This window comes from Lissotriton helveticus, chromosome 5_1 (assembly GCF_964261635.1).
Source record: "Lissotriton helveticus chromosome 5_1, aLisHel1.1, whole genome shotgun sequence".
Lineage (NCBI taxonomy): Eukaryota > Metazoa > Chordata > Amphibia > Caudata > Salamandridae > Lissotriton > Lissotriton helveticus.
The window spans coordinates 831,162,768-831,451,125 of NC_136065.1; the positions used below are offsets into that span (position 1 = coordinate 831,162,768).

Genomic DNA, 288,358 nt, shown 5'->3' on the forward strand with positions numbered 1-288,358 from the left:
ATAATACATGCTTCAACCCAAGTGGTACCCCTGGTCTACCTATGCCCTGGGTACCTCAGTACCATATACTAGGGACTGATAAGGTCACAACAGTATCCAATCTGGAAAGTACCTAAGTACTTACCAAACAAATTTTGGGGAGAAAGCACAGAGACTGGAGTTCTGGTTAGCTTCCAGTCAGACTAGTCAGAAACAGCATAGCATTAGGCAAAAAGTGGGGGTAATCATGAAAGCAGATCTTACTTTCCTACAATGCTAGTACTGTGTTCCGTGCTAAAAAATTTGGGCGAATGGCACCTCGAGGGCGCAGCAACTCAAGCTGATTTTTCTGCTGCCCACATAGATTTTCTACTTCAGTGGCAGCCTTCAGACCATGAGCCATCCTCACTACCGCCTGCATTTGATAAATCTTGCCAAATACCCTCTTAGTGACCGGAAATCGTGCTGGGAGAAGCCAAATATTGCTCACCCTCACCAACTTACCGCCCTGGAGCCGTGATCATGAACATTTTCTGCCACACGGTGACTGGCTGAATTTGGCAGGAACTTCGCGTTACAAGAGTAATGCAGAGTCGCCAAAAACTCCACAAATTCCACAAGCGGGAGGGAATATTCCACCCACCCCTAACCATAATGCCTTCTGGGTGACCATGAACTCCATAAAAAGCACATTGTAAGATATGTCGGAATCCTTATGGTTGAATCTTGATCTAGATATTGAAAGATATAACTTAGATCTCATACATATCAGAATAGTGTCTTTATGAAGCAAATGTTTTTTTGTCTATTCTGCATGCTAATCGGCGACATAAGAACAGCCTTGAGAGCTGAGATTGCTCGTTGGTGGTGTCCAACAATGTCTTCATTCATCTAACAGAGCCTACGACAGCTTCACTTAGATTCTTGAATAAAGAGGTGGAGAGGGCTGAATGACGACAGGAGGACATTTCACCGAATAATTACTGTGACCCAAAGAAACCTTCACCCAGAGTGTGCATTTGACAAAGTAACGGTACGGATTTAACCGGTTAATTACTTCAAGCAACGCATCGCGGAGTTTACATCTTTTTAAAGTGAGAACTATAGCTCATTTGTGCTTTTGCAAATCCCCTGTATTTGTGTTTATCGTGGAACCCCACTTCGTTTGCAATAATATACCTCTGGGAGGGGGTTAGGCACCTGTAAAGCACTTGTGGAGGCTTTTCTACTTTCCTTTACGTTCACATTTTTATCTTTAAACGGGAACGAAAAAGTCTGCTTTGAATGTTTTCTTCCTTGTACCAGCCTTCACTATAAATGTTGGGGACGTGGGCAGATCGCAAGGGAATGCTTTGTTTGCGAGTTAAAGGGTCCTGGGGGAGTCGCAGCCTTTGGTTGCAGCTGCGTTCGCAGCACGGAGTGCTGCCTCCCGCTCTCCCTGCCTCCCAGCCTGCCTCTGGTCCGCCTGAGCATCTCTGCGGCTCTCGCGTACCCGTCACAGCTGGAGGGCTTCTGCAGCGTGTCCTTGAAACCGAAGCATATTGCAGCAAAGAGGACTTGAAAAAAAATCCTATCATCATCCGGCTGAGAGTGCCTTAGAGGGTCCCGGCGCCCGCATCTCTCCCTCCTCCCACATCCCATCATTAATATTTTAGAGCCCGGCATCCGTTGGCATTGGTCGGGTCGCAGTGCAGCTTATACATAAGAGCTGGGCAGGGCTGGCAACTCAACCACTTCCACACGGACATCCCACTGCAAACCGGAGGAGGCAGGGGGGCAAGAAGCAGGAACAGGCTACAGGGTGAGGCCACGCCAAGACACCGCTGAGACCACAGAGTGGACCTTGCTGTGGTACCCAGGCACCAGGATCCGAAACCTCAGAGAACTCAGAAAGCCAGCCAAGATCCCCCAGCATGGATGTCTTCAAGAAAGGCTTCTCCATTGCCAAGGAGGGTGTGGTCGCCGCAGCTGAAAAGACTAAGCAGGGTGTGTCCGAGGCCGCAGAGAAGACCAAAGAGGGTGTCATGTATGTGGGTAAGGAAAACTCAATCTTACTTGTAACTAACTCAGAGGGTAAAGTCTAATGGGTCGTTCATTTCTCCCCACTCTGCCAGTTGGGCAAACCCAACAGTGATTGTGACAATACAGAGAAGCTCTTGCCTACTATGCTGACTGTCACCTTTATGTGTTCATATATACACTTATAGTGAAGTGATATAGCCAACTAATGGTCACAGTACAACAAGCCACGGTATTCTTTTAACAGCCCACTATGAGCTAAATCGCCCCCAATTGAATGACCTTGAATGGTCTTTGAAAGGTAACAGAAAGGGCATGGGTAGAAGAGGATTAAACAGTTTCCAAATTCACATATTTGTTGATGATCTCCACGTTCCGCATGGTAGCAGAGTATATGCTCAAGCTCCTTACACTGTCCGTCAAGGTGAACAAATCTGCCTCACCCTGTGCAGGTCACCCAAGCGCCTTAGATTGGCTCTGCATGTGCTCTTACTTCTTCTCAGTCCATGTGCTTCTTGCTCATATGATTATATTCCCAAAGTGGGCTTGCCCTGTCTGTCTCTGTGTCTTAACCTCCACAATCTACCCATCCACCAATGTCTACTCATAACATCTGGCTGTAGCTAGTTCATCCGGTCCAAACATGATCCCTAGGCTCCCTCACAGTGTCAGGTTGTGTACTCCAAACAGTTTACACTGTCTATCCATGAGGGAGTAGAAAACCATAGTGTCTCCCTCATGCTCTCTAAGTGGTCCAGACTAATTTGCCCTGTCCGTGTGGTGTGAGCTCTGCACCCTGTCTTTCCAAATGCCGCAGTTTACCTGGTTCTGCTCATTTCTCTTCACACTGCCTGGCCTTGTGTCTCAAGCTTGAAAAAGAACTGCGCTTGCCCTCTGGCAAGCAGACGCAAGTGGCATCCACCATTTATTGCATGTTATTCTCACTTGTAAAGGACTGAATTGCGAGGTGGTATTGTTGATTACACTGTGAACTCCAACTTGGAAAGGAAGACTTGATGGTGGCTTGCAATATTCGTTAGATAACAGCAATGGAGTTTGATAAATGATACATTTAAGAGCCATTGTCTTGTGGTACCACCCTCTCAACTCCCCCTCCCCATGAATCCACAGAACAGCATACTTTCGCTGATCTTGCATTTAATACTGTGAGTATTTGAAAACACACTGAGAAGCATATTGAGATAATGTCGGACACCTTTGTCAGTGAGATAATGTATTTATTAAAAAAGATGTGTGTCTACCTTGTAGGCTTATTGGTTCCAATGCAGTTGAGCAACATCAACCTTTCATTCTTCAGAGGTGGGGTGGAAATATTTGGTTCGCTTTAGATGAGCAATACCAACTCCCATTATGTACATTACTACCAAGTTACAAGACTCTGCCAGCAAGTGCTATTAAATAACAATTTAGTACGGTTATATTGCAACTTCAGCCGCAGGTGGCATTGGGACTAGATGAGGTGTGCCTTTTTGTGGTGCAAATACTGCTTTATCGTGGAACCGCCATGATAAGGGAGAGGATCAGGGCTAATCTTGAGGTGTTATAACAATCTAACTTGGGTGTCTGCTTCTGGGGGCAATAGGGGTTTTGGGATAGATGCAGTGTTAACTCTTCTGGAAGATCCTGAAGCCAGGACTGGCGTTGCCACTCTAGAGAAAGTCCAAAATTGTTGCCCTTCTCAGTTCCAGCGGCCATGTTATTTTGTTTCTATCATTAGCTCCTAGCTGCTGGCACCCTAGTTGGCTGCATAGAACAGCTTCGCCATGGAACTGGCCCTGAGTGAATCCCCCCATGTTGGTGCATAAACCCTAAGGCACAATAACTTTTAGTGATTCGCCCTCCCCCAAAGTAGGTGCACCTCACAGAATGCAATAGATAGTTGATTCTTTCAGCCAGTAACAGAATTGGTCCCATTTTGAGAGTGCCAATGATGATGCAAACAAGATTGAGATATCACTAATGCGGGAAGGCCTACCATGGGTACACAGCCCACAGACTTACCTTACCATAAGTATCCAAGCATATGGAGAGCCACCGATTTCATAATTGAATAGACTGGAGCTAATACGACGGTGGGAAATTTTCCCAGAGTGCAAAGATTCAACTTCTTAATTATCACCTAATGCTAGGGTTAAGCCTGCTTTAGTGTTAATCTGTCCAGACGCAACTGCAGAGGAACTCCTGCCTCTGTCAGAGGAAGGCCTGCCCACTTTAAAGATCCCTACCGATGAGCCTGGGCCTTCTTCCAGAAGGAACAGCTTTCAACACAGCTGGTGCTTGGTGGGATTAATACCACCTCACGATGGTAATAGAAATGTATTCTTGAATATGAAACATATTAGAAGTGTCCTGATGTGCTGGGAGAGTTCAACCAGCATATGGGGGGGGGCATTATTCTTGGGGTCAGTGCAAGACTGCATCGTTACCCTGGGCAGCGGGTCAAACTATTTCCTGAGGCATCACCAACTTCCAAAAGGCAATCACCTCCATCCAGAAGGTCACTTTTCCCCACCTTTGTTAAAAGGCGCTGTAGTGCTGCGTTGGGAGAGTGAGACATCTGTAGTTTTATGACAGATGCACTGATACTGCCCCCATAATTGGCACAACGGTCTCCTGATTTTTTTTGCAATTTTGTCAAGTGGGGTGGCCAATGCTAGAACTCAAGTCCCCTGTGGCGTAGCTAAGAAGTCAACCCCTAGAGCCAGGTCTCCATTCAGGGAAGGAAGAAATGAACGCAATTTAGCTGGAAGCCCTTTCACAGCAAATGTCTTCTTGCCTTTTTTCACTACCCAGTGAAATCTAAATAGATTTTGGCATCATAGCCTGGTTAATTTTCTTCATAGTGCCAAGGATTGGATGCTGTGGAGCCATTGCCGTCAAATACCATGTAGCCAGAATTCTGGCAGTGCCACTGTTTGATTTGTGCCGGTGGTTTCTGGTGCTCGGCATCAGAACTTAATTGTGAGCACCGGCTCTAGTGACAGTCCACCACATGGAGGCGCTGTCTGTTTTAATTTTTAAATGAGCACAACAACCGTGTTATTTAAGTCAATCTAAATTGAAAACTAATAATACTAGCCTCTCAAGCCATCATAGCTGTGTGTTGCCTGAAATAGTCTGAATTGTCACATTTGTAGGAGTGCAATGGTTAGGGGTTATGTTGGAACTGCAATTGGCAGGGTGTGGGTGGTGTAGGCTGCAGTGGCCTTCTGAGAAGCACCCTGACACTTTTTTTTTTAATTAAGTACTGGGTATTGCCCAGTTGGCCTTTCCACGTTGATCAACGACGACCATAGCAGCCTGGTGGAAATAATAATTGGTTTCCCAAATGAAGACAATTTACTACACTGACTATGGGCATGGGACGGGCTAGGGAGGGCTGTGTGCGGTAGTAGAATGTACGGGTGAGGAGAAACATAGAGAGACCTAATAGGCCAATGAATTGGGCCAATAGAATGCATCTGTAGCCTGAAGCCTCTAGCCTGTTTTAGAGACAGTCAGAAAGGGAAGAGTGGGTGAATTGGTAAGTGAGTGAGTGAACAAATAACGGGTGAATGTGTGAGTTAATAAATAAAGGAATGAGATAAATTAGAAAGTGAGTGAAATACATGAGTGAAGAAAGAAATTAGGTAAAACATAATATTTTGCAAAGAATGTGGAGTGGGTTCCTTAATCGTTCATTTTAAGAAGTTTCTAATTATACTGCTGTCTTCATAGAAGACAATTTTAGAGCTATGGGATAGTGTATCAACTCCTCTTAAAAATGCAGCACTATACATCCTGGAACCCTAAACGTTTCCAACTTGACCAGTTCAACACACAGGGAAAATTAAGGAATGTACCTTCTGTTTCTTTCAGAGGGGTCTTCTATTTTCCACTTAGGATCTTTCATATGGACCTATCATTATCAACTCCGCAGACAATGCTGTAGAAGCCCTTGATGGGCACTACCGATAAAACTGCTATGTGCTACAGGTCACGAAGTACACGTTTCTTCAGTCCTGGGGCTGTATTACGCATTGGCATTGTTTGCGCCCTGTAGAAAGGTGCGATGGGCACAAACAATGCCAATGTGCCCTATTATGATCTATGCGCTGCCCCCAGGGCAGCCCATTCATGTCAAAGCACGGAGCAGCCGCTTCGTGTTTTCACAGTGCAGGCGGCACCCACCTGCACTTTCAAAGGGTATTAGCGATCCCCTTGTAGGTGGGTGCAGTCAGTGACTGCATCTGCCTGCAAGGGGATATCTGGTTTACCCCTGCATAGGGCTGCTGTCAGGAGGCACACTGACAGTGCGCCACCTTTTAAATGGCGCACTGTCAGTGCGCCTTCTGAGGGATCTTTGATGTCTGTAATATGGCGTGGGCGCGGAGTCAAAGGATTTCCCTCATTTGCACAGGGCACACCCTTATGCAAATGAGGGAACACCCTCTGAAGGTAGCGCTGGCACATCAGGGGCCGTAATACCGATGACTGCGCCAGCGCTAATTGTCGCTGTGCGCCCGAGTATGTCTGTGATTATGTGCGTTTGCTTCTGTGCGCTAATACAATATGCGCACAGATGCAAACACACATAAACACAGAGTTCAAAGTCTGCGCCAACATCACAACAGCATTACAGACCGATCCTCTGTAATGTCGTTGCAGGGGCGGCTCTAGGCTCATGGTGGCCCTGGGCAGGGAGCGTAGGTAGGGGGCCCCGGAAGAGGGGGTCCGGGTGGGGCGGAGCCCCCCCCCCCCCCCGAGCTCAGAAACCAGGAGGAACACAGGTGCAGAGGCAGGTGCACAGCTTGCACATGCCTAAGGCCGCCCCTGGTCGTTGGGTGCATTCTCTGCCACAGAGCGACAATTAGCGTTGGCGCAGTCATTGGTAATACAGCCCTAAGTGCGCCAGTGCTATCAGTATTATAGAAGGGGACACACAAGTGTCAGCGACCCGTTCTATAATACCAAGGTTTCTGGGGGGCGCGCAAAGTGGGCGCAAACGTCCGTTGCGCCAAAGGGGCACCTTCTGTAATACGGCCTCATAACTTATATTTAACTGGCTGATGCACTGTGGTTGTTGTAGTCTCTTGGTTTCCATCCCGGTTTGGAGGAATGTGTCCTTGGTAGCTTCGCCTGCACCTCATATGTATTGCCAACAAAATGCATATGTACCAAGTTACCTTTATACCAGTGGGTGCCCTCGACAATCACCCCTGGGCAGTCTCAGACTGAGACAGAAAGTATCAGAGACATGAACAGTATAAAACGGCCCAGCAGGCTCTGACAATGACCTTACGCCAGTCCATCTGACCCTGTCCCTGGGTGAAAACAGAGCTCTGTGGCGCCATCTTAGACTGAAAAGAATGGCCTGAGAAATCCCCGATGCTGCCTGCCTGCAGGCTGGAGTCCGGGGCACGCGGGCACACCCAGAACTGCATTCCACCTCCCCCTCAAGGCTCGGCGTCATAATGCAGCATATGCTAATGTCCACCACTGATGGAGCAGACGTCCGATGCTCTCACGGGGGTGTCAAGGAGAAGGCATCCGAGGTGTGGCGGCCTCGGAAAAAGCACTGCCACGTGCGCACTGCTTGGGACACCATCAGCCCTTACGAGTACATGTTTTAGGTTCCCTTTTCCCATAGTGCTGAATACTGTTGAACACAAGGACAGAATGTTAAAAGCACTTCCCACTCTCTGGCACAGCACTACTTCAATAATATTCAAATGTTTCAACGTGTGAACTTAGTATGAGCCTGTTACCAAGTCATCAATTTATACTCTAAGTAAAAGTTATGAATCGCCACCTTTTGACTTTTGTAGGTCAATAGATGATGAGTTTGTTTTCTAGCGCCCATTTAAACACAAGTCTTGGTAACAACAACCGTAGAATGCCATACATTGACGTGATGATTTAGCACAAAGAAAAGTACTTTATCGCCCCTGTGTTAATCAAGTGCTGAGATGGCCCAGCTGAGATTTAAAACGTCTCTTTCACGTGACTGACAGATCTCTGCACCGCGTGCGTTGACCCACTGCGCTATTCTACTGAATGGTGGTGAGGTCTTATTCTTGTGTGCAGTGCCACCCTCCTTTTTCTCCTATATATTATGAAACGTTATAATTAAGGCTCTCCGTTTTCCATTCTTACATATTTTTGCAGATGTAGACAGACAACAATGTGTTTCCTGTCGATATATATTTTTTGTTTAACGGAGAAATACGCAAAATAATGCTTCTTGTGGGTGACTCTCCATGCTGTCTTTTGTGATTTCTAAGAAAACAGCTGAGCTCACACGCAGTATGGGACGTTCAAGAAATGTTTCAGATTTTCCTAAATACAGGCACGTGTTAGCATACATTTGTATTATAGTACTGATATTATTATTTACCCGAAGGTGTACACTTTGGCTATTTAAATTGCTAAAACGCGTCAGGGAACAAAGTATGAGTGCATGTCTATCAGTTAAATAAATGGGAAAATGTACAATTTTACCACTGCATCTATCTTCAAAAGACAACATAAATATCAATAAGAATGCCAAAAAGTAAATATGGATAAATACAGGCGGAAATGTTCACAAACATAAATAACCTAAAACTGGGAGCCATCGTTATGATATGCCGGTCAGTCCTGTGCGGTGTCAAGTGTCGTGCTTTGCTATACTATGTCACGCTGTATCATTCTATGCCTTGCTGCACTATACTATGATTTGCCATCTTATTTTAGAGTTCAGTGCCCGGAAGGGCCAACAGGGCCTTTGGGTGCTGTGCGGTCCGGTGGTTTTGGGGGGCTTAGGGGGATGCCAGGAAACCACAAGAAGCAGGTGACCATTTCCTTGCTTTGTCTTTGCCCTTACAGCACAACCCGATATCCTTCTCGGTACACGCAACACTTCTCAACACTTTTACAAGTTACTGCGGGGGAATGGGCTGCGGGGGGCAGAAGGGGGTATGCATCTAGCCATGATTCTCGAAGTAAGTTCAAACGTTGAAGGTTTAGGACTAGTTAGTTAGGAAGGTGGCGACGAGCAGCATACAGGCAGATCAGAGATGTACCTCAAAAAGATGAAATGGCCGGATTAAATGTTCTTTAAATAAGTCTGTCGAGATGTTACGTTCTCTATTTTTGCGGCTGAATCCTAGTACCATTACTGTGTTATTCTGGAAGCTGCCTTTGTACACCCAGAGAGCGGCAGGGAGAGATGCTGCAGACAGTTCCCGCACTGCTGCTCCCGGGGGCTCCCTGGGCGTGGCCGGAAGAAGCCGCTGGCGCCAGACGGGCCTGCAGCAGGGCGTGGATGGCGCAAGGCTTCATGGGATACTGGTTGGCAGGGCACTAGCTGCTGCGTATACGGCTCTGGCTGGCATCGTCTGGGATGCAGTAACGCGCCCGTGCGATGCAGGGTGGTTGTAGCTTCTCCAGGCGGTTAGCTTAACTGGTAAATAGCACGTGTCTCCGTCCCTCTCAGAGCGTAAGAGAGACGACCGTGAGTTTGGGAGAGAGGGGTGGGGGGAGAGTGAGCAGACTCAAAAAACCCTTTAAGTGTGAAAAAGGCCGCTTTATTGGAACAGGTGCACATTTACAAAATACACAAACTCGGCAACCGCCTCACAATCTAAACCACAACCCAAGTTTTTGTTCGTTTTTATTTCACACCCAAAACCCCGCCCCCACCCCACACCCTCCATCACACCCACCCCCACCCGTACATACCCAACACAAAACCATACAAACCCCAATAACCTTATAACATTATAACATCACCTAATAAATATAATCTTACATCTCTGACTATAAACCAACAGAACATATCCCCCGATCCATATTCTCCGAACCCCACGTCAATCAAACTGAACAATCCCCAAACAATAACCGATACAACTAACTGGTCCAACTTGGCCCAAAACTGACGATCACATAGCAAAACCGCCACGCACCTGTCCCAAGCGACAAAGCACAACGTAAAACCCCATGAACACATGTTTCAAACCGCAGCCAAACGAAAGAAATAAATAAATAAAATCCCTTAAAAAAGGGGAGAGGAGGGGGGGGACAAAAAATTCTAAGCTCAACCGGCCACCAGGTCACCAAGCCCAAAATGGTGCCCGGAGCGAGGAGCCCCGCCCATTCATAGGGGAGCGCACAAAACAACTAAAACCAGCCCAAAAAAACGCCCAAAAAGAACCTGCTAGAAAGAATACCCCACCCGGATCTCCCAAACCGCCCGGGGGAGGAGACCTCCCGGAGGTCGGCTGCCCTCCCCCAAGCCCCCCTTGGGAGAGAGGGGTGGGGGGAGAGTGAGCAGACTCAAAAAACCCTTTAAGTGTGAAAAAGGCCGCTTTATTGGAACAGGTGCACATTTACAAAATACACAAACTCGGCAACCGCCTCACAATCTAAACCACAACCCAAGTTTTTGTTCGTTTTTATTTCACACCCAAAACCCCGCCCCCACCCCACACCCTCCATCACACCCACCCCCACCCGTACATACCCAACACAAAACCATACAAACCCCAATAACCTTATAACATTATAACATCACCTAATAAATATAATCTTACATCTCTGACTATAAACCAACAGAACATATCCCCCGATCCATATTCTCCGAACCCCACGTCAATCAAACTGAACAATCCCCAAACAATAACCGATACAACTAACTGGTCCAACTTGGCCCAAAACTGACGATCACATAGCAAAACCGCCAACCAGAACGCCGTGGGGTGAAAGACTGATACGGAGAGAGCCCCACCTTTCTGCCCCCCCCAACCGCCGCAAACCGGGGGGGGGGGGGGGGTACGAGGGAGACCCAGTAAGAAAAGGAAGGGGAAAACCAGAATACAAAAACGACTAACACTTACTCACCAAACAGCTGACGAACCGTCAAACAGCGAGATAGAACCTCCCGCAACTCCAGAAGATACAGGTCCATACCCATACGGGACAGGTGTACACCATCCCCCCGAAAAAATTCCACCGCATCATATTTAATGTCACTATGGACGATGCGCCCGAAACCCAGGTCTCTACAAAAACGGGAAACCTCCAAATTCACCTTCCTCCGGGATTTGTCCACCGCCTTCGGTTTCACCGCATACCTCCAAACCCTCCGCGGCACCATCTCCGTCCAGATGACATGACAACCCGACCACTGACTGTGTAGCAAGGCCAAGTCCTTTTTTATCGCCCGGAGCAGGACAACCCCTTTGACAGAGCCCATGTCATTCTCGCCCAAATGAAGCACCAGGACGTCCGGGCAAACCCCCCCTACCAACCAAGAATTCAAGGCAGGTATAAGTTCTTTCCACAACATACCCCCCTTTCCCTTCCAAACCACATTAAACAAACTGTCATTGAACCCCAACGAGGAACCAAAATAACTCTGACGGGCTTGCACTTGAGCTCTCTTAATGAACGAATGGCCCACGATCCAAACTGTAACGTAAGCAGCCCGAGGACCAGCCACAGAACCTGAAAAAGAAAACAGAGTCAGACAGGCAAAACAGAGGAGGACGCCAGCGCTCCAGTAGGCTCATTACGAACATAGCGCCGAAAACAGTTAGAAGTCCAGCGCCCCAGACCCATGATGTCCTCCCTCGACCAACCCCTGTGGAAGGCCTCCGTGGCTGCCCCAATCCGAAAAGAATGAGTACCGTATGAAGACCCATCCAAACCAATATGTCGCAGCGCTTTACGCAGTACCATGCGCAGTTGATAGTTCGTCACACTAGACCCATTGGCATGTTGAAAAACTCGGAAATCCACCAGCCCACCCGACAGTTTCCTCCAACAAAGGGCCCAACGTAAAGGGCACGTTTCCTGAGGTGAAACCGATTCTAACCAGACACCCTTGCCCACACTTCTCTGATCCGTTTTGGAGTGTGAGAGCCAAATGTGGACCCCCCGCTCCGTGATCTGAACATCCCCCCACAGGAGGCCAGGAGAGGATCTGTTGCCAAGCAATTCAGACACACGAAAAGCCCCAAAAAACATCCACACCATCAACGTGGCAAACAAACACGCTTCCACTCGGTCAGTACACACAACCGGAAGGACAGAAACAACCTGAAACAGCTTTTGCCACGACAAAGGAGATCGCAAAGTGCGAATAGCACCACTGTCTCTAGACCATCCCTCCAACATTCTCCTACCCAACTCCCCAGCCGACGGAGAGTAACCCCACAAAAGCTTACCCATGAAAGAAACTCCAGCTAATTTGCCAGATATAGTAATTCTAGACAACTTCTTATCCATTAACACCAAAATAAACTGTACCACATCTTCCGACCTTTGCCAATCCAGATCCCTCCGACAAGCGCCTGACTCCAAAAATTCCTTCCAGGCTAACTCATACGCCGTCCTCGTGGAAGGGGCCAGGGAACCTAAAACCAAGTGAAGGACCCGGTGTCTCCTATCGTCCAAAGGTGTTCCGGCATGGGAGTCGGCTCCTCGTCTGCCTCCAAAGCAAGCCCACGGAATCTCTCCCACTGTGAACGAGACAAAGCATCCGCAATGTCATTGTCCACGCCAGGCACGTGAAGGGCCCGAAAACCAATATCATGTTTCAGGCAACCCAACACAAACACTCTCAGAAGTTTCAACATCTGGGGATCTCTGGCCGACTGTTTATTAATCACCTGAACCACAGCCATATTATCGATCCGAAAAAGGACCTTTTTGTGGGCCAACTCCGCCCCCCACAGCGTGACCGCCACAACCACAGGAAAAAGTTCCAGAAAGGCAATACTTCTACCACCATTCTTCCATTGCATGGGCCACTGTTGAGCACACCACCGTCCTTGCCAGTAGAGACCAAAACCCTCACTACCGGCGGCATCAGAAAAGATCTGTACCTCCCAACACCAATCCACCTCCCAACACAAAGGCACACCATTGAAGGAATGTAAGAAAAAGACCCACATACGTAAGTCCTCCTTCACCCCCGCAGACAGTCTCACCCTATGATGTGGAAGGGAATGACCAGACAAGGCTCTGCCTAACCTCCTACAAAAAGTCCTACCCGCCCGAACCACTCTGCAGGCAAAATTCAGGTGTCCCAGCAAAACCTGTATCTCTCTCACAAACACCTTCTCCTTCCCCAACATAGTTCCAACCAGCTGAAGCATTTTCTGTTTCTTGTCCAATGGAAGACGAGCCTGCAACAAATGAGAGTCAAGCTCGATCCCCAAAAAAGACATGGTCGCGCAAGGACCCATGGTCTTCTCTGGAGCCAATGGCACACCCAAGTAACTCATCAGTGATTGAAAAGATGTGAGAGCCGCATGGCAGGCTAAGGAATTGGCAGCACCTACAAAAAAGAAGTCGTCCAAATAATGAGTGACAAGGTCATGGCCACTCTGTGTAGTAAACCACCATTGAAGAAAGGTGCTGAAAGTTTCGAACAAAGCACAGGACATAGAACAGCCCATTGGCAACGCCTTATCCACGTACCATTTCCCAAGGAAATGGATGCCCAGAAGACACCAGTCCTCAGGATGGACTGGAAGGAGCCGAAATGCGGACTTAATGTCGCATTTTGCCATCAGGGCGTGAGGGCCCGCCGAGACAACCAGCTGCATGGCTACATCCACAGAGGAATAGGACACCGATGCCGCTTCCGGGTCAATGAAATCATTTACTGACTCACCGTCCGGCCATGACAGGTGTTGAATGAGCCGGAACTGACCCGGCTCCTTCTTGGGGACTACACCAATTGGGGACACGATAAGGTTCGCCAGAGGCCAGTCATCAAACGGGCCCGCCATCCGACCCTCACTCACTTCTTTGTCCAATTTCAACTGTACAATGTCTGGGTGTTCGCTCGCTGACTTTAAATTCTTGGACCAACGTCTGAGACGCGGTCCCTTATACCCCAAGCGAAACCCCACCTGAAAACCCAACAACAAGACCGACCGCAGCTCCGCAGGCTCATAGTCCCGCAAAGCCGCGGCCAATCTGGTTACGTTAACCGGAGTACGAGCCTTTGGGCCCAGCCCCAGATGAACCTCTCCCTCCCCTGGGAGCTGGGGGTTGTTGTGGTGGCACGAAAGTTCCTGAACTCTGTTGGGAACCCTGGGGCCCTGGGGTCCTAGGACCCCAGCAGCGGGACAACGGATGACTCTTCCTCCCACATTGGGAACATTCATGGCGGAATTTACAAAACTGTCTAGTACAGGTCCCGGTATTAAAATCCCAGCATGTGCCGATGGGCGACTGGGCGGAAGAGACGGCCCCCACCCCTCCCCGGGTGGGACGGGACTGAAAGGGACGATACAATATAGGAAGACCACTGGCCGTAAAAATGGTTTTACCAGAGGCCGACGATCCCATCGTTTGCTGCCAAAGGTCAGAGTCCAACTCCCCCCATTTCGCCTCAGGATCCCAAGCCATTCGTGCCCTGAACTCCTCATCATATTGAGCCCATGCATAATCATTCCTGGTTAGCTGAGCCTTACGGATAACATCCATGTATTTAAACAGGGACACGCAGCGCTCAGGGAATTTCTCACAATAGACGCTGGCAAAAATTAAAAAGGCCGCCGTCCAATTTTCTATATTCAGGGGAACTTTAGGGCGTTTAGCTAACTCGAACTCTTCTTCTTTAGAACCTTCCTTAGCACGGACTTCCCTGTGGAGCAATTTTAACAGTTCCACATACTCACCATTCCATATCTTTTCTTTCGTACTAAGCATCAAATGAGCCCCCAAAGGCTTTGTCACACCCATGTACGGCAACTTTTTGATTTTGAGTTCTTTACTGTGAAGCACCTTTGTCGTAGTACCCACACCAACAGTGGACGTGCCACTATCCACCATGTGACTTGTATTAACCTCATCACCATTAGTACCAACACCTTGATCTCGTACCACACGTCCTTTATACAGTTTACCATCCTTTTCCGTCGAAATTAAATCGACACCAACACCAATAGAGACCATATTGGGCCGCACGGCCTGAACCACATTCTCACCTGGATTTAAAAGAGGCGGTTGACTGGTTTCCGTCCTCCATGCCGTCCGTGCACCTTCATCTGCCCTTCGAGGAGCCCTCACCGCGGGGCCGAGCACTCGTGGCTGTGACGATTCCACACGACTCCGAACCACTTGGTCCTGAAACATGTCACGAGAAACATTAACATGCCCCCCCCTAGACCCAAAATCACGAACCTCGCCCTCTTCAGGGCTATCCTCATCATAATCTAAGATCAGGGAGTCCTCCAACTGAGGGGGAGGGACCACCACCGAAGTCTGTCTTGGCTCCACCGTATTTGAACGAACATGGGCCTTACCTGCCCGCACTCTGGACCTAGGTGGGGAGGACGACTGAACTCGTCTATACACCCCCCCACCAGAACTACTGACAACCTGTTGACTTCCAGAAAAGGATAAACCAGTAGTCAAAACACCACGTGGCACGGGAGAGGTCGTACGTAACCCGCTCCCATGAGCAACGCTGGAATCCACCGCCGAGGCCGGGAAGGTCGTACTGGACCCGGAGGCACCGCCCATGTAGAAATCCCTCGTTGGGACCATCGAGGTCGTATTAAACCTGCGTGTGATGGCCACAGCGGGATCCCTCGAAGGTATGGGACGTGCCGCGCTAGGCTCCACCCGCACTTCTCCTCGGCGTACCCGGGCTGCCTGCCGCCCTGCCAAGTCTGCTGCCGTAGATCGAGCTTCTTCCTGGAAAGAAAAAGGCCGGACTGGTGTGCCGGGTCCCTCACAAAAACCAACTCTATGTGCGGAAGACAAACCGCCAACATTAACACCGCCCCCCCTACCAGACACCCTAAAACTTCCAGAACTAACAACACTCTTTCTCTTTAAAGCATCGCAAAGTCGCGGAGACGGCGGACAGACCTCCTCATCCGAGCTAACATCCAACACAGCCTGAATAATTCTCGAAGCCGTCCCCTGAGGGTCCCAATCCTGAACCCCCCTGACTGAAAGAGCACCCCGCGAAGCAGGCCCTGAACCCACCAACCCACTATGCCATTGAAAATCCCCCGACAGCCTATAAAAAGCCCCTTCCCCCCCCACACCTCGCTGAGCAACATCCTCACCACTCTCAACCCGTCCGGTGGGAAGGTCGCCCACCACCCGAAACTGGCGGGAATCTCCCACCGACCCACCCGCGCAGTCCAGCTCCCCACCAGGGATCAGCAAGTCCGGCCGCCCCACACCCACTCCCAGACCCATTTGGGCCCATTCCCCCTCCCCCAAGGAGCTGCAACCCCCAGACACGGCCTCCCCCCCCACAACCGACCCAGATGGGGAAAACAATAACGGGCTCTGCAAATCCCTCCCCGCAGAGCGAACAAGAACGCCACGGCCCTCAGGCCCTCCGACAACCGCAGTAGATACCAAAGGACGCGCAATGTGCTCACCAACCGCACCACCGTCAACCGTCACCGGGACCTGAAACACATGGCGGCGTATAACGCTCAGGGGAGCGACCACCTCCTCAATGTCCCGATCTGGGGCACTCTGTAACGGTTGCTGCGCCACAGAAACCACATCCAAAATGGCCTCCGCCCGCCCCGCCTGAGTGACTTCAGTCCCCACCCCCGTGGAGGCAGAAGCCGAACGCCGCGTGCAACCACGTTGCCTGGAAGCACGACGGCCCCGCAAAACAGGAGCAGAGGCCGCTCTTTCCCGCAGACCAATCTCAGAAACCACTCCCTCCCCGAGAGGGAAACCCCCAACCCCAGCCTCCTCCAACAACGAGGAATCCAAAGAAACGGCCGGATCAGAAGAACTAGCATCACTCCCCCGCCGGGCCCTGGAACCCGCCCGACGGGACCTAGAACGACCCCGCTCACTTACCCCATCCTGCCTCCGACGTTTCGGGGAGTAACATGCTGCCACCACAGCCGACACCCTCGCAGAGGCCTCCCGCTGGGGGCGCGGGGTCTCGGCCCGACCCCGGTCGCCAATGACCAGGTCCAAACGCCCCGCCTCGCTAAGCAGGCGAATAGCTTCCAATACACGATAATCTTCACCAGACATGATATCGGATCAGACTAGCCAAGGAAACTAAACGAAATACCAAAGTATGACACAAAAAATTCTAAGCTCAACCGGCCACCAGGTCACCAAGCCCAAAATGGTGCCCGGAGCGAGGAGCCCCGCCCATTCATAGGGGAGCGCACAAAACAACTAAAACCAGCCCAAAAAAACGCCCAAAAAGAACCTGCTAGAAAGAATACCCCACCCGGATCTCCCAAACCGCCCGGGGGAGGAGACCTCCCGGAGGTCGGCTGCCCTCCCCCAAGCCCCCCTTAGACAAAGGTAAAATACGGCTGCGTCATTGAACTGAGACGTACTCCTGGTCTTGTCCCCGGCGTCTCCTGCACAATCCTGTGTGAGCTGCTACCTCAAGGGTGCAAACTCAGTGTTTGGCTGACCTACTGAAGGGCGCGTGCGTGCGTTCAAAGCTACGAGAGCAGTTCTTGGCTATTGGCCACTTTTATGTATGCACGTGAAGTTTAGTTAACACATCAGTAAATAAACTGCGACATTTACTGCTTTGGAAAGGCGACAGTCTGCTATAGAATAAGATTTAGGTTTTATTAAATTAGCACAGTTAATTAAAACCATTGCAATAGAGTGTCATTATAGCGCGGTTACCACGTTAAAAGCAAAAACTAAGAAACCATCAAGTTTAAGTTAATATGCATATAACTAACTCTGCTATCGAATAACTCCACAGCACTTCCTGGCAAGGTTTGGTTCTCTGACTTAAAAGGCTGGTAAATACCGAGGGGCTTATTTACAAGCCCCTTGCCATCCGTACGTCACTTTTCCCATTTTTAAAATGACACGAAGTGGCGCAAGGGGCTTGTAAATAAGCTTCCAAGTGTTATTGAGATCCAGTTAAAGGGCTTTGGCTTGGCATGTTCCAAACTATGCATTATGAGAGTCAGAAGTATACTAGCATATGGCTGATGCTGCCCAGACCTGCTCACCTTTCTGAGACATCCTATTAACTCTTCGCTAATATTTCTTAGTACGCACATCAGCCACAATGAGCAGTTTTTGCTTGACATACTACAAGGTCTACCTCAGCCTCATCAGACTGCAAATTTCAAATAGGCATGAAACTAACTAGTTCTTCCTCAACCCCACTAGCCTATCGGAGTCACTCAACTGAAGTATGATTGGTGTAGCCCTAGCCTCACTTGATTTAAAAACATTGGCTCTGCACGAGGTTGACTTTCATAGCCTCACTAGCCTTTTAGTGGCACCAGTCTCTGACTCTTTCCCAATCCCATTGGTACTTCAGAGGCACCAGTTTGGCCTAAACCAGACACAGGCCCAATCCACCCACCCTTTTAAAATCACCATTCTGGCATGCATTTGAATCTTCACCAGCCCACCAGTATCCAGGCTAGCAGGTCTGACAGGTGACTGACTCGGCCCCAGCACAACCAGCATTCAGACTGAGACAACTATTTGTAGGAAAATCTCCCAGTTTCGTTGATTCGGTCATATTTTGATACATTTTTTTCTGTGTGAAGTGGTGACTTCAGTGTGAGGCAAAAATCAATATTATATTTCTTTTTCAGCAAAGGGATTCAAGATCATTTTCTTTAGTTTTATCGCAAGGCTCAAAGCATTAGACGATGAGTCCTGAAGCTACATTGACATTATCATTGACACCCAGTGCTTATTTTATTAATTAAGTTAAATCACTGCATACTTCGTGGAAAGTGTGACATGCAGTGATCATGGACTTTGGTAGCGCTGAGGCATCCATGTCTGCATATTGTACTAGCTTGTCATGCCTGATGGCAAACTGAAGGTGCTGGCAAAAAACTGTGAGGGTCATTGGGGACATGAAGTGCAGGAAAATCATTGGTATCCATTCAAGAGGATTCCCTCCATGGAAATAGTGCATGAGATTGAGAAGAATCTGCTTATCTTTTTTAATCCCCACCCCTACACCGCCTTTGGTGCTATTTTTATTAGTTCTAGCTTGACAGAGCAACTGTCTGCAATACCTTTTGTTACGTACAGATTCTATAAAATAGGTTTTGGCCCCCATGAGGAATATTTATTTCGTTTCTTGCTAATGGTTGTTTGGTGTATTATTCTGCCTCCTATAGAGTGCTTCCATTGCAATGTACAAAGATCTAGTTTATATTTCGGGTATACTGAATCATGACATAACAATTTCTTTGGCTCACAGATGCATTGCATATAGTAACCAGTCGTCACTTGGTTTATGTTTCTCAGCAGCGGGCCTTTTTATATTTTGATCAGAACTCAAAATTGGAGTCAGAACTATTGGCTTTGCCAATGCTAATTTCTTAAGGTAGATGGGGGATTAGGTGTGTATGTGTGTTTGTTTGTGTTTAATGAAAGAGACATTTCAAGAAACTAATCTATTAAACCAGCAAACGTGCAGCAAAGGACAACCACACTGTTTCAGTACCATTCTTACCACCTTCTAATGGGTGTAATATGGAGTGTAATATGGGGTCAATTATGTAATGGTGTTGGGCAAAAAACCCACAAGAGTGTAAGGTTGAAATTCAAACGAGCAAGAAAGCTGGAAAACGGCCTAGCACTGACTGGGGAGCGAAGCGCTGAGCACCTACCGATTTTAAGAAGAGTAAATGTTCATTGAAAGAGTAGTGAGCTCTTGCTGCTAATCAAAATGAAGCACTTTAAATTATTATATGATATAAGTGTGTCTCCTTGTAACATAGAGTTCAAAAGTCTGAGTGCAAAGCAGTCCAAATGGGATTATTTCTTATTTATTTTCCAAATTAGAGATCCTTTAGTAAAAGTTCCAAACGTAGAACATCAGAGCACAAATGTCCAGCTCTTTATCCAGAAGAAGTTAAATAATTGTCTTCAACAGAATTCTCTTTGCAGCCAACACGTGTTTCGTCTTGCTCCAATAACATGCATCAATGACTTCATCAGGGTGAGAAAGTGTTCAATGTATCTCAAGAGCACGAAACATTCAAATCAAAATATACAAAATAAATCTCATAATTACGAATTTCGTTCGTACTTGTCCCAAAAGAATAATCAATCGAAAAGATATATAATAGACCTGAATCTAGCAGGTTCACAAAAATCTTGTTTGGAATTCAATCTGGGTCTTGTGGAACAGTGTGGTAACCTGTCCCTCTCCCTTAGGAGAACTCGCTTAATTTGTTTGTTTTCCTCCAGTATTTTGCCTTTACATTTAGTTGTGCGCTCAAGTGTATACCTGTTTACCATTATTTATAATAGCTCTTGCTGCTGGCACTTGCAGCTTCTCCCAGTTCTTGGCAGCAAGGAGCTGGATGAATGGGAATGGAGAGTATAATGAGTTGGTAACAGGGGGTTAATACAGAGGAGGAAGAAAATGGTGGGAAGTTGGATGTACTGGGATTCATCGAACGTGCTACTTTAGGTTTAAAGGGACTGATCACGGCTAAATGGATTAAAAGGGTAAATAAACTTTAGGCACTATCTGTTACTTTGTTCCCTCATGAATCAGCAACTGATCCTGCACACAAAGGCTGCAAATAAGAAGCAAAGCAACATCGTTTGCTCTGCCAGTAAGGCGTGTGGTTCATCAGGACAGGCATGTTGGAAGAGAGATTAGCAGGAGTTACTTCTATGTTGTTGCACCTGCAATGCTACTGTCTTTGAAAACAATAAGAACACTCGCCCTTCATATATAACATTATTGAGAGCCATGTGGCTGCTCAAGTAAGCTCCTTTATAGAAATGCATCACCTTCTTGGCACATGCCAATCTGAATTCCTTCCAAGGTATAGCAGTGAAGCCAGCTCTGGTGCAGATCCTGGATGTGTGTGCCCAATCCTTGATGATAGGGGCTGGAGGGGCCTGCATTTTGGTTTTGATTGATCGGTCAATGACTTTCAACACCCTCAATCATAGGATACTCGTAAACACCATGTCAACTTGCATGGGGTGGCTAGTATGCTGATTTACTCGTTGCCTGTCTTTTCTACAAATGGATTCACAATTTGTGCTTAGAAGCATGGTCCAGCTCTCACCCAGTGCATTTTATGTACCCCCAGGTTGGTGCTGTCCCCTTTCCTCAACTCATATAAGAACTCTTTTTGGAATGTTGTGACCTGGTTTAATTTCACCATCCCCAAGCATGCTAATAGGCAATGGTTGTGCTTGAGAGTGGCAGGCTTTCAGGATCTACGACAATTGAAAATACACCCTTACAACATTTGGGAGTAGTTGACAGTTTATGACCTTTTTTGACCTGTCTGTTATTTTGGGTGGTACTACTACACCTAGTAATTATACTAGTACCAGTTGCAGAATTTACTAAGTGTGGTATTGCCTCCATATTCTGAGTTTTGCACCACGGAACAGGATAACATGGTAATAATACTTAGGTGGATTTTGTAACAAGTACATTTGACCCATAGTTATTGGGAAAACACAGCTGCCACATAATCGCATTAATCCAGAGGTCCTCATCATGCTGCATTATGTTCCCCCACCTCTGAGCCTCAGAGAGTGGTCTGCGCTGTATTTTACCTGCACACATTTTGCCAGGATTTACTTGCAAATACATCCCCGGAAAAGTGCAGTATTACCATACCAGTTGGAATCTGATTTTTTGGCTCATAGGGCATTGTTGTGCCTTAGTTTAGATGGTAAACTCGCATCTGGTAACACCAGGTGTGGTATTAACAAGGTGTGTCATTACCTTCACATTGAGTTCCGCACGTTAGAAAAGGAGCTACCATGATAACACTGCATATTTACCCCATGTTAAGATACACAACACCAAGGCCCTGATTACGGTCAGCTCGATTAATTGCGCTATGAGTGGTAATCGTAATTGCGTGCTATTTATTGCCAGATATATTCTGACCCTGCAGATTCAGAATATATCAGGTATGATAAATACTTCAACCTTTTCCGGCCGGCCATAATCGTGGCCAAAATGTGTGATATTTTCGTGCACAAATTCTACCTGATTTTACGTGAAAACGTGTGCACGGAAACAGGTGAAGTATTAGCTCACCAGTTGTAATCCTGTTTTGACCTGAATCAGGATCAGTGTGTGAGTCTGAAAGAGCTCCTTAGTAATAAAAATGTAATCAATCTGAAACAGAACATTACTAGGAAACCAACCATCTTTTTTTTATTACTGGCCGTAACATTACGGGGACAGTTAGATCTCTAATCTCTTGACACTTAGGGTGACATGGCTTCACTCAAAATGTCACTTGCACCAGGCCTATATAAAACACCTCATGCACATTTGTGTACTATGGAGGTAAAAGGGGCCTATTCTGGCTGTAATTGACTCAGTTGTATGTTCTATGGGACTATGATTAGATTTTTTCCTTTTGTTTAATATACTGCTTTCATTTTTTTTCTATTTCTTGGCTTCTTGAGAGATCCCTCTGTTGTGCTGGGCCATAATGTTAATGGGTGTGGTCATGACGAGCTCAGCTCGTCATGAGCACCCTAGAGGTATACCTCATGACGAGCTGAGCTCGTCATGAGCATCGAAGGGGTTTTAACACACACAGTTCTCTCATGCCCTGTCGGGTCTGTTCTGAAAAATTCCCTTGCAGCCCATGCTTCCAGTTCCCAGCATTGTTAAGAGAAAACAGCATTCCCAAGGGTCCTTGATTCAAATCTTTCAGGTGCTTGGACGAGTCCAAAGCCGTACAGGAGGGGCTTTGATGGGGGGGAGGAATTGTACAAAACTAAGTAAATGCGAAATTTATGAAGAATGTCCAGTTAATGACGTTTACTTCAGCTGAAATAACACTGTTATACCACTAAAAACCTCCAATAGTACAACATAAAACGTTAAGAACGAGGACATTCCATAGCTGACAGGTCTGGAGGTATGATCTCTAAGAGTCAAAGGAAAAAAACTGGGACCAAACATTGGGAAGAAATGCTGTCCTGTGAGTTTCATCTTATTGCCATTATTTTTAGCAACAGAACACCACAGTTCTGTCCAAGGTTCTGAATATTGTTTTGAGGCAGCAGACCCTTCATTTTCCTCTCCTACTTGCTGATTCAGAGTCAACACCAAAGTTGCTCTTTAGTACTTTTAGCTGTGGGTCCCCATGGCCCTAAGTCCCTCCAGAAGAGTGAGCTGGCCAGACATGTAGCAAAAAATTAGATGGCGTGTACTACTCAGAGGTCTACGTATGTGTGCCCATTCACAATCAAATCCAGGCACTAGATCATGGTTATTCACAAACATTTTCCCAGGGGCCAAAACGTTTGACCTGTGATGTGACTGAGGGCTAAACTTATGCCTTCAGAGTAGGGTTGGAAAGGCAGGTGTTGGTAAGATGAGTGTAGGGAAAGTGGAGTATGTACATCTAGTGGCTGAATTGTACAATGTGAAACCGGAAAACCTGGATGAGTCCCGGCTTTCCCACTTGATCAAATTGTTTGATCACAGGCACTATTTATATCACTTTCCCTTTTTTTTCTTTATTATGACATAAAAGAGAACCTTTAAATACTTGAGTTCAGGATGTGCAGTGTACAAAACCTTCTCATGTGTTTGATTTATTTAACTATAATGTTTTTCTGTATAATAGCAACCCAGGCCACCCAAAGGTTGCCAATAACAACTGACTTGTCTCTTAGTTCACTATTGGCATTGTTGTCTGGTGGTGGGGGGTGGGGCAGAAGCATGAATGTTTCTAACTTCATGTTCCATGTTCACTTTAAAAAACAACTTCTCAGTTCAGTGATATAATCTGATGTACTAAGGTGAAACGGTTCTGCATGTTAATGAAATGCACTTTTAAATTTTTGAAAAGACTAAGGGCCAGATGTATGAAGCTCAAATGGGTTCACAAACGCCGAAATTCGGCGTTTGCGAACTCATTTGAGCAAAATGGTATGTATGTAGCAAATTTCAGTGCAAATAAGGAATCGCAAATTTGCGATTCCTTATTTTGCGATTGCATTTAAGGAATCTCAAAATTTGCGATTCCTTAAATGCAATGTATGAAGCAAAAAAAATTTGGTAATTGTCCCTAAAGAATTGCAAATTACCACCAACTTCAAGTTGGTGGTAATTTGCGAATTTCTTGAAAAATGCCAATTTTAGCATTTTTCAAAGTGCCATGTGATCCACATACATGCCCTTAGGGCATGTATGTGCACCACATGTGCACCCATGCTTATTTCAAGGGTGCAACAGGGTGTACTTTGGACACCCCTGCAACCTTGAAATTATTCTCAATTTGCGATTAGCAAATTGCGAATTGCAAATTGAGAATAATTTCACATTCATTCCTATGGGCCTCCTGGCCCATATAAATGAATGGGAAATTATTCCTTAATTGCGATTAGCAATTTGCTAATCGCAATTAAGGAATTTTAAGAAATCGCCAAAAAATAGCAAATTTCTACATACATACCTTTTGTAATTCTCAAATAGCAATTCCTTAAAAATTGCTATTTGAGAATCGCAAAAGTGTATCTTGATACATCTGGCCCCATATCCTATTTTGTCACATTTGCTGCAAGATGACTCTAAAAATTAAGGTATTCTTAAAGTTAAGCCTGCAGAACACCATAGTTACTTCCTTTTTAGGTCGAGCCTACATCGCTTACGCTACAGTTGTCTGCTTCCGCTTTTTTTGCTTTCTGCTTAGGGACTTATTTCACAACTTTTTTCAGTGGCTACGTTGTGCGTGCCGTTTTTTTTTGCTGTCTGCTTCACCAGCTCTGACAACATGGGTGCCAAAAAGGTATGCAGTTACCTGCCGGCGTCTGTGGCATTACTGAACTATCCGTGGATGTATGACATTACAACGCTTGCTTTTACCACGCATGCTTTTACATCGCAAGTTTTACAACGCATGCCTTTACAACGCATAGTGCTTTGGGCGCTGGATAGTGAATTGTTTAATTTACTATTCCAACTCCAGTCCCCGTGGATAGTAGGGAAGGTGTTGGATAGTAAATTAAATCTATTCCCTATCCTAGAGCGCCCCCCAGCGCAATGCGTTGTAATGGTTTGCGTTGTAAAAGTTGCGATGTAAAAGCATTGCGTGGTAAAAGTTGCGATGTAAGTGATGTTTCCCCTATCCGTGCCCTTCCAAGTCCGGGTGCGTGCTCGGTGGCCTCCTCCCTGGACCAATCCACCTGCACCCCTCCCTGTGTGGCTCAAGCCCCGCTCCCAACCTCCAATCCTAGCATCAGCAGTGCGGATGCCTCGCTGCCTCCTCCTTACTGTTCCCTAGCCCATTATGTCACTGCTGTCATGGAACACCATCATTTTCAATGATCCCTGGCATTGTTGTTGACACCATGTTCTCACTGGCGCCGCCACAGAGGATCACATAGGAGGGGGCCTTGGACCAAGGAGCAGCAGCAGTCGGCAGAGTAACAAGGCTCGGCTAACCCTCGCACATCCTTGCTTCACCAGCCGCTTCCTCCCTCCTCTTCCCACTTTGTATTATGCACCAGGGCTGCATAAAAACGACTGTGTCCCCATCTACTGCTCTGCCTCTAGCAGCTGTTCCCCCTTTCTTTTCTTTCTTTCCCTTCTTCCTATTCCCTCTCGTTCTGTCTCTGTCTCACTCCACTTCACTTGCTGAAAACCGTGACTTCAAGAAACTGCTCTTACCCTCTCTTTCCTCTCCTTTCCTTCATTCGTTCTCCTGTGAAATGGATTGTGAGAAGTTGGCCTGATGTATGATGTCTCCAATTCTGGGGGCACCTTATATCAGTCCAAACAATCCCTTATGGTGATGGTTGTAAGTCAACCTTAAAGACAAGCTATCCTAATGGTAGCATGGACTAAGCAGCCTAAAGGCTTAACTCAAGAGGGCATGTGAAGCCAGCTGTTTTACCATATGCAATCCTGTAATATCAAATGAAAGGACACCACACAAGTTATATATTATAAAAATATATGTATTTATTACTAGAATAATCCCCTGTACTCTTTATGAGTATAGAAGCACAAGCGAAACAAAAGCACAGTTTAACATATGAAAGTTGCACAATTATGGATGAGGCCGGTGGCCACTCAAACCATATATCAAAAAAGTGGTATAAGTATCACTATTCGATCAGTGGTAAGGCCTAGGGCCTTGGGAATCGCTGGGACTACACTGGACTAACAGCAGTTAGGACGGGAGTAGCCTGCGGGAATCGGGTGCAGCGCTAAAAGCACACGCATGCACCAATGCAAAGTCAATGGTGCGTAAAAGTTATCGAGTTACAGTTTTAGGAGTCTTCCGACTGGACTAGAAGGACAAAACTTTAGACTTAGACACTAGAGGTGTAAACCACTACAGGAGCGCCGGCGTTCAAGAGTTACCTCACCCACAGGAAGCGGGTGCACAGGTGCAAAAGAGTGTCGGGTTTCGTCGTGTAGATCTATGGAGCCTGGAGATGAAGATGCTGCAGGCGGCCAGAGAGAAGAGTCCGGTGTGATCCAAGGGTGGATCGAAGATGTAGAGTACCTGAAAGCAGAGGGGACAGAGTCTGGGTCACTAGCCAGTGACCAGCAAGGAACCAGGAAGGAACCAGGCTATGTCGGGCGCAATCAGGTGGTTGTCATGAAGCTTGTCTCCGCTGCCACGTGAACTCTGGGACACCGAGGATGTCCAGGAGTGGATCACGAGCTGTCCCACGAAGGCTCTCGCTGTCGGCGGTGTCAGCTTCCAGATCGGAGTTAACAAGCCTTGGCAAGGGCAACCCACGCAGGATTCGAAGATCGCTTCTTACTCGGACCAGCAAGGTCAGAGCGGGTGCTCCTTTTAAGGGGAGCGAGGGCCAGTCTGGAGCAACCAGACTAGCAGAGCAAATTCAAAGATTCGTTGGTACTGGGGCCACTAGCCAACGGGCAAGCGACCGGACCAACGCGTCGAGCAGGAAAATGCAAAAGGGCCTCACGCAGCACTCGATGAGTGTGGAGGGGTGAGCTTCGGTGCAAAAGCTGCTCGGGGTTGGGGCTTCTCAAACCCCAATGCACAGCTTCGAGGGAGCCTCGGATGCTGCATGGTCAGCACTTCATAGTTTTTCCAAGATGGCCGGCCCCAAGCTTCAGGTCACCTCCACGGGTCTCAGCTTTGCAGGGACTGTGGATCGGGCTGTTGGAAGGCAGGAACGCTGGGTCTTGTCGATCTCTGTCGCTCGAGTTCTGGCGGGAACTTCAACAAAGCAAACGGTGATGTGCTGGATGGTGCCTGTTTGCACAGGGTGGTCACTCCTTGACCACAAGGGAGATTCTTCAGTCTTCCACGTCGAGTGGGATGTCGAAGGGTCCAGAGTTATGTTTCAAAGTTTCAGTCAGGATAATCTGATGTACACTAGCACAGCTCCTACCTTTATTTCAAATCAAGGGGCTGGATTACCTGCTAGGTCCCTCCTATGGGTGGGACCCAGGAAGGGGGTGGTTACACCCCTTTCCCTTTGTCCAGTTTCGCACCAGAGCTGGGGATGGAGTGCCCCAGAACCGGTTTGACTGGATTTTGCATGGGACACCTTGTGTGCCCCAGGCAGTGTCTAGTTTCTTTCAACCCTCCCTGCTGCAATCCACTATCTCCTGTCTGGGGTAGTGTAGCACCTCCCTGTGACAGGAAACCCTTTGTCCAGGCCTCCCCTGCCAAGTTTCGGTCAGCAGCAGGAGGTCAGACTTGTGTCGGGGCAGCAGCATCCATTTTGTGATGCTGAGGCTCTGGTTAGGATTAACCGCATTTTAAGTAAAGTAACATGTCCTCTCCCTCTAGAAGGGTGGAATGCTACCCCCGTCGCCAGAACTGGCGAGGGGGTAGTATTCCAAAGTGTATGACACCAAACACGACATGTTTTGATAAAGCCAAACCAAAGTTAGCATTAACGGCAAGGATTATAATGCACTTAAGAGTATATGGTATGGCAGTATGACTGGAACAGCAGTAAGGAAATGGTTCCGAACACTGCAGACAGGCTCAGCTCATGCTAGAGCACCATCTCACATAAAACCAAGCACTCTGCCTCTAGGATTGTAAAGGCCTGCTATAGGAGTGACTTATAGGTGCATATGTGTCCAGATATAGGTTTAGACATAGGTATACTATATCTAAACAAGGGGTGAGTACACCACCTTGCCCCAGCTGAGTGGTCGATTTAAGTGACCAGTCAGGGGTGGCAAAAGACATGCTGCAGCCCCTGGTGGCCTTGGATGCATCTATGCCCTGGGCACCTATAGTGCACTGTACAGGGGCTGATAAGGTGTCCAGTACCAAATTGGTTATGTACCTATAGTACATGTCTGTGCATTTAGAGAGAGAACAGCAGGCTGTGGGTCTGATTAGCAGGCCCACAGCCACATTAGGTCGAAAACCAGTGAAGCAAAAAGCAAAAATTGGGGTGACCATAAGAAAGCAGACCCTACTCTCCTACATGGATGCAAAAAAAAATACTCTTGCTGGGAATATAGTCTTTGTCATTTTTCTGTGCCAACGTGCAATCTCGGGACGGAGGGAAGAAAAGTAAAAAAAATATGAAAAGTAACTGAGTAAAGCAAGGCAGAGTGGTCGCTAAGTGACCAGGCTGGTTTTATTCGCACCCAAAACACATTAGTGCCACTTTACAGAGTTTGCCAATGAGTCGTTACTTTCATTTTCGCGTCTTTTTGTGAACAACATTGTTTTGCCCGGGTGGGAAAGTGACCCAAATCCTGGCGGTCCTGCAATACCTGTTTGATGAATGGAGTAGAAAACGTTTAATGTGAAGCGGCAATATTGGGCTTGATAATATGCCCCGGAGAATTCCAATAGAAGCCTATGTTCACACCAGACTATGGACTTCTATTGGAATTCTCAAGGGCATATTATCAAGCCCATTATCGCCGCTTTAGCGGCAGTTTTCTGCTGGTAAAGCGGCGATAATTTTTAACACCGTTCTTGATAATGTGTCCCCTACTCTTTTTAAACCATACTGTTTAAGTTTTGACATTCTCCACTGTTTCATTCTCCTGCTCTGCCTCTGGCAGCTGTCCCCCCTTCTCTCTTTCTACCTTTTCCCCTTATTCTGTCTCTGTCTCTGTCTCTGTCTCGCTCTTCCCAACTTGCTTAGAACCGTGACTTCCAGACATGGCTCTTACCCTCTCTTTCCACTCCCTTCCTTCATTCCCTTGTGAAATGGATCGAAAAACCGAAAGAAAGACTTTTGCTGGAAATATCTTTAACTGTCATTTTTCTATTCCAAAGTGCAGCCTCGGGACAGAGAGAAGAATAGTTTAAAAATGCAAAAAGTAACAAAATAACTAAATAAAGCAAGACTGAGTGGTCGCAAAGTGGCCAGATTGGTTTTATTCACACCCAAACACATTAACACCACTTTGCCGAGTTTGCCAGTGAAGTGCTACTTTCATTTTCCTGTCTTTCTGTGAACAACATTGTTTTCCTCAGGTGCGAAAGTGCACCATTCCTGGGGGTCCTACAATACCTGGTTGATGTATGGAGTACAAAACATTTAGCCTGATCCTTTTCAGCTGTTTTCCTTAGTTTAGTTTATAAAGTGTGTACTTTTATAAAGTGTGTACCGCGGTTCTGCGTTCAGGGATGTGGTCTTTTTAAACCATACTGCTTATGATTTTTAAGGCTATAAGCAATGGACATTGAAACAGGCACCTTCCGGGCCCTGTAGTCATGTCCTTAACTTTTCAGGCAGAAACACTCACTCACTTACTCATTTATTTTTTAAAACCTTTTTTTATTAGGTTTTGTCATACCTCACAACTTAATCATATCATCATCGTGAAAATGACTTGATGAATACCATAAAACATCAGAGTATAGGTACATATCAATGAGTTAAGGATAAGGAGAGAACAGAGAAAAGAACAACACCTCTTTTACCGGCTTGTATGCCACATCTACATTCAGGTACATCATTAGGTTGGCTCATCCATGTCCATAGTGCTTAATCCATCAGGGTTCCATGAGGGGCTTCAACAAGATAAACTGAAGTCCATTGACTCATGAGTTATACTGTTCGCATCACCTGAGCATCACTCAGCAGCACCTGAGCCCCACCACAATACCACCATAGCATCACTCAGCTCTAGTGCAACGCCACCTCAGCACCATCGCAGCACCACCTCAGAACTAGGGCAGCACGACCTAAGCACCACTTCATCACCAGTGCAGCACCTCCTTTGCACAAGCGCAGCACCAGCTCTGTACCAGTGCAGCATCACCTCACTACCACAAGTTTATGGTCGCAACTCCATTATAAAAAAAGTTAAAACAAACAATCATTACAACAGACAAGAAGAATTTGGCAGCATTGCACAAACAAAAAAAACTAGAAAACAGTTTTAATGTTAATTCTTTTTTTAATAGGGTGGTTCAGTTCTCCATAATATGTTCTTGGTTGTATATAAAATAACAAAAATACTTGCAATGCGTTTTTATTATAACTTTTCAACATGCTGCGCAGCGGACACACTGCACTACACTACAGCTTAAAGGCATTGGCAAAGAAAATAGCTCTGGCTAAACACTTATAGGGTCCCAAAGGCGAGACCTATTGGCTATGCCAATAGGTCCCAAAGGCTAGACCTATTGGCTGTGCCAATACTTGTTGTAGTTTGTTAACCTTTAAAGATAAGCTTGCCTCTTTATTTAACATCTTTTTTAAAGTTTAGTGCTGGGTGGAGTAAACAGCTGTTGACCCGGCGACAGCATTTAAAGGCCAGGAGAGCCGCATGCGGCCCCTGGGCATACTTGGATTATCACTGGGCTACATCAAGGTACACAGGCCTAAGGGAAGAAACACACTTTATTTTATTCCATTTCCATTTGATTGAACGCTGTTAAGCGTTTACAAAGTGCTTGTGCCAGAGTGCCCGAAAAAGGTTGGAAAAAGATCAGAAAGCAGATGTAAAGGAAGCTGTCACAAGCAGGAGAAATACAGCCGCTGCTGAGCCTGTAAATTTAACCTAGTCTGGGACTGAACTGAAAGTACAGTACAAAATGTATGCTGATCATTGCAGGTGATGGGCATCGCACTGGTTTTTAGAGACTCAGACCTATTATTCGTCATCAGTTTTTTGACCCATAGAAAGGGATGAAGGCAGGGATGGGATAAAGAAGGAGGGGAGAGACGTGTACTAAAACAGTGAAAAAGAGAGAAAGCAGGGATGGAAAGAACCCAAAAGAGTGAGATAACAGGTAGCGTAAAGAGGTTGAAGAAGGATGCATGATGATATGCAATCAAGAGTACCTTGGTTTTAGTCAGCCCCAGGATTCTACAGCACCAACGAAAGGTTCTTAAGAAAAACTATGGCCTGCTGCACTTTTTTTTTCTTTTTTCATTGGGTCATGCGCTATTGGCATCATCTCACCACAGTTTATGGTCAAAGGAAGGGTGTTCGTAAGGGCTCCATATATTACCCCAATTTTAATTTATCTCCAAACGTTGCAGCAGGCTAAATATAAAGGGATAAAAAGGAGCAGAGAGATCTCCTTTCTTTAAACCAGGCAATGGTGGAGAAAGGGGCCTCCCAGTAAGAGAGTGTGGCCTGAGATCTTCAGCCAGAGCTGTATCTCACTGACCTACATGCTTGCATTCAACACCCTCGAAATGCAGTCAGCACCATAGGTGCTCAGGTTGTGAGGGCATCATAGTATTGTGAGATCCCTGTCACAGGAGAAAGACAAGTTCCTTTCCCCAACTAAGATCGAGCTTTGTAGAGAGTCAATCAGGAACAACTGAGAGGATTAACTTTTTTAATATTCCTTTCTCTGCCACTGCGATCTACCTGTTTGTGTTGGTCTGGCTGGTTAGCACTTTTACTGTCATATCTGCGCCATTTTCTGTGTTTTTGGTGTAGTCTCTAATTGGACTCACTCGACCCCCTGTCGTTTTTCATGATTTCATTAATTCCTGTGCCTTTTGCTGGGTCTTACCTCTTCCATCGCCTGCTGGTCCTTGCTCGGACTGTGTGAATTAGGATGCTGGCCTTGTTCCTTTGTTTAAGCCTCAATGTGTTGTCTTCTTGTTTTAACCAATGTACTAATAATGTGGAGTCTGCCTAGATCTACCCCATGTTCCCCTTGTAAGTATATTTCTATTGGTGCTTCCCATACACACTTTCTTGCTATCTTGTACAGAGGGTGCTGCAAAGAGCAGTGAAGGGTCTTGGCACACAGCTAAAAGTTATAGTAGTTAGTTGGTTGAACAATGTTCTAGACTTAGTAGGCATTATTGAAGACTGCACATTACTGCATTCACCACACCTTGGAGACTGGGTGCAGCGCAGTGTAGTGACCCCTAGCTTGCCCTATATATTCTTCCCCCGGGATGAGTGCCCTTCTAACATGGAACGCTCAAAATCCCTCTGGCAGCATGTATAGTCACTGTGACAGAGTGGTGATATTTGGCACAGGTACTGCCTTCTTTGCTCTTGTTAGGGCTCTTCCTGTCTGGAAGCAGCCCTGGTCCCATAGGTATTCCAGTGATATGCAGGTCAAGATGAGCCTCATGTCTTTCCTGTAGAAGCCCTTGAATGTCAGCAATCTGACCAGCTATTCAAAAGGAAAACAATTCTGACGTACCTTAGTAATAAGGAAACTGACATGACTCAGCTACAGGAGACACACCTTCCAATCACCATGACTGATACTTTGAAGAGGGATTGGGTGGCGGAGTGATTCGTGGTGGTCATGTATGCCCTAGGACTGTGAACTTGGCTGATCCCTCTGTTTGCACCAAGAAATGCGTGGTTGTGACCTTGAGCCACAGAACTCTTCCGCACATGATCCGCAAAACATGCGCTGACCTTGAGTACGTTTACTCCTGTGAAAACGAAGTAAGCTGGACAGAAATTAGTGCTGGTCTCTGTGTATGCCCCCAAAATTGTAGGGCTAGGTTGTGCGCAGTGATCTCTAGACAGCTCTCTGAATTTAGGAAGAAACAAGCTATAATTGGGGGGGCCTGGGACATGGCTGTCGACCTTGTAATTGACAAACAAGCAGCTATAGGTTATAGGGCTATGATGTGGGATATAATGCGTTACTACGACCTTGTTGATGTGTGACACATTACACAGCCCTACCGAACCGAATATCTCATCCAGAAGGCATTATTTCCTTACTTACACAGGGCTTGCTTCTTTGCCTGGCACTCAGTGCCAGCCAGCATCCTACCAGATGGCCTATTGAACCACTGTCCTATACAGTTGGACATCATGGTGGGCCATGTCTCCTCTCAATATTGGAGAATGCAGGCATCTAAATATAGGCTTCCAGGGCAAGAAACACCTCCAGACTAGCACGTCCTCGACACAAACGGTCTGGGTGGCAGTCATAGTGACTTGGAGGGATATGCTCATGGAGGATTTGGCTATAGCCAGATAAGGGTCCTCCACTGAACAAATCCAGCTAGAATACAGTATTGCATCACTGACGTCAGACTGTAGGATAGATACCATCTCTCTACTTCTCCCTCACCTGGAAGTGTGAAAGTTGAGAAGTCTCTCACCGCGCTTTATACCATGGTGGCTGAAAAGGCTCTTATGAAATTGAAATGTCAGCACTACAGCCTAAGGAAAAAGGCATGTAGGATGTTTGCTTTCTAGTTGTTACAATGGGAACCCCCACTGACTATTCTAGCAATTTATGGTGCCATTGGCTTTCTCGTTAAACATCAGTAAAGAATCTTTGAGGCTTTTGCTCCCTACTATGAAGACCTGTATGGCTCTGCACAGGAGCAGGTATCAGCTGTCAAGAAGAATTTCCTCAGTTCCCACCACTTACCTTCCCTCAGTGATGAAGTGTAGGACTTACTAAATGGCAAGATTACTCTTAAAGAGATCACTGATTCCTTTTCAGGATTACAGAAACGTAAATCCTCAGGAAAAGCAGTTTTTTTGTGCTGAGAATGTTTTGAAACCTGCATTGTCTCAATAGCCCCTATATATTACGATGTCATTAAGGAGGCCCAAAACACTGGGTCATCTTATTTTCAGTAAGACCGTAATCACCCCCTCCCCAAAGGTGGGAATGTCCCTCTGTATTGTGGGGATTACAGGCCTATCAACCTATATCTGATATTAAGATATCCCTTCTGGATTCATTATTCCTAGGAGGGCTTCCTACCTAGTCGCTCCTCTAGAAATCATCTTGAAGCCTGGCCCTTCTGCTATGGGAATATTGTGTCCTTAAGAACGAAGTGCTGGCACTTTCTCTTGATGCCTAAAATGCATGTGGCTTAGCTGAGTAGGGTTACCTCTATCAGATATTGTACAGATTGGGTTTGGATGAAGACTCTACTTTTCACCGGCCAGTGGTAGTACCGTTGTTCAAGGGTCGCAAATCAACTGCAGAGCCTTTTTGCAACAGGCCGGTCCCTTTTCTATTAAATCTGGCAATCCTTTAATTTACTGACCGGCTGTGGAGGGCAGGATACAGGAGCCCGTGTTATCGCCGAAGCAGAAGCAGACTCAGGAGAGCCTGCCGTCACTCCCGCTGGTTCCCTCGCCGCCGCGCACCATCTTAGCGGCTGTAGCGAGGGGAACCACAACTCCCTGGGGGCATTGCGGCTGGAGCAGACAGCGTCACTTCCCGCCACCGGAGGCGCTTGAAATTGCGCGCTCTCCCCGCGTCGCGGGATCGCGCGCGGGATTGCGCCGGGCTGAGCCCGGGCAGAGGGCGGGCCGTCTTAGGCCGTCCGAGGCCGGAGGAGGCTGGGCTGGGCCCGAAACTCTGCCCTTTTTGCTGGCCGCATTCTGGACTGGTAGGCTCCTACAATTCCTTATTTAACTCTTTCTCTATGTCATTTTCTTGCCTGACCACTGGAGTATTCTTCCTGATCTATTACATGTTACACTATGCCCAGTGAAACTAGAAGTAAGGCTGCTGCGGGAGGGGCAAAGTTAATTGGGACCCTTGATGACTTTATCATCCGCACGAATACACTGATAGACCAGGGAATAGTCCTAATGGAGAGGAGGGTGTCGCAGGATCTAGCATTTGCAAAGAAGTCCTCCATGGGCCACATTGCGGAGGCCCGCAGTCCCGTAAACGCCGTGGGACAGATCACCTCTGAGCAGATACTTGTTGAGGTTCATAACAACACGACTACCCAACCAGAACTTCGGGACTCTTCTTCAATAGATTCACAGCAACTGGCACCATCTGGAAATATTCTGACTTCCTCGCAAATAGATACCCAGGTGGAAAAGTTGAATACTGAGCTACAAGTTAAAAGGGAGGGAGCAATCCCAAAAAATAGGCACACTAAACATATCTCCAATCATAACAAGACAACGGTGACACCTGTACGCAAACCGGGATCTGTAAATAGCACAGAGCAACCAAGCGGATGTCCTGGAGAGGTGTCTAGGAAAGAAGCAGTCGGTCCATTAACTATGCCTCTGACCATTATTGACTCTACTCTAGATGACACCCTGGCGGACATTTTTAATAACAGCTCCACACCCAATAGTACGGCCACCAACATAGACAGGGAAGAACCAAATATAGATAGGGAAGATCCTTTTATAACAACACTAAAAACCCTTATCAAATCCTTGCTGTGCCCCTTGGAAAATAAGCTTCAGGCTATTGAAATACAATTAAAAGCTATGCATACGAACATAATAGCCCTTCGCTCGACCGTAACTAAAAATTCTACACAGCCAACCCTTCCCCCAAATAACCTCCAAATAACAAATACAACTATAGCAGAAGTTATTAAACCCGCCCTTAAAACACCTGTGCCAAAATCTTGTACTCCCATTATAAGTAAAAATCCAATTAAGCTTATTCCACCTGCGGAGGCAAATAAAAACAAACCAGATATTGTTACCAATACTGTTGAAAAACCTTCCCAATATAGACCAGAAAGACGTAGAGGGATCAATCTACCACCAGACGCCTGCCCATATGTAGTAATTCTAACTGGAGTCCCAGAGTTAGCCGCCCAGGCAACAGAATCATTTTGGGCACTTAAAAATAAAGTGTTTCACTGGTTGAACTCAAATCATCCCCTTCCATCGAACGTAACAAGTAATTTACTAATGGTGCAACGGGTTCCCTGGGTGGGGAAAACTACAAAAAGACTACAAGGAGACTGCGTGGTGGTAACATTTGATGACCCCAGATCAGTGGAACATATTTGCCAAAGGTCTAAGAGAAATAATGGAGCAACAATTGTGGCAAGACCGCTCTCCTTTTTGGGTTTCGCCTGCCGAAGGCTGCTGCGCAGCCTTTCAGCGCAGGTGAAATCCTATGTCCCCAATAAGCACTTCGGGAACGTCCCCCGGCTCTCATTGGCTAGCTCCATAAATGGAGGCTAGCCATTGAGTGCCGGATCTGTCCGTCAAGGCCGGACCAGATTCGGGGGCGTTCCCGAGATTTTTTCCCAGGGCGGAGTTACGTTTTTTCCTGTTCCCTCCCCTTTCCCGCCGTCTGTGTCCTCTCCCGCCCCCCTCCCGTCGTCCGTGTCCTCTCCCGCCGTCCGTGTCCTCTCCCGCCCCCCTCCCGTCGTCCGTGTCCCCTCCCGTCGTCCGTGTTCTCTCCCGCCCCCCTCCCGTCGTCCGTGTTCTCTCCCGCCCCCCTCCCGTTCGTGCAACTCGAGTCAGGGACCTTGCCGCTGTTGTGGTACCCCGAGCGAGTGCCCACCTCGCTTAATATTTAGATTTAAGGCCGGTGCCTACCTGGCATTGCTCCGTGTATTCACCGCCGCGGCCCCGAGTGAGAGGAGGAAGCAGCGCCCGCCTTCAAGCCCGGGCCGCGCTGGGATTGGCCCAGCCGGTCGAGCCCCCTTCCGCGTCATCGCAGGAGGAGGAGGAGAGAGCCGGAAGGAGGAAGCAGCCTGCATCGACCGTCCCGAGGCTCCCGAGCACAGGAGGAGCCCCGGGGAAAGAGAACGTCCCTCCGCAGCCCCGGAGAGTCCCGAGGAGCGGGAGCTCTCCTCTGCACTCCCAACCCCACCCCCCCCCTCAAGTGCCTGTGTAGTCTTCTCCCCTCTATTCCCGCCAGCTTGCCATTGGGAGGTCTGTCGGGCACTTTGCACGCTTTGAAAAATGGACTTAGCTTCGTCTCTGATACTGTCTCCTCTGTGCTCTGCCACTATCTTGGCGTCCTTCCCCTCGCCTCGTAGTCTCGCCGTGCTTCCTCTGTTAACCCGGAAGCCGACCGCCAAAATCGCCACTCTAGTCTTTCTCCATATTGGGGCAGCCCAACGCCAGGCTCCATGTTCTTTCACCACCACTGTACTCATATGACCTGGAGCATGGTACTGTATACTTTAAATCCTCACGCTATGTTGCCGCGCTTCCTGCATAGTACAATCTGCGCAATTTTATCAGTTTTTAGTATATGCCTCCTCTCCACCTCGTGCAAGAGCTCCCGCGACCAGCGTCAGCCCGACGCCATGTTTCCCTCCCTGGCGTTACAGCTATAATGATGGTGATACTTGGATCATCTTAAAACTGAAACAACTTTCTAGTGTCAAGAATTATGACCTCAACAAATATCTAATGTGTTTCTAACAGTGGATGCAAGAGAATCACGTCAAACCGAACATGAAGATGTTACTGAAACACAACATAAGCTCAACCCTTTTTTTGAAATGATGGACAGGATGTTGATTGTGCTAGCCATTCTTTTATTGGGCACACTATCATGTTAAGCTAAAAAGGTAGCTTGTTATTTAAAATCTCATTGGAGCTGGAAAATTGTAATGCAGGGATTGTGATCTGTGTTGATAGTTAGGTAGTGTGCTTACTACCCTGACCTTTCTCCTCATGAAGAAAAACTTGCTCTAACGCACTGAAAGTCTACATGAAATGTAATGCACTTCAAGAAATATGGGTGATCATAGAATATTTTCCCTTATTTGTAGTGAATCTATGTTGGAGAATTTGTGAAGGGTCATGACCTTCGGCAACAAATTGAAGAATTCATTCCACCCTATTACAGATATGATGTATTTGGACTGGCAGCTTTTCATGCTGGTTAATACACAGTTTTGTTTTGTTGGTGAAGAAAGGCAATGCTAAATATGTCAAAGGTAAAGGGAGTTTAATGTGTATTTTTGGGGAGGACTACAGGTATTCAACATTTATTTGCTCGTCCCTAAAGAATTTGGTATCAAGGGGTTTAGAGACATAATAATGTTAAATAACAGCAATTATTTTTGTCGATAATTAGCAAAGTTAGCAATAAAACACATTCTTCTGGATTTCAAATTATTTTTGGATGATCTTAGAACATGGCTGAGCTCAGTTTTTTCTCAAATAGGGGATGCACACTTGCCAGAATGCTATTAAGTTAATTGCACAGATGCATTTTTGTACGTTTGGATCTGGGGCTCATTTATTAAACTGAAGTGATGTTGTAAGTGTTTTAAAATGTGCTTAAAATGATATATCAGTTTGTGGCAAATTGCCTGAATGAAGTACATTGTAAACAAGCATTTACAATGCAACGGTTTCGCCTTTGGAAAAGTTTGAGCTATTGACATTGTAAATCCCAAAATGTGTTTTTATGTGTTGGTTAAGAAAACAGATAAATAAATGGCATTGTCATTTACATTGCCAATAGCTCTAACTTTTCCAAAGGCGAAACCGTTGCATTGTAAATGCTTGTTCTATATGCCAGTGCAGCACACGGATACTAGATGGAGCTGGATGAGGGGTCCTAATTATCCACGGGGAGAGTGGGGGTACGAAACACGTCACGATCAAGCACATAATGTATGGGGGGAAGGGATAAATGATGGATGGTCTACAATCAAACGAAGGAGTGGGGGAACAAACTATCCAGATCAATACCGACATACTGATTGGAGGGACCCACAACATGCTCCGTTCTCCATTCCCTGTTTCAATGGATTTAGCGATTTGGAGGCCGTAGATTGAGAGCTAAATATCCAGGCAGTAGAACCTTCCACGTCTTCACCCACCCTAAGTAACCCATTGGATAGCGCTGGGATTATTTTCCCCCCTGTTATGACTACAAGGCACGAAGCTGGAAAAAACCTATTAACTGTAAATGATGTAGTAAATGTGACCAATACCTTGGAAAATGAGATTGAAAAACCCAATGGAGTGGATCTCGGAAGTGTTGGCAGCACTAACCGGAAAAACGGTATATGTACTATAATGTTCTGGAATGTGGCAGGACTAAAAACAAAAATTATCAATCCTGCCTGGGAGGCTGTCACAAAAGATATGGAAATTATGGCTCTCCAGGAAACATGGGCTACAGACCAGATACACTTAAATGGTTATAAAACGTTTTGTACTCCAGCAATAGGTGCCACACATGGGAGACCAAAGGGTGGTTTGATTACGTACCTCGAATAGTTTAGGTTATGAGAGGGTACGCTTTTACTCTAAGTGCGACTTCTACCATAAACTAGCAATAGATACTAAAACTGGACTGCGTTTTGTAATTATAAACTTCTATAATAACATTCCAGTTAATATCTCACGAGACATTTTGAAAATGTTAGCGAGTGATTTGCAGTGTGAGTCAGACAGCAATGGAAAGGAGGTAATGATTTTATGGGGGGGGGGTGATTTTAATTGTCCATTATGCACAAAAGGTTCTAAAGGAATTTGTGGTCTAATGTTGGAGCAGGACGTTAATTTACCACATTTTAAACACACAGAGACCGGGGATCTACTGAACGAATTATTGTTTGATCATGATTTGGGCTTTGTTAATGAAATAATCCAGCAACCAGTACCTTTCCAAGCAACTTTTATTGGGAGGGGAGCATCCACTACCATAGACTTTAGCCTTTGTTCAAATGGTTATGGTCATAAGTTAGCTACTTATAAAATAATGGATGCACCACTCAGTGACCACCTACCGCAAAAAATTGAGATCGAGAAGCTTTTCTTGCTCTCTCATAATGATGAAGTACAGGCTGCCCCAGATGTTATATTGGGTAGACAGAACGGGTATTCCCTTAAGTGGAGTAAGGTGGTACCTGAAGACTTCCTTAAAAAACTGCTAACTAGTTGCCCCGAAAAATTTCAAGATCTGTTTAGATGAAGACTCTGATAGTGAAGGTATAATAGCTAATTTTAATATTATTGCATCCACTATCAAAGAGAACCTGAAATCAGTATCAAAAAATGGTTTAATGAGGGGTACACGATGGTTTGATAGAATCTGTACCAAGGCCCTAACAGAACTCAAACATGCATTACATAAGGATCCACGTGATATTACACAGATAAGAATCTTAAGGATAGGTTACAACCAGGCCTTAAAAAACAGAAGAATTGCCATTAAAAAAGGAGTATGGGAAGAACTTTGTACAACCTCACAAACAAAAGATATATCTGCCTTCTGGAGGGTGGTAAACGCCCCCCTTCCATATGAAAATACTAAAGCACGGTTGGAAATTGCTATTAATGAGGATGACTGGGTCATGCATTTTTCAACCTTATATATGCCAGTAGATGAGGCAGATAAAATGGAGTTGAACATAGAAGGCGATTTAGATGAGGAGGTAAAAGAACTCAAGGTAACATTACCAGAGATCCTTGAAAGCCTGGGAGCCACCAAGGGCGGCAAGGCGGCAGGCCCAGATGGAATTCCGGCAGATCTGTACAAGTCAAATACTGAATTATGGGGCCCGATACTTGTACAACTTTTTAATGCAGCTCTTGTAAGGGGATTGACCCCTTCCTGGTTCACATCAATTATTGTACCTATATATAAGAAGGGAAATAGACAAGATTGTGCCTGGTATAGGCCAATATCCTTGCTGGATTCATCAATAAAGATCCTTGGCAGAGTGATTTTAGTTAAACTGCAAAACTGGGCGGAGGAGGCTGGGGCAATTAGTGATTTACAATTTGGATTTCAAAAGGGTATAGGAACAATAGAGCAGGGCCTAAATTTGTTCCTGATTCAGCAGAAATATACTATGATAAAAAGGGAGCGTTTGTATTTTACATTTGTTGATCTTACATCAGCCTTTGATTGCGTGTCCCACAATAAATTATGGGACTTGATGTTACAGTTGGGCGTAGAAAAGTCGATAATCCAATTTTTAAGGGAGTTATATTCAGGAGCAACTGCTGTTGTGCGTTTTGGCAAAGGGGGGAATGTAGCAGGTCTTTTGGAATAGGGCGTGGAGTGCGCCAGGGGTGTGTCCTGGCGCCATTCCTATTCCTCATTTATATAAATGGCCTGGAGAATTGTCTGCTGCAAGAGTGCAGGGATATGCCCAAGATCGGAAAGAGATTTATCCCTGCACTGTTGTATGCAGATGATGCTGTTTTAATGGCCCGTACCCCCATGGCCCTACAAAAAATGATAACATCTTTCAACCAGTTTATGCTCAACCTCGATCTAAAAATAAATTGCAGTAAGACTTTTTCCATGAACTGCGGTACTCGCACTAAAAAACAAATGAAATCAATGTATATAAATAATGCCCCCTTAGAAAGAACATCTACCTTCCCCTACCTTGGAATTTTGTTCCATGAAACGGGCACCTGGTTAAGTGTGTTGAAGGTACGAACACTCTTGTTCTCTAAGACAATCATGGCATTAAAGAGTTTTATACGTAAATTGGGAATGAAGCCAATCAGGGAAATTTTAACTGTGTATAATGCAACGTGTGTATCTGTGGCATTGTATGGAGCTGGCCTCTGGGGTTATTCTAATATAAAGGCATTTCAAACTGTTGAAAATAAATTTTTAAGGAACGTTCTATCACTTCCAGATAGTACAGCGACTTCTATATGTCATGACGAGTTGGGGTTGCCTTATATTACGGACTTAATTAGAGTACAACCCATCTTACTATGGCATAGAGTATGGACTGTGAATGAATGTGTATTAAATCGTGCCATAATACAGGACGTCCTAAAACTGGGGAGAGTTAATGGTGTCGAATGGCTAAACTACATTAAAACGTTTCTTAACGAAATAGACCGTTCGCAATATTATGATGATCCGCCTTCTATGGCATGCATCCCCAGAAAAGCACTGAAAAAACTTTGTATGGACTGCCTCAGAGACAAACGACAGTTTGAAGAAGCGAATAAAAACTCTGTCACCGCCCACCACCTAACTTTAATAAGTGACAGATTACAGCCATACTTAAGTTTACATATGTCCAATTTTGACAGATTACTTTTAACACGTTTCAGAGTTAACATTGTTTTTAGACTACTTACCTTCCCTGAAATGAACTCATGGTCCAAGGAACTGCCTGTATGTCCCTGTGATGAAATATCTACACAATCCAATATGCATGTTTTATTTTTCTGTAAATTCTATATATTGCCTCGCAGAAAATTGATCGTCCCCATTTTAAAGGAAATGAATTTGTACAGATGCCGCCCAGCGTATCTAGAATTGCAAAGAATGGACAATATTTTTACTGTGGCCTCGCTAACTGAGTATTTTAAACAGGTTTTTAAACTTAGGAAGTCAATTCGCTTAAACGAACTGTAATAGTGTAAATACTGTGTATTGTATTAATATCCTCCCTCAATTGTTGTATTACTAAGAAACTGTAAATGAAATGTGAAATTCTGTTGCTTTTATGGTTATACTTCTTTTAACCGAATAAAGTACTTTTTGACTTTGACTTATTAAATCTGGCATGAGACAGGGTTGTCCCTAATCCTCGCTCCTGTTTCATATGCAATTAGAACCATTGGCGGCGGCCATTAGTCCTACACAGTGGTCGAAGTGGGGGGAAAAAAGTAGGGGAACTGTTGGCGGAGAATCAGAGGGCGGGAATAACCCCTGGATTAGGTCAGTGGGCGGAGGCAGAGGTGTGGCAGAAAGAGCAAAATATCCCAATTTTTAGTATTTGTTTCCCATTTCACTAACCGGTTACAGCTTATTACGTTATTTAATTTAACCAATGGATACACATGTTTATTTAAGGTTTAATAAGATATATTAACATTAAAATACATTCACAAAGTAGGATACGTTTCCAATCACAGAATGCCCCAAATATCCTTAAAAGTGGAATCACAAGCGATTTGTCTCCAAGCCATGGAGTTTCTGTCATGAGCACTTCTCCTCCCTTTTTCCACAACAGCAGCTCAAACATGAATGGCAAAATATCATAGTCTGCAAATGTTTTCCACATAATTATGGCTCTGCCATATTCGCCACATAATACATCATCTGCTGCATAATCTGACGATTTTAACTAATAAATTGTTTATAGCTCAAGCGGATCAAAAGTTAAAAAAAATGTGACTAGTGCTGCTGTGAAGGGAGGGCCCTTTGCAAAGGTTGACTGGTTACCTTTCTCACTGCTGCTGTTGTATGTTCCACTGGTACTAGTAAAGAAAAATCTTTGCAGAGAATGTTAGCATTTGTAAAGATTTCAAAATAATAAGGCATCATAAAATTTACAGCACCACTAATACCTGTGTAGGGTGTCAAAGCACTTTACATCACACATAGTACACAGAGACAATCAATCGTATGTGTGTAAATCACTGTATAGGAAATGTTGCATAAGACAAAGGACTACAAGATGTAGGAGTCACATGACAACCATACTAGTAGGCAGCATAGTTTAATAGTGATTGTTCTGGAGAAACACACACTCAGAATTTAAAACTTAATACCATGGTTGGGGGTTCTCTTTAATAATCAGAATTGATTTCTACCCAAATGAACCCTTTTTGCAACATTAGAATAATCAAAGACTGGGGAAAAAACCATAACACTCTAATTTATACCTTGAAGTGTGCATGCAGCTCTTACATGACAGTTACTAGCTCACTGTTCTATGTTAGGATTTTATCTTATTAACTGCAAGTAACAATAGGGTCTCTCTGACAAAAGCAGTAACCCACTGACCTATTTACATTAGGTGCACGTTGAAATCTGCATGGTACATGTCCTTAGCAGCAGGCACATTAACCCTCTACACTTCCTTCCCATGAGTCAAAACGTCCACTAGACAAAATACTATCTCTCTCTATGAAGAACATTAATCACTGGAGTTATCATGACATTTTTATAGTTGCTAAAAATTGTTGGAAGCCAGGAAGGAGGCAGCAAGTGTTTTTAAAACTATATTTTACTTGCAAACACGACACCCCCACCTGAAGTCATTGCCAGCTGCTGTCAGTGCAGGTAACAGTGATGGAGCGTTGGGATAAGGGTAAGGGGGGATTTCGATGGACGTTCCTGAGGGAAAATGAATTATTTATTTAATTTTCCCTCTGCCCGCCACTGTTACTTGCGTGGACCGCTGCTGGTGAGCATCTGGTGCGGTCGCACTGCCCTAGAGCCATCCTGCTCAAGGGTCCTGTGACCTCAGTGACAGAGTCACTGTCACTCTATGGTGTGCTGCTTCATAGGCCTGCTTGCAAGACTGGAGGTGAACTTCAGAATGAACTGTGGTGGACCGCCCTTCAAGGTTAACCCACACTTGCCACTGTTAGGATCCACCTGCTGATGCTAAGACACCAGGGCTTTTAATATTTTGCGGGGCCTTTTAAGGTCTAGCATGGGAATGTGCTCCCTTACAGGAAGTGGTCTGGTGGACGGGTCATGAAGGCTGAGTCTGGTCCCCCATTACCAAATTCAGAATCTCTGACCATAGTGCCACATCCTCTCTCCCACTGAACACCATACTGCCGCACTGCACTGATCCGCTATAAACACCGGGATGTGACTCAATTCAAATTACGCATTAGTGCAATATCCTGCCTAAAAAAAATTAACAACATCGTAGAAAAAGCCAATACTCATAGGGAATGCAAGATTAAATAAAGCATGTGAAATGTAAGCAGGAACAACATGGTTACCTTTTTCTTTTTATGCTCATTATTCAGAAATTAGTAAGTGCTTTTGCCTGAAAAGTTAAGGCCATGACTACAGGGCCCCAAAGTGACCCGTTTCAATGCCCATTGCTTATATACTTGCAAAACGTAAGCAGGATGGTTTAAAAAGACCACATTCGTGAACACAGAGCAGCAGTAGACATTTTGTTTCCCAATTCACCCACCAAGCAGGTATTTCAGTACCTCCAGGAATAGTGCACTTTCCCACCCAAGGAAAGCAATGCTGTTCAAAGAAGAGATGAGAAAACAAAAGTAGTGCTTCACTGGCAAACACTGTAAAGTGGCGCTAATGAGTTTAGGTGTGAATAAAACAATCTGGTCACCTTGCAACCACTCTGTCTTGCTTTAGTTAGTGATTTTTCTTATGTTGAATGTTTAAATTCTCTCCACCCCGAGGCTGCACTTAGAAATTGAAAAATGCACACACGAGGCGGCGGCACAACTGCGCCTTGGGGACGGCCCGTGGGGGCGGCAGGCCCTAGGAGGTGGTGATCCGAGCAGGCGGACTGTGGCCCAGAGTTACCAAGCGGGCATCAGGCCCTTCATCGCGAGCTGGGAGAAGCAGCAGTATAGAGGACTTGGGGATCGGCCCCAGGGACAAGCTATCGGCCCCTCTGGTTTACGGCCGGAGCACACAGGGACCCCCTGCGGACGTACCTGGAGCATCGGCCGGGCTGAGGCCTGCGGTTGGGTTCACCATGGCGAACCGCAAGGGGAACCGCAACATCTCGGAGATGCTGGGCAAGGGACCCCCCAAGCCTGACAAAAGCCCGGACAAGCCAGCGCCAACGCCCCCCCCTAAGGGGAAAGACATCCCAATTGGCGAGACGCCAGCCACCAAGGAGTTTATGGAAACCCTCTTCGCCTCCCTGAAAGAAGATATCCAAACCTTCCGGCAGGAAATGACCGGGGAGCACAAGGAACTCCGACGGGACGTCGATGAACTAGGGGAGAGAGTAGCGGCCAACGAGCTCTCGGGCCAGGCACGTAGCGAGGAAATAGAACTCCTTCGGCAGGAGATCGTCCGCCTTCATGACCAGCAAATAGATCTCCAGACCCATGCGGAGGACCTGGAGAACCGCTCCAGGCGCAATAACATCCGAGTCCGGAATGTGCCGCTTAAGGCGGAGGGGGACGACATGGCGGGATACCTGCAATCGCTCTTCCGAATGGTGCTGGGGGAAGGAGAGGACTTCGCGGTCCGTATTGACAGAGCCCACCGAGTGGGCCCGGCCCGCCGGACCCAGGGCCCCCCGCCGGACATTCTGGCCTTTCTGCCGGACTACCCTTTAAAGGAGCGCATCTTGAGGGAGGCTCGTCACAAGCAACCCCTCCGCTTCCAGGACCACAATGTGGAACTTTTTCAGGACCTGGCTGCGTCCACCCTACAAAAGCGGAGGGAGTTTAGGGTTGCCACAACTTTCCTGCGTAAAGAGGGGGTCCCGTATTCCTGGGGACACCCGTTTCGCCTGGTCTTTAGGTGGAATGGCGCCCTCCACCAGCTGCGTTCCCTACGAGACACATGCACGGTGCTAGGCATCCCCCACGAGGACCCGCTCCAGGACGACATGGCGGACCGGCAGTCCTCCGGGGCCGGGACAGGCTCCCCCGGGACGTCGAGGGACGGATGGCGGACAGTGCGGCGGGACAGACAGCGGAAGAAGCCTCTCAAGCCCGATCCAGACACGGTGGCCCTGGAACAGGCTGCAGCAATCCATGAAGTATCCAAAGACACAGGCGCAGCCTCCTAAGTGGATCCTGGTGAAGGTCGACATCAGCTAAGTTTTGGCTCCTGGTTGGGGGGGGTCGGGGGGCCACGAGCCGCCACTGCCACACACCCACTCATTGACTCATCTACCACAGGCCTAGACTGTCTCATGATTGGCCTGGGACTACGTTCACCAGTTGGGGGGGGAGGGAAGAGGGGGAATGTTGGGGGGGGAGTTGGGGCTTGGGAGGATGGGAGGGGGGGAGCTCGGTGTGTTCACTATCGATTGGCATCTGGTACCAGAGGTTGGGCTGGCTGGAGGATTGGGTCACGGCGGGAGGGACGCACGCATACTTATGGCTGCTGACAGCATAAGTATCCTCTCACTCAATGTCAAGGGACACAATAACCCCATCAAAAGAAGGTCAGTCATCTCTTTCCTTGAGCGTTCTGGGGCTGAATTATGTCTGTTACAGGAAACGCATCTGTTGGCGAAAGATTGGCACCGTATGAAAGCTAGGGCCTTCCCCCACCAATTCTACTCCGCGACCAGCGAAAAGAAAGCGGGTGTAGCTATACTAGTGGCCAGACACTTCAAAGGGCGGGTTGGGAGTAAGGTGGCTGAAATCAAGGGCAGGCTCCTGGCACACACGATACACGTGGGAACCTCTTCCTTCACGTTAGGCTCCATTTATGCACCCAACACCAAACAGGAGGTTTTCCTGAAAGGTGCGCTGTCTGAAGCGCTTTCGGGCGATATGAGGCTGGTACTGGTGGGAGGGGACTTGAACCTGGTCATGGATAATGAGAAGGATAGGTCCGGGAAGAGGTTTGGGGACTCCGGAGCGCTGTCGGTGACAGGGAAGCAGTGGTTAGGGGACAGGGGGCTGACTGACATCTGGCGGGACAAACATCACACTGCCCCGGGATACACCTTTTACTCTCATGTGCACCACACATATGCTAGAATAGACCACTTCCTGGGTTCGACTGACATAATACCCATGGTTCGGGACATTGACATTACACCGGCGGCACTTTCAGACCACGACGCGGTGACCCTTCAACTAACCGTCCCGCGCACTCCTCCACGTAGGGGCAAGTGGCGACTCAGGGAAAGTTTACTGGCCCGCAAGGGAGTTGTGCAGCAACTGTCTCGAAGCATCACCACTTATTTGGACCAGAACGACACGGGAGAGGTAACCCAGGCGACACTATGGGGGGCACTCAAGGCGGTCATTAGGGGCGAAATCATAGCGATCGCCGCGGCAGAAAATAAGGAGCGAAAAGATCGGAGACGGGACCTGGAGACGCAGGTGTTAGAACTGGAGCGGGTTCACAGCCGGACGGGAGCCCCCCGGATTTGGCGCAAGCTGAAAGCGGTCAGGGCGCAACTGGCGAGTCTAGACCTAGATAGGGCGGAATACGCGGCGCTCCGCCTCCGCCACACGTACTACGTGGGGGGAGACAAGACGGGCCGCCTGCTGGCTAGCAAACTCAAGGCCAAAACCGTCCGCTCCCAGATCCCTGTGATACGCGGAGACGGTGGCGGCGAGGTCCGAGAGGATGACGGCATAGCGGAGGCATTCCGGACTTTCTATGAGCAGCTATATGCCGCCGATCGGACCGTGGGGGAGGAGGCGGGGAAGACCTACCTGGAGTCCATGGAGGTCACCGCCCTTAATGACGTGAACTCCGCCGCGCTAGATGCTCCCTTCCGCCTGGAAGAGGTCATAGCGGCCATTGCCCGTCTTAAACCCCTGAAGGCTCCGGGCCCGGACGGCTTCTCCTCGGGCTTTTATAAAACCTTCTGCCCCCTCCTGGCGCCAGTCCTTACAAAGCTATTCAACTCATTCGAGGGCCAGGGCTCAATCCCGAGGGGGATGTTGGAGGCTGAGGTCGTGGTCCTTCCGAAACCGGGCAAAGACCCCTCACGCTGTGCTGCGTATAGGCCGATTTCGCTCCTCAACGTGGACCTTAAGCTCTTCACGGGCATCCTGGCCTCCCGGCTGGGCCCGTGCCTGCCAGGCGTTATCGACCCTGACCAAGCGGGCTTCGTCCCCTCCAGGCAATGCGCGGATAACACAAAGCGCATCATGCATGTCATAGACAAAGCGTACGCCAACGCCTCGGACGCAGCACTGCTCTCGGTGGACGCCGAGAAGGCGTTCGACAGGGTGGATTGGGGGTTCCTGGAACAGACGCTGGCCAAATTCGGAGTGGGTCCGCGATTCCGCTCCTGGGTGGCGGGATGCTACACGTCCCCGAAGGCGACCATCAAAGTCAACGGGGTCAGCTCTAAGCCATTCGACATCCAGAGAGGCACGCGGCAGGGCTGCCCACTCTCGCCGCTCCTGTTCGCCCTTTATATCGAGCCATTTGCCCAGCGGGTTCGGGACAACCGTGCCATAACCGGGATCAGGTTTGGAGGAGTGGAGCAAACCATCAGCCTCTACGCGGACGACATTCTGGTGGCGGTGGATAACCCTCGGGTCTCTCTGCCGGCCTTCCTCTCGGAAATGACCGCGTTCGGGGCAGTGTCGGGCTTCAAAATGAATATCCAGAAGTCCGTCGTCCTGCCGCTCGGTAGCAACACCCGACCGGCTAACAGGGCTTCGTTGCACATAGGAGGGCTGGAGGTCAGCACCACCGTGCAGTACCTGGGGATAGACCTGACGCCGTCAACCGTTCAAACGGTCGACCTTAACTACACCAGGCTGCTGTCGCGAGTTCAGGGGGACATTGCGAGGTGGAAGCAACAGCCGCTTTCGTGGCTGGGCCGGGTGGCGGCCATAAAAATGTCCCTGTTGCCTAAGATCCTTTATGTATTCCAGACCATCCCGGTCACTCCCCCACTGGGGATGCTGAAGAAACTACAGGATGCCCTGCATCACTATATATGGGCGAATAAAAGGTCCAGACTGCGGCGCGACCTGGCCACGAGGACGACAGCGGAGGGGGGTCTGGGGGTTCCGGACCTCAAGCGCTACTTCCACGCGGCTCAGCTTAGATTCCTACTGGAGTGGTCCCGACCGACTTCGGAGAAACACTGGTTGTTCCAGGACAGAGCCATGGCAGGCCTGCCCCTCTGGAAGGTTCCCTATTTGGCGCGCCCAGACAGACCACAGTACCTCAAAAGATCCCCTATCACCAGGACCCTTTTGCAAGTGTGGGATGCTACCGCGGTCCCTAGGGGCCTGACGACCTTTCCCTCCCCCATGACGCCTCTGCTGGACAATCCGGCGTTCCCCCCTGGCAGCTCCCCGAGCTCATTCCCACAATGGCGACAATCCGAATGTCGCTCCGCGGGCCACCTCTTCGACACGGAGGGCTTCATGACATGGGACGCCGTGACAGCACACTACTCATTGGATAAGCCACTCCGCTACCAGTACTTCCAGCTTAGGCACTGGCTAACGCACGCTGACGTGGCGCCTTTGGTTGGACGCCCCCTCACCCCCTATGAGCGTTGGATTGTGACCAAGACATCGGACACAAGGTCTATCACAGAGCTGTATCAGATGCTGTCCCCGCCCCCCCCTTCGGAGAAATCTGCTGGGCAGAGGCGCTGGGAGAGGGAACTGGGACGCGCTCTTTCAGCTAAAGAATGGCGAGCCGTATACCACCGTGCTCATCACACGGCCAGGAATACCGCTAGCAGGGAGGCGGCGGTCAAGATCGCCTACTACTGGCACTTGACCCCTGAGCGTCTGCATCAGGGGAATCCGAGCAAAGACCCTAAATGTTGGAGAGGGTGCGGGCACACGGGGACCATGCTACACATCTTGTGGGACTGTACCGAGGTACAGGAATATTGGACAGCGGTACTTAAGGACATAGACACTCACTTTGACACCGACATTCCACGATTCCCAGCTTATGCTGTTCTCGGACTGCCGAACGACCTGACGTTCCCCCTCAAGTCCATGAGGGGAAAACAGATGGGACTGGCAATGGGGGCAGCGACGCAGCACATCTTATCACTCTGGGGGTCCACCAGGCAGCCCACACACACGGGGTGGTTACACCGGTTATGGTACATCATGGGGATGGAGAGGATACAGGCCTCGCTTACTCAGTCCTCCGACACCTTCAGGGCAACATGGCAACCACTTATCTCTCTACTCTCCCAAGAATTCACGGAGCTCACCTGCCCGAGGTATCTCCGGGTCCTGAAATTGGCGGAGGGGTTTAGAGATGAAAAGACCAGAGCGGAACATAAAGTCTAGCCTCTACACAGTACAACCGACCTTAGGCGCTACAGGGAACACACCGGGCGGGAGGAGGGAGGTTGGGGGGGTTGGTGAGGGGGTGGGATACCGTTGGGGTTGGGCGGGAGGGGGGGCCTGTTGGGGAGTTGGTGGAAAAGAGTTCGGATGGCCGCAGGGGGGCATGTCCCTCCGCCAAGCAAGCATACTAGGGCGCCCGGACTTGCCTCACTTTATGGACACTCAGAGGGGTGCGCTGCTGGGTCGGGGACGGGCGCCTAGACATAGCTTTTTGTTTCTTCATATACTGTATGTATAACATTGCTTTGTGGAACTCAATAAAAATATATTTGATCAAAAAAAAAAAGAAATTGAAAAATGTCAGAAAAAGACAATTCCAGCAAAAGTGTTTTTCTTTTTCGGATCCATTTCACAGGGGAGCAAATAAATGAAAGGAGTAAAGAGAAGGTAATACCCGTTTCTTGAAGTCTCAGTTTTCACTAAATGAGGAGGAGCGTCACAGAAAGAGAGGCAAGAGGGGGAACAAAAAGAGGGGGGCAGCTGCCAGCTGCGGGCAAACTGGACACTGTCCTTGTCTTCTCAGTGGGCACAAAGGAAAAGACAGAGCCCTTTTCCTTCTCTGCCCGTTCCGCCATCCCCAAAATCTGAGCCTTAACTATCCGCCTTGGTGATTTCTGCCGTCTGGGAAGCATGTTTAAAATAAAGTAGGGGAATGAACTCTATGAAATTAAAGAAGTTGGGGCACGCCGTGCCCTGCTGATCCCGCCCACTTCGACCACTGGTCCTACATGCAAGTACAGGTGGTTCCTCTAGTTGAGGGCCCATACAATTCTTCCTGTATTCTAATGATATTCGTATGGCATTTACAAAAAAGCCTTAATGTGATTGAGGAATTCCTTTTCACTATTTTCTGTCTATATGGTGAACTGGGAAAAATATGAGGCAATGCAAATGTTTTTTCCCACTTGTACGCCCAGTATTACCGGCTCTACTATGAAGTGGGCCCAAAAGGTATGCAGTACTTGGCTATTCTTCTCAATTGGTCTTGGATAAAATGGTGGAGTATGATAAAGTCCTGTGCTGATTCTAGCATATGGTCTTTAGCTCTCCATATGAGGTGGCGTGCAGAGTATCACATTGGTAGACTATGTCTTTGGGATGGTGGCCATAATGACTCCTAAATCGATTCTCTCCTGCACTGATTTGGCTTGAGACCGAGATTGACGATTGAAAAGTTAAACACACACACAATTGGGTGTCTATGATTGCTCATAGCATATCAGATCCTAGTGGCTTTCCCTCCACCGTTGCAATTGCTGTACATGGTTGCAGTCGTGCTCAAGGCAGCCTTCAGTATGGGCTGCCAATGAGTGTAAATTATTGTTCTGCGATCTCATTCACAATAATTTGTACAAATACAAATCCCCATCATTGATGATGGGTAATCCGGTTGTTAAAGCAATGATACTTGCGGATGGTCAGCACATAAACTCTTAAAAAATGATCTGTGGTTCCACTTGGCACCTTTGTGGCAGTATGTGGTCTGACTGTGACCGACTCTCCTCCATTTTGGGAAGCATGGAACTCAGCCGTATAGCAGAAGAGATGATCTTATTTCAGGTGATACCATAAAATCCTGTCAGGAGCTGATATTTGAATTATGTTTTGGTCTGACATAGTAGTGGGGGTTTGTCCATATTGCTCATTGTCTCCATGGCTGACTGGACAGGGGCCCAGTTTCTGTTAGCCTTTCCCTATAAGGATTTATGTTAAAAATGTGGGGGACTTCTGCTCTCGGTGCTTAATGGCTGTTTGTAGAATTCCTGTACTCTGTCCCCTGCAGTTGGCAACCAGAGTTGTCTAGCTAACTTCACTTCATCAAGACTACACACCAGATGAGTGCTCAGTCTTGCTCACGTCACATGCTTGTCTTCTCCAAGAGGCAAGATTGAGATAATAAAGCTTTCTGCAACTGGCACTGGTCCCCATACCATTTGCACAAAATAGGGATGCTGCATCATTTGATTGTTGGGTGTGCTCTTATCCAAATACTCTGTGGTTGTCACAGGCTTATCCCATACCGTACAACAGTATAGTTGACTCTGCCGACCATAGATGATGATATCGTGGCTCCCTCAGTTTGCCCAGTTCTGCTGCATGACAAGTCAGATTAGTGGTACCCTCCAATCCTAGGCACCCTTAGCAGACAACATCACTAGTGATACCTACGGCTTGATTTCTCAGGCCTTACTCATGCAAGTGGTTGGCTGAGTTGGTGAGAATCACTGCATTTGAATTAGCTGTGTACAGACTTAAAAATCAATTGAACATTTTTAAGTAGGTGTGGGAACCAGTTCTTGGACCCGAACCGCCAGTGCCCTGAGCAGTTATGAGGTTGTCTTGTTTATCTAGTATGTGACACCAAACTGACCCCAATCTTTCCTGTCCAGACTTTCTTCGTAGCTTATTCTGTCCTTTATTTGGTTCAACTGTCTTGGACTGACTCTATTAAAAAGTAGCCACATCCTATATATAGGCACATTGTGGTTGTTGAATGTTTGGGTGGAGAAGGAGCTGATTGAGGTTTCTATGTGCACCTTACTGTTACAGTGATGTAACTGTCTATTTGTCTGTAATTGGTTTCACTTTACTGGGGGTGAGTGTTTTGATTTGTTTTGCATTCCGTCCATCAACTGTGTGTCTTTTGCTTTCTCGCCCCAAGTGCACTGGGTATGCCCAGACGTGGGTCCCAGGCTCACTGTGCCACTGGTTTCAAGCTATACTGGCTGATGAGGGGTGAAACCCTTAATCCGGTCCTAGGATGCTTGTTTCCAGTCCAGGGAGGGCCTGGCTTGGCAGTTCGGGCTGGACTGTTCCCATGAGGCACAGGGTCAAGACTGATTTGCATATGACCAGATCTAACCTGGGGTAGCATGGTGAGCAAAAGAATAGTGGATTTAACCCAGATCTCTTAACTGGGGGTGAATGTTTTGATGTGTTCTACATTTCGTCCATCAATTGTGTGTCTTTTGCTTTCTCACCCTAAGTGCGCCGGGTATGCCCAGACGTGGATCCTGGGCTCAATGTGCCACTGGATTCAAGCTATCCTGGCTGATGAGGGGTGAAACCCTGAAATCGGTCCTAGGATGCTTGTTTCCGGTCCAGGGAGGGCCTGGCTTGCCAGTTCGGGCTGGACTGTTCCCATGAGGCACAGGGTCAAGGCTGATTTGCATATGGCCAGGTCTAACCCGGAGTGCATGGTGAGCCAAAGAGTGATGGATTTAACCCAGATCTCTTCACTGGGGGTGAATGTTTTGATTTGCTCTGCATTCTGTCCATCAATTGTGTGTCTTTTCCTTTCTCGCCCTAAGTGCGCCGGATATGCCCAGACGTGGGTCCCAGGCTCACTGTACAACTGGATTCAAGCTATCCTAGCTGATGAGGGGTGAAACCCTGAAACCGGTCCTAGGATGCTTGTTTCCAGCCCAGGAAGGGCCTGGCTTGCCAGTTCGGGCTGGACTGTTCCCATGAGGCACAGGGTCAAGACTGATTTGCATATGGCCAGGTCTAACATGGGGTGGCATGGAGAGCAAAGGAATGATGGGTTTAACCCAGATCTCTTGACTGGGGGTGAATTTTTTGATTTGGTCTGCATTCTGTCCATCAATTGTGTGTTTTTTGCTTACTCGCCCTATGTGCGCTGGGTATGCCCAGACGTGGATCCCGGGCTCAATGTGCAACTGGATTCAAGCTATCCTAGCTGAGGAGGGGGTGCAACCCTGAAACCGGTCCTAGGATGCTTGTTTCCAGTCCAGGGAGGGCCTGGCTGTGCAGTTTGGTCTGGACTGTTCCCATGATGCACAGTGTCAAGTCTGATTTGATTATGGCCAGATCTAATCTGGGGTGGCATGGTGAGCAAAAGAATGATGGATTTAACATAGATCTCTTGACTGGGGGTGAATGTTTTGATTTGTTCTGCATTCTATCCATCAATTGTGTCTATTTAACTTTATTCATTTTATAGTTTCCCGTCTGCTTCTCTTTCTTTTGGGGGTGCGACGACTGGGGGGATCTGGTTGTCGCGATTCTATCATGTCATGCTTCAGAGCGGTAATGTTTGATCTGATTATCTTCAGATGGTTGGAAGTAGGTGATGATGTGCTCTATTTTGTCCCCTTATAATGATGTGGTCTTCTGTATAATCTGGTATTATGAGATATCACATTATTAATATTTGTTGCTGGTATTTCTTGTCCTTACTAAGTTCATGTTGACCATCTAACATATCTATTGTGTGATGTTGTTTGTCTTTGGTGTTTCCAGTACCAATTAAAAAAGTCAAACTCGCAAAATAATACTGCTGCTGCATTATTTGACTTTCCTTCCTTCATAATTTAGTCAATCTTACCACATTAATCTATTGGTTCAATTCGGCTAAAAGTAGGCTCCATGTCCCTGAAGAAAAAACTTGATTAATGAAAGTCTTGAGCCTGGAGAATCGTATTCTAAGAGAATTTATGACCTCTACCATATCCCTTCATCTACCTGGTAAATCCCTGCATACCTACTGGGATGTAGAAAGGGGAGTGGGAGTCAAGTACAGGAAGGAGAGTTCTGGTCTTTGGTGAATCAGTCCAACATCCACATATGGTGGGTTCTGCTCATCAATGCTCGAATAGTCAAGGCTAGTATGCCTCTTTTGAATTGTGGACCCGAGGTTAATCAGTTGGGCAGTGTCTGATGTGTGCACCTCTACTTCCTATGATGAATCCTAATACATTAGAAGCTCGTAAGAGTATAAATATGCACTTCCCTAAGGCAAAAGGACAGGCCATGGACTGAAGATGAGTGACAGGATTGTGGTGTGTGAAGCCTACAGCAAACTCCTACATGTCTTCTGTCAGACAACTGCTGTGCTATCTGTGCCATTGTTTATTTAGTGGACTGAAGCATTCATACTAAGATACAGTTTGTAAAGAGCTTACACTGCTCTTCACCCACTCCACTCATGGAAGAAGTAAGGTCTGGGTCATAGCTACTCTGGTGCTCTTCTATTAAATGCCATGCAAGCAGACAGCCCTGTTTAATCACGTATTAATTGTTACTATTCTATATGGAGCAAACATTATGCCTCCTCGCACCTAAGGGTACTTTGAGATCTTAGGGAAAAGGGGAGGATGGGGAATAGGAGTCATTTGGGGAGAATGTTAAACCTTGGAAGGAAACAAGTACCTTATTACCATATTTAATCAACTACTCTTGAAAGAATTCCAATTGCTCTACACCAATGTATGTATGTATTTGTTGAGTATTTCTGTATTGTGCATAGAAGGCCCAAGAGAGTCAGAGCAGCTTACGTACAGCACTGTATAGAATTTTGAGGCATGGGGGTAGGGCAAATAATTACTAAAATCATTTGTAAATGCAAAGACTAGTGCTGTATCCTCCACGACATGGAGCTATCTGTTCACACCAGGCTAGCACCTCAAAGACACACTCTCGCTGCCTTGAAGCATACCCTACTACTTGAGAAACCTCCTGACAGGGCTGACATGTACTATAGAGAAAGATTTTTTCACATTTGAAGGGGTTTGTGAAATCATGAAACTTTTTCTTTGCGCAATAACCATTCGTTTTATGAAACTTATGCACATGATGCAAAATGCATTTCGCTGGACGACTGCATGGAAATTGTATATAAGGGTATACACTCACACACAACACGTACGCTACTGGCGGGGGACTGGTTTGAGTAGAAAATGTAACTTAGTTGTCAGATTAATGTTTCCTTTGGGCTAAGTGAGAATAATTAGGTAATATAGGCATAACCCAAAAGATGAGAATTATAAGAGAGTCATGAGTTTCTGAGAGATTAAGCTTGACTAATAAATCTCCATCTAACGGGAGCCTCAGCATGCCATGTCTTCTCCTGGGCAAGCTATGAAAGACCTCAGTACAGTTTACTGGAGCTGGACATAAACCACCCTGCCAACATTGTGTTCTTTCCTAAAGGGTTATGCCTAGGCAGTCCTGTTTTCAGTGTTTTTAGTGTGGATTTCACTGGTGATTTCTTAGTGTTTTCTAAACCTTTTGAAACCAATGCTTATCAAGGTTTACTTAGCTGCCTTACCCTCAAAATTGGCCAAACAGCTGTGTTTTCAAGTGTTTACAAAACATGTTCTTTTGCAGTGATTGTTATAAAGCACATATTTAATTGAAAGGAGACGTAATGCAGGGTATGTAGTGTCTTCCTATTGGCAGTACATCCAATGTGCCAATGTTACACTGTTCTAAGCATAGAAAGTCTTTGTATTGCACTCTCGCCCACACTCATCTCATTACCTTTCACACCCACTCTGTCAGGACTCTGTCTTGTTTACAGGATTATTATTGCCACTAAGAAACTAAAGGGGAGATTCACAATGATGTTACACCATGTTTGCTTCACAAAAGTGATGCAAATCGGCACAAAATCTTTTTTTCACGATTTACTTTCCAGCGCTAAACTTGTTTAGGACTTTAAATAACGTGAAAGTAATGCAAAGCACTGCTTTGGATTACTTAGTGCCAAGGGGGCATACTATGGGTGGAGCATGGGCGTTCCCATGCAACCATCTAAGGTTTCTGACGCTTAACCAAATTTACTTAACAAAGTAGACTGGGTTTAGCGTCAGAAAACTGCACCCTTTCAAAGTAGGGGCAAAGAAGGAGAAATGCTTTCATTTCTCCTTCCTTTTGCGACTTCCATAGTTTGATGCACTGTACAGCACGCATACAAAGAGGTAAAAAGTTTTAAGTGAGTCTCAGCATAGTATTTTGTACTGGAAGGGCCCTTCCAATACAAAATCTATGCTAGACTCACAGAGACACCCTTGCACCCTGGTGCAAAGGTGTCTCCGTGATTCCAGCGCCGGCACTAGGGAGAGGGGAGGAGAGTTCCTTATTTTAGTAAATTTGGCGCTCTCCTTTTCATGCAGCGTAGCGCAGCATTTACAGCTGCAGCACTGCACTGTGTTTAAAAGTAGTAAATCTCTCCTAAGGTATGCTAGATTCTAATGTTTTTACAGATACATTATTGGACAAGGTCGGGAGATCAATCACTTGCCCCTTACTGAATAGTGTAACATTGTAAGGGTGATCAACCCTGCCAAAACATAGTACCTTGACCTTTAATCCCTCCCATGCTCATGACGAGCTCAGCTCATCATGAGCCTCGGTTCCCGTGTGCTCATGACGAGCTGAGCTCGTCATAACGGTTAGAACGCTCACACACGGGGCTAATTCCCCTGCTGTGTGAGCGTTCTACACAAACGGGTGTGGCCGTGATGAGCTCAGCTCGTCATGAGCCCACGACCACCATGGTTCATGACAAGCTGAGCTCGTCACGAGCACAGGGGCGCTGTGCGGTCCCCCCTCCCCCAGCACAGTGGGGGAATCAGCCCCGCAGGCAAGGGGTTAAAGTTTTTTAATTACACCAGATTATTTGTAGCCCTGCATTCTAAGGCACCTGAAACATGTTGCTTTAAGCATGCTCAACACGACTCTTTTACTCATTACCTTATCACATTAAGGTGGTGCTGTTGTTGTATGGACATTCATTGCTGCCAAATGCTCCATGGGTAAAATCTCACTTTGTAACTTTTGACATTTTAACAGAGTTCACATTATATTCTGGGACTTGAACACATACCAGCAACATCCAGCTACGAATTTTACTGGTATGAGGAAAGTCATGTGACATGTACTCACCACTATTCCTTGTGCATGGTGACAGCACTCTTTTCACAGTTATCTGTCACTACATCTTACATTTGAATGTTTAAAGCTTGAGGTTTTGGCATCTGACCTGCAAGTAGATAAGTGTGATAACTATTATAAATGTAATAGTAAACAATTTGTGAAATAATTAAACACTTAATATTATTTTATTATTTCCATATTCTCTAAGGTGTATAAAATAATCATACATTATAATTAGTGAAAAGGAATTTGAGTGGCCAATTGCTCTGTCTGTTCAATAGACATCAGCGCCCTCCTGTGGTAAAGCATGAGTCAAAATCAAAGTGTATTTTTCGGTTTCATTAAGATGAATTGCTCCTGTCCACACCTAGTCTGACACATTTCAAAACAAACAAAATGCGTATTTACCCAAAATCTGCATGTTTTTTTTAAATGATCACCAAATACAATCAAGTAAATCGATGCAGGCCTATAACAAACAGAATGTATTTGTCTTCTAACGCCCTCTGTCGTGAAGCAAAGTGTATGCATCTGTTTAACTCCACTCTTAAATGAGTGCCACACCAGCAGCATACCAGACTGGGAACAAAAAACCGTGAAAATATGTTTACTGCCAGCCCCAAAATGCACTAGGTAAGCGTAATGAGTAAGACAGCAGTTTCCAGTAGAAGTTGAAATGATTACCCACCACATGAAAATTATGGAAAACGGGGCCACACAGTGCACAAATACATCACAATGTATCAAATGTATTGATTTGAAAACAATACATTTTACAGACAGCTTTGAAGAAGAAGTAATGAGATATGCCAGTACCCCAGTATGTAAAGCTCTGCAACCCTGCCACTATTTCCTAAGCATGTAATGGCATCATAGCTTGGCCATGTCACAAAGTTTGCTCTCTCTCTCTTTCTCTCTCCTCCTCACCCTCTTTTCTCCTCTTTACCTGTAATCATATTTTTTGCTTCCTAGATCTTTACATATTTCTAGCATCTACCTTCCTTGCTCTCTCTCTCTTCATCGTTTTTTTCTTGGGGTGTGCAACATTCATGTAATTTGCTTTCGCATACTCATGCAAAATGTCCAGGAAATTATTTGTATTTAAGTGTGATGACTCGAAATGTAAATCTGTAATTTAGCACTATACTTTAACGGAAAATGCATCCAACTTTTAAAAAGAAGATGCATTTTGAAGTTAAAAAACAGACCCAAAAACAGGTAGTGCGAACAACAGCCGCCTGCGTTCTGGCCGTTTGCATTATTCCTGACTGCTTGTGTTAAAATTTTGCAGCGAATGACATGCAATTATATAGCGTTGCATAATAGGATAATTTTGGGAAACTAGTGTAACAGACATAATGCGAAATTTTCGAAACTGCACCAGCATAATTTAAATTTCAGCTGGTAGTTTTCTTCTCTCCTCCTCCCCCTCTCTTACTGTTTTTAACACCAGGAGTTAGTTGTGAGCATCGGCACTTAATTGTCAACACCGGCACATATGGCAGTCTCCCACATGGTGGCGCCGTTTGTCTAATTAAGAAATGTGCACAACCAGTTATTTATTAATTCAAAATACACTAGAAATCAGTAATACCTGTCACCCACGCTATTTTTATAGCTTTGTGAGGCCTTGAATAGTATACATTGTCATACTTGTAAGAGTGTGGTGGTTAGTAGTTGTGTTGCTACCACCATTAGCAGCGCAGGCAGGGGCATTGGGTGGTGCAAGCTGCTGTGGCCTCATGACAAGGGCCGTGGTACTTATTTCTTTTACAAATTAAGTACTGCTCTCTTTCATGGCTGGAGCTTTGATGCTCTGAAACAGACTGACTGTGTTTTAAGTGTGGGCAGTGGGGCCACAGGTTGGAGGAAGTGCTGGTTCCTGCAAGCCTGCCTTGAGGGGTTAGTAAGGCTGACCATCTAGTCCTGAAAGTAGCACCTGACCCTCTGGCATACCTGAAAATAAATGAATCCACTGGCCTAGTCTGTCGTTACGGCTTTGAAGACATAACCCTTTACCGTCATAAACAGAATATGAGATTTTAAGATTAATAAAACAAGCATTGGCAAATCCAGTTGGTCAGATGTTGGCTGCTGATTTTTGACTTTGCTATTGTCTGTGAATGGTGTATTTAAAATTGAACAAGAGGATTAATTTCTGTTTTTAAGTATGCGTTGGGCAAGAGCAGACTACTGTCATTCACAGAGATGTAAGGAAATGGCTCAAATGGACTTTACTGTGCCTTATGCTGTATGCTGTGGTGAGGGGAACAAAAATGTTAATGATATACTAGCAAACCGATGAATGAAGAGAGCTGGCTGAAAGCCCTTAAAGCGACAATTGCACTGTGTGTGTGTGTGTGTTTATATGTGTATATATATATATATATATATATATATATATATATATATATATATTTTCCTACCGGTGGTCGCCAGTAGGTAGTTATAGTTGGGATTTCGTTTCCATTGGAAGAGGGTTTTGCCATTTGTCAATAACTTGGCCGTCGTTTGACGAATCATTGTGAAATTTTCGAAACTATCGGGCAGTCACTTCAGCTGCTGTCTTAAAATTTTTGGAGTGATCCGTCAAGGGGGGCCTGAGAAAAAGGGGGAGCCCCAAAACATTTTTCTCCACGTTAATTTCCATAGGAAACTTTAGACACGACTACAACATGAACTGCTAAACGGAATTACACCAAAGTTGGCAGAAAGGTAGTTCTTGGCCCGGAAAGTGACCTTTTTGTTAAATGGTGTAAATCCGTTCAGTAGTTGCTGAGAAATTTAAAGATTTCTCGGATATATACCTAAGGCCTCGGTGGATCCGCAACCCCTCCCGATCTCATGCCTGAGATCTGATTGGCTGTCAACACTTCAAACCAGGAAATGTTGGCAGACATCTTGTGACTCGGTTGAACCACGTCACAAAAAAAAGTTTAAAAAAGAAAAGGGGGCAGGGTAGAAATACCCTGACCCACAGGGCCTCTTGGAGTATGTGTGTGTGTGTGTGTGTGGGGGGGGGGGGGGGGTCCGACAGGGACCCTGCCAGGGAAAACATATTTTGGCAGCATCATGTACGCGTTGGATTTGCCACTCCTGTGGAAAATTAAGAAAAAACAACACAGGCTCCTGCGCTTCATTTAATTAGGCCCCCGTGGGGGCCAAGTCCCAGGAGTATTATGAACATTTTGATGGGGGGCCCACGTGGTCCCCCTGCAGTCCTGGTGACTGCCATCTCCCCGGGGAGGAAGACAAAAGAAATGCGGGGGCCATGCGGGCCATAGGGCTATATGAAATAATGTGTGGGGGGCTCCAGCCCCCCTCACAGCCCTGGGGACCGCCACCTCCCCAGGGCAGAAAATATGCAGTAGGCAACACAGCCCCCTGCAGCCCCGGGGACCACCACCTCCTGGGGGCTATATAAAATAATAATGCGTGGGGGGTTCCGGCCTCACACGAAGCCCTGGGGACCACCACCTCTCCCACATTCAACAATTAAGAGGGTCCATTGTGGACCCCCAGCCCCGGGGGCCACCACCTACTTCTCAAAGGATGGGGCCCCTCTCCAGGAGCCCTAGAGGGCCCTGGGAATGGCCAACCCCCACAGGGCCAGCTCCAGCAATGTCCCGGGGTGCCCACCCCCTGGACATTGCAGTTTGCAATGGCTTGGTGGGAGCACCACTCCCTCAACACAATAGCAAGCACTGTGCCACTTTGTAGAAGCAAGAGCATTCTTTAGTTTAAAATGTTATGTTTTAACAGACATTTTCACCGATCTATAATGTCACTTTAACCTTACAGAGACGGTTGAGGGGTTTCACCAAATATGTAACTGTAGCTGGGTCTTCAATGAGACCAACGATGGTCCATGGATCCAGTTGAGAGTGACTTTTAGAAAAGAGGAAGTGGAAAATCAGTGTATATGGTGCTTCCCAATAACCCTTAGGTTGCATATAGTATGAGCTATGGCATTTATTTGTAACTAGACAAGTAGCAGTTTATCTACTATAAACTCTCAGAACAATAGACAAATGGCCTTCAGAGAATCAAAGTGGTCTGGACGCCACTCAGACTTTTTTAGACTAAAGCTGAATTTAGCTGAATTGAATTTTTTCATTAGACTGCTCTCATACTGAGAAGATTGGAAAACCACTGGTACCAGACAAACCACTGTTCAGAAAAAAGTACTACTAAAACTGACTAGATTCAACAAACTAGAAAGAGTCTCTTCTTTGAAATGCTTTAGCTATACTAAAACCTTACTCTCTTTGTCATTTTAATGGCCAAATAAATAAATGAAAATATTTATATGGGAGCCAGATAGCATTAGCAAGAGAAAATGGATATTTGGATTAAGGCTGCCATTAAAACAGAGGTATGGGTAGGCCCTTAAATCAGTAAAATAACCTCTAAACTAGCTTATCTGGATTGTGATACTTCACCCACTAGGGTTTCTGCAATTTAAGCATACTAAGCGGTACAGACTTCTATTTAGTGTGAAGGTGTCTGTAGCATTTTCCGTATGATAATTTAACATATAATTTCATCACACACAAGATACTGGATGAAAATTACCCTAATTATTTTACACCAGAATTATGCTTTACCTCCAATCTAGAATGCTCCATACTAGTGGAAAAGTTCCATCCGTGCCCAATTTAAGAAGTTTAAACTGGGAGTTGGAGACTTCGCTATTTAGACTTCCAAGTCTTGAAATGATCTGTCCAAACACCTCAGATTGCAGCAAAATGTTTTGCTACTCAGGCAGTTGCTTAAAAGGCATATCTTGTTGCTATTTAAGTCATGATGATAGATCACAAAAATGATGAATTTGCCTTCAGTTGATCTAAGATTTATTTAAAAGAAAATGGATTAAAGAAATTGAAAGATGATATTAAAGAGTTGAACTTTCTCTTTTTAGAAAGGGAGCTAATGAAAGGAAGTCTCTAATTCCTGTTTCTCCAGAGAGCTGGCATCATTTAAGGGGTTTATGGTGTATGTCACAAAATCAATTACAACTATATTGACCTGCAGCTCTATTAGGTCCACAGTATCACCTACCACCATATCATAAAGGTGAGTATGTATAGGCAATCAGACTCACTCTGGTATTGTTGCAGGTCAACATTTCAACTATAATATTATAACCACCCATCCCCACATCTGCTCTAATATAAATGTTTAAGAAACATGAAGGGACAATATCCTGGACAAGTGGTACATTGGAAAAACATCTACACAGATGTGCTTTACACCCAGGTTGCTGTTGCTCATTGAGATAAGAGTTTAAAGGCATGGAGTTCTCTTGAGTTTCATGATTAGTGTATTTTAGACTAATGGTGAAATTACATTTAACTGCTTTTGTACTAGAGGGCTTCTTAGCTTACTGAAGGTTGTTGCATATGTAAAGTAGTATGTATTCTTCTGTGGTTATTCAGTTGAGGAGGTTGGAGGTCTAACCAAGAAGGAAGTAGTCAGTCAGATCTAGAACCTAAACATTTGAATATGTCAAAGTGTTGCCTCTTAATATCTTTCATAAGGGTCAAGGGCTGTGTACTTCTTGTTTGAAGAAAGTTGACCATCAATTGAGCAGTGGATCCCTCCTTTCCACCAGCGAAACAGCCATCTCTCAAAATCCACTTGGTTTCCTCAGAAAACTCAACTGTTGAAATCTCCAAATAGGAAGTTGCCAACTGCTTCAAAGAAGGCCAACTAACCATTGAAAACCTTAACAAGCATTGGCATAGCCAATAGGTCTCGCATTTGGGGCCTTATAAGTGTTTTACCGTGCAACAGTTAAATATTTATAAGGTCCCAAAAGCGAGATCTATTGGCTATGCCAATGCTTGTTTATTTTACTTACTGTACCCTGTCTCTTGGCTAGTGGGGTCACTCCCAATTATTACATACCCAACAGAGAGTGCTGAACGGGGGCCTGAACATCACTTTGGTGAAAAATGGGCACTTCCATTAGCAGAAGAAAGCAGTGCTTTAATTGGGCTGGTACTGCCCGGTACGAAGTACTGGCACTTTTTTTTATTTTGAGAGGGAGAGTACAGGCACTTCTCAAGAGAGACCTAATACTTTTAATTGGAGAGTACCTGCACTTCTCAGAAAGAAGCAGGTTCTCGGGTACAGAGTACCTGCACTTCTATGTGTCCATTTAAAGCACTGGAAGAATGACCTGTGGCTGTCCATACATCTATCGACCTGTGTGTTTCAAGGAGCAGACCTGGGTCCTCCCAGTCCATAAACCAGTGGGGGTCCACTGTATGTCCAGGAGGGCCAGATATGGATTAGGATGTTACTTAGGATAAATGGCATTTAATGTATCTAAACGGAACTCATGCAGCAACTGGTTGTCATGAAAATCTGCTACGGATTCTGCAGCCCTCTTGGTAGGCACGAGGAAATTGAGTGATTTTCCCAGGATCACAGGATGTTGAGACAAAACTCAGGCCTGGTTCTCCAGTCATAAAGTCGGCAGCTCTGGCCTTTATTCCACATCCTTGCTTTAACAGCAAAGTTTGTGTATAACAGTATTCCAGGATTTTTAAAAAAACCTTCTGCGACCTATGCCGTTTAGTGTGAAAGCTGGAGCCTTTCAGAGAAATTAGATTGCAAACCAAAGTAATCATGGAAGGATGGATTCTCCCAGCAGAAGCGGGGGGGGAGCACTGCCTGATATCTGACTACTCTGTATGTGACAGCGCCGCAAGACTAGACATATATATAAATGTTGCAATACCATACAACTGTTCTGCCACAAGGCGTCCATTCTCAGTATATGCGATATGTAATAATTAATATTTAATAATGTACGCATCATTGTGCACTGTATCTAGTTACAACCTACCTAGTGCCGGATGATTCACCTGGCATATCATTGACTCCCTTGGGCATAGGCTGTAGTAATCTGTTCAAGCCTGAGGGATAGTCCTGCTGTTTGTGACGTGATTCGCGTAGAATGTATTCACAGCCTCATGGCAGCTCCCCTCTGTACCCGTGAGCCTGGGCTGTGTCCACCTGGTAAACGATCCTGTTGTCTGGACAGTTTCCAAGCATCCTCCTGAATGTTTGTTGTCTCGGAAGAGATGGTGAAACATCTGCTGATAGCTCTGCTGTCTCATGAATCCAAGGCACAACCTGTCGCTTCTGTGGATCCGGGATGCACAATCTGTGTTCATTGATTTATCATCTTCGCCGCCCCAGGTATCAGAGAGCGTTATTCTTTTTTTTTTTTTTTTTTTTTTGGTTAATAACTTTTATTGAGCAATCAGATAAGAAGTACAACGATGGGCCTACAACCACACGGGCTGGCCGCTAATGCACAAAGCACAACATATGAAGCAAGTAATCATGTACGCGGCTAGGCACAAATCATTGATTAATTATTGCTCAAAGCGTAGGACAGGACACAACCATTTTCTATATTAAACATTAAAAATAAAAAATAACGAACTCAGCCCAGATGGCAGAGGGGAAGGCCACTAATCAGGAGACAAAAGTAAAGCAATGAGACTCGGCAAGGCCGGGGGGGGGGAGGGGGACAGCGGGGAGGACAGGAAAATCCTAAAACAGAATGAAAAGTTTTCGGGAACGTCAGCCTAGGGAGACAGGGTAACATCGGAAGTGTCAACCAAGGGAGGGGTGCAAATTTCTCCACGATAAGCATTCCACTGACCCCAAATTTTCGTCCACGCCCTGGGTCTGCCCCTAGCCACATAGACAGTCTTCTCTCGGAACATGGACCAGTCCATGTTATCCTCCCACACCGAAACGTCGGGAGATCTGGATGCACCCCCAGAGTTGCGCAATGTCCCGCTTCGCGACCATGTACCCCAAGGTCGCCCATCTGGTCTGGGCCACGGAGTAATCAGTGGGTTCCCACACGTTCAACAGGCATCGTCGGGCCTCAGGCCGCAGGGTAACACCAGTCACAACAGACATCACCGCAAGCACAGCAATCCAGTAGGCCGCTACCACCGGGCACCCCCAAAGTATATGCAAAAATGTAGCACTCATCCCACAACCACGCTTACATAAGCCATCCGGGGAAAAGCCCATTACAACCAGACGCGGACCAGGTACATACACCCGGTGAAGGATCTTAAGCTGCACCAAACGAAGACGGGCGGGAATGGCGACCTCTTTTGGAGAAGAGAGTGCCGACTGCCAATCCTCGTCATCTAATTCCAATCCGTCACCGACCCACATCTCCCTAAGTCGGACCAATAAATCAGCGCGATTATTAATTAATTTCTTGTAAACAAGGGAGATAGTGCTATCGGGCAGGTGCCCATCTAGTATGCGATCCTCAAGGGGGGAGGACTCGGGCAGGGCTCCAAAAAGGCCGGCTCTGTCAGAAGCCCCGCCCTCGCAACAGCACCGTGAAGACGACGTAGGTTAAGAGCCGTGTTGCGATGCGGGATAAATCCGGATTGATCCGGATGAACCAAGCCACTAATGACCGTCAAGAGGCGGGTCGCCAGGAGCTTAGCCAGGACCTTGGGCTCAACATTTAACAGGGAAATGGGCCTATAAGACGAACAAAGGTCCCGCGGTTTACCGTCTTTGGGAATTACGACTATCGTAGCCAAACGCTGATCATACGGGAGAATACCCCGCTCCCGGGACTCCAAAAACATGGCACGAAGATAGGGCGCCACCCCGTCAGGGCGTAACTTGTACAGTTCAATTGGCAACCCATTCGGGCCCAAAGCTTTGCCCGAACGGAGTGAGCGAATGGCAGTCGCTATCTCGTCCGTAGTAAAAGGGGACTCCAAAGAAACACGGTCTAAGTCGGAAACACTGGGCAAAGCTATATCGTGCAACAAAAGGCGAGAGTCAGCAACATCCCGTCCAGACACAGGGGTATAAACCACACGAAAATACTCCGCAAAACATTCAACTATTCCAATCGGGTCCGTCACTCTCACACCATTCGAAGACTGAATCACAGGCACCACACGATTCGCCCTCTCTTTCTTATCCAACCATGCCAATAATTTACCCGCTTTGTCCCCCACATCATACAAACGACCCTGTTGCTCCCGGAACATCAGTTTAGCCGCATCTGTGACCAAAGTCTTATAAGCAAATTGTTTCAGACCCAGGGCGTGGAGTTTATCCGGAGTAACATCCGATCCTAGGTCAGCCTCCCTCTCAGTAATCTCCCTCTCAAGGTCCACCACCTCCCGATTCCTCGCTTTCTTGGATTCAGCAATAAGGGAAAGGGCCTGCCCACGAAGCACCGTCTTAAAGGCCTCCCACAGGGATACCGCAGAGGATACGGAACCCTCGTTGTCCAAAAAGTAATCGTCCAAAGACTTAGTCAAAAGGGTACGGGTCTCAGGGGAGGTAAGGTACCATGGGTTGATAGGAGCCACCCGGCCCGCCGCCTCCACCCCCATCTCAAAACAAAGCCAGAGCGGAGAATGATCGGAGATGCCCCGGGGAAGGTGCCTAATCTCACGCACCGCCGGCGACTGGGCCGCGGGCATCAGGAAATAATCCAGACGAGACAGACTCCCATGAGCCCCGGAGTGGAAAGTGTATTGAAGCTGAGTAGGATGCATAAGCCTCCAGCAATCCACCAAGCCAAACGTATCCAGAAACCCACCCAGCCACAGCTGGGCCGAAGGCGTATCCCTAGGGGGGTGACGATCGTGTAGACCGGAGAACACAGAATTAAAGTCACCTGCAATGAAGAGAGTACTATCAGGGAGGTTCAACAACACACGGCCCAAGTCGGAAAAGGTAGAAGTTTGTAGGCCGGGAGGCACATAAACAGCAAATAGGGAGAGGGTACGACCCTCATAACGACCCACGAGGACAGCGTAGCGCCCTCGATCATCAAGGATCACATCATCAATAGCTAGGGGGAGGGAAGCCCGAACAAGGATACCCACCCCCCTGGAACCCGTGGTAAACCCCGAATGTGCGGCGAGGCGATAGCCCCACCTATTCATTGCACGACAAGTGTTGCCCACCAAATGAGTCTCCTGTAGAAAAACAATATCTGGAGACAAGCGTCGTAGACATCGCAACACCACACCCCGCTTAATACGATCCCCCAGACCATTAACATTCCACGAAACAAACCTCAACCCGCTACCCCCCATCCCACACAGCAACGCCGAAACCCCTCTCCGATGAGCATGACATAATAAACATCAGTAGCAAGATAGAACCGCCTTGAGAACATAACACACAAACATCGAACTTCCCATCCACCCACCCCCCAACAATCAAGAAAACACCCCCCACCCTGCACCCCTGCAAAATGCTAAAAAGCCATCCCAACATGCAGTGTGCCTGTCGCCCAAGAACCCCTATTCTACAAAAAGACCCCGGAGGAGGAAAGGCTCTGACCCGCCACCCCGAGCAAGACAGAGAACGAGGAGAAAAAACAAACAGAAGAGGCACTTAGGCATAGACTCCCAGAAGAAGTTACTCTATATGAGGTCCCAGGTGTAGACGAAGTGTTCAGCTCTCAACACCACCCTCAGCACCACCCGGGTGGGCGGCGGACTCAGTCGTAGGAGGTCGGTCAGGCAGAGAGTCCAGCCAGTCATTCACAGAATCAGGCCGATCAAAGAAAAAGGTTCGGTCATTGTACTCAACACGCAGCCTGGTCGGAAAAAGCATAGTGTAGCGTAATCCCATGTCCCGGAGACGTTTCTTGACACCACGGAAGCCCATACGCTGTCTCTGGACCTGTTGAGAAAAGTCCGGATAAAAGTTCACCGTGGCGTTCGCAAAGGCCACTGGACCCTTCACACGCGAGGCCTGCAGGATAGCGTCCCGATCTCTATAATGGAAGAGTTTCGCAACAATAGGCCTCGGCGGGGCGCCCGGCTTACCCTGGCCCCCCGGGACACGATGGGCACGCTCCACTGCAAAAAATTTACTCAGTCCAGACGGAGAGAGGTAGTTCTGAATCAGGTCCTCAACCAGGAGATCAACAGAGTGAGGTTCTGGATTCTCCGGAACGCCAACCACGCGCACATTACAGCGACGTGCCCTGTTCTCAAAGTCCTCCAAGCGCCGGGTCATGAAATCGTTCACCCTGCGGAGATTGCCAATCTCCGTTTGTATCTCCGAGACGTCTGCCGTGAGGCTGGATGACTTGAGATCCAATGACTTCACCTTCTCATTGGTTTTAGACAGGTCGGCCCGAATCAAGTTCACATCAATGGCCACGGTGTCGATTTTGTGGGCCAAGGCTTCATATTGTTGGCCTATCGCCTCCTTCATGCCAGAAATGGCGCCCATGATGTCCTGTAAGGACGGCTCCGTTGACGCGTCCACAATGTGGTCGGCCGCACTTGGGCCAGGCAGGGCAGCTCCGGGGGACCCCTTCGAATGGGTGTAACGGTCCATAACGTTAGACTGGACCGGGCCCCCACGCAGGGGCGTCTTGGTCTTCCGAGTCTCTCGGTCCCCTCTGCCCGCCATGTCGGAAACTGCGTCACAGGAGGGTTACCAGGCTCGACGGAATGGCGACAGGAGAGTAGGGCGTCAGGGCCAACTAGCAGCCGCAAGGGTACCACTAGGATAGGACCAGCCAGAAGGAGAAAAAGCCAGCCACAGGCCCGACAGCCGTCTCGCGCCCCGGACACCAGCCCAGGCCAGACTCCCCTGCCAGATGTCTCAGTCTGAGGCAGAATCGAAACCGAAACTTAAGAGGGGGACCCACAAGTCCAATCCCCCTGCCGCTGTTGTTCAACTCCAAGACGGCCACAGAGCCTCACCCAGTCCCGGGCGGACCTCGAGGGCGGATCACGAAAGTTCGAAACACCGTATCTTCGTCACCCCGGGTCCAAATCAAATTCCAAAAGTTCCAGGAAGATCAGCCCAGCGTCCTCTACACAAATCCTCGTGAAGAGTCAGGATATGTTCAGGATATCATGCCGGGAGTGGCGGGGGTCCGGAGAGCGCTGTGCTCACGCGGCCATCTCGGATGCCCGCCAAGCTCCTCCCTCGAGAGCGTTATTCTTACACTTTCATTGGATAGCTCTGCTGTCTCGTCTATCAGACCACACAAGCTGTGCGCACCTGGAGTGGTAGCTTCATCGTGTGAAAATAAGGCTGCACCATCTGTGAACAGTTAGGGTTACTTCTGCAGTATAACGTGTCAGCTTTAACAACCTGCGCTAGTTGTTGAGGGAGCAATGCTGTCTGGGGCACCGGCCTTTGCACTGTGTGTACACATATGGGATAGCTTTGTTGTCTGGGGCACTAGCCTTTACACTGTGTGCACATGTATGGGATAGCTCTGTTGTCTGGAGCACTAGCCTTTACACTGTGTGCACACATATGGGATAGCTCTGTTGTCTGGGGCACTAGCCTTTACACTGTGTGCACACTTATGGGGTATCTCTGTTGTCCGGGATACTGGCCTTTACACTGTGTGCACACATATGGGGTAGCTCTGTTGTCCGGGGCCCCGGCCTTTACACTGTGTTCACACACATGGGGTAGCTCTGTTGTCTGGGGCACCAGCCTTTACAATGTGTACACACATATGGGATAGCTCTGTTGTCCGGGGCAACAGCCTATACACTGTGTGCACACAAATAGGGTAGCTCTGTTGTCCGGGGCCCAGCCTTTACACTTCTGTGCACACATATGGGGTAGCTCTGTTGTCCGGGGCCCCAGCCTTTACACTGTGTGCACACATATGGGGTAGCTCTGTTGTCCGGGGCACCGGCCTTTACACTGTGTGCACACATATGGGGTAGCTCTGTTGTCTGGGCGGACCACTTTACCTACTACGAATGGAACTATAAACATGTGCAATGTAAGCTGGTAAAAAATAACTATACAGTGACCGGTCCCAATCACCTCCTTCAGACTCATCGCTGCATCCCTTTCCGGTAACAGCAGAAGCCACTGACCGCCCGAACTCCCAGGTACTAAAAAGAATGGGTGGCGGCCGTGACCTGTAGCGCCTTGCCAATGCACGTGCCCCCTCGAAGCGCTGCTCACGGCAGACCTGAGGGGTTGCTGTATATCCAGTGTCTCATGTCTGTCACGTTTCTGCTGCAAAAACATTGCAATCCTTGCTATCCGGGGCTCATATATTCAAAGGAGATGCAATCTATTAAAGCGGGAGCAGACTTGGCCAGAATGTCCGTTTTCCCACTTATCTAAAATGTGTGATTGTGTGCGAATCGTTGTTTAGGGTCATGCTCCCAAAAGGTGACGCTGTGGCCAACTTACTGAGCGGCGCCAAGTTGCAAACCAGCACAATGATTGCGACCATATGGCGCCGCGCGCTCCCGCAAGGGAATCGCCAGACGTGCACGCGTTGCCATTGCAAGCATTGCAACGTGTGCACGTATTTGCCCCAAAGCTGTGCCGATGGCATTAGGTCTCTCTCCTATGCAGCGCATGCATAGGCGAGACCTAAAAAGGCAGAAAGTGGCAAAGAATGGCAGCACCGTCTAGGGGAAGGACTGCATACTGAGATGCTCACACTGGAGGGACAGGTCAGCACAGAAGGAATAGCGAGTGTGCAAATAACGGTTGTTATTACCCACAATCCAAATGTTATATTTAGCCGAGTTGCTGTGAGCATTCCATTACGGATGGTGATAACTTGTTAAAAATCAGCAGTAAACCTAATTCACATAAGCTGCAAGTCTGCAAGCAGATATCTACGTGTTGAAGTAGTCACCTCTTGCCACAACTAAAGGGCAGCCTAGACAAATCAGGGAGATTCCTTTATACGAAAAGTTTCCAATGGGAAATCTACCCACTACCAGGACATCTCTGAGAGGACACACCATCTTGCCACTATCAAAATAAACAAAAGTAAATATAATTTAATGAATCCCCTTTTCTCATTCCTGTTTTATCTAAATGTTCCCCATGTTTGATTTGAATTTTGTCGGAGCTGGATTTTTATAATCCCTACTGGGGCCCACATACCTGGCCATTTTGGGTAGTTTTATCTCACCGAATACACGAGTATAAGGCCAATTCAATAACCTGTGGTTTAGAGCTTTATAAATAGCGTTTTCTCGCAGCAAAGTGCAGTCAAACCTGCAGCATCATTTGGTTTTCCTTTGCCTCAAAATTCCAGTGACTTAGTATTCCACTACTATTGCCACTGCGAGGATGTTCCACGCATTTACAGACCTTTCTGTGGATACATTTCTTATATTTTTTCCTGTGCTCCTTAACGCCACACTCATGACTTCAATGTTGACCGTCTGTTCATAGAACCACAACTCTACCCTTGAAATCTCCCCTTCAAGGTCACAGCTCGATAGTAACTTTGAAGCAACCCCTTTGAGAGTCAAAGAGTTTTTATAGCCTATTTTCAGAATAATTCCTGAAACCTTGAACAACCCAATTCACTTACATGGAATTAAGAAGATTTCTATGCCACTAGCAGTACTGTCCTTGTATAATTCTTCCATGTTTGATTGTTAGGAATATATATTCAGCGGTAAATCCATAGGGCCTTATTTATAAAGGCCTTGCGCCGCCGGTGCGTCACTTTTTCCCATTTTAAAAGTGACGCACCGGCGGCGCGAGGCCTTCATAAATAAGGCCCATAGAACTTACGTCTGCCCATGGACGAATGTAGCAAAACTTCGGGATCTTTTTGGTTCTCCTGCAACTCCCGAACCACTCGGCTAGGAGCCACCCGGAAACCTCTCACCACAGAAGCAAAAGACGGCAGTGGGAAGAAGAGACATTTTAAATGATTTCCAACCACGTTATATAAAAAACTCAAGAGGCCATGGCGTTACACGTGCCTCTAGATATTAGTAAGGTACTTGACGAGTTTGCTGTCACCTGGATTCAATTACTGTCAGTTTGGCTCAACGTGGATACACAGGTAAATAATGAGCTGCATGGACTCGAATAACATTGGACTGGGAATTTTTAGGGAGTGTACAAAGTGAAACGCGCAGTCTTTATGGGCCCATTTGACACCCACATGCCAGGCAGGGTAGGGAGTGTGCCGAGTGAAACTCGTATCCCTTTGGGCCAGTGTGATCGCATAAAATCGGTCAGGTATGAGGTGTGTACTAAGTATAATGACTCGACATTATAAATAGCCCTACTGGGTGAAGCAGTCCGAAGACTGCATACCAAAGAGGCCTACAATGCAGGCCAGCCCACTGACTCCTCGCTTTAGGCAGTCATGGCATGTTTATATTGATGTTTGGTTGTAATCTATGGACACAGACTGTTCCTAACCATCAGCACATGTATTCCAAAACTGCTCCTGAAAGTATATGTCTGAGATCAAAACAACAGGCAAAACTCGCAAAATAATCGCTCCCCCCTCAAAAGTATTTTTTTGCAGATGACGTTCTTCCCATTCCTCAACATAACACCAACAGTGAAATGATCACACTGTCGTTTCTCTACATGGTATCACACACAAATATTTCCTGGCAAAAATATTGGGTCCTAAATAACACATACACAATATACCTCCATTACAGTTAGTAATAGAAAATCTACACCGAGAGGGACGATGTTTTAGTAAACATTATTTAGGACACACTATTAAGTCTGATTTATGAAGGCCATATCCTGACATATATCTTTGTACAACCCATAGCGAGGGTGTGTCCTGGTCGGGTCTAACACAGGCCTTCATGAGATTTGCATGAAGGGACTCACTGTAGGATTTTCAAACTTGTAAAGTTTTCTGTCTGGACCCTTATTTTCTTTTATTAATTGGAGGGCTTCATTTGGGGTTATGTGGTTAATGGCTGAGTTTTGAGAATTACTACTCTGTTGTTTATAATTTAGTAAATTGAGGGCAGAGCTCACAAACAAACATCGGTGATAATGGGCGGGGGTGACCCTTGTCTTACCCACAGATAAGGAGGCAAGCACACCTCAAGAACCTCACCGATCTATTTTACATGTCTTCAGCTCAAGCAACAATCCCTGTCAGATGGAAAGCAGCAAGGGTTAGGCCCATTCTGAAAAAACCTTCTGCAGACCTGAAGGAACCCAGTAATTATCGCCCAATTTCTTCGCTTCCTTATTTTGGAAGGGTACTCGAGTCCTTGATCAACAAGCAACTCACTACCCATTTGGAGAGCCATGGATTCTTGGATCCTTCACAATCAGGATTTAGGGCTGAAACCTCACTGGCCGAGGTTGTCGACAATATAAGACTTGCCCAGGACAACGGGCAGTCAGCAATGCTTTCTCTGTTGGACCTGTTGGCCGCTTTCGACACCATATCCCATAGTATTTTAGAACAACAACTCTGGGAGATGGTAGTCAGGGGATCAGCCCTAGATTGGCTTAGAAACTACCTAACGGATCAAACCTCCACTGTACAATTGGACACCCTGGTTTCCCGTAGTCGGCTGGTAAAAATGGGAGTCCCCCAGAGATCCATCCTAAGTCCCATGCTTTTCAATCTTTACGTGACAGTTTTGGCCAAAGTGATCAGGTCCTATGGGTTTTATGTGGTGTTGTATGCTGACGACACCCAATTACTGATCACTCTTGGCCCCAACCCTACTGACACGAGGCTCTGATTAAAAAATTGTATCACCCACGTTGATCATTGGATGAATATCAACCATCTCCAACTCTGGTAGTAAGACAGAGGTCATCCTTTTTGGTAAGGCACACGAATTCTGGTCGAACGACTGGTGGCCTCAGAACCTTGGTCCCTGCCCTTCCCCTAAGGCTATTGTGCGGAACCTTGGAGTGAAGATTGACAACCAGTTATCCATGAAAAACCATATAAATCATATATAGGCTGTCCTGTTTTCAGTTTCTATTTTTGGTAAATTCTGGTGGGGTTTTTTCAGTGTTTTCAATATCTTAAAAAACAGTTGTTATCAGTGGTTACACATTTTCACGCCACTAAAAACAACAGAAAAAGTGTTTTTCCGGTGTTTATGAAACGTTTTGCTTTTATCATTGCTTGATTTCTGCACTGAAAGAACATGGTATATAGACAGTGTACGTATAGTGTATTTGAGGTCCAAAGAGATTTTTGCAAATTAATCTTATTGTAGTACACCATACAATACTTCTTCAGTGAGTCTTTGGTCATGTGCGCTAGGCGCTTTCCTTCCCATGTAAACTTCTGTGAAAAGGTCCTCTCAGCATTCACAGCCCCGTGGGCTGAGAACTGTCAGCTAAGGGGCACAGTTGGGATGACTCTTTGTTTGATGACACATAAAGCACGAAATGATAAATATTAGCATTTTAGTTCCTGCGCATAAGAAAACAGTGCACCAGAATGAACTAAAAAGTCAATAGCATCCCTCATTAACTCTGAAGATTGTAAAGATGCTTTCAGCATACAATCTAACAAGTGGCAAGGATCTCCTACAGGGAATCACTTCAGCTCGGGTATCAATTTTGACAGGTCATCACACAAATTTTTTATATACGTAGCTGAATCACTACAAATACAAACAATATCACTCCAATCTTTGTTGAACTTGGAAAGAACCTTTTTTGCAGAGCATAATAAGTGACAATGCGTTCCATGTTTTCCAAAAGTCTGGTGTCACGTTTTCACCACTATCCCAGATGCTTGGTGATATATATACTTGTTACTATACCTTGTATTTAATAATTAAAGCCTAAGGTGTTGGCAATTCACCTACTATCAATACTGACCCACTAGAAACTATGGTCTGATGTATTAAGGGTTTTTACCCATTCTCTGTGGGTAAATGTGATGACAAATATTAGGAAAGATTTTTATGAAACTAGCCATTTTACCTATCAGTGAAAGAATCAAATGCAGCCAAAATATCAAATGTGAGTTTGATATGTCCCGATTCTCTACGGTTTATAAAATAATTAAACTAAACCCTGCATCTTTAGACCAAAGGCCATAAAAATGAAAAAAAATAAAAGGAAGAAGAAACCATATTTTAGTGGCATCCCTAAAGAACAAAACTCAAGCAGAATAATGTTAGCCAGTCTTTCTTACTGCTAGCTTGTTTAACATAGTTACATTTTATTGACCCCTTCAGTAAGAACAAAATGACTCTTTCACTTTCTTTTTCCATTCTTTGAATGGCATTTAGTTTGTGGTTGTGCAGGTGTTTTTTCAGTGTTTATATGTTTTCACCGGTGAGGGCTATTTTTCTTTCAGTGGGGTTTTATCAGTTATTATAGGTTTAAACCTAAAACCCCACAGCATAATCATATAACTAGTACCTACTACGGAATAATGTGGAGCTTTAGCAAAATCTTTCAATGGATTCAAATCGAATCAAGGAAACCGCTTGTCCAGGGACTAATCATAGGTCGGATCGACTTCAGAAATGCCCTGTTGGCCTCAATTAATGATGAGCTCTATTCCAGACTCCAAGTCTTGCACAATATTGCTGCTAGGCTGGTACTAAACCTCCCATCGAGGTCTCCATCTTCGTCCAGTCTGAAGACTCTCCCCTGGCTCCCCATTAGGAAACAAATCTGTTTCAAGGTCCTCTGTCTGGTACACAAGAACAGGTACGGGAATGGGCCAAGCTACTTTGCCAAAAAACTCAGCTGGTATCAGCCCAATAGGACCCCTAGATCGAGTACTAGGATCCGTACCACCAGGAATGGCGGTAGATCTTTCTCCTACCTGGCTCCCGCTTTTTGGAATAAACTTCCATTACAGTTCCGCACTATCACAGACCACAAGCTGTTCTGCAGGGAATGAAAAACTTGGCTAATTGATCACCTATAGCGGCCCTCTCCGTTCAATTGACCTTCAGCCCTTACAGGAGTTTTACCGAGTGCCATGAGACCCTGGGTGATATGTGCGCTTAATAAATCTCTTTGACTTTGACTAACGCAGAGGGCATCTCCCAGACTTCTCATGATCTGGATAGCTGACAAGACACATTACCTGTTTAAATGCAACATTACAGGATAATTGAAGAAAACAGAAAATTATGAAAGTTAGTGCAGAGAAAGTGTGTTCTCAGCTGACATATTCACCACTCAACTGACCCTCACTTGTACTTGTGGGTTTATTGGGACGCCCTATTCTGGTCTTTGCTTAGGGGTAAAGAGTGCTTCATGGCATTATGTCCGCATCTCTGTAATTCTTGGGCTAGCTGGAGAAAGGTGAAGCAACCAATTCTAAGCTCTGAAAGCACCAACAGGAGCAGGATCCCTTTAGTCCTAAGTTCAAAGGATGTTCAACAAGCTGTAGGAAAGTTCCTGCCTATATGTCCACGTTGAGGCAGTTGGGATAGGTTTCATTGCCAATCAAAGACAGTGCATCCTTCAGATTCACAGTGTCCAGTAAATTAGGCAGGGGCACCATTTTCCTCCTCAGCGAGGAGCCTGAGAAGGTTTTCTGGTCAGAACACAATGCAGTGGTCACTGCCAAAATTCACATTACCAGGTACTCATTCACATTACTTTACTGCTGGCAAACCTTGTGTGTTCCTTCCTGACACCGCTGGAAACAAATAATAGCAGAGGCCAAAGAAGTTGGGGACGGGCTCGTTTGTTGCAGGCAGCAGCGATCCTCTATCAGCAATGGATGACCATAATGACGAGTACACATTGCATTTTGCTTGTACACACATCCAGATGACCTCCAGCAGTTGTTGCAGCATTTATACTCATAATGTTCTTGAACATCCAAAACATACAAAAAGTAACAATTGTAAGGAGGCAAGATGGCGAACGTGTAGTGCTGCGGCTTGCCGGCTCCTACATCAGCTACCGATTCTCAGTGCTGATGGCAGGACATGGAGTTGACCTAAGCGGTGAACCTGGACTAGCGTAATGCAGTCTAACCAGCTGCTGACTATTGACTTCGAGGCCTCCAGCATTTTGCAGGCAACTTCAACCGCTGGACCTGTTTGTTTGACCGTCTGCACCCTGCAGGGGATCCAGCTGTGGGAGAATCCACACCTGTGTCAGAGCGCTAGCCAGGTTTATGAATGCCTCAGGAGAGGCAATGGCTACAAAGAGTGTCAGATCTGCCCGCGACAAGACGGAGGGCTCTGGCACTCGGTTGATGGCAAGTATAGCAGTGGTACTGGGCCAACCGAAGCAGGATCGAGGTGGTAGCAGTGCCGGAGTTTGAAGCGAGACCGGAACAGCCAAAGAAGGAGGGGGTGTAACTAGCTTCGGTATGGAGGCCAGCGCAGAGGTCATAGGGGCGAAGAAAAGGTATGGACAATCCCATAACCTGGAAACAACAGACTTTTTTCCGTCTGTCCTGCAGACGAGCCCTCGGCCTTTTGGAACAACTGAGCCAGTTGTAAGGATGTTGGAGACGCTGGGCTTAAACTTCATTGAAAACACCACCCACAGTACTGAAACTAAAGGGGTAGCAGTTTTAGCATGAAGAGAGGTGGGAGATTGTATATGTAGTAAAGTTGACAGATATGGTGGTGGATTATTGTGGAGTGGTTTATCTATGCACGGTGTATGGAGTGGTCCTTGATGATCCTGGTATACTGGATTTTCTCACGGGAGAATTGCCAATCTGGCTGGCCCCCTAGATCCTCTGTGGGGATCTTAACCTTAATGGTTCAAGATGTATGTAGCTACAAACACTGGGCAACTATGCATGTTTTTAAGACAGTTAGAACCCAACTATTACAAGTAAGTTAGGTTCAAGATGTTGGGAGCAGCCTAAAAGAACTGGGCTGATCTGAGAAAGTAGTTTAGAATTGGTAGATGGAACTGGTAATCTCTGATACAAAACCCCCTAAATTCCAGAAATATTTCAGGATGCTTCTTTGGCTGGATGGGTTCTGTACTCTTTGGGCTGCAAGCACAGCATTACAAGACAATCTTTGACTTCTATTTTACTCCAGCAAAAATTTCAAAATGGGAGAGGGGTGGGGGTGGGCGGAGGAGGGTTAACTGTCAACAATGTAAATCTGAAGCAGCAGAATTAGTTCACATGTTGGCACATGCCCGGTTTTAGAAATGCTGAGATTGCAGATTTCTAAATTCTTAAGGAATATATATAATATTACTATTGATTTGACTCCTCAAGTGAGGATACCAATTCTGGAATGTTTGTGAATTGTTTAGAGAAAGAGAGAGACAGAGAAACCGAGATGGGTGGTGAGAGAGAAGGAGAGAGTGAACAAGAAAGAGACAAGAAAGAGAGATAAGGAACAGTAATCAGAGAGAAATTGAAGAGAGGGAGAGACTAGACAAATAGTAGGAGAGAGCGAAAGAAAGGGTGCCTATTGCTTTTCCTTTTATCGAATAGGATTGCCAACCCTAACCTGGTTGACGAAAGCAACCTGTGCAGCGGAGTTCATTTTGTCTACAGCAGCAGCCCCTGTCCTTTAATCTAATGTAACATTGCCTGTTGGCACAATTAGGTAAGTAGGCGACATTGATAAGAATAAAAACATCTTAGCTACCCATTTGATAGTGGTAAGATTCTCCAAAATGCAACTTTTTCTTCAAGCTTTTTGGTCTTCGGTGGCAGCAGGGAAGTGGTGCTGGGTATCAGGGGAAGCAGTAAACACACATAGAACTAGCAGTGGAGGAGTGGACAGGGTGCTGTATGAACTGTAAGTTGATTGGTCTAGCTGAGACATCATGAGATTAAATGACAGCCAGTTCTTTGAATGGCTGCAAGGGCTTGGGAGAGTCAATGTCTGATAGTGACCAACACCTCCATTGACCTACCTGCCTTTAAGAAGCACTGACGTTTTGGGGAAACCTCCAAATGTAACCAATATGCCAGACACCCTCTCTGCATGTCATTCTGAAAAGAGTTGTTTGTGAAACATTGATGCTCAGCATCATGAATCAGGAAAGGGTCAGGGGCGTGGTAATTACCTCAAAAGGGAAGCCTGTTTGATAAACTCAACTCCTTGCCTTCCTGTCTCTCCTCAAATGTTAATTGTCCAATTCTGAGTGTGTTCGAAACTGCTCTTAAAGATGATTTGACAAACTAATTGCTGATGGCTGTAATTATCTTTTCCTTTCACAGGTACCAAAACCAAAGAGGGTGTAGTGCACAGTGTGAGCACAGGTAAGCACAGAATCTCAGCATTTACTGCTAAATACTTTGAGGACAGGGCATTGATGAAATTCCCAAAAAGTTTGGTCAATGAGACTTTTATAGGACTGCATTTTTAGACTCTTTGCAGCATGGTCCCAATCTTACTGTTAAATGAAGACAAGCTCATTATTCTTCAAAGTGTTCTACCACTATATCGTGGTTGAAATATTGGCATAAAAAACGATGTCATCCACTGCTTCGATTACCACTACATCATCAAGGAAAATGGATATGAAGTTAAATGTAGGCCTTACAAGACAAAGAAGTACTAGACAATATAGTGGATGCAATATCTCAACTACGATATAGTGACACAAAGCCTGCACAGCTGTCGAAAAGGTAAAAGCCACCTTCACAATCCGTCCCACCTTCCCAAGACTAAAGATACAGCTGGAATGGAAAACTTTGGATATAAATTAACTTACATTTAGTTAATACGTCTTTCCACCAACTCAGACTCTGATAGATATGTCCCCACCGGCTACATTCCGTAACAGAAAAAATATATTGTGATCAATAGGATCCATACTCAAATGTGTAAGTTCCGTCTGCTTTTCAGGCAATCCCATCTCCAAACTCAAAAGATGTAGTGTTGTGCCACACACAGCTGGGCATGACAAAACCCCTGGAAGTTCAGACACTGGATGTGGAGCTGCCTTTAAGGTGTGCAACATGGTTCACAGAGCTTTTTGTCCAAGGTTTTTCATACTTCGCCTGCTTGCCATCCTGCACATTTCCTGTGGCAACGCCCCCTCTTACTGCATCCAACCTCCAACAGAACTTTATGGCTCCAGCCATCATTCCCTCAGGAACAAACTGACAAACACAACACAGCAACGGTGCCAAGATAAACATTTATGTTTATTGACCATCTCTTCCCTAAACTATGCAGGTAAATGGTAAATAACCCCATCTATCTAGAGTACCAACTATTGAGCTAACTCTTTGAAAATGTAACATCCAGCTCATCTCCTCAGTTGCCCTAACAGTGTCCATGTTATTGCATCACCAAATGTGGCTATAGAAGCCCTATGCACCTCGAGGTGATTTTGTAAGTCTTATGCACAGTACATGTGACTGAATGAATAAATCCATGAATAAGAGTCCATCCTTCTCAATAGATCACCTAGAATCAGAAATGTTTTACAATAGCACTAAGAACTCCTTCCCAGTGTTTAATTTGTGCAGGTGATCGCAACTCACCCTAATTTTTGAGGACCGCACTTATTTTTCATCAACAGATTTTGATAACGGTGTGTAGACAGTGAGAATTGATGAAAGGCATAAGAAGGGAGAAATAAAGCCTCACAGAGAGTGATAAAAAGACATGAAGTGGAAGGTGGTTGGAGAAAGACATGCCATGGAACCTTGGCAGTCTTGGTATTCAGCAACCACGGCATTAGGCTGCGCCGGCATTAGCCTACTTTACTTTGCTGGGACTCCAGAGACCTGGCTGGTCATGTGTATATTTTTTTCCTTACCCTGAGATCACTCCTATAACTGTAGCTTAAGTTGTTAGATTAAAGTAAAAGTAAGTTGCTTTTATACTAAGGGCCTAATTACGAGTTTGGCAGTCCCACAGCGGACGGTTCAACACGCCGTCTGCTCTGGGACCGCCAAACCTGTGGTGGGACCGCCGACCAGATCAGGAGTTTGTTACTAATCTAGCAAGCGGTCATCTGGTGATTTGAGAGTGGTGATCTGTTAGGCACATAAAAGGGCCTAATAGGGAGACTGTCACTCTCAGAGCACCTCCTTCACCTTCCTGCATGGTGTGGCATACATGCCACACTGTGCAGGAACTTGGGGTGCAAATCAAGGGGGGGAACTACATGTGGCCCCCCCACATGCACCCACAGGCCCAGAAGCGCAAAGGGAGCCCTAATAGGGTCCCTTCTGTTACCTCACTATCACCCTTTCCATGGCAGTCTCACCGCCATGGAAAGGGTGGCAGTGAGGCAACTCGTAATATGCTTGGCGGTGCCGCAGCGGCCACCGCCAAGCTGCGGGATCCTGGATTCCCGGTGGTTGCAGCGGTCCTGTGTCGGTCCGACTGTTGCAGTCGGAATACTGCAGGCGGTCCAGCAGTCTGGCGGTGGTCGGACCACCACCACAAATTTGGTGGTCCTGTGGTCCGCCGAACTCATAATCTGGCCCTTTGTCTATGTAACTTTATATAAAAATTGATAATTTAACTCTGCATCACTTACACCTTGATGATATTTCTCAACTTTCAGCCAGAGGAATAGCTGAAATGGCTTAAAAGGGAACTGACCCACTACCCCTCCCCAAAAATAATGCCCCGACGGTCATATACAGAGAGGGAATAAGGGCCTCATCAATTAAATAGTACTCAGTTTTGTGTAGCATGTAGGGCACAACGTTTCCTTTCCAAAGTAATGTTGTGCACAATCTAACTAGTCGATTAGTTAGATTGTATTGAAAATATGCATATAGAGAGAAGTTCCCAATGTCAATTCAGCCACTTCTTCTGCTGGCCACAACTACCATTCAGATCATGGTGGCACCGGGCAGGAACACAGCAAAAATGTCCGCCATGTACTGGCAGAAAACTCCCAACATGTCTGGGACGTTGATTTTTCCCAACTGCTCCACTGCTTTGGGATTTTTTCTTAGAAAACAGAAAAAAGCTGCAGACTGCACCACCTGGCTACAATAGCACAGTGGTCTAGCAAGCGTTATTTGTTTTCACACAACTGTTCTTTCTATGTTGACAGGAGCAGTTTTGGTGAAAAAGAGCATCTGATTCACCTGTAAGCTGTTAATTTGGCAAGTGTGCTGCAGCTGAAGCAGCTATATGGATGCCTCTGTCACCCAAGTTACATGGCGAATCTGCCACCAAACTATAAACAAGCACTGGCAAAGCCAAGAGAGCTGGCAAAGGCTGCAAACCATTTGGTTTATGGCTTTGTCAATGTTTGTTTTATTTTGCTATGATTTTTGGGAATCTTTATTATTGGGGGAGCTGCTGTGCTCTCAACAATATATATAAATATTGACTAAAAGCAAAAATAACTTTTGGCCTCAAAAAGCACATATTTCCATTGTAGTCCTGATACTGAAGGGAACTTCTTTCTTTGCAGATACTCGTATGAAAGAGCAAAATACCATCACTCACAGTGAAGGTTGCCAATGGTCGAAGTGGGGTGACACATTGTCCCAATGCTAAATTCTGTGGTGGGTGGAAGAAGTATGTGAATGGCGAAACAACAGATCATTGGATGAAGAGTGTTGGTTAAAAGCCTTCCTATGAAATTATATTATGTATTCAATTTTTGGAATATTAAAAAACAGATCTTGTCTAATGTCAGACCTAAAAAGAAAACCTTGTGGTGGCAGCACAGACATAACTAATTTAGGTCCTGATTATGAGTAAGCCGGAGTTTTCCGATCTCTGCCCAAACCCAAGTTTGCACGTGGGTCGAATTTCGCGTTGTCTGAAATTAACTTCACGTTTCAGTATATTTCAGCAGGTCAAACCTTCTGTAATTGATCTGGACAAAGATGCAGATTTTGGGGTAGTACGCACCCAAGTCTGCACGTTATGCCTACTAAAACTTGGAATAAGTGCAATGTGTTAAATTCCGAAGTCTGGGTAGTTGGATTTTATTGGGTGCAGTAAATAGTGTCTGCCCCCCTGGAGCACTCATGAACGAGGCTTAGAGTATTGAGCCAATCTGTTTAATGTAAAAAAGGTCTGTTTACCTGATATCCACCTATTTTGACCATTTGCATGGTCTATGTAGTTCACCTCTTCTCGCATCACGCATGACTACTCTTACAGGGTATTTATTACTTCCCGATTTTGCACAGTATTCTTGACCGTCAGAGGGTAAATTCCTTACTATGATCAAAAGCACATTTTCCGGATTGTGGCCACTATGGTGTGAAGTCTACCTTTAATTCACATTTTGTTTACTTTTTTTGTATGTTTATCTCATTTCTCACAATTTACTTTTTCAAACTTCTAGTGGCTGAGAAAACGAAAGAACAGGCCAGCGCAGTGGGAGGTGCTGTGGTGTCAGGTGTCAACCAGGTGGCAAACAAGACAGTGGAAGGAGCAGAAAACATAGTGACTACCACAGGCTTAGTAAAGGAGGTAAGTTTCCATGTACCACATAGAGGGAGATCGTTCAAATATCTATACAATTCTAGAACACCATATCACTCCACTCGATCCTACCATCCAACTGGACTGACCACCATCTAATGCTTTTCGAATAACTTAATTCCATCTTAGGTCGAGGAAGGCCCAACTATGCAGATGTTCAAGTCAACCATCGGCTAAGTAAATGAGTCCTATTTAAATTCAATATATGTGCATTTACCTTATGCGGCACTCAAGATTCATTCCTCATGGATCTACACTAGCCCCCAAGTATGGGATATCTATTTGCTTGTAACAGAAATATTACAACATGATCACTAGCACAAAGGTTCTTTCAGTGCTGTAAGTCACACTCCTCCCCCTCCAAACCCACATACTGGCATCCGACACTACAAACTTAAAAAATCGAATTTGCTTTAAATTTGAAACTTTAGATATGTTCTCAATATGCGCTAAAAAGTGCAATCCTAGCACAAATAGGGGTATGTAGAATCTCACAGTGCAAGTTGAACATCAGAAGTAAAATCTACTGGTATGCTACAAAAATCCTGTCAATGGTCATTATCAATTATCTGCCTATTGGTATAAGCCACTTCCTGTTGGGCTCCATGTTTTCCAGCATCTGGATTATACAGCCCATTTTGAAAGGACCAGACATCGGTTACTAATAACGAGCTTATATGTAAATCTAGATGATGGGAGAAGCTACCCCCGAGTATAGGCTTATGGGAAATACCATGTGTAAATCATTGTTCCCACGCCCATTGTCATATGATTGCCTTTTCTGTCAGATTTCCCTCGATATTTTACCTGCTTCCAGCAAGAGAAATCGCCAGGTGAAATACCCCTAAAGCACAGAGTTACTGGTCTGACCCGAAGTACAGTGGGCACTGATAATGGCGCCCTCAGTATTGAAACAAATTGAAGAAACATACCTTCATGAGTTACCCATGCTGAAGATTCCCCAACATAGAACATTGTATCACTGTAAGTGTGGACTTTATCAATTCTTTGATTACTACTGAAAATAATTGTTTATGACTACAGATTCGTGTGTGACACAATAGTGTACTTGAGTAAAACATTTGCAATATTGTCAAATTATTAGTATTACATTTTTTATTTTATTTTCGCTTTCAATCTCATTAAATTGTTGCTCTTAATTAGTTTGTAAAGTTCCTCAGTAGCCTGTGGAGTGTGAAGCTAGGCATACATATATATATCTTGAAAAAGGAATTTTTAATTAAACAAATTTCAGAAAATTTCTATTACAAATCAGGCAGAAAATCGTTCTTTTTTGCTCTATCACTTAAAGGTTATACTGAGGATTATTTGGTATGGTTCTGTAATATCGACTTTTGAACATTGTGCTTCATGAATATCATAGCAAAAATATCAAACATCAAAGTATCAAACAGGTAACTTACCCCCAGATGCATCAAACTTTAATGCATTGCATTTAAGGAATCTCAATGTGAGATTCCTTAAATGCAAGTAATCGCAATTTAGCGAATTCTCAATTTGCGATTTTTGCATTTGGGATGATGCATCCCAAATGCAAAAATACCGGTCGCAAAGGGGCAGATTCTGAGAATCTGCCCCTGTGCGAGCGGTTTTTAGCTTCATGCATCTGGGCCTATATAGGTAAGTACAATTGTAGTATACTTAGCGCCACATATTTGTACCTTGATGATATACTTGACATACACATCTTCGAGGTATTAAGATGTTTATTTAAGAATAGTAAACCTATGCGTACCAACATATACTTTCCTCTACAATATTTTTGCTGCAATATTCTTGTAGCATAATATTTCGGTAGTTGGGATTTACAATGTATAATTATTCAATGCAAAAACCAAAGGATAAAGCTCACCTATAGTTAGGAAAACTTCTTTTATTGTTTCGATACAAACCAATTTAAACTGCACAAACCTTAGAAGTTTTAAAGTTATAGTTATAACTTAGAGTTATCATTTACGGTCCACTATAAAATTACTATAACCCACTCCTCCGTACACAGTGCTGTCAACTCACTATCCACAATGGATCAGTTATAACTCGTGCACCTCCATACACAGTGTTGTCAACTTGCTAGTCACCGTAACTATAACTTGCAACTCTGCTATATATAGAGTTCTTATAAACTAGGCTGTTTGAGATATTACGATTGTTATTATGAGTGCTATGCTATAAGTGATTTATAACCAGTACATCAAGAAAGCACGAGTTACATTTAATGTAGTGTGTCTAGCGAGTTGACATCACTGTGTACGGAGGTGCGCGAGTTATAGTTAATGTAGTGTAGCTAGCAAGTTGACAACATTGTGAACGGAGGTGAACAATTTATAGTAATTTTAAGACAGTGCGTAATCAGATCTTTGATGGTGGGGCACCCTACTCTAAGACATGCACCCACAATACCCTTTCAAATCACCCTTTGCATGCCTTCGGAACCCGACCTTTTTCCCCCCATGGACCCGAAAGCCCCATTTGTATCTGCCTCTCTTTCGCTTCTCGTCCTATGTACCCTCTCTGTCTTCCTTCCTGAACCATTTTTTTTGTCCACATTCTGCTCCCACCCTGAACTTGCCAACACCTGTGACTCCCATGTCCAAGATAGAACAAGAGACCGATTGTGCTGCAGATCAACCCAAGGGTGAGCGCCAAAACACTGCTGGCCCACGCCAACATCAGCCGTCTCCTACAGTAGAAACCATTATGGCCTGGGGACACCTCCCAGTTCCAACAGAGAGGTGGATGTGGGCCGAGAGGTTTGTTGGTCCCAGGTGTTACCCCCTAAATTTGTCGATATTTGTAGTCCTTCATTTCAGGCCTGAAGTCCGGACTCACTACTCCTTCTGCCCTCTCGGCTACTCTGAAGCCCGCTGCCCAGCCCGAGGGCAGTATCCCCCAGCGACCCCGCCTGGGCGACACTGCACATGGGCATTAACCAATAACCCACGTTAACCAATCATATTCTGTTTCTTCATCGCCAGGTACCATGGTATACTGAGAAAGTACCAAGGTATACTGGCCCAATATATCCCTACGTTTTTTCTCACTTATTACTTAAAAACGACTGAACCAATTTACATCTACTAAGAAAAAGGATTCTTTCTGCACCATAATCTATATTCCTGCCAAATGTCATCAAAATCCATTTTGCTGCAACATATGTTAAAAAAGTAAATGGAAAATGCATTGGTAGAAACATTTGTTTCGGGCTATCATTTTTCTTTGCACCACCTCAATGAATCTCCGCAAACTTTCCATCATCCACCAATATAGAAAAAGGAATATGTCTGCAAAGTTTTGTGGTGATCTGTCAAACAATGGCAAACTTACTACCAATCAAATATCCAAGGGATTCCTATCTATCAGAATCCTAACTACAGAGTGACTACTGCCAATCTGCAATGGACATATATGTATGTATATTCATTGAAAAAGAATAAAGGTTAAAGTAACGTTACAGCTAGGTGTAATAAAAGATCTGTTATCTATATATATAAAAACTAAAGTATGTCTGTTTGTCCTTTATGCATTACTACACCATTCATCTGATCGGCATGAAACTTTGGGAAGTTGTTGAGTACACTCCCGCAAAGGTTTCTGGCAAAAAAAAAAAAAAAATTGTTAAAAGTTGTTGAGTACACTCCCGCGAAGGTTTCTGGCAAAAAAAAGAAGAAAAATGTGTTAAATATCGGCCCCCCGGCCACCCAGGGCCCTCATAATCTTTCCAATACTGAACGTTTACAGTTTGCGGTGCAACTCGCTTTTGCAATGACCTTCAACAAAGCACAAGGACAATCGCTGCAAGTGTGTGGACTAGATTTGGAGAATCCGTGCTTCTCACATGGACAACTGTATGTGGCCAGCTCACGCGTCGGAAAACCTTCTGATTTATTCGTGTACGCACCGGACAGAAAAACAAAAAATACCGTGTATCCATAAGCACTCGAATAAATAAACAGATTTAAAACAACACTTTAAAATGATTTCCATATTAAAATGAATAAGTTTCAATAAAAATGACACAATGTAAATTGAATGTTATCATAACAAGTTTCCTTAAATTTCCTTTCTTCTGAGATCGCAGCACGCGCGACGGGTAAGCTAGTTGTTTAATAAAACAACCATAGAAATTCACTGAAAAAAAATAAAGGTTAAAGGAACGTTATAGCTAGGTGAGTATATCAGTGACAACATTAATGCTTTGAACTAAAAGAAATGCAGAAATTCACCAGTTACAGCTAGCAGAGCTAACTATTATTATTATAATTATTATTTTTATAAACACTTGTAGAGCGCACTGTAACCCTACGGGCATCCTGGCGGTAAAGAACTATACAGCCCAGGGGCTGTCAGCTACACATGAGAGAGCGGCATGTTATCCAGAGAGCTATACAACCCAAAGGCTGTCAGCTACACATGAGAGAGCGGCACACAGTAAGAATATCAAGGTGACACGTTTAAAACACTCAGAATGCTAAGCACACCTCACTAACTATAACGTGTGCCCCACCATGCACTACTTATGACCTCATATATTACATCAATCATGATATATTCTACAACATTATTTAAGACATCACAGGTGACATCTCAAATGACATCACTGAAGACATCATGCAAGCTTCTTTTGAACACATTGCTCTATATAGCATTAGAGCTATGGAGGTAAGTGCAAACTAGGTCAAATTTAGGTAAGGAGTACCCCATCCCATAGGGCGTTTTTTATGAAAGTGGAGAGGGTGTGGCACGTAGGCCCCTCTCCAAGCCTTATTGTGCCCTGGAAACCTCATCTGCCAGGACCGTTTTTATCAATTAAAGAGGAGGGTCTGTTTGCCCGACTCTACGCAAGACATTTTAGACCCAGGCGACCCCCATCTCCTAGGGCATTTTTTTTAATGAAAGGGGAGGGGGAGCACATGGCCCCCTCCCTGAGCCTTGTGAGGCCCTGGGGACACCTTCCCCTGGGGTCACTACTTGGAAATGAAGGGGAGGGGCTACACTACCCTCCTCCCAAAGCCTTGTTAGGCCCTGGAGACCCCATCCCCCAGGGCCACTACTACAGTTGAAGGTGAGGGAGGGTGTGTTGCCCCCCTTCCCAAGCCTTGCTAGGTTCTCAGGACACAATGCCCCTGGGGCTATTCTTTTTAATTAAAGTGGAGGGGAGCACGTGGCCCCCCTCCCTGAGCCTTCTACGGCCCTGGGGACCACATCCCCAGGGCCATGCATTCTAATATTCTAATTAAAGGGGAGGAGGGCTGTGTGACTCCCTTCCCAAGCATTCTTAGGCCCTGGTGACCCCATCCCCCAGGGCCTTTTTTCGTTGAAGGTGGAGGGGTGGCCATGCAGTCCCCTCATCCAACCTTGTTAGGCCTTGGGAACCCATCTGGCTAGGCCCTTTCTAAAACATAAAATAGGAGGGGGGCCACATGGACCCCTTTCCGAACCTTTTCTAGCCCTGGTGACCCCATCCCCAGGTGACCGCACTGTTAAAGATGAGTGAAATGGTTCCCATCCAGAGCATCCACCATATACTAGTTGGGGACCATGGAGGGAGCCCCAAGGCCCCTGTGGCTCCGCCTGCTCCCCACATGTAGAGGGAGCCTGCATTGCTCCCGCTTGGAGGCAACAGCTATTATTGTTGCTCCCTCTGGGCTGGAGCCATTTTGATCAGTTTCCCTACCCGCATCAGTGTGTGCAGGGAAAGATCAAAGTCTGCTTCCAGCCAGCAGGAGCATTTTTAAAGCACGACCCCCTCCCCAATGTGAAAAAGTTCAGTACTGGAGGTGGGCTCCCAGACCCTCTGATGGTTCACGGAGGGGGGTCTCGCATCTCCCCTCCCTTTATTCAATTATTTTGCCCGGGCCTCTGATGGCTCAGCATCACCATTACCATACAGAAAGTCCACCAATGGCTGTGCGTGGCGGGGCTGGCTCACTGGACCTTATGTTTTTGAAAGGGGATGGGTCCACATGCCCACTCCCAAGCCTTATTAGACCCTGGGGAGACCATTTCCTAAGGTCCTTTTTTTTTAATGGGAGGGGGTGCCAGCCCCCCCACTCCCCAAGCCGTATGCTAGCGATTGTTGATGGTGGGCAAAACCACTCATTATTGGGGACAAAAACTTATCTTTCATCAACAGATTTGAAGCAGAGTAGAAGAAGAACAGCAAAGGAGATAGAGAAAGAAAGGATACTGTGACAAATGGAGATAGTAGGGATGAAAAGGGAACTGTAATAATTGCATAAAAAGACAGCACGTTTAGGATGGTAGAAAAAAAATGCCTGAGAGTGGGGTTCAGCCAACTTTTGTATTTGACAACATTGGCATTCGTCAGTGCTTGTGACAGGCTTGTTTGGGTCTCTGTACTTATGTATTTTTTAGAAACTGAGCACTGCTTGTGCCTCTGCCTCACTCCTCTGAGGTAGCAGCAGCTCTACAGTCCTCCCTAGCAGATCACCAGTTGAAAATATCTGCCCCCATCTAACAGGGGTTTAAAACAATCTGTTCTGCAGAAGAGACTGCCAGTAATCCAGCCAATCCCCAAACGCACATGCAAGGGATATCCAACTAGTGACTGGGTACCACAACTGCGCTTCTTTGAGGTACAGAGACTTTCCCCTCTGTAGGATTACCCTTGTCTTTGGGAAAGTACAAGACAATCTTGCTGGCCCACCTGATCTCACAGACCAAGAGATAACCAATTCTAATTCCACTTTCCATGCCTAGTCAGTTACTGTTGCCAAATTGTCTATGGAACCTCCTTGAAGCCTGAGGCTTTATACATGTTGTGATCTACTTTATGATTGCACCTGAAGAAACCATACTCTTGATTCAATTCCATGATCAAGAACGGTGCTGCACAGTATAACTTCAGCATCATTGGGCAAAACCAGGACTCTTCTGCCCTGTCACTGTAGGGATTTCATAATGTTCCCCTCTGTAAGACAGCAGTCACAGCTCCATATACACTCCCAAAGCTAAGGGCACAATAGCAGGAAAGGAGGGTAAGTCAGTATCATACACACCCATTCAAATCCATTTCAGTGGCATCGTTACTGAAGTGGGGTTATTTATTAATCCCAAGGAGTCAGATATCTAATCAAGATCCTGGAATTAAAGCCACAGTGAAACTGTCCGTTTCTAGTCCATTTATATACATAAGGGTTCACCAGTAAAGGGGGATATTAATGAGTTCCCAAAAACCTCAAAATCCTTAATCAGGGAGGGAAAGCAACAATAAGAAAATATCTCTAATTTCAAAATAGGTTTTTGAGCCTATTCAGTAATATTCTGTGATTGTTCCCTATAAGATCCTTCTACAGTTGAGGCTTGCATAACTCGCGGGCGGGGGTGGGGGGGAGGGGCTGAGGTGGTTGCGTGGGGGTTCACGCAGGGTGTTAAAACATGTTATTTTAAACTTACATTATCGGGTCCCGTGCCGCCTCCGCTCCTGGCCAGGCCCCGTTACCTGGAACAGGAAGCATGTATCCTCCCTCCTCTAACCCAATCACAACTCTGCAATGGCAGCGCTGTGATTGGTGCGGTCAGCGACCAGCCGGGCGCCTGTAGGGAGGCCATTTTCTCTATGTAGGCTACATGCAGCCTACATAGAGAAAATGTAGAGTGCGCATGACTGGTTTGGTCAGCCCCAGAGGGCCGACCAAACAGTCAGGGCCCACAACAGTGGTCAAGCCACTCATACCCGACACGCCAACCCACCCGCCCCAACCAGGCATACCCTCCCACCCGCCATCAACCAGGCATACCCTGCCTTCTGCTTTCTCGGAGCTCGAGAACTAGAAACTTAAAATGGTATTTAAAATACCACTTTATGTTTCTGCTTCTCGCACTGCGAGAAGACAGCGGGGTGACGCTCCTCAGCCCTCATGGAGGAGCCGCCACTATCCTTTTACCCTGTTGATCTTTACATGTTTCTTCCTTCCTCTGACTCTTGCCTCTTTCTGTGCATCTTCACTCTGCAACACTGTGCTCATTCTATCTTTTTTCCTAATATTTTTGCTCATCATAGTTAGTGCTTCTAACACCTGAAGACTATTACGACCTTATATCCCTTCTCCCTTATTAGAGGTGCCATAGGCTATAATGTACTTGTAATAAAGTGGATAGTATAGCTGTCGCATTTGTGATTGATAACCCATCTGCTAAATTCTAAGTCAGGTCATAAGTTATGAGATGTTCCTTAAACCACAAACACCAGTTGTGTCTAGGTGCTTCTTTTCTTCTACAGCTTCAGATCTTATTTCTTGAGCTTCTTGTGTGTTGGAGATCCTTGTGCACTGGGCTCTTTGTCTTCTGGCGCTTCTTTTGCGATCATCTTCGGCTTGTGCATATTTTTCTGGAAGCCCTCTGTTATCCACATATTTTCGAAGTCTGCCGGGGCTGTTTGTCCTTTGCTAAGCTGGGACGCATGGCTCAGTGGACTAATAGATCCATCCAGGATTCACCTCATGACCACATATTTGAATCCAGGTAGATCCACTCTGCATGTCATCCTGCCGAGGTTGATAAAATGAGTTACATTGAGTTCGGGAATCATAGACAGCTGTTATTCAAAGTGAAGATGCTCCACAGGGTGGACATGCGCTTTAAAAACACATGTTAAATTGTGTCCCCTAAGGCTCCTTGCCCCCTAGTGGCAGAGCGTATGTGGGGAATGGTGGCAACATGTATCTCACCTCTGACATCTGTGGATGTGACTTGCAAGTAGCAGGTTAGAATCCTGGCACAATCATCTCATCTCTTCATCTCTCTGAACAATTATCAGTAGTAACATTTAGTTGGTAATAGAAAGAAATGTTCCTGACAAATTATTTGCTATTTACTATGAAAGCTAAAACTGCAGCAGCGAGCATGCATCAAAAATAAGCTAGTGTTCATATTCTTTTCCAGGAGAGGTGAAAACCATTGCATTAGTCCTGCCTAGAATGAAGTATTGAAAATGGGATTAACATATTAACAGTACACTGAGAAAAAATACAGCATTTAATGATACACAGCACTGTTAATATGACATGGCTTTCTTCAAGAAAAGATCAATGTGGCAAGGTTTACTGGCACTTCAAGTATAGACTTCTAGAAGGTATTTATGAAGAATCCTACACGTTTGCTGTCCAGATAGGTTACAGCCTCCGGTTCAACCAAACTCCCTTAGAATGTTATCCGCCAACCCAAACCTGCACAGTTTGAGTTCCATCTCACTTGTGCGTTAGAATATAGTCTGCAAGATTATCGTGCTGCCCGTACAGGAGGAAAAATAGCGACTACCAAAGTATTGTGAGGTAACTATAGATATATATATTTACTATTCTTAGCTCCACCTCTATGTTCCTTGAAGATATAGTCATCGTCAAGGATCATACATATGGAGTTAATATTAGTAAACTTACACTGACATGTTCCACACATAATAATTAGCCCTCACTATTAGAATTCCATGTAATCCTTAACTTGAATGGACTATGAGTCTTGGAGTGCTGCCAACCACTACCAGTACAAACCACTTGCCATGAAGAAAACAAGTCTATGGATCATCTTTGTTGCAGAAATCTAATTTGCAAGCAGCTAAACGCAGCAGTTGAAGAGACCACCATCTAGAGAATGGTCCATGTTCAGGAAGATCCATGGCTCCACAACCGCAACATCATATAGACTATCCTGCCCAAGAAACTTACTGACTGGCCGCGAAGAAGGACAGAATCAGGCTGCCAGGCTATCTGTCTCTGAAAATAAGGCCATGTGAAACCAGCACTGAAACCTCTCTACTGGATCCCATTGCAATCAAGAAATCATCTCAAAGTTTTATGCATAATTCACAAGGCATGTAGGGACAATAGTCCAGGTTATGTGCCTAATATGTCACTTACTAGATATCAGCTAGAGACTCAGCCCATCCTTGTCTAGTACGTTTCCACAAAGACGATTCAAGTATCTACTTCTTGTAGGAAGATATGTGGCAGTTCAAGGCCCAGAACTTTGTAACAAACTGACTTCCATTCCCAAGGCTAAGCCAAATGACCAGTGCTTCAGAAAATGCATGAAAACTGAGCTTTTCACGCAGGTATTCAACGAGTTGCCACTAGGGTTAGCCACAGTAAAATCCTGGATAGGATCTATTTCACCTGGTTCCTGGGGTGCCAGGAAAGTCAGAAGATTGTGACAATCTGAGTCATTTACAAGGCCAAGCTGTCTCTTTACATCTTGCAGCGGGCAGTCAGAAAGGCTTATAGATGCTTCAGGCAGACAGTGAAGACTTCACAATTTGTGATTGTGAGTTGTGACCATGTTTTAATGTTTCCCCTCTGCCTCTTCCACTCACGGTTGCTTCTCGCCACCGCATTTCATCTGATGCTCGGGCTTATTCTATCCCATGCAAACACTGTGTAAGGGTTAGTCCTCTTGTGGATTTCTCGATTTTTTAAAAACATACTCTTACAGTAGTAAAAAGATTTTAAATGCATAGCATTGACCTCTTGGTGCCCTTTCGCCACGTTTACAGTCCTACTATGCCAGCTCCAATCAGCTGTAAGTTACATTCTCAGCTAAGCATGGCAAATGCTGGTAGTTAGTTACACCATTGCCGATATCAACCCTTATTACCCTCTGATATCCCTGGATGCTTCTCCGACACTCCACTTGGTATATCCCCATTCCCATTCTATATCTAAGTGTGAGCCAGGCACGCATTGGCTTTGAGAATCACACGATTCTTGCATGCATACAACTTTTTCCTGTGGTAAGGCTACTTTCTGCTGGGATAGACGCGTGGTGAAGTAGCATCATTGTGTGCAGAATTGACCAGCTTATACGGGGACTGTAGGTTTCCCACCAGACTCACTTCTTAAAGGTAGGTAGGGCTGGAATCGCATCAGTCACATGTCAAGCAAACCAAGGCTGGGACATGTCACGCTAAAAGTAGCCTTACTTGGTACTGAGCTTTCCCCAGCCCTACCAGCCCGTTAATATTTCCGAGGGGATTGTAGGTTTCCCACCAGACTCACTTCTTAAAGGTAGGTAGGGCTGGCATCGCAACAGTCACATGTCAAGCAAACCAAGGCTGGGACATGTCACGCTAAAAGTAGCCTGACTTGGTACTGAGCTTTCCCCAGCCCTACCAGCCCGTTAATATTTCCGAGGGGATTGTAGGTTTCCCACCAGACTCACTTCTTAAAGGTAGGTAGGGCTGGCATCGCATCAGTCACATGTCAAGCAAACCAAGGCTGGGACAAGTCACGCTAAAAGTAGCCTGACTTGGTACTGAGCTTTCCCCAGCCCTACCAGCCCGTTAATATTTCCGAGGGGATTGTAGGTTTCCCACCAGACTCACTTCTTAAAGGTAGGTAGGGCTGGCATCGCATCAGTCACATGTCAAGCAAACCAAGGCTGGGACATGTCACGCTCAAAGTAGCCTGACTTGGTACTGAGCTTTCCCCAGCCCTACCAGCCCGTTAATATTTCCGAGGGGATTGTAGGTTTCCCACCAGACTCACTTCTTAAAGGTAGGTAGGGCTGGCATCGCATCAGTCACATGTCAAGCAAACCAAGGCTGGGACATGTCACGCTAAAAGTAGCCTGACTTGGTACTGAGCTTTCCCCAGCCCTACCAGCCCGTTAATATTTCCGAGGGGATTGTAGGTTTCCCACCAGACTCACTTCTTAAAGGTAGGTAGGGCTGGCATCGCATCAGTCACATGTCAAGCAAACCAAGGCTGGGACAAGTCACGCTCAAAGTAGCCTGACTTGGTACTGAGCTTTCCCCAGCCCTACCAGCCCGTTAATATTTCCGAGGATATTGTAGGTTTCCCACCAGACTCACTTCTTAAAGGTAGGTAGGGCTGGCATCGCATCAGTCACATGTCAAGCAAACCAAGGCAGGGACAAGTCACGCTCAAAGTAGCCTGACTTGGTACTGAGCTTTCCCCAGCCCTACCAGCCCGTTAATATTTCCGAGGGGATTGTAGGTTTCCCACCAGACTCACTTCTTAAAGGTAGGTAGGGCTGGCATCGCATCAGTCACATGTCAAGCAAACCAAGGCTGGGACATGTCACGCTAAAAGTAGCCTGACTTGGTACTGAGCTTTCCCCAGCCCTACCAGCCCGTTAATATTTCCGAGGGGATTGTAGGTTTCCCACCAGACTCACTTCTTAAAGGTAGATAGGGCTGGCATCGCATCAGTCACATGTCAAGCAAACCAAGGCTGGGACATGTCACGCTAAAAGTAGCCTGACTTGGTACTGAGCTTTCCCCATCCCTACCAGCCCGTTAATATTTCCGAGGGGATTGTAGGTTTCCCACCAGACTCACTTCTTAAAGGTAGGTAGGGCTGGAATCGCATCAGTCACATGTCAAGCAAACCAAGGCTTGGACATGTCACGCTAAAAGTAGCCTGACTTGGTACTGAGCTTTCCCCAGCCCTACCAGCCCGTTAATATTTCCGAGGGGATTGTAGGTTTCCCACTAGACTCACTTCTTAAAGGTAGGTAGGGCTGGAATCGCATCAGTCACATGTCAAGCAAACCAAGGCTGGGACAAGTCACGCTCAAAGTAGCCTGACTTGGTACTGAGCTTTCCCCAGCCCTACCAGCCCGTTAATATTTCCGAGGGGATTGTAGGTTTCCCACCAGACTCACTTCTTAAAGGTAGGTAGGGCTGGCATCGCATCAGTCACATGTCAAGCAAACCAAGGCTGGGACATGTCACGCTAAAAGTAGCCTGACTTGGTACTGAGCTTTCCCCAGCCCTACCAGCCCGTTAATATTTCCGAGGATATTGTAGGTTTCCCACCAGACTCACTTCTTAAAGGTAGGTAGGGCTGGCATCGCATCAGTCACATGTCAAGCAAACCAAGGCTGGGACATGTCACGCTAAAAGTAGCCTGACTTGGTACTGAGCTTTCCCCAGCCCTACCAGCCCGTTAATATTTCCGAGGGGATTGTAGGTTTCCCACCAGACTCACTTCTTAAAGGTAGGTAGGGCTGGCATCGCATCAGTCACATGTCAAGCAAACCAAGGCAGGGACAAGTCACGCTCAAAGTAGCCTGACTTGGTACTGAGCTTTCCCCAGCCCTACCAGCCCGTTAATATTTCCGAGGGGATTGTAGGTTTCCCACCAGACTCACTTCTTAAAGGTAGGTAGGGCTGGCATCGCATCAGTCACATGTCAAGCAAACCAAGGCTGGGACATGTCACGCTAAAAGTAGCCTGACTTGGTACTGAGCTTTCCCCAGCCCTACCAGCCCGTTAATATTTCCGAGGGGATTGTAGGTTTCCCACCAGACTCACTTCTTAAAGGTAGATAGGGCTGGCATCGCATCAGTCACATGTCAAGCAAACCAAGGCTGGGACATGTCACGCTAAAAGTAGCCTGACTTGGTACTGAGCTTTCCCCATCCCTACCAGCCCGTTAATATTTCCGAGGGGATTGTAGGTTTCCCACCAGACTCACTTCTTAAAGGTAGGTAGGGCTGGAATCGCATCAGTCACATGTCAAGCAAACCAAGGCTTGGACATGTCACGCTAAAAGTAGCCTGACTTGGTACTGAGCTTTCCCCAGCCCTACCAGCCCGTTAATATTTCCGAGGGGATTGTAGGTTTCCCACTAGACTCACTTCTTAAAGGTAGGTAGGGCTGGAATCGCATCAGTCACATGTCAAGCAAACCAAGGCTGGGACAAGTCACGCTCAAAGTAGCCTGACTTGGTACTGAGCTTTCCCCAGCCCTACCAGCCCGTTAATATTTCCGAGGGGATTGTAGGTTTCCCACCAGACTCACTTCTTAAAGGTAGGTAGGGCTGGCATCGCATCAGTCACATGTCAAGCAAACCAAGGCTGGGACATGTCACGCTAAAAGTAGCCTGACTTGGTACTGAGCTTTCCCCAGCCCTACCAGCCCGTTAATATTTCCGAGGATATTGTAGGTTTCCCACCAGACTCACTTCTTAAAGGTAGGTAGGGCTGGCATCGCATCAGTCACATGTCAAGCAAACCAAGGCTGGGACATGTCACGCTAAAAGTAGCCTGACTTGGTACTGAGCTTTCCCCAGCCCTACCAGCCTGTTAATATTTCCGAGGGGATTGTAGGTTTCCCACCAGACTCACTTCTTAAAGGTAGGTAGGGCTGGCATCGCATCAGTCACATGTCAAGCAAACCAAGGCTGGGACATGTCACGCTAAAAGTAGCCTGACTTGGTACTGAGCTTTCCCCAGCCCTACCAGCCCGTTAATATTTCCGAGGGGATTGTAGGTTTCCCACCAGACTCACTTCTTAAAGGTAGGTAGGGCTGGCATCGCATCAGTCACATGTCAAGCAAACCAAGGCTGGGACATGTCACGCTAAAAGTAGCCTGACTTGGTACTGAGCTTTCCCCAGCCCTACCAGCCCGTTAATATTTCCGAGGGGATTGTAGGTTTCCCACCAGACTCACTTCTTAAAGGTAGGTAGGTAGGGCTGGCATCGCATCAGTCACATGTCAAGCAAACCAAGGCTGGGACATGTCACGCTAAAAGTAGCCTGACTTGGTACTGAGCTTTCCCCATCCCTACCAGCCCGTTAATATTTCCGAGGGGATTGTAGGTTTCCCACCAGACTCACTTCTTAAAGGTAGGTAGGGCTGGCATCGCATCAGTCACATGTCAAGCAAACCAAGGCTGGGACAAGTCACACTCAAAGTAGCCTGACTTGGTACTGAGCTTTCCCCAGCCCTACCAGCCCGTTAATATTTCCGAGGGGATTGTAGGTTTCCCACCAGACTCACTTCTTAAAGGTAGGTAGGACTGGCATCGCATCAGTCACATGTCAAGCAAACCAAGGCTGGGACATGTCACGCTAAAAGTAGCCTGACTTGGTACTGAGCTTTCCCCAGCCCTACCAGCCCGTTAATATTTCCGAGGGGATTGTAGGTTTCCCACCAGACTCACTTCTTAAAGGTAGGTAGGGCTGGCATCGCATCAGTCACATGTCAAGCAAACCAAGGCTGGGACATGTCACGCTAAAAGTAGCCTGACTTGGTACTGAGCTTTCCCCAGCCCTACCAGCCCGTTAATATTTCCGAGGGGATTGTAGGTTTCCCACCAGACTCACTTCTTAAAGGTAGGTAGGGCTGGCATCGCATCAGTCACATGTCAAGCAAACCAAGGCTGGGACAAGTCACGCTCAAAGTAGCCTGACTTGGTACTGAGCTTTCCCCAGCCCTACCAGCCCGTTAATATTTCCGAGGGGATTGTAGGTTTCCCACCAGACTCACTTCTTAAAGGTAGGTAGGGCTGGCATCGCATCAGTCACATGTCAAGCAAACCAAGGCTGGGACATGTCACGCTAAAAGTAGCCTGACTTGGTACTGAGCTTTCCCCAGCCCTACCAGCCCGTTAATATTTCCGAGGGGATTGTAGGTTTCCCACCAGACTCACTTCTTAAAGGTAGGTAGGGCTGGCATCGCATCAGTCACATGTCAAGCAAACCAAGGCTGGGACAAGTCACGCTCAAAGTAGCCTGACTTGGTACTGAGCTTTCCCCAGCCCTACCAGCCCGTTAATATTTCCGAGGGGATTGTAGGTTTCCCACCAGACTCACTTCTTAAAGGTAGGTAGGGCTGGCATCGCATCAGTCACATGTGAAGCAAACCAAGGCTGGGACATGTAACGCTAAAAGTAGCCTGACTTGGTACTGAGCTTTCCCCAGCCCTACCAGCCCGTTAATATTTCCGAGGGGATTGTAGGTTTCCCACCAGACTCACTTCTTAAAGGTAGATAGGGCTGGCATCGCATCAGTCACATGTCAAGCAAACCAAGGCTGGGACATGTCACGCTAAAAGTAGCCTGACTTGGTACTGAGCTTTCCCCATCCCTACCAGCCCGTTAATATTTCCGAGGGGATTGTAGGTTTCCCACCAGACTCACTTCTTAAAGGTAGGTAGGGCTGGAATCGCATCAGTCACATGTCAAGCAAACCAAGGCTGGGACATGTCACGCTAAAAGTAGCCTGACTTGGTACTGAGCTTTCCCCAGCCCTACCAGCCCGTTAATATTTCCGAGGGGATTGTAGGTTTCCCACTAGACTCACTTCTTAAAGGTAGGTAGGGCTGGAATCGCATCAGTCACATGTCAAGCAAACCAAGGCTGGGACAAGTCACGCTCAAAGTAGCCTGACTTGGTACTGAGCTTTCCCCAGCCCTACCAGCCCGTTAATATTTCCGAGGGGATTGTAGGTTTCCCACCAGACTCACTTCTTAAAGGTAGGTAGGGCTGGCATCGCATCAGTCACATGTCAAGCAAACCAAGACTGGGACATGTCACGCTAAAAGTAGCCTGACTTGGTACTGAGCTTTCCCCAGCCCTACCAGCCCGTTAATATTTCCGAGGATATTGTAGGTTTCCCACCAGACTCACTTCTTAAAGGTAGGTAGGGCTGGCATCGCATCAGTCACATGTCAAGCAAACCAAGGCTGGGACATGTCACGCTAAAAGTAGCCTGACTTGGTACTGAGCTTTCCCCAGCCCTACCAGCCCGTTAATATTTCCGAGGGGATTGTAGGTTTCCCACCAGACTCACTTCTTAAAGGTAGGTAGGGCTGGCATCGAATCAGTCACATGTCAAGCAAACCAAGGCTGGGACATGTCACGCTAAAAGTAGCCTGACTTGGTACTGAGCTTTTCCCAGCCCTACCAGCCCGTTAATATTTCCGAGGGGATTGTAGGTTTCCCACCAGACTCACTTCTTAAAGGTAGGTAGGGCTGGCATCGCATCAGTCACATGTCAAGCAAACCAAGGCTGGGACATGTCACGCTAAAAGTAGCCTGACTTGGTACTGAGCTTTCCCCAGCCCTACCAGCCCGTTAATATTTCCGAGGGGATTGTAGGTTTCCCACCAGACTCACTTCTTAAAGGTAGGTAGGGCTGGCATCGCATCAGTCACATGTGAAGCAAACCAAGGCTGGGACATGTCACGCTAAAAGTAGCCTGACTTGGTACTGAGCTTTCCCCAGCCCTACCAGCCCGTTAATATTTCCGAGGGGATTGTAGGTTTCCCACCAGACTCACTTCTTAAAGGTAGATAGGGCTGGCATCGCATCAGTCACATGTCAAGCAAACCAAGGCTGGGACATGTCACGCTAAAAGTAGCCTGACTTGGTACTGAGCTTTCCCCATCCCTACCAGCCCGTTAATATTTCCGAGGGGATTGTAGGTTTCCCACCAGACTCACTTCTTAAAGGTAGGTAGGGCTGGAATCGCATCAGTCACATGTCAAGCAAACCAAGGCTGGGACATGTCACGCTAAAAGTAGCCTGACTTGGTACTGAGCTTTCCCCAGCCCTACCAGCCCGTTAATATTTCCGAGGGGATTGTAGGTTTCCCACTAGACTCACTTCTTAAAGGTAGGTAGGGCTGGAATCGCATCAGTCACATGTCAAGCAAACCAAGGCTGGGACAAGTCACGCTCAAAGTAGCCTGACTTGGTACTGAGCTTTCCCCAGCCCTACCAGCCCGTTAATATTTCCGAGGGGATTGTAGGTTTCCCACCAGACTCACTTCTTAAAGGTAGGTAGGGCTGGCATCGCATCAGTCACATGTCAAGCAAACCAAGACTGGGACATGTCACGCTAAAAGTAGCCTGACTTGGTACTGAGCTTTCCCCAGCCCTACCAGCCCGTTAATATTTCCGAGGATATTGTAGGTTTCCCACCAGACTCACTTCTTAAAGGTAGGTAGGGCTGGCATCGCATCAGTCACATGTCAAGCAAACCAAGGCTGGGACATGTCACGCTAAAAGTAGCCTGACTTGGTACTGAGCTTTCCCCAGCCCTACCAGCCCGTTAATATTTCCGAGGGGATTGTAGGTTTCCCACCAGACTCACTTCTTAAAGGTAGGTAGGGCTGGCATCGAATCAGTCACATGTCAAGCAAACCAAGGCTGGGACATGTCACGCTAAAAGTAGCCTGACTTGGTACTGAGCTTTTCCCAGCCCTACCAGCCCGTTAATATTTCCGAGGGGATTGTAGGTTTCCCACCAGACTCACTTCTTAAAGGTAGGTAGGGCTGGCATCGCATCAGTCACATGTCAAGCAAACCAAGGCTGGGACATGTCACGCTAAAAGTAGCCTGACTTGGTACTGAGCTTTCCCCAGCCCTACCAGCCCGTTAATATTTCCGAGGGGATTGTAGGTTTCCCACCAGACTCACTTCTTAAAGGTAGGTAGGGCTGGCATCGCATCAGTCACATGTCAAGCAAACCAAGGCTGGGACATGTCACGCTAAAAGTAGCCTGACTTGGTACTGAGCTTTCCCCAGCCCTACCAGCCCGTTAATATTTCCGAGGGGATTGTAGGTTTTCCACCAGACTCACTTCTTAAAGGTAGGTAGGGCTGGCATCGCATCAGTCACATGTCAAGCAAACCAAGGCTGGGACATGTCACGCTAAAAGTAGCCTGACTTGGTACTGAGCTTTCCCCATCCCTACCAGCCCGTTAATATTTCCGAGGGGATTGTAGGTTTCCCACCAGACTCACTTCTTAAAGGTAGGTAGGGCTGGCATCGCATCAGTCACATGTCAAGCAAACCAAGGCTGGGACAAGTCACACTCAAAGTAGCCTGACTTGGTACTGAGCTTTCCCCAGCCCTACCAGCCCGTTAATTTTTCCGAGGGGATTGTAGGTTTCCCACCAGACTCACTTCTTAAAGGTAGGTAGGGCTGGCATCGCATCAGTCACATGTCAAGCAAACCAAGGCTGGGACATGTCACGCTAAAAGTAGCCTGACTTGGTACTGAGCTTTCCCCAGCCCTACCAGCCCGTTAATATTTCCGAGGGGATTGTAGGTTTCCCACCAGACTCACTTCTTAAAGGTAGGTAGGGCTGGCATCGCATCAGTCACATGTGAAGCAAACCAAGGCTGGGACAAGTCACGCTAAAAGTAGCCTGACTTGGTACTGAGCTTTCCCCAGCCCTACCAGCCCGTTAATATTTCCGAGGATATTATAGGTTTCCCACCAGACTCACTTCTTAAAGGTAGGTAGGGCTGGCATCGCATCAGTCACATGTCAAGCAAACCAAGGCTGGGACATGTCACGCTAAAAGTAGCCTGACTTGGTACTGAGCTTTCCCCAGCCCTACCAGCCCGTTAATATTTCCGAGGGGATTGTAGGTTTCCCACCAGACTCACTTCTTAAAGGTAGGTAGGGCTGGCATCGCATCAGTCACATGTCAAGCAAACCAAGGCTGGGACAAGTCACGCTAAAAGTAGCCTGACTTGGTACTGAGCTTCCCCAGCCCTACCAGCCCGTTAATATTTCCCATAGACTGGTCCATAAAAGAGCGATCAGGGAGCTACGCCTGGACTGAGCTCTCCAGCAGACCAGGTTAATAACATTGAGATAGAGCGGAAACAGACATAAAAGTTAGAGTCAGTCAGATTTGAGAGGCCCCAATAAAATATGGTGGAGCTCTTTTCTACTTGAAAGCGTCCCTCGGGAATTGTTCTCGGTCTAGAAGGGATGGATAGAAGAAACAGCCGCAGGGAACTCTGCAATTATCCGGTAAAGTGCACAGAAGCTACAGTGCAGACACTATCCCTCTTGGGAGGGCTGCTTGAAAGTGGGCGGGCTCCATTGGTCACGTGGTGCGAGTCTGCAATGCAGCAGAATTGGGCTGTGTATTGTAACCGAGCTGAGAAGTTAATCCAATATCCTCTGACAAGGGCATGGAGTGGAGGTCAGTGCGTTTGTAATGCGTGCTGTCTGGCAGACAATAGATAGCAGCTACTGACTCCAGGCGAACAGCCCCCCCCCCCCACATCTATCCATTGACACTAGCATTTTTGGCGCTGTGCGACTCAAACGGAGGGGTATATTACCAACAACTAGCGATAATGTTTGTCTCTAACTTGTTTAGAGACAAAAATTATCGCTGCAAATCGGCGATTTTTATCGCAGATAAACCTTGCTATTAGCAAGGCTTATCGCAAATGCGATAAAAAACGGCCGCAATGCATGAATATCGCTGAAAAGTCAGCGATATTCATGCATTATCGAGCTAATGCTCTTAGCCATGTTATCCACCTCCCATTGGATAACATGGCTAAGAACTGCTCCTGGGCAGGTGTTAGCTTTTGGAGATATTCGCGCTTAGCGCGAATATCTCCAAAAGTTGGTAATAGGAGATAGCGATGTTAGCGACTGTTTCCAGTCGCTAACATCTTGGCACGCCCACTTTGCATGTCATTAGTGATAAATATCACTGACATGCAAAGCGGGGCCCAAGATGGTCGCTATCTCCTATTAGTTGTCGCTAACTGGTGTTAGCGACAGCTTGGTAATAGGGAGATAATTTTATCTCCGCTTTCTTGGCTTTTAAAGCCAAAAAAGCGGAGATAAACCCCCTTGATAATATGCCCCGTAATTTTTTTGAAGGTGAATCTTTTATCTGCAAGGGGAGTGTGAGCGGACAGTGGGGTGTGCTGCTTTGAAAAGGATCTTTATGTAACCTGAAGGTAATAGGCTCAAATGGAAATAGTCTAAATGTGGACTTTTTTTGATAGTTCCTATGATAAAGGGAGTGAATAAAAACAAAATGGCCCACTATACAGTGTTTTGCAGAACAAAATGCACATGCACAATTATCAGGGCCTTAAATGGAAATATAGAAGTGAGGATATTCACTGTCCAGAGTACCTATTTGCTCCTTAGAAGTGCTGGTCCTCTCGCATTGAATATGTTGAAGCAGTGCTGAGAAGTGCGGGTACTCTCCCTTTCAAATTAAAGAAGTGCCGGTACTCAATACCAGACAGTACCTGCCCATTTAAAACACTGGCTACACTGCACCTGCATTCTTGTAACAATACGTTTCACTCCAGAATTAAAACACAAGATACATTCAAGTTATTTAGCTTTGCAGTTCTTCACAGAGTAATAATTTTATAATTCTACATTTTCACAGATGTAATAGTCCAAATAGTAGCATATTTTGTTTTGATCAAATCCACACCTTTTATTTCTCAACAAGGTACAGTGTCACTTGCCCTAAAAGATGCCAACCTTTCTTTACAATTTAAGTGTAAGCTTTCAATAAGCACACACTTCATCTAACTTTAAAATATTACACAGATTTCATTGCTCCGAAAAGCAAACAGATATTTTTTCCCCCCAAACCTTCCACAATGTTGATTGCTCTGAAAGCCACATTATTCACCGCATGCAATGAGAAGAGACTTTTCACCTAGGCCACTCCATAACTTGCTGCCTATCAAGGTAAGGACTTCATTTGATCCTCCTTGACTTTGCTACTATGCCTTTGGTGGGAGACTGTCTGTGGACATAGCAACCATTTAGCAGATCCTGTAATTTCTTGAAAATGTTACATAGTGGCAAAACTAGAGTCTTTCTTCCCCAAATGTACTTATGGGAACTGCTGTAGCCCATAATGTTTTTCCTGATCCCCTTCAAGGCCCATATGCTCTCTTCCTTGTGTCAATCATCAGCAGCAAAGCATTCGCTCCCACTGTGTCCAGAAGATATTGAGGTCAACAAAAGGGAACTACCATGTCACTGACTCTATCTCAAATGTGTATGGATTTTTATTACTACTCACTAGTTCTAATTTAATTTGTAATGTGCCTAATACCTTAGAGTCTCTACGCACTGTAGACTGGCTGCCTGTGCCTAAAAAGTGTTATCTTGCTTCTTCGTACCCGAGACCGTGTGTGCGCACAATAAATTGTCCCCCTGCCCTGGGATTTACTCTCCAATATCTTCAAACTCAGTCTGAAGCCTCAGTTAATCTTAGACTCAGAGCCACTAGCCAGTGAACTAGTTGAAGTAAAGATTGGCTACAACTTCAACCAGCTGTATCTCCGGAACCAAAAAGGGTAGAAACATTTCAAAGGGTTCTGGATTCAAGACTGTTCCTTAACCCAATGGGATGGTACCTTAAAGCGGGGAATAACGACTGACTGGCTGCTGGTATCGCTGTCCAATGCGGGCAGCAAGCATCTTACAAGCAAGAGGAGAGTACGAGATGATCCAGGGTCACCCTGCTTCTGCTGGCCAGCTGTGCTAATGTGACCTCATTGCTCCTGGGTAGTCTTGGTTGCAGGAGCTGTCCTCACCACAGCCCTTCCTGTTGGCTGGGCCATGGGCGCTCTGTTCTCCCATTCTGTCAAGCCTCCTCACAGACCACCTTTTCTTACTTTCTTCCTTCTCTCCTTGGGGCAAGAGAAAAAGCGATTAGGCAGGCCTCTCAGACTTAGGCCCAGTCAACAGTAAAAAGGCAACAGACAGAGGTTCCATTATGCTCAGTGCCTTTTCCTTACACAGGTTTGTATCCTTCCTTGGTGGCCAGTGCACAGAGATGAGCCACATGTTGGCTGAGAGGGCCAGTACTCATAATTCTCTGATGGCCAAACGCGGACTGTGAGAACAATCATAGGGGCTTCACTTTTCAAAAGTTCCATGGCTTGCCAATGCTGAACGATCCTCCTTTCATACTGTCATGGGCCATATTTTGAGGCTTCCTGTCTTGCTGTCCACACTGACATTAATTTGGGCTGGCTCAGGTTTGGACTTGTTTTGGGCCTGTCTGGAGCACCCCTGGTAACGGAGATAGTTGCATCCAAGAGAGGGGCTGTTTTCACTCTGGTAACAAATAGCCTTTATTAAACAAAACATCTAGGCTGGTTAACCCCCCACCCACCTGGGGCACCGTTTTTTGGGAGTGCCAGGGCCGGCTTTAGCACTGGTGGTGCCCAGTGCGACAATAATCATTAGTGCCCCCATGACCGCCTCCTTGGATTCTCTCACTGCCACTGGGAAAATGTGCCCCTCATCTCTCCAATAATAAGTTACTGCTAAACACAGCATCCCACCCACCCCCATCAGCGCCCCCTCCACAGGTCAGCGCCCAGTGCAACCGCACCAGCCGCATTTCCCTAAAGCCAGCCGTGGTGAAGATAAGATGTATCATCTGCGATGTCTGAGATCGAAGAGAGACCACCAGAAAAAATGCTGATTCTAATGTACTCCAGCACTCATCAGTTCTGGTACACAAACCAACTCATGTCACACATGTTACAGGCATTCCTATCTTATTGTCCCTGGCATGATGACCGCCAAATGGCTCAGTTTGGATGACTGACTGGACCTTTTTCAAGGAAGAAGCAATACTCAGTCCCCACGTTCCATACATTAATAAAAGTTGTATGGCGGGGACTATAAACATGCTTCTACGACTGATAGTCACTGCATAGCCGAGGCCGAGAGGGCATTAGTCACTCCCAGACAAAATGGTGTACCCTTTTGGTTGTCCTCTTGAAATGAGAGCCCAGCACAGTAGAAAAAGATAAGCACCAACGAAACTACATTCTTTTCGAGCTCATAGAGGATACAATCTACAGTGCTGTCGAGAAAACGTATCAGCACAGCGGCAGAGCTTGATCACTGCTACGCACAGGACTTTTTTTCCCAGCACCCACATCCGACTCCAGGCCTACAGACCTAATTCAGCATAAGTTTTCTGTGTGAGGTACTCTTCCTGTTCTTCGTCCCCTTAACGAATGCTTCGACGTAACCAGCTGGTTGCTTGAGTACCGTAAAAAAACAATACACTTAATACAAAAATAAATAAACGGAACGGTAATAGAGAAACACAAAAAGACACACCATAACCATTTGAAGACCGGGGAAAGAAGCGCAGTACTCGGTTTAAACATCTTTAAAAACACTTTTCCTGAAGAAAATCTGACAGAAATATGTTTCATCGACAGATAACCTTAACTTTGCCTCTTACTTATAAATATACAAATGAAACAACACATTAGCCTAAGCTGCTACTCTTGAGTGGGGGTCTTTGTGTCAATCAAACTTCATCTCACACCAACCATGGCATACATTCGGGAAACAACCTTTACATCGCAACTTTTACAACGCACTACCATTACAACGCAACTTTTACAACGCAACATCCATTACAACGCATGTTTTTACAACGCAGTCATTACAACGCATGACACTACATCGCACACCACTACAACGCATGTCATTACAACTCAGTTATTACAACGCATACCATTACAACGCATAAAATTACCATCCAACACTTACCCTACTGTTGCACCCCCTGGAGTTAGAATAGTAATTTTTACCCCTACACTATCCAAAACCTACCCTACTGTTGCACCCCCTGGAGTTAGAATAGTAATTGTTACCCCTACACTATCCAATACTTACCTTACATGCAATGTAATGTAATGCGTTGTAATGGTATGCGTTGTAAATGTAGTATGCGTTGTAATGGAATGCGTTGTAAAGGTAGTTTTAAAGTATTCGTTGTAATGGCATGCGTTGTAATGGTGTGCGTTGTAGTGGATGTTGCGGTGTAAAAATTGCATTGTAAAGGTAGGCGTTGTAAAAGTATGCATTGTAACGTCATACATCCATACATTCGCAATTCGTATGACTTTTCTACCCCAGCTTATTGGAAGCGACAAAACACCAATGCTCTCTAATGAACGTATTTTAGCGGAATGGAGATGCCCCTCAAAAGGTTCGTGACCACACAAATTCAAACTGAACCCCTTATGTATCGTGGGTCGGGATGTCGATTATAGCACCTGAAACCATATTACAGTGAATTTAAAATGAACGGGGGGGGAGGGGGGTTAACATACGAAAACAGCGTTGTATTTCTACATTTAAATGTTTCACCTTCACAACAAACTCCATCGAGGCCCTCGGAGTATCTAACAAAGTCAATAGTGTAATCCATACGTGACAAGAGTTTGTGGTTGCATATTGTAGCGCTGGCAAGCAAGCCTACACCCGGAAACAGAGTTCTGCTGACAGCTTCTGCATTAAAAAAATATGATATTTGAATAGTATGTCAAGCACATGCACACCTAATTAAATCTATGTTTAATGGCCAACCCTCCACCCCCAGGTTAAATCAATGACTTCTCTGATTTAACAACAACAAACCCAAAGACATTACATTAGAAGATGCATGCACAATGCAACCAATAATATTCATTTGCAGTGGATCAACCAATGATATGCTGATATATCTTAGTCTTACCCCTAACGGTGGCACCAAGTCTGACAGGGTTTCCATTGAAGTTTGGAGACTATGCCAGTTAATGTAACTAAGGTTTGTTTCCTCTGCACCTCTTTCTACCATGTCTAATTGTCAGGCTGTAAACCTTTGAGCCACAAAAGGTTCTCAAATGAGGGCTTTCAAATATTTGAATAGTAGCAGAAGATATCTGCTCCCTTGGCTCCCTTCACACAGTGAACGGGTGAGGAGCCTATATCACACGGTGGCAGGAAAGACGAACTGGAAACCACTTCAGGGGCGTAACACAGGCCCCGCATCCCCCATGGTGTGGTGGGGCCCCGAGCTGACGGGGGCCCTTCAGCACAGTTCTTAGGCCTGAGCGCTCTGTATTAAATCCGGAGAGGGGGGCCTCTGTGTACATCGAAGGGGGGGCCTTAAACCTTCGTTAAGCCACTGGCACAGAGTTGATTTCCAGTTGGCCTTTGGGGCCATTCAACAGGTGAGACCCATTAAGGGATGTGAAAACACCCCAAGACATCAGCACCAGCCTTAGCAAGCTTTTTGAGGAGATTTGGGGGAGCTGGCAGCTGTACCCTATCCCCTCGAAGTTCCTGCTCCCTCTTTGCACAGTGAAATATTTTTTTTAAGTTGGCATATCTGCATTTTAGCTGGTGACATACTTAAAAAGTACACCTAAGGCATACTTGTAATTACCCTTTTGCAACAGCCTGATTCAATCGCACACCAATACTTAAAGAATACTACTGTATTTACTGCTACTTCTTGGACAGCCAGCGTATTCCTCAGCATTAAATATATATACTATCCAGGGAGTAAGTTAAACTATGAGCACACATGCATAATGTTTTCAATTCCAGGAGGCTGTTCTCCAAACCTACTATATATACATATTGACACATTCTAGGGATTCTGCATTTTCCAATTGAACTTCCAACAGGGCCTATTGTTTCTCACTAATTTGGAACTTCTACTCCACTGCTCCTGCCCACCCTTGACAATGTGATGTTTAGTACTAGTGGGTACAATTGCCATTTGCCGGCTTTATCCATAAGCCTACTGGAACAAAAAGCTAGCATATTTGAAAATATTGGCTCCAACAATTGTGGATATCCAGAGTATGGCCTGACACAAGCAAAAGAATTGAGCAGGAATACTGGTGTTGTATTATATTTTCTTTCTTAAACCTATTTTTCATATCTCACAAAAACTGCAGCAGCATTGTATAAATATCTGGTCCTGAAGAAAGCCGTTGATACTGAAATCAGATCAAGAGGCTGAAACATGTCGACCTATCACTATACAGTGGTTTAAATCCATACCACTGTGCTGTAACATTTTAATAAGGTAGTACACAGGAATAAAGTTTATTGGCGATCTATCTAGGCAGTTTTAATTCACACCCTTCCTTCACATTGCGCTGCAATATACCTCACTCAACCTCTACAGCACACATATGGGATCACTATCCTACTCCATAGAAACTCAAAACATCTCTGAGCTCCTTCCTTAAAACCTCGAAGTAGTAGCTCCCAGTGGTGACTAGGTTTTCCCCACTGGTAAGGAGGACCCATATGATGAAGCATGTCACCTTCGGGTGAGTGAGGGGTCTTATCCTTAAGGGATGCCTTCCCCTGTGTTATAACACATTTTGAGAGTTGAGAGAGAGAAACAAGGGCTCTTCTTCAAACATTGCATTCACATGTGAGAGACTGTAGGTGTACTTAGGGGTGTTTTTGAGTATTAATGAGGGAACGTACACCCACAAGTCTATAAACATTCCCTTTAGACCCCCAATCCACGGTAGTGCTAACACATCCCAATACACTTCCAGTTTCGGTTGGGCCTTAAACTCTAGAAAACGACCTGTTAGGTGTGAGGAAAAACCCCTTATACATGCTTCTGCATTTACCATCTCCCAATAGCTTACTTTCAGAATTTTCTTGGAAGGGAATGCAGCATTTATCGGGTCGTCCCATAGCTCTCTCAATCCCAACCTAATTAGTAGGGACCGAATGGACTTCAGCCAGTGTATTTTTTGGCAGCCATCTTTAGTCATGAACTCCCTTAATCCCTGTGCATAATGTTGAAGTTCCTCTGTGGTCCACAGTCGTCGCCAGTACAGCAAAGGCCGTAGAGAGGCAAGGTCCTGGACCGCTTTTTTTCCAAGATCCCACATTAGAGGTGTTAGAGGGGTACTTATAGGGACGCTAGTTGCTTTGCGCAAAAATTCATTTTCTGCTAGCGTCAAATTTCTCAAATTCTGAAAACCCCATAGCTCGGCACCATACAATGTTGAGCTTAGCACCTTCATCCCATAGATTTCCAGTAGTGGGCTAATGGGCTTTGTTGTTAATAAGCTAAACTTTTTCAGAAGAATGCCAGCCTGTTGGCGGTGTTTTTAGTACTGCAATATCTAATTGGCTGGTCCACCCCAGATCTCTCTGAAGTGTGACCCCCAGATAGGTGAAGGTGTCAACCCGCTCCAGCGGGGCACCATTCATATACATCACTCCTCTGAAAGGTTTAGCAGGCCCAGATGGTGTATGGCCGTTAAGGACCATAAACTTTGTTTTTGCCGTGTTTATTTTGAGACCTCTCTTCAGACAAAAAGTTTCAAAGCGCTTTAAAGCGCGCTGGAGCCCACTTGGCGTTTTTGACATAATCAGTGTATCGTCGGCGAACATGAGGATCGGGACCCGCTCACCACACATAGCCGGGGCATCAGTCGGGATCAGGGAGAGGAACTCAGCCACCCCGTTCACGATGATCGAGAACAAGGTCGGTGCCATGATGCAACCTTGCCTCACTCCCCGCTCAACCGGGAAGGTTTCCGTTACCTCTCCCTGACGACCCCACCGAACCCGGGCGAATGTATCCTCATGTAGGCGGATGATTAAGCTCAACAGCTCAGGCGCCATCCCCAACCCTGCAAGAACTTGCCACAGAATTTTTCGCGGAACAAGATCGAAAGCCGCCCTTAGGTCGACAAAGACGGCATACAGGGTGCCTTTCTCCAAAATCACTGTACGCCAGTATAACATAATAAACCTAAAGACCTGGTCTATGGTGCCTGTTTTCGGGCGAAAGCCAGCCTGGAGGTGACTAAGGATGTTATCATCATCCACCCAGGACTGGATTTTGCCCAATACAAGCCGGCCCACAATCTTTTGGATCGAGTCAATCAGACTTATCGGTCTATAATTAGCTGCTGACGACTTATCCTTTTTTTGTACACTGGCACTATCTCTGCACCTTTCCATGATTGGGGTAACTCCACCCCTTGTTTGTGTAATCACTACCTGATGCACATGATCTTGTAGATTGTCTGTGCTAGGTTTGTGGCATATACATACAGACGAGACCTATTGGCTTTGCCAGTACTTGTTTTTAGTAGCCTCTGGACTGGGGTGCAATTGAGGAATTCAGGGGTGGCGATACCATTGGTGCACTAGGTGTAATGCGGAGGGTCCTGAGTGGCCCATTGAACTCTGATCATTTCTATATTTCACTACCCCAACATCAGTCAGAGGGCCATTTTCCTTTCTTGCACCAGCGCCCTTGGCATCCTTGCTAAACAACAAGACGAAATGTGGATGGTGGGTGTCAGCCATTCTAGTCTGGAATCTAACAAACTGCTTGTTTACATATTTTGTTTTGTGCAGCACAGTGGTGCGCAATTATTACAATAGGCATCCAGCACTTTTCAAAACACTTAAATATATAAGTAAAGGTATGAGATGTCATTGAGGTCTATGTATCCTTCTCAGCTAGGTGTTTTATCGCTTGATTATCTCATGCTATGGTGTGTGTGAGGGAAGTCAGGCCATGCCCTGTGAATTCCTGCTACTGTAGAGGCACCTGTGAGATAAACCTGGGTCTTCAAGATTCATTTAATCAAAAGTCCAACACCCAGTACGAATCTTCGACGAAGGAAAAGAAATACGGCCAAAACATAAAATCCTAGATTGCATTTGGGGTACTAGTATGAGCAGCAGGAACGAGAAAGTCCGAATCGAAAAGAGGGGTACGGAAAGAGTGATGCGGGCGGTGAACTTTGTCACGATGAATAGAGACCACGTCCGTCATAACAGCACCCTGTGTGACAGTCGACCACTGCACAAATACTTCTGTAGCCCTAATGTGGATTCAGCCCAGCCATACTCAGCAAGCATCTTGCTGTACCTAGAAAAATTGTAACGGGCCTTATAGCTGCTTAAAATGTCTGTGATGTCCGCCATCATTGAAGTGTACTTCAGAGACCCCATAAACCCCCACAAGCTCCCTCAAACTCAATGTTACACTTAAGAGAAATGTCTGTCACCTGCATGACACTTTATTTGTGATTCCAAATGTAGGGCAGTCTTTTTATAGAATCCTTGCATTGAAACCTTTACAAAGGCGTTGTATATTAAATACCAATTATCATAAGGAGTGTCGCAAAACAGTAATGTGGTGTAATAAATGCAGCATCAGATTCGTATCCACCCTAAACAAGGCGTGCATGGACTACAGCCTCGGTCTAGCACAGACAATTGTGATACACACACCCACATTTGTTTTATGCCATATTGCGCAAAATTGGGTCACGTGCTCGGTTTGTTGCTGGGCACCACTTTGTTTGGAAGAGCCAGTAACTAATACTCGCACATGAGCTCTCGCTCACTGAGAAACATCTTCACATGACTGAAGGATCCTTTTGCTTTCAGCTGTCTGTGGTAGTCTCCATTACGCTGGCCTACTAAGTAGGTTTTACTTGACCCCATCGTTCATAGGTATCCTCAGCTTTATAGAATAACTATTCTGAATTAGTAACTCATAGACAGTTATCCTTGACTTTTGGCACATCTTTTTCGACCTGCTATGCCCTACAGAAACAATGGTTATCCCAATATGCTAATTTACTGTTCTAATTGTTTAATTTCAATGCTATATCTACCCCCTTTTTTATAATCGATTTGTAAAGAATTCTGGAATGGAATTGTTACATTAAATGCTTTTACCCCTTTTATTGTAAACACGTTTGTACACTTGTAAAATTGTTTCACTCAATACTTCTTGCTCTCTTTTTTTTCTAAATGTTTGGTGTCACGCTCGGAAACTGTTTCTCCGTATGCGTCCTCTACTCGTTTTCGTTTCAGAAGCTTTATTCGATTATTTCACAACAATCATAAAAGCGTACAAAATATATGCAATATACATCCATTCCAAAAGGTTCTAATACAAATTTTACTAACAAGTGCTAGTTAAAAACAGTAGTTAAAACAAATGCTTAAAAACTGGTGCCGCTCGTGTTGAATAATAAACAGCTTAATTAATTAGAAGAGCATACTTTTCCTAGCGGCCATTGATTTCAAGACAAACGTGGCTGTAAAAAAACAAATATCAGAATCCTCTAAGGAAAATAACAAGCTCATTGCTGATTTAATCGTTCTTACAGCTTTTTGTTTGAATAAAGGTTTCAAATAAGCAATACGAAAGGGGAAGAAAAGATCACAGATCAATAAAAAATGTGCAGTACTCTGTTTAGTAACCCTGTCACAAGGGCAGGGTACAGAGGGATGGTATCTCATATGCGGAAATGCCACCAAATGGTGGACAATTCCTAATCGTAATCTAGCGAGGACAAACCGATGGAATGGCCTGGTAATTATTCTCAGATAATTTTGAAAGCCAAAAGTAGATATATTGGAGTAATAAAATTGTGGGGTAAGAGGCGACATATTAACATTTCTCCGTGCTTGTGCTTTTTTACCCATATAATGGCATTTTAGCTCTTTCTTGGGGATATCAGAAAGACATTCGGGGTCTGCCGGGACGTCTAAATTAAATACATCCTTGGCTGTTGTCATAACATAATTAATCCATGGGATCAACGAACATTTATCTAGGCGGAGACAATCGCTAATAATACTCCTGGTAAAACCAGTTTCTTCTCTTAACCAAATTGCTCTCCACACCAACAAAGGTCTTAAGCTTATTAAATCAGACAAATACTCCAACCCCAATTCCAGGTGCGTTATCTCAGTTGAGGCCGATTTAGGTAGGCATAGCAATTTTTTAATAAAACAATTCTCTTCCACCTGTAGATCCACATGGCGACAGTGCCCCCAAACACCGGATCCGTATAGTGCAATTGAAACACATCTGCACCTGTAAATGTGCAGCATATCATACATACGACGGTCCCCAAGTTTTGTCGCGAATTTAAAAACTCCATGAGCACTCCTAGACATTTTGACTTTAACATTAGTTACCTCTTGGGACCACATGCCATTACTACTGAACGTTATACCGAAATAGCAGAAATTTTTCACAATTTCAATTTTCTCATTTTCAATATAAAAGGGTTTTAACTTCCTCATTTTCTTCCCACACTGCATAATAAAAGTTTTACTAGTATTAATTTTCAACTTCCTGCCCTAATAAATCCCGCAAATTTGTCCATTAGCTTCTGCAGACCGCGGGGGGTTCTTGATATAAGGACTGAATCATCAGCATAAAGCAAGACGGGGGTAGCCAGGCCATCTACTTGTGGGGCATCAGAGTTAACCTCCTTGAGCTCAGTTTCAATGGCATTAATAAAGAGGGAGAAAAGAAGGGTTGCGAGAACACACCCTTGTCTAATACCCAGGTTTACCTGGATGCTATCTGTACATTCTCCCCCTTGTCCATATCTTATACGGGCAGATAACTGGGTGTATAGTCTTGCCAGGAAATAAATAATCCCAGCAGGAGCACCTTGTTCCAATAGGGTTGACCATAGCAGCGCATGATCGACAAGATCAAACGCGCTACTAAGATCAGCAAAGCAGAGAAAAAGTGATCCCTGCTTTGCGCGCGTATACTTCCCTATTAGAAGGTCTACATTTATGCACTGTTCTATGGTTCCCAAACGTTTACTGAACCCAAATTGGGACTGCGCAAGGATGCCACCACCTTCGGCCCATTCCTCCAGCCTGGCCAACATTACTCGGCTCATCGTTTTGAGTGATGAGTCTAAAAGGGAGATAGGTCGGTAGTTCTTCGCCTCCGACCTATCTCCCTTTTTATAAATTGGGATGATTATAGATTCCCCCCAAGTTGGTGGGGTACTTTCCACTACCACCGCATTAAAGACCCTGGTCAGGACGGGGCCCCATAATTTTGTATCCGCCTTGTACAGATCAATGGGCACCCCGTCAGGACCCGGAGCTTTCCCACCCTTACTAAGTCTAATAGCGTGCTCTACCTCAAGGACAGTGATGTTCAATGGGATAATTGGCCAAAAATTGGCCGCCGGGGCCTCCAGGGCCTCCAGGGCACCCTCACCTTCCGGGTAAAAAATACTCGTAAAGTGCGATACCCAACGTTCCTCACTAACCTGGGCAGTGAGGACTGGGGCATTATCACTCTTAAGGAAAGGGCTATTGACAGTATCCCAAAAAAGTTTACTGTCAGAAAGTTCAACAGCCTTGGCCAACTTATCCCATGCTTCCTCCTGTAGTTCAAACTTCCTGCGCTTTATCTGCCCTTTATAAATAGCCCTGAGGTTCTTAATAAACACCCTATCCCTGGGCCTGTTCGCTAGAGCCTTCTTCAAGTTCCGTAATGCCCCAGAGCATGCCGTATCAAACCAGCCAGACCTCGATTTCTTGCTACTGGGCCTGGAGACAGTCATAACATTTCCAATTATGGCATTAATCTCACTAAAACCAGTCAAAATGCTCCTTGAATCAGTGTTTTCATCCAAACAACAATACAGATTAGGTAAGCAAGCCACCACAATTTTCGCCAGCAGATTTTCGGCATTATCTCTCCTCCATTTAATCCTATAACCATTGGGTCTGCATGGCACAATATCAGTAACAATAGTTTTAACCATCAGTACTTTAAAGCCCCAAATAGATAGAACCAATGTGACACAGTTGTGGTCGCTGATCGCGAGATCCAATACGACCGGGGTAATACAAAACCTACTAAGATTATCTGAAATCAACAAATGGTCGATAACCGTGGCAGCACTCCTCCCAGTGAAAGTAGGGACAGTATTGCCCTCCCCATCCTTTGCAGCTTGCAAAGCAACTAAATCATATTTCACTACGACTGAGTTCAATGACTCTCCGTACATATTATGAATAAAATGTACACACCCATCACCTCTATCGTCATTAAACCCACATACCTTAGTTAATGATAACGGACACATTTGAAGATTGAAATCCCCCCCAAATAGATACAAAGTTAGCACAATTAACCTGGCAAATTTTGTCCAATGCCTGCTCCAATTCATTTATTGCAGCCAAACGTAAGGGATCCGGCAAGCTTTTATAATAATTAATCAGCAGGACATTACGGCCATTTGTGTCTTGCAGCCATAATAATTGGGAGTGATATCCAACCTTTTCATACAAGATGACCTTCGCCGGGAAATGAATGGAGAGCAAGATCAGGAGGCCTCCTTTAGCTCTGCCCATAGATGATCTCTGGGCTGGCAGATTGAACGAGACAAAACCCTCGTAGCTTATATCTTCAACACTCCATGTCTCTTGGAGACAAAGGACATCAAATCTATCCATGAGATTTCTCCAACCCAAGGATTCTAATTTGCTATTCCAGCCTGCAATATTCCAGCAGGCTAATGTATACCCCCTCTGACAGTCTACTCGCTCTAATTCTAGAAATGTATTCTGCTCCCTAGATATAACATCTACAACCCCCTGGTCACCACTCTTTGGCATAGAAAGATTGTGATGGCGGCATATCCCCCCATAATCTTCTTCCTCCTGCACACCTGGGTCCGTGCTACCTATAGGGCCACCATCGTCCACAGGATTAGGCCCTACTTGACTTAGTGATTCTTCTGGGGGGGCCCTTCCTTCCCCTTCCTGGTCTCGATGAGGCCTTATTTTTTGTAGTGGGTACAGTCAATCTACCGCCTCTAGGCAATTAAAGCGGTTATAGCTAAGGAACATATCTGGTATGAACGTGGGGTTCGATCTAATCCAATTCCCCCTATTCCCTCCCCTCCTTTCTACACTTGTCCACTCATTAAACCTCCCCATTGTAGCCCCTGATTGGGGGGGCGGATAAAAAAAGGTTAGTGGGAGGGTCTGAATGATTTCATCTGACCCTTGATTAGGCCAGGCACATATATGGGAGACGGTTCTGGAATCTCTAAAGGTAACCACTATACAGTCACCTTTTATTCTTCTTGCCGTTCTGCCTATCCAGGGTGTTCTCCTTACCATTACAATCTCGCCAATGAGATGGGGGGGCAACGGTCTATTCAAGCTAAGCCAATTAATGACCTTATTTTTAAGCGAGGCAAAAGATTCCTGCACATGCTCCCTCAGGGTTGGCACACCAGCTAAAATAACCACTAAGGGGCTTGCTTCGGGCGGGAGCTCCGGTGTTAGAAGTCTCCCTCTCTTACTATAACCTGCTTCCCTCTTCTCTTTGGGCGGTAAGTCAGGCTCCTTGGACATAACCTGAACTGCCGCTGGAGGCCCACTAGATGGTTTACTTACGGGCTTATTAGTACGGTCAGGTTTATTACCACCCTGACATGACTGTAGGGCAACATTTGGGGTAACTACATTTTTACTCACAGGTATATTAGTAGTTACCTGAACAGCACCACAAGGTCCCCGTGGCTGGCTAACAGTCGCAGATGTCTTAAGTGTCTTAACACGCTCCCTAGCAGAAACTAGCTTATCCAATATGCTACCATTTTCTTTTACCTGTTTTTCTAGCTGGTCACATTTACTAATGATCATTCTAGTCCGTTCAACAAGGGGCAATATGAAAGACTTCATCATAACTTCTATTTTCCCCAAGAGCTCATTGTTTGTGCTGAGGTCAGGATCTAAATGGGGACTCCCTATTGGATGTGTTAGTTTAGGTATTTTAGCCAAGCTCCCCTTCTGTGCACCGTCCCCTTTTTTCCTCTTACTGTTGTTATTTTTACTTTTATTCAGGCTATGCTTGATTTTCCCTCTCAAAACCGGTCTTGGTGTTATTTCCGGGGGGCTAAATGATAAAGAGGGAATAGGTGATAGGGGAGAATTTATAGAGATACTTTGTAGGGATAAAGACTCATTAGATCCACCAAGGGCTATGCTGTTTGTGATGGAATTTAAAGTAGCTTCTACAGCGTCTAGCTCTTGTAACAAGGAGTCTGGCGTGAGGCGTTGGGCGGCAGTTAAATCTGGCAGTCTTGGTTCGGGCGAAACAGCTACCCCGATGTGACCCAGGGATGAGCGCTTCCCTGTCACTAAGTCTAGGGAGAATCTTTTTCCGGTCAGGGCTATTTCCTTTTCCAGTATATTCGTAGCCCGTTTGAGAAATTGATCCATAGTCCCCGTTGCTGCCCCACCAGCAGTAGTGAGGGTTACCTTCCTCCCTTTCCCTGAGCGGAGAACCATCGTGCTCAGTATTAACAAAATACAATTAAATAGGGCTATAAGTACATAACACGATAAGTCCACAGATATGAAAACAAAGGGGACAGGGCCTGGCCCGGCCTCATACAGCCCCGGACGGCCACAGACGGCCGCCCTTTGCCCGGGCTTAGCCCGGCTGGTCCCGCGTCGCGGGACAATGAGGCAAATTTCAATGTTCCAACTAGGGGGCGTGAGCACCGAGGGAAGAGGCTGCAATAGCCTGCTGGTCCTCGCAGTCCCTCGGTGTGTGTAGTCTTCAGAAGCCAAGCCCCATGAACGGCTCCCGCGGAGTGGGGGCCGTGAACTGTTGCACTAAAATTCCTCTGATAAAATTCCTCCGGTAACCTCAGACTCTCAGTGCAGGTAAAAGCAAGGTTTGGATGATGAGCGGCACCCGCGGACCGGGGGCCGCGAACAGTTAATGAAGAGGCATGCGGGGGCGTGAGCACCGAGGGAAGAGGCTGCAGGTGTGGCTGCAATAGCCTGCTGGTCCTCACAGTCCCTCGGTGTGTGTAGTCTTCAGAAGCCAAGCCCCGTGAACGGCTCCCGCGGAACGGGGGCCGTGAACTGCTGCACTAAAATTCCTCCGATAAAATTCCTCCGGTAACCTCAGACTCTCAGTGCAGGTAAAAGCAAGGTTTGGACGATGAGCGGCACCCCTCAACTCATGTTGTTACTACCACGCCTTGGTCAGGGCGCTGAAGGAAGTTTTTTCATCCCACAACCCCCTGCACGTCAAATACATTTTTTATTGCGCAGTTAATGAAAAACATTGCAGTTATAGAATAGAAGAAAAAAGAATATGATTTTGAGTCAATTCTTCCAGACAGTTGTTACAACCACAAAACCAAATAAGAACTGGAGTTGTAAAGTGCATGACGTCAACGAATCATATGTTGTCCCGACATTTAATCGTAAGCATAGTTTCTTGTGCGTTCTTTGTGGACGTGCCTGCTAATGTGCTTCCATTGCCACCACAGGCCTGCAGTTGCACCCATCAACGCAGCTGTCACTGGAGCCTTCCACCTTTTGCAATGACCACTACATTAAGTCTCGCCAGGGCGGCCTCTTGACCAAATCTAGAGAATATCACAACGCTGGGCTCCTGTACTCAGCGTCTGCTGCTGGTTCACTCTGCAGCCGCCTGGGGGCGCCGAGGCGTCGAACCTCCGTGGTGGAGACATATCTCGGTACCTGCCGTGGGGTAAGGTGCCAGATGTTGGGGTTTAGTAGCACAGGTGCACGTGTAGTGCCCTGCAATGAGATGCTGCTACAGGGGCAATGTGTACTAATGTACAGCATTGAATGTAGTTCCAAATGATGAGGTGCCTTGGCAGGAGTGAGGGTATTGTGCCATAGGAGATGCAGTGCCAGTGGTTGGGCACAGCGCTACTGGTGGGCTGCAGTGCAGAAGGGTGACTTTCCCTTCACCCCTGCACCTGCTGTAAGCATTTATTGCCACCCCAGAGTTAACTTTGTCTGCCCCAGCGCCAGTTTGGTGGTTCAGGTTGGTTGTACATCGGCGGGAGGCTGCGATGCTCCTGAGTGGGAAATCTCTAGAACCGATTGGCTTGTGCTCTGAAGTTACTGCTCTACCCAGCTGGTGGCAGAACGAGGGAGAGTGGTAAACCGCCCCATTCCCACCATGTGGCGACATATATCCCCTTCCTCAACAGAAACAGTGTCATTTTCTTTTTATTTTGGGTGTTCTGGGCAAGGTAGACAGGCCTCGCGGCGCACTCTGCACCTATACACTTTGACGGTCTCCAGGACACCGTTTTGCTGCAGTTTATCTACCTCCTTGTTTTATAGGGAAGAGTTGGAGATCCTATGCTTCCGGACACCACCAGAGCAACAGCTAGAGTACAGCTCGCACGGAAAGTTTCATAGCCCTGCACCATGGTCCAAGAGACTACAGAGTGGCACGAAGAGGGTACAGACGACCCAGGCGATGGCGAGGCTTCGGACCTGCACTCACACCGCGGGTTCGCTGTGCGCATTTGTTTGCACTCTGAGGCGAGCTCATGCTGCTGCATCATTTTTGTAGAATATATATATATATATATATATATATATAGCCTTTCTCCCGTCTGTCTACCTGCCCTCCGTGCTACTGTTGTTCTGCACAAGGTGCAACAGCATGTGCCCGAATAGTGCAAACGAATGCGCACAGTGAACACGCGGTGTGTGTGCCCATTCCAATAATATATATAAGGGCTTCTGGGGACTGCGGGCATGCCAAGGTATTGGGATTCTGGTACTGCTGTTAGTGTTGCAGTTTAGCTGTGGACCACACAACACGTCTTTTTGGAAGCGCAACAGTCTTTGTTGTGAAGCATTGAATTCGTGCATGGGCTGTCGTTGGTCGCTGAAGCCTTACATGACTGAGCGTTTCCCTCTGTCAAGGGAAGAGTCACTGCTCCCAGTATTGTTAATTTTACAGAGATTACAAAAATATGTGTGAGAGGAATTATGCTTGCTATGTTCATTGCAGTCCCGGTCTGCAAGCGCTGTCTGCAAAGAGAGTGAGGGGATACAGGGGAGGGGCTGTGTGCGCACACACAGACACAGAGACAAAATTGCCTTATTGTTCTTTGTTTTCTGACTCTTCAAGTCGAAAAAAACTGGGTTTAAATTTGGGTTTCCAAACAGAAACGTGGTGGGTGGTTGTTAGTAGTCAGTTCCCACCAGCTCCTTATGTCATCTGTTAACATGACGAGCGCTCCGACTCCCAGTATTAAGAGCTATGTTAATTGCAATGCTGTAGTTCTCGCATTTAAATGCGAAATGTATGTCATTGCAAACATCCAACTGCATTTTCCCCGCATCATGATTAAACTACGATAAAATAGTACATGTACAGTGTAACAACGAAGTAAAGGGGCCAGTAGCCATGGAAGGTGACAAATGACAACATGACCGTCTAAAGGAGGGACTAACAAGCCTATTCAGCAATCAGAAGACAGCATTTATGAAGGACAAAGACACAAGACAATAAAAAATATGGTTTGGGGAGTGGGCGGGGATTTTCTTCCGTACTGAAGTACCAGAGATCATCCCCAGATCAGCACTTGCGTGCTAGCTCAGGCTCGACCCAAAAAATGGCTCAAGTCATCAGTGGAAGGATACAATTTATCCAGTCAAAAAACTGTGAGAGGCAAATGCTCCTAGGCTATACAAACACAATAATACGGAGGAAAGACGTTGAACCAAGAGTAGACGTGAAATAGACAACAAAACTATTCACTCGTCAGTAAGAGTCTGACCCAAAGTCAACTCTATAAAAGTTATATACTGGAAACAATAGTGTCTGAAAGGGATTATTAGTTAGCTGACAGGAACCACCACTCTAGTCAGGGTAAGCTTAGTACACACTAAGAGATAGCCTGTGTTCACCCTCTGGTAGCTTGGCACAGAGCAGTCAGACTTATCTAAAGAGGCAATGTGTAAAGTATTTGTGCAACACACACACAGTATCACAATAAATACCACAAAAAGACTCCACACATGTTTAGAAAGATAGATTATTATATTCTGAAGAAAACAAGACTAAACAACAAATATCCAATATATAGAAGTCAAGATATTGAAATCTAAAGAATAAAAAGAGTTCTACCACTTAGAAGCAATAAGCACCAATGACAGTTATCTGGTCGCGCGGGTATGGGACAATGTCACAAGCTCAGGCCAACCACAATGATGCCCAGGCTGCTACTGGGAACCACGTGGGCTCGCTGAACACTACTTTGGATCCTGGGGCACAGTCTGCACAGCAAGGGTTTGTAAGGCTTCACATTGTCCAACAGGGGTTCCGAGAAGCTGTGGAGGTGAGGCTTTCTGAGGCTTCACGTCATCCGGCATTGGTTCCTAGAGCTTGGGCCGCAAGGCTTTGCAAGGCTTTGCGTCATTCGGTGTGGGTTCCGAGGAGCTGTCAGCTGTGTGGTGAGGCTTTGCATCATCCGATGTCGGTTCTGAGGAGCTGTCAGCTGTTTGGCGAGGCTTTGCATCATCAGGTGTCAATTCCGAAAGGCTGTCTGGTGAGGCTTTACGAGGCTTCACGTCATCCAACTCAGTTCTGAGGAGATGTCAGCTGTGCGGCAATGCTTTGCGAGGCTTCGCGTCGGTTCTGATGATGCAGATCTATGGGTCCACTTCCAGTGAACCAGCACAGGAGCAGGGGTAGATACGTTGATATCCCTGAGTCTCAGGCAACAGGAGACAAGCCAAGCCATGCGAGCACGCTTGGAGTGAAGCCAGAGTCCAGCTTACCTTCAGCTAAGTCAAGGCAGCAACAGGCAGCAGGGCAATAAGCAGAAAAGCAGGCCTTTCAGATCAGCAGTCCAGTTGACTCCTTTAAGCAGCACAACAGTTCTTCTAGTGGAACTTCAGCTACAAGTACAGAAGTGTCTGATTTTAGGGGGTCAGAGACCCAGTGCATATACCAAAAAGTGCCTTTGTTGTGGAGTGGGACTCCAGCTCTCTGAAGTGCACAAGTATCCATTTCACCCCAGTCCTGTCTGACAGGCTATCTTTGGGGGGTAATCAGTCAAACTATTCAAGTGAAGTGTCAGCCCTTCCCTTCCATCCTGCCCAGGTAAGGCCATCAGAATACAGATGAATGTAGATGGGTACTTAGGCACACCTATCCTTGCTGTGTTGTGGCGGTCTAGAGGACATGTACAAAGTCTTGCTGTCACCCACTCCAGACGAGTATTGGAGAGAGGCTGTCAGGCACACACAGCAGTAAGTGCAGAGAAATGTCCGCTTTCTAGAAGTGTATTTTCTAAAACAGTATTGTAAAATCCAGCTTCACATGTAAGGAGGATTTATCATTACCATTACAACCATATGAAACATGAAAAAACTACTCCTGTCTGATCAGTAATTATACCTTAAAAGTGTATTAAGGAATTTCCTATGGTGGCCTATGAGAGGAATAATACTCACAGTAGTAAAGAATGAAATTGGCTGTTTGTCACTACCAGGACAAGTAAAACCTAAAGGTACCTATCATAGCAACCTGCCCTTAGGGTTACTTAGGGCCTACCTTATGGGTGACATATGTAATACAAGGACAGTTTGAGGCGTGGTAAGTAGTTTTAAATCCCAAGTCATAGTGGCAGTAAACTGCACAGACAAGCACTGCAGTGGCAGGCCTAAGACAGGTTTGAAAGTCTGCTTATGTGGGTGGCACAATTAGTGCTGCAGGCCCACTAGTAGCATTTGAAGTATAGGCCCTGGGTAAATGGTATACTACCTAACAACAGACTTACCCAGTACATCACATATGCCAATCAGGTATACACTAATGTCATCATGTTTAGGGGAGAAGCACATGTACTGTAGCACTGGTTAACAGTGGTAAAGTGTTCGGAGTCCTAAGTCCAACAAAAAGAATCAGCAAAAGCAGGATGTAAAAGGCAAAATGTCTTGGGAAAAGCCATCCTAACGATGACAGGTCTAAGAAATAGGTATGCCAACTGACAGCTTCTAGCCAGGACTAAAAAAGTCTAGGTCATTTACTAGACCTTCTTGTGCCTCCCAGGCTTTGACCCTGTTTAGCATGCAGCAGTCCTGTTTCTGTGTCCTTAATTCAACGATATTTGTGTTTTTGTAATCCATTGAGCTAAGAATGATTTCAATCAAAAGTTGTAGGCTGTCATTCTGGCCAAATAGCCCCATTTTTTGTCATTCCAGTTTTGAGAAGTATACCTTTCATAATTTTATAATTTGTTGGTGAATGCTGCTGAATGTTCCTTTTCGCTGTTGGTAATACAATCCTCAAGAATAGTCATTTCTGTTAAATAATAACATTTGTTTTTCATTCTTCTTCCTTTGAACCATGTTTTCGTGATTTGATACAGTCATTTCTTCACACCAGTCAAAGTGATACTGACACTTTACCTAGTGAACCACACAGATAACGAGATTTCACTGAACCCTACAGCTATTCAGAAGTCATGTGATTCTTTGAACTTCCAAATAGCTTGTACACATTTAGAGAACCCCTTCAGAGGCCCTACACTGATTTCCTGTTAACTAGAATGGTCAGGGTATTGCTTTTATTGTTTCTGGCTTCTATGGTAGATTGATAGTGTAAAGACTGATTTGACTGATTTGAATATGTGGCCACAATTTCTCGTACTAGCTACAATTTGAGCTCCACCACTCTTAAACATTTCATTTACAATGCACCAGTTTCCTCACGAGCCTATGTCGATACTTTTCAGGGAGGTTTGGTGGATAAAGTAACATTTGCTCCCTTCAGACCTTGATGTTATTCTGAGCCTTTGCTTATGATCACCAAAGATACAAAATGGGTGCCACTCAGACCATATAAAATGTTCTTAAAAATGTGTCACCAATTTCCTGTTGTGATATATGGAAACCTATATCAGAATTACTATTCAAGATTACAGAATTGTTAGACCTGTCTGCCCCTGTGAGTTCCCTTACCATTATTATTTATTTTGTCTCCCTTAGCCCCTAGTGTTATCAGTTTTTTTCTGTAATGTCCACCTGGATTTTGCTAGTGTTGTCTGGGGGCTAGGTGTTCCTTGACGCTATTCCTCCATTTTCTCTTTTTGAGGCCTAGCCTACCTCCTGGAAATTGAGGGAAACCAAAGGACCTAAAATGGTGGCCAGCAACTGCCATAACGGTTTACTTAGGGAGGCTGACCCATTGGACCAAGTGAGGAAAGTTCTGGAACCCTCTGGCATGTTCTAGTAGTCAGGGGCTAGCCTATAAAAGGCCAAGTCCAGGGCGGCCATTTTGTAGTACACACTGACCAGAGGAGAGTGCCATTTGACGCCTGAGGCTTGAGCCGGGCAGACGCTTTTACTCTGTTTTAATAGCCTTGTGTGAATTTACTTCCTCTGTGTCCTACCCCCTCCCCCCTGCACAGCGCGCAGAATTATCGCAGCGCGTGTCTCCACCGAATTGAGGGTGGAGGCATTGTTCTTAATTAATCTTTTAAATCTACCTCTGCACCCCCCGTCTTCCGCGCTGCACGGACAGCACCTCAGCCTCCCCCCAGAGCAACCGGCCAGTTCAGGGCGGGCTTGCCTGGGACACGGAAGGGAAACGGTGGCGGCCATTTTGGGTAGGGCTAGCTAGTATAAAAATAGTGGAAGGACACTGCTCTCGAGATACCTTTGCCATTTGACGCCTGAGGCTTGAGCCGGGCAGACGCTTTTACTCTGTTTTAATAGCCTTGTGTGAATTTACTTCCTCTGTGTCCTCCCCCCTCCCCCCTGCACAGCGCGCGGAATTATCGCAGCGCGTGTCTCCACCGAATTGAGGGTGGAGGCATTGTTCTTAATTAATCTTTTAAATCTACCCCTGCACCCCCCGTCTTCCGCGCTGCACGGACAGCACCTCAGCCTCCCCCCAGAGCAACCGGCCAGTTCAGGGCGGGCTTGCCTGGGACACGGAAGGGAAACGGTGGCGGCCATTTTGGGTAGGGCTAGCTAGTATAAAAATAGTGGAAGGACTCTGCTCTCGAGATACCTTTGCCATTTGACGCCTGAGGCTTGAGCCGGGCAGACGCTTTTACTCTGTTTTAATAGCCTTGTGTGAATTTACTTCCTCTGTGTCCTACCCCCTCCCCCCTGCACAGCGCGCGGAATTATCGCAGCGCGTGTCTCCACCGAATTGAGGGTGGAGGCATTGTTCTTAATTAATCTTTTAAATCTACCTCTGCACCCCCCGTCTTCCGCGCTGCACGGACAGCACCTCAGCCTCCCCCCAGAGCAACCGGCCAGTTCAGGGCGGGCTTGCCTGGGACACGGAAGGGAAACGGTGGCGGCCATTTTGGGTAGGGCTAGCTAGTATAAAAATAGTGGAAGGACTCTGCTCTCGAGATACCTTTGCCATTTGACGCCTGAGGCTTGAGCCGGGCAGACGCTTTTACTCTGTTTTAATAGCCTTGTGTGAATTTACTTCCTCTGTGTCCTCCCCCCTCCCCCCTGCACAGCGCGCGGAATTATCGCAGCGCGTGTCTCCACCGAATTGAGGGTGGAGGCATTGTTCTTAATTAATCTTTTAAATCTACCTCTGCACCCCCCGTCTTCCGCGCTGCACGGACAGCACCTCAGCCTCCCCCCAGAGCAACCGGCCAGTTCAGGGCGGGCTTGCCTGGGACACGGAAGGGAAACGGTGGCGGCCATTTTGGGTAGGGCTAGCTAGTATAAAAATAGACGGCTATGACTCCGCGCAGCGGACGCGCTCAGCGGGCACGCCGTATTCACGCCGGAGTCAAGCCAGAGTCCAGCCCGTCTGCGCCCGTCCGCGCATGGCCGGGCTCAGGGGCAGGGACCCCTTTCAAACGGAATGTCTATTCTGGGGAGGAAATTCGTCAACTGAATGGGGGCATAACAACTCTAGACCTAACTATACTCACTCGCATAGAGGAACTGGCCATCCAGGCACCGCAGATAGGTAGGTCCCCAGCCCCCCCCCCCATACCCTAAAGTTGGTTAGCCTAAACACTAGGTCACTGTGCTGTCATAGTTTTGAAATTTTCACCTTATTGCAAGACGAAGACATCGACATCCTGACCTTGACTGAGACCTGGATGGGGGACAACTCCCTACCAGACATTATAGCCGCCGTCCCTGTAAATTACGACATTCACTGGCAGAATCGTACAGGGAACACTCGAGGGGGAGGAGTGGCAATAATATTCAAGAGACATCTAGCAGCAACCAAAATACTGGCTGAGTCAGCGGATCTGGCCGACTTGCTGGCGATAAAAATCATGCTTGATAACATGTGTGTTACAGTTCTTACAGCCTATCGCCCCCCCAATGCCACCCCAGGCTTTAACGACTCCTTTATGTCCTCTGTCTCCGACATGTGTTCCAGATATAGAAACATCATAGTCACAGGAGACTTTAATTTTCACTGGGACAAAGAACAGAAACAGCCAGCAGCTAGCTCCCTAGAGACAACTATGTCCTCCCTGGGCTTTAGGCAGCTCGTAAACGCCCCTACTCATATAAAAGGCCACACCTTAGATCTGATATGGACCACAGATTTCAGGGTGGTATTAGCTGGAATCCTCCCCTGTATCTGGTCCGACCATCATCTGATCTACTGTGACATCCCTCTGGATACTCTACCCTCCCGTCCAGCACCTAAACCCAGACTGACCCGCCAGTGGAAAAATGTGGACCAACACACACTGACCACGGCACTCAGGGGAATTGTCCAGCCGACATCATCTAATAAAGATGTAGACCAAGACTGTAAGGACATGATGGACTACTTAATAACAGCCATCGATCAGTTAGCACCCGAGAAACTCCAAACAAAAAATAGTGGAATAAAGGGAGCCCCATGGTTCACACCCGCCTTGAGAGATCAAAGGAAGGCTCTGCGTAACATGGAGAGAAACTGGAGGAAAAATAAGGATATAGACGCCTGTGAACAATATAAGAAGGCGCTTCGCAGCTATAAAAAATCCACCCAGGAAACTAAAGCCTCATTTTATGAGATTCGTATAAATAGGGCGACTAATGTTCAAAAGGAAATGTTCAAAATCCTGAAGGAATTAACTAAAAAAGCTCAGGATATAAACAGCAGCATAAACTGTGATACTTTCCAGAAATATTTTCTTGATAAAGTAGACGCCATTATGCTCGAAATAAAAAATATGGGGCATGGCCTCATCGAGCAACAGGCTATCCTAAACCCTGCTGCCAGCTGCCTAGCATCATTTCCCCTTATGGACTCACTAACCCTTGAATCGCTGATGAGGAAGACAAAATCAGGTTCCCCAGCAGATCCCTGCCCTCCTAGTATTTTCTGCCTGGCACGACCTATGTTAGAGGACCATATCCTAGCCACTCTGAATAAATCCTTGCGCACCGGCAGGCTCCCCACTAGCTTCAAAGAAGCTCGTGTAAGACCGCTGCTAAAGAAAGTGGGGGCAGATCCCAACGCCTTAAAAAATTATAGACCCATATCCCAGCTGCCTTTCCTGTCCAAAGTCCTTGAGCAACATGTGCTTAAATCTCTGTCTAGCTTCCTGGAGTCTAACCATCTACTCCATGAGAGGCAGGCAGGTTTCCGCGCACATCACAGCACCGAGCTTGTCATGCTCTCGGTGCTGGACGAGCTCAGAAGGATGGCTGACAGTAAGAGACCGAGCGCCCTGATTTTGTTAGACCTATCAGCGGCGTTCGATACTGTAGGAAGGTTGACCCCTGACTATGGTTGCCCCCAACTTTTTGCCTGGTGTTTTGCTGGTTTTCTGACTTAGTTGACCTGAGGCCCTGCTGTTCAGGACCTCAGGCCCACTGCTCTCTCTGTAAAATGGATTCCATGTACCTTAGGTACATATCTAAATTGGATACTGAGTCACCTTATCAGTCCCTGTACTGTGTACCTTAGGTACCCAGGGCCTAGGTGTACCCAGGGCCTACCAGGGGCTGCAGCATGTATTATGCCACCCCTGGATGGCCATCCAAATCTGACACAACTGGCTGCTTGACAGCTGGGGCAAGGTGGTGTAATCACCCTTTGCTTTAGATATAGTATACCTATATCTAACCCTAAAAATGGACACACAGATCTCCTATCAGTCACTCCTATGGCAGGCCTTAACAATCCTGAAGGCAGAGTGCTTGGAATCGTGTGAGATGGTGCTCTGGCATGAGCTGAGCCTGTCTGCGGCTTTCGGGATCCATCCCTTAGCCGTTTCCATGATATCGCATACCATATACTCTTAAGTGCATTATAATCCTCGCGGTTATGTGCCAACTCTGGTATCGCTTTATCAAAACATGTCGAGTAAGGTGTCATACGAATTGGAATACTAACCCCTCGCCAATTCTGGCGACGGGGTTAGCATTCCACCCTTCTAGAGGGACACGACATGTATGTAACCCCTAACCCCGGTTAAAGTCAGACAGAGCCTTAGCATCCACAAAATGGATGCTGCCACCGAGACACAAGTCTGCCCTCCTGCTGCTGGGAGTCCTCCCAGAGCAGGAGATAAGGACAAAGGGTTTCCTGCCAGGGGCGGTGCCAGCACCGTCCCAGACAGGGTTTTGTGTATTGTAGGTAGGCAGGGCTTTAGAGGAAGGTGACTGCACGTGGCACCCCGGTGCTCACTGTGCATAGGCTGGCTGGAACCAGTTCCAGGGTCACTCCAGACCCTGTGCTGGGGAAAAGCCCGCCAAGGAAGTGGGTGTAACCACCCCCCTCCTAGTCCCACCCATAGGGCAGGACTTAGTCGCGTGCCAGCCCCTTTTACAGGAAAGGTAGAGACTGGCCCCCTTCCAAATCAGATCATCTTTGAATCCTGAAACTACTTTCTGCGAAAGGAACTCAAGACTTCTTCCTAAGATTTCTCCCTTGTGACTAAGGAGTAGTCACCCTGCATCCGCAGGCACCATCTAAGAACACTGCGGTCTGCTGTAAGTCCTTCCTCCGGAATCCGACTGCCCAGCTCGACGAGAACCGGCTTCCCTGGCACCTCTGACCTCTACCCACCTCTACAGCCCAGCTGAGAACCGTGGGTGCGACGAGACCTCAAGGGACCGGCCATCTGCAAGACTGCACGACTTCTTTCCAGCAAGCCCGCCGAGTAATCTACTGGTGAGTGCTTTGGGGTCCGAGAAGCCCCGACTCTGAGCAGCTCCAGCTCCGAAGTTCAGCCCCCCAGCATCTCCACGATCTGCGTGGGGCCCTTCTGCTTTCCGCTGCTCACCGCGTTGTTTGGCTACTAGCCCGTTGGCTTGTGGCCTTCCCGACGACGCCCGACGACATTTCTGCTGCTGGTCTGGTTGCTCCAGACTGGCCCTTGCTCCCTTCCAGAAGAGGAGCACCCCGGACCCTCCTGGTCCACTCAAGACGCCATTTTGAGTCCACCGCGTGGGCTTGAATTAGCCAAGGCTTGTTGCCCAATCCTGGGTAACTTCGACGCCAACGACTTCATCCTTCGTGGGACAGCTCGCACCTCCATCCTGGTCGCCGACAACGCCTCCTGGTCCGAGAGACTGCAGAGCCCAGCAGCGCCCACTCACCTGACTGCGGTGACTTCGCCCGGTGCCATCCTGGTGCCCCCTTAATCACTGGCTAGTGATTCAAGAACTTGGTCCCCTCTGCTTTCAGGTTTTCGTCTTCCTTGATCCAGGCTTGGATCCATCGAACTTTCCTTCACTGGTCGCCTGCCAGCAACTTCTTCCTTCCAGGCTCCTGGTCCGGCAACGAGATCCCCGACGTCTTTTCAGACCTATGCAGCTGCAGCCCCTGGGCTAGGTAACTTCGGCACTCCGGTGTCCCAGCATAGCCTCACTATCCAAGGGTCAGGATCCACTGTCGTTTTCTCCCTACCAGGTCGGGTTCGCCCGTGAACACTAACTTTGTGAATTCTAGCTTCCATAGACTTTGTCCCGCATCCCGCGTGAGAGTGCACACTCTGCACCCGAGTCCCCTGGGCCTCCTAGTAGTAATCTAACGATTCCCTAGTCCAGTCCTAGCGATTCCAAAGCCTATTAGAACTGTTACTTACCTGCTAGTAATTCGCATTCCACTTTTAGCGTATATGGTTTTTCGTGCCCCTCGGGCATTTGTGTAACGTGCTAACTTAAAAGTATTTTCGTAAGAGTTTTGTTGTGTGCTTAGCTCCCTGTCTCATAAAGAGCCAGGGTAGTCTTGTTATAAATAAATACACTGTTTATTTTCATAACAACTTGTGTGGTGTCCTTTCACTGGGTGTTCAAGGGGAAATGTGATGGTAAAACAGCTGGCTTAACACGCCCTCTAGAGTCTTAGCCTTAGACTGCTCGTATCCATGCTACTAGGATAGCTGGTCTATAAGGTTGACTTACAACCAATCATCAATAAGGGTTGTCTGGACTGATATATAGTGATCACTAGAATAGTGAGCACTGCACATCAGGCCAACTTCTCACATTTGGTGAGCAGCGGTTGGGATTTGAGCTTGCTGTTGTTTTACCACACATGCCCTAAGAATATCTTGTGAAAGATCACATAAGTACTAAAGGTACATATAACTTAGCTTAGAATACTCTGAGTTCTACTGAACCAGCTGTTGTAGCTCCTAGGGCCTAGCACACCCTAAACTACAACTCTAGCAAGGGATCAGTAGGCAAACATATAGTGTAGGTAAGTGCACCACTTACACCTCACTAGAAAAGCATGTCGACTCAGGGGGACTCTACTGAGACTCCCCTGGTCAGTGTTGACCCTCCACAGGTCACTTCAAGATATGCAGCTCTCAATTTTCAGGAGATGAGGCAACTCTGTGTCTCCAGGAAACTGAAGCAGGGGTCTAACCCCACCATTCCCTTTCTGATAGGTCTCTTAGAGACATATGATGCCAGAAAGCTCTCTCAGTTACATGAGAGCATGCCAGCCTTAGAGGGAACCTCTGGGGATCCAGACCTCCCCAACACTGCTACTGCAGTGGAGGAGGAGGAGGATCAGGAGGAACTCTCTGGGGATGAGGTAGACAAAGGTCTTGAGGTAGTCAGAAGGCTAACTAGGACCAACTTAGACTTACTTGGGCTAGGATCTGGGGGCCCCCCAGTACTAACCCGAAGTGGGCCTAACCTTGGAGTTAGGAGAGATAGATCTCTTTCTAGGGACTCCAATAGATCTCTGCACTCTAATGCCTCTTCTCAGGGGAGAAGGAATCCTCCACAGAGGAGATTTACTTCCCCTCAGAGAAAGGAGCATGAAGCTAGGATGAGACAAGCTGAACTGAGGATTGAAAGGGAAGAAATTGCCCTGGCCAAAGAGAAGCTTGCCCTGGCAAGAGAGCAGCAGATGAGTGGGCTAACTCCCACTGGTGGCAGCAATCTCCCAAGAGATAGAGAGAAGGGTTTAGATACTAAACACCTGACTAAGATAGTGCCCCCCTTTAAACAAGGGGATGACATCCAGAAATGGATGGCTGCTTTGGAGAGGGCCTGCACTGTGCAGTGCATTCCCCAGAGTCAGTGGGCAGCTATACTGTGGCTCTCCTTTGATGGCAAAGGTAGAGATAAGCTCCTCACTACTAGAGTGGAGGATGCTAACAATTACCAGGTCCTGAAAAATGCACTGGTTGATGGGTTTGGTTTAACCACTGAGCAGTACAGGTTGCTGTTCAGAGACACCCAGAAAACTCAGTCTCAGGACTGGTCAGACTTTGTTGATTGTGCCACTAAGGCTTTGGAAGGCTGGCTACTGGGTAGTAAGGTTACTGATTTCAAAGGATTGTATAATCTAATTATGAGAGAGCAAGTCTTAAATAATTGTCAGAACCAGTTATTACACCAGCACCTGGTAGACTCTGATCTGACCTCTCCACAAGAGTTGGGTAAGAGGGCAGACAAATGGGTCAGAACCAGGATTAGGCCCAAGAACCAAGGTGGTGACCAGAAAAAGGAATCAACCAAGCCTCAAGAGAAGGGTGGGAATAAATCTACAGATCAAACCACATCAGGGCCCCAAAAATCCTCTGAGGGGGGTGGGTCCCAGAATCCTTCCAACAACCAGAAGAAACCTTATTGTTATCCCTGTAAACAGGTGGGTCATTTAAAAACTGACAGCAGTTGCCCAAAGAATAACAATAAGGAAAACATACCCCCAAGTAACATTCCCAAACCTCCTGTTACTACTAGTAGTAATCCCCCAGGTGGTGGGAGTGCCCCCAAGAATTTGGGTGCATTTACTTTGGGAGTTCCTGGGGACTCTGGCCTAACCAGGTCCCCAAACTTAGATACTCTTGTCTGTGAGACTGGCATGGGGTTTGCCAACTTCACAACTTGTCCCAACACTTTGGGCAAGTACAGACAGGAGCCCCTCATCAATGGTATAAAAGTTGAGGCCTATAGAGATACAGGGGCTAGCATCACTATGGTGACTGAGAGTCTAGTCCCCTCAAGGCAACTTTTACCTGGTGCCACATACCAGGTGACCAATATTGATGGAGTACAGAGAGATCATCCCATGGCAGTGGTCAATCTCAGCTGGGGAGGTGTCACTGGCCACAAGAGAGTGGCAGTGTCACCAAACTTGCCTGTAGATTGCCTACTGGGGAATGATTTAGAGCTCTCAGCCTGGGCTGAAGTAGAGCAAGAGACCCATTCTAAAATGGTGAACATCCATGGTAAGGTTAGTGGGGCAGTGGTAGCCACAGCCCCAGTCCAAGATATCCTCCCTGAACAGGTCAGGAGGGTTGTGCCAGTCACAACCCAATCTCAGACAACTTCCTTCCCAGAACAGGTTGTCAAGGCTGTGATGGTCACAGCCCACACCCAAACTGAGCCCCCTCCTGAAAAGGTTGGGAGAGTTGTGATGGCCACAGCTCAAACTCAGACAGATGACAGTGTTGTGAAGCCTGAAACTATGGATCACTCCACTCAGACAGAGAGTATTGAGGAGGAAGAGAAATCTCCCTCCCACCAGACTTTAGGAAAGGATCAGCCTCCTCAGGGAACTGATCTGACCCCTTGTGAAGAAACTGCCACAGAGGTAGTCAGGCCTAGCCTGGCAGAACCCCTGATGTCAGTGGACCCTTCCAAGGTGGGACCCAGTCTGGAGCAGGTAACCTGCCCCTCTCTACCCTGCCTCAGTCAGCCCAGGGCTGTAGAGGTCAGGGAGGCCAGTGTTGGACCCCAAAGGGCCCCCTGTCCAAAAGAATTTCCCAATCAGCAGATTAAGGGCACTGAAGCTAGTAGTCCTAGCCAAGTGAAAATAAAACATACTCCTGAGGGATCCCCCTTAAAATTAGTTAGGGACCTCCCACAGATGGACACTGTTGGGCACAGCCAAACTTGGGACCTGAGGGCCCCAGACCTGACCTGTCCCTCCAGTAAGCCAAACAGAGGGACCCAACCTCCAGCTGTAGGTAGCCAGAGGTTGACCCTGAGAGCCCAAAACAACTCAGTCTTGGAAAGAAAGGCCTATATGGTGGGAAATGATTGGAGGAAGCTGAGCCCAAAATTAGTGGAGCCTCACTTCAGTACTCCATTTCAGCACCAGCCTTTTTCTTTGACAAAACACACCACAGGTAGAGATTCCCTATGGTGGAGACCCTCAGACACCCTTAGGGTGAGGGATTGCTTAGTGGACCATGACATAGGGGGTAACCATGCCAGTGCTGGTACTTCCTTAAATGGCCACTTAGGCAATATAGGCTTACCTGGACAAGGATAGCCTTATCTCCTTTCGTTTGGGGGGGGGTTATGTAGGAAGGTTGACCCCTGACTATGGTTGCCCCCAACTTTTTGCCTGGTGTTTTGCTGGTTTTCTGACTTAGTTGACCTGAGGCCCTGCTGTTCAGGACCTCAGGCCCACTGCTCTCTCTGTAAAATGGATTCCATGTACCTTAGGTACATATCTAAATTGGATACTGAGTCACCTTATCAGTCCCTGTACTGTGTACCTTAGGTACCCAGGGCCTAGGTGTACCCAGGGCCTACCAGGGGCTGCAGCATGTATTATGCCACCCCTGGATGGCCATCCAAATCTGACACAACTGGCTGCTTGACAGCTGGGGCAAGGTGGTGTAATCACCCTTTGCTTTAGATATAGTATACCTATATCTAACCCTAAAAATGGACACACAGATCTCCTATCAGTCACTCCTATGGCAGGCCTTAACAATCCTGAAGGCAGAGTGCTTGGAATCGTGTGAGATGGTGCTCTGGCATGAGCTGAGCCTGTCTGCGGCTTTCGGGATCCATCCCTTAGCCGTTTCCATGATATCGCATACCATATACTCTTAAGTGCATTATAATCCTCGCGGTTATGTGCCAACTCTGGTATCGCTTTATCAAAACATGTCGAGTAAGGTGTCATACGAATTGGAATACTAACCCCTCGCCAATTCTGGCGACGGGGTTAGCATTCCACCCTTCTAGAGGGACACGACATGTATGTAACCCCTAACCCCGGTTAAAGTCAGACAGAGCCTTAGCATCCACAAAGTGGATGCTGCCACCGAGACACAAGTCTGCCCTCCTGCTGCTGGGAGTCCTCCCAGAGCAGGAGATAAGGACAAAGGGTTTCCTGCCAGGGGCGGTGCCAGCACCGTCCCAGACAGGGTTTTGTGTATTGTAGGTAGGCAGGGCTTTAGAGGAAGGTGACTGCACGTGGCACCCCGGTGCTCACTGTGCATAGGCTGGCTGGAACCAGTTCCAGGGTCACTCCAGACCCTGTGCTGGGGAAAAGCCCGCCAAGGAAGTGGGTGTAACCACCCCCCTCCTAGTCCCACCCATAGGGCAGGACTTAGTCGCGTGCCAGCCCCTTTTACAGGAAAGGTAGAGACTGGCCCCCTTCCAAATCAGATCATCTTTGAATCCTGAAACTACTTTCTGCGAAAGGAACTCAAGACTTCTTCCTAAGATTTCTCCCTTGTGACTAAGGAGTAGTCACCCTGCATCCGCAGGCACCATCTAAGAACACTGCGGTCTGCTGTAAGTCCTTCCTCCGGAATCCGACTGCCCAGCTCGACGAGAACCGGCTTCCCTGGCACCTCTGACCTCTACCCACCTCTACAGCCCAGCTGAGAACCGTGGGTGCGACGAGACCTCAAGGGACCGGCCATCTGCAAGACTGCACGACTTCTTTCCAGCAAGCCCGCCGAGTAATCTACTGGTGAGTGCTTTGGGGTCCGAGAAGCCCCGACTCTGAGCAGCTCCAGCTCCGAAGTTCAGCCCCCCAGCATCTCCACGATCTGCGTGGGGCCCTTCTGCTTTCCGCTGCTCACCGCGTTGTTTGGCTACTAGCCCGTTGGCTTGTGGCCTTCCCGACGACGCCCGACGACATTTCTGCTGCTGGTCTGGTTGCTCCAGACTGGCCCTTGCTCCCTTCCAGAAGAGGAGCACCCCGGACCCTCCTGGTCCACTCAAGACGCCATTTTGAGTCCACCGCGTGGGCTTGAATTAGCCAAGGCTTGTTGCCCAATCCTGGGTAACTTCGACGCCAACGACTTCATCCTTCGTGGGACAGCTCGCACCTCCATCCTGGTCGCCGACAACGCCTCCTGGTCCGAGAGACTGCAGAGCCCAGCAGCGCCCACTCACCTGACTGCGGTGACTTCGCCCGGTGCCATCCTGGTGCCCCCTTAATCACTGGCTAGTGATTCAAGAACTTGGTCCCCTCTGCTTTCAGGTTTTCGTCTTCCTTGATCCAGGCTTGGATCCATCGAACTTTCCTTCACTGGTCGCCTGCCAGCAACTTCTTCCTTCCAGGCTCCTGGTCCGGCAACGAGATCCCCGACGTCTTTTCAGACCTATGCAGCTGCAGCCCCTGGGCTAGGTAACTTCGGCACTCCGGTGTCCCAGCATAGCCTCACTATCCAAGGGTCAGGATCCACTGTCGTTTTCTCCCTACCAGGTCGGGTTCGCCCGTGAACACTAACTTTGTGAATTCTAGCTTCCATAGACTTTGTCCCGCATCCCGCGTGAGAGTGCACACTCTGCACCCGAGTCCCCTGGGCCTCCTAGTAGTAATCTAACGATTCCCTAGTCCAGTCCTAGCGATTCCAAAGCCTATTAGAACTGTTACTTACCTGCTAGTAATTCGCATTCCACTTTTAGCGTATATGGTTTTTCGTGCCCCTCGGGCATTTGTGTAACGTGCTAACTTAAAAGTATTTTCGTAAGAGTTTTGTTGTGTGCTTAGCTCCCTGTCTCATAAAGAGCCAGGGTAGTCTTGTTATAAATAAATACACTGTTTATTTTCATAACAACTTGTGTGGTGTCCTTTCACTGGGTGTTCAAGGGGTAATGTGATGGTAAAACAGCTGGCTTAACACGCCCTCTAGAGTCTTAGCCTTAGACTGCTCGTATCCATGCTACTAGGATAGCTGGTCTATAAGGTTGACTTACAACCAATCATCAATAAGGGTTGTCTGGACTGATATATAGTGATCACTAGAATAGTGAGCACTGCACATCAGGCCAACTTCTCACAGATACTGTCAGCCATACCCTTCTACTGGACAGGCTGGCTGGGGTTGGAATTCAGGGCTCAGCTCTTCGGTGGCTGGAATCTTTCTTATCTGGGAGAACCCAGAGAATCCAGATGGGAGATAGCATATCAGGAGTGGGAGGTCTGACCTGTGGTGTCCCCCAGGGTTCAGCGCTATCCCCACTCCTGTTTAACCTATATCTGCAGCCCCTGATTAACACACTAGCGGAGATGGGCTGTCGGGTGTTCAACTATGCCGACGACACTCAGCTGCTGTTGGGCATAGATGACACCGTACAAGCCCAGTCACACGCCCAGGACATACTTAGATACACAGTTCACTGGATGGCTACTAACCAGCTAAAAATTAACCCGGAAAAAACAGAGGTGCTGATAGTACCATCCAAGTGCTCCTCCTGGAGTGACATGTTCTGGCCCCAGGAGCTGGGCCCAACTCCACAGCCAGTCACTACAGTCAAAAGTCTTGGCATTAAGTTAGACAGTGCTCTTTCAATGACCAACCAGGTTTCCACTGTAGTCGGTACCTGCACTGGTCTTTTAAGACAGCTGCGCAAACTAGTTCCTCTCCTCTCCGAGCCGATGCTTCGCACAGTGGTTTCTGCCACCATAGTGTCAAGACTCGACTATGGAAATGCGCTCTACTTAGGCCTGCCAAAGACGCAAATTAACAGACTCCAAGTAGTCCTAAACGATGCCGCCAGGCTCATTTTTAATCTCCCGAGGAGAGCGCATGCCTCCCCATTATTAAAGAGTCTACACTGGCTGCCAATCGGGCAGAGGTCCACCTTTAAAAGCCTCTGTATAGCCAATAAAGCCATCTATGGGCAGGCCCCGGCCTACATCAAGGAACGGATTGAGGTATATAGACCGGAAAGAAACCTTAGGTCTTCAGACGCCCAACTCCTTGTTTGCCCACGTTTCAAACTGGCTACAATGGGAGGGAGATCTTTTTCGGTCGTGCTACCGAACCTATGGAACGCCCTGCCTGAGGCACTCCGTAAGGAGGGTAACCTACTCCGTTTCAGGAAAGCCCTGAAAACCAACCTTTTCAGAACAGCACACAACCTAGCGTAAATCCTGTCTCTTCCTCTACCCTTCTCAGTACCCTGGTTATTATGTCATGAGGTAAAAGCGCCCTGAGACCTGCAGGTGATTTGGCGCGATATAAACCCGCAATAACAAATAACAAATAACAAAATAGTGGTCAAGGACAGGAGGGAGGCAACTAAATGAGGAGGACAGCGCTTCAATAGGGAAAGATCGTCCTGTGGGCCGGCTATCGCCCTATACTGATGCTGACCCTCTTGGTTTGACTGAACCCTGACCTGAGGGACCCATAACTAACTTTTAAGCAGGTCCAATAACTCTACCTCACCAAGGTGCTGGAGCGTGAAACTGCCCTAGAGACTGCCAGAAAGTGAGAGTTACGCTTCAAAAGGTGGTTGCCAACTTAGGAGAACTGGAACCTCTCACCGCTTTGCTGTGGGAGTGAGTATCCCCTCTGCGGGAGTGACGTTGTGTGCGAGACATCAGCTGTCAGCCCTGGGTCCGAACCCGACCGCTGTGGTGGAGGCGGGGCTCAGCAGAGGCCGGCTGACAGGAGGAGGAGATCCGCGGTGACGCTGCGAGAGAGGCGGCGTCCGGAACCAGGAAGACCCCTGCGGCGTCGGAGGAGGTGTGCCCGAAGCGAAGGAGGCTGGTCGGAAGAGGCGGAGCCTGTGTCGGAGGGATCGCGGAAGGAGGAACAAGCGCCGCTACGGTCCCGCCGGAGGAGCAACACGAACTGACAGAACCAACCGATGCGAACTCCAGCTGAGTCCTCTCATCGTCGGCGCTTGAACGGGTAACCGGAGCGCGTAGGCAACTCCAGCCGAGTTGTCCCTTCAGTTCGAAGTAAGCTGGGAAATCTGTGGGAAAGCGGGAGGCGGCACAGCGAGTGAACCGTGAACACTGACTCGCCGGACTAAAGAATAACTGCAAATAGACATCCCGGTTTCGGGACATTAACCTTTAGAGTCCTGATTTAACCCACTTGAGAAACCACTGAGGTATTGAGGGTGTGAGAAGGGAAACGGTGCCCCGAGTAAACGAACCCTGGGCACGAGTGCTAAGAACCGGACTACAGGGTGAAAGTAACAGCCAGAGATCATTGTACTATTAACTCCTCAGGGCAGTAAATGACCTTTAAGAGCCAGAACGTCCCCAATAGAAGTAGAGCATAAAAGTAGCAATAAGAAAGTGTAATTAATTTGCCTGTCTTCTTTTGGCCGTATAGCTGGCTGTGACCATTGCCAGGAACGCTGCTGGGGGTAGAACTCTGTGGAGCCGTGAGCTCGAGCTAAGTTAGACCCTGAGTTCGGATGGGTAACGTACATGTCAGGTTATATAATGTGGTGCATTAATCTTGTACAGTGACCTACCCATTCTGCACTATTTAAGTTGACAAGCAATACTGTTGATATTGATGGTGGTTAATCTCAAATGAAATGTAACCAGAATTAATCTTCACGGAATTGAGAAAGTTGATGAATATTGCTAATTGAATGTGGAAACTTCTTTTGAACTAAATGTATGCACTAATTTGACTGAAAAGGAACAAAGAGAACTTTTATAAAAGGTACTGGTATTTTTCTAAACTGGTGTGGCGTCCTTTATTTTTAATGGTAAGTCGCTGAGTTATGGTGAGTGGGATTGTAAGCACTACACAAAAGCCTCGGAGTTTAGCTTTGTCCACTGTGCCAGGCTATTCTATGTAGACTAGGTTCCCTAGGTCTAACAAGAATATTAGAACTGGTATCTACTGGCACCTCACCCCGCAACACACACATTCCCTGAAAAAAAATAAGGTTAAAGTGATGTTATGGTTAGTGTTGGGTATAATAATGTAATATATGTTTAAAAAAAACTTAAAAATTCACTTAAAAACAGCAATAGTGCAGTTACGACTACAGATTAAAACTCAAAGTAAGAGATGGAACCACCACTTTTATCACAGTTTTTGGGTCAACAACAGATCGACCAATACGCTGGTCTACTGGCTATAAAGCATAGCAGGTTATGTTAGATCGTTTCCTTGTGTAAAATAATGTGTACAGCTTAGTGATCTACAGTACACTGTCATTCTTAGAATTGAGAAAATATTACTGCGAAACTCATAGCATGGCTGACTAATGCCTATAATTAAGTGATTATGAAAGCATCCACCCAACATTAATTACAGGACATTTTGCACGTCCCAATTGGCTAATTCTCGCTCAACCAGATCTCAAATGATGGTATGTCTGTTTCAGTACAACAGAGTTCTAGTACATATCAAACTTCATGTCTCTCTGTTCTCGCCAACATTGTAATGTGGTGAGCAGTTTATTTTAGAGCATGAATAAGAATAACTGGTTTGGCAGTGAGCTAACGCCCTCGTCACTGACAAAAAATACATATTTTATGGGAACAGATTTGTCTTGTTCAGTTCACACGCCGCACGGGTGTTTTTTAATAATTATTTTTCTTTGGCTCTGTTAACTTTAAATCTACTGGAAAACGCTACATGAAAATGACACTTACACACTAGGCAATGATTATACACGTTTCATTACTCTTGATTCCAATGTGCCCTAAATTTGCACTTGACAGACAACCTTTTAACAACTTAACATTTATTAATGCTATGTATTGTTTGTCACTGAAGTAGCAATAATTGTGCTGATTACAAATTTTCCATTTTCAAATGAGGGCATATTGTACATGAGAAGCATGAGAAAGAAAACAAATAAGTAAGAATGAGTTCAAGAAAGATGTAAAGAAGCAAACGAAGAGAAAAAAGGAAGAGCAATAGAGAGAACGCAATGAAGTAAAACAAGAAAAACAAAAGAACAATGGAAAATGACAAAAGAGGAAAGAAAGAAGGAATGCGAGAAGGAAGGAGAAGAGAATGAAATAAGAAAGATAATAAAAAGAAGAAAGGAAGCAAACATCTTTACAATTTGTTAGCTACTTTCTTCGCCTTACGCAACGGTGAAATATATGTGGACGAGGGAGCTTTTCGCTCTCGTCGTTCATTTTACATCCAATGTCTCACAACTGAGACTGTGGACCCGAAGATTCTATTTGGCTGGCTAAAAGAGAACATTTTGTCTTGTGGACCCCCATTACAGAATCAGGTTTACCTCATTACCATAATCACACACTAAATGCAAAAACGAAAAGGTAATTATTAAGCAAGTGACAAGTACATCTGTAAAACATTCAAGTTGAAGAGTCCAGTGATGGAACCATTCCATCAGTATAAACCATCCCTGGGTTTAAACTTACATGAGAGGGACATCTTTTGGCTCCTGCTTTATTAATAAAAACAGGAGATGGTGCCTAGTAGCTATTTTGCTGGTGTGGAAACCTGCTTGAACTACTTATCAGTAATCTTCCTTATTCCCAGTCGTAGTCTTCCTTGTCACACACAGTTCAAGTAAGTACATTTTATTGTTTCAGCGTATAAATATAGGCCATACACTATAAAAGCATTGGCAAAGTCAATATGTCTCACCTATGCTAGAGCTATTGGCTTTGCCAATGTGTTTTGGCAATGTTGTACATCAGCATGGCTGCTGTTCAGCATTGCTAAAGGTTAGTGACTGGGTAGCGGAGAGTGGAGTGGGGTGGCGTAGAGTGGAATGGCGATGAGAGGAGTAGAGTGTTGTTGAGTGGAGTGCCAGAGCATGTTGTGTGTAGGAGTGGCATAGAATGGAGTCACGTTTCATGGTGTACAGTGGAGTGGCGTAGAGTAAAGTGGACCAGTGTAGAGTGCAGGGTATAGTGGCATAGAGTGCAATGGCATTGAATTCAGCGGCGTATTATGCAGCTCCATAGAATGCAGTGGATTAGATTAGAGTGATGAATAGTAGAGTGCAGTGGTGTAGAGCACAGTGGCGCAGAGTGCAGTGGCGCAGAGTACAGTGGCACAGAATGCAGTGGCGTAGAGTGCAGTGGTGTAGAGTGGTGCAGAGTAGAGTAGCATAGAGTGGTGCAAAGTAAAGTATAGTGCCATAGAGTGCAGTGGCATAGAGTGCAAAGGCGTAAAATGAAATAGATAGCAGTAGCGTAGAGTACCATGATGCAGAATATAGTGCAGTGGCATAGAATGCAGTGACATACAGTGCAGTTATGTAAAGTTCAATTGCACATAGTGTGTGGTTAAGAGCTGAGTGACATAGAGTGAAGTGGCATCCAGTGGAGTGCTGCACAGGGGAGTAGAGTGGCGTATAGTGCAATGGTGTAGAGTAGATTGCTTCAGAGTAGAGTGAAGTGGTGCAGGGTAGAGTGCAGTTGCGTAGAGTGACATAGAGTAACATGGTGCAGAGTGCAGTGCTGCAGAGTGAGTTAGAGTGCTGCACAGTGGATTGGCATAGAGTGCAGAGGAACAGAGTTGAGTATATAGTAAAGTGCATTGGCATAGAGTGTATTGGCATAGAGTGCAGTAGCGCAGAGTGCAGTGTTGCAGAGTGGCATAGAATGGAGTTGTGCAGAGTAGTTAAGTGTGGCCTATACCGGAGTGGTGTAGAGTGCAGTGGTGTAGAGTGGCAAAGAGTGCATTGACATAGAGTACATTGGTACAGTGTAGAGTAAAGAGGCGTAGCATGAAGTGGCGTAGAGTGGAGTGATGCAGAGTGCTGTGGTGTGGAGTGGTGTAAACTGGAGTGGTGCATAGTAGTGGGCAATGGTGTGGAGTGCAGTAGTACAGAGGGGAGTAGATTGCAGTAGTGCAGAGTGGAGAAGTGTGCAGTGGTGCATGGCATAGTATAAAGTTTAGTGATGCTGAGTAGAATGGAGTAGCTTAGAGGGAAGTATGCATGGTGTGGTAGCACACTGCCATTACAGTCAACACATGTTCAATTGAAATGACAATTGCATTTGCACAGACAAACACTTTTACTAATAAAACTAAACAGTGCACAGGCGTAAATGTGCGGAAGGTGCACCACCTCAGTGTAATGATTTGTTCTGATCATATTAAAGTATTTGTTTTCAATACACTTTAGCAATAGCAAAAAATGTGCTTAAATTGTGTTCCTAATTCTGATATATTCTGAAATCCTTACACAGCTAATTTAAATGTTGTATTGTGCATGTAAAAACACTCTTGCCTACCTACCCCCAGTATCCAGCAATATTGTCACATAAATACTTTCACTTTGAAGTCAGAGAAAGAAAAGTAAACAAGCGTCCCCCTGACCTCAGTCTTTGACTGCAAAGTAAATTTGACAAGATAAGAACAAGATTTACAGGCCTGTTTACAGAAAAAGAGCACTCAGAAGGATACGTCTTTGAGTGCCCAGAAAAGGTCACCAGATAAGAATAAGATTTAAAGGCCTGTTTACAGAAAACGAGTTTGTGGAAAAATACCATAAATATGGATTAAACAACAGGACGGAAAACTGAACTTGGACAGCCTAAAGCAAATAAAGCCAGCAAATGTAAAGCAAGAAAACCTGAGTTACAAACCACAAAGCCAATAGCAAGCAATGGGCGGAATGCATTCCTAGGTCAACTTTCTGAAATTCCCCAAGATGTCTAAAGCAAACGCTGACAGCTGCGCTGTTTGGTAGACTGCGACCTAAAAAGCACAGTTAAAAATTCACATAATTGATACCTTTAAGATCCACACAATTAATATGTTGGAATCTCAATATACAATATACATAGGCAAGTACAGAGGATGTCTGACATTATAAAAAAATTATGACTGCCAGTTAGCTTGCAAGAGTATTACAATCTCATCCAAATCACGTATGACTTCCCTGAGTTCCTACTAAATTGCCGAGTGCATAAATCCAGTGCTTTGATAAAAAAATGTTGTCACCTCTAATTAAAATAATTAAGAGTGGAGAGATTTGAAATAAATACTAGCATAGTTTTAAAAAGACATTTAAAAACCACAAAATTAATACACTTAGGGGCTGCTAGATTAATACATTGGGGCTTCACTATTCAGTATACCTAGGCACGTGTTCTGGCTATTGTTAACTGCCAGATAGCTTGTAAACATAGTGCAATCATGTCCAGATCGTGCATGAGCTGCCCTAAGTTTCTACTAAAGTGCAAAGTGCATGAATACAGTAGTTTGATCAACAATTCATCACATCTTAATAAAATAATTGATAGTGGAAGGCTTCAGAAAGAACACTAACAAACTAGTAAGCCAATGGCGAACTTGTCCATATAAGCCTAAAGCTTATAACTAGTCTCGAATACTCAATGCCTTTTAATAATGATTCTAAAACAACGCCAAGACGCCTCTGGGCATTTGTGCATTTTACAAAAATTAACATCAACAATTCTTTATCGCAGTCATATCTGTTAAAACATTAGGAATTACATTTCCACAGGAAACACCTTCCACACAAAGCTTGTTCTGGTCCCTCTCTTTTCCTCCTTGATGTGCATGCTTTACAGGACTTCGTTGATCCAGCTTGCCCACTTTAAATAGTGCCCCATGTTAATCTCCAAGCTGCATAAATATATTCGGCGACTGGCCTATAGACAGATTTGCTATTGCCCTGCAGACAAAATGTCATGGCTCTTTTACAATGCCTTATGCTGTGCTTAATGAATAGCGGTCTAAAAAATTTTTTCATTGCAGATAATAATTTGCCACAAAACAACCTAAAGTCAATCAGGGTTTCTTTTCCTCCTTGTTCACCGCATGTCTTCACCATTTTTTGCGTATGCAGTCGAAGCTCTAGTCTTTGTAGAATGTGGCAGCCCGCTTACTACTGCAAATTCCCAAATGTATTCCCATATCAAGGAGCATTAGAGACCCGGCCTGGCTCCCTGCCTGGCTAGGGTAAAATTTAAGTCCGTATTTATCGTTCATAAGGCCTTCCGTGGTTTGGGCCCTGCCATCATTCAGAAGTCACTTAGGTGGCATGTCCTTCGACATGACTTAAGATCATCCACCGCCAATTGGTGGTCATCCCCAGGGCCAAGAAGGCAAATTCAGGGAGCAGCAGTTTTTTCCATATGGCATGTAAGCTGTGGAACACCATGCCATTCACATTGAGGTCTCAAATAAGCAGGCTAGTCTTTAGGAAATCCTTAAAGACATGGCTCTTTGCTTCTGAGGTCTAAAGTATTTCTCCCAGTCTCTTGATTAGTAACAGCACTCATTAGCGCTAAGACGCCTTGATATTTACGTGCTTTCGAAAAATCATACTTACGTACTTGATTGTTTTGACAGGTAAGATACCCTGGCAAAATTTAATATAGAGATATCTTTTCAGAACTGAAAATTTATTGACCATATAAAATTCGAATAACGCAGTTGGTTTAATTGTTTGAAGTTGATTAAGCAAATGGCCTTATGCTGCTGAGTTGATGTATGCCTAATACTTATCCTTGAGAAACTGTGCTGTTGCCGGGGTCATTGCCTCTGGGTTGTTCCAATAAACTTTGCATCCATAAGTCAGAAGAGTCTTAAAGATATGTTAGTACATAGGTAGGCAATTCCTTTGAGCTTTTGGCCCTCCAACCTTCTGCACCAAATGAGCTATCTGCCACAGCTTTTATTTAATAGACGCAGATTGCTGGAGCAACTAGTCTCCTTCCGCATTTGATGAAAAATCTATGTACTGCATTACTGTAGTGAAGCAGGGTACCTTCACTTTTGGATGCTTGCTCAGACCAGGATAATTTATCATCAGATCTGATCCCCAGGTATTCAAAGAAATGCACTCTGGTCAAGCAACGTCTGCATATTTTTGTATAACTTTGTTTATTGATTTATATAGACACACCGGAGACAATACAATGCGTCATAGAGCAACTGAACCCACCCTGTCCCCAACTGTCTAGTAGACCGAATCCACGGACTAAGCATACAGCTCCAACATGCGTGGTCAATATCCCACCAGCAGCTGCATATTTTGAAGGTGGATCACAAGGAGTTCCAGCAATTCGCTATCATGAATTTAGTTTTCAATGTATTTCGCACAATGTTTTTCTTGGAGCAATAGGTCTCGAAGTAGTCCAATAACTTATGCGTTGCCAGTTTGGTGTAGAAAAGGAGGACTGCATCATCTGCGTAGAGTAGTATTGAAATGCTATCGCTCACAATTTGGCGGGTGCCCAAATTTATGTTTTTGAGCTCTCTACCCACATCATTTATAAAAGATTAAATATCGCCAATATGCAGCATTGTCTTACACCGCTTTCTATTGCAAAGTTGGGCTTCAGTTCTGCTTTTACTCCGTACCTGACTGAGGCTGTGTTTTTTTGATGCAGCTTATGTACAGCCTTTACAAAGTCGCGCGGAAGCTTTTTATCATGGAGAGACTGCCATAAGATAGTTCTATCAACCAAGTCAAATGCTGCTTGAAGGTCTAAACCTTCATATACAATGTTTTTTTTTTTGATGATTTGTTTAAGACATTTGTTGTATAATCTCATTGCTTGGTAGATTGTACTATGGTCTTTCCTGAAAGCTGGCCTGGAACTGTGACAGTAGGTTACTATCCTCAACCAAGGATTCTATCTTGGAGAGGACTGCCTTTCCGTAAATCGTCCCATCACTATCCAGTTGTGAGATTGCACAGTAATTATCTGAATCATTCTGTGGCCCCTTTTTTATGGAGGGGCACTATGACTGCTGATGTCAGGAAAGCTGGGACTTTTGTCCATTATCTAAACTGCATTAAATACTCCAGTTAATACAGGAACCGATAGAGATACATTACTGCAAAAGGTGTCACTTAGCACACCCTCAGGGCCCAGGGTCTTATTTGGCTCTTGGGAAGAAATGGCTTAGCCAAATGTTGAGAAGTTCCTGAAGTAATTGAATAAATCATCAAGGAGTGCAGGAAGTTACTGTATATGGAACTGTGTCCTTCTTCAGAACCACAGCACACCCAGCCTCCATCCAGCTCGTTCTCTGGACAGGGCTCAGGGTGCCAATCTACTGAAACAGACCTCCTTTTAAGCAACGAAGGAGATGTAGTCACTTCAAGGTCTGACGAGCCAGAGCTAAAAACTGTCCAAATCCCAACAAAAAGAAATTGCAATAAAGTCCACCTATATTCCATTTTCAAAAATCATTGTTTAAAATATTCTAAAAACCACTAGGCTTAAAAAATGATGAACAGTTTGTGAAACCCCATTCACCTCCACCACCTTGTGAGACTAGCAGGTGAAAAACTGAATGTGAAACTGAACCTAACCCAGCTGAACAAAAAATTCAATCCAGACAGGTAATGAGAAAAGATACAGAGAGAAACTTGCCCAGCAACTCAAATGTAAGCCTGATTGGAAGCAGCACACTCACATCCAGGGAATCCTGACAGGCCTAAGAGAATTGCCTCAGGAGCCTATTCCCCCTTGTGTCTAACACCAGAGGGTTTTTGACCCATGAGAAGAATCTGTCAGAGCCCTTGGGCTCTAAAGTAACGGTCACAACCCAAACCAACTGTCACTCATTCCAAATGTCATCATGTATATGGTCACTCACCCGATCCCCTAACCAACGGAATTAGTCTTGGACGTAAAGGAGGAGTTAAATACCCAACCGGGTCCTACTTGTAGGAAAGTAGGATCTGCTTCTTATGGTTACCCCCACTTTTTGCTTGATGTCTCGCTGTTTTTGAATAGTCTGCCTGGAATCCTGCTAATCAGGATCCCGGCCTATCAGCTTTCTCTCCTAAATTGACATATACTTTGGTACACTCCAGATTGGATACTGGGGTACCCTTATCAGTCCCTAGTATATGGTGCACCATGTACCCAGAGCATTGGTACCCCAGAGGCCTCCCATGGGATGAAGAATGTATTATGCCACCCATGATAGGTCTTACAAAATAGGACTCTAGGTCTGCTACTGCAGCCTATGTAAGATGGTGCTTGCAGCACTTACTTCAGATATAGGTTTACTATATCTAATGGTCACTGCACTTAAAACGTATAAGTCACCCCTATAGCAGGCCTTAACAATCCTGAAGGCAGGGTGTCGGGCTTTATGTGAGAGGGTGCCCCTGCATGAGCAGAGTCTCTCTTCAGCCTTCGGAGACCATGCTCCCGGGTTGTCTGTGACTCAGCCAGACATATAGGTAGAGGTGCATTATAACCTCGCAGTAAATGCTATCTCGAAAGCGACCGCATAGAAACATATCGAGTTTGGTGTCAAACACCTTGGAATCATACCTCCACACCAGTAACTGGTGTGGGAGGTATGATTCCACCATTCAAAAGCGAGCTTTGTGGGGTCACCGTTCTACCCGGTACCAGCCTGCTCAACCCAGACAGCACAAAATGGATGCTGCCAGCTAGAGACACATTTCTGCCCTCCTGCTGCTGAGCCAAGCTCGAGCAGAGGAAGGCAACACAATAGGCATCCTGTCACAGGGAGGTGTGACCACCTCCCAGAAAGGATTTAGTGTATAGGGGCTGGGTTGGTGTACTCTGAGGGTGCCTGAAAGTCTGCACTGGGGGCACATTTGGTTTCCCTGTGCATAGTCCAGCTCAAAACAGTTCTGGAAGCCATTGGCTCCTGCTCTGGCACGAAACTGGACAAATGACATGGGTGTAGCCACCCCTCTGTCCTGCCCCTCCCCTCCCATAGGAGGGTCCCCAGAATCTGTCCAACCCTCTGCCAAGGGTATACAATGGGTTAAATGGCTACAGGATATTACATTTTATGTGGATACGATTCTACAAAGAAGAAACCACCGACCTTCGACCGTCTGGACACTTGGACGTCTCTGGAACTCGACTGGGCTTGACTTCTTCACCCTTTCTGTCCGAAGCTTAGTTTGTGCCGTGACTCCATACAGACTCTGTGCAGGACTTGTGGGGCACTTAAGACAACAGAAGAATCTCCCTTGGAGTGAAGGAGTCACTGCTCTGCTTCGCCGGCACCGAAAGCGTAATAGACCAAAACTTTCAAAATAAAATAAATAAATAAACTACTCATAGGCTCTAGCGGACTCCGAAGGCTTCAGCAATAAAGGAGGTGGGCTCCTGAAGGTCCCTGAGGTTGATCTGCCCTCTCACCGAGTTTGAGGCCAGTATCCCTTGTGGGGACTGCGTAACCCGAACCCCTGTGTAACCCATCCATTTGCAAGTGCATATGCTTGTTTGCAATTCCTGAGCTTGTGCATTGGACCCGGTGTGGTCCTGACCCTGAACAGTATTTGTACCAAAGAACTCTGGCCTCCTCGCACCATGTGCTCCGTGGGCTGGTGCTTTGCAATCTTGCCCGAGGTCTCCTCGCGACTCCTGGTAATTCGGCCTGTGGGTCCTCCTGAGGGTCATCTTGATTGTTTGTGGGCTTTCCTGGTTGCTCTAGACGTGCCCTCTCCATTGATTTGGGAGTCCCCTGGACCTTGCTGGTCCACACCGTAAACTGTTTGTCCTTCCTGCGTGGGTTGCTGTTGCCAAGGCTTGTTGGTGCTTCCGCCAGACACCGACCCCTCAGCACTCGACATCCTTCATGGTACAGCTCACCTCTGTCTCCTGGTCATCCTCGACATCTCCTGGTCTTCATGGCTGCGGAGTAAAGCATCCCTTCTTCGCACCTGAAGCACCCGACATCGGTGGGCATTTGACTACCGAGCCCCTAGTCACTCTGCAGTGACGCAGACTCTGTCCCCTCTGCTTTCAGGTTCCTTCCATCCAGAATTCAGGCTTGGTTTCCAGTGGATCCTTTTCACCTTCATGGCAGCAGTACTTCTTCACCTTCCCATTGAGAACGACGAGTGTTTCTAACGCCACTTCAGACCTATGCACCCGGCTCCACTGGGATAGGTAATTCGGGTACTTCGGTATCCACGGGTGGGGTTGCTCCTTAAACTCTCAAGTTCCAAAGGATTTGTTCAAAGTCCTCCTAGAAGGGTCCTTAAAGTTTAACTTTTCAACGGCGACTTTCCCATTGAGTTGTACGGAGCATGCTGTCGTGTTTCCTCACTACACCTGTCCTCCATGGGTCTCCTGTTACATCACCTTGGGTGGTTCCTTGGGTTCCCACCGATTCTACGTGCACTAGGCACTGTGTCTAGTCAAGTCGTGATTGTTATACCACTATTTTAGTATATTGTGCGGTCTCCCCCTAGAGCCCGCTGTGTATTGTGCTACTTACAACTGTTCTATTGATCCATTATTGTGCGCTTTGTGTTCCATCCTCGTGTAGAGGATAGTAGAGAGTGTTATATTAATAAATACATATTTTATATAACTACTGTGTGGTTCTCCTTCATTTAGTCATTTAGGAGGTGATATTCTGTTAAAACAAGCTGCTTTACCTTCCTTCAAGATTAAGCCTGAAGGTTGCTCTCAATAGCTACCATAAGAATAGCTTTCAATAAGGTTATCTTTGACCATATACATCATAAGGGTCGTGTGGATTGGTACAAGGTGCCCACTTTAACTAGTGGACAGCATATACCAAGCCACCTTCTCACACTGCTGCTTTCAATTTCTGCCCAAAAGTAAGTGGCTCTGATTCCACAATTAGTTGTGCATAGGCCGTGAATGGCATAAATGTGTTGTACCATCAGCTACGTATAGTAATTTTTCATCATGGTCTAGACCCATCCAGGACCCAACAGATCCTACCCAAGCATCCAGTCATATTGTTCATTCCAGAGGATGGAATCTGCCCATCAGAGTGGAATCCACCCCATCAATCTACCCACTACAGTAGAATGGACAGCCTCCCAGCCAGCAGAACATGTTGGGGAGTCAAAATCGTAACGTAAATTCTACAACTTTTGGCTCCCAATTGTATGCGAGCAGCAACAATATTATTCACTTTACACCAATCTATTGTGCAGGAGGCCCTGAGGATTTCTAAATAGAGGCAATCTATTAAGAGTGACCCAGGAGTTTCCAGGCTTAAACAAAGTCTCATCTATTGGCATACTCTGAGTAAACCTGATCACTGTAACAACCCATGAAGGTCCAAGAGATGCAACTATATCATGGTGGGCAAACAAGGCCATTGCCGATGCAATCCTTGCAAAAAGAGCCTCCTTGTCTCATTGGGGAATCCTTGTTACCAAAGGTAAGACAGAGCAGTATCTGAGTCTCTTAGAATCCCGGCCAGATGACAGTGCGACCTAGGAAAAGAGCCTTCACCACCAAGGGACACTCCTTTGGGCTGCTAGTGACCCTGCGGTTCAGCTGCCTGACCAACACAACCTGGATTTAAGAATTCAAATAAGCAATGATACCAGCTGGGAGCCACATATTCAGCTCGTGAACACGGTTCAATCAAATAACATTTCAGTACCGACTGACCTCCTAGCTAATTATATAACCTGGGCCCAGCAGTTGGCAGATGTGGAAGGAACACCACAGTTTAATGCAAAGCTCCTCCTTTAGGGTAAGGGCACATCTCACTGTATGAAAAGTGCACAGGGGAGCTTGAGCAGTTGGAATATTGAAGGTTTGCAATCTAAATTAGAGGACAAAGAATGGATCACTTTTATCAAATCTCACACAGTTTGCGGTTTCCATGAGACCTAGGCACTTGACAAAATTACCCTTGAGGGGTTCCCTGCTCATTCACTATACGCAATAAAAGGCAAGGTGGGAAAGTCGAAAGGCGGTCTAACAGTTTGGGTCTTATTGAGCCTTCAAGCTTTGGTGTGAGCAGATAGCTGGTTGAGGAAAGGAATCCACCTACAACACCTGGAAATCATCCATGATGCTTGGGTCCTGGAATTATTCAATGTTTACATCCCTTCAGGGAACATGAATGATTACTCAGTAAAGCTAACACTCTTAAGTTCCTATTTCACAAATCCTAGCAAACGGAATAGCTTCAAGCCAATTATTTTCAAGAAGACGCACCGCTCTCGCTCTATTTTAATATGTGGAGATTTCAGTCCCAAACCTAATATATCCATGCTCAATCAAGCGAAGCTGCAAGTCTGGAGGTCCCTTTTCTTGCCTTGGTTCCCGACATAGGATCTTTTAGAAGGGGGAGGGAGTCCAATACAGTCTTGCTCCAGAACAACCTCTTCACACTTAATGGCTACACTTTTTCAGACCAATGTACTTTTAGGTCTGACAATCGAGAGACCCTAATAGACTATGCAACCAACCAGGAGTATTTGACAATAACTAGGAGAATCCATTCATTTTTGTAGAGCTCTCTCTCATCCACTTCTACTGGGTGCTTCACGCACAGAAGAGTGGCGAGGATTTGATAGTAAAATCTGATGAGAATAAGATTGCATGGAAGTCCAACTGTATTAAAAACAACATGGGCTGTCGCAATCGTAGGAACCAAGTCTAGAAGAATCTCCTGGCTAAGCTGAGAAAACTCAGTATGACCACTGTCGAGAAATTTGAATCATTGATGAAAGTAGCACAGTCCGCTGAAGATGGTACCGATCCGCCCAAAAAATAGTGTCAGGGTCCACCAATCGTTAAGAAATGTGTGTTGGTTTGATGACAAATGTTAAAAAATGAAGAAGTACCTATCAAAAACCCTGCCGCACAGGCACTCTTGGGTAGAAGGGGAATAACGCCTGAAATCTCTGTGACAGGAGTACAAGAGACTATTCAAACAAAATAAATCACACATCCACCTATAAGCATGGTCAACCCGCGAAAACTTTGAGAAAAAGATAACAGAAGTTTTTGGAACTTGGTTAACTGGGGTTGCAAGGACCCTTAAACAATATTGGACCCAGTCATCATCTCATCTGAATAGATTAATCTTTTGGAGGCAATATACAACAATTCAGCACCAATTGTGAATACAGCTGCTCTGCCTAGTTTTCACCTCGTTTAGAGTAAGGACAGCTCATTCTTAGAGTAAGGCAGCCTCATGCTGGCAGGCGTCTCTACCAGCAGGAAATGGGCAAGTATATAAACAGAAGAAGAAATTCGGGTATCCACACAGCTCCTACAAATGAGGCTTTTGCTTTTAGCATAGCAAGGGATGACTTTAGGGCGATGTGGCCGGTGCGGCCACCCTCGTCACTGACCTGGAAAGGGGGGGGGGGGGGGTAGGTAATTACACGATTTAAAAGCATATGCTGCAGAGTTCCTTGTGCATTCAGCTTTCAGGCAGCAAAAAAAAATTCAAGATAATTTTTGTGATAAAAGTTCCAGCTAGAGAGTGAGAGAGAGATCGGAGTTTTGTCTAGTGGCAGTTTTGACTTGCCATGAAGCAGAGCAGAGGGTTAATATGCCTGCTGCAAAGAACAGATCTATATTTTATGCAGATAGCTGAGTACATTAGTAAAGCCAGGCTTTACTAGCGCTTTAAAACGAATGAAATGTATGTGAGAAAGGGGCTATTGAGAGATAAGAGGCACTTTTTCCGGGTGGTAGTGAGGGAATCCGTGAAGGAGGTCATGGGGGTGGGGGTGCCAAAAAGAATTGTCGCACCAGGCGCCACCGGTGCTAAAGCCGGCCCTGACTGTAGACCTTCTTAAAGGCCTGTGCTGAATGTTGAAAATAGGATACTAAAGTATGCAAAACAAGAGCAAAACACTTTTATACGTTACTCCCGTGCTTTACACCCAGGTAAAATTTGAGTGGCAAGACAAATGCTTTTACACACACTGTTAACCTCCTGGGACAAAATTACCCAGTTTCTCTTCATGTATCTGGACCAGAACTCATTTATGCGTCGGGTAAAAATCAGTTTCGCCGTCTGTCCACCGTCATGTTTCTCCACCCATGCGGGCCTTTACATTCTGTTTTCTGCAGCACTTGATTTTTCGAAAAAACCTGTGCTTATTTTAAACGTTTTCTGTAAAGTGTACCTCTGGCCACTGGAAATTGGTATTTGTAGCACCAAATGCCCATAAAATTGAGGTTGTTAATGTTAATAGGAAATGTTAAGGAAATAAAAATAAATAATACATTAAATTAATCGGCGCTGCAAATGGTGAATAATCGGCGCTGCAAATGGTGAGAAAAAACGTCCTTCGCTGGACACAAAGTCACATGACTGTACTTCGAGCTGCCACTAGAGGGAGCACGTTGTGTTTTATAGCAGATCTTTCAAACGGTCCCTTCTTTTACTGGATATACTGGTGTGCATTCAAAGAAGAGGATGACATTGGCAGAACACAAAAGTAAAATCAATTTCTCTAGACTGAAAGAAGTGATAGTATTTCCAGGAAGGTAAAAACTGTGAGCATTATTTTACATGTCAAGCAAAAGCAACATTATGTAACTTGTTACAGGGGCTGGGGGGAGGTTGCAGAGATCCTACAGAGTTCGGAACAGTAATCTCTAGTCATCATCTAAAGGAAGCTCAGTGTATTTCTTCTAACATCCGCTATTTTTTTTAGCTTTATTGGAAAAGTTGATACATTTGGAAACATTTAACTTTAGTTGAATTCAGGCTTTCCACATTTAACCAGAATGTGTAGCCTTGAGCATATCAAAATTTCCTTGTGCCGCAGCTCCCTTATCTGACAAAAATAGTGCATTTAGAATTAAGCGCTAAAAATAAAACTTTGTTCCCATCAAGTTATGAATTTCCAACTTTTGAGGCCCCAAAATTGACTCTCCTTACACATGGTTCATGCAAAACAAAACTTCTCAGCAGGCCAGCCTCTTTAGCTCACGAGGGGCGGGTATGGAAGTTAGAGAAACTTACCTATTCTAACTGGGAATGTAACCCCTAAACAGAAAGAAACGTTTAGTCTGTACAAGTTAAAATTTGAATCTTAAACTCCTTGACTGAAACAAGACAGAGACAATTGAGAGGTCATGGATTGTAAGGATACCTCTTTTATTGATTGAGTTGCGATTTTATATAGTGTGAACTTGGCCCAAGAGCATTACATTGCTTCACAGGAGAACATCTACATGTAAATGATCTTTCTATAACAATGACAGATAAGACTCAATACAACAGAAAAACTGGTTTCAGTCAGATAAGATAAATCACTGAGGACATAGGTTACTTGAATGTCTTTTTCTGAGAGTGTGTGAGCTGGTCGTGAACAGTTGAAATTGCAGCATGGACAGTTATTCTAAGCAAGGGTCTTCTGACTTGTGACTTGTCTTTGGCATTACCAATGGGTCTGCCTGTAAAATGAGCGGTAGTAAGTGGTGTTTTGTCATCAAAATGCTGATCCCTCCATGCAGCAATTTCAAGTGACATAGGAGTTGATGCAGGGCAAATCCAGGGCAATGTGACACTGGGCGATTGGCTAATATATTCCAGGATAAACGTGGCACTTTTCACTGCAAACAACACATTTTGTCATGTGCCAAGGGTAGAGGTGCGGAAAAATATCACTATAACAACTGTAAAAAAATCCTTGCACCTGGATCTCTCTAGCCTGTCATAAACTATGCATGCATGAACGCAAAACAGTAAGACCTTTGACTCCGATAGTTATGTATATATAGTAAAAAGGAGTTGGTGTGTCTATAGTCGATGGGGTTTTCACCCTTATTGACATGGGTCATCATCAGGACGAGGTGTGTGAGCACCTTGTATCTGGTGGGTCAACTGGGAATTAATGCGAAACAACAAGGTGATTCTGGATGGGAAAACACAACGTAAGGGCAACTTGGGAGCCCTATGCAGCTGTACTTGAAAGAAGGCGAGTTACCCTTTAAGCATTAAGACAAGGTGCTCCCCACACTGAACAATGGTAATAAATAGCATATTATACTCTGCACATTTTTGTGTATGATTTGAAGCATACAAAGAGGTCAATTTAATTGAATAGAGTGCTGATTAAATAATAGTTTGGTTAATCTTATAGATGTTTGAAGCTGCTCCTTCAGTGTTCTTCAAATAGTAACAGTGGGCCTCTATTGCAATTACAATATTTAGATGATGCTTTGTAGAATAGTTGTACTCTGTCTTGTCTCTGTCATTATCTAAATGCAGTGATGCTTAGAGACTAATTACCTTAAGGGAAAGAAATCAGGCAGATTCTAGGCCTTCGACAGGATGAAATTCAGGTATATGTGAAATAGCACCCTCGGCCAATGCAGTATGAATTTTAATATTAATTTGGTGCAATAAAACCACTTAAACAAATAAGAATATGTATGCTTTTGTGTAGGGATGTGTGGAGCCAAAGTTAGGCTCACTAATCTTCCTCTGTAGACGGTATTATGTAGGTAATAATGTACTTTTATAATTCCTCTTTGTATAATTTTCTGTGTAGTTCCACATATGCTTGCATCTCAGTGCCTCTCCCAAAGCACATGCTCGCTTTTCACTGCCATGCGCTCAGCCACAAGAAAGGTTAATCCTCCTGCACAGTTGAACTCCAGGGTAAACCAACCACACTACTCTGATTGTGACTTACCCCCCCCCCCCGCCAAGTTGGTTGGGATAGTTTTCCTATATTTCCAAGCCTTGCCACCTCCATCGTATAGTTGCTCATTGCACATGTTCAACAGGCACTTCGTGACAATGAAAGCCCATGGGAAGCAGCTGCCAGTGCAGCTAACATCTGCAGACTCTACTAACCACATGTACAGATATTACTTATTGGCGATCGCAAGTAGGTAGTTATAGTTAGGAGCTAGTTTCCATAGGGAAAAAGTTTTTTGTTTTGCTAATAACTTTGTTACTGTTTGACAAATCTTCACAACATTCTAAAACTAGTTTGTCAGTCGCTTCAGCTGCCATCCAGAAAGTCTCAGGGTGATCTGTCAAATGTGGGGGGGAGAAAATTGGGGGGGTCCTAAAACCTGTTTTCCCCATGCAATTTTCCGTAGGGATGTTTTAAATGACTCCAGCCCTAACCGCTGAACGGAATTACACCAAATGCGGCAGAATGCCAGATTTTGCTCTATAAAGAGTGCTTTTTAGGTTTTGCCTGGCGAAAAGATGCGCTCTGCGCATCTTTTTCGCGCAGGCGAAAACCTGATGAGAACTGTAGTGTGGGTTTGGGTCGGCCCTCGTCATTCATTGGCTGGCTCCATAAATGGAGCCTAGCCATTGGACGAGGGGCCTGTCCGTCAATGCCGGACCAGATTCGGGGGCGTTCCCGAGATTCTTTGGCTTTTGCCGACGTCACGCGACGTCAGCCGAAAGCCGGGAACGCCCCCGAATCTGGTCCGGCATTGCCGGGACCTGCCTTTTTTTTTTTGCTGACGTGTCGGGTTTCCTTGTTGGGAATGCCGCGTGACCTTCTGAGGAATATGCATTGGAAATCTCTGCCTATCCCAGCTCTCAATGTGTACTCCTGGGCGTGTTCGTGAACTCCAGAAAGTATTCCATTTACATTGCGGTGTAGGTGTAAAACTGTGACAACCGGTTTACTACTTTCTTTGTGAATACGGGCTTCAGCCTTCCACCTCCGCAGCAGCATCGTTTGTTTACCGCCAAAATGATTAAATAAAATACCGCCGCTATTCATAAACGGTAAATAACGCAACATAAACCTCGCACTTCTGCCCTCGGACTCCGAGGCTATAAATGTCTTTTTCTCGCTCCGAGCTCTCCGTGAGTGTGAGCAGAAGAGTGGTTTAATCCCACACCAGGGGACCCGGTGAGATTCACAAAAGAGACAGAAACACACCCGTCGGCATAAACATAACAACACAACAACAACCTCTAAAAGCGCCTTGACGGGCTCTTTGTAAGACCTCGGCAGCGCTGCTTAAATGCGCCACTGCACCGCCGAGTGCGGCTTTCTTAATATATTCTTTGGGCCTCAATGAAAAGTAACACATTTATAACAAACTACTCACAAAATTTTTTGTGCACGGAATAATTCCACAACATATGTGTTTATGTTGGGGGTTGCGCCCCCACTCCTTTTTATGTTATATTCCATTTTAAAATTCGGATTTTACGTGGATGTTAACACATTTCACCCCTAAAATGTGAAATATTTGCTCACGGTCGCATCCCTATGTCGCACGCCACCATTCGGGCAGTTACTAGGCGCTTTGCATGGTAGGCGAATTATATGACTAAAACCAGCGGGTATATTTAGGTTGGAAGGATGAAAGCCGAGTCGGCCTTTCAGGGTGTCGAACCCGAGACCAGAGCTTTCACGGACGCGTTATTAGGAGTAGGTGGATCAACCCACCGTGCTATCCGCGTGGCTTACTTCTGGTTTTTAGTTTTCTATATGTATTAATTTTTGTATTTCTGTATCCTTGTATTTCATACAACCTGACAACTCACGGAAAGTTCGGCGCACTGCGCCTGAAGACAAACAGGCCCTCTGCAGCAGATCACACAATGCGCTGGTGCCACTGCCTGCACCCCCCAGATACTGCATGCTCGGAGCAGGCCCCCCCTCCCCCCAGCCCCCTCCGGGGCCCCCTGCACCCCCAGATACTGCATGATCAGAGCAGGAACCACACCCACCTCTCCCAGGAGGTGTAGGAAGCTCTCCCAGGTGTATCCTGGGTATTTTTTGTCGTTCCCAGGGTGGGAGGTCTCCGTCTCCGTCAATACCTTGAAAATAAACACCCGAAAGCGCTTTATCCCTTATTGTGGCTGTTGAACCCCAATTATTGCAAGTAAAAGTCAACAGTGCATACCCAGACAGAACCGCGGATCTGGGGGGTGGTCGGGGTGGGGGCGGGGCGTGGTGTTGTGCGTGTCTCCCAGACTTGTTATTTCCAAAACCTTTACTTCTCCTGAGATAGCTTTCTGATTCTGGGAGGTGGGGGTCACCAGATGCTTATGGGGCTGTCTCTGTGGGGTTGGGGCTGTGAGATCCAGTATCTTCTGGTGCCCCCCTCCCTTAGAATGCAGCTCGGCCTTGCGGGCAGGGTCCACCCTGTGCGTGTCAGCTTGTGTTTCTGTTCAGTTATGAGTGTTGTGCAGTCGCTATTTGTTTAGAAGCTGTTACTAAAACCTGCCAAAAATATACCTTGGCCCACACACTAGTGAACAGTGCACTAAACGACTTAATGATTGTGTGACTAAGCCGTCCACGACAAGCCTCGTATGTTTTTAGTCTAACATGTATGCTTATGTGGTTTAAGGTGAGTCAGTGTGAAATTCATTCTAAACACAAACACATTAATGAAGGATTGTGTTGCATTTCTCTAAAACGTGTTGCTCACATTAAAATTGTGCTGAATTTGTGTGCACGTGTGAGAGAGAGACTGGGTGTTGTGTGGATGTTGCTTTGTATTCTGCGTGTTATTTGTGTTTCTCTGTGTTACTATCTGCATTATTGTGTGCTTTGTTGTGTAGTGGTTTGTGTGTGTGTGGTGCTGAGTGTTGCTGTGCATGTTCTGTGTGTGTGTGTATGTTGCTATCTGAGCTGCTGTGTGGACTGTGTGCCCTGTGTGTGTGTTTTGGACAGGTGGGGGCCTGTGCGTGTCTTGCCCACAGCTGCCCTCTCTCCCAGCTGCTCTCACTCCAGGCCTCGGCTCTAGACCATACTTTTACACCCCCCACTACACATTTGTAGAGGTCAGACTGCTATCCCTACATGGAGGGTGAAAGATGCCTTGCGCCCAGTGTCAAGGAAAGAAAAAGTAAAGAAAGAACATAGAAAGAGAGGAAAACAGAGGTGAAGAAAGGCAACGAAGAAAGACAAGCAAGACAGAAAAGAAAGAGAGAATGGAAAGAAGACAGAAATAAAGGCATAAAAAGTAGCTAAAGAAAGACGGAGAGTGGTGGTGAAAGGTGGTACTTAAGAGGTAGAAAGCAGGAAATAGAATGACATTCGCAGCCTTTGATAGAGTTAGCCACAATGATCTTCTGTACACAGATTGGAGCGGTCTGGTAATAGATATGAAACCCGACTTCTCAGTCACTGAGGTTAAAAAAACGCTAAAGGGCCTGAATCTCACAAGAGCAGCAGGCCCTGATAACCTTCCAGCACTGATTATCAAAACACATCCAGACTGGTGGGCTAAATTCTTCGCAAACATGTTCCAAATTATTCTAGATACTGGGAAATTCCCTGATACCTGGAAAGGGGCAATAATACGGCCCATACATAAGAAAGGGGACATGAATAGGGCATTAGGTACTGTCGAATTGCAGGGATGAGATGTTTAAAGGAGAGATTGTGATTTTCATCCTCCATTAAGTTCCAGCCCAGATTACACAAGCGACAAGTGAAAACAAATGCAGGCATCGGCTGAAATACGTATGACGCAACGATTTTTTTTCTTCAAATGAAAAACTTCTAAGTGTAATTGTCCTATTTCAGCTATATATTTTTTTCTCTGGGGGTAAATATGTATCCCTGTTGGGAAACCTTTTACGGTATACTGCTATAATTTAGTTGCCATTCGTATTACTTGTTAGATGTCTCAGTGGGAGAGGCCAAGGAGTGTATAATCATGACATCTCCAATCCATGCTTTATGTTTCTGAGTAAGTATGATGTACCCTGGTAGTTAGTGGAGGAAGATAAGAGAAGTGTTGCCAATTCGAATTTGGGTTGAAATAATTATAACACCAGTGCGTTTAGGTCTAATAGCGATGGTTTTAATGCACATAATCATTACTTTCAGTAAGGGCATACTACCATTTCGCACTGGTCTCTTTATTACCGGACTGCAGTGCCCATTATTAGCAATGTTCAAAAAGGCTACTGTACATTTATTGTGAAAGTGCAAGTACGAGAGAACGGTCACTGCTACGAGGTCAAAAACTGAATGGGCATAGTCTGTCGTATTTAATATAAAAGGTGGGTTCAAACAATAACTTTCAGTGTCAAAGGATTGCACTACTGTGCAGGACATCACATTGTGTTGCTTTCAAGGAAGCCCGCTGCATGTCTTTTCCCATGCCTAATACATACGAGTCTGACACTACTTAACCACCAGCTTAGAAGTAATGTCTAATCAGGGAATCTCGAGTTTACTGTATGGTACAGGCCTTTGTTTCTCCTGAAGGGCTGAAGAAGACTCACTTACATTTCCGGGAAGTATGTGCTATATTTGTACAGTTCCATCCTACAGACCTTCCAATCAATGTTTTTTCTGCAACAGCCCCTTATCTGGAAGGTCGTAGGCAGCGTCCTCTGTATTCCCACCCTCAGGCCATGCATCTGTGTTCTTCGGTTCATGGTTCAAGGTGTAGCGCTAACATGACTATCACAGATCTGTAATGGGGCTTTCAGCCTGCTAGGAAGGTCTGTCTAATAACACTGGTAAAAACTGTCTGACTACGGGTGTTGCCCTACCCCTCAAACCAGAAGGCCACTTAAAGTCATGGCACGAAGCACGCAGATGTCTAGAAGTGCTGGGACCTCTGTAAATGAGTTACAAACGCGAGAATCTGAAATTGTGTCCTTCCTGGCCATTTCTTTAGCACAAGAGGCTGACCTTGGTGGTTCTGGCTGTGTGGGTGTGTGTGGCTCTGGGTGTGTGGGGGTGTGTGGCTCTGGGTGTGTGGGGGTGTGTGGCTCTGGGTGTGTGGGTGTGTGTGGCTCTGGGTGTGTGGGTGTGTGTGTGTGGCTCTGGGTGTGTGGGTGTGTGTGTGTGGATCTGGGTGTGTGTGTGTGGCTCTGGGTGGGTGTGTGTGGGGGGGCTCTGTGTGGCTGTGTGTGGGGGACTCTGTGTGGGTGTGTGTGTGTGGGGGGCTCTGGGTGTGTGTGTGGGGGGGCTCTCTGTGGGTGTTTGTGTGTGTCATTTGCAAGACATTAAGCTATTGGCATTGTAAATGACAATGTTATTTATTTATGTTTAAAAAAAACATAAATAAAAATAATGTCAAGAGCAATGCCAATAGCTCTAACTTTAACAAAGGCAAAACCATTGCATTGTAAATGCTTGTTGTAATTTGGTACGAATCTGTTAAGAGGTTTTGAATTTTTTGCAGTAAAAAGATTTATTTATATCTAGAGATATGGATCCCCCACGGATCCATGCCCCTACAGCATTGCTGCGATTAGTTGGCCACAATCTGAGAGGAAAGTTGCTGCCGACATTTTGTGCACCGGGTCATGGTTCACAGGGGCACAAATAAAATGTAAAAGTGATAGAAGGGGTCTGGGTATATGTACCCTGACCTCATGGGACTAATGGAAGGGTCTGTGAGGGACTCCTTCATGGGCAAGAAATTGTTATAAATATTATTTTTTAGTGCGTGAGAGTCTGCTAATCCACCCTGATCTCCCCTGATCCTCACTGATTTGGGCGGATTCAGGTGGATCTGCCAAACCAGGCCACAATTAAAAAAACACATAAGCATTCACAGACCCACACATCTACTCACACACCCAGTTACACACCCACACAACCACTCACACTCCTATACAGCCACTTTCAGACCCACCCACAGAACCACAAAAATGACACACACACCTCACAGACCCAGATAACCACCCACACACCCACTTACACACTCACCCAACCACTTACACGCCCTCACAACCACTCACAGTCCTATACAGCCACTCACACACCCACAATGCCACTCACACACCCACTCACAGACCCACACAACCACTCACACATCCACTCACACACCCATTTACACACCCATACAACTACTCACACACCTACACAGCCACTCATACACCCACTTAAACACACAAAATCACTCACACACCCACACCCACTTAAACAACCGCTCACACACACATCTAGCCACTCACATATCCAAACAGTCACTTACACAGCCACTCGCACACAGGCAGTGATACACTTATTGAAATTGCAGTAGCATATGTGTGTATTAAATGTGTTGTTGTTTCAGTATTGAATGTGTGCAATATAACGAGCAGACCCACTATTTGTCTGAGAATTTGTGACTATTCCGCAGATCCATAAAATGAATTTAAAAAAAAGAAAGACTTGGTGCGTTGCATTTATAGAAAGACTACATAAGTTACCTTACCTTAATTTTTAAATTTTAGTTTTAAAATATATAATTAGAATGAATATGTGAATAAAATGTATTTATAAACTTGTAAAAATGTATATTAGTAAACTGAATTTATGAGTCAAATCGTAGTATAATCTATATATAAATAACCTGTGAAATTCACATGAAAACCAAAGGTTACAGGGACGTTATAGTTAGGAAATAGCTTTAAAATAAAACCTAAAGAGATCACTGAAAAAAACCAAAAGTTAGAGGGACGTTATAGTTAGGTTCCGATTTTGCACACACAAAACCATAGAAATTCAGCAGTTATAGCTTTACCTGAAGTAAATATAACTTGTGCCCTCATCATGCACTGCTAATTACCCCACATATTACATTACTCATGACATCTCCTAAGTAATCGTTGATAATATCACTGCAACATCTGCAGTGAAATTATTGATGAGAAAACTGTGCATGGTGGGAGTGGGAGTGATAGTTACCTTAGGGCAAAAGTTGTAGTTACTTGAGAGAACTATAACTGCTGAATTTCTATGATTTTGTTTGTAAAGTCCGAACCTAACTATAACATCCCTCTAACCTATGTTTTTTCAGTGAATTTCTCAGTTTTTTTATAATTCTATTTCCGAACTATACCGTCTCTGTAAACTTTGTTTTATTCAGTGAATTTCTACACTTTTTTTATGCTGTTTCCTAGCTAAAACCTCTATTTAACCTATGGATTTTAGTACACACACATATATATATATATATATATATATATATATATATATATATATATATATATATATATATATATATATATATATATATATATCTCTTCACTGACAAAAAACAAAAATTAAAGTAATGTTATAGTAAGGTGAAATGCTCAGTAACAAAAATCAAAAACCATAGAAATTCGCTATTTATAGTGCCCTAAGGTAACTATAACTTGGATTGATACCCAGGTCCTATCGGCCAGTGCCCTGGTTACGATGCTCTGGGCTTTGGTCCCTGTCACTCCCTCCACTCAGCGAAATTGGAACATGAACAATATAGCCTTTCGAGGCCCCAATATTAGAAATGCCATTGGAGAGGCCTTGGATTATTATTTTTCAGAGAATGATGAGGTCTCCACTTTCATTGCGACTAGGTGAATGCAGCCAAAGCAGTGATACACAGTAAACTCATCTCCCATAACTCAGACTTTTTTAAGTGCAATGCATCCCACAGACTTGATCTGGAACTTAGTATCTCTAAGACCAAGATGAAATACGATCATTCTCGTTCCTAGAAATCATACCGGACGTTACCTAAAGTTATGGAGGAACTTGAGGAAAAACTGATGGGGACGTATGATCAAGGTACGTCAGTACCGAAACGCGTAATGGCCGACTGAGTAGCAGCTAATAAACCAACGATTTTTCTACTAACCTGGGTCTGTGCTCCATGTGTCTCTTCGGGAGAAGAGAGCGCCTGCGTCCTTGCTTGCGAAGTGGAGTGGCGGTAACATATATATATATATATATATATATATATATATATATATATATATATATATATATATATATATATATATATATATATATATATATATATATATATCTCTTCACTGACAAAAAACAAAAATTAAAGTAATGTTATAGTAAGGTGAAATGCTCAGTAACAAAAATCAAAAACCATAGAAATTCGCTATTTATAGTGCCCTAAGGTAACTATAACTTGGATTGATACCCAGGTCCTATCGGCCAGTGCCCTGGTTACGATGCTCTGGGCTTTGGTCCCTGTCACTCCCTCCACTCAGCGAAATTGGAACATGAACAATATAGCCTTTCGAGGCCCCAATATTAGAAATGCCATTGGAGAGGCCTTGGATTATTATTTTTCAGAGAATGATGAGGTCTCCACTTTCATTGCGACTAGGTGAATGCAGCCAAAGCAGTGATACACAGTAAACTCATCTCCCATAACTCAGACTTTTTTAAGTGCAATGCATCCCACAGACTTGATCTGGAACTTAGTATCTCTAAGACCAAGATGAAATACGATCATTCTCGTTCCTAGAAATCATACCGGACGTTACCTAAAGTTATGGAGGAACTTGAGGAAAAACTGATGGGGACGCCTCCCGCATATGCTGTATACCAAATAATTATACTATGACAAGAGTAAAATGTGGGTTGACTCCTAGCCTATAAACCTCAGCTTCTCCTACTTCGTAATAGGATCCATTCTTTTGTTCTCTTCTTAGTGGACACTCTCACCTGCACACAAGACATTGTAGGGGCCTTCCATGACTATTACTGGGCACTTTACACCACAGTACCCACATTGAATGTGAAAAAGGATGACTACTTGCGGGATGTGCCTTTCAAATCTCTTTCACCTCATCTACTACATCCTCTAGAGAAACTAAGTTTTCCACAGGAGGTTCTGGTGGCTATTAAATTCTTCCCTATAAAAGCCCAGACCCAGATGAGTTCTCCAATTCATTTTACAAAAACCTTCCATGACAAATTGGTTACAGCTTTGGCCCAGGTTTTTAACTACTTACTTCACACAGGCATGATCACTAATTATATGACATAATTTCATACTGTTTTGATACTCAAGCCAAATAAAGACCCACAGCGCTGTGAATCCTATTGCCCGATCGAACTTTTAAATATGGATTGACTTTTTTCTCAAATTCTATCTGATAGGTTAGTGAGAATATGGGCTCATTTCATCTGCCAGACACAAGCTGGATTTAGCTATGGCAGACAGACAGGAGATAATATAAGACTGACACTCAATATATGTTAGATAGATAGAGACACAAATACCCTTATAGCTCTCCTTTCTTTGGGTGCCGAGAAGGCATTGATTGCCTAGACTACTGCTATACATTTAAAGTGCTGTATAGGACACCTCTCAACCCTCAAATCAAGGCATATATTAAAACTAACCTTGTTTAGCCATCTACCGAACTCAGGGTTATCAATCAGGAGAGCCCATAGATTTTTCTAGGGAGGGGCACCGATATGGATGCCTGTTCTCACCTTCTATCTTTGCCCTGGGTCTGGAACCCTTGTTCTGTAAAATAGAGCATAACCCCTTGATCGTGGGCTTCCTGGTGGGCTAATCTACAAATAAATTGTTATTATTTGAGAGTGATGTCCTCTGCTTTTTGTCCAACCTGAAAACGTATCTCCTGGGTCTGATAGAAGAATTTGATTCCTTTACTCGAGTCTCTGGGTTTAAAATGAATGTATCCAAATCTCTTTCCTTGGAAATTCCACTAACATTATTCACAGACTGCAACTGTTTTGGCCCCACATGGTATAATTATACCCCCCCCCCATCCCTCAAATACCTAGGCGTCACCATCAAGGCCCAAAACGAATATCTTTTTGCTGATAGCAACCCCCCCTTTTTTTGAACTCCCTTTATTTTGAGTCAGTAATTCTTTCAGTGCCAACAAGTGCAGATCTGCCTCATAAAAATGAGTAAAAATAATACCTTGTTGCCCAGTAGTAATCAACTGTCCATTCTTAATTTTAGTGCTTGTAAAGTTGAAGCTCTGCTTTCAATTTAAATGCTAATCCATTGTGCTTCAATCCTTGAAAGTTGATGCATTATCGATTGTAGTTTTTATACAAGTACTTTTTGTTTGGAGCTCCTCTCGTCGCCAAATCTGTAAACATGATGCACTCCTGTTCTTAGAGGGATATGTACTCTGTTTGGTCAAATCACAATGAAACATCTTTTTCAAACACAGACCATTAAAAATAATTATCAACAATCCATAAAGGTTAAAAGGAAAGACATTCAGCCACTGTCAGAGGTTATGATTGTTTCAGCTTGCAGTCATTAGGAAAATGAATGTCTTTTCGTCAAGTTCATAAGTCTTTATTTCGAATAAAATTCATAAAAGACCAGGAAATAAAAATATTTACAAGATATCAACATTTTTGCATATTCCAAGGAACCCCATATATAAAAAGAAAGGTTGCCCGTAGGCAACATACAAAATTTAAAAACAAGTTAAGAAGAAGAAAACAAGTTAATCAAAGCAGGGTTACACGTTCTTTGCACGTATCAGCCACATCCACCCCAGAAATTTAGCAACACAAATCACAGATTTTTCAGTGCGCATGTCGCGTAGTTTCAACAGGGCAGTGCGATTCTCTACACAATTTAAAGTTTTACAAATTGGTTGAAGCCATTTTAGTCGGGGCAATCGATATGCTGGGCACGCAAAAAATATATGGCCAATACTCTCAACCTGATCAGAGCAAAAAGGACACTTGGAGGTAGAAGACTTTGTCCATCTTGCAGTAAAGGAATTGATCGGCAACGTTCCCACCCGAAACTGAAAGTACAGCTTGCGGTCAAGGGCTTTGCATATCAAATCCCAAAAAGGCTCAAGGGATGGTATAATCTTATGTGATAGGAACAATCCCGTTAGGCTATTTTCTGATGAGAGTGAAACCAATGCAGATTTCTTTGCTGCCCAAAATAGCTCTTTAAACTCCACTTTGGAGGGGAACCTAGCACATTCCGGATGTAACCATAATTCAGAAAGGCCCATGGAGTACAGAATCTGTTTGACCTCCCGCAACCAAGGGATTTTCATGGCACCCCACAATGATCTAATTTCACACAATTCGTGGGCAAAAAGGCTAAGCTCATGAGTAGTCCAGAGTCGTCGCCAAAAAGCGACAAGCCGGTACTGTGCCATCTCATCCAGAGGTCTACAGCCCAAATCCAAAAGCAAAGGTTTTATGGGTGTCGATTGTGGAAGCCCAACTAGACTCCGAAGGAACCTATTCTGTGCTATGGTCAATGCTGTCAAGCTTTTGTAACCCCAAATGTCCGCACCGTACAAAATGGCTGCGTTAACCTTGGCCTCATAAATTTTTAAAGCTGGTGTAATACGTTTTGTCAAGGTTTTTTTTTGTTCCTTTAGCAAGCAGCCAGTAAGGCGGACAAATTTTAGAATTAAAACCTCCAGCTGAGGATTCCAGTTAAGTTGATGGTCAAGAGTCACGCCTAAATAGGACATGACTTTGACCTGTTCAATAGGGACACCTTCTAATAAAAATGAACTTGTAATTTGTTTGTTTTTGTTAAAAACCATAAATTTCGTTTTATCAGCGTTAATCTGAAGGTCATTTTCGGAACAAAATTCTGCAAATCTATTTAAAGCTGCCTGGAGGCCACTCCGAGTCCTAGAGAGGAGCAGGGTATCATCGGCGAATATTAACATGGGGTACTTGGCCCCCCCCAGGGTGGGTGCATCAGTTTGAGTTTCATTGAAGAAGGCAACCACCCGATTAATGAATAGGAGGAACAGCGTGGGTGCCAACACACAACCCTGCCGAACCCCGCGTTCGACAGGGAAGTTGGCGGTTACCTGACCCTGCTTCCCCCATCTTACACGGGCAAAATTATCCTCGTGTAGACGCCTAACCAGCTCTAGAAGTTCGAGTGGAAGGCCCATAAGTCTAAGGGCATCCCATAACTTGGCCCTCGGAACCAGGTCGAAAGCCGACCTGAGATCGACAAAGGCGGCGTACATGACACCTCCGCCCAAGAGGACCACCTTCCAATATAACATGGTAAGGCGAAACACCTGGTCTAGGGTGCTAGTACCTGATCTAAACCCTGCTTGCAAGGGGGAGAGTATATTATTCTGCTCCATCCACCCCTGGATTCTAACTAGGGCCATTCTTGATACCACTTTCTGAATAGTATCAATCAAGCTGATGGGGCGATAATTTTTCGGAGAAGTTCGATCCCCTTTCTTGTGTACCGGAAGTATTTCAGCCCCTTTCCAGGATTGTGGCACCCTAGCTCCCGCTGCAATAGAGTTTGCTAAAATTGTTATATAAGGGACCCATAATTCTATATTTAATTTAAAAAGATCTGCAGGAACAGCATCTATGCCTGGGGCTTTCCCAGACTGGACTAAGTGTAAGGCATGTTCAGTGTCAGAGAAGCAGAAGTTAAGAACATCCCCATAAACTTCTAGTGAGGTCCCCACTACAGACTCAGTAGCTAAATGAACAATGTTAGGGTCTTTAAATTGAGAGGAAAAGAATTCCACCCAATCATCAGAGGAAACATAATTTTCCGGAGTAAGTGAGTCAGAACCCCGACCCCACCTAACCAACTCCCAAAACTTAATCTGGTTGGACGATTCACAGGCTTTAAGGAGTTCCGTCCAATATGAATCGTCCCATTCCCTTTTGGCTTCCCAAATAACGTGTTTATAGGCCTGTCGGGCTGTCCTGATTTCTGGGGTATTTCTAGATTTAACAGCAGCGATTAGTATACTATGGGCCTCTCTACAATTTTTAGTATACCAACCTTTGGGTTGCTTCACTTTCTGTTTTCTATATGGCCTAGTAAGCAGTTCTTTAATGGCCGCAAAACATGTCTCGTGAAGATCAACAATAGTGGGCTTAGCCCTGTCGTCGTCAGGTGAAAATGCAAGCATCTTGTCTCTGGTTTCAAGGACAAGATTTTCTATTTGACTGACAAGCTCCTGATCTACTAAGACCCTCGGCCATTGGACTCGTCTTCTATTGTCACTTAGAACCAGATCTGATGTAATGCAGGCTGTTTCAGCCTGGGGGGGTGCTAAACCCGGGACCTTAAATACAAGTAAGAGCGGATCATGGTCACTCTCTGGCCTTATTTCGATTGACATGTCCACTACTGTGTCCCAGGAATCAATATTTACCAAAATATAGTCGATACGACTCACACCAAGCCCATTATTGAAAGTTGGATTGCCCACCTTATCAGATAAGCAACGCCCGTTCACCGCCCGGAACCCCCATTCCAAACAGAAACCAAGCCAGTGGAAGGCAGCCTCCGTACCCTTAACTCCCTTAGTTATAGCCAGCGGGGGGATGTTCCAGACAGAGTCATCCTCCAACCCTATATCCTCACCAAGATTCATAATGGGTTCAAATGTGCAGTTCAAGTCGCCAGCCACCAAAACGAGCTAGTCGCTTTTCTGCTCATTTAGGAAGGCTTCCAAGTCATTAAGGATGGGTTGTTTTTTTCCACCCTGACAACCCCGGGCATAGATATTAATTAAAAGGATATCCTTGCAATTCTCCTTGCGTAATAATAGACAAAGGAGATCGGGGTTCTTCACCTGGATTTCCTTCACACTAAAGCAGAGTGAGTTTTTTACCCTAATAGTTAACCCACCTGAAGGCCTGCCCCTAAGACCCTGCAAAGCAGGTATATAAAAGTTTAGAAAACCAACTCTAAACAGGGGATCAACTGACCAGGTTTCCTGGAAAACGATGATATCGTGAGTGGTGATGAAATCGACCCAATCATCGTTGTCCAGGCGACCCCTTAAGCCTGCTATGTTCCAAGATGCCATATTTATTGGATTAGCTGGATTACTAAAACTGGAGGTCGCAGTATGTCCCGGAACTCCAGACTCAATCAGAATACGCTCACCAACAATGTCCACTGGAAGTAGTAAACCCGATGGCAACATGGTGCAATCTATACTAGGTGCTACCCGGGAAGGCAAGCTGAGATCTACTGGATGCTTTAGCGCAACCCCCCCCCCATGTCAGTCAACCTCATCCAAACAGCCAAACATGTTACAGGTAGGCACGCCTTGCCATCCAGTGTTCTGTGTGGGCCAACCGTACCCAAAACCTCTATGCCTGGGCTTTTGAATTGTCATCCAAGACCCACCCATGTCAAATTGCCGTTGGGGGGGATAAAAAAAGGTGAGGGGTCTAACAACGATTGACTGATCACCTTCATAATGGGGCCATGAACAAAGGTGCTGTGCAGTGTTGGAATCAGCAAATGACACCACTATACAGTCACCAGTAATGTTTTTATAAGTGCGTCCAACCCATGGTACTCTTCGCACCATTAAGACCTGGCTTCTTAGGTGACTAGGTATCTGTCTGTTCTTGTTTAGCCAGTGAATGACCTTATAGAGACCAAGGGTCCTCTTTTGTTTGTTGGCCAAGAGAAGGAACACCAGTTAGTATGATGACATATGAGCTCGCCTCAGGAGGTAGATCAATATATCCACCACGAAAGTTTGGTCTACTAGATTCTAACGGTGGACAGTTTTTGTTAATCAAGTCGTTAGAACGTTGTACAACAGGTTGTAGGCTAAGTTTGGGACGTGTTGTATTCTGTGATGCGGTAGTGTGAGCCCTCGCCTTTGGTGGAATTGTAGTTTTAGCAGGGCAAGCTTGTTGTGTGGGTTTCGGTGGTATTGGGTCTTGAGGCATAGAACAAAGGCTAAGATTAGAAGAGTTGATGGCACTATCTCCAACAATTGTGCGAGGTTTAGGCACAGGTTTGGGGTTTGTGGTGGGGGGGGCAGGTGGGTCTGCCACTGGTGGCTGTGAAGTCAAGCTCCCATCCTGTATGACCCTAGCTTCCATTTGCTTGAGACTAAGGCTAGCCAATGTAACAATAGTTTTGTCCATTTCTAACAAATGGTTTTCCATACGGGAGAGTCGTAGTTCTAGGGGATTAAGTAACTTTTTGAGCGTGTCCCAAACTGTTTGTAAAAATTCCTCATCCCTCCTTCTGTCCCCCTCAACCTCACTCAATCTACACTTATTTGGTACTATGTTGTGGTTGACCTGGGAATTTTCCACTAAGGATTCAAACTCGACATCACTTGGGGCAAAACTAATGTCACTACCAAGTGGATCAGGTACAACTTTATCTTTTGCATCCTCTGTCCCTAGTATACCCAATGGACGTCGACTATTAAAAAACTGGGAACGGGCAATCCTTGCCTTTTTACGAGCAAAGGTAGACCTTGCCAGAACTTTTTTCCGCTGGAGAGCAGCCTTTCTAGCGATAGCAGCTGACCTGGGCATAACAATTTTCCCCGGTGATTTTTTCCCTGCCACAAAAATAGATGGTACAGGCACCTCTGAAGCGGTTGGAATAGAAACCTTAACATGCTTAAGAGGAGATACGGGTGGTGGGTGATGCATTTCAGCCATTGTAATCAAGGGGCGAGGACCAGCTGGACGCTCGGGAGTTAATGTCTTTTCGAACAACTGTATCTTCAGCTGCTATCGAAGTATAAAGGGGAGACGGATGATTACTCTGATCTTAATACTTTGGAAATGTCTTGCCAAAGTTGCTTTTAAATGTGTGCATTCATTTCTATGGTGAAGCAAACACAAAATATTTGTGAAGATCGAAGCAGTTGGAAGAAACTTAAAGTTGGTGGAACTTATAGCTTGTTTCACGATGTTAACTGTATAACCATGTACCCTCGAAAATCTGGAGTGTGCTTAAGGTATGTCCACGGGTAGTGGCAGTAAAGATGAGAAGATCTTAGCTCTTCAATACGTTTTGTAGACACTAGACCTATCTTTCTTATAGTTTACCTCACAAAGAATTAAGAAGCTGTCCTTGGTGGCATGGTTTTAGTGGTAATACAAGTTGCTGCATCCACTAAGAAGTGGGCATTTTTTTGCTTATCTTTACATTTAAGTTTGGCTGAATACTTCTATAGTTATTAATAAAAGTTGAATATGTAAAGCTATCATTAATTTAATTTGGAGTTAGTGAATTTGGCAGTATACACAGCAATTATACACAGAAATGGAAGAGGAGCAGTATCCCAGAGTTCGCCATTCTCCATATTTAAATAATTCCTACAACATAACATTATTGCGAATTTTGTCTGCTTGTTTTGCAAATGTCGGCAAGAGTCAGTGTGCCATTTTCCTATCATGATGTTAAACTAGGTATACAATTGAATTAGGACATCTTTGACACACATAACCTGCTCTTGTCCTTTCACTCTGTGTGATCCAGGGGGATCTTCATCCTGTCCAGCCTGAAGATGCAGTAGCAGAGGAAGATCCTGCGGTTGAGGCTACGGAAGCCACTGGACAGGTAGAGACCCTCCAACCCATAATAAATCACAATCATATAGTCATGATCTGTGCTGCCTATGCTTTATTGCTTACTACCACAGAAACGTTTGAAATGTGAAAATATAGCTTGGCTCTTGTATCCTTACTAGGGTGAAGATATCTCAGCCATGTGTTCGACTACTCAAAAGTAGATCACAGATCTTCTACAACTGTCCGTAATCCACTTCAATTTGTGTTCATTTTCATATTTCATTCAAAATACATTTCTTCTAATTTTTCAGTCAGGAATTTACAAAATGGTTTTGTATTGGGTTAGCAACGTAATGTATTCCCCTAGAACCAAATTCAAAATGTATTCATTTTGCTGAATTATGTTTTTTTAGGCTTTAGGACTCTGGGCACTTTACCACTGCTAACCGGTGCTAAAGTGCATATGCTCTGTACTCTGAACTTGGTAACATTGGCTTATCCACAATTGGCATACTTAATTTTCTTATAAGTCCCTAGTAGAGTGCACTATATGTGCCCTGGGGCTGTAAATTAAATGCTACTAGTAGGCCTGCAGCACTAATTATGCCACCCAATCAGTAGCCGTTTAAACATGACTTATGACTGCCATTGCAAAGCCTGTGTGTTCAGTTGTAAACTGCCATTTTGACCTGGCAAGTTAACCCACTTCAATAGTCTGCTTTGGACTATGTACTTTAGGAATTGCTGTACGGGTTCCCTCATGAGCCACACGTGAATTGTGTGGGTGCTTTGGGTAACAGTCACATCTTCGGCATGCATGTAATTTTGTTTTTAGAAATCACGGGTTTCTACGCTGTAGTTACGTGTTTATTTTGCATAGATATGGTGATTAAACAATTGGAATACACTGTGTTGTGTCAGGTTTACACGGGGCTGACAAGCACACTTTTGGTTGTTCACTTGTGGTTTATTCTTCTAAACTGGTGTGGAGTCTTTTTGTGGTGTTTTCACTGTGTTACTGTAACTAAAGTGTGCTCAAATTCTTTACACTTTGCCCATTAGGTTAAGCCTGATTGCTCTGTGCCAAGATACCAAAGGGTGAGCACAGATTAATTTAGGTTGTGTATCTGATTTACTCTGACTAGGATTGTGGCTCCTGCTTGGACAGGGTGTATACTCTGCCAACCAGAAACCTCAATTTCTAACAACTGCACTGGGGTAACATCATCACACTCTCACATAGTGATGACATCAGCATCACTTGCTGGCTTTATCGAAAATGATCGTAAATCAGAGAATCATTTTTTATCTGGAAATGCAATTTCATAATCTGAAGGATTGCTGAGCTCTATATGAACATTTTATTTTTTTCAATGAAGGATTACATTCTGGCCATTAATCAAGGCACTTTACCACACAGCTCAATTTAACACTTTCGGCAGCTAAAATCAAAAGCAATGTCAATCCAAATTAGAGATAGTGGTATCCAAGATAGATAGTCTTATGGACTCATTGGATATTAGAGTTTGAAGGGTAGAACATAGGAGGAGAAGGAATGCATTGCAGTTCCTTTCTTAAGTCCTTTCCTAGAATGCAATGGGCCATAATGTGTAAAATGTTACATATTACAATGGATGTACGACATTACAACGCATGCTTTTACTACGCATGCTTTTACATCGCGGTTTTTACAACGCATACCATTACAACGCATAGCGCTTTGGGGTGCTGGATAGTGAATAGTTTAATTTACTATTCCAACTCCAGTCCCCGTGGACACTAGGGAAGGTTATTGGATAGTAAATTAACCTATTCCCTATCCTAGAGCGCCCCCAGCGCAATGGTTTGTAATGGTTTGCGTTGTAAAAGCTGCGATGTAAAAGCATTGCGTGGTAAAAGTTGCGTTGTAAGTGATGTTTCCCGTTACAATAGATCTCAAAACCCAAGGACGCAACATAAAAAGAAGAACACTTCATGAATCCCTTTGGTTCTTGATGACTAGTAATGTGGGAAAAAACTGATATATATGTTCCACTGGATGACAGCTTTAACTTGGCTAATAGCTTTCACCATGAATAGATAAATGCACATATATAAATACCCCTGTTCACATTTTAGGCAACCCACCTCCAGGAGCAGGGCAGCCCAGCTGCATCGAGGAGACCCCACCCCCTGCACAGACCACACAGCAGGATGCACCCATAACCACAGCTGGCTCCCAGCACCTCACCGAAGCACACATCGCATTCCAAGGCCAGGTGTTAGTCTGCCAGAAGGAGGTGGCCGAACAGGTGTGGGTGGGGTTCTACCTCATGGAAGCCCAACTAGATCACATACGTTGGTGTCTAAGTACAATCAGGGACCACTTACACTCCCCAACGGAGACCCACACTGTGACAGAGACACATGCATTTGCACATTTCCGGTACTGAACCACACCCAGAGGCCCGAGATAATAATTCACACCCCCATGCTGGACTTGCGTACGCCAGCCCAGTCCACTCCTCTTACGTATTTAGTGGGGTACGACAAAGCTACATGTCCAAGGTGCCTGCCTGCGGTGACATGGTTGCGTCCGCTGTACACTGCACAATGTAATGTTGTAGAGCCCTGCGCCCTCATGCATACATTATGAACACACGTACACAGTCAGGTAGTTTGTGGAACTGGCTACAAGCACCTTTGTTGCCAGGGTCACATGTACAGTGACGCCTGTGCTGGATGTGTGTGGGGTGAGTGTAAGCCAGCCCTCATGGAGTGGTTGGTGCCGGCAACAACTTGAACAGTGAACACTATTAAAGTGGAAACAGAAAACACCACCATAACAGAAACAACTCTGATAGTCTGGCAGTAAGACTCTTTCGACTCTGGCAGTTGTTGGTTGGAGGTGGTCCTGGTGGTGGTGGCATGTGCATTCTGCGGTGATGCAACATTCGGGCAGGTCAGGACTCGATTTGATGTGTGAGCCCTGGTGGACCGCAGTTGAGGCCGGAGGCAGCGGACAGTGCAGGGCCACAGACACATGGCGTTGATGACCCCCAGGCCATCGACCCAAAGGCCATCCAATATTCAATCAGACAGGGTCCATTACTTGAGCTGCACAGAGTTAGTGGCCCTGGATGCACTGCGGCCGGCACAGGCACACCGCCACAGGACAGTGACTTGTGGTGCACTGAGGTAGAGCCACGTGAGCTGAGTGGGTCCTCGTTGATGTTGAAGGTAAATGTTGTGGAGTGTTTCGGGGGACAGTGGAATTTTACAACCAAGTCAGTATCAGCTACATGATGATGAAGAGAACCCCCAGGCAGCGCTCAGTAGGGCCCACAGCCATGTGTAGTTGGCTTGTGAAACACAGAGTTAGTGGCACCAGAACAGTTGTTGGTAGTGTTCGATCACCTCCGTAATGATGATCCTTTTTCCCTCCGGACTGAGCCATGTCTTCCTCTTACTCCTCCCCTTACATACAATGAAATGTACTCTGCTACTGAGAAATCAAGACTCAGTTCCAATTGTGTGACCTACTTGGCCGCAGTGTAGGCCGGAGGTAGCGGTCAGCAAGGGACCCCAGACCAGTTTGGTTGGAATGCTATGCACAGAGTTGGTGGCACCACATCGAAGGGAGTATAGTGATATAAATGCGGCCATTGACATATGAACTTGGCCATAATGATATCAAGACTAAGTTGTAAATGTGTGACCCATTAGACCGCAGTGTAGGCCGGAGGCAGCGGTGGAGTAAGTTAACAAGAAAGGAGTACTGCAGGCCTGTGTCGCAGAGGCCGTGATGGTCGAAACCGGCTGCCAAGGTCGCGGGCCTCGGGCTAGGAGCTTGCACCGGCACGTGGTGGACCCTCTTTGACAGACGCCGGTGCCTGCGGGTGAGCAGTGAGTCCTGGGTGCGCAGGGGTGGGCAAGACGAGTCTGGGGACCAGCGGCCCGGGGTGCAGCAGGCGCACAGGATCGCAGGCAAAACCTCTCACTGCGTCGGCCTTGGTATGGGGTGAGATACACTAGCCTTTCCAGAAGAGAACCACGCCCAGAGTTACGTGATTTTTATTCACAGCCCTACGCTAGCCTGGGGTATGCCGGGCTAACTCACTCTGCTCCCGCTTTCAGAGTGGGGCGAGACAAGCTACTTTTCCGCGATCTTCTCCACTGGCTGAGGTAACATGGTTGTGTCCACTGTCCACTGCACTCCAAACATCAGCAGTATATGTCGACATGGACATGTCTATGGTCTGCATACTGCAGTCTGTCCAGCAGATACAAGCCACACTTGGCATTGCGTACATTCTCATAGATGGGTCACTCGCCTCCTTTGCACATGCCTGGTTCCCACCTCTCCCCACAATCTGCTATTGTGTGGCTGTGGTGCCATGCCGTTGATGGCCTATGTACATGGCCAGCCCAGGTCACAACAGTAAGTTGTGCTGACATGTCTGGTTGGTGGGCATGTTGTTTAGCATGTTGTATGCATCCCCAGAGTTGAGAGTTGCATGATTGTGGAGTTGAGGTGTGCGGTGTGTTCATTTGGTACTTAGCAACGAGCAGTGCATTCCCTTAGGTGCCATCCTGGAAGCGCTGGTTGATGATAGACTGTGTGAATATGTAGGAATATTGCACACTGCCTGGGTAGTTGGCGACAACATTGGTGAAGAGTCCACGGTGGTCCATTATTGTCTGCACATTGATGGAATGCATGTGCTTTCTGTTTCAGTGATTGTGTGCAGTGTAGGCAGGGGGGCACAAGTAGGACATGTGTGCAGTCAATTGCCCCCAACACGTGCGGGAAGCCAGCTATGGTGTAGAAGCCTTGCTTGGTCTCCAGCTGTTCCTGCGCAGTGTAGGGTAAGTGGAGGTGCTGGGGTACCAGGCTGATGATGGCACCCAGAACAGTTTTGCTGAACTTTGATAGGGCTGGCTGTGAGACTCCTCCGACACTGTTGGTTTTTTGATTGGAAGGTACCAGAGACCAACAAGTGCAGCACGGCCAGCAGATTTGCCTGAGGTGGGATGTTGGTTGTCTGCTTGGTTGTTACCATCGGCCTGTAAGCAATGGTGTACAGGATGCGGAGGATGGTTGTCCTTTTGAGCCTGTAGTGGGCAAAGGCAACCTCTGGTGTTAAGTCTGTGAGGCTGGTGCATTTCCTGAAGATCCGTTGTCTTGGTCTGCGCTGCCTCAGTGGTAGTCCGAGGGGGGGGTCTGAGGGGGTGGCGGGCCTGGGTGTGGTGGCGGTGGGTGTTGTGGGCCTCTTGGGGCTCCGAGCTGCATGATCAGTAGCTCCATGGCATCTGTTGTTCTGCTGGTGTGGCTCAGGCTGGGCTCCCTTTTATGGTGCAGGTTGTCGTCCAACTTTACACCAGGTAAGAACAGGTGTTACATTTTTGCTGCTAGCGCGCCTTGTCGCCTGTTTTGTGATCTTATCGCCGATCTGGCTGGTCATTTAGAATGTAGCGGAGTGTTGTTTTTGCAGCTTTTTGCACAGGAATGCCTACTTTGCATCTCATTATCATTAGTTGCCAGGGGCATCTGTGGCGATATTTATTGCAGCTGATATCGCAGGTAAACTGGTGATATCAGCTGTTAGCACCAGCTTGTGAATGGGGCGTTACATTTATCGCCACTTTGGCTGTGAAAAATAGGCTGATAACTTGGCAATAAGTCCTTGAGAATATGCCCCTGAGTGTATGGGTCTTCTTTCACCAGCTCTCCTGCCTTCCCCATCAGAGGAGTCAGTGGAAGGAGGATGCCTCCTCTTTGCTGATCTTTAACTGTATTGCTTCGCCCTCCTAAATAATAGAAAATACTGCACCTCCACATGGAGGCACACACGCAGCAAAGCAATAAAAACAGCAGGAAAGGGACTTCACTGTCATAAAATGCAGTACATCAAAAGCCAGTTTTCAGACTAAAGTGTGTTTTGTCAGTGTCCTTTTCTTCACAGGGCTTATTAAAGCATATGGTATGGTTCCAGGTGATTGCACCTGTCTGAACTACCCGGTTTCTTTTCTCAGGTCATGCAAATCGCATTGAACTTGAATAATACCGCTGTAGGCACACCATAGCCTTGAGTACTATACACATAGACTTTTAACTATTTTTTCACTTTTTATTATCTACAATAATACATTTTTTAGTAATATTAATGAAACGTGAGTAAGGTGGGGAAGTTGTGCCCCCGTCCTGAAGGAGCCCTGTGTCCGAAACATGTTGACGCACACATGAGGTACTGTCCATTAACACGACAGATCTGACCTCGCACTGCACTTCCTTTAATAGTACCAGCCGGGGTTAGGAATACATGTTTTTCGATTATACTCACGAGCCAGGTACTTTTTAACCATTCACCACATCCCACTACTCACATAAAAACATCCCCAAACACATGCACCACATATAGTCAAAAACCCCAAAAGTGCTCCCGCGTAGTCGTAGGTCGTAGCACGCCGCATTCCGTTAGAGGGGTGCGAAGACCCCTATGATGAAGCATGACACCAAGGGGCCTTTTGATGTGTGAGGGGTATTTTACAAAACACTGAGTGCTCCCACACTACTGTGGTGAACACTTCCCATTGACCTTTAGTTGGATTCTTTTTGTTTATGTAAGTAAGTCCTTTGTGGATACCCATTAAGTAATTGGGAAATCCAAAACTCCATGTGGTGTTCCAACACTGTGGCCCTTGGCCCTCACTCCGCCTCAGCTTCCTGTCTTGGTGAGTGCCAGTGCAATTGCTGAAACCACTCAGGTCTCCCTCGCAGTTAATACTGCTCCTCATGAAAATGGATTTATTCAGAGTGCTTGTCCCAGTGCAAGGTTCTTCAATTCAAGTAACATAATGGCAGATGCGTTTCAGCAGGTTAGCTTTCTTCAATGCCGGTTATTTACAAGCAATAATAGCACACTTATAAGTAAGCAAATGCAACTGTTAAATGCATGGAATAAAATACATGGAATAAAATTCAAGCGCATAATAATACTGGATGTCCACTGCAAGGAATCAGCAAGATATATTCACTAAATTCATCAGATGATTATAACCACTGAAGACTTGTATGCGCACACAGACACACGCCCACATCACAATGCCAATAACCAAAAATAACACATCTTACCAATTACCTTTTCACTGCGTTCTTGCCAACTAGAGGAGCTCTTGGCAGCCAGGCAGAAGCTTCTATCGGACCCTGAAATCTTCCCTGCAGCAAGCTCCACACCGAGCTCCTTTCTGGGTGCCAAGATTTCTTTTACTCAACCTGAGGAGAAGTTTCTAGAAACCTTGCCCCTTTCTTCGGTTACCGAAAACCGAGCTGACTGTACCGCTCTGTGTCAGGTTCAAGACAGAAGGTGACCAGGCCCCTGTATTTTGACTCCAAGACAGAGCAGTACATTCCACACATTCCTCTGGCAACAACAATGTCGGCTCTGAAAGGTACCAAGCATGCCACTCACACATCACCTCAGTGAAGCTTATGAAAGTATCCAAAGTACAGAAAACAAACTTGAACGTGAATAGCCTAAACAACTTGAGTCAACTGGGGGCCTGCCTGTGTGTGCACAGCTCAAGCTAGACAGAGTCAGAACTCAAGATGGCATGAGGGTATGTCAAAGCCAATAGTAAGAACTTCATAATACTTCCCAATGCACAACACAATTCACATTAGTGCACCACTGCCTATAGCACTACACACTTCATCTCCAAATATACAACATAATGCACATTTGAGCACCACTGCCTATAACACTTCACTCCGATACCGAGAAATACATTCCAGACCTCTCTCTCTCATGCTTTCAAATGAACATCCCACCTGTTCTGTTCCTGGCAAGGCTGTTCTACTCTGTGAAAGCACTCCCACTCTGCTGCTACAAGGAGACAAAAAAGAAATCTTGAAGGCACATGTTGTGCATTCAAGAAAACACCTAAAGTCAAATAAAACAATGGTAGTCAAAGGTTATCACATGGTCCCAATACTTGGGAGTGCCTCTGGCACTATATTTATCCTCCACACTGTGAAGTAAAATGACAAAGCTCAGGAGGAATAAACAGTTTCAAACCAATAGTCAGAGAGCTCTGTAGTTCACAATCATTATAACTACAAAAACACATCTGTAGAGACCGATCGGCAGTGATAAATACAACAATGCCACAGTGTAAACTCTTTATATGGCCATGAGAAGAAGACACAATGTTCACAGTGACCATGTGCCCTGAACCCTAACACTTCATTGTTATGGGATAACTCCAATGACCAAACGAGTCAATCACTCCATCTATGTTAGTTTATTTGAATTTGAACCACCATATAAACCACATGCAATGCACATACAAGCATCTCCATGATAAAACCTTTCCAATAATATCAGAAACATGTATATTTTAAAAGCTAACATTGAATAGCCATTCTCAAACATCTGAAACTAAGAAACACCCAACTTTGGGGTTCATTAGGATGGCGGGCGGCGGGAAACGGGACCGCCCACCATAAGGACAGGGGTCCCGTAGGGGCAATTAGGATCCGCCCGCCACAGTGGCGGGCGCATCCTGCATTCCTGTCATTGTAGCGGGCGATGCACAACATGGAAATGCTGGGGAGTACCATAGGTAACCCCCATGTGCACCCCCCACCCCCCAGAGTCCCTAGGGGCCCGCAACCGGCCCCCAATGTCTAACACCGCATGCCTGCCACAGAAAGGCATGTCCCTGCCTGCATAGTAATATGGATGGCGGTGTCTAACAGACACCGCCACCATATTAAACCCTTTTCCGCCCGGTGAACTTGTTGACCGGGCAGAAAAGCGGCGGACGGTCTTTCTGTCCGCCGCGGTCCCCCCTGCCATAGTAATGTGGGGGGGGGAATTGGGTGGCTGGCGGGGTAGGATCACGAGCAAATCGCCACCGCCATGCAGGCGGTGGCGATCCGCCCGTGATCCTAATGGGCACCTATGAGTCAAGACAATTGAGATAATAACAGCTGAAAGAATGGCAAGCCACTCTACAACTCGTAAACTTTTAATGTCTCTAAAACAGGATAAACGAGTTAAACCAAAAACCTGGCAAAAACAGAAAGTGTATCATAGTTTGAACAGAAGTAATATCCAGAGACGTACATTGTTATTTACAGCAAAACCCCAACCTTGTGGCAAGGATAAAAAGTGGTTAACACTACCAATTCTATATCTGGTCCACAAGGATGTAGCTTGATCAGTAATATTGGGGTGGGGGGGGGGTTCTGATTTTACAACAATTGCGTTAGTATATCATGTTAAGATACACTACACAACGAGCAGGGCGAGGTGGGTTAAGGGGGTAGAGAGGAAAGGGAGAGGAACACGGATTGCCACAGGGCACTAAGTGAGAGAAACCAATATTTTGTTAAGTAACCAACTCCTTTAAATACTTTCAAAGCAGAGAGTGTGTGTGTGTGTGTGTGTTTTTGTCTGTGTTTTTGTAAAAATTCCAGATGAATTTCAATCAACACCTCACCATACCCGGCTGAAAGCAGCTGTACCCAACTATTTACCAGAAAATAGGTTTCATCCATACATATTGTGCACCAAGTCTAAAGGCTTCAATCCCAAGGTATATTTAACAAAAACAAATGACCTATCTGAACATCTCCTCAGCGCAGTGGATTCTTTCATTAGACAGCATCTCTCTAAAAACCTTTTACTCAGATTTCTATAAAGTTATGAACAGATCATGGAGCAGTCAACAACCTGAGACAACCCAACTCAGAGAAGGCCTTTCTAATGCAGCATAACGATAGACCCTTATGATTTGCTTCCCATGTCATCCAATCCTGGATGATTTCACAATTCAGGCCCGCCGCAAGAAGAGAAGTCTTCAATTTTGTTCTTCAAATATCCAAGGCCCAATTGCTTGTAGCAATTAAAGTGATTTGTGGTAGGTTAACAAACACCTGATTTCTTCAGCCGGTGTGCAAATAGCAACTGTGGCATCCCAAACCCCAGTAACAAACATAGATTTACTATTGTAAATGGTATTCATGTGCTGTGCAGGCTTATGTCCCACATGTGAAGCGAAGGAAAAAGCTGCACCAATTGACATAATTAAGTATCATCCACATAGAGACATACGGATGTACGATGCTACAACGCGATCAAAATGATCACGGTACATCACAACGCATCTTTTACAACGCAAGTCGTTACCACGACTTGCGCTGTAGGGTGCTGGGCTTAGGAATAGTAAGATTTACTATTCCAACTCCAGCCTACGTACAGTGGGGAAGGTGTTGGAATAGTAAATCTACTATTCCTTAGTCGAGAGCGCCCTCCAGCTCAAGTCGTGGTAACGACTTGCGTTGTAAAAGACGCGTCGTAATGGCACCGCAGTGTTTTGACCGCGGTGTAAAGGTTGTAGACCAGACATACAGGAATGCTTTTCTGTCCATCCTGGGAGTTTCCTGACCATGCCCCTCAAATGTGCCTCCAAATGATCTGTGTCTAAGATGACTGAGAGGGCCCTCGACAAAATCCTTGTGCTAAATTAAAGCGTTCGCCACTGGCTGAGATTAATTCAAGCATTCCATCCATCCCTTCATTGGTTGGCAGTAAGCAGCAATGCTGCTTTCTCCATGAATAATGACCTCAGTACACCAGCTCTGCAGCGTTACTGAGTTCCATGGGAATTAGCAAAAGTTAAACATTTTAAATGTCCCTATTGATCTCGATCAATGTTCAGCTCAAACACAGCAGGGAACACTGATCACGCTGCAGTCAGTGTCCCATACGCGACCAAAATAAAATAATCCTGACCGTAAATCTGACCCCGGGGATACGAACCACCTGCTCTGAAAAAAGAGAAAACAACAGGACCTCTAAGACGTAGGGGTGGGCGGAACTCACAGAGTGTCACTCCATGGAATTCGGCAGAGTTACAATTCTGCAGAGTTATATGAAAACTCTGCAAGATTCTGAGGAGTTTCGCAAATGGGCGGAATTAGGCTTGCACTTATTTTTAGCGCGGGAGCTTGCTCTGGACTGACACATCAGCTTGAATGGCACCACACAAAGTGCTGCATTCCAAGTTGATTTTGCTGCTACTCGCGTAGATTTTCTCCTCGAGCGGCAGATTTCCGACTGTGATCGGCCATGAACTCCCATGTTGGAGAAATCATGCTGGGTATCCTCCTAGCAACCATAAATCGTGCTAGGAGACACCAAATCTCACGAGAAAAAAACTCCCCCAGGCAGCAGTTGGTGACGTTTTGACGGTGGAGCAAAAAGTTTTCGCCCACTCCTACTTGGAAGTTGGTTCTGATAAAATCACCTAGAATGGACTGAATTGTTTCCAAAATGGTTATCGGACAAAGGACTGCCTTACTGTGGCAGGCAGCTCTCCTCCATAGTGTAAGGTTTGGAATGAGAAAAAGGACAACACAACAATGTTTCTAGCACTCCTTCTAGGGTAGTGTTCAGGAAGATCACAATTTTGTTCATGGTTTCCAGAATTGACTCTCAGTCGTTGACTGAAGCCGATTTATTATCATCATCCTGCTCAATCTCCACAATATTTCTGCCTCTTTCACGAATTCTACCAGAAGCTGGCGAAATTACTTACGGCCTTAAGACAAATCAATTTTTTGGTGGCAAGTGTGGGAAAATACAGATCCTTATATTACCAGCATGAACTGAATGATATCTCTACTGTGACAAGCAGGGTCTACTACTGGTGTCTCCAGCTAGTCGATCATGAGCTACCAGTAGCTTGCAGAAACATTCAGAGCTGCTCCCAGCCTTCAGGTATTTTTTAACTAAGAAATGCAATAAATAAGTGCTGCCTTTTCTTTTTTAAGTTAAGGAAAGGCTATGTTCAGTTTACATTATTATCAGGCTGCAGATAGCAGAGCCTGACAATGAGCAGTGATCCACTCAGATTTATGGGTCTTGTGGGTCACAGAAGTTCAGAACTGAACCACTGAGGTATTTAACTCTTAAATAAAAGAAGTTCTCAACTCATTATTGGAGCATCACAACAAGAGAAGAATATGAAGAGTTAACTTATAATAAAGTTAACTCTTCATTTTAATTTTCTCCTTTTTCAAAGTGTCGCATTTGCCAACAGCAGGCATCTTGCTCCCAGTGGCTGGAAGACACAGTCACATATTTATAACAGAAAATGTTTTAATGGGAGAAATTTAAAGTGAAGAAAAAAGTTTTTATGAAACATTGTCTTAATGTTTTTTCGTTTAAATCAAACCAATTAATCCTAATGCTTTATGGAGCATGTTTTTTCACTTTAAAGCCCGCAAATTTAAACTAATGACTGTATATTGCTGTTATAAATAAGGCACCACATCTACAGTCCCTTGGGAGTAAAATGCCTGCTGTTTGTAAAGACACTTTGACAGGGGGGAAAATTAAAATGATGAGTTTTGATATAATGCATAAAACATAAAGGTGCATTTTTAAAGTGTTGCATGTACACACAGCACACATCTTGCTGCCAGTAGCTGGTAGACACACAGTCATATTTATAACTGAAAAATACAGACATTTCTTTTTTAAATGGGAGAACCTTAAAGTGCAGAAAAATGTTCTATCAAGTGCAGAAAACTGTTTCTTATTACAAACCTGTTTGCCGAACATTTTTCTGCACCTTAAATGTTCTCATATGAAAAAGAAATGGTTGTATGTTTGTGTTGTACATGTAACGGTGCCACATACGCTTAGTGGTATGTCCTGTGTCATAAGTGGACACGACACTCTCTGTGTCACTCATACACATATATCCCCTTCATTCCCACACATGTTCAAACATCCCCACAAACCATGCTCACCGACACACATGGCAGCCCTATCATAGTACCCCAAGTCACAGTAATTTGTGCAAACCATAGGAGCTGCCTCCATAGACATTCGGTTTAAAGTCAGTGAAGCTGGGTGAGGTAGTCTAGTAACAATGCATGGGTTACTTGGTCTTATGAAGGTCACGGCGATTTTCACCTATGAGAAGTAGCTTTCATTACTGTAAAGTTCAGAGGCCCCTGGTCTACAATGTATATCGATAAATAAGAAGGACTTTATATTATTTTGTAATAAATTATTCTTTGTATTAATATACTATGATACTATTATCACTGAGCGAAATGTTGTATGGACATACATCTCTCAATTCAGAATATGTTTGGAATTTTGTTTACTAATTAAAAACACTTTTTTCCTTCCTTCTTCCCACTATTGTTCTAAGCATTGGTCTGACATTATGAATTAACATTATTTTTGTTTTCTGCAGGGTGATGTTGTTGAAAATTAAGCAACCTCAGGCCTTCCTCCGGGCAACCTAGAAGGATGCGTCTTTGGCTGAAACCATGGCAGGGAAGCCATTCCAGCTGACTTCAGAGCTACAGCTGTCACCTTTCACGTGCCCAAAAAATATACTATAGCAATGTATTTATGTCAGGCTCCTGATTCTATGTACAACTGCATAATACGTCATGTGTTTTTCCTATATATCATGTGTGCCCCCACCTACACGTCTCTGCTCTCTGATTCCAGGTTCCATTCACCTTCAGTGGGACATGACTCTTTACTCTCATTGCTGGTGATGCCAGTCATCTCTGCCTAGTGTCTTTCTCCTCTCTTTGTCCCTTGTCGCTTTTCCACTGTCTTCTGCCTCTCCCATGTCCCATTGACACTCCTTCATTGAACTGAAACGTTGCCAGACTGTAATCTTCCATCTTGCCCATGTCCAACCCGTATCTTCTTTTTTGCTTGTCTCCCTTCCTCATCACTGTCTCCACACGTATCTAAAAACACACTTGATGGCCATCTTTCCTCTGACCTCCACAACTGTTGCTTCGGTCCCAATAATCGCTATTCTCTGAAGTCTTTCTATTGGATTCCTGTGTATTGTTTGCACATTTGCTCTGTGGGGTAATCGGTTTCAATTCAAGTTTCAACGACTGATGGATATGTTACGTCCATTTACATCCAGCACTTTGAACACCCTTGGGGTTTTTCTGTTTTTTAACTCACACCAAATTAAAATATAATAAACTATGTGGGTTTCATGGCTATTATTGAGCTCCTTTTCAGGAAGTCTGCTTCATTTTCAGAAAAAAAATTGTTTTGCAAATAAGGTAAATATTAAGCAGATGTATCATTGTGTAAATGATGGTAATAAGAGGAAAATGCAGATGTATGTCATTACAATGCATGCTTTCACAACGCATGCCTTTACCACACAAGTTTTACAACGCAAGTCGTTACAACGCATGCTTTCACAACGCATGCCTTTACCACACAAGTTTTACAACGCAAGTCGTTACAACGACTTGCGTCGGGGGGGTGCTGGATAGTGAATAGTTTAATTTACTATTCCAACTCCAGTCCCCGTGGATAGTAGGGAAGGTGTTGGATAGTAAATTAAACTATTCCCTATCCTAGAGCGCCCCCCAGCGCAAGTCGTTGTAATGACTTGCGTTGTAATAGTCGCGTGGTAATGGTATGTCGTTGTAATAGTTGCGTTGTAATGGTTGTTCACCGGAAAATGCTGTAACATCGAAAGCTGGCATTTGCTTGTTGTGCAAACATGGCCTGCAGTGGCTTGTAATGGTGTCCCTAAGTTTGAAATTGTTTCTTTGGTAACATAGCGTTCATTAAAGCTTCATGATTGGTAACTACACGGCATCGCTTAACATATTTCTATTTATTCATTCATGTGTTTATTCATTTATTTATTAATTATTGTACTTTGTGTGTCTCCTCAATTAAGACGTTCCACTATGTTTTGCTAGGGGTAGCTCCTGCTACACCTTACTTGTCCTTCGGTATGTGCCTTGCCCTACATCGTCATCGTCATTCTTATGATTATTATTATTACCATCATCATGGCACATTTGTAAGTGCTAAACTAAGCTAAGTTAATCTTAGTCCCAACCATTGCGCTTGGCCCAGTCTGAGAACCTCCACCCCTTGTCCTTCCCTCGTCCTATCTCAACAGCCTCTTATTTGCTGCTGAGGGAAGAGTGATGGGATAAGAAAAGGGAAGGGATGTTTTTCAGCCTTTACCTTCCATGATCTGTGTCGCCATCACGCATGAGATGCAGTAGGGGAAAGAGAAGCTCTTGACACAGTGCTCCTCTCACCTTCTCATGGTGGAATCTATGCTCTCTGAGTGGTAGTCTGTATGTTGCTCCTGGAGATGTTCTACTGTGCTTTTCCTCAACTAACATAAGAAGTGCCAGTCCCACAGCTCCCTCAGCATGCATGTCTCACCTGCTGCTCCAGCTGTCCAACTCCACTATCTTGCATATCATACCAGCATCCCTGACAGGTCATAGTGTCACCCCTACAGTATGCTGCCAACAGGAGTTTATCTCTTTTAGTAATGTTTTTGTAATGTAATTAATGTAATGATTTCAGGATGTGTAACACCAGTGACATTATTTCCTTTGATTTCCTCAGATATAATGTTCCTGTGACATCACTTCCTGTGATGCCATCAGGGTCTAAACTAAGCAGTGTTACTTTCTTTCAGGTGAGAGGTAGGCGTTGGGTGGGGAGGTCATACTACTTAAAAGGCTGTAGTGCATAATGGGGGTAAGCGCACATTTGTATAGTTGTTTTCATACGTGCTTCTACTTGTAGGCATGGTGACTTTGGTATGTGCGCAGTGTACACTGTATGAGGTATCCAGTCAGTGTATAAGAGTAGAGCCAATTAACTGTCAATGATTCTCTGTCTCCGAGTCCGATGATGTGCAGTGAGGAGCAAGACGACACTGTAACACCCAGAAAGCAACAGGCATCTATACCGCTATGGGCTAGATATGCTATTGTACAGATCAGAGAAAGTAGTTGGAAATTGCACAATCTGTATTTTATTTTATCTTGTAAAGTATTGTATTGATATGTCGATTCACAAAAAAACATACTATCATGTAGTTCCTAGGAGTCCCCCAGGACCTGTGCATTTTGGATGACCTAAACTGAGGGCTTGGCGTCCCAACCATTTCCAGACAGCACTAGAGGATATGTCAGTTGTTGGACCAGCTAGCTCTACAGTGCCTCTACCACCCCTCTGTGTTCTACAGTGGTGTAGGTAGTCTCTAGCAACCACTGAACATGACAACCCTGATTCCTATGGGATCGTGGAAAACAGTACAGTACTTTTCGCTCAGGCACTCATGCTTGTTTACTCTCAGAAAATACACAGTTGGTGATTAGGATGTTTCAATAAGTAATTATTGGTCCAGCAACAATCTTGTGTAAAACATATGTGCTGCGACAATTGGGAGATAGAAGCATACAAAATAGATTGGTAGTACCAATATAGTAAATAGTAGATACATTTCTACCATAGTGCTAATAAGATGAACATGAGCAGTTTAGATAAAAACAGTAGTACTTGCATATTTGTAAAATGCACACCCTAAGTAATTTGCCTAAATGTACCTAGCCTAGATCTGTGTGTGTAGCATGTACATGCGTATGGCTATGTGTATCTGTAGCCAAGAAATCCCCAAGAAAGAACCAGCCCCCTCACCTGATGGTTTAGATCGAAGGACACTGTCTCTGCATTGAGGATGATAACCCGCAAGCAAGGGATGTCAGACCTCTGTGTGTCAAACATTCAGCATGCAGGACCTCATCTCAGCTTGAAAGGAATTCTCCTCTAATTTGTAAGGGGGAGTGAGGGCCTTTTTTCCTAAATGCTTTCTCCAGGGGTTTTTCTAGAATCAATATGTTATTTAAAACAGTTGTGGATATTTTGAAAATAATCACAAATGTTTTCTAAGCAAATGCGATCATGCACAGCTGGCTGTTGGCCAAGGATGAAAAAAGTGGTGACCCTTATGCAGAATAATTAACACCATGCCCGAGGTCATGTTTATGTAGGCTGGTACAGGAATTATGATAGAGTACCGAGAGCCTGGTGCCGAAGAGGCAGGAGCAAACAACTAGATAAAAGGTCACCTGTTTAGAATCGTTATTGTTGTGTGGATGGAACAATGTATGTAAAATGGGGTATACATGACAAGACTATCCTAAAGGACAGGACAAACCTGCAGGGGCTCGCAGAACATCGTGCCTAATTAATATTCATAAGAAGGTAGCAACAATCACAGGAATGATGGCTTGCAAGGACAGGAGGCCACCGTTCAGTGTTCCCTCTAATTGCTGTCCTCTTTCTGGATTAAAAGGATGTTTGTGAGTGCTCTTTTCCCTGCTGTGTGCGGAATCACACTTATAGCCAGAAGTGTATGTTTGGTAGTTGCTGGCCCCCAATAATTACAACAAAAAGGCCTGGAATCAGGTTCCCAATCATAATAGGTTTAGTTTGGCGCAATGTAACAAGATTTTACAGCAGGCACATTATTATTTTTGGTGTAGCTTTGTCATAATTAGTATCATCTATTCAAAGGAGTACTTGGAAACTTTGGGTCATGAATTTTAAAGTGATTAGTATAAACATTAGTATAAACATTGGTTGAAATTAGATACAGTCTTGTTCTCTTTGGAATTAATAGGAAATTGGTGACAAAGCATACAATGTAGAACTTATAATAGCAGTAATCTTTGATCAAATGTAATGAATTTTTAAGACAACTTTGAAGTGATTTTCTGGGGTCTTGGTCAGGGAGTTTTGGGGGAAATGAGTGGCATTTTTTGAAGCCCATGAATGGTAAAATACTCAATGGCATTTAAATACAGTTTTACATCGGCTCTTGCGCTTCGACTTAGGGAAATAGTTTTGTAATAAAAAAGAAGCCCATGGGGCATGGCCAGGCAAGATGGCTGGGTGGACGTGATTAACCTCGGCTCTGGCACTCAAGAGCTGTTTGAAGTGCTTTTGTGGAGTGTTGTCGATCCCAAACAGGAGTGGAGAGTGAGGGGAACCATGAGGTGAAGAAGGTGAGCGTACCATAATTGAGACACCCAGCAAGTCCTGAAAGAGCGGGGGCAGAACGAGTGTGCCAGTGTACGCGGCCGCCTCAAGCCTCGTGAACTCTGCTGGTAGGAGTTCTGAAATTGCCAGTGCGAGTGACCCCTTTACATGGAGCTGACAGCCTGGGGGGTAAAACCCTTATAAATGAAGATTAGGAGCCCGGGTGGGGGGGGGGCTGAGAGGTGCATCCAGACATGGTTTGCCTGACTTCAACATGGCCCCCACTGCTAAGAAGAAAAGGTGCATGTGGGAGCGGAGTTAACTAACCCACTAGGAGAGTGCCCCTGGGTGTGCCTAGCGGTGCTTGCAGAAGCAAGCAGGAAGATTGATGTCTTTACCCCCTACACAATAGAGTGGTGCAACTCTGATGAAGTGACTAGAGCTGACCCTGTGCTACGGTACGGTACTGGTGTGGGGCACACACATAGTCCTTTTGGAGGGGAAGAGTGTCCTCATGGAATTGTTGGAACTCCTCACAGGAGGGAATGGTGTCTGGGAGACTCCACGATCAAGGGATGAAGGCTCCTCCATCCACTGAGGGAAGAGGTGAGGGGGCTGCACCTATGGCACGGAAAAAAGGCCCTGCTAAGGTTTCCAGCTATTTCACTATCTCCGAGAAGGAAGCGCTGCAGGATCGGTCCGACTGCGCCACAGCCATGGCTCTCACCAAGGAAGATCTAATTGCATCCCTCAGGGAATTCAAGGCGGAGCTGCGCGCAGATATTAAAGTGGATATCAAATCCTCCATGGATCAATTGAAAGAGGATCTCTCAGAATGGATGACAGCGCTCCAACAAGACCTGGACTCTGTAGGCACGCGAGTTCTAGAGGTGGAGGAGCAAGCTCAAGACCTAGATAAAAGAAAGTCGGCCTCCCATGATAGAATGCAAGAGCTTCACACCCAGTTACAATCAGCACTGCTAAAGACCGAGGATATCGAAAACAGAGCACAAAGAGATAACATCCGGATTAAGGACCTTGAGGAGAGTGAGGAGGGGCCAGATCTGGAGGCGCTTCTTGAGGGTCTCTTCGCAAAAATCCGGGGGGCGAACCATTTGAAGATTAAAATAGAGCGTGCACATCGAGTGGGACCCCAGTCAGGTGGAGAGCGACGTTGCACTCACAACATTCTTGTAAAACTTCACTCCTTTAAAGGAGGCCATTCTGCAGGCTGCAAGAAAAAAAGATGAGATCTCATTCCAGGGTTTTCGCTTCACCCTCTATCAGGATCTGGTACCCTCAACTCTTCTTCGGCAGAAGCAATTTCGATCCCTTACCACGAAACTAAGAGTGGACAAAATTAAATATAGATGGACTTACCCTGTCGGTCTAGCCTTCGACTTAAACAATAAAATGAAGCACGTTACAAAGCTTGAGGAAGGTCTGAAGCTCGTGGGGCTCCCTCCGGGACCAGAAGGTCACACGGGAGGCCCTTCCAGTGGGAAAGAGAGCAACAAGTCTTCGCAGTGGAACGTGAGTTCTAAAAGTCGTCATTCCAAGGACTAGAATGATTCATTCTGGAACTCCTGATGGTTATGAAGTGGTGAAGGGAGTCCATCACGGTTCACAATCTTTACAGAGAGGAGACCTCACTCAGAGGTCAGTGAGAAGACAGGTAATCGCTTTGAAGTCTCGACCAGCCCCTGTACTCGAATTCTGCAGTTCTATAAGATGTTTTGGTCATCGATAATTGTTTTTGAGAAACAGCCGGGCCCCGGACCAGGGCCAGACACCCTACATCATGAACCCTACTTCCAAGACTCTTTGGGCGAGGGAGCAGAAGTTGCCCAATGCAGGTTTTGGTGACTTAGTTAGTGTTAACTGTTGGGGGGATTATATGGGGGCAAAATTTGGTCTCTTAGCTACAATGGTTACTCATCGTCACTAGCTCAAAAAGCAATCTGTAGAAGCAATGTTTATTCCCTTAGTAGTAAAGAATGGAGGAATGGTGATTGGTGAAGAAACGCTTACACTATAGTGTATGAACGTTGATAGTCACTTTCTCATACAGTATGTCAGAGTGACTAAATGGTTATTTTACACCCACTTATACACATATATTGATCTGTGTGATGTTGTGAGAGTGTGAGATAGCTTGAATACGGGCAAATCAAGCCCCTTTTTCTGGAATTACCATTAAATATACCATGCATACTTGCAACACTATGCAGGCCCGTGCCAGCATTTTTGCCACCATATAGTATGCACTCTTTGAGACAATATCTCCAGCATGAAAGGGATTCGCATGGAGCATTTAACTACTGAGAAACTACACTACGTTACAGGCACGTAATTTGTTTGTTTGTGATGTTTTCTTTTCTTTCACAGGTTTCTCCGTTTTTCCTCGCCTGACTAGGCTGTGAGGACACCGACTGCAAGTTTACATTATGGTCTCTGGGATTGAGGGTTGGGTACACGTTAGTGTGTGTATACCGCCCAGGTTCCACGTTTTTTGGTCCTGACGACAACCTGGCAGATCCCATCACAGGTTAAAACATGTAGACCTTACCACACAATCACATAGATACAGTTGGTCATTAAAACCAACACTAGTGTCTCTTCACTGCTTTTAACACTGTCCAGTAACTTCAGAATAAATTCTTTTCATAGAAGATATACTTGAACAGTTTTTAACACCACCCTTTTTTTGCACTACATTCACAAAAAACCCGCTCCACTGTAATCAGGTGTCGCAGCACACCCAGATGGCATTCGGCTATCCGGTTGGGACCCCGATGATGAAGCATGTCACCAACCAGGTTGGTGAGTGAGGGGTCTTTTAACAAAAGATAAACCCTTTCTTTTGTTCATTTCTCCATCTCCCTTCTTCTCATTAGAAACCATGTATTTGGTCCAATGGTGATGCTCTTTTTGTTGTTTATATACTCATTTATCTTAAACAGCTAACAACCACTGACTAATTCAATGGTACTGACAGGTTTTAGGTGTATAATAGTTGTTGTGTTATTAGACCTCATAGAGAAAACAAAATACTGGTCCCTTTTAGGGAGCCCCCGCTGTTTTCATCTCACTAAAAAACGTTTCTGAACATATATCTATATGACTGATTGTAGCCAGCAGCTGTGGATGCTTTCCAAAGCATGGTTAGAGCATTTTTTTCCAAAGTTGATGCAGCATACCGTGCAAGACACTGGGCAAGCACACACTTTACAGGGCTGAAGTTGTCACGCTGTACAATTTGCACATTACAGTAACTAGTTGAACATAATAATACAGTAAAATATGGGGCCGTTTTTAATGTGTTTAATATTTAAAGACTATATGTGTCCACTGCTTTATAAGCTTGCTTTATCACTCATTAAATTCATTTGCTTTAAAATGCACCGTTTACCAATCATTTTTCAATTTTCGATTGGTACATAAAAGTTATACCCAACTTTAATGCCCCGCCACTTTCATATGTCACCAGCCACCACTGCTTTTCATGCATCTCTTCCTCTCTTTCCACTGTGCATATAGTTTCATTTGGCTGACCAGGTACATTGCAAAGCAATTAAAGTGATGAAGATGATCCAACCACCTAGTGAATGACAACCCCACCCCCATCTCTTCTGTCCACATAGCAGACCTTGGTTGGACATACAGGCAGGCATATTTTTTACCTTTCTTTCCATCTCTCCTTAGAAATTTAATACATTTACTCTGAGAACTTACCATTATAGAAGAGAGATATCTAGGAGCAGGGATGAGGCTTTATGATGTAAGACAGTTGCTTTTTTCAAATAGAGTTTAGGAAGCTATCACACTCATATTGGAACCAGCACTTCTGGCAAGGCTGTGTATTCTTTTCATAGATAATACCAGCCCCTTGAGAAAGCTTGGTCCCACTTAAACATTTATTCTCAACAGATGGTCTTTGTTGCTGCAAAAGAGGTAAGGGGGAGTACACTATCACTTTTAAAAATGTCAATAAAGACTAACCAATTTGGTCACTCAATAATCCAGTCCACAACTGAATATGAGAGTAGAAGGGTTTATTTACAAGTTAAAAAATAGATTTATATAAACCAATCTCAGCATAATGATGTAGAAATACAGAGCAAATAAAACGTGTCCAGATCTTCTAAAGAGATTCACCTTAAACAACAGAAAGAGTATGACTAATTTGATTATGATTAAATAAGAAATGCGGAAAAGGAATTGAGAATTAAATTGCATCAGTTGATATTCAAAAGTAAGCATTATCCTATCTCTCCATACACTACCTTAACAGGGCAACTTATTGTGTCATCTGTTAGTCTTAACCGCATGCGCGCTAGCGGTTTTCCTGCTGCGCGCTGCGATTTTGAAAAACCCGCGTTACATGACGAGCTCAGCTCGTCATCTGCGTAGCGCAGGTTACGCTCATGACGAGCTGAGCTCGTCATGAGCGTAGAAGGGGTTAAGTAGAAGGCACTCCAACCAAGGGCCACATAGTATAAGGCCACACAAAGCAGGTCTGCTCCCTGTGAAGTCCTAAGATGTCTCTCTGGTGCTCACTAAGTTACAGCAAAAGATATTGGTTGCATTCAAGGTAGACAAACCGATGTACGTAACTGTCTCCAGTACTTTTCCATGATTCCGGCACAAATTGGAAACTAACACCACCTTTCCCACATTGATATATAGCAACTTCATTCGTCCTTGGCCATTCTCCTCCTCCTTTATGAGAACTCATCTTCTTGTTCAATATTACATTTCTCTGTGCCAAACTTTGTCTTCTCATAACTTGCTATCTAATGAACAAAACCATTTCATTCTAGCTAATGAGGTTCTTAGCCACACCTTCAGTGGAAACAAAACGCTACCGAAAACATTCCAAACTGAAGGTTAAACAGAAATTTTAAACTGCATTGTGAACTTACTCTGAAATTATACGTGAGACCTCAAAATTTAAGTCAACTTAACAGAGCGCTGGGTTACAAATACAATCACAATTGTAAATGTATAACAAATGAAATTTCTTAACACATGAATAATGCAAAAGACAACTAAGAAATATTGACTAATATATACTCAAGTGAATATAATGTCGTATTACACATGAACTTCTAAACATTAGTAGCACATACATTTCGTCACATTAGCCTCACTATACATCACCTCATGGACTTAGATTTAACTTTATAGTATTAATGAATAACTACTTCAAACTTCTCTATTAGTCACATTTCTTAAACACACAATTTATAAATCGCATGTTACATGTGGAGCACTTTAAATATACGGCACTCCATCTTCTTTTAGTAACGTTAATGTCACGGAAAATTTTTGATTACTCATTACTCATGATTATGACACACTCCTCCAGTATCTTAGGATGAAATCAAATTTACCCCTCTCCACTCTCGTAGCATGGCTACTGCTCTTTTAAGAGAACGAATCAGCATTTCCTAGAAGGGACATCTTTAGTACACAGTGCATCCTGAAGGACATATACTGACACTTGCATAACATTATCACACGCTGACATGCAAATATAATTTTTTTATTGATAGAGTTTATAAGCACCACGGGGTACTTGCATATATAGTGCTTACTACCAGACGAGGTGTTGAAATGCCAAAAAGTGATAGTTTTCTGGTAAAATGCACAACAATCACACTGAAACCTCGAAACATTCCCACTTTTTCTAACTGTTGTGTGATGTTTTAAGTCATATGCCCCCTTCTTCACCACATTGTGTGATCCAGGGAAAGTCACTTCCCCTCCCTAGGCCTCATTTACCATATAATCGAGTATAAGACGTCTTTGAAATAGACGATGACCAAAGTGAGGTGCTAGAGAACTGAATAGACATCTATAAAATTCACATTTGCTGCAGAAATGGTCTGTGTATGACCCTCTGCAGCGGGTGCTAAACCCTTCTCATGGTGCTCTATGCACACATGCCAAAGTGGCAGCAGACCAGGATTTAAATAGTTTTGTAGCATAGTACTCCAGGTCTGTACTGAAGTACCTTGACAGAACAGTATATGCTCTGTGTACTAGGAATGATGGATTTGAGTCTCACTGGAGAGAGGTGGATGCACCAAGCATCTTTGTCTTTGGCTGGAAAATAGAATTGTTAAGTGGCAATATCACAATGCACTGGCAGGGAGCACCAGCCTCAGCAACAACCATTTTGAACTTTGGGGCCATTTTCACAAATTGTTATCAACCCACTTAAACCTCTTAGATGTCTGTGCTGGAAACAACTCTTTTCCTACCAGTCATACCATTTTCTTCAATATATTTGGACAGGGTAGAATAGACCTATTGCAGGGGCTTAACAGAGTTCCCCACGACCCCTGTGGTGCCGGGTGGCCTCCAGGGTTAATGGTTTTCGAGGGGCTCCCTCACCGCCTAAACCATGCCATTGCTCTTCTTGCAAAATACATGCAATGGCATCGAACAAAAAATAGCTAAAGACTCGGGAAAGCCACTCTGCTTTCCCGAGCAGTCCACTGCAGCTTAGGGTGGGAGCCAACCATTCAGAGGAGTCCTTACTGAGCCCAAGACCAATGAATATCTGTGCAGTGTAAGAAACGCTGGGGACCCTCATCACATTCTGCAGTGGGCCCATCATTTTGCGTGCATGTGCAGTTTACTGCCATTTTGACTTGGCATTTCAACCTACTTGCTAAACCTTAAACTCCCTTTCCTCCCTAAGGTCACCCCTAAGGCAGGCCCTAGTTAGCCCTATGGGCAGCGTGCTGTGTAAGTAAAATATAGGACATGTGCCCTTATTGTGTGGCATGTCCTGGTTGTGACAAACAGCCTATTTTGTTTCTCACTATTGTGAGGCCTACTCCTCTTACAGGCTAGCATTGGGATTCCCCTTATATGTGTTTAAGTGGTAATTTCCCAAATGAAAGGAGCAGCTTTGCCATGTGTGGTATGTTTAGAATGATAGTGATAAACCATGCTTACTGGTGTAGGTGGATTTTATGTTCCAATTTTAGAAATGCCACTTTTAGAAAGTAATCCCAAAAAGGCACTTGTCTCGTGCACCACACTGTTGCACTGCAATATGGGAAATGTTCCCTCCAATGTAACAATTCATCCGGGTACTCCATTGTAAACGCACTATACCAATTTTTTCCAAATCCTATTCCATTCGTTTTCCTTGAGCCATCACCACTACGGAGGCAGCGTGATTGAACTTCAATTCTTTCTTCAAATTTTCTAATGTCAACTGTATGCCCATGAGGCTTTGTACAACAACACGTAAAGTTCAATCATAATATGAAGTAGACATATGTTCACCCAATCCATTTCGAGCCTGTGTGGCTCTTCTTCAGGGGTTTCTAAAACGAATAAAGAACAGCTCAATTGACTACTCAATGAAAACACAATAAATGAAACAGTACTATGGTTCCCCATACCATCCCCAAGGCAACAACCCCCACTATCCCCGCCCCTATCTCAAAACCGTTCATGTAGTGTAACCAAAGTACAACACCCTAGTCCTCTCCCACCTCAACCCGAAGTTTGCCCTTCCCAATTTACCCAAAAACCGTCTCCCCATGTTTTGACCTCCCATATTCGCTATGAGTAATGATTCTACCTACCCTGTGTCCCTTACGGTATGCTGTGTTGATGTGTCACCTTCAAATCGCTGTGGGGGTGATTCACAGTCACTGATCGCACGGATTTACAAATTAAGTTTTCAGGAATCAGTCAATGAATAAGGGAAGGAGTGCATCCTCACATGGTTTTTCTACTTTTAGAATGTGGTCATTTCTCGGTGCTTCTAACTCTAGTATTTTGAAGCCTGACTCCAATCCAAATATAGGGCTGAGTGACAGCTACACATTGTGCATACTTTCCAGACTGCCACAACACAGGGAGGGCGGCGTGTGACTGGCAAGGCATCTGTATCCATCTGCATACTAATACTCTTCCTGAACTGGGAGAGGGAGATGCGGGGAACACTGACATTTGCATAGACTTTGTCCTGCCCTCAGACAAAGGGCTGATTTAGCCCCTACTGTACGTCTGGAGGTAGGGCTAAGTTGAAAGGGGGTGTTGTGCTCTTCTAAGGGTTCTTTGAAGTCACCTCTACATCAAAGACTTTTGTAGTATAAGTTCAGTGACTGACCCCATGTTCTCAGAGCACTTTTAGAACTGGAGACTGAACCTCTGTCAGAGGGATTGCTGTGCTCCACAAATGACTCGTTTGGACTGCTCTTATATTGTTGCCCCTCTACCTGATACTTGCTGGGTAGCTTAAGGACTCACTGGATTGCTTTTCTACTTGTCGCCCTGCTGTCAGCTGCTTCCTGAGTTTGGTTGCACTTGGCCTTGATGGGCTAAAGGAGAGACTGCCACTTCACAGTTACCTTGAATGTGCTGGCCATATGACTGCCTATCCTGCGAGTTTCCCACCCATAGTGTTCTCCACAGGCAGGTTAACTTGCTCTGTGGCTTGAAACCAGCGGGTAGTGAACGCTTTATGTTTTGCTGTCTGAACCAACAGGTGTTGAGTATCCCGCCATCACTGTAGGAGAGGTGCCCTTTCACCGTCAGGCCTTTTTCACAAATTTTTATTAACCCACTTAAACTTCACACCAGTGCATGTGTAGCGCTATGTCACTTCTCCTGAATCCAGCGAAGGCTGCAAGAACCTGCAGCACGTTCCGTTCACCCTGAGGGGCATTACCAGGTTGGGAAATGTTTCCAAGATCAAGTGTCCTTGTTAACTGACATGCTCCGCAGTGCTGAAGATTGCTGAGAAGCGTCCGATTCACGCCAAACAGGCAGTGCAGTCTATATTGGAAGGCCTGCTCTCCACACGCTCCTTTGCAGACGGCTCTGCAGTTAACAAGGAGCCTGGTGCGGCACGGGGATATGTTGAGGCTCAACCCCGCTCCTCTGGCGCAATAACTTCACTTTACGCTGTTACATTGAAGCGTAAATGGCCATTTTATTTGGACAAGGTTGCAACAGTTAAAACTTTATTAAACAGCACATAAATGCAACTATTACTTTTTATCATAACCATACAGTCCCATTCTCCCTTCGCTATTCTCCAAACCATCTCACCTGTTTCACTTCTCCCCTTTCACTCTGTGACCTCCTTCCATAACCCCATTCGCACCTTCATTTGCCCTCCTAACATTCTCTCTTGAATTTCTTTTGTTGCTCATTGCATCCCACAGCCCGGCCCTCAGCCACCTGTGTACCCTTTCCTCCCGAGGGGTGGATCCGCCCCTATGTGACCCACCATCCCTCAAAAGTACTGTACCGCCTATGTCCTGCAACCTGTCCTAAATTGGCATGCTTTAAACAATCTACACCAGTGCCCTTCTCCTAAAACTGTAGAGTGGGTGGGTGGATTAACTTTTTCCTACTCTCCCAGTGGTGCTAGGTGTCAGGAAGAGACCAGATCTTCCTCTCCTGACATCTTTATACCCCTTCCCCATATCCCCTGACCCCTTCCCCTCCTTGTCCTTCATGCCATTGCGCAAAGTACCCCGGGGGAATAGTGGTCTGCGACTTTCACTTACCCTGGGGGCCGGCATTGCGCAATAACTACACTCCACACTGTTACATTGAATGGTAAAAGGCCATTTTATTAGGACAAGGTTGCAACTGTTAAAACTTTATTAAACAGTACATAAATGCGACTATAACTTTTTATCATAACCATAGAGTCTCATTCTCCCTTTGCCATTCTCCAAACCATCACACCTGTTTCACTCCTCCCCTTTCTCTCTCTGTGACCTCTTTCCATATCCCCATTCTCACCTTCACTTGCCCTCCAAACATCCTCTCTTGAATTTCTTTCATTTCTCATTGCATCCCACGCCCTGGCCATCAGTCACCTGTGTACCTTTCCCACCGAGGGATGGCTCCGCCAGTATATGACTCACCACCCCTCCAAAGTACCGTACCGCCTATGTCCTGCAACCTGTCCTAAACTGGCATGCTTTAAACAATCTACATCTGTGCCCTTCTCCTACAACTGTAGGGTTGGTGGGTGGACTAACTTTTTCCTACTCTCCCAGTGGTGCTAGGTGTCAGGAAGAGGCCAGAACTTCCTCTCTTGACACCTTTATACCCTCCCTACTCCTGCCCCTTCCCCTATTCCCTTGACCCGTTCCCCACCTTGTCCTTTCTGCCATTGCGCAAAGTACCCCGAGGGGAGACTGGTCTGCGACCTTCACTTCCCCCGGAACCGACATTGCGCAATAGCTTCACTCCACGCTGTTACATTGAAGTGCAAAAGGCCATTTTATTAGGTTAAGGTTGCAACACTTAACACTTTATTAAACAGTATATAAATGCAACTTTAACTTTTATTATAACCATACAGTCTCATTCTCCCTTTGCCATTCTCCAAACCATCTCACCTGTTTCACTCCACCCCTTTCACTCTGTGACCTCTTTCCATATCCCTATTCTCACCTTCACCTGCCCTTCAAAAATCCTCTCTTGAATTTCTTTCATTGCACATTGCATCCCACGCCCCGCCATCAGTCACCTGTATACCCTCCCCCACGAAGGATGGATCCGCCCATATGTGACTCAACCAGTGTGCCGGCCATCTCTCTGCGCACCGTCGTCCATCCCAAACTGATCCTGCCCCATCTGAGAAAATTTGAACCTGCCAGACTGTGTTCTCTTCCATAAAATCCAACGACACACCATTCAAATCAGCCAAAAACGCCTCCCACACTCTCAAATCTGCCCTGACCCCCAGCAAAATCCTGACCCTGTGGTGTGGCAACACTGCCCCTGACATGACCATGCCTAGGCGTTGGCAAGATGTTCTCCCCACTCTCACCACCCTGCATGCAAAGTTTAGGAAACCCAGAAGCTTCTGCACTGCTCAGCTCAATCTTCCTCTCACCCACCACCTGCAGCAAAAAAGCCTGAATGTCCTCCACTTTTTTCCTTGGCAGCCACGCCACCCAGTGTACTGAGTCCAGTTCAAAACCAAAAAATGTCAGTCTGCAACTGGGCCTGTCGTTTTTTTCTGGTGCCAAGGACACACCAATGGCCTGTGTTAATCTTTCAAATTGATGCAATTCCCTTGCACAATCCCCAGAGGCTCCGTTCCCTCCGACAAAAAATCATCCAGGGGGGGAACATGGCGTCAGCTAGTTGAGCTACTGCGGCGCTCCGATCTGTGTTCCCGTTCATCTTTTGCCTACCGGCATTAGAACGCTCTCACACCGTTCCAATATGCAGCGGATTTGATTTGCAGCTCCTATGCAACCAAGTTCTCCCCAAGTTTTGATCTTTTTAAGCTTTTTTTGGAGGGTTTCTTTGCTTCGTGTAATTACACGGCGGAGCTCCCGATTACAGAGGTCATGTGCATTGATGGGGCGTGCCGGTCCTGCTTGGAGTTTTACGGCGTCTCAGCCGCGCTTCTCCCGCTTCTTCAGCCCGAACAGCAGTTCCAGTCCAGATTCAAACCGCCCACAACAAGGAGCCTGATGCCGATTTCACTAGCATTACGAGCGCTGATATTTGCGCAAAGTACGCGGCAGTCTGCTTCGGGCTTGCAGCTTTGGCACTTGGCAGCGCTGGAGCTCCGTCGTGGGAGAAGGACCCGCAGCCTCCTTCCGGGACCCCGAGGCGGCTCAGGGGGGTCCGGTTCTGGCTCCAGCTCCAGATCCAGTTTCTTTTCACGCACCGGTAAGGGGCGGTTGAGGAGGGTGGAGGAAGAGGAGGATAACGAGGCAAATTTTGAGAAGGTGGCTGGCACGACCAGAGCTGTACTACCTGCACTACTTGAGGTTCAGAGTCAGCAGGCGGGTCAAGTCGTTAAGGGCTGTGAGTCATCATATGGAGAGTTGGAGGATCCCGGTCTGTTGCTAGTCTCAGAAAACTCTCTCAAATTTAATCTAAAGCAGGTAGACAGAAAGGGGGCAGAGGGTCCCAGTAGAGAGTAGGTTAAAAACACGGGGAGAACAGGCTTCGAGACTAGGATAAGACCTGACCCCCGTAGTAGCAACAGTAGTTACCAGTCACAAGCTTCATGTCAGATAGCATTGGGCGCTCCCTCAAAGAAGAAGCTATCCTCATACTTATCTAGAGAAGTTAAAGCTAAGCGAGCCTTTACCTCGAAACCAGCAAAGAGTGCTAAAAACATCAAATTAGCAGCCAACTCTGGATCCAAAATAACACCGTTGTTGCGGTCCTACTTTAAGGCGGTCCCACAGATGTTGCGCCTCTCTGACCAACTGCTTTCCGAGGACACTCCTCTTCTAATGGCTTCATCGGAGCCTCCGGGGCTTATTGTACCAACTACTCCCGAAACTACTCCTGAAACTGAAGAAACAGCTTCCTCTACAGTAAGTGAGATGCAGGATAAAATTGTTAATGCAGAGGGAGGTGCCCTTAGTAACAATGGGGCTGAAGATGTAGATGGAGCAGCGATTATGGCTGAAACCGAGGGGGGATTTGTCAACATTAAGGTTGGCTCCTCAGCCCCAAGAGAGAGCCCAGTGGAGATGTTGATTGCCTCCCCTATTTCCATTACTACTCAGATGATAGAGCTCTCGCATCCCTCTGGGCCATTGACTCTTTTACCTCTTTTACCTTCCCCAGCATTATATTCAGCTACACCACCGCTTGAATCTCATTTGGAATTTCACCCAGCTTCACAGCAACTTGGGCTCTTAAATAATAATGCGCCTATAGAAGAAGATGGGCTGCGGGGGGCAACAGCCCTTCCAGATTCCAACATCGGTAGCGGAGTTAATCCAGCTTTGACCTCTTATTTGCAATCAATGTTTTCATCTTTGTCAGTAGACATTAAGAAAGGCTTTGAGGACTCAGCTTCCATTCAATCGGATATTCGGAATTTTTGCGAGCCCTTGGATAGGAAAGTGGGCACTCTTGCATCAAGAACAGAAGGTCTGGAAGATACACTGTCGGGTCTCTCATTGCACCAGGATGAAGCCAAGATAGATATTGTAAAGCTTAAGAAGGAGGATCAGATTTTGTCAGAAAGATTGGAGTCACTGGAGAACAACGCACGTCAAAGTAACCTCCGTATTCTTAATGTACCAGAGGGCAGTGAGGGGTCCGACTTAAAGCAATATATCATTCATCTGTTAAAAGACTGTTTGAAATTAGATCATTCTGTGGAAGAATTGTCTGTGGATATTAAATGTATCCACAGAGATCCCTTCAGGAGGAACCCTCAAAGAACAAAGCAGAGGAAAATATTAATACATTTCCACACCTATACTCTCAAAGAATTTATATTAGGTCTAGCACTAAAACAGAAAACCTTAAGCGGGAAGGGATTCAACTTTCAAATTAGGTCCGACCTTTCGAGGGTCACGCTAGACAAACAATGGGAGTTTGGTAGAAGGCTTGAGGCTTTCAGGAGCTTAGGGGCAGTAGCCCAACTGGTCTTTCCGGCTGCCTTGAAAGTCATGAATAATAACACAATGCATAACGTCAGGTCGGTGCAGGCAGCTGATGAACTCCTGCTGTCCCTGGGGAGAAAAAAAGATAAAGATAAAAACAAGGGTTCTTCAAGTTAATCTATTAATCCCCAGGAGATTAGTATACTTGGGATAGGAAAGATCGCTTAAACCAAGCGTTGGTGAAGGAGGTTCAGAAAAGGAAATAAAAAAGGGGAGAGGAAAGGAATAAAAGAAAGGAAAAAGAAAAAGAATAAAAATGGGAAGAAATAGAGAGGGAGAGAGAAGGATTGGGAAAAGGGTAAGAAGGGGAAAAGAGAAGGGAATATAAAAGGAAAGAAAAAAAAGGGGAAAGAAAAAAACAAAAAAAACTTTTGCACAATTGGTTATGTCAATATATTAATTAACAAACTTAATATAAAACTTAACATGTATAATCTTGCTTCCCTTCTACTTGAAATAGCCCTGTATTTTATTCTTTTCTCTTTATTTCCTCTTCTCTTTTGGGGTATGATTAAGGGTTTATATACAGACAGGACGGGAACACAGAAGGGGTGCTATCTTCTGGTACATCCAGATAGATAGAGTAGGGGTTTCCCACGGGTGGGGGGAGGGATTTGGGGTGCTCACGGGAGGGGGGTAGGGGGGAAAATTTCTTTAAAAAGTCCTCATTTTTTGCTCAGCTCTACTTTTTAGGTCCTTGTTGGGGAGAGCCATATATTTTATGGCAAACAGTTCTAATATTAAGGGTTCTTTTGCTCTGGGTATTGGTTATGGGGTGATGGGGAGGATGTTCCTATGGAGAAGATAGGAATTCTCTCCTGGAATATAAATGGCCTACGCACTAGCCCCAGAAAATGAAAAATATTGCAGTATTTGCGAGATTCAGATGCTCAAATTCTTGTACTTCAAGATACCCATCTTGCAGAGACTGAGATCACCTCTGTTGTTAAAAAAAAATAGATGGGTAGATTTTTGCGTATCTACTACTCAATCTCTAAATTCCAGAGGGGTGGCGATCCTCTTCAAAAAATCTTTAAAAGCAAGGTTAATTGATAAACTCGCAGATCCAGGAGGTAGATGGCTTATTGTCTATGTGGTGGTGGCGGGGGCTCCGATTACAATAGTAGATTACTACGGGCCCAACCATGACAACCCTTCGGTATTGAATACTGTATTTTCTCACCTGCTTTCGTATCCGGAGCCCACGATACTGGCTGGAGACTTCAATATAGTTTTGAACCCTACACTGGATAAATCCCCTACTAATAGATCGGTAACCCCCTCAAAATCAAGGGCCCTTTTACTTGACAAAATGAAGGAATTTGGCTATGTAGATATTTGGAGATTAAGATCTGGGCTTCAACAAGGTGTCTCATTTCACAACTATAAATACCATCACCAGTCGAGAATAGATAAAAATAGATAAAAAAATCTCTCTAGAACTGGGTGGGCTGTTGAAAAACACACCTAGAGTTTGGTTGTTTGACCGTTCATTACTTACTGCTCCCGATGAAATTACCACTTTAAAAATTGAAGCACAAAGTTTTTTTGATAACAACATTGGGTCCGCTTCCCCCGGGTGTGTTTGGGACGCATTTAAAGCCTTCTTGCAAGGCATAATAACAAACAAGGTCTCACATAAAAACAAAATCTATAGAGAATCTGTCACCTTATTGGAAGCTGATATGGCTAGGGTGCAAAAGAAAATCTTGCTACATCCGGCCGTTCCCCCGGAAACTATGAAAGGTTGGCAAGATGAGTTATCTACCCTAAAAGGAGAACTGGGCTCAATTATAAATACTCGAGTCCTTCAGAGATGGGAGGCCAGTAAGCTAGCACATTTTCAATATGGAGAGGGGGCCGGCAAGCTTCTGGCCTGGAAAGCCAAAACTGATCGAGTTAGAAATAACATAGCTCAAATCAACATAGATCAGGTGACTTATTCAGCTGACGCTGACATTAGAAGTGCCTTTTGTGATTTTTGTAAGAACATCTATCACGAGGACAAACATGTCAAGGCTTGTCATGTTGATGACTGGTTAAACAGGGTGTCTCTCCCCTCTCTTTCACCTGAACAAAGGGCCACCTTAGATAGACCTATTTCACAGGAAGAGGTTAGCCGTGCCATCTTAGACAGCAAGAAGGGTAAGGCATCGGGTCCCGATGGCCTTCTTTCAGAGCTCTATTTGACCTTGTTGACAATAATAGTCCCTCCTTTAACTTCGCTGTTTAATCAAATCTTTCAGGCAGGGCTGTCTCTCCCTAATTCGTGGAATGATGCTTTGATTTTGAAGCCAGGTAAACCAGTCTCAAGTTGTGGGTCTTATCGACCTATCTCTATTTTAAATGCGGATTATAAGTTTTTCACATCTGTTCTTGCCAATAGACATGGGGTAGTGGCACCTTCTATATTACATCAGGACCAGCGGGGCTTTGTGAGGGGTCGCCAACTCTTTGAATTAACCTACGATCTTCTTGGGGCCATAGATATGGCGACGGCGGACTCTCTTCCCCTTGCTGTCATCACGTTGGACGCCACCAAGGTCTTCGACAGGGTCAATTGGATGTTCCTGTCGGGGGTCTTGGGCAAATTCAAGATTGGGGAGGCTTTCCGCAGAGCAGTGAGTCTACTCTATCAGAAGCCTATGGCCTCTTTACTGGTTAATGGTGAACTGTCAGCCCCATTTAACATTACTCGGGGTACGCGGCAGGGCTTCCCCCTCTCCCCTCTCCTATTTGACTTATATATAGAGCCCTTCGCCCAACGGTTAAGGGATGACTGTAACATCAAGTCTTTTTCATATATGGGTTGGGAGAGGAAAGTGGCCCTGTATGCCGATGACATTCTCATCTTCTCTTCAGACCTCCGTACCGCTCTCCCCTCTATAATTGCTCTGGCCTATGACTATGGTGAGAAATCCGGATACCAAATTAATGCATCCAAAACTGAGATGATGCAGTGGAACGACCCCGAGCCAGTGGCAGGGGCTCAGTTGAGTCTTTCTATGCGTTATCTTGGCCTCACTATTGTTAAAAACGTAGACAAAATTGCAACGCTGAATTTTTCATTGGTAGCAAGAGACTGTCGAAAATTTATGAGGTCTTGGTCTACACTCCTGCTTTCTATTCTGGGTAGGGTTAACCTTGTTAAAATGTCTATTTTGCCCAAAATTTCCTTTTTGTTCAATACTGTTCCGCTTTATTTTGAGCCTTCTATCATAGCAAAATTGCAAAGTGATATTAGCTCTTTTATTTGGAATGATCGCATAGCTCAGATAGCATGGAAAAAAATCAGGCGTCGGAGAGAAAAGGGGGGTCTTGCAGCTCCAGATCTACAACTATACGCGTGGGCTTTTCAATTCTCCCACGCCAGGATGCTGCTTAAGATGCCCACGAATGTGGGAATAGGCACTATGTTCTCCGCACTACTTAGAGGAGAGGGAGTTGGCCAACAGGGTTTTTTGTTTAAATTTGGGGATCCTAAGTTTTTTAAAAAGGTGAAGCTGAAGATATTATTGGGATTGACAAAAACGTGGGTTAAGCTAAGAGGCTCCATAAAACTGGGCTATTTTGCAGGCAGGTCTCCAATGTGGGATTCCCCGGGATGTCCGGGATGGCTTCTCGATAGCTTTGCAACACCACTGAGGGAGGCCGGTTTGGAGGTTTGGGGGGATCTGTTTATAAATGGTTCTCTCCTCCCTTGGGAAGCGTTACTAGCTAGAGTAGGGCCGGTCTCTCCAGATTCAAGTATTTACAGATTGCGAGTTGGGCCCACTCACAGCGTTCAGCTAGGGGGAGATACCAACTGAGAGGAGATAGCAGCTTAGTGGCCCTGATGCTGGACAAACCTCCTGTGAGTAAGGAGATTTCAGTCTGGTATAACTTATTATTGGAAGAGGTTGACAGTGATTTCACTCTACCGGAGACACTGTGGAGCACTTCCTTTATTGATCAGGACATTGATAACAACTGGCACGCCTCTTTTAAAATCTTGTGGGACATTGTGAAACCAGCCTGGCTGCGTAGGAATCATCTTTTTACCCTACACAGGGCATACTATTCATCACAATGGCTGTCGAAATTTTCAATAAACTCCCCTGTAGCCTGCCCTGCTAGCAGCCTCTGACATACACATGTTTTTTGAATGCCCACTCTTGCTCTCCTACTGGGATTCAATTAGTAAACTATTGACTACATCTTTGGGTGTATCAATCTCAATCAATGCAATGACTGCAATTTTTGGAATATTCTTGGGAGTTCGAGGCCCTGCTAAGAACCTTCTTTTTTACTGCATGTTATTGGCCAGAAGGGAAACCTGCAGGAAATGGAAAGACTCAGCACCTCCTACGTTGTTAGACTGGCGTATCTCAGTCCTGCAAACATCCAAAGTTGACCTCGCAAGATCTGGCAATCCCGAAAAACGTAAATTCTGGCTTCTCCTAAATTTGACTTAGTTGGCTTTTGACTGTGGTTTTTTTTTTCCCCCACTGCCCTAAGATTAAGCTGCTTGGTCTATCCCTATTTTTCTTTTCGATATACCCAATGGTTTCCCCCAACGGCAGTGGGTATCGAATTGCAGCAACATCTCCCTGCTACGGTTATATTGTGGTGCTTTATGGAGAGATGTGATAATACTGAGTGTCAACACTGAATTATCGGTGAAAGCACTACCAGTATATCTGCAACAGTATATTCCTCTCTCCCAGAGCCTGATGCGATATACAAGGGCGAAAATGAGGACACAAAAAAAAAAATCATCCAGGTAATGAGACAACCCCTGGTGACCACTGCTCTTTGTGACTATCCACTGCAAAAACATACTGAACATTTCAAACAGGGCGCAGGAAAATTTGCAGCCAATTGGCAAGTCTTTGTCCACATAGATGGCACCTTGAAATTGCGTAACCAGCAGGGGAAAATCTACTGGGGTTATGGGCAGTAAATTAAAGACAGATTTGATGTCACATTTTGCCATTTCCGCTCCCTGACCACACTCTCACACCAGGCGGATGGCATCATCCACTGAGGTGTTCAGCACCCTGGAGTCTTCCTCTGCGATTAAATCATTGACTGACCCCCTTCTGGCCAAGATAAGTGGTGAATCATTCTGAACTCTCCCGGTTCCTTTTTGGGCACCACCCCCAAAGGCGAAATGATCAAGTCCTCCAGGGGCCAATCCGTGAATGGACCAGCAATCCTACCCTCCTCAACTTCCTTCTTTAATTTCGCAGCTACCCCCTGTGGAAATTCTCTAGCTGATTTCAGGTTGTCCGCCCAACTGCGCCCCCTTGGACCATGGTATCCTACCTGGAAACCCTCGATGAATACCCACTGTAGTTGTAATGCCACCTCCTTGTCAGGATAAATTGGGAACCACAGGCCAATGGCCTCAATTCTAACAGGGGTAGGAGCCCTTTGGACCAGACAGCCCTACCTTTTGTGGCTTTCCACTGTTCTGCTGGTGTGGCCAAAGTAAAACATTGTGTGAGTGGATGCCTCCCCTCGCACTAGTGTTTTAACTTACATGGGTGCCTGAAACAAATAACTTTGTTAAAGTTCCAACATGCCCCGTGGTGGATCCTGTTTGCTTTGGCGTAAAACCAGATCCTCCTGCTCGAAAACTAGACCCTCCCACTCCCTGTTGAGCGGGATGCGACGGAAAGGACCAATATGTCACTGGCAATCTGCTGGCCGTATGTGTGGATGCTGAGGATTGGGTGGATGACATCCACGCATCCATAGCTCTGAATCTACCTCGCCCCAAGGTTTATTTGGGATGATGCTGACCCTGGCCCTAAATTCCTCATCGTAGCTCAGCCAAGCCATGCGAACCCCCCCAAAATGCATCTGTGCCTTGCGGATAATATCCATGTATTTCAGCAAGGCAATCCTCCTATCCAGGTGCTGTTCACAGTAAATGCTGGCATAAATAAAGAAGGCAGAAGTCCAGTTTTCTGTGTTAATGGGCACCTCGGTCTCCTTGCCAACTCCCACTCTCTCTTTTGAGCCCTCCTTCACCTGTATCTCTCTAAGAAACAATTTGAACATGTCAAAGTATTCCTGTTTCCAGATTCTGTTTTCTGTTTTTTCTGACAGATGCTACCCCAATGACATCGCCAGCCACGTGTACGGCAATTTGCTGTGGTGCTTCATTTTTCCCCTCGGTCCACTCAACATTGTCCGTCTGGATACCTGCACCCACTAAACGCTTGGTGCCAGTTTTCCCCTTGTCCAACTCAGGCGCCGCAGCTGCACCTATTTTTGTTGCCAAGTCCCTCACTGCCCCGTCACCTACTCCTACCAATCGGCAGGATTTTCTATTAGCACCCGTGTCTGACCGGTCCCATGCCGACCACTAATCCCCATGACCTGAGAGCCTGCCTTGAACCTTCTTGTCCTTGCCCCAAATGTTTTTTTTCCTCTGCCCTGTGGGCTTTGACATGTCCTTGGCCGTACTTGCCTCCTGTAAAACACTAATCTTCCTGGTTGCCTTCTCCACTGCCCCAGAGCGTCCTGCAGCCTCCTCCTCATCATTGTGCACTTCTCCCTCTTCCCATTCATCGCTCTCATTGCTCTCATTCACGTAATCCAGGGGGTAATCCCCACACATCGTCATACACCACTCTCTTCTGTCCTTTTGCATTCTGACATTCTTTCCGGCGTATTCCTTTGCTGTTGCACTCTCTGCGTGACCCCTCGCTGGAGGGTAGGCTGCTGCAGACCCCTGCTGCTTCTGGCCAATGGATCGTCGGGGAGCCATGCAGTCAGGCTCTTCCTCCTGCCTCTGTGCTTGGCTCCCGAAGTATCTTTCTTCTGGCACCAGCCCCCGGCCTCCGGACAACTTCCCAGTGCGTGGCGGCACTGACTGAGACACTGCCACCCCTGCTGCTACGTCACTAGTTGCAGACCCCGGGCCAAAGAAGGTCCACCCGGCCCAGCACTTGCAAATTAGCCTGAACCTCCTCGTTATCGGGTGCCGCCATCACCCGAATGCCGGCTCCCAGCAGGAAGGCCTACACTACCAACGCCACACTAAAGGGGATATGACGACCCTACCTACAGCCCCAGGAATTTCCTTAACTAGCTGCCAAAAGGAAAAACCCCACAAACTTTTTCCTACCCTCCCGGTGGTACTGGGTGTCAGGAAGAGGCCGGATCTTCCTCTCCTGACACCATTATACCCACCCTACATTGGACAGCTGTGTCCCCTGATGGAGCGAGATAGAAAACAAAATTTTGTTTAAACTCGTGAAGTCACATTTCCATAACATGAATAATAATATTAATGATTTGTGATATGTCGTGCTAATACAACTTAGATTAAACTTTACACATGGGGGGACTAACATGTGTGCTCATAAACGTGCATAATTGTTGCATCTTTTTGTTCGTGCAAAATAATAAATAATTTATTGTTTTCACTTTTTTGTCATTACTAACTGCTGCAAACTTAAAAGAAGCATGTGCTTGTTTTGCTTTTCCTTGTCTGTGTGATGTCATTTCTACTATTCTAGGTGCATATGAGTCTCATGGAATAACGGAGACTGGTAGATATAAACGCTGCTTTATTTGTTTGCAATGGCTAGGTAACATTTTGATTAATCGGGTGGGTTAATTAATTAGTAAATCCTGGGGTGGATACAGAATCTACATTATTTCTTACATTAATACTTTTCTTGTGTTTGTTTTATATTAGAAATCATAAGTTGTCTGCTTTTGGGCCTTGTCTGCCCGAACTACAATATGCTGAATTTTACTTCTGCAAAAGTGCTGAGACGCCCATTCTGAAATAAATTATTCGTCAAAAGCTGCGTTCACAAAGCAAAAACTAACGTGCTATCGTCATTCTGTCGGACATGGCCAAGGTCGAAAAAGAACATTTTGTCAGTCCTTAACTTGGCATCCGCGGAAGTCAATTGAAAGTCAATGGACGCTGCGAGAATGACTTTATACAATTGTTACAATCCTAGGAAGCTACTCGTTGCACTCGGAAGGGACAATGGTCTCTAAGAAAAGTGATTTAATGGAACTTTTGAAAAGTGGGTGACATGTCACTTGTCACTCTCAGCCAATGGGACGTCGAAGATTTCTGAAAACTTTCCTTTGCGTAGTTTAGTTAGCGTGGAAAGGTATAAAAAGTCATGCCCCTAGGGATGGGCTGGCTGCTGCTTTCTGACTTTCCGATGAGGGTGATGTGCTGACGGACTTTGCGTGGAGCACGTAAGAATCCTCAAAGAACTTTTCTTTAATTTCTATCTATTTAGCTCAGTTAGGGAATTAGGTTTTAGAAATGCTAAACTTTAAATATTCACTTTGATTTTGATTTACTTGCTTAAATTGTATTTTTCTCATATTTCTTACAATCATGCTTGCTTTATTGCAAATAAAATTCATTTATAAAACTATCAACTTATATACCATAATTTAGTAAATAAAATCTTACTTTTGACAAACAAGCTGGTCTTGGTTATTCAGGAGTGTAGGTTACTATTAGCTAGATCACGTCGCCAATGGTGGTCGTTTAAATGGTTAAGTTTTATTCTTATGACAATATTCTTTCCGCAGATGTTTAAAATTGTATATAGTTTGTAGATAATGTGTATATAGATTTAATCTGACCACCTGATTCAGTAGGCCCAAAATATGTCAGGTTTATAAATGGGTCCATATTTAGTATAGAATTTTGTTTATAGGTTATGAAGTTGGGTAGCGTTGTTTATGATATATTTTCTATAGGCCGCTGGATCAATTTTCTGGTAGCAGAAATTGATGGTTGCTAAGAGTAACCAAGGTAATATGGTGGTTGCTAAGGGTTACTAAAACGTTATGGTATGGAAATAGGATCGATGTTTTAACACATGTTGAGTTCGTTTTTCGTGCTATCTGTAAGCTATACCGGTATAGATTGTGTGGCGAGAAATTAGTCACGCAAGCCATCTGTTCTGTTTGTAGTGATATCGCCGAGTATCACAAGAGGTATCGCCGTGTACCATAGTGTTGTCGCCGAGCAGCACAGTTTTAGGGCTAGGTCTGAATCTTGTAAAGTGAGGGTTTTCTAAGAAATTAAAGCAGCATGAGAATAGGGACAAAGCGCCTTCCATAAAACTCACTGTGATAAGAGTATTAGTTATACCCGAGCTCGAATGAAGGGTAAATTAGCGTCGGTGCATGATTATCTATAAACAGGTTAGAGTCCTGTACGGGTACATGTTTCATATCTATAAACAGGTGAGAGCCCTGTACGGATAACGTCGTTATTTTGCTAACGGTGCATGATCTCTATAAACAGGTGAGAGTCCTGTACGGATTTCATGTGTGTTTGAAATTAGGGAAATTTCAGTGTGAAAGTGCGAGTTTGAATTGTATTTTATGTTCAAGTGGAACTCTTAGAACTTTCACTTCGCGGTGGGTTCAGAGCAAAGCGAGTTCATAATTATACGTGTTAGAAGGGTGGGGTAAAGGTTACTCTACTGACAATTGAATATTATCCTTAGTGTGAATAGCGCCGTCTATTCCGAAGTGTGGATACTTGAATGTATGTAAACTATCCTAAATAGTGAAACGAACAGATGTTGTCATTATAGTCATCGTTAAGAATTAATTTACACTGAAAAGTGTTCTTAAAATGGCGCTGTGAAAAGATTTTGTGAAGGAGGGGTAAGCGCCAGGAGTGAGAAACGAGAAACCGCAGCTGCTGTGTACGTCACAGAGCCGCGCTGGGATTGGGTGACCTACGTCACAAGCTATATTCTGATTGGCTCTTGAGTCTCTGACGGCCTGTGAGCTGATTGGTCCTTCGGAAAAACTCCAAATTTATTGGTTGAGCAGAAAAGTGACGTAGCTCAACTGTCATTGGCTTGTTGGTGTGTTTCGCGCACGGATTGGTTGTTTTTCGGAACATCCCGGAAATATTTTACGAACGATTTTGTGAATTAGTTTTAACTCTTAAAAATGAGTTATCATTTTAAACATGTTGAGAAAAAGCCAACATTACTTCAGAAGTTTAAGAATTTATTTTCACCTGACAAGAAAATCGAAACGCGAGGTGGTAAACTACTTCATAAGTATAAAACACCTGCAGCGTATATGGAAGGTGAATATGGATATCATACTGTCTTATGGTTCGATAGTTGGAAACGCTATACTAAGAACGACGGTGTTTTAACTTGGCCTGATGATGGTTCATTTAATGTAAAAGTTTTAAGAAATTTACGAGAGAAAATGAATGCTCTTGTTCCGAAACCGAGACCAACTCAATTTGAAGCTTTAGTTGAGTGGGAAGACGAGATGTATCAATTACAAAGAGAAGCTAGTGGAATTAAAAGACCTTCTAAAAATCCACCTTGGAGAAGAGAAACTCATGAAGATAGATTGCGAATGTGGAGACAGGGAAACATGAGTGAAGGATTGTATTTAATTCATGAAATGGTAATGGGTACTCCTACAGGGAAATCTATGGAAAGTGAATCTGAGGATGCAGTAATGGAAGAAATATATACAACTGCTAGAAAGAATCAGCCTTTGAGACCTCCTAGATCATGGTCTACTCCGGTGGTTTCTACTGAAACTTCACCGAGTGCACCTCCAATTAATGAAGCTCCTAAACTTTATCCAAATAATTGTGAAATTATTGAAACTCCTAGAAGACCAGAATTCGAGAATGCTCGAAATGAAGGTAGACATTTTACAATGACTCCAAGAGCAAGAGAACCTCCAAAAGATTATACAAGAGAGACAAGAAATATTGAAGATGTTGATTATAATGAATATTTAAGATCTAAAGAAGAATTAATAAAAAGAATGACAAAAAGCATGGAAGCTGTGACAGTTCCAGTAACAATTGGTCCTGTTCAACCCGTATTTGATCAAAAGGAAACAAACAAAACTGGATTAACTATTCCTTTAAATACAGAAATTCAAAAGGCTGCTGAAAAATTTTATTCAGACTTATCTGAAATAAACTCTTCTAAATCGAGAATGCCTGATTTAACCTTTAATGAGGATTTATCTCCAAAAACACCAATGGGTGCTATATCAGATATAGGGAGTCCTGAAGCCAGGGTAACCACACCAAAACTTGATGTGGCCAAATTAAAAGCGAATATCGAAGAATTAATAATTGGAACAATTGGTCCAGATAGTTTAAATTACTATCGAGATGATGAACTACTGTTCATTTGTAAAAGCATACAGTGGAAAACAAAAAATAAATATGATCAACTAGAGGATCTAGCAGCAGAACTTGAAATTGATGTGAGCAAACAAAAGAATTTTGCAAAGCATTACAGATTAGACTTTTCAGAAAGTGACATTGAGAGTTTGAACTCAATGGGAAGAATAGTTCATATTAAAGATTTGATCGTCTATATCAAAAAGCTAGGAGAACTAAATAAATGGAGAGTAAAATGGACGAAAAAGAAGGAAGATGAAAGATTGGAAAAATTGTCAAAACAATTTCCAATGAGAGAAATTGCAGGTGGAGGATATGTTCATGTCCCTTGGTCGAGACAGGACATTCTATTATTTACAAATGACTTTCCGAAATTGAGGGAGAAACCAGTTGAGTGGTACAGGCAAGTCGATAGATTTATCAAAGTATCAAAAGTTCTGTGGATTGATTTAGATGGATTTTTTGATATTGTCGTTCCATCTGATCTTTGGACAGAATGCAAAATATTGATTAGTTGGCCAAAAACAGAACCTGAGCGAATTAAAGAAACAGGTGCTCCAAATCCACTTGTAATGGATTTCTATGAGAAAGTAATTGTTTGGATGAAAAGCAAAATTCCACCCAAAGAAGTCGATTGGGTTAAAATAGAAAGAACAGAACAGGAAACAAAAGAATCAGTTCATTCTTTTTATGAAAGACTACTGTTAATCTTTAAACAATACAGTGGTTATGAAAAATTAGATGAAAAAGACATGAGCCATTTTGTCTATAGATTTGTTTATGGATTAAAACCTGAAATTGGAGAAATGATCAGAAATAGTATTGTCGGATGGCAATCACTATCTGTAGATGATATTCTAAGAAAAGCAAAGTATTGTAGCGATGAAATAGAAGTAAAACAGAAGAAGCTGAAGGAGAAAGCCATGTGGGCTCAGGTAAAGGTGGCTGAGCAACAGATTGCCAGCATGGGAAATAAGAACACTAATTTTGTTCAAACTGGAAATACAAACCAGATACAAGGAAAGTTTAAAAGTAATAATTTCCCAAAGAAATTTAGCCCAAAGATTGAGGAGTTGAAACAAAGATTACCTTGTTTTAATTGTGGCGAAATTGGACATTGGAGAGACGAGTGTCCTCATCCTCCTAAAAACTTAAAGAATCCCTTATTGAATCCACAGATGCAGAATGGTGTTGACCTGCAGCGACAGCTACAGATGCAACAGGGGTTAAACAAATTTAATATTCAGCGACAGTTACAGCAACAGCAACAACAACAGGTGAATAATCGTCAAGACCAATTGCCACAACCACCTTTTCCGAATTGTGGGGGAGTTCAAAAATATAATCCAAACGTGGGATTTCAGGGAAGTGAACAGGTAATAAAACCACAAAAACAGCAAAAGCAGCAAAGGGTTCAAATGCAAAATGCTTCACAACAATTTTTATTAGCAGAAAGTCAAGACAGCGATTCTGATGATTATTGTTGACGGTGCCCGAGAGAGGAGGAAGAGTGTGTTGTTGGAGCCACTCTTGAGGTTGACCAGTCTGGTCCTTTTGTAAACGGGAAAGTTAATGATGTAGACATCACTTTTCTAGTGGACACTGGTGCTACCCGTTCTACTGTTAGGTCAGTGGAAATTGAAAACCTACCTCTCTCTGGGGATACCATCCAAGTTGTCGGAGTAAGTAATCAGCAAATTAAAACTGACTTAACTGATCCAGTACCAGTTGAAATTGGAAATTACAGAGACAAACACAGATTTGTGGTTTGTAATAGTAGTCCAGTAAATCTATTGGGCAGAGATATCCTATGTAAAATGAATTGTAGAATATATTGTTCTCCTGATGGAGTTGAGTTACAAACAATGGAGGAAGATGGTTTATACAGAATGACAATGATGATGATGGAAGCAGAAGAAACAAAATTGTTTCCTGCATTTGAAGAAAAAGATTTACCTGAAGAACTTAAAGAAACAGTGAAATCTGAAATATGGGATTTTACTGGAAATGAGATGGGTCTGATGAAAAACGTAGATCCAGTAAAAATCACATTGAAACAGGGAATAGAATTTCCAAACACTCCACAATATAAATTGAAAACAGAAACAATTGAAGGTATTACACCTATAATTGAAAAATTAATCAAGCAAGGTGTATTAAAGGAAATGGAAAGTAGCTCTTGTAATTCACCAATTATGGGAGTTAAAAAGTCTAACGGAACATTTAGAATCGTACAAGATTTGAGAAAAGTTAATCAAATTGTCGTTCCATGTTGTCCTGTGGTTCCAAATCCAGCAGTAATTCTATTTCAGATTCCACATGATGCTGAATGGTATACAGTCATTGACCTTTGTAATGCATTCTTTACTGTTCCCTTACATCCAGACAGTTATGAAATATTTGCTTTCAGATTCCAAGGTAAGACCCTCGGATGGTCAAGAATCCCTCAGGGCTATACAGAAAGTCCTTCAATTTTTAACGAACTGTTAAAAAGATCATTAGAAGATCTAGACTTACCTGGTAGGTCTACGCTAGTGCAGTATATTGATGATTTGTTAATAGCTGCAAAGACAAGAGAAAATTGTGTAACAGACACAATAATTCTGTTAAATCGCCTTGCAGAAGAAGGACATAAAGTGTCCCCAGCAAAACTACAGTTTTGCAAACAAGAAGTAAAATATCTTGGTCACAGAATTGCAAAGGGAAAAAGACAAGTAACAATAGAAAGAATAAAAATGATTCAAGCAATGTTACCACCAAGAACACAAAGACAGGTCAGAATGTTCTTGGGAATGGTTGGTTATTGTCGACAATGGATAAGTGGATTTTCAGTAATTGCAAAACCACTACAAAGACTGACAAAGTCAGATGTAAAAGATCCAATTATTCTCAATGATGCTGAGATGGATTCTTTTGAGAACCTGAAAAAGAGCTTATGCCAAGCTCCTGCTTTAGGTATGCCAAATTATGAGAAAGATTTCGAACTGTATTGCAGTGAGAGAGAAGGATGTGCATTATCTGTGTTAATTCAGAGACATGGAAATTTAAAGAAACCTATTGCATACTTTTCTGCAGTTCTTGATCCAATTGCAAAAGCATTACCAGGTTGTTTGAAAGCAGTTGCAGCTACAAGTATCAGCCTCGAACAAAGTGAGGGGATCATAATGGGATTTCCAGTGAAAGTGTTTGTGCCTCATTCAGTTGAAATATTACTGACAAGAGGTAAGACTCAACATTTAACAAGTAGCAGATTAACAAAGTATGAGAAAATCATACTAGGAGCAGATAATGTTTCGATTTCAAGATGTTTAAATCTGAATCCTTCTACATTACTGCCTGATTCTGAAATTGTTGATGACATTGAAACAGAACATGAATGTTTAGATGTCATGGAATTCTGCACTAAACCAAGAAAAGACATCAAAGACAGACCTTTGTCTGAATCGGATTTTGTCTACTTTGTAGATGGCTCATGCTTAAGATCCGAAGGAGGTGTCTTGAAAGCTTCATATTCAGTTTGTACAGTCGTAGATGTTGAAGAAGCATCATGTCTTGAAGGAGTTCGTTCAGCACAGGTGGCTGAATTGATTGCTTTAATTCGTGCATGTGAAATATCAAAGGATATAAGAGTTACCATCATTACTGATAGTCAATATGGATACGGAGTTGTGCATGATTATGGACAACTCTGGTCACAGAGAGGATACATGACATCAGCAGGATCACCAATTAAAAATGCAGTTTTTATTAGGAGATTAATTGAAGCAATACAATTGCCAAAAGAAATCGCCATTGTTAAGTGTGCAGCGCACACTAGAGGAACTGATTATATTTCCAAGGGAAATGCCTTCGCAGATGAAACAGCTAAATACTGCGCAAGGAAAAATTATTCATACAATCGGGAGAGAAGTAAAGAAACTGATTCAAATTCATTAATGCTAACAACTGTTGTAGAAACATGGCATGAGATTAGAGATTTACAAAATGAAGCAGAAGATGAAGAAAAAGACTTGTGGTTAAGATCAGATTGTAGACCACGTGAAGAAGATGGAGTGTGGGTTTACAAAGATGGCAGAGTAGTCTTACCAAATTGTTTGATTGCTGACATGGCCAGATTATATCATGGTCCAGCACATCTAGGAAGAGATTCTATGGTTAGACTTTTCAGAGAAACATGGTTCAATACCAAGTTTAGAACTATTGCAGAATCTTTTTGTCAAAGGTGTTTGTCATGCCAACAAATGAACCCAAACAGAAAATCAGTGGTGGGGACAGGAATAATTGGTCGAGAAGGTGGTCCCTTTACCAGGTTACAAATGGATTTCATTGAAATGCCCTTACACAATTGTTTGAAATATGTGCTTGTAATTGTGTGCTTATTTTCAAGATGGGTAGAGGCTTTCCCTACACGACATTGTGATTCAATTACAGTGGCAAAACTAATGCTCAGAGAAATCATCCCAAGGTACGGTTTTCCAGTCACTATTGAGAGTGATGGAGGAAGCCATTTTGATAACAAACTGATGAAGTTAATTTGCGAAGCTTTGAGCATTGAGCAGAAAATACACTGTGCATACAGACCAGAGGCATCAGGAGTAGTTGAACAAATAAATGGAACAATTAAAAACAGAATTGGAAAAATGTGTCTTGAAACAGGTGTAAAGTGGACTGATGCTCTTCCACTTGTTTTGATGTCATTAAGAAGTACACCAGATAAAAAGACAGGTTTGAGTCCTCATGAAATTTTAATGGGAAGAGTTATGAGGCAAGCTTTTGTACCTGTAGGTAAATTGTTGAGCATAAATGACAGTGCTATTTTGGATTATTGTAAAAGGTTATCTGATATGGTAACTTCTGTGTCTAATCAGGTGGGAACTGAAGCTCAATCAGATGAAAAGGTTTTGACACATGATCTGAGACCTGGCGATTGGGTCAGAGCGAAAGTACATCGGAGAAGGAATTGTCTAGCTCCTAGATGGCAGAAACCTAGGCAGATAATTTTGATCACTACTAATGCTGTAAAGTGCAGAGGATTGAAACGTTGGATTCATCCTAGTCATACTATTCCAGTACCAACTCCTGAAAGTTCTGATGTTGAAAGTGATACCACAGACGATTCTGATTCTGAAGCAGAAGGCGAAACAGAAGGTGAAATAATTCCAGATTCTGAAGATCGACAAGAAAGTCGACATCTGGAAACTGTGCCAGTGAATGGAAATTTGACAAGAAAAGACTTGGAAATAATTGAAATAGATTCTGAAGGTGAAGAGAATCTGTTAAAAGGAAAGATAACTGAAGATTCGGTTGTCTCCATTGAAGACAAAGAAGCAGAACAAAAAGAAGTTTCAGACCAGGAGAGTATCGAAAGGCAGAGAATAAACTCTGAAGTAAGGAACAAAAATCCGAAATCTGGGAAGTTGGGGGTAATTGAGGAAGAGGAGGAAAACGAATTACCAAGTACCAGTGATGGAAGACAAAGTGTTCCCGAAGGAGTGAAATTGCCGAATAGAGAAGTTCCTGAGTCAATTGAAATTTCAGACTACGAAACTGAAGAAAGTGACCTGGAAGGTGAAAGTGAAAACAGAAAGAAAAGGACTTGGAAGTCAGAATCAAATAATTCTGAACCAAAGAAGAAGTACGTGAGAAAAGCAGACTACTGGCCAGGTGGAAGATTGAGAGTCAGATTGATTAAAAAGCCAAAAGAACAAGTTGAAGAAATCAGTAGTCAAAAGAGTCCTGGAAAAGAAGTTGGAGTTGGAAGAAAAATTGAAGTGATATCGAGAAAAGGGAAGAGAATAATAAGACCAAACCAAAAATACAAATCTCCTGAGTGGACTTACTTAGTAATTCCACCTGTTATTGACATATATGATAGTAGTGAAGAAGAAAACGAAATCCAAGAAATTAGTGACAATGATTGAGGTACAGAAATATTGAATTGGCAAAAGGCTGAAGAAAATTTGTTAGTTGACACAAGGTCGAAGAAAAACTGTTTAGTTGAAGAAAACTTATGTATGACATAAGGTCGAAGAAATCCTGTTTAGGGTTTAAAAAAAAAAAAAAAAAAAAAAAAAAAATATTTTAAAAGGGGGGTGTAAAAAATTTAGAATTTTAAAAATTTATTTTATTTTATTTTTAGGCTAAACTAACCAAAAATGCCTTATGTTAAGGAGAGCACTTCAAAGTGTTCTGTTTTTAAAAGATGCTGTAAGATGACTCTGGTGTGTCTGCTCATTTTAGTTCTGCTCTGGTTGGTTCTAGCTGTAATTATCCCTTTGGAGATGAATAGAGAATTACACAAAGTTAACATAACAAGCAAAGCTCTGGTTAGTCAAACTAAACATAGTGCGTCTGCAAAAGTTATTGATCATCAGCCTAACATTCATCAAGATAAATCAATTGGTGATTTTTCAAGTAATACATTCACAAAGCTATTGAGTGAATATGTTAAAGTAATGGATGCAAAAGACTGCTACGTCTGCGTTAAGTTACCTGCTTCTGTTTCTGAGGGAGTAACATATAATATGCTTCCTCTCACTTATGCTGTAACATGTAGTGTATTAACTAGTTTATTTTATCAAACTGGACGTTTAGAATATTACTATTCAAATTATGATGAAATTTTTGCAAATATTAAGATTGATAATGCTTTAAATAAGCATAAGAAAGCAAAACAAATGAGAGAATTTTTCCTTGTTACTAACGAACTCACTTACGAGTATGCTTACAAGAATAATCTAACATGTAAATTAAGTGCTGAAGGAAAGAAATTTTTGAACATGGTTGAGGAGAGAAGAGCAATTTATAAGAGGAATGAATTAGTCAAGCAGACTAAGTCAAGTTTCTGGCAGAAAGAGGATGAGAAATTAAATGGCAAAATGCTTGAAAATATTGCAATTCACATAGACAAACCAGTTAGTGGAAAACTTTGCATTAGAAGAGATAATACACTTTTTGATAATTAATTTGTAGGTGCAAGTAACTGTGAAGATACTTATCAGATTTTGGGAGGTTGGGGATTTAAAGGTGGAAAAGATCCTATCTTTCCTGGGATTTATTTTGTTTGTGGTGACAAAGCCTACTACAACCTTCCAGACCACTGGTATGGAACTTGTTATGTGGGAATTGTTTTTCCTAAAGTGTTTCATGTTGACAGAGATTCAGAAGGATTGTTTAAAATTCATAATTATGTAAATAGAGTTAAAAGAGAAACTTTTACTGAAGTTCTGGGAGATATTTTTCAAGCTGTAATACCTTTTGTTGGTATAACCCTAAATGCAGGGAGAATCAGAAAATTGTCCACTATAGTTGATAGATTATCAACTGACACAGCTGATGGATTTCAATTAGTGAATGTTGAAGTTATTGCAATTAGATCTATGGTAATACAAGACCGCCTTGCTTTAGACATACTCCTAGCAAAAGATGGAGGAGTCTGTGGCATTTTACATGTACAACATTGTTGTACATATATACCTGATGAAAGTAAGAATATTGAAATGTATATTAAGAATATTACACAAATGCATTCAGAGATAATTCCTTTAGAAGAAGATGATTTTACAGGGAAACTTTCAAAAAGGTTTCAAGCAATTAAAAACTGGTTTCATAATATCGGAAGTTCAATTCTTGGCAAGATTCTGGCACCTTTGATTATAATAGTATTCATTTTTATTTTGACCAAAATAGGTTGTTTGTTACATAAAAGAAAGAAACAGTTGAAAGAAAAGAAAAGAATCTATAAACTCAGAAAAGAAGAAGAAAGGGAGATCGAATTACAGGAGTTACATAGAGAGCGTTATGCTAATTCCAAAGATTATGCAGAAACAGACTTTTAGGTTTACTGATACAAATGAATTTGAATCGATTTCTTAAAAATTTAAATTATCAAAATTTTGAGTGCTGGTGTGGTGATTTGTTAATCACCAGATGAGGGAGTTGATGGAGCGAGATAGAAAACAAAATTTTGTTTAAACTCGTGAAGTCACATTTCCATAACATGAATAATAATATTAATGATTTGTGATATGTCGTGCTAATACAACTTAGATTAAACTTTACACATGGGGGGACTAACATGTGTGCTCATAAACGTGCATAATTGTTGCATCTTTTTGTTCGTGCAAAATAATAAATAATTTATTGTTTTCACTTTTTTGTCATTACTAACTGCTGCAAACTTAAAAGAAGCATGTGCTTGTTTTGCTTTTCCTTGTCTGTGTGATGTCATTTCTACTATTCTAGGTGCATATGAGTCTCATGGAATAACGGAGACTGGTAGATATAAACGCTGCTTTATTTGTTTGCAATGGCTAGGTAACATTTTGATTAATCGGGTGGGTTAATTAATTAGTAAATCCTGGGGTGGATACAGAATCTACATTATTTCTTACATTAATACTTTTCTTGTGTTTGTTTTATATTAGAAATCATAAGTTGTCTGCTTTTGGGCCTTGTCTGCCCGAACTACAATATGCTGAATTTTACTTCTGCAAAAGTGCTGAGACGCCCATTCTGAAATAAATTATTCGTCAAAAGCTGCGTTCACAAAGCAAAAACTAACGTGCTATCGTCATTCTGTCGGACATGGCCAAGGTCGAAAAAGAACATTTTGTCAGTCCTTAACTTGGCATCCGCGGAAGTCAATTGAAAGTCAATGGACGCTGCGAGAATGACTTTATACAATTGTTACAATCCTAGGAAGCTACTGGTTGCACTCGGAAGGGACAATGGTCTCTAAGAAAAGTGATTTAATGGAACTTTTGAAAAGTGGGTGACATGTCACTTGTCACTCTCAGCCAATGGGACGTCGAAGATTTCTGAAAACTTTCCTTTGCGTAGTTTAGTTAGCGTAGAAAGGTATAAAAAGTCATGCCCCTAGGGATGGGCTGGCTGCTGCTTTCTGACTGTCCGATGAGGGTGATGTGCTGACGGACTTTGCGTGGAGTACGTAAGAATCCTCAAAGAACTTTTCTTTAATTTCTATCTATTTAGCTCAGTTAGGGAATTAGGTTTTAGAAATGCTAAACTTTAAATATTCACTTTGATTTTGATTTACTTGCTTAAATTGTATTTTTCTCATATTTCTTACAATCATGCTTGCTTTATTGCAAATAAAATTCATTTATAAAACTATCAACTTATATACCATAATTTAGTAAATAAAATCTTACTTTTGACAAACAAGCTGGTCTTGGTTATTCAGGAGTGTAGGTTACTATTAGCTAGATCACGTCGCCAATGGTGGTCGTTTAAATGGTTAAGTTTTATTCTTATGACAATATTCTTTCCGCAGATGTTTAAAATTGTATATAGTTTGTAGATAATGTGTATATAGATTTAATCTGACCACCTGATTCAGTAGGCCCAAAATATGTCAGGTTTATAAATGGGTCCATATTTAGTATAGAATTTTGTTTATAGGTTATGAAGTTGGGTAGCGTTGTTTATGATATATTTTCTATAGGCCGCTGGATCACCCCCCAACTGCAATGGCTCCCCAAACAGAAAAATTTGATATAATAATTCAGGAAATATGTGACTCACACGTGGTGATCGAGCCACGCCTAGGGGCCATTACTGTGGACATTATTCTTGTCAAGGATGACCAGCGTAAAATAGCTGACATAGTCAATTTGAACGAACTAACCCTCCTTGCCCTGTCACCCTGTCAAGCAGAACATTTGTCACAACTTGCCAATCTGTGCCAACAGCTGGAGCAACTCCAGGACTGCGCAGACGATGTGTAGGGGTGTGCTCGCAGAAATAATTTACTCATTGTGGGCATGCCAGAAGGAGTTGAAGGGCCTCAAAATGCTGAGTTTATAGAGAACTGGCTACATACCATGTTGGGCCCAATGGGGCTCTCTGATCTGTTCGTTGTGGAGAGAGCACACATGGTCCCTGCAAGAAAGCCTTTCTGGGCGTGCCGTGGTGGCGCCTGTTGGCCGGGATCCTTAATCTTAGAGACCGCGACATACTGCTGCATGTGTGAGGTTCCCCATCCTCATGGCGAATGCCAGGATCTCACTGCTCCTGAATGACACAATCGCAGTCCAGCGCAGCAGTGCCTTATTCCATGAGATCAAAAAGTACCATCAAACGGCTGGCCTCAAGTGCACCCTACTGTTTCTGGCATAGCTCAAAGTAATGCATGATCAGCATCTATCTTATTCAAAATACCACAAAATTCATGGGACTCCCTGGAACAACACTTTCCAGACTCACAGTGTAGCAGTCCGCTAAGACCTGACTCTCCAAAAGCTCTGCGAGCCCTCGGGGTCAGCAATGTGGGGGATAGGTCCCCTGTGGCCCATGGAGAGCTCCCTCCCCGCGGCAGGTCCTGGAGGGGTGACAGAAGGCAATTCACCCAGCAACCACCCTGAGTCTACCACAGAGACCCATCAGCTCCAGTTCATCTCAGGGCAGTGCTTCGGACTCAGACTCTGTTGGCAGAATGGCACTGTTTCACTCAATAACTCCACAGATGACACACAACTTGTTGGGTTGAGGGTTGTGATGATTGTTATGCTGCACTGTTTTGTTTTCCAGGTCACCACCAACGGCTCAGGAGCATGGGAGGGCCAGATATCCTTACATTCTGCATAGATTACTGACTGCTCTCATATGCACAGTTTATGGTTGCTACACTGGTTCCATGGGGTTCCAGGTGTCTCTGGGGGCCCTAATACTAGTATAAACTTCTATGTGTGCTTGTATGGTTCCAGATCAATTAGATTTGGCCTTTGCTCGCCCCTTAAGTGTTAGCACCTTTCTCACCACAGTTACTATGTTATTGGTTGTTTTCCTGTATGTTCGAATGACGTTGCATCACTGGACCGTGTACTGGGTCATTGTATTTAAATGTTTAACTCAATCACCATTTGTATTCCTTTGCGGCTATGTGAGGTGGATTGTAAACACCATGGGTCCTACCGGGGAGATGCTATTTTATCTAACTGAGGCCTACAGAATTGAATGTTCATAACATTTTACTTGGAATGTACAGGGAATGGGTTCTGTGTACAGAAGGCATTGTGTATTAGCCCAATTGCATAGGCACTGCACCCACGTCACATTTTTACAGGAGACCCATCTCACAGCTGTTGAGGCGCAGAAATGACATAGTAAATGGCAGGGACAACTATCATACTCTGCATTTGTAAGGGGCAAAGCTCTCGACTGCTCCCATCCCCCCTGCCAGGCATGGCCCCTGTACGACAGGCTAGAGTGTTGCGACAATTGCTGGAGAGTGAAGAACTAGCAGATGACTGGTGAGCCCACAACTCAGGACTGAGAATATTATCATTCTATTTGCACCCTCAACTACTGCATTCCCACCTTGACAGGTTCCTATGCTCCCCCCTCCTCCAATCCAAGGTTGTGCACGCCATGTATTTGGGAAAAACACTCTCTGACCACAATCCCCTAGAAATAGTGCTGTCATAGGGCCTGGTCTCTGGCCGATCCCCACCTGGCGCCTACAGCCTGCCCTGCTGGAAGATGCGGTTTTCTGGGACACGCTTGCTACATTTATTGATACCTACTTTTCCGAAAACACAGGCATGCCATCCTCTCCTCTAGTTGAGTGGGAAGCTTTCAAGGTGGGGATTAGAGGTACATCCATTAGGTCAATGGTTGGGGCCAAGAAGGTGATACTGCAAGAACTCACACAACTGGGTAGGCTGGGACCACTGGAACAAATTGCAATCACGGATGGTGAGGCTGCTGAGCAGAAGCTAGGATCACCTATGCAGAACTCCTTGAATGCCTATGCATCATCAATCACTGAGCATCTGTCCAAAGAACCTATATTGAGGCTGATAGGCCAGGTGCCCTTTTAGCCCACCTGATCTGACCGAACCCTTCTCCCACGCCTATTCTCTCAATCAATACTGTATCCTGAGGCATGGTTAAAACGCAGGCAGACATTAACACAGCCTTTCATGACTTGTATACATGGTTAAACACTGCCCTTATGCCCCCAAACCCGATGGATGATCGAGTGCCGCTATTTCAGTGGGGAAAATATGCAGGCTGTCAAGGAACTTGCTTGCAACAAGCCCCCGAGTCTGACAGGATGCTCATTTAATTTTACTCCACCCACAGCACACAATTGGTACCCAAGCTAGAAAAGTTATATAATTCTTGCCTGGTGAATGGCTCCCTCCCTCTCCACCAGAAGCCTTGGTGATTTCACTGTTAAAAATCCAGCAAGCCGTCCGTGATGCTCACTTTCTAATGACCACTATCGTTGCTCTGATGTGTGATAGAACAAAGTATTCCACTGCTACACATGCCTTTACCGCGCATGTGTTACAACACAAATGCCATTACCAGCCTAGCCTTTACCACACATTTTTTTTACATCGAATATGCTTTTACCATGCATGCCTTTGCAACAAATTTTGCTGTAAAAGCATGAATATTAAAGGCATATGCGTGATAAAGGTTTTACCTAACCCCTGCCTCCAGCCCTAAAACAGGTCACTGGCACCCCCCAACGGCCTTAGCCATTTTAAAAAATACTCCTTCCCTGCCCTAAGCCCTGAAAGAGGACCTCAGTGCAACCCCCTCCTGGCCCCAAGTCCTTAAAAAAATACCCCTCCCCTGCCCTGTGAACAAAAAGCGAACCCCCTACGCAACTACCCCCCCGGCCCCCAACCCTTGTACAAACTACCCCTCCTCTGAGCCCTAATAGCGGACCCTTGCACAACCCCCCTTTTAAAAATATAGCCACCCCCCAGCCCAAAGCCCTAGAACCATATCAACCCACCCCAGGCCCAATCCACCTTACCTCTCCACGATGACTAGGCAGCTCTTCTGCAGCACAGCACACATCATAAAGAGGAATTGGAAGTCTCTACATTAGCCTTGGGCTAAGTTGCGCGGTATAAATCTTCCCTCGCTCACTCATTTCCTTTTATGATGCCAATAGCCTTCATCACCCTTCCCACATATTTGCCATTACCACCAGTACCACACATATACCTTCACCATACATACCTTTTCAATGTAATTCGTTGAAAGGCATGTGTGGTAAAGGAAAATGCTTTGTTAAAGAATGCTTGGTAAAGGGTTTGTGTGGTAATGGTGCATGCTTTGTAACGCATGCTTGGTAAAGACTATGCATGGTAGCAGCCGCATTGTAATCGATGTTTTCCTCGTTGCGCAATACTAAATAAAAAATATTGAAAAAAGTCCTGGCAAGCAGGCTGCTCTCGTTACTCCTGGGGTTATTGCACACCGATCAGTGTGGATTCTTTCCCAGCCGTTGCACCTACCTAAACATCTGCCATCTGTGCCAAGTTATGGAGGTAGCACGTATGTTGTACGCACTGTCTGACTGTGTGTCCCTCACTATCTGCTAGGCCTTTGATACCTTGGAATGGGAGTTCATGATAGCAGTGTTTAGGCATATATGGCATGCCATAAGCATATCTCACCTGAGTGCAACTGTTGTATATACAGCCTCCATGGCTAGGGCCCAAAATGGGTCTTATATCTCTGATTCTTACCCAATATCACATGGGACTCTGCAGGGCTACCTCCTCTCACCACCCCTATGGGAATTGAGCCTCTCACGCAGCGGATCAGTCAAGGGACAGGTGAATGGGGGATTTCCCTGGGCCACATGATTCACTAGGTATTCTTATATGCCGATGATATGAACCTGTACCTTAAGAATCTTTATGGGGACTTGCAGAGGTGGCCTGGCCGTTGATTGAATTTGGTGGACTGTCGGGACTCAAGGTGAACTCCGGTAAATCATGTGCGTTCTCCTCCACAGATATATATACCAACCCCATGCTGCAGCTAGGGACCACAGCTAATCAAATGGCACTCCATCCATTCCGATACCTGGGCATTCAAATCTGTCGCGACACACAGGATCTTCTGGAGGGCAACCTAGTCCACACGGTCAACTCACTGCACTCCCAGGTCGTTTTTTGGATTACACTACCTTTATCAGTAGCAGGCGGTTTGCCCTGGCAAAGATGGTTATGTTGCCATGTCTACTGTATCATTTTGTGAATTTGCCCATAGTGGTTCCAGCATGGATATTCCGCTCCCTATACACCCTGCTAATAGAGCACACCTGGGGAAGAGGACATAAGAGAGTAAGTGTCCCTAAGCTAAAGCTGCCGACAGGTGATGGTGGCCTGAGGGCTCCTTATTTTAATGTGTATTGTCTGGCTGACCAACTGCAGTGGTTATCCTGCTGGTTGGCTGAACATAATCTGTAGGAAATAGGCTATGCGGCGGATTGAATCGGCCGGGGGTCACCTCCATCACTTGCTCTGCTCGGGTGTGGCTGTGCCCACAACAGGCTTTCTGTTAATGAGGGTAGCCAGGCTTCTTGGAAAATGGTGTAGAAATACATGGGCTCCATGACGCCATATGCACCAAATATACCGCAATACGGTCTTCCTTTGTATTCAGCAACACTGACGATTTGCAGGTTGGTCCCCTGGGAGCACAAGGAGGTGCTGACATTAGGGTCTCTGTTTCTTGCCAGTGAGCTGCTAATGCATGCTGAATTTGTTCATACCCACGGGTTGCCAGAAGACATTTTTCCGATGCATGCTAGCATCTTCCGTTATGTTTGACAGCATTGGGCACTGACTGGGAGGGAACCGGAGAGCCATGCTGCAGACACTACACACCATGGGGCAGGGCAGACACTTGGTAGGCTGGCTATACGGCGGTCTCCGTGCTCACCTCATGACCTCTAAAGGTCCCCTGAAGACGAGATGGGAGGCTGACCTGTCTTGGGAATTCATCGACAAGGAGTGGTCTTACCCGTTAGAATACACCAAGAAGGTCTTATGTAATTCGAGGTTTAAATGTACCTAGTTCTCTATATTGCATATGGCATATTTGACCCAAAACAGGCTCCACTGAATGTTCCAGGCGGCCTATTGGGCGTGCCCTCGTTGTCATGCAAATGACACCGATCTTATGCACATGTTGTGGCTGTGCCACTCATTGACGTCTTACTGGACGGAGATATCATCGGCTGTGTCCGAACTGACTGGTATCAAACAGTGGAATACACCAGCTCATTATCTCTTGGGACTCTATCCCCAAACAAAGGACTTGAAGGTGACATGCCGGTTTGCAGATCTGGCACTTTTACTGGTGATGCGGCTGATAAAAGAGGCTGGAACTCCTGCTGGTCACCACAGGAATGAGGAGGTCGCACAGTGGGGTCTTGCGGCGAGTGGGGCGATATGTAGAGAGGAATATAGGGGACTCCGTAAGAAGCCCATCTCGCTTGAACTCGAAGCACTCCTACAATGATTCAAGGCACAAGACGACGTACAGAGGGAGGAATTATGATGGTTGCTAGCCCCTCCTGTCCCCTGCTGACCCTACCCATGTCATAACACGCCCTTTCTTTTCCCTATACTTAGGGAAGCCCAGATTGGCATGACTCAGCCCTCCCCCCTACCCCATCGGGATCCCCAACACCCCGTCAAACCCTCCTTCAGTTCCCCCCCCTGTCCAACAAAGGGGATCCTTTCGATGCAGAGCTTATTTGCAAATATTCGCATACACTTTGACATAGGTCGATTCGTACCCGCACTCTTACATCTAGGTGACATAGTTCATTGCTGGGGGAGGGAAGGGTTGGGAATTATGATGGCTGTTTTCAATGACTAGGTGGCATATTACCAACAAGTAGCGATATTTATCGCTAAATAGGCTTAGCGACGATTTTTTATCGCTGAGCATCGCCGGAATTTATCGCTGAGATAACGTGCTATTAGCAACGTTTATCTCCAAAGCGATACATTTTCTGGTGATAGCGGCAAATGCGTGAATATCGCTGAGAATAGAGCGATATTCACGCATGAGCAACAAAATGCTCTTAGCCATGTTATCCACCTCCCATTGGATAACATGGCTAAGAACTGGTCTGGGCAGGTGTTAGTATTTGGAGATATTCGCGCTTAGCGCAAATATTTCCATCTATATGCCTGCCTTGCTAATAGGTGATAGCGATGTTAGCGACTGTTTTCAGTCGCTAACAGTTTGGGTACGTCCACTTTGCATGTCATTAGCGATAAATATCGGTAACATGCAAAGCGGGCCCCAAACCGCTCGCTATCACCTAAAAGCTGTCGCTAACTGCTGTTAGCGACAGCTTGCTAATAGGGCGATAGGGAATTTTCTGGAGAGTTAAGCGCAGCTAAACTCAAACTTTCTAGGGCTGAGTGTAGCTGACAGAGGGACTGAAAAGGGAAATGTATCTGCTTCATTTTAAAGAATATAAAAAATCAATTAGTCAAGCTAATTCTGCATATTTCTCTGACAAAATCACAAACTCTATAAATAAATCTAAGGAAATCATCAAAATTGTGTCTGAATAATCTAACCCTGATAGAGTGACAGCAACGATACAGCCTACTCAGACTCTATGCAATGATCTCAATGACTTCTTTATTGATACGATTGAAACAATCAAAGACAGCATCCCCTCTCATTCCCCCCCTGCCATGGCTCCACTCAAGGACAGGAACCCTTTTACACTGGCCTACTGGGCAACCATCAGTAAGGAACACTTCGTGGACCTGTTAATTAAAGTAAAGTCGTGCTCCCAAGGATATATGCCCTCCAAAGGTCCTACAAGAAGTATTTACTTTCTTTCTAGGCCCAGCCATATCTCTCCTCAATGCATTCCTGACACAAGGTGTGGTCCTAAACTCCTTCAAGGAGGCAATAGTGGTCCGCTACTAAAGAAAGCTGATGACGGTCCACATATACTGAACAACTATCACCCCCATATCCTTGCCACCTTATCTTGCAAAGGTTTTGGAGGCACATTCGGCAAGCTGCCTTTATTCCGTTTTAGTGGAACCTCATTTCCTTGAGCCTTGCCAGACAGTTTTCGGACTGGCCCATTCTACTGAAGCAGTCATTTTATCAGTTGTGGATGACATAAGGGAGGTATAGGATAGAGGCAATCCTCGGGAGCTAGTTCTCCTTGATCTTTCAGCAGCTTTTGGCATGGTCGACCATGATTTGTTGATCAGCTGTGTTGGAGCTGCAGGCCTCCAGGACTCAGCACTGAACTGGATAATGTCCTTTTTGAAAGACCGCTGCAAGTCAGGCTGTTTATCCCCTTTCGGCTCCCCAGTGGTCCACCTCTCTTGTGGAGTGCCTCAGGGATCCTGTCGCCCCCGTTTTAATTTATTTATACGTCCTCTGGTACACTCTCTGGTAAAGATGAAGGGGAAGATTTATAATTATGCAGATGACAGACAACTGCTGTTTGCTATCAACAATTCATTATAATCTCCAGCTGCCTTTCAAACACACTGCTGTTTATCAGGGACTGGATGAACTAAAATCAGCTGAAGTTAAATTCCAACAAGATGGAAATTGTCATTGCCAGTACCAAGCCTCACACATGGAATCCTAGTTTTTGGCCAGCAGAAATGGGCTCCCCCCACCCAGCCCATGAGGTCAGTCAAAAGCTGCTATATCATCGTGTTTCCTACAACTGTGCAAAAGGAAAAAATATCTGTAAATTTCTTACCTTTGAATCCCTCTTTCAGGTTGTTATGGCAGTAGTGATCTCTAGGTGTTTTAATGCAAATTCCCTTTATTTATTCCAGAGGGCCTTAACCGGAGGGTGCAACTGGTACAAAACCTGGCTGCCTGGCTAATTTATCAAAAACCTAGGAAATGCCACATCAACCCCCTGTTGAGTGAATTTTACTGGCTCCTAGTAAAACAGTGCACTGTAATTAAGGCTGGTTGCATTATCTTTAAATCTTTATATAGCAACAACCCAGCTTTCATTTCAACTCGCTTTCAGAAATACACACCAACCTGCAAATTATGATCCTTTCAACTGAATCTGCTTATCATTCCTCCTTTTAAAAAGAAAAGACTTGGTATATGTAGATTTTCAATACTCACCCATCAAATATGGAATTCCATGTCAGTTAAATTAAGGATGACCTCCTGCTACATCACATTTAGACAACTTCTGAAAACTTGTCTTTTTAAACAGGCCTATGACTAAAACTGCAAATGCTGTGTTGTAGTTCTGTTATCTAGCTCCAAGAGACCGTTTGGTGTACATGCGCTGTGGAAATGCTTATAAGATAACGTCGATGGTTTCCGTAAGCCGTGTGGCTTTTTGATTGGGTGAGGGTGCAGTTATAAAGAAGTTATACAACTCAATTCCATCGTCTGGTATGCATGTGGCGTTTAATGGTACAACAATGCTGAGCATTATTACTTAGCATGTGACAATGAGAAACACTGCAACCTTTCGAGTTGTTACCATGAAGAAAATGTCTCAAATAATAGCCAAGTCTTCCTGTCGACATTTACATGATTACACATTCATTGCATAATTAACCAACCAAACAATACTCCATTTACCAAAGAGCGAATATGATATAGGACATGGGCTGCTCTCATTTTGAAATGTACATTTTCTTATGAAGGACTGCTGTGTAGTGTATGCAAAACATATAATATTATCTTGATGGATCTTGCAGAAACACACTTGTAGGACTATTTAAGACCAGGATCAGGAGAATGATGTGAATTAAAGGTGCCCGATTCAAAATGCATAAACCTAAAAATTCACCCTAAAAGCGTAATCCACCTATAAGATACTCCTATGAATGTCATACAAAGCTTATGTGTTTTACCATTTTTCTCGTACTTTGTTAGACAGTCTTCTAATAATAAAGAGTTTTCAGCGTTGCATGAGCACACTATACTTCTCTCTCTAACAGCACAAGCTTGTTCCAGTATCAAATGTCTTCCCATGCAAAAGGTACAGGAGTTCATGTGAAGGCAGTAAGTTCAGTAGAGAAGTACAGTTTGAATGGGAATAGCTGGATAATTCTCTCCTCATCTTCCTTCTACCTTGAAGTTCAGAGGTGACACACCTTGCATCCTGTTATAATTTAGAAAACACTGTCTAGATCTGCTTTAGAGAAGAAGGCAAGAGAATTTATAGGTTGTGACTATCAACTTAAATACAAAAATGAGAACATAATTTACCATGGTGAGGGCCAAAAATGTTGGGCATGCTCTGAAGATTTCCTGTACCCATACTCCTATTGCTACCATAATTTAGAAAGTAGCAATGTACTACAGTTCCTCATAATGAGCAGCCAACACCCTTCCTTATGGGGGAGTATGGGTGCCTGACTAGTGAAGTTACTAGGGCACTGCTGACACGATGATCGACCACAGCCTAGATGTGTGTTAGAGCCTAGGGTGTAGGGTGCAGATTGCAGCTGCCGTGGTGTCACCGCCACCTTGCATTGCTGCCCCTTGATTTGCAAGCAGAGGGATCCAGCACATTGGGCAGGCACTGTGAGGAGGAGACTGCATGGTGAGTGGAACAGGGTACCCATCCATCAGGATAGGGTCGAAGAAGTAGGGACTTCACTCTTCACTAACCCTGACTGAGAGTGTTTTTGCCTGCTCATGACTTGGTCTGGAATGGACACTTGAAAGGCAAGGGTTGGTGGGCATGATAAGATGGCGTTGATGATCCTCCCCGGGGCTGCTGAGGAAGAAGGCAGAGGACTCGGTGCTGTGGTGGCATCCCTGTGCTGTGTTGACACTGGAGCCTGAGAGCTTACAGTGGTGTTGTGGATGCCGAGTGTGCCAATGTGCAGGGCTACCCGGTCGTGTCATGTGAAGATCCTGATCAGCTGGGCTTCTCCTTCACCCCTCGGAAGATGGCCTCACAGGCCTGTGATCGGCGGATGTTGCTGAGGTGCCTTTGTGTGCCAGGGGAAGGGGTGGGTAGGCTATTGTAAGTACCAGTCATGTTTTGAGTGCTGAAAAATGTGGATTTCTGTTCTTTGCATACAATGGTTCCTGGGGCCAATGGCAGTGGCCAGAGGAAGAGGACCCTTTCAGTAACATGCTGTTTGATGAACTTTTAAGAAGGCGCTGGTCTTTAAGTGTTATGCTGCAAACAAGTTTGGTACTCAGTACCAGCTGTGCCTCACTGAAGAACTCATGAAGAATGTAACATATTTCTGGTGCTAAAACAAGAAAGATTTGTGAGAAATACTGAGTTGTGTTTTACTTGAAACCCACAACTGCATGCTATTGGTGAGTGCCAGTCAAGTTTTGAGTGCTGCTAATTGAAGGTTTCACTTTTTTAGCAAATATACCTACCCTAGTTCCTTCACTGCCGGTGGTGGTTTCATTTCACTGTGTGAAACTGGTTGATAAACTTTCTCCTTACAGCAATACAGGATTCCTGAACATCTCTTAAAAATATCAACTTGGGAGGTCTGCCTTGATGTTTCTTTACTCTGACAGGACCTTCAAAATATTGTGGACCAGATCACGGAGGAGGAGAGGCATGTCTCTGTGGCAGAGACTACCCTGCAGCCTGTCAAAAACAGTGATGTGCCTTTCTTAATGATAGTACACCTTGAAAAGAGGATAGAGGGTGAAGAAGGGCTGACATGTGAGATTTGTGGGCATGCCTTCTAGTCAGTGACCCCCGTCCAACTCATTTTATTTTTTGTTCAAATCTGTTTTTATTCATTTTTGCTTTACATTACATATCCTTAAAAGGCAATGTACCACATCAAGAGTCATCATTACATTACTCCGTCTATTCACGGTACATGCATATTGTTAGAAGCGGTTGTCTCTAGTTGGCAGAGGTATACACTTCTGACAAATAGGGACACACCTTCTCTAGTCAGGGCAAGGGGATCACACACTTAGATAACCCCTGCTCACCCCCTTGGTAGCTTGGCAAAGCAGACAGGCTTATCTCAGAGGCAGTGCGTTAAGCATTTATGGCCACATACAGTAATAAAGTGAATACACTACAAATGGACACGACACAGTAGTATTATAAAAATAAGGATTTTTATATAAGGCTTAGCACAAGACCAAATAACGACAAAAATATACCACAGTCTTAATAAATACTCTTGGAAGGAAAAATAATAGTTCAAGCACGGTTTCTTCTTGGCACAAAGTCTTTAGTATCAAAAGCAACTCTTCTTCTCTAAAACACAGTTCTTGGCAACAATGTAACCCACACGGGAGTCACACGACGTCGAGGCAAAGTTAATCCAAAGGTTCGGCGTCGACCGCGAGGAGCGCTACGTCGAGCCCGGAGTCGCACAGACCCCCACAACACAGTACCTTGGAAAAGTGAAGCACTCGATGATCAGCGGCGTCGAGATGTCCGGCGTCGCGTCTTCGGCGTCGATCGGGCCTCGGAGTCGGGGCGATCTGCAGCAGCGTCGACCGAAGTCAGGCAGGAGCAGCGCTCACGAGATGAAGCAGGATACGGCGTCGTCGATGTCGATGTTGCAAGAGTGAGCAGCGCTCACGGCGTCGAGAGGGCTCGAAGTCGATGCGATCAGCAGCGGTGCAGACACGAGGTCACTTGGAGCTGGAGCCGAACTCACTACTCACTGGCGTTGTTGCTGGCGTCGATCGGGCCCGGCGGCCGGCGTCGAGGAAGCGGGACACTGGAGCCGTTACTCACGATGTCGAGCTGGATTCGGCGGCGTCCGTCGGCGTCGAGATTGCTGGATTCTTTCAGAGGTGCTGGATTCACAAGTTCCAGCAAACAGCACTTTAAGCAGATGAAGTCCTTTAGCCCGTGACTTCAACAGGAGACTGGCACTCTTCCAGCCCTTGGAGATTTTCTTAGCAAAGATTGAGAGTACACACACAGTTCCTCTCTCCTGGTTCCTTGGCAAAAATAAAGAAGCAATGCAGGATTCCCCCAACAAACAGCACTCTGGCAGAAGGGGTAGGCAGTCCTTAGATCAGCAGGCTTCTTGTCCTTGGTTCAGGTTTCCTTGTCAGAAGTGATCTAAATTCTTGGTTCAGGGGCCCTTCTCTTATACCCCTTTTTGGCTTTGATCCCTTTGTCCATGCAGGGGAATTTCCCCCCATCTTGGGTTTGTTGTGGGTGTTGCCAGGCCGAAGCACCTGGCCTATTCACTGTGCAGGGCAGAGTCTTCAGCCGCCCAGCAGGAGCGGAGCCAGCATTGTCACTGGCAGGGGCAGGGCCATCAGTTGCCCGGCAGGAGGTGGGCCAGGAAAGTCCCAGGCAGGCACAGAGTCATCAGCCGCCCGGCAGGGGGGCGGAGCCAGCATTGTATCAGGCAGGGCAGGCTATCAGGAGCTACTCTTCCCCTACTCTCAATGCATATGTCCCACTCACCCCACACTGACTCATTCAGACCTCTGGAGCCACCCAGCTCCTGTCACACGCACACCAGAACCAGCATAGACCGGTAGACAGTTAGACAAGAAAATAGCTACTTTCTAAAAGTGCTATTTTCAAACACAGAGTCCAAAAACCATCCACACAAACGGATGCGTTATTAAACCCTGAGATACCAAACTCGACATTGCACCATGCTCCCCGAGCCCGCTAGGATTATAGCCTTAATAATCCTGGCAGCCCATTCTAACTGATGGAGAGCAGGTTACCTTACACTAGTGAAAAACGAATATGGCTGTAATTCACTATTAGGACGTGCCAACCTTGTCAGGCTTGTCCTACCTTATGCTTACAATGCACCCTGCCCGTGGGCCTACCATAGGGGTGACTAACATGAAGTTAAGGGAAGGTTTAGGGACTGGCAAGTAGGTGTACTTGCGCAGTCTGCGTGACAGTACCAGACTGCACGTGGTCTAGCAATGGTAGACCTTCAGACATACTTTTACTAGGCCGCTCTTGTGGGTGGCACAACACGTGCTGCAAGCCCACTAGCAGCATTTGTATTTACAAGCCCTGGCACTCCGGTGCACTCTACTAGGGACTGACAGTAAACCAAATAAGCCAAACATGGAATTCAATCAATACAGCAATTTCACATAGGGAGCACTTGCACTGTGGCACTGATCAGCAGTGGCACAGTGCCCAAAGCATTTACCAGCAAAAACATCGTAAACAGAGGAGGCAAACAGAAAAAAATGGAGGAGAGACTCATGCCAATGATGCCAGGTCTAACACATATCATTCAATTTGAACGTTAAACAGGATGTACATGGCTATACCCCCACAAATACTGGATCCGGGCTAATCCTCCCATGCCGTCTATGTCACGGACAATGAGGGTTACAGTACACTAATTGCATGATCTCATCTCATCCGATCTTGTCACAGATACATTGGATCAGTTGTTATGGTCAGAACTATCAAAACTAAACAAACCATGGCAGCATTAACCGGCATCAGTGCAATCGTCCCTTCCCATGTCCCCTCACAACCCCCTTCGTCCCCTCTCCTGACATCGGCCTTGTAGAAGTTTCCCCTCTATTGGCTGAGGCTATGCCCACCTCGGGCGTTACTTGGAGTATGTGCAAGTACCTGATGCTACTACTAACTATTGGCGGGATATTAAGCCTCCAATCTGTGATCTCATCAACTGTCTGCCGGCTGCCCCCCTAGGCTGTCCCCCCCCTCCGGTCTGTCGCAGGGTCTGGAGCAATCCCCCCACTGGGTAGCTATGGGCTCTTTTCTTAGTCCCATCGTTTCTTCTCTCACTATAGCAAGTTCCTCTGCTTTGGCCCAAGCTAAAAGTGAATATCGCCATGCATGTCTGTGTGGTGGATCACATGCTTTCCACCGCTTAGTGAGAAGGCGCTTGGCAACCACCAATCCCAGATCAAGAAACCTAGATGTAACTTTTGTGGTCGGGGCTCTATGGAACTGATGTAAGAGGTAAGTGGGCCATTTAAAGGGGATGTTGCGTCCTGTGTATGTATGTAACCGCTCACTGACTGCCCTCCAGTAGGTTTGCAGCCCGGGACAGTCTCAGAGCATATGTATCAATCCCGCACCGGGCTCCGAGCATCACGGATATGCTGCATCCTCGAGGTGGAAGTATCTGTTAATCAGCTCAGGGGTGAGATATGATGTGTGGACTATAAACAGCTGTATCTATCGAAATCGCACATTTATGGGTACGCGGACTGGGCTCTTCAGCACTTTTTCCCACTTCCTATCTCCCAGTTGGTGCCCCAGATCTGCCCAGAAAGACAGGAAGGTGGTGGAGGGTCCAAGGGGAGAAATTTTTATAGACCCACTAGTACCTAGTCCCCCAACTAGTCAGTAAAACACACGAAAGGTACTAAAAGTCTGAAGAGAAAAAGGAGAAAGAGATGTAAATACAAATCTCTCTCTGGAACCTAATAGTGTCCCATTGTATACCCAGACCACACAGTTGATCTAGAGAGTTAACATTGTTATACCCAAAGACATAAAAGGTAGAGAAGATACAGAGTCTGAGGAAAAGTACCCATCAGCCCACTCATAAGTGGAATCTCGTCATCTGGGTATGTTTGTGTTGGCAAATGGTGTCCTGTAGGCTCTTCCTCGGAAACGAATTTCGAGGCTGCCTAATAAAGGACCCAAAACATTACACCAACAGATGGCAGTGTATGAGCGGGAGGGGCTAGAAGTTTGCAGTGCTCAAAAGAAGAAAAGAAAGGAAAATGATCCAAGTGATTCTAAAAATACCTACAGTGATGTCATAGAAAACTTTATTGGGTCTGACCATCAAAGTGGTATGGTTAAAAAACAGTATAATGATAGCATGCAAGGAATTGCTACCCACCAGATATGTTATTCGGTCAACATGTTTCAGCCTAAAAACGGCTTTCGTCAGGACCTCTATGGTGCTACTGCAACACTTACTTTAGTGATGTGATATGTAATCTACACCCGCTTTCCAAAATGAAAATAGTGTATCTTCTCCCTAATTGCAGGGAGAGAGAACCTCACCTCACCTGGCCACTGCTCAGGATAGAAGGAGGCCACGCACTCTCCGTCGTTGCCTCGGGGTAGAAACTGAGCCGAGGGGGAGGCCCCAGATCTGCCTCCCACTTGTGGCGGAGTGGGTCGAGGCTGATCGCTGCATGTGTTCTGAGTGAAACCACGAATCAGCGAATTAAGTGCCGGCTCCGTCCCATAACAAGGAGGTATTGTATGGTAAGGTGTTGGCTCGGTTCCGTAGTCATGTCCCCCCATTTAACAGTTAGTGTCGCGATCAACGATGTATGTCTCATGAAGTGCCCCGACGGTAGCCCTGTGTTCTCAGCAAGGAATTCAAATGGTAGGATTGTTCCATCCTGGTACAGATCTCCCAATGTCTGCACGGCAGCTGCATGCCAATCCCGGAGCTCCGCGTGTGTTAGTACTCCAGGTCCAGTAGGGTATCCCTCGATTGGTATTGCTGGCGCATAGGGAGTGAACGTTCTGGTGAGGTAGAGGCTGCGGCGGTAACATTTGTATGCGACCACTAGAAGGAGTGGCCTCGGCCCAGTGGTTTTAGTGGCCGGGTGGAAAAACCTGGTGATTTGCTCCAGCGAGTAGGGAAGTAGCCTAATCGCCGTGTTGTCTCAGCCCCTGTCTGCAAGCCAACGGGAGACCCACTGTAATTGTGTGGCCAAGTAGTAGTGCTCAGAGCCGGGCGCTGCAAGACCCCCCTGGTCGATCGGCAGATATAATTTCGCCAATGCCAGTCTATGTCTGGCGTTCCCCCAAAGGAAATCTCTGAGCAACCCAGCAAGTGTAGCGAAGAAGGATGCTGGAATATATAGAGGGAGATTAGCGAAGTAATACAGGAGGCGGGGGAGGATCACCATCTTGGATAACACCACTCTACCAGCGACCGACACTGAGCGCGTATTCCAGAAGCGTACCTGCGCCTTGATTGACGTCAAGGCCTGTTCCAGATTACCGTCAAATAGTTCCACCGGTTGACGGTATATCTGGGTGTCCAGGTAGCGGAAGGTGCCCTCCCTCCACTGAATCCTCGTGCCATGCAAAATGTACCCCGGGTCTCCGTTTCCCTCCCAAAGGCGCAGATGCAGGACTTGCCAGAGTTCACGCAGAGCCCCGAGATGGCCTCAAACTCGCATAGGGTTTCCGACCAGCTGTGCTAGTATATTCTCTATGTCTCTTACGTAGATAAGGACATCGTCTGCATTTAGGGTTGTGTCCTATGCTGATGACACACAGCTGGTGGTCTCCCTTACACAGGCACAAGGCACAGCAGCCTCCAATTTCGTGGCATGCCTTTAAGAACTGGCCTCATGGATGACTAATAACTGCCTGAAGTTGAATTGCAATAAGACCGAGGTGCTTATGGGGGGGAGAGCCCCGTCGGTATGGTCATCGGCTTGGTGACCCCAGAGTTTGGGGACCACCCCTGTCCCCTGCGCTCAGGCAAAGAACCTGGGGGTGTGGTTGGACACACAGCTGTCCTTTGAGTACCAAACCAGGCGTGTGGCAGGCGCCTGTTTTGGAGTCCTGAGGGTCCTTCGCAAAACCCTGGATATGCTGCGTACTGCAGTCAGGAAGACCATGGTCCATGCCCTGGTGACATCGCACTTGGATTATGGCAATATTCTATACCTGGGTGCTACGACGAAGTGCATGCTCAGACTCCAGGGGGTGCAGAACTCAGCAGTGCATTTGGTTCTCATGCGCCCGAGGAGGGCATCCTCAAAGGCAGCGCGGGCTGCACTGCACTGGTTGCTGATAAGGGAGAGAGTCCTGTTTAAGGCACTGTGTGTATGCCATTGTATTATTCAGGGGACAGCTCCCTCCTATTTGTCTGAGTTACTCACCCCCTATGCCCCAACACACCAACTGAGATCAGGTGGGGCGGGTTTGGTGTGTTGTTCCCGCTATTAAGAGAGCAAGGATGGGTGGACGCTCCGTCCGCCTGTGGCTGCCCAGCAGTGGAACAGACTCCCCTTGTGTCTCCGGATGGAGGCCCGGGAGGGCATATTCAGGAAAATGTTGAAAACGCATCTCTTCCCCCGGGATAGCTAGGAGGGGTGAGGTACAGGGTGTGGAAATCTGTGCAGTTGCACCGCAGCGCGGGGACACACTGGCCGAGTGTAACCATGTGCTTTATAAATGTGCCTATTATTATTATAGCGACACCTGGTGTACCGCGTCACCTAGGGGTATTCCTTCGCCCAGCGTTGCACGCAGTGCTGCTGCTAAGGGCTCTATTGCCAGGGCGAACAGTAGGGGTGATAGCGGGCACCCCTGCCTAGTGCCCCTGCATATTGGAATAGCATTGGAGATGTTTGGCCCCAACCGAACTCTGACAGTCAGATTCTTAAACAGGAGGCCAACCATTTGTAGGAATCCGGGACCTAACTCATATCGTGTTAGTACTGCCGCTAGGCAGCTCTACTCGAGACAATCAAAGGCCTTTTCTAGGTCCAGCACAAGGTACCCCGCTTTGGGCCCACAGTATCCAACGCTACTCTAAAAATCCTTTGCAGATCTAGCGATGTGTTGCATTTTGGTACAAATCCATTTTGGTCACTGTGAACCAGCTCGGGGACCACCAGTGCCAGCCGGTCCGCCAACTCCTTGGCGAATATCTTATGGTCTGCGTTGAGTAACGCCAGAGGTCTATAGGATCTCAGGGCTGTGGGGTCCCTATCTGGTTTCAGCAGGGACACCAGGTAGGCCTCGCTCATTGAGTGGGGCAGTGGCCTTCTCCAGAGCGACGTGTAGAGGGCGTATAACCGATGCACCAAAGGTTCCCGATAGGCTTTGTAATATTCAGCCGGGAGGACGTCCGGGCCTGGCGTTTTCCTGGACGCCATAGATTGGATCCCCTCCCTGAGTTCGTTTAAGGTAAGAGGACCATTGAGTGACTCCTGGTGTGTTGCCGATGCTGTGGGCAGCTGGACGAGCTCTAAGAATCTTTCCAGCTCTGGGCCTTGGCAACGTCTCCGCGACCAGTATAATTGTGCATAATGTTCCACCATCACACCATGAATCTCGCGTTATGTGTACACCAGATTCCCTCCTGGTGTACGAATGGCTCCAATTGGGGTGCGTCGACCTTCCTGCTTCAGCAACCAAGCTAAGAGGCAGCCCGCTCCATCTGCTGTAGCATGCGTACGGGCAGTGTGGGCGGTGTAGTTATGGCAGTGTAATTGCTCCATAATCTCCGCGTGCTGAGCCCGGAGGTCTTCCAGGCGGTCCGAGTGTCTGCCCCCTCCCTCTCCCTCATGCTCATATTGGAATAGATGCGATTCTAGGCGGGAAAGTGACAGAGATAGACGCCTGCGGATGTTCCATGTGGCCCCCAGACAGTGACCTCCAGTCGCTATTTTATGGGCATCCCATTCCACCAGAGCACTGCTCGCCGTACCTTCATTAAGTTCAAAGTATGTGAGGACAGCCGTTCCGAGGGATGCACGGAATTCCGGATCCACCAGAGCGGCAGGCTGAAGGCGCCATGTGGGGATGGGGGGACGACCAGCTTCCCAGGTGAGCTGAATGCGCAAGGGGTTATGGTCCGCCCTAGATATTCCGACATTTTGACCAGGTGCAATAGAGAGTGTGAGCCCACCACCCTGTCCAAGCATACATGTAAGTCGTGCAGCGCAGAGTAGTAGCAATAGATACGTTTGTTGGGGTAGAGGGTGCGCCACATATCTATCAGTGCCCAGTATGATAGCCAGTCCGTGAGCGCCTGCGCATTTGACACAGCTGGTGTCTTTCGAAGGGGGGGATCTATCCATATGTACACCGAGTATCGAATTAAAGTCCCCACCTAGCAGCCAGGGGAGTCCCATTTGAGGCGTCAACACCGAGGACAACTGTTCTAGAAATGACGGCTGATCGAGGTTTGGGCATATATCGATCCCAGTAATATTACCTGGCCGTTAAGGGTCCCCTTTGCCAGAGTGTATCTGCCGTCGGGGTCTGTTACCACATCCTCACAGACAAATGGCGTGCCCACCCTCACCCAAACAATCGTGCCTCGTGAATGCACGGAATACACCGTACCATACACCTGTCCCCTCCAACGCCTGCGCAGCCTGTCACGTTCCTGCTGTGTTGTGTGCGTTTCCTGTAGTAAGGCGAGTCCAACTGAATGCCTCTGGAGGTAAGCAAATATAGAGTAATGCCGCGCTGGTGTGTGCATGCCACGTATGTTTCACTCCATTAGCCCACGTCATTACTGGTGCATTTGATCTCTAGGGTTGTCAGGGGTAGGCCACTCCGTGGTGTACGGGGTCTAAGGACATGTACTAGTGTTCCGGATTGCTGCAACCAAAACAGTGATTTAACAGAAGACAACATAACAATTAGGGCGAACACTGCGGAGCCGTTATCCAAACTTCTGTAACAACTAGAAAATACAGGCTAAATCAGCACGTTGCCTTAGGGGTCACGCCCTGTGTTAGTGTGTTGCTGCGACTATCCCCCTCCATTTCCTCGTACCTTACAGCCCATCTAGTTGAATGCTCAGAGAAGTGTGCAAGTCCAGTTAGCACAAGGTGTGGTGACCTCCCATGCATGCTCTCCCCTTGCAGCAACATACGGAGCTTGGCCGGGTAAGTGTGCAACAACAACCACACTATCACCCAAAGCGCAGGTGCGATCAGCGATCCTACTGGCCCTCCCACCTTTGCAACCCAAAGGAGAACACAGCACTGTGCAATTACAAATCTACTTGCGTGAGCGTCCTGCAGCAGAGTTCAGCCCGTTAGTTCATTGTCCTTTGATACCATCGGCAGTTTGCGGCGTCACCACTGGTAGTTCGGGGTCCTCGGATATTTCAGTTGACGATGACGAAGAGCCACTGACCACCAGGGTGTCTCTCATACAAATGTTAACTTGTTCCTTGGTGCGTGGGGAACCAATGGTAGCGACCGCTGACAGGACACCCCTCTTTTCCCTCCTCATGTCTTCCCGGCTCGGGGTTGCCTTCTTCGAATTCACGTTACGCCGCGGTCCTCGGCGTCCGCGACATCTGTTCCTCCTGCCCATTGGGTTGCTGCCTTCAGGGTCCACGGGTCTTGCTCCCGTCCAACGCCCCGTCTCTTACAGCCAGTCCCAGACCTCTGCAGGGGAGTCGAAGAAGCCGGTTCCCTCCTTCACCACCACCCTCAGACGAGCAGGGAACAGCAGTGAGTACGGCAAGTCCAGTTCTTTGAGCTGGCGCTTCACTGCTGTATAGTTACTCCTGCGGCGTTGCACCAGGGCGGTGAAGTCTGGAAAAAGCATGACTTGGCAGCCGCTCACTCTCAGATCATCCATCTTGCATTTTTCCCGTAGCACTGCATCTCTGTCTCTGTAGTTGAGTATCCTGAAGATGAATGGGGCGGTCTGGCCCCCGGCTGGGGCTTCTGTGCCGGCACGCGGTGAGCTCTTTCCACCACAAACTGCGGTGACAGTGTGCCGTGGGGCAACAGGTCGCGAAGCCAACGCTCCATGTATTGTTCTGGGTTCCTGCCTTCCTCGCCCCCTGGCAGCCCCACCACGCGGATGTTGTTGTGGCGGGAGCTCCTTCCGCATCTTCTGCTCGATCTTCCATGACATGTATGCGATCTATCATGTCTTGTAGGGCAGCTGCGTGATTTTGAGTGTTAGGCTGTAGATCTTTGAGTATGTGGCCTTTTTCTGTGACCTTCTCAGCCAGTTTTTGGTAGTCTGCATGCAGCAGTGTAAAGTCTGGGGGGACTTTGTCTATTCGGGTCTCCAGGGAGGTTCTGGTGTGCTCCAATGAGTCGCCGATTTTCTCCACCGCAGCGAGCACTGAGTCCATCTTGGCTGCCAGGGCTGTAGTTGCGGGCTCCATCTCACCCTTTGTTCCCGTCTGCACAGGGTCTAGGCTTCTCACATGGGGAGATCCCTGTTGCAGTTTGGCGCGCATCCGGCCCATCACTATTTGTTGCGCTGTGGGCATTCGCAGGTAACTTGCAATGTTGTATAGCTCCCAGCTCCAGTCGCACTATTGACGATCAACTGTTCCCTAGGTTGGCGGGTGCGCGAGTCCGTATGTGCTTGTGTTCGCCCCGCAGGGCCGGGCGTCAGGGCTCACAGCAGGGCAGCAGCTCGCAATGCCCTCCAGTGACTGGGCGTCGTTGCTGGGTCCTTCTTTGCAAACACCCAGCTGCTGCCGTGCTAGGGCTAGCGGTCCGGTTACATCAGCGCCTCCTAGGTTGCTCTGTGTGCCCACGCACAGGTCTCAGCCTCTGTCACTGCTCGCAGCAATACCGGCAGGGTGCTATGAATTCCGCTCCCTCTGTGTGCAGCACCTTCTTCGCTAGTGCATCACCCCTGCGCACATACCGTAGAATGTCCCCGCCAGACTGCTCATCCCAGACAGTGCGACTATCTGCCCATAGGCCTTCACGACTTCTTGCACCTCTGAGGCTGGGCCAGATCCTGTATGCCTCTTTCGTCACCCAACAAGTGCCCGGCAGCTCTGATTGGGCAGCTGCCTCCTCCACACGGGCTCTGCGCTTGCCACAATGCCTTGCCGCTCACTGCCCAGTGTCCTCTGTATGTGGGAGTTCTCCATCATGAGGGCCCCCACTCCGCCTTTATACTGTGCTCCCACGCTTTACATTCACTGCTCAGTCTATCTGGTGGATGGGGATTGCCTCAGGGCCCCGCTTCTACCGCCTGACCTAACAGGGTCTCACCGCCTGCAGTTGCCATCTCCTCGCCACACCCCGCTCCTTCCAGGCCACAGCTTGCACGGACCTCACTACGCATGAAATAGCGCCGACTATAAAATGGTGCCCGTACAGTCCGTCCTACACTGCCAGGTTCCCACGCCACATAGATAGCACCTGCCGGCAGTAACTCACCCCGTGGTGCGAGCTCTGGGGCGCCGCACCTCTTCAGGGGCTCCCCCCTCTCCTGGAAGATCAGCGATGTAGAGCGCTGTTCAAGCACGCGTCCAGTTTACCGCGCCGAGGCCCGCCTCCCACAGCGGGGCCTCGGCAGGAATCGCACCTCTTCTCTGTCAGCAGGGCACTCCGCCAGTCACCACAGACTCCGGAGTGGGGCGCCACCACAGGGCTGCAGTTCCCGCAGGCTGAGCTTCTCACCTCAGTCCCACTGCATGACGGGCGTCTCCGGGCGCTGCGAAGTGCTCCAGGCCACTTCCGGACGTCCTCAGCCCACCATCAGCCGGCCTCGGGGGGTCAGTCTGCCTCCTCTGTCCCCAGGGGGTCCCGCCGGCACCTCCTGAGGCAGTCCGCAACTCGGCAGGGACTCACATCCAGCAGCGACCGCAGAGTGTAGCGACCCCGTCCACGTCTCCGGTGTTAGCTCCGCAGCGGCCTTTTCTGCACAGCTCCTGCCCGGTCATGCGCCAGTCCTGGGCCGTACTCCATCTCCGGACACCAGCTGCATTTCCACCCGGTGAGTTAGCGCTTCACTAGGTTTGCCAGATGCCTCTCATTAACGGTGCACTGGTCCCACTTATTTTGAGCTTTGATGGCACAGTTTCAGGATCAGTTCAGCGGATAATTAGGGGTATCGGCCGGAGCTCTAAAGAGTCACGTCCGCCATGTTAGTTGGCTGGCCACGCCCTGTCAGAGACCCCCGTCCAACTCATTACAACATGGCTGTGGTTAGGGTTTTCATCAGATGTGATATCATCCTGTATTGTAACAAAAATGATCAGCACTCACTATTTATTCTTTTACAAAAATGATTGTACATTCCACAGGTCTTGAATTAAATGTTGCACTGACTCCATTCAAATTTGTTTAAAAAAATATTTCTTCGTAGCCCTTTATTCCTATTGCTCTTTTATCATATGTTATCCATCAAATGTAGCCAATGCATGTCATCTCTTCCTAGAGACTTCTTCAGGGCTTTTTTGATATTCTCACCCTGTGCTAGTTATTTGTGGATCAGACCTTTCATATTGAGGACAAGCATATTTTGTTCAATTATGATCTTGGTTCGCTCACTTGGAGTTCCTATTGTTTGTTCAGTGACCTCTATCTTCCATATTTGCGTTTCAAGCCCATGTTGACAATAAAATCTCGGTCACTTTTCTTTATCTCTTAAGTAGTATGTCTGGAATCAATTTCAAAAACCCCACGGAAGAGACAAAGGGGCATTTTCTCATGGACTTATCCCCGAGTTATCGGCACTTTATCGCAGCCAAAGTGGTAATAAATTAGACGCCCTATTCACAAGCTGGTGCTAACAGCTGATATCACCAGTTTCCCTGCGATAGCAGCCGCAAAAAACATCGCCACAGATGACCCTGGCAACTTACGCTAATGATATGCAGAGTAGGTGTTCCCGTGCAAAAAGCTGTGACAACACCACTCGGCAACATTCTCAACGACCAGCCAGATCGGCAATAAGATCCCAAAACAGGTGATCAGACGCGTTAGCAGCAGGTATTTAACACCTGCTCTTACCTGGTATAATGTCGGATGACAAACTGCACCATAAAAGGGAGCCCAGCCCAGAGCCACACATGAAGAACAACAGATGTCATGGAGCTACTGATCATGCAGCTTGGAGCCCCAAGAGGGCCACAACACCCACCGTCACCTTCCCCAGGCCTGTAAACCCCCCCCCCCCCTGGAAATCCCCTCTGGACTACCACAGAGGCAGCGCAGAAAAAGACAGCGGACCTTCAGAAAATGCACCAGCCTCACAGACCTAACATCAGAGGATGTCATTGCCCACTACAGGCTCAAAAGGACAACCATCCTCCGAATCCTGACCATCATTATCCACAGGCTGACGGTACCAACACAGCGGACAACCAATATCCTTCCGCAGACAAAGGTGATGGCTGTGCTGCACCTGTTGGCCTCTGGTACCTTCCAACCAACAACTGCCAGAGTCAGAGGAGTCTCACAGTCAGCCCTATCAAAGTTCATCACAACTGTCTTGGATGCCATCATCAGCTTGGTACCCCAGCAACTTCACTTCCCCCATACTGCGCAGGAACAGCTGGAGACCAAGCAAGGCTTCTATGCCATAGCTGGCTTCCCGCACGTGTTGGGGGCAATTGACTGCAAACATGTCCTACTTGTGCCCCCTGCCGACACTGCACACAATTACTGCAACAGAAAGCACACACATTCCATCAGTGTGCAGGCAATAGTGGACCACCGGGGACTTTTCACCAATGTCGTCGCCAACTACCTAGGCAGTGTGCATGATTTCTTAATCTTCCGACAGTCCATCATCAACCAGCGCTTCCAGGATGGCACTATCACGTTTAGGCTTATGTAGTGTGGGGGTTACACTGCAGAATCCCATATGAATGTATGAGGAGATATGAAAGTATGTATGACTTGAGACTACATCTCCCATATTGCTAAGAGAGCATTTCTTTGTCCTACCTCTTTTAACTGTACTTAAGTTCCACCCACAAACAACCTGGTGCTTGTCACCTGTAATCGGTCGTCTTGCCCGGAAGTTTGTTTCCTGCTACGCTTTCTGTTTAGCTGCTGCTTGGAATCCTAAAGCCCACATCTCCTCTTGCTGCAGGAGGCTTTTCCTGGATACGAAGGAGACTGCCACGAGCAAGTTTCTGCTCGCGCTCGCAGTGGAGCGCATACCGCATTTCCTCCTGTCTTCTCGCCCCATTCTGTGACAGGCTCAGGACAGCTAATTGTGACTTTCCTATTCTCGTGCTAAAGCACATTACTACGTGTTTTCCTTGGGGCATGCCAAGTCTGTGAGCACGCGCAGGAGCGCAATTATAAGCCGCGATAGGCTAAGGAAATCCTTCAAGTGCTGTTAAGAGGCTTGGAGTCTTCCTTCCTCATTTTGTTTTTTTCTTTATTTTTGGGTTGCTTGCCACACACACGCTGGAACCGCGTGTTATATCTGAAAGATTCCCCTTAGACCCTTGTGGAAATACTCACCGTTATCAGAGGATTGTATGGTCTAAGATAAGTACCTCAACAGTGGCATGTTGTTGGATATTAGAACAGTTTCTCTTGCTACATAGTGTACTTTACTTTTGGAAACTGTGGTGAAGTAATGCCTTGATTTTCTTTCTTTATTTTTACCTTTTGTGCCTTTTTGTATCTGGATAAGTGCAGCAGTATTAACTGTAATTACAAAAAGGGGGTGGTGATGGACAGAGTATCTGAGTTAATCAGAACACTCCTACCCAGTCAACAGATCAGGGCTTGATCCATCACCGTTTTTTAGCTCACTGCACCATCCCAGTTCAGAACCTGGCTATATGCAAATTAGTCTGTCCCTGGCCCAGTGCATCATGGGAACAGGGCAGACCAAACTACCAAGCCAATTCTTCACTGGAAAGGAAACAAGCTTCCGGGGACCGGTTTCTGGCATTACAGCCGTCTTCGGCCCGGCTTGCTTGAATCCTGATGGTGCAATGAGCAAGGGACTCACGTCTGAGCATACCCTTCCACACTCATGGTGGCCAAAATAATTACAAAAAGGGGTGGTGATGGACAGAGTATCTGAGTTAATCAGAACACTCCTACCCAGTCAACAGATCAGGGCTTGATCCATCACCGTTTTTTAGCTCACTGCACCATCCCAGTTCAGAACCTGGCTATATGCAAATTAGTCTGTCCCTGGCCCAGTGCATCATGGGAACAGGGCAGACCAAACTACCAAGCCAATTCTTCACTGGAAAGGAAACAAGCTTCCGGGGACCGGTTTCTGGCATTACAGCCGTCTTCGGCCCGGCTTGCTTGAATCCTGATGGTGCAATGAGCAAGGGACTCACGTCTGAGCATACCCTTCCACACTCATGGTGGCCAAAATAATTACAAAAAGGGGGTGGTGATGGACAGAGTATCTGAGTTAATCAGAACACTCCTACCTAGTCAACAGATCAGGGCTTGATCCATCACCGTTTTTTAGCTCACTGCACCATCCCAGTTCAGAACCTGGCTATATGCAAATTAGTCTGTCCCTGGCCCAGTGCATCATGGGAACAGGGCAGACCAAACTACCAAGCCAATTCTTCACTGGAAAGGAAACAAGCTTCCGGGGACCGGTTTCTGGCATTACAGCCGTCTTCGGCCCGGCTTGCTTGAATCCTGATGGTGCAATGAGCAAGGGACTCACGTCTGAGCATACCCTTCCACACTCATGGTGGCCAAAATAATTACAAAAAGGGGGTGGTGATGGACAGAGTATCTGAGTTAATCAGAACACTCCTACCCAGTCAACAGATCAGGGCTTGATCCATCACCGTTTTTTAGCTCACTGCACCATCCCAGTTGAGAACCTGGCTATATGCAAATTAGTCTGTCCCTGGCCCAGTGCATCATGGGAACAGGGCAGACCAAACTACCAAGCCAATTCTTCACTGGAAAGGAAACAAGCTTCCGGGGACCGGTTTCTGGCATTACAGCCGTCTTCGGCCCGGCTTGCTTGAATCCTGATGGTGCAATGAGCAAGGGACTCACGTCTGAGCATACCCTTCCACACTCATGGTGGCCAAAATAATTACAAAAAGGGGGTGGTGATGGACAGAGTATCTGAGTTAATCAGAACACTCCTACCCAGTCAACAGATCAGGGCTTGATCCATCACCGTTTTTTAGCTCACTGCACCATCCCAGTTGAGAACCTGGCTATATGCAAATTAGTCTGTCCCTGGCCCAGTGCATCATGGGAACAGGGCAGACCAAACTACCAAGCCAATTCTTCACTGGAAAGGAAACAAGCTTCCGGGGACCGGTTTCTGGCATTAAAGCCGGCTTCGGCCCGGCTTGCTTGAATCCTGATGGTGCAATGAGCAAGGGACTCACGTCTGAGCATACCCTTCCACACTCATGGTGGCCAAAATAATTACAAAAAGGGGGTGGTGATGGACAGAGTATCTGAGTTAATCAGAACACTCCTACCCAGTCAACAGATCAGGGCTTGATCCATCACTGTTTTTTAGCTCACTGCACCATCCCAGTTCAGAACCTGGCTATATGCAAATTAGTCTGTCCCTGGCCCAGTGCATCATGGGAACAGGGCAGACCAAACTACCAAGCCAATTCTTCACTGGGAAGGAAACAAGCTTCCGGGGACCGGTTTCTGGCATTACAGCCGTCTTCGGCCCGGTTTGCTTGAATCCTGATGGTGCAATGAGCAAGGGACTCACGTCTGAGCATACCCTTCCACACTCATGGTGGCCAAAATAATTACAAAAAGGGGGTGGTGATGGACAGAGTATCTGAGTTAATCAGAACACTCCTACCCAGTCAACAGATCAGGGCTTGATCCATCACCGTTTTTTACCCTTCACAAAACATGGGTATTTCTGCCCAGGTCTCTTGAAAATTGCAAAAACCACAGTTGATGGACAGAATGTAGAACAATGTCTTACATTCCCCCCAGTACAAAGATCTGGGCCTAAATCCATCGTTTTTCTGGCTATCAGCCTTCTTCGTTTTTTGCAATTACACCCCGAGTGGGGTGGGGATGCTCAGACGCGAGTCCCAGGCTCTCCACACCACTGGTGTCAAGCTATCCAGGCTGATGAAGGCTGATAGCCAGAAACCGGTCCTTGGATGCTTGATTCCGGTCTGGGAAAGACATGACTTGGTAGTTCGGACTGGACTGTTCCCATGAGGCACAGGGTCAGAGCTGATTTGCATATAGCCAGTGTCTAACCCAGGGTGGTGTGGAGTGCAAAGAAACGATGGATTTAGGCCCAGATCCTTGTACTGGGGTGAATGTATGACATTGTTCTACATTCTGTCCATCAACTGTGTTTTTTGCAGTATTAACTGTAAGCGCATCACATATTGAATAAGTATATTTTGTAGATACTTAGGGCGGTGACTTCATGTGTGTTGTGTTGTGTCTCACTTACAGGGAACACAGGGCGACTGTAGGAGTGAGGTTTGCAACTCCAGATAATTTCCCCATTGAGTGTTTTCGCTGCTGCTCCTTTATTGTTTCGTGTATCCCTTTTTCCCTTTCCCCCTACTGTGGTGTGACCTACGGAGGGGGTATATATATACTCGCTGGTGATTCCATACAAAGGGAAAGGGTTATCTGGCATCTTCCATCGCTCCCGCTGTATCCGGCTTTCAAGGTTAGTGGTTACCCATTCTCTGTCGGGACAGGCACCTACGACAATGCAATGCTCGTTGGTAAGTACCAAATGAACACACCACACACCTCAACTCCACAATCATGCAACTCACAACTCTGGGAATATACATGTTACAAAACTCACATACAACATGCCAAACAACATGCCTACCCACCAGACACAACAGCACAGCTTACTGTGGTAACCTGGGCTAGCCATCACAATAGCAGATTGTGGGGAGAGGTGGGAACCAGGCATGCTCGAAGGAGGCCAGTGACTCATGAATGAGAATGAACACAAGGCCAAGTGTGGCGTGGATGTGCTGGCCAGACTGCAGTATGCAGACCACAGACATATCTATGTCGACATACATTGCTGGTGTTTGGAGTGTAGTGCACAGTGGACGCAACCATGTTACCTCAGCCAGTGGGGAAGGTCGCGGAAATGTCGTTTGTTACATCCCCCCCCCTGCAAGCGTGAGCGGAGTGGGCTGGGCCGGCGTACGCCAGGCTAGCGTAAGGTTGTGAATAAAAAGCACGTAGCTCTGGGCGTGGTTCTCTTCCAGAATGGCCAATGTGTCTGCCAGGGCAGCGCCTCTTACCCCGCCACGAGGATGATGCTGTGAACGGTGTTGCCTGCGATCCTGGGCGCCTGCTGCACCGCAGTCCGCTGGTCCCCAGACCCATCCTGCCTGCCCCTGTGAACCCAGGCCTCACTGCTCACCTGCTGACACCGGTGTGTGTCAAAGAGGGTCCACCACATGCCGGTGCAAGCTCAAGGCCCGCGACCAGGCAGACTCCTCAGACCATTTTGGCAGCCATGACACAGGCCCCCAGCACTCCTTTCTTCTTGACGTACTCCACCGCTGCCTCCGGCCTACCCTGCGGTCAAGTAGGTCACACATTTGGAACTGAGACTTGAAATCATAGTGGCCGAGTTCATATGTTCATGGGACGTTTGATATCACTGTACTCCCTTGATGTGGTGCCACCAACTCTATGCAAAGCATTCCAACGACAGATGTCTGTGGGCCAATGCTGACCGCTGCCTCCGGCCTACATTGCGGTCGAGTAGGCCACACATGTGGAACTGAGCCTCGATTTATTCATGGCAGAGTTTATATCAGTGTACGGAAGGAGAGGAGTAAGAGGGAGACACGTTCAGTCCGGAGGAAAAAAGGATCATCATTACGGAGGTGCTTGAACACTACCAACAACTGCTCTGGTGTCACTAACTCTGTGTCTCTCAACCCAACAACATGTGGCTGTGGGCCCCTGCTGACCGCTGCCTCCAGCCTACACTGCAGTTGAGTAGGTCACATATGTGGAACTGAGCCTTGATTTATTTATGGCAGAGTTTATATCACTGTACAGGCCTCATCGCAGACTGCATCCCCTTACTGCTCTGGTGCCACTAACTATGCATCTCAAGCCAACGACACGCGGCTGTGGGCCAATGCAGACTGCTGCCTCCGGCCTACACTGTGGCCGAGTAGGTCACACATGTAGAACTGAGCCTTGATTTATTTATGGCAGAGTTTATATCATTGTACAGGCCTCATCACAGACCGCATACCATTTCAGCTCCAGTGCCACTAAGTCTGTTCCAAACATTCATGAACACTCACTGTTTGCACTTTGGTGGCATCTGAATCTATGGCCTGGAGGTTGTCTTCATCATCATGTAGCTGATACTGACTTGGTGTTAAGAATGAGTTTGTAGCATTCATCTCCTCCATATTGCCTGGTTCTGCCCCCTGCATCATGCCCTGGAAGAACACCTTCCACTGTCCCCCAAAACACTCTGCAAAATTCACCTTGGACATCGACGAGGACACGCTCAGCTCTTGTAGCCCTACCTCAGTGCACCACAAGTCACTGTTCCATGGCGGTGTGCCTGTGCCGGCCGCAGTGCTTCTGGGGCCACTAACTCTGGGCAGCTCCAGTCATGGACCCTTGCTGTTTGAACTTAGAACTTCTGATTCTCTGATCACTGTTGTAGTTGTTGCCAACACCAACCACTCCCTGAGGGCTGGCTTACACTCACCTCACACCCATCCAGCACAGGCATCACTGGACATGTGACCCTGGCAATAAAAGGGGCTGGGCGCACGTGTCCGTAGCATGTTCCACAAACTATCTAAGTGTGTCTGTGTGGTCATTATGTATGCATGAGGGCCCCAGGCCCTACCACCTAACATTGTGCTGTATACAGCGGACGCAACCATGTCACCTCAGTCAGTGGGGTAGACCTGGGACATGTAGCTGTGTCGTTCCCCCACTGTATGCGTAAGCAGAGTGGTCTGGCGTACACCAGCCCAGCGTAGGGGTGTGGTTCATCAACCTGGGGCCTGGTTAAGTTTTGGCCTTGCCAAGGAAGTAACTAATGCATGTGTCTATGTTGTAGTGTCAGCGCCACCTGTCCTGCAATGGACAATGTTGCAATGTAGCATGCACCCGGGGTGTGGGCTCGGTCAAAGGCGTAAATGACGAAGGGGTCATTGAGGGAGCGCAAGCCCGCTCATGGTCCAAGATCATACATGCCAACTGTTGTGTGTGTTGCTATTACTGCAGCATGAGCCAAAGGTCTACTCTCAACCGCATTGCGTGTTTAGCCAGCCATGAACACTACATATGTGTCCGCCCTATCCTTCCCATAGGCCTACACACACGTGGCCACCCACCTTCAACGCACAACATCACAGTGTCGTTGTCAGGCTTGTGTACATGCCAGTCAGGCATGACAATGGTGTGCCGAAGGAGTGCAAGTGATGCAACCGCGCTGCGCACACTAGTAAATAGGCTCCGGGGAGGGAGGTGCAGCAGTGAGGCTACGTAATACACTTTGATGCAGCTCATTTGCTACAAGCAGTGCATGTCAAACAGGAATCACTAAGTAACACATATCACACACCAATGAACCAGTGGGCCTGCCAACACATCATGCAGAACCAACTATTGACTCGTGTCTCTCTGCACTGTCACAGGTGATCAAGGATATGCACTCTGCCCTTGGATCATGACACTCCTCCGAGCCCCGAACACACAGGCCCAGAGGCAGTACAATGCGGCCCACAAACGCACCAGGGGCATCGTGGAACGCACATTTGGCGTGTTGAAGTCACGTTTCAGGTGTCTGGACATCACAGGTGGAAAGCTCCTGTACAGCCAGACATCGTGTGCAAGATGATCGTTGCATGTTGTGTGTTGTACAACATATGTGTACGCACCAATGCCCCATGGATACAATTGGCAGATGCACTAGGCGATGATGAGGAAGATGAGGCAGGTGGACCACACCCCACTGCAGCCGCAGCAGGAATAGCTCGTAGGAAAACCATCATTGACAATTTCTTCACATGAGCTCATCACATTGTGACAGTCCTTAGCAATCATGGGACAGTGCAAAATGTCCACAGGCACAGCATGTGCAAATAAATTCAGGGCAAAACACACATTACCTGGGTGCATGTCACTCCTCTATACAAGCACATCACTCTGACAAGTGTAAGTGCAACATGTAGTGCTAACAATCTCATTATTTGAAAATAGATGGTGGGTGTGACACCTCTGTTCAGAGAGCTGTTTTGGGTGTCACGTATTCGAAATGCCATTTCTGTGTGTCACAGATACTACGGAATCCCACTGATCAGCATTTCACTTGTGTCCCAAATCATTACATTTAGTCTGTCATTTGTGACCTACAAGTGACAACAGGGCTTTGTTTGGAGTCAAATATGTACCACCATGATGCAGGGATGCACCCTGTGACTCAAGTCCCACAACATGGGCAACACGGACATAATGGGGAATCACTGCCCCTACATTCGTCCATGATTTTATACTTGATTATTCATAGACATGACACGTCTGTGTGTATTAGTATGTTTTGTTCACGTTCAGTGGAGTGTTGGCTGTCTTAGTACTGGGCCATGCAGACAACACTTTACAATGTTGCCCCGTGGAGGGCCAGCCAGTTTCCTTTAGGGATTGACAAGTTACTTGGAAGGAGTAGGGTCCAGTCCGCAGGCTGATTTCTGTGTCATTGATGAGCAAGCAAATTATGGCAGTCCATGTCGAGGTCCAAGGTTAGTGTCGCAGAGTGTATCGGGGGACGGTGGAAGGTGTTATTCCAGGGTATGATGCAGAGGGCAGAACAAATCAGAAACAAGCCATATGTCGAAGATGAGTGCTACTGCTTCCTTCCTACCACTAAGGCAGATGCATCCTCATCTTCGTCCTCTGACGTTTCATGTGCCTCACATGTGGGTGTTGGTGTTTGGTCTGCAGCACTGCGTTACACTGACACATCATTGGCCGGAGATGCGGATGTAGAAGTAGCAGCAGCATTTATCTGTGCAATGTCTTGTGGCATCACTCCCATGATGTGGATCTGAAGGGCATGGAAGATCCCATCTACAGCTTTCTTGTGTGCAGCCGTGGTAGCCATTCTTTGTGCCTGCATCCATCCGCTCCATGTTCTCCATAACCCTCCTTATGTTACCCAAATCACAGTTGGCATAGCTGTGGCCACTCTGACTAGATAGTTGTTGTCTCCGAATCATTACTCCAGCGACGCCAGCCATGGATTGTTGGAGGGCATGGGGCTGACTGTGGGTGTCCGTTTGGGAGTGTAAGTGGTCCCTGATGGGACTCAGACACCCATGCATGGTATCTAGTCTGGCTGCCATGAGGTCGAATCCCACCCTCACCTGTTCAGCCAACTCCTGGCAGTCTCACACACAGCGTTGGAACGCCATGCGTTCTCAGGTGAGGTGCTGGGAGGCAGTCGTGGTGGTGGGTGCTTTCTGCTGTGTGGTCTGAGCAGGGGGTGGGCTCACCTCGATGGTGCTGGGCTGCACTGCTACTGGAGGTGAGTTGGGGAGGTTGTCTATGAACTGTTGGAGTTCCTCGTAGTCGTTGTCCTGGGGGTCGTCTCCATCATCACTGACATGATGTCTGGTCTGTTCTGAAGGAGGTGTTGATGGTCCCTCAGCAATGTGAAGGGGAGATGCAGTTTCACAGTGTGTTCCATGTATGTTTACACATTGGCGAAGTTTACATAAAGACTGCATGACAATGTACATTTTCACTGTGAGGAGATGCCTATTTGATGCGGGACAGTGGACATTTGTATTACTTCATGGATGTGAGGTTGTACTCATACATTGTCATCATACAGTTTTTTATCTCTGCTTTTATGGTGTATTTTCCCGCATGATGCATGGGAATTTCAGGCCTGTCACTGGTTATCGCTGATTTTTGTATCTCTGTTTGGGACATCACTGCTTTTTTTGCGCTCGTGTTTCGCATTTTTTGGGCGTCGTGTTAATTTTAACGCGGTCATTTGATGCATTATCTTGTGACTATTGCATGGTATCACCGTGTTGGGAATACAACATTGCCACTGCATTATTTTCCTGCGATAGACTGCAATGTGAAGAGTTGCGTTAAGCTATTTTTGCGATACTTATCATACTTTCTTGAGAATATCCCACAAAACGCGTTGGCTAACATATGATAAAAGAGCAATATGAATAAAGGACTATGAAGAATTTTTTTTAAAACAAATTTGTATTGAATCTGTGCACCTTTTGATTCAAGTTCTCTGGAATGTACAATCATTTTTGCAAAAGAATAAATAGTGAGTGATGATAATTTTTGTTAAATATCCTCATATGGAGGATTAGGAGGCTGATCCTCCAGATCACAGCTACACTTGTTAATACTGTATTCTCTTTAGTGATAAGTGAGGTGGAAAAGGTCTTAGCCTCAATCTGTAAACCTCATCCTGCATTGTGGGTGAGAGGGATCATCAGGCCCTGTCCCAGAGCCACCCTTGTCAGTGCCACCCTCAACAAATTATTAGAAAACTCCTGAACAACATGGATAGCGATGCCATTCTCAGACTTACCAGGAAAACAGGATAGGTTCTGTTGGACTCTAATAAAGTTGTTTCCTGATTGCCCTTGTCAATTTCAGCAACTATGGTGCTTGTTCACCAAGGTTAAACAGAAAATGGGAGCTTTGCAGCTAAACCATGCTCTCATATTCCCAGCGACTTTAAAAGCAATATTCTGGGGCAAGGCACATTTCTTCCAAACCCTTGAGGCCACCTGGACTTGGTGGAACTGCATGCCCCATAGGCACAATGCATACACTGTTCATGCCCTGTATTGTCAGGGCAGTGGTCCACAGCTTGGGAAAGTCCTTGAGGCAGGAGAGCCCGCAGTCGTTGTTTGGCCAAAATGCAGTAAAAGCGGTACAAGAATTTAATGTGAATAAGACGTAATCGGCCATTAGAGCCAGGTTCTCTATTTACTCGCACCTATCAGTGACTGTGCTCAAATATCATCCTTGACTCCAGCTAACGCCATAGGGACATCTGCTTATATTATAGAGTACAACACAGTTACTAGGCATATGTCAGTTGGGCTGGTAATGATCGTTTCCACAGCCCTACATGATAGGGGTGCAAAGAGAAATCCAGAATCATGCGTTTTGCAAAGTGTCTGCAGCCTCAGCTAAGTGCAGTCTATGACCCTTCATTGGAGGAGTAGTCTATAAATTGTATCCCCGGGTAAACATCACTAATTCCTCCACTTCTGTGGCTTAAGGCGGACCTGCACCTCCTGAGTAAGGTTTATCAGTGGGTAGTGGGTAAGTGATTGGTCTGGGATATGAAGCGTAGGTAATTTCAGTCTATCGCAGGTACGGTCCAAGACTCATTGGGTGCAAGCCGCCCAGTTAATCTCTGAATGGTCGTATCTGGGTCTTTTGCCAATGGGACATGTGCTGTGGAGGCATTTGTGCCGTCTCTGGCTAGAGGGTGCTGCTGTCACGATATGTCCGCCAAGGCTTCAGACTCTATTAAATCTGTTAGCGCAAGGGATATCTGTGGCCCCCAGTGTCGCTGATCCCTTGGTGCACCTCACCTCCTACACCAATTTAGCCCTCTGATTACTGCCTTTCCCCCATGCTGTGGGCCAGCCGTGGCCTGTGCAGGTAAGAGCGGTGGGGCCAGGTGGGGGGATTTCGACGGACGGTGACGAGGAAAAATCATGTATTTATTTAATGTTCCCTTGTCACCGTCAGTCGAAATGATCCAACTTCCTTCACTATGGTAATATATCCACTAGAGCCGCAGCTGTGATGTGTGTGAGTTTAGGGCGCGATCCATAGGTGCACCTTCTGAGAGTGCTTGGCTGGCTCTCCTTTCCCCAGTTCTGTTGGAGGTCGATCGGCTACAGCAGCATTCACCACCAGTGAGGCTGCCGGCCACTCGCTCCATTCTGTCCTCTCCACCGCAGTACCTTGCCCTCGGGAGCTGCCATCTTGACATTCATGGGTTCGAGCTCAAGATCGGCATGGGCAGAGCAGAGCTCTTCCACCTGGCCGTCGATTGCTCCACAGCTCCTAGTGGTTTTAGCAATAGGGTCCCATCAGTCTGCAGCAGTTCTTTGGTCTTATATCTTTTGGATTCGGATGGAGAATTATCCTGGCACAAGGAGCCTCACAGTAGTTCGGCCATCTTGGGGCTCAGCACTATTGGCTCAGTGTTCTTGCGTCTGGTTAGGCATCTCAGTTTTTAAGCATAAGATTAGCATAGTGCTATCCATGCAGAGCTGTAAAATAGTGAAAGCCTTTTACCACTCCAGGCACAGTATTACAGCTTAGAATTGGTATAATGCCAACCAAGTAGCACATGCTCAATTAAAGTGCCAAATGCTCAAATAAAGTGCTAATGCATATAATAAGGACGTCTTCAATAGGCAACAAACAAACCTAAATAAGACCATCATTACTGAGTAAATTGCAAATACATGTACAAAGAGAATCTTCAGGAAATGACTTCAATGGATATTACACAAACTCATATAAAGACATAATCACTGAATAAAGTGCCAGTATAAGTAGTAAACAAAAATTATTCTATAAGATTGTCCATGCCGTATATCTCTTACCTCGAATCCTCAAAGAGAATTCAAATATATGACAATACCAATGAAAAGGGGCATTACTGCACAATCCCAATTAAAGTGCCATTGCTCATTGGTATACAAATGTAATAATTCTTTTTTAATTAACATGTTTTTTTCTTCCAAATGAGGTAAGAAAATATATTTCAAAACAGGTAAATCCAGAAACATCCATCTGATGGATACATTAATAAAAATACATTCTTGCAAAACATGGTTCATCCATACTCTTGTCAAAAAAGGTACACATGTCAACATATAGATGCAACCTCTAATTTTAGCATAATTTGATTAAATCAATCGACATGTTGTACTGAGAAAGTATTAAAAGTACACTGAAACAGGAATCTGTAAGTCCCCCATAAAATACAATAAAGTGCCAGTATTATACAATGCGATACATGCTCAAATCCCGGGACGGGCCTGCCAAAAGCCCAGCGCCCTTGACAGGGAAGGCATTGCATCATTTAAAAAAACTTTAAAAACAATAAACTAGCAAATAATTGCCAGTGTTCGGTTCCTATATATACTCAATCACTAAAATAGCGTGATGTTAAATAACCCACACAGCACAGGGAGGAATATCAATATACAATCCAACATCCAGTGCAGGCATCATCAAAAGAGTCATTACAGGCCAAGAGATCACAGTTTCATACTTTTCACAGATGAACATGCAGCTCTGCATCAAGATTATGCCCCCACAGCCCTTCGGTGCCCAATAAAACACTCATCTTGGATTTACATTGCTGCAGTTCCAGTTCCCCATGGCCTCCGACGGGACGAGCTTTAATATGCTTTATGCCAAAATAATGCAGAGTGGTCAGAATTCCATGGTGCACCTCCCAAAAATGGTTGGCTATGGGGTATGCTATAGTCTTGATGCTGTACAGCTCCAATGTGCTGCTAAATCTTGACCTTATTGACTGTGCTCCCCACAATTCTCATTTTACATCTGCACTCCAGGACATAGACAACAAATTTAGTCTCATAAGTGATTCTCTCCCTGATCATACAGATTCTACCGTCAAATGTGTCATAACTGGCACGATTAGCCCTAAACTTGCAGACCTTGCATATAACACATTTTTAAAACCCAAATTCCTGTTTGTAAGCCAACCAGATTCTTGATAGATCATAGATCTGTTTAAAATATCGCCTATTGATGGGGCTTAGCGATATTAGGTTGCTGGCCTACAACATCTATTAAGTGCTCATCATGCTGTAATATGTGCCACTTAAGCTTGATCCGGAACAAATGGATCCACATTCCTTGTTATAAGCCATAAAGAATCTTATCACATTGGATTGATCTCCTAGTGTGGTTTTGGATTTAATCTGTTTATTAGTGAATAACTCTTCCTCCCTCCCTGCTCTTGGCCAGCTCTCTGCATTTTGCCTACCTGAGCCCTTGTTCTGGGTATCTCTCTCAGAAAACCTAATTTTCATAAATTTGGCTTCAATTTCAAACAGAACATCAGTGGAACAAATTCTGTGGGCTCTCGAGAGTGGGCCATATGGCATGTGTTAGGGTTTAGGAGCCTTGACGTGTGTGATTACTAGTAGTCCGATATTTCTCCCCCACCCCTAAACTTGTGTGCAGGAACATTCGTGGACGCTCCCTAACGAGAATAAGGAGGAGCGGCAGACAGCAGCCGTTGGTTGGCTTACTTCCCCGTGACCACGCCCCCCCTCTCCACTTCCTGGTTCCTGCTCACGTCTTGCTGGCGTCTTACGGACCCTCCGGTTGTTTTTGGAGAATTCCTCCGCCTAAACTTGAAGCTGCCTCCTCGTTCAGCTTGATTCAGCCCTGTGTATGCTCTGTGTGAGTGGCGGCCGTTCTTCGGCATTTCTCTGTGTATGCGCGAGCAAGCGCTTGTGACTACCCTACCAAAGCTCACGCATTTTGCGGGCGTCTGCTGCTCGTTGCATTCCTTTTCTTCCTGCTTAGAGGCTGCATCTATTCCTTTCCTTTCTCTATTATTTTGTGACCCTTCGAGAGTGAGCGCTCCGCCCTGGTGCTCCCTAGGGGCGGGTGTCTCACCTCCTGAGTGTGTACTGCTCCGCTGCACTCGCCCCCTTGCAGCCGGTCGGTGCACTTCACTCCCAGTATTCATTTGTTTGTGTCTGGTGTGTGGTGAGTCCTTCGTGAGTTCTGCTTATCCTGGCCTGTTCTTGGGCCTCCTGCCTACCCCTGCTTCCTGAACTCATCGTTGAGGCACGCCCGACCTGCAGTTGGGGTAAGAGTAATTGGATTAATCACACATGTCAATGTTTTCTTATTTTTGGTGAGAGTACAGGTGGGATTATTACAGTGTATGACTTGGTTTTGTTTCCTAGCCTGGACTATCACCTGAGACGCCTTCTGTTATCCTTTGACCCCTCGTATGAGGAGAGTGGTGGACACTCCTTGGGTAAATTCCCTCATACTTTTAGGGGACAGTAGACAGGAGTGTGTTATATTTTCGCATTCTTGCTTCTGTGTCCTGGAGGTGGAGGGATTCTTCTTCGCTCCCGTGGAAGCTGGTCCTTCTCCTGACAGAAAGCCAAGCCCACGAATTATCCTTCCCCCTGAGCGAGGATGAATCCCGACCATTCTATGGGTGCTACTGGACTTGACCACCAGACCCATACCATGGAGGACCTAACTGCTGCATTAGTGGCCCTTCAGACAGAAGTAGGCAGATTGGGCATGGAAAACCAGAGATTACTGGCAGAGGTACATCAGTTGAGAACAGGCGAGAGAGACACAGGTACAATCCCTAAATCACGCAAAAGTTATATACAACCTGCCAGATTTACGCTAGCTCCCTCAGAAACAGACACAAGGGCTAGCGGTGATACTACAGTTTCCCCTGTTCAAGTCACTGTGAATACCCCTAGCCCTGTTCCGTTAGCAATGCCCGAAAGATTCACAGGAGATAGCACTAAATTCAATGTGTTTATGAATCAATGCCAACTCCAATTCCTATGCAAAGCTGCCTCATTTCCCGATGATTCTGCCAAGGTAGCTTTCATTATTTCATATCTTGTGGGGAATGCAGCAGAATGGGTGGTACCCTTGGTGCAGAATAATGATCCCTTGTTATACGATCTTGAACAATTTAAGGAAAAAATGAGAAGTCTTTTCGCTAAACATTCGTATATGCAAGCTAGCGATACAGAGCTACTCAATCCTAAACAGGGTTCTAAAGACCTCCTTTCCTACATTACTAATTTTAACCGTTTAGTGTCAGAAACACATTGACCCGAGGATAAGCGAACCTCCTTGTTTTACCGTGGATTATGTGATGAGGTAAAAGACTTACTCTCCCAGATAGTGAACCCCCCAGAAGACTGTGCAAATAGGGGGAATCAGAGGACCTCTGTCCACAGAAGAAAAAGAGAAGAGAAGGAGATTGAATCTATGCTTGTATTGTGGAAAAGGGGGCCATTTTGCTAGAGACTGTCCAGTGCGCCCTAAAACCCCAAGACAATCAGTCAGCAGCCTTTCCAGTTCGGAAAACTAGAAAGCTTGAGGAACAGAGAGGTCGATTCCCCAAGCTATACACCCCAACAGATCTCCACCAACAAGATACTAGCGGTAAAGCACTTTACCTTACCCATAACCCTCACTTACATGGGTAAAAGACAATATACCATGTCTGTTCTTTTAGATTCCGGAGCTACTGGGAATTTCTTTGACATCCAACTCGCTAAACAGCTGGGCCTGTCTTTTGTCGCTAAACCTCAGCCTGAATCCATCTGGGCTGTGGATGGGTCTGAGTTATCTTCTGGGATGATAAGTTATCAAACCCCGCCATTGGTTATCGTTTTCAATAACGGTCACTCCGAGAGTCTTGTGTTTGATTTAATTGATTTAATTGACGCTCCCAATTTCAGTGTCATTTTGGGAGTACCATGGTTACAGATACACAATCCCCCTATAGACTGGGTAAAAAGAACTGTCACCTTGATTTCCCCGTACTGTAAAACACACTGTTACCAAGAAGCCAGAGAACCAGATCTCCCGTTATATTGTGCAGTGCAATCAGGGGTTGACTTGAGATTACCTGATAAGTATTCGGATTATACCGATGTCTTTAGTGAACAAGAAGCTACCAAATTACCTTCGCATAGGAGTTATGATTTCAGGATTGATTTAATACCTGGCGCAGATTTGCCCTGCAGCCATATATATGCATTGACTCCCTCAGAAAATGATTACCTGAAAGAATACTTAGATGATATGCTTGCCAAAGGATTTATCAGACACTCTACTTCACCTGTATCTTCCCCTCTGTTTTTTATTGACAAAAAGGAAGGCGGGCTCAGGGCATGCCTGGATTACAGAGCCTTGAATAAAATTACTATAAAGAACAAATATCCTCTTCCCCTGATTCCTGTCCTCCTCGACCAGATTAAAGGAGCAAAAATTTTCACGGAAATAGATCTCAGGGGTGCATACCATTTGATACGAGTAAAGCAGGGCGACGAATGGAAAACCGCCTTTCGCACCAAATTTGGACTCTATGAGTATTGCGTCATGCCGTTTGGTTTGTGTAACGCGCCGGCGGCGTTTCAATACTTCATTAACGACATTCTGAGAGAATATATAGATATATTTGTTATCGTCTATATTGACGATATTCTTATATTTTCTCAGAATGAGACCGACCATGTGGAGCATGTCCAAAAGATCCTTCACAAATTACAGGAAAATCAGTTATTCGCCAAATTGGATAAAAGTGTGTTTCACACTTCAGAGGTGGACTTCTTGGGTTTCACCATTAAAACTAGTGGCCTTCAGATGGATCCCAAGAAAGTGGAGGCTTTGGTGAAATGGAGAAGTCCTACTTCAGTCAAAGAAATACAATCTTTTTTAGGATTTGCCAATTTTTATCGGCGATTCATTGACCATTTTTCTGAATCTATTTCCCCGATATCAAAACTTCTGAAAAAAGGGGTACCTTTTATCTGGACGACCGAGGCAGAACGAGCCTTTTGTGACTTAAAGGACAAGTTCACCTCAGCCCCTATTCTCCATCACGCAGACAACACTCAACCTTTTTTTGTGGAGGCGGATGCCTCTCAATATGCTGTAGGGGGCATACTTTCCCAGCGAGACACTGAGACAGGTCAAATGCATCCTATAGCATATTACTCAAAAACGTTATTACCGGCGGAGAGAAATTACACCATCGGAGAAAGAGAACTGCTGGACATCAAGTTGTCCTTTCAAGAATGGAGACATCATTTGTTAGGGTCTCCCCATGTGGTCACCATTTATTCCGACCACAAGAACCTTCAGTTCTTTAAGTCTGCTAGGGCTCTTACGCCAAGACAGATGAGGTGGTTGTTATTTTTTAGCGAATATGATTTTCTGATCACCTATCGTCCTGGGACTCAACAGGGTAAAGCTGATGCCTTGTCGCGTCTCGGTCAGGAGAAAAGCATAACTGAGGAACAACCACTTCCTATAATTCCTGAAAACAAGATCCTTGGGGTGGGGGAAAAGGACCACAATCTCCTTGAAGAGATCAAGGGACTACTCTTAGACTTGTCACCAGAAGAGTGGTTGCACAATCCCCTACACACCATCAAAGAATGATTGTATTATCATGAAGACAAACTGTTTGTCCCTGCCTCTACCCTGAGACAGAAGATCATAGGATGGTGTCATAGTAGCACCTTGGCGGGTCATCCAGGATGTCGTAAGACTCTTGAACTGTGTCACAGATGGTTTTGGTGGGAATCTATGTCCAAAGACGTGTTAGCTTATGTACAAGCTTGCGCGATTTGTGCTCGCCAAAAGGCTTCGCATTGTGCACCCACAGGGCTCTTAAAACACATAGCCATACCCACTGCACCCTGGCACACCATCAGTATGGAATTTTATGATGGATTTGCCCCCCTGTCAGGGTTATACCACAGTCTATGTAGTAGTGGATCTGTTGTCCAAAATGGGACATTTCATTCCTCTAAAGAAAGTACCTTCATCTAAAGAACTAGCGTCTGTTTTTTTGGACAATGTTGTGAAATTACATGGGTTACCCTCAGTCATAATCTCTGATAGAGGTCCCCAGTTTGTCTCCAAGTTCTGGAGAGGAATGTGTGCAGTTCTGGGTATCGATCACAGACTTTCCACCGCTTATCACCCCAAAACTGACGGGCAAACAGAAAGGACTAATCAGACTTTAGAACAATTCCTGCGTTGTTTATTAACGTCTATTCCTTCTACTTGGGTTCAAGCTCTTCTTTTGGCAGAATTCGCATGCAACAATTCTAGCCACGCCGCCACAAAGGTCTCACCTTTTTTCTTTTTACATGCACAACACCCTAGAATGATTCCTATTGAGTTACCCCCAGATGAAATTTCTGTGCCTGCACTTGATGAACACCATGCCCACATCCAAGAAGTATGGGAATCAGCAAAGACAGAGCTAGGGAAAGCTAAAGAAGCGATGAAGAAACAAGCTGATAAACACCGGAGAACAGAGCCTATGTACACGATAGGGGAGAAAGTGTGGCTGTCCACTAGAAACCTTAGAATGGAAGGTTCAAAAAAATTCCAACCCAGATTTATGGGACCTTTTCCAATAGAGAAAATCATAACCCCTGTCACCTTGAAACTTCAACTACCCCCGTGCATGAAAATACATCCCGTGTTCCACAGCTCATTGATCAAAAAATACATACCCTCCAGTGTCCCTGAGATCCCTCCCCCTCCTGTACAGGTAGATGGTGAAGCAGAATATGAAGTACGCAAAATTCTGGATTCCAGGAAATCCAGAGGTAAACTCCAGTACTTCATAGATTGGGTGGGATATCCCCCAGAAGATAGATCCTGGGAACCTGCTGAAAATATACATGCAGTCAGATTGATCAGACAGTTTCACAGACGCCATCCCTCAAAACCTGGTCCTGGGAATAGGCCTTTGAGGAGGGGTACTGTTAGGGTTTAGGAGCCTTGACGTGTGTGATTACTAGTAGTCCGATATTTCTCCCCCACCCCTAAACTTGTGTGCAGGAACATTCGTGGACGCTCCCTAACGAGAATAAGGAGGAGCGGCAGACAGCAGCCGTTGCTTGGCTTACTTCCCCGTGACCACGCCCCCCTCTCCACTTCCTGGTTCCTGCTCACGTCTTGCTGGCGTCTTACGGACCCTCCGGTTGTTTTTGGAGAATTCCTCCGCCTAAACTTGAAGCTGCCTCCTCGCTCAGCTTGATTCTACCCTGTGTATGCTCTGTGTGAGTGGCGGCCGTTCTTCGGCATTTCTCTGTGTATGCGCGAGCAAGCGCTTGCGACTACCCTACCAACGCTCACGCATTTTGTGGGCGTCTGCTGCTCGTTGCATTCCTTTTCTTCCCGCTTAGAGGCTGCATCTATTCCTTTCCTTTCTCTATTATTTTGTGACCCTTCGAGAGTGAGCGCTCCGCCCTGGTGCTCCCTAGGGGCCGGGTGTCTCACCTCCTGAGTGTGTACTGCTCCGCTGCACTCGCCCCCTTGCAGCCGGTCGGTGCACCTCACTCCCAGTATTCATTTGTTTGTGTCTGGTGTGTGGTGAGTCCTTCGTGAGTTCTGCTTATCCTGGCCTGTTCTTGGGCCTCCTGCCTTCCCCTGCTTCCTGAACTCATCATTGAGGCACGCCCGACCTGCAGTTGGGGTAAGAGTAATTAGATTAATCACACATGTCAATGTTTTCTTATTTTTGGTCAGAGTACAGGTGGGATTATTACAGTGTATGACTTGGTTTTGTTTCCTAGCCTGGACTATCACCTGAGACGCCTTCTGTTATCCTTTGACCCCTCGTATGAGGAGAGTGGTGGACACTCCTTGGGTAAATTCCCTCATACTTTTAGGGAACAGTAGACAGGAGTGTGTTATATTGTCGCATTCTTGCTTCTGTGTCCTGGAGGTGGAGGGATTCTTCTTCGCTCCCGTGGAAGCTGGTCCTTCTCCTGACAGCATGCTCCCTTTCAATGAGCCAAGATGACCATTATTGCCATGTGAAATCGAGTTGTAAGCAGTCTTTTTTTTTTAAAAATGGTCATTTGAATGGAACCTCCTACTACCTGCAGCTTGGCATCTAAAAACTCAATCTCATGTGAGCTCTATTTCACTGTCAACTGTATGTTATATGGGTTGTTGTTCAAGGTTCCTACATAATCACACAGTGATGTATCATCTCCATCCCACAGTATAAGCAAGTCATAAATAAAAGGACCCACATTGTTTATGTGGTGCACATTACAATCAGTCCACGCCACCTCTTTCCCACTCCATACCATATAGATATTTACAACGCATGCCATTACAACGCATACCATCGGAGTTAGAATAGTAATTTTTAACCCCTACACTATCCAACACTTACCCTACTGTTGCACCCCCTGGATTTTGAATAGTAATTTTTACCCTTACACTATCCAACACTTACGCTACTGTTGCACCCCCTGGAGTTAGAATAGTAAATGTTCCCCCTATACTATCCAATGTTTACTTTAAATGCAACGTAATGGTATGCGTTGTTATGGTATGCATTGTAAAGGTAGTATGCGATGTAATGGAATGCGTTGTAAAGGTAGTTTTTTAAAATGAGATGTAGTGTCATGCAATGTAATGGAATGCGTTGTAGTGGATGTTGCAATGCAAAAACTGTATTGTAAGTGCATGCGTTGTAACGTCATACATTCGTATATAGCAAACAGACATCCTTGGTTACCATTATGTAGCTACTACACCATGGAATATTGTTAATACTGCGCAAAAAAACATTATTGTCCTGTATGTAGGATGAAAAGACTTGTGATGTAGTGGCATAAAAACTGATCTAAAAACTGGAGCTTTCTTCCAATAATGAGCCTATCATACTGACATTGGTCTTCCTGGTGTATTCTGAAGATTTTTGTGAACCTTGGGAAGGCAATAAATAACTGGTATTTTGGGATAATTCGTCTTTAAATACAAATATTCATCTGTTGAAAAGCAGACCAGAATCTGCCATACACCCAATCATATACCCACTCCCATGGTATGGGAGTGGATGTATGAGAGGTTGTTGGGGGTGTGAGTGGGTCTGTGGATGATGTCATTTGAGATGTTATTAGTGATGTCGCTGACCATGTCATGAATGATGTGGTATGTGAGATCATAAGCAGTGCATTGTGAGGGCGTGAATTATAATTAGCTCAGGTAACTGTAACTGCTGAATTTCAATGGTTTTGTACGATCAAAATCTGAGCCTAACAATAACGTCCCTGTAACTTGTTTTTTTCAATGAATATATATATATATATATATATATATATATATATATATATATATATATATATATATATATATATATATGTCACGATGGATTCCTTATTTAAAGAACCGGAGAGACACAGCGGGGAATACCAGAAGAAAATGTAATATCACGGGAGCAATGGCATGACGCGTTTCGGTCTGTGCCTTCATCAGATGCCTACTCCAACACAGCAAATCCCGACAGGCACCCGCAAAAATAATCCCAATCGTTGTTCCATTGGTGGATGCTCAGGTGGGTGGAGTAAAGTCATGAACAGCACTGCTGTCGCGTGGGCAGACTGCAAGTACCAGCATGCACCTCTCACGGCTTGCGGGTAAGTTCCTTCCTTCCAAACCTTCTGTCCTTAGGTGGGCCCTGAACAGAATGTGAGCGTGGGTTGCGGTTCTTGGCAGGCAGATGCATATATATATATATATATATATATATATATATATATATATATATATATATATATATATATATATATATATACGTATATATATTACCTACTGGAAGTCTCCAGTAGGTAGTTATAGTTAGGGCCTATTTTGAAAAAATCTTCTGAAGATAACAAAGGATTTTGAAGACCATTTTCGCTGTTTTTGTTGTAGTTTGCTGCCGTTAAAGCGACGACAATTTTAACGCTGTGTTTGTAAATATGTCCCTAAGTTTTGTAAGGTCGACAATCCCGTCTCCCATTTAAATAGGCACAAAGTATTTATTGAAGTGCATTGTGAATCGTGAACCAACACTGTCTAATTGTGATCGATAAAGAATTGAAAGAGTTGTGTACTTCTTTTGCTTGTAATGTGCATAGGGGCAGATTTACAAGTTCATTGCGTTACTGTTGCATCATTTTTAAGATGGGAAAAGTGACGCGGAAGTGGCTCAAGGGGCTTGTAAATCTGCTACACAGTGTTCTGTCTTACTTTGCTTTCATTTCTGTTATGTAAAGGATCCTGGGTAAAATTAACGGTTTCTGTACAGCTAGTACTTTTCAACCCTACCCCCAAACTGGTTACTGCCTGTTACCATAGTAACAGTTCATGGAACAGTTAAGTGAGCCCAGAGGTTAGATGTTCACCACACAATGTTGGTAATCGAAACAGTTACTGTGCTGGGGTTTAATTTTTTCCAAAGGAACCGCTAGTCGTCAAGAATGCAACTTAAAGGTTTGAAGGCAAGATGGCCGCTGCCACTCCGTAGCGCACAGTCGCAGGTTTCCCCTTCTGCCTTCCTGTAGCTACTTGATGGCCTAGGAAAAATGTTTTGGTCCCCTGCAAATCAGGATTCTGACGTATTAGTCAAGCAGCAGGACGGCGTTACAATACGGTGGCTGTCTCACTCGGCAGCCTTGATCATCGCGGTAGCCTGTACGGCCTCTCAAGAGTTGCAGCATTTCTATACAAACCCAGACCGGGCAGCCCTAGTATGGCACCATGGGGGCCGAAGTCAGTAAAGGATCCAAAGGAGGTGAAAGACCCTACGGACCCTATGGATGATGCTAAGGATTGCCACAAAGAGACCTCGACCTTGCAGTCAAGCAGCACAGGGCTCCGCTTCATGGGGGGAGCGAGATGGCTCCCAGCATCATTAGTAAAGAAAGCGACAGACCTCCAAGCAAGCAACAATGGCGGTAAAATGATAGTTAAAAAAGGTGCTGCTGACCGCTCACAGAAAGCGCTGGCTCTGAGTGACACAAAAGAACCTCCCAAACCCAGAGACCCATCCCTTCCCCAACCTACCCTGGACGAAGCTTTCTCGCTCAAAATACAGGAGCCGGCACCACCATCGAAGGCTCCTGAGAATACGGAGGATGCGGGTAATGCGGAAGAGAGCGGCATCCGAGACTGCAGCGAGGACGCGGAGCAATCCATTTCAAGGCAACGCCGCGATACACGGACGCAGCCACATCCGCAGCCCGGGGGGGCAGCTAGGAGTGCCAATAAAAACCTCATGAGCTCCACGAGTGCTGCTGCAGGGCGGTCGGGAGAAAGGCAAGAGGAATACCCCAGAGAGCATCCTGATAACATAGAGACCTGCCCAGCACCAGTGGCAGGGAAACAAAGCCGTTCTCGAGGGGGGGGGGGCAGAGGAGCCTACCCCTAAGGGAACCGTGAGTACTTTGAAAAATGGATCAATGCTGCCTGATTTGAATGCACCACTGCGTGAAAGAGGGGGGCCAGGCTCACCAGATGGAGATTGTTACTTTTCACTAAATGAGTAGTCAGAGTCAGTATTCTCAAGTGGGGGCAGCTCACTTGAGGACTCAGACTCAGGCTTAGCAAGCACCTCATCTGCCCAAAGAGACACACAACAAAAAAGGAGATCAAAAACAAGGGTTGTAGAGAAGCCTGCTAGCACCGCCAGGAAATTAGTTTGGGATTACTCAGCCACATCTCAGCTGTACCAATATAGCGGTAGTGATAACAAGCAACAAGGTCAAACCGATCCCCCGCCTAAGACTCAACCACAGGCTGCCTCGCTGGACCTGCTGTTTTCCACTCTAAAACAGATGCAAGGTGAAGCAAGGATGGAGAGTTGCAGGGCTAAACAGGCAACAAAATAAATCCAAGCTTCCCTCAGGAAGATGAATAAGTTGTACGAAGATATGGCAGACAGAGTGGCCCACATCGAGGAAAGGACTGGAAGGCTTGAGGACAACATCAGTAAATGGCAGACTTTTAAGCAGGCCCAGGAGAAAGTGACGGATGATGTCCAGTGGAAGCTGGAGGATTTTGAAAACCGGCAGAGGCGGAACAATATCAGATTACTGGGGGTGGCTGAAGGAGGTGAGGGGCAGGATATAAGGAAATTTGTGATTAATTTACTTAAAGGAGCATTCCCCGAACTGACCTCTTGGAATTGGGAGACTGAGGTAAGGAGAGCACACCGATACCCGTTGACCCTAAGGAGAGACAATGGGACATCGCAGCCAGATAGACCAAGAGCAATCTTGGTGTATGTGGGAAATTTTCTCCTGAGGCAGGAGGTTATGGATAAGGCAAAGCCTGACGCAAAGCGCTCATTTAATCAAATCACGTTTCTTGCCCACCCAGACTTCTGCCATGCTATCGTGGAGAGAAGATGGAGGCTTATCTGTTGTATCCTGCAAAGCTTAAGGTGATCACGAAGGGCCAGGTTAAAATGTTTTTCTCTGAGGTGAAGGCACAACATCATCTGGAGGAGCTGAAAGACCAGGGCATGAGGGACATAAGGGCAGGAGAGGGTATGAGCTAGGGCTTATGGATATTTGAGGAGGACGCAGTCCATGTACTCTTTAAGTGTTGAAATCACTGCTATATGGCTAAACCTGATTGTAGGATTAATTTGTAGGGTTTGAAGCAAGGGACACATGGTATGGTCATATCGTAGGGCACATCATGGCACTGGGGGGGGAAAAGGCTGCAACAGCTGCGGGCTTAGCGGTCACACATAGGTCATGGTTGACCTATTTGCCTGTAAGGGGGGGTTCTGAGGGGGGATCCGAGGGGGGCGGAATGGGGGGGTTGGGGGAGGAGGGGGGAACCATGGGGAGCACACACAGCACAGCACAACACAGATCAACACAGTGTTCAAAACTCTCTAAACTTCTGGTGAAAAAATGCGGGTTTTCATTTGATGTATTTTAATGAGTGTTCGGATTGCGTCAATTAATGTTTGCTGTCTCAATGATCAAGCCAAAAGGCAGCAAGTTGCTAGTATGTTAAAGGCAATGTGATTAGACTTGGTATGCCTACAGGAGACCCACTTAGAAGGGATGAGGGGCTACCTGTTGAAGCACTTAGGTTTCGCACTTCTGGTGCATACCAAGCAAGGTACCAAGACTTGGGGGGTTGCAGTATTAGCTAAAAGAGGTGACATCAAAGTGAATAGGAAATTGGAAGATCAATGGGGCAGATGGGTTATTCTTGAGTGTATAATGCATGGCGAGGTATTCACCATATCTTCAGTACATGGGTCAACGGATGATGACCTGGGCATCTTTGAATTTTTGAATACAGAACTAGCTCTGTGGCCGGAACCAATAATATACGGTGGAGATTTTAATGTTAATGGTTTGACTGGTCTAGGGATTGAGGGAGGGCAGGCTTACACGGGCCGTAAGAAAAGGACTTGTGGTGCAATTGTCAACCTGGCCCAACACAACTCTCTAGTACATGTCTGGGCACGTCTAAATCCTATAGGTTCTGGGAGTACATACTATTGAATGCCACACAAGATCTGCGTAAGGCTAGATTATTTCTTAGTTACTTACTCTTTAATGGGAAGAATTCAGATAGAGAAATTTCCTCTGAATATTTCCGACCATAATCCACTAGTTATCACCCTTAAATTGGATAGGTCAGTTAATATGGAGAGTTCATGGTCGTTTGAAAGAGCATTATTAAAAGATGAACATTATATAGATTATATGAGTAGCTGGATTGTTGCCTTTTGGGATATTAATAGGGAGAGTGCTTCCCCAGGGATGATATGGGATGCATTCAAGGCAGGTATAAGAGGTGAAACCTTGAGCTATAGTCTACATAACCAAAAACAGGAAGGTATTATAGTGAAATAACTTTTTAAGATGGTAGCAGCAGCAAAGGAGAAACTAATTGTAGCAATTCAGCAAGGGATATCCCCAGAACAAATACTCCTAAAATTTTTAGCTGCTAGGGCAGAGGCTGTTGAGAACATCGCTAGGAAGGCAGCAACCAGTTATGGGCTTAGGAAAGAGCTAAGTCATGAGTTAAGCGAGAGGGTGGGACACACATTGGCGATACGTACGAAACAGAATGCTGCTGCAGGAGAAATAAGGGATATTTCGAATAGCAGAGGTGCTATCATAACAGATTCTGGTGGGATTTTGGGAGGTTTTTAGGTTATTCTATGCTGAGCTATATAAAGAAGATCAGCCAAGAGATGCGAGCGCGACTGAGGCATACCTTAGAGACATATCACTCCCTGGCCTCTCTGAAGACGATAAGGCTGCACTGGAACTCCCTATATCTTCAGAAGAATTGACAGTGTTCCGTCAGGCAAAGCGGCAGGTCCCGATCAGGTGCCCCTAGAATTTTATAAAGTTTTTCAAGCGAGTTTAGGTGAGGATATGAGGGATACAATGTTGCGAACCCAAACGGGAGAATCTATACCGAATTCTTGGGCAGGGGCAGAGATAGTGATAATTTTGAAAAAGGGCAAACCTTCGTTAGAGCCAGGAACTTATAGACCCATAACCCTCATGAATGGAGACGACAAAATCTATTCCAAGATATTAGCTTCAAGGTTAGCCAGAGTTATAGAGGGATTGGTAAGCCTCACCCAGCACGGTTTTATACCAGGAAAGGACACGGCACACCATATAAGACAGGTCATCACTCTCTTTGATGCAGCGGAGGTCTCAGGGGACCGTAGGGCTGTCTTGCTTTTAGATGCTGAGAAGGCATTCAACAGGGTCTCCTGGGACTACCTCTGGGCAATTATGAGGTGGAACGGCATCGGAGAGGGATTTATAGAAGCCATCCAAGCACTATATAGGGGTCCTACAGCCCGGCTTAGAATCAATAGAGGATACACTTCACCCTTGCTGATTAAACGTGGGACTCGCCAAGGGTGTCAGTGCTTGCCACTCCTTTTTACCCTCTATATTGACCCACTGCTACGTAGATTGGAATTAAATGACAGGATTGTAGCATTAAAAACGAAAGGGAGGGATTTTAAAACATTTGCATATGTGGATGACATGGTAATTGTAACCTCAATTTCAGCTAGAGCGGTTGAAGAGGTCGAGAGGGAAGCCCAGGCATTCGGCCAGGTTTCAGGTCATGCCCTTAACAGGGCTAAAACCCAGATAATTAAGAACAGTAGGGCAGGGTGTGAAGATGAGAGGGTGAGTGATTCAGCTGTCTATCTTGGGATCAATATTTCAGCAGATCTTGACAAAGTAGTGGGAAGGAACATCGAGCCTATGATTGCTAAAACTAAGCGCGACCTCGACAAGATGCATAATCTGCATTTGTCACTTGTGGGACGCACAAATGCGAATACAATGACTTTCTTGCACAAATCCCTGTACCTATTCAGGATAATTCCACTCTTTTTTTAGGCTAAATGGTTTGTGGCACTAGAACAAACACTGAATAGGTTTATATGGGCTCAAGGCAAGACAAGGAGAGCACTACTATATATGACTCCTTCCTAGGGATAGACGGGGCTGGGCAATCCCGGATTTTAAAATGTATTAGTGGGCGGCGGTGCTCCAGTATATGCAGGGATTGGTAGGGGGACCGGCAGGGAACTCCAGAATAAAGGTTGGCTCTACGGAGGTATATGCAGTACTTCTGGGCGATGAAGCTGAGAACTGCCTCCTTAAATGTGCGGACTATAGCTACTATAAAAGAACAAGATTTAAAATACTGCAGGTGGTTGGTAAAATATGGACAGCATTTTGTAAAAAATTTGGACTAGGTAGGTTTACTTATTATTCAAATATGTTTAGGAATGTGTCCCTCCCAGGAGAAATATATGCTTGCACAGTAATGGCCGATTGGGGCAGGAAGGGTATTTTGAAGTTGGGAGACATTATGGGGTCAATCAATCAATCAATCAAGGACATTTGTATGGCGCGCTACTCACCCGGAAGGGTCTCAAGGTGCTGGGGGGAGGGGTCCGTTACTGCTCGAAGAGCCAGGTCTTGAGGAGCTTTCTGAAGGAGAGATGATCCTGGGTCAGCCGAAGGTTGATAGGGAGGGCGTTCAATGTCTTGGCTGCCAGGTAGGAGAAGGATCTTCCTCCGGCGGTGGCTTTGCGGATGCGTGGTACGGCGGCGAGGGCGAGGCTGGTCGATCGTAGCTGGCGGGTGGGCGCGTAGAAGGTCAGGAGGTTGTTGTGGTACTTGGGGCCCAGGTCATGGAGGGCCTTGTGTGCATGGGTGAGGAGCCTGAACATGATCCTCTTGCTGACGGGGAGCCAGTGCAGGTCTCTCAGGTAGCCGGAGATGTGGCTGTGTCGGGGGATGTCCAGGACGAGTCGTGCGGAGGCCTTCTGGATGCACTGGAGTCTTTTCTGAAGTTTGGCTGTGGTTCCGGCGTAAAGGGCGTTTCCGTAGTCCAGTCGGCTGGTGACGAGTGCCTGGGTGACCGTCTTCCTGGTTTCGGTGGGGATCCATCGGAAGATCTTACGGAGCATGCGCAGGGTGTTGAAGCATGATGATGAGACGGCGTTGACTTGTCTGGTCATCGAGAGGGAGGAGTCCAGGATGAAGCCCAGGTTGCGTGCGTGGTCCTTTGGCTTGGGAGTGGTGCCCAGGGCAGGGGGCCACCAGGAGTCATGCCAGGCGGAGGGCGATGATCCCAGAATGAGGACTTCCGTCTTGTCTGAGTTCAGTTTCAGGCGGCTGTTCTTCATCCACTCGGCGACGTCTTTCATCCCTTCGTGTAGGCTGGTTCTGGCGGTGGTGGGGTCGTTGGTCAGGGAGAGGATCAGCTGGGTGTCGTCAGCGTAGGAGATGATGTTGAGGTTGTGTTTGCGTGCGATGGCTGTGAGAGGGCTCATGTAGATGTTGAAGAGGGTTGGGCTGAGTGATTATCCTTGTGGTACACCGCAGATGACTTTGGTGGCCTCGGATCTGAACGGGGGAGGCGGACTCTCTGGGTTCTTCCATCGAGGAACGAGATGATCCACTCCAGTGCCTTCTCTTGGATTCCGATGTTGTTGAGGTGCTGCACCAGGGTGCGGTGGCAGACAGTGTCAAACGCTGCAGAGAGGTCCAGGAGGATGAGGGCCGCTGTTTCCCCGTTGTCGAGCAGGGATCTGATGTCGTCAGTGGCTGCGATGAGGCCAGTCTCAGTGCTGTGGTTGGTTCGGAAACCGGACTGCGAGGGGTCTAGGGATCCGTTCGCCTCGAGGAAGGCGGTCTTCTCGATGACTTTGGCAGGAAAAAGGAGGAGTGAGATGGGGCGGTAGTTCTTGAGGTCGGTGGGGTCCGCTGTAGGTTTCTTCAGGAGGGCGCTGAGCTCGGCGTGCTTCCAGATCTCCGGGAAGGTGGCGGTGTTGAAGGAGGTGTTGATGATGTGCCGGAGTTGGGGTGCGATGATGGAGTCGGCCTTGTTGAAGACGTGGTGGGGGCAGGGGTCGGTTGGTGATCCGGAGTGGATGGTGTTCATCGTGCGGGTGGTGTCTTCGGTGCTGACTGGGGTCCAGGCGCAGAGGGTGGTGGTGGGGGGCGTTGGTTCGGTGGTTGGGTGCATGGTAGGTACGCCGAAGCTGTTGTGTATATCGGCGATCTTGCGGTGGAAGAATGAGGCGAGTGAGTCGCAGAGGTCTTGCGAGGGAGTGATGTCGTTGTTTCCGGCGCTGGGGTTGGAGAGCTCTTTGACGATGCTGAAGAATTCCTTGCTGTTGTGGGCGTTGTTGTCCAGTCGTTCTTTGAATGCTGTCTTCTTGGTGGTGCGGATCAGCTGGTGGTGTTTGCGGGTGGCGTGCTTGAGGGCAGTCATGTTGTCTGTGGTCTGGTCGTGGCGCCAGGCTTTCTCGCGGGTGTGGCAGTTCTTCTTGGAGTTCTTGAGTTTGTCGGTGAACCAGGAGGCTTTCTTGCTGCTGGGTCTGCTGGGAGGGTTCTTCAGTGGTGCGAGGTCATCTGTGCAGTTGGTGAGCCACTGTGTGAGGTTGCTGGCTGCTTCGTTGGGGTCTGTTGTGCTGGCGGGAGGGTTCTGGCGGAGGTAGTTGGTGAGCTGCTAGGCGGTGATCTTGCTCCAGCTCCTGCGAGGAATCTGTTGCTGGTGGTGGTGGGTCGAGGTTCTTCTGAAGCTGAAATGGACGCAGCTATGATCTGTCCAGTGTAGTCCGGTGGAGTGGCTGAAGGAGATGTGCTTGCTGGAGGAGAAGACGGGGTCAAGCGTGTGGCCGGCGTAGTGGGTGGGGGTGTTCACCAGTTGCTTGAGTCCGAGGTTGGCGAGGTTGTCCAGCAGGGTGGTGGTGTTGCTGTCCTTGTTGTTCTCCAGGTGGAAGTTGAGGTCTTCTAGGAGGATGTAGTCAGCGGAGGGGAGGGCGTGCGGGCTGATGAAGTCTGCGATGTCTTCGCTGAATTGTGTGCGTGGTCCCGGGGGTCTGTAGATGAGCGTGCCTCTGAGGGTGGTCTTGGGGTCGGTGTGTATCTGGAAGTGACGGTGCTCGGCCGCGGTGAGGGTGTCGTCGGAGTTGGTCGTGATGCGGATGGTGTTCTTGTGTACGAAGGCGATGCCTCCTCCAGTCTGGATGATGCGGTCCTTCCGGGTGATCTTGTATCCGTCCGGGATGGCTGTGGCGATGTCCGGCGCTGAGGAGGCGTTCATCCAGGTTTCTGTGAGGAAGGCTACGTCTGGTGATGTTGTGTCGTGTAGGTTCCAGAGTTCGACGGCGTGTCTGTGGATGGAGCGGGTGTTGAGTAGGATGCACTTGAGGTGGTTGCTGCTGGTGCTCGGCTTTTTGGGTGCGGTGCAGGTCCGGAGGCAGGTGAACTTGCAGGCTAGGCAGGTGAAGGGTCCGTGGGTGCGTTTCGGGGTGGCTCGGTAGCAGGCGGGATTCCGGCTGGGTTTGAGTGCGTTGAGGTTGGCGGCATCATAGGTCCGTCGTGTGGGCTGGCGTCCTCGGGGGCCAGGGGTCCTGGCGCAGACGGGCGCAGACGGGCTTGCCTTTAGCGCGCCTTTGCCACACAATCGGCGCGCCTGTTGCGCGTGAACGCTGCGCGTGCGCGTGGTTCCATATGAGGCTGGGAGGCGGGAGCAGGGGGGCCAATCGGGTACAGAAAGGAGAAAGGGGGCAGGGCCACGACGGAGCAGCGGCGGGAAGCGGGGAGCGGGTGGGGGCACCCGAGGGAATAGCGAGGAACAGTAATTTAAAGCACAAGTAAATAAAAGTCAGAAGTTAAGAACACAAGAACAGGAAAAAATTACAAAGGCAGAAGTTCAACACACAATAACAGGAAAAAAATTACAGTGAGCACGAAAATCGGGCCGAAAACGGAGCAGGGAGAACGAGCAGCAGCGAGGGGCACCGCTGGCGAGCCGTGCGGGGTGGGGGGTGTCCTGAGGTCAGGTCCCATCGGATCCTCCAATTCACTGAGTTGCAGGCGACTTATGGGATCGATAGTAGGACTTTTTTTAAATACTTGCAGGTTCGGAGTTTCTTCTGGAAAAACCAGGGAGGCTCGGCAGGATTTTCCAAGAATAAAATTCTTGAGGCTATAGAGAATGGGGCGGGCTGCTCCATTCGCAGATTTTATTCAGAGCTCTAGGAGGTAAAGTTGGATGATCTGGAAAAATATAGCATTAAGTGGGCAGACAAGTTGGGGATAGAGCAGGAATGTTTCCAGAAATTGCTTGATTTAGGACAGACCTCACTGTGTTCAGCTGGGCTGCAGGCCCAACACTACAAGAAAATATATTCTTTATATCACACACCGGCAAGGATAGCCCAGTGGGGAGGAACCACAGGGATTACCTGCCCGCGCTGCGACTCCTTGGAAGCAGATATAGTGCATATATTTGCTGGCTGTCCCCAGCTTTACACACTTCAAAGGGACATGGAAACCTTCCTACTTAGGTCCCTGGGAATTAAGATCACACTAACACCGGCCTGGATTTTTCTTGGGGTCAGTGGAGAGCCTGAGCAGGGGCCTGACACCTATTTTCTGTTTATGGCTATGACTGTCTTACGAATGTGTATAGCGAGGGCCTGGTTGGATAGAGCTCCACCAACTCTACCTCAGTGGTTGGCCTGCCTACTTGCTACGTTCAATCTAGAAAAGGGAATATATGCAAAAAAAGGCAAAAGGGGGAGATTGTTAGGAAGACGAATATGGGAAACTATTCAGAAATGGAAAGTACATGTAAAAAATTCTCTGTAGGGTTTCAGCCATGAAGGTTCGTAATCTTTGTTTTTGATTTGTTCCCTATTCTCTTTCTCCTCTGCCCCCTACCTTTCTCTCCTCTAGGTAGTTATTGTTTTTCCTTAAATTATGATTAATTTATGCTGTCTGTACACACTAGTAATATGACTAAGAATGTATTGAAATCAATGGAAATCAGATTTTTGCTGTGCTGTAACACCCAAAAACTTTTAATAAAATATTCAAACACAAAAAAAAGGAACCGTTAGTCATAGAAGAAGTTAGTGGAAAATATAATAAAAATAATAGCAGGGTGTGGGGAGGAGGAGCAGGAGACCCCATACGAGACGGAGCAAACATGGACTTCCTGGTTGCCACCACTAACGAATCCCGAAGTGAGTGGCGGCGCTCTAGCATTCAAGCGGCTGGAAGGGGAGGCGTCACGTCGGAAAGCGGAAGAGAAAGGAGCAAAGGCAGAGATAAGAGGCAGAGGTGGAGAACGACGATGTGCAGTGAACGCGAGGAGAAAGCGGAGCACCTGGAGGAGACCGGAGCGGGAAGGCGAGTTGAGGACGGAGTGGAGGAGGTACGAAGAGTGGAGAGCGAGGACGGAGTGGAGGAGGTCCGAAGAGTGGAGAGCGAGGACGGAGTGGAGGAGGTCCGAAGAGTGGAGAGCGAAGGGGTCGGAGCAGAGAGACGACGCGAGAAGGAGCGGAAAGGCATAAGGACGGAGGAAAAGCAGAGGGCGAGCCAAGACAGTGTTCTATACACCGCTTCCATACTCGGTGGGCTGAAGGAGGGAGAAGACGCCACAGGTCCCTACACTGAGGTCCGAGAGGCGGGCCGTAGCCCAAGACAAGTTCCGTTACAGGGGGCATTCTGGTGGGATGTGTGGGGAGGGGGGAGGTAGAGCTGTATTGGGAGGCGGGAGGACGAACACGTCAGGAGGTGCCGGAGATAAAAGAAATCACACAAAACCCCCCCTTTTCCCACGTAGTGGTGATGGTAGCACAACTCATATAAACGGAGCATATAGTAATTCTGGTTCCCATCTTATTATCTTCCCTTCTGAGGCTCAGAGACCCTGGGATCCATAAGAGAGGCGAGACAGAAGCCCCAATTAATCCTGTATTCGTGGACCAGACAGAACACGGCTACACCCTGCAGCACAAGACCTTGTTTTGCCTTCTGTCTATATCAAATAAAGTAGTCCTACAATACAATACACCGTGGCCTTGTGCTCTGTACCCCACAACCCCTCACACAGGGGTTCGCTGGGGCCCCCACAGTCTCGGGGCTTCACTTATGTTGGGAGGGGGTGCAGTAGGCTGTGGAATATATATCGGGAAAACAACAATGCTGCTTATTGCGGCTTTTCTTTAATATAATGTGGAATAATGTTTATTTATTAGGCAGTGTTCACTTTTGTTACGGATATAGTCACTTTGTTACAGGAAATGTATTAATATGTAGGACGGCGTGTTCTGTATGTGTGCGTGGAATAAATTTAATGTTTAATTGGCTAAGGTGTTCCAACAACAAGCTTAATGTTCATTGGGTGCGAACTATTGAAATTAGAAGTGTTTTCTGCAATTCACTTCGGCTCCGGAGAGTAGCAACAACATCTATTTGGCTTACATGTTGTAAGGAGGACTTTCCTGAGCTTTATGTTGGTTGGTTGCAAACTATTGAAAGTAGAAGTGTTGCCAGCCATTCACTTCCGCTCTGTGGAGTAGGAGGGACATCTGATTTGCTGACGTGCTCCAAGGAGGACTTTCCCAAGCTTAATGTTGATTGGCTGTAAACTGTTAAAAGTAGAAGTGTTGTCAGTGATTCCTTCCCTCTTCGCGGAGTATTAGGGACATTTCATTGGTCAACATGTTCCAAGCGGGACCTTACAAAGCTTAATGTTCATTGGCTATGAAGCATTAAAAGTAGAAGTTTTGGCAGTCATTCCTTCCTCCTCTGTGGAACAACATGGACATTTTATTGGCTAAAGTGTTTTGAGCACAAGTTTGCTCCTTATTGGGTGGGAACAGTTCACTGTTGTCAGTTGTTTGTGACGCATTTCCAAAGGAGTATGGGAAAAGAAAGTAGTAGAGGGGAGGTTAGGAACACTATTAACTCTGTACAATGGTCACAAGGTAGTGGACAGGAATTATGAAGGTAAAAATTGTTTTTATATGTTTTATGGGCCATTTATATAATTGCCGTGTGGTGTACAAATCACGGCGGAAAAATGACAGTGTCTTGCGGTGTTTTTTTATCAAGTTTGTGAGTGGGATACTTCCCAGAAGCACTATTTACTTATAATGTAGTGTTTACTTTTTTGATGGGGAGGTGTGGTTGTGCAGCAAAAATTTCAGTCTAGGTTTGAAACAGTTTTTATTTAGCAAATAAAAATAAACTTTCTTCAGAAACTGACGCAGTATATATGAAAGGGGTGACAATTTAAAATGGAATTTCATAAAGTATCAGTTAAGCGTGGCCATACCCTCCTTTTTTCTGCTATAGTTTGTAAAAGTGTTGACCCATATTCTTGATAATGTAAGAGGGCATCAGTTACTTTTAGATAAAGTAGAATAGATGGGCTACAACAAACACTCCCGAACTACATTAGCTGAGGTCAAGAGAACAAGTAAAAAACAGTTAAATACAATTGACTTCATATTACATACAAAATGTATGCATTATTATTTTTCAAATTTATATTCTGTAGAATTCAGGAACGTTCTGTTGTAGTGCTTGGAGGTCGCACACTGTTCCACTGACAAATCACATACAGACTTAAGAATATATAGGATAGTGCTATTATAATATACAGTACAGGTCCTATATATTCTTTTGGAAGAAGGTGAATAGGAACCACAAATGAGAAGAATAGAAATTAGAAAATAACATTCAGAAATGTAGGGTTTATCAAATATTTAAAGTAACAAAGTATGTATGATAGCTATATTTTTTATTTTGCAATTTTGTAAAATATGCTTTCTGAAAAAAATATCTGATCAAGTACGTTCTAATGTTTCGTAAGTTGTATTACAGATGGCGCAGAAAAATCTCCTATTCCTCTTCTGTAACAATAGGACAATCTATTACAATATAACGATTGATACCATTGTTACAGTAAAAAGAAAAGGAAAATAAAGTTATCTATTTAACAGAACATCCATAACGAAATACTTTCGAGCGGTAATTATTTTCTGAGCTTCTTTTCTCCGGGAGGTCAAAAAGTTTGATCTTCGTGGCGACGGGTCATTAACTGCTCTGAGATCATGACTGTGAAAATGATAATATATATATATATTCACAGTATATGATCAAAAGGGGGGAACAGACTAAAAACCAGAAGCTGGTGACGTTGCTTATATTTCTTTACTCTTTGTGACGACGGGTCATGAACTCCACTGAGATCAGCATAACTTTTAATATTATAATATACATATTAACAGTATATGATCCCCAGGAGAAAACACAGTAACAACTGGAAGGTGGTGAAGTTGATTGCAGATGTTTAGGGTTTGCGCCGACGGGTCACCAACACCTCTGAAGCGAAGTACAGTGTCAATATTATAATATAGAAAGTCACAATGTATAAGCTGAAAGGAGCCAGAAAAGGAGCAATGTTTGTTGTAATCTATCTGCTTCTGAAAAGAAGCTGTTGACGTTACAGAGAAAAAGGGAAAACATGCAATATCACCTTTTTCTAGATATAAGTGTTTAAATATTGACAAATAGCCACAAATTATAACTATCTACTATGCCATAATGAAACAACTTACAACTCCGGAATATGTTTGTTGACGGAAAACAAGAATCCGATGATAGAAAAGGGAACCTGCATCACAGATTGACGACGCAGAAATATCTCGCGAAAACAAAACTAATTGCACAATAGGTGTGGTTTATATAGTTTTTGGTTGTTTAGTAGTCTATGGAAGGAAGATTCGGCTCCGCCTATGTAGATGTCACGTTTTACAGTTTACAAGTGCTCACGTTTTAACTGTTTTACTTCTGCACTTGTTGGGAAAAGTTACAAACTGTGAAGCTGTAAAGGTTTCGATTTCCATAGTAACACGTATAAGGTCATTATTATCTACATACGTTGTAGAGTTTGAAAAGTGTTACATGGTAAACTGTGTCCTTTGCATTCTCATGATTAAAAACATCTAAATAGAAGACATAAAAAAAATATCGTTTACAATAGAAGAAAAAAAAAACATTAATATTTGTTATCACTATGCTTTTTAATTTAAAAAATGCCAGCATTTGTAAAGCATAAAGCAACCCCAGAAAGGTGTGCCGGCGCTTGGGGCGTTGGGAAGATTAAACAAGGTGTTACCTACAGTGAGATAGTGGTGGGCTAAGATGCTGATGGACTTTGGGATCGAACTGTGAACTCTGTTCTTGAAAGTCAGGTATTATAGATGTTGCGTCATACTTTTACCACACTTACATGTTAATTACTGCTAATTAAGTTCAAAATATTATTAAATTATAAGTAGGGCTCCTTGATTTATGTTTTAACTGATTTTTACAGATAAATACAGACAGAAAAGTATTTATTTTCCTCTCTGTATTTATTTTAAAGTGTGGATAAATACGGAAATTGGGTTATTTTTTGAGCGTTTGTAAATGCTGTCAATGTTGAGTAGTAGGCTAAAAGGTCTGTTGTTCTAAAAGTAAAAGGGTAAAAACAATAAAAGACTTTTTGTAAAGAGCCTTGAAGAGCAATATATGTCCTTGTATAAGAAAACTTACAACATTTTAATATGAAGGTTGTGTATAGTTTAGCATCTAAAAGTGTTTACATGAGTGAAAACGGTCAGTCTTTCAGCCATGGTTGCATATATATCAGTAAAATAAATGTTGAATTATACTAATTTCAGATTCATTTTTTTTACAAAATTCGAAATATATATGGGTAAATACACATACAATTATTTATTAAAAAATATGGATAAATATAGATGGAAATGTCCAAAAATTAAATACCATAAAACCAGGAGGTGTAATAATAAGATATAAAACTACTGTTAAGTTTGTTTTTACTATAAAAAGTGTACACGTGTTTTAAATTTTACTTAACAAACACTATAGGCTATAGGAATATTGTAGTTAGATATTGCCATTTAAAATTTTTTGAAATTCACTGAAAAAACCATAGGATTCAGGTAGGTTATAGTTAGGAATTATAATTTAAAAAACCTTAGAAATTCACTGAAAAAAACATAGGTTTCAGGCAGGTTTAGTTAGGAATTATCATTTAAAAAACTT

General features: G+C 45.7%; 1 protein-coding gene across 1 annotated transcript; it reads left to right on the forward strand.

Annotated features, from left to right (window-relative positions):
* The first annotated feature begins 1,531 nt into the window (after positions 1-1,531).
* Positions 1,532-188,708, forward strand: SNCG (synuclein gamma). The gene is made up of 5 exons (XM_078643297.1): positions 1,532-2,013; positions 80,427-80,468; positions 84,491-84,618; positions 174,650-174,730; positions 187,942-188,708. The coding sequence occupies exons 1-5, from the start codon at positions 1,893-1,895 to the stop codon at positions 187,960-187,962; spliced, it is 393 nt and encodes a 130-aa protein (XP_078499423.1). The 5' UTR covers positions 1,532-1,892; the 3' UTR covers positions 187,963-188,708.
* Positions 188,709-288,358: the final 99,650 nt, after the last annotated feature.

What these genes read in the sequence shown, in the direction of transcription:
- SNCG (XM_078643297.1), top strand. Translation starts at nt 1,893, where the DNA reads ATGGATGTCTTCAAGAAAGGCTTCTCCATTGCCAAGGAGGGTGTGGTC. An exon ending in AGTGCACAGTGTGAGCACAG is followed by an intron (nt 80,469 to 84,490) that starts GTAAGCACAGAA and finishes TCAAACTTCTAG; the next exon opens with TGGCTGAGAAAACGAAAGAA. An exon ending in CTACGGAAGCCACTGGACAG is followed by an intron (nt 174,731 to 187,941) that starts GTAGAGACCCTC and finishes TGTTTTCTGCAG; the next exon opens with GGTGATGTTGTTGAAAATTA.